Genomic DNA, 243,793 nt, shown 5'->3' with positions numbered 1-243,793 from the left:
TATGTAATCCCTTCATCCTCAGGATTAATATGGGATCCTAGCAGTTGGACACCTGCAGACCACAAAGTTATAACTAGAGATGAGCGAGCACCAAAATGCTCGGGTGCTCGTTACTCGGGACGAAATTTTCGCAATGCTCGAGGGTTCGTTTCGAGTAACGAACCCCATTGAAGTCAATGGGCGACCCGAGCATTTTTGTATATCGCCGATGCTCGCTAAGGTTTTCGTTTGTGAAAATCTGGGCAATTCAAGAAAGTGATGGGAACGACACAGAAACGGATAGGGCAGGCGAGGGGCTACATGTTGGGCTGCATCTCAAGTTCACAGGTCCCACTATTAAGCCACAATAGCGGCAAGAGTGCCCCCCCCCCCCCGCACTGTCAGCATAAAGATCGTTCTCCTCTGCCACAGCTGTAACAGCTGTGGCAGAGAAGAACGATGTTTGCCCATTGAATTCAATGGAGCCAGCAATACAGCAGGTTCCACTGAAAGCAATGGGCTGCCGGCGATCGCAGGATGAATTGTCGGGAAGGGCTTAAATATATAAGCCCTTCCCTGTAATTCATCCAGAAATGTGTTACAATAAAAAAATATACCGGCGTATAAGGTGACGGGGCGTATAAGACGACCCCCCAACTGTCACCTTATACGCCGGCAATACAGTGGAGCAAAGAATAAAAATCATTACTCACTTCTTCTGACGTTCTGCAGTGCTGCTGCAGGCTGTCGCTCCCTCCTGGTTCCCGGCAGAGCATTGCTTTCTGGACGCAGGGCTTGAAATCCCTGCCTCCAGAAACACAGCCAATCACAGCCATTCAATGACATCATTGTCATTGGCTGTGATTGGCTGAAGGCACGTGTGTTTCTGGAGGCGGGGATTTAAAGTCCTTCGTAGAGAAAGCAATGGTCTGCCGGGAACCAGGAGGGAGCGACAGCCTGCAGCAGCACTGCAGAACGTCAGAAGAAGTGAGTAATGATTTTTATTCTTTGCTCCACTGTATTGCCGGCGTATAAGGTGACAGTTGGGGGGTCGTCTTATACGCCCCGTCGCCTTATACGCTGGTATATATTTTTATTGTAACACATTTCTGGATGAATTGCAGGGAAGGGCTTATATATTTAAGCCCTTCCCGACAATTCATCCCCGCGCACGCCGGCAGCCCATTGCTTTCAGTGGAACCTGCAATCTGCGATTTCTATGGCCCTAAGAAGGACCGTTGGGGTTCTTGAAACCTAAAATACTCCTAACACTCTCCCTATAGCAGCTCCACCAAGATACCACTTTCCCTGAACTAATGTCAGAATGCATCTGTGGCGAGCCGCAGGAGGGGCAGATTTTAATACTCGGGTGACACCTAATCTCGCCAGCCACTCACTGCAGGGGGGTGGTATAGGGCTTGAACATTGCAGGGCGAAGTTGTAATGCCTTCCCTGTCTTTCTATTGGCCAGAAAAGCGCGCACATTTCTCAGGGAAGAAAATGAAAGTAACCCGAACACCGCGTGGTACTCGTTACGAGTAACGAGCATCTCGAACACCCTAATACTCGAACGAGTATCAAGCTCGGACGAGTATGCTCGCTCATCTCTAGTTATAACTCATCCTAGTAATATGCCATCATTTTTGTGATGTGAATATGGCTTTAAACTATTGTTTTAGACTCCTGTAGATATATTTTGATCGCTCCATTTGAGCAAACCGTTTCATAGGAACGTCATATAGGGCCTCATGACCGCTATATGAGCCCAAACGAGGAGACATTAACAAGCAACAAACATTTATGCAGCAGCAGAACTTGTACATTTTTTCTGGGAAGTGTCTTTCCCTATAGGTCATTCTGTGAAAAATGATGCATTAAATGTAATTGTAATGGGGTGCAGGGAGTTCCTCATGCTCTCTTGAAACTTCCCTGAGAGCGGCACCCATTTGCTGTGAGATGTGGTTGGAAGAAGGACAGGGGGAAGTGAGAGGCAGTGGAGATGCCAGGATTGTCAGCACTTACAGTGCTGTAGAAGAGGCCCCTCTGCTGGCCAGTGCCGCGGGTGGGGAGACACGGTAAAGACGCTATAGGCACTAGAGTGCACAGAAGTGCTGTGAGGGGGCCCCTGCCTGATGTCAGCGGTGACACTATTAGTATGTTACTGCTATGAATAGCAAAGGAGTGTGTACAGGTCTAAGTCACACCCCCTTCCAAAGTGCAGCAGAACATTCAGGGCGCAACAGGCACCCTGTTAAAAGCTGGAGAGCTGTGTCACAGCTCTGGAGCGTGATGCAGCATCAGAGGACAGCAGTACAGCAAGGCAAAAGTGGCGGAGGCTGTGCCTGTGGGAGCAGCGCTGTCAACATGACTGAATGGGCCCTGATGTACGGAGGATGAAGATGGAGGGTTGCCAAATAAAACCCGAGAAGAAACAGTAGAGCTGTGACTCCAACCCAGAGGGGCAGCTGGTTTGGGACTGCAATGAGGAGCAGTGCATGCAATTGAGAGTGACACTTCCTGGCATCAGCAGTCGGAGTCAGTCAAGGTTGTACCTCCTGCCAACAAGGTGCAAGTGGGGTTGCTGAAATCTAGTTGTTCACATCGTTAAGCACTCATTAATTAGTTAGCAGGCCTGTGGTGGGGACAGCGAGGGTTTGGGTGCAAGTTATGCAGGCAGTCATGATTTAACCCTTTCCAATCCACTGTCTGACATCTGAAGACATTATGATTTAAGGCTGTACAGCTCCGATGTTGGAAGACGTCCATCGGGGTTCTCTTACCGTATATTGCCAGCCTCTCTGCTGTCGGAGCCTATCAAACGTGTCGCCTCATGCAGTACTGGCTTTAGCCAGCAGATAGAGCCGTTGTATAACGGCAGAAAAAGAGTAAGCCCCCTAGGGAAACCATCACAGAAAATGGCCTTTACTTACTGAGTAAGGAGTGCATATAGATGCATCCTCTCACCATGCAGGTAGCTGACTACCAAGTATACACCAAGCAGCCACCCCCCTCATTATCAAGAGGCAGTGTGAGTGGTTGTTTTATCGGTGTCCTGCACAGGTGTTATTCGCTCCTCCATTTGGTAGTCAGCTACCTGCATGGTGAGAGGATGCATCTATATGCACTCATCAGTCTGTAAGTAACGGCCATTTTCTGTGATTGTTTTTAATTTTTTTATTTCCCCTTCTGTGATGCCCCTAGGGAAACCAGGATACAAATTGGATTGGAAAGGGTTAATAGAGGCTCTAACAGCTAGGAATGGACAATTATTGAGAAATTAATAGGAAATGAGCATGAATGTCTAAGTACAGTATAAGTAGAGTTTATGCAAACTGGTTCCGGGTAGCACAAGCCGCAGAGGGTTATTTCTTTAACAACGAACTATAATCAGCTGTGCTGTTCCTCTCACACAGGCGATAATGTAAACACTGTGTTTTTACTATGGCAGCGCTGCTTTGTACAGCATTCAGTATGAGCGTTTGCCTGCATTGTTACTGTGCTTTTAGTGCAGTAACAACGCAAGCAAAGCAAGCCTATGATGTCACCACTTTCATTTTCCCATTCAGGTGGCATAGAACACTGGGTTCCAAAATGCAGTAAAACGCTGTAAAGGGCATTCTACTGTGTTTTTGACAGCCTTGAAAATGCAGTGGGCCACACCGAGCAGAGGGGCAGCAAAAAGATAGTAGTCATAGTGGCACAGCTGCTTCTCTCCGATGGAAAAAGTGGCCTGGCGCGACGTTGCACAGTGGTAAACAGCAGTTCTTACTGAAGGTGCTACCCGTGAAGTCAGGCAGGGTAAGATTTTAATTTGTCATGACGCCAGTCCATATGCAGGTAGGGACTTGTTACGAACAAAAATAATAATTTACAAAAAGTAGGGAACTAAACAAAAATGGGGGTAGTAGTCCTTGCCCCTAGTGAGTGTAGTGTGGTACCTCAGTACAGATGTTGTAGATGGTGGGAAGGGACTCCAAGAAGCAGGATTAGATGGTAAAACATGTTAACACTTTATTAGCAGGGAGAGAGTTTATTACTTTGCAGCAGGTACACAACTTGAATTATATTAACTTGAGCAGATGATGAGAACTAAGATAAACACTTTTCATAGATTTGAGAATTAATGATTGAATTTTCCCTTCTAGACCTCCTGACTTTACATTCGGGCTACACTTCTTTGGCCTTGCCTATTCAGATTTGTTTGCTTCTTTCTTGCTTATTCCCACTAGCTTCTTGCTGCTGTTTCTTCTGACTGAACTTCCTCCTTTCTCTACATCTCTCCTTTGCTGACTCTTTGTCCAGCAAGCATAACTTGGCTTTTGAGTACTCACGCTAAGATGTTCCTTCTTCCCACCACAATGGCTGCTCTGCGATCTTCTGGCAGAGGCTTTCTCCTTCTTCTTCCTCGGTCTCTCTCAGATGTAGACTTAGACTGACTTAAGCTCTACTCCCTCTACCTTTTATACCCTCTCTCTCACCCAACCTGTGTTAAAGGACTATCCTCAAATCACTGGGACCCTGGCAATCAGTTAGCTAACTAGCCAATCCTTGAACTAGTTAGGGGTGATTGACAGACAAAACAGAGGGTTAGGGTGATTTACCTGACTCATGCTGGTTTTGGTTGCAGGAACACACAAATGTAAAACATAATAAAATATTTAAAGGTACATACACCTAATTATAGAAAGTGGCCATAAAAGTGCTGTTGTATCCAACTCTGGGGTGGTATAAAAACACTCCCCATTGATTTCAATGGGCGATGCATTGTGTTTAAAAATGCTTAAATGCCCGAAAATAGAATAGGCAGCACTTTGTATTACATTTTGAACATGTATTTACACACACTGGTATACAGACAAACACATTCAGTCATATGTGACATACATGCACACAAGTACACACAAACACAGTTCCAATGAGCAAAAACGTCAGCTACAGTATATAATCCTCCAGAGAGTAAATGGGTTAACAGAATATAACGATATCATATAATAAATGGGACAAAGTCATTATTTCATCAGCTTCTATTACAATGGAGTATTTAATAGATAAACACACTGAAGAAACTATATAGGAAAGAGCGCCATGTAAACCGAGATCTCCTATTTACATAATGTCCCTCATTGTCCCCTCCACCACCGCCTCTTATTAATTGGATGCAAACAATAGGCAGGAGGTAATTGAATCCATGATGAAAGCCGTTAGCCTTTAGCTGCATAAAAGAGAACATGGGAAGTCATGATAGAGCATCATTTGGTCTTCTTCCTGGCAGACTGTGATCATATCTGAAGATTTCCATTCCGCTCCATCAAGCCTGGAAATTAGGTTGTAGATCATAGTCACATCTGTCGAGAAGTCAATAACAATCACCCCAGGTAATCTTTCCCAGCGTTGGCACCAGATGCATTTCATTGACCCGTTTCTATTAATACCTTTTTGAGATGATCCTAAAAATGTTCTCTTTTAACCTTTTGTTGACTTTAGAATTTTTTTTTTGCAAAAATATCTGATAATTGAATTTACGAACTGACCTACATGTAGAGAAATCTGCGGTACGCTGTGATACTTCTTTGTTATATCCGGCTAGTAGATGGCTAGTCTATTGTTTCTCATCACTGTGCTTTATTGTGTCCATGCGATGGATTTCTCATAGTTACGTCAAATGAAGTCACTACATTACATTTTTATCATATAGAGAGTGATATACAGTATTGTATATTACACAAAGAGAGAAACAGACATATAATAAAAACTAATCTGACTGTAGTAATTGTATTTAACCCCTTCATGACGTATATATGTATGACCTAGGTGCAACTGGATTGAGAGCTCAGTTCACTCCATACATGGCTTATGTTGGCTGTCTTTGATACCTGGTTGTAATAGCTATGATCAGAATTCACTCTATCATTGCTCTTATTCTAACACCGCCATTTAAATCCCCCAAATTAGCCATCGTAGGTTTTGAGCAGCCCCCCTGAGATGAGATCATGAGGTGCTGTCCAGGTGTCATGGCAGCTGGGGGCGTACTGGGATGCCATGTATTTCTAAGTACTAAGACATGCCTGTGACACGTCTTAATAAAATGCCAGCAAAAATCCCATATACAGGAGTAATACCATACACTGCAAAGAGTTCTGCAGTATAGAGTATAAGTGAAAAAAGTGAAAAGTATATATAGTGAAAATAAGTGACACCTGCGCCAATGTGAACAGGCCCAGAAGCACAAAAAAGGATACTTTCATGCGCAGAAAGTCTGGCTAGAAGACGCGATCGGGTTCGAGTCAGAGCGCAATTACGTCATACTCGCCTGCAGGAGGTCAATGCTCTACTTGCATGTGAATCTCGCATGGAAAGCGACATGCAATGTGTGGTGTCCTGCACAGCATGTGGGCAAAGTGTCCATGTGCTGCCCGATGCAAGTTGCGCCCAGGACTCATAGGCGCAACTTTCTCTTGGCCATGTGAATACGGCCTAAGAGGGAATAACTGAAGGACATACTGATACACTTCAAATTACTTTCTGGAAGCTCAGAAAATAAATAGCCATGAGTCCCGAGCACTGAAGATGGATGAGCTTGACTATGTATTTTTCACATGCATTGCTATGAGCAGGAAGGGAAGACGTTTAGTCCAAAGGGGTTGTGTAAGATTAGAAAAAAGATGAGTTCCCCCACCCCTCTCAAAAAAAAAAAAACCCTCTTGTCCACTAGTTGTAATACCAGGTACAATGTACAGCGGATGTACGAGAGTGACACTAATTGTTGAAAAAAAGATGGGGCAAATGCGCTCAAGATTTTCTGCCAGAGAATTACAAGAGCAAAATCTGCAGCACTTATGACCGCAGCAAATCTGCGCAGACTCCGCAGGAAGACTAACCTGTGATGCAGACTCCTCAGGAGGACTGACCAGTGACGCAGACTCCTCAGGAGGACTGACCAGTGACGCAGATTCCACAGGAGGACTGACCTGTGACGCAGATTCCACAGGAGGACTGACCTGTGATGCAGATTCCACAGGAGGACTGACCAGTGACGCAGACTCCACAGGAGGAATGACCAGTGACGCAGACTCCTCAGGAGGACTGACCAGTGACGCAAACTCCGCAGGAGGACTGACCAGTGACGCTGACTCCGCAGGAGGACTGACCTGTGACGCAGACTCCCCAGGAGGACTCCACAGCAGGACTGACCTGTGACGCAGACTCCACAGGAGGACTGACCTGTGACACAGACTCCACTGGAGGACTGACCTGTGACGCAGACTCCACAGGAGGACTGACCTGTGAAGCAGACTCCCCAGGAGGACTCCGCATGAGGACTGACCTGTGACGCAGACTCCACAGGAGAACTGACCTGTGGCGCCGACTCCACAGGAGGATTGACCTGTGACACAGACTCCACAGGAGGACTGACCTGTGACGCAGATTCCGACGGAGGACTGACCTGTGGTTCAGATTCCACAGGAGGACTGACCTGTGATGCAGACACCACAGGAGGACTGACCTGTGGCGCAGACTCTGCAGGAGGACTGACCAGTGACGCAAACTCCACAGGAGGACTGACCAGTGACGCAGACTCCACAGGAGGACTGACCAGTGACGCAGACTCCACAGGAGGACTGACCTGTGGCACAGACTCCGGAGGAGGACTGACCAGTGACGCAGACTCCACAGGAGGACTGACCTGTGGCACAGACTCTGCAGGAGGACTGACCTGTGACGCAGACTCCGCCAGAGGACTGACCCGTGACGCAGACTCCACAGGAGGACTGACCCATGAAGCAGACTCCCCAGGAGGACTCCGCAGGAGGACTGACCTGTGACGCAGATGCCACAGGAGGACTGACCTGTGTCGCAGACTCCGCAGGAGGACTGACCTGTGACGCAGACTCCGCCAGAGGACTGACCTGTGACGCAGACTCTGCCAGAGGACTGACCTGTGACGCAGATTCCACAGGAGGACTGACCTGTGGCGCAGATTCCACAGGAGGACTGACCTGTGACACCGACTCCACAGGAGGACAGACCTGTGATGCAGACGCCACAGGAGGACTGACCTGTGACGCCGACTCCACAGGAGGACTAACCTGTGATGCAGACTCCGCCAGAGGACTGAACTGTGACGCAGACTCCACAGGAGGACTAACCCGTGGCACAGACTCCACAGGAGGATTGACCTGTGACGCAGACTACCCTGGCAGATTTCATAGACTCTTATAGGAGCTGCAAAAAAAATGGAGGCGGAGGCAGTTTAGCTGTATCCAACGCTGGGAAAAGCTTACTGGTGCCTCTATTTAGGCATTAGAAGTCATTCCAAGGATTTATGCCGACTGAGGGATTTCCAGACTGTGGTATATATATATTTTTTGTAATATGTTGCACAAAACCCTATGAATGGACGAGAAACTGCTAATTAAGCTCAGGACTTGATTGCGTCTTTTCTTCATTCACGCAATTTAACGGCGCGTGCGGGCGACCGTAAAAAGCATACGCTCATGTAAACAAGCCCTTAAGTGGATCTGATATATATTTCGACCAATGCAGCTGATTTGTCAGCTACAATCAATCATTTTGTTACCATAGTAATAGATTAGTAGCAGGAATCCTCATTAATAACCCTAGCAGCCAAGTATTTTGTATGATTGACCAGTCAATGTAGAATGAGTGTTGCTTTTTCCAGCAGTCTGCAGCAATTCTTCCAAACAATCAGCAGCTGATTAATAGGAAGTTGGATGTTGGCGTCAGAAATCACAAGTATATATATTATGATTGCAATGTCCACTATGCAAAAATGCATAGACTGAAAACACTTTCCATATAAAACATATCTGATGTTATTTGTGGCTGCAGTCTCATCACCAGGCTCCTTTCTTCAAATCTTTTATGACCCACCGCAAGATATTATATAGTTTTAGACAAATATTCATTTTTAACTCCTATTATATCAATATGCCATTTGTTTCATTCATGGGGCTACATTCCCTTTTGCTTAAGGATCCATAATGACACAAGTAAAAGTGTGGTATTACCAGAGTCATGCTGAGACTTCAGTGTTTCCTTATGGAAGATGGTTGATATCAACCTTGAGACCATTAGGCTAAACTCTCTCCCCCCACCCGACGGTATTCTGGGGGCGGTGTATACTTGCCGCACAGGGGCCGTCTGATCGGGCGTATAAATAGGAGATGCAGCCATGACTTTGTCATGGCTGCCTCTCGTTAATGCGATTTTTGACCGCACTGTGGCCGTGAAGGGGCAAAACGAAAATCGCAGTGCCTGTGTGAAAACAGGCGGTCCGAAAAGATAGCGCATACGGTGCGCAAAAGATAGTTCTGGACCTATCTTTTTGGCCCAGAATATGTCAGCTGGTCCCACAGACTCCTATGGGAGCCTATAAGAGCTGCCAGAAAAGGGAGGTGGGAGGAAGTTTAGCATTATCTCTGCTTGGTCATGGCTGCCTCTCGTTAATGCGATTTTCAGCCGCACTATGACCGTGATGCGGCCAACCGAAAATCGCAGCGCCCGTGTGAAAGAGGCCTCAAAATGTGAAATTTTTAACAAAAGATGACTCATGGGAGCTGAAAAACAGGGAGGGGGAGGGAGTTTACCTGCGTCCAGCACTCGGGAAAGAAGAAAGCTGGCTCTATTTAAGCTATCAGAAGGATTTCTGCTGACTGACGGAATTCAGCGCTGCAGCGTATTTTTTACGTGATACACCCATGTGAATGGACGAGACAACGCTAATTAAGCTCAGGCCTCGATTGCGGCTATTCTCCACTGATACGATTTTCGTCGGGCATAAAAACTCATCGCCCATGTTAATAAGGCCTAATACTTCGCACTACCAGCCTCAAGAGCACAGTGCGCACAGTCTCCTAGAAACTGATACTGAGCACTGCCGCTGCTGGTCTGGTAATGTGGAAGTGGCATCATCTGACCAGCAACGGCTGTCTGTAGTAATTGCTGGAATATTGCTATGTGCTGAGCTCTTGAGGCTCGCACTGAGCAGTATTAGGGTGGCTTCAGATGATCATATGTGCAAATATGTTCCTCACTACGGATGGTATTTGCACATAAACTAGGTTCGAAGGAACAGGCTGATACTCATGTGCCACCAAGCAGTACTGTAATTTTTGTAATTGAAATGCCAGTTCCCTGAAGATTCGGGGGGCTGCGGGGTCGGGGGTGGCACGGGGCAGCGAGGAGGATCAGGGAGGAGAGTGAGAGAGATCCCTTTCTCTCTCTCCCTCATGATCCCCTCTGCAACCCCCTGCTCACCCCCGCAGCCCCCCCCCCCCCCTGAATCTTTAGGGACAAGCCAACAGGTACTCGAAAAAGGCGATACTCTCTCGAGTATATTGCCTTACCGAGTATGCTCGCTCATCTCTAGTCCTAACCTATCTTTAGTGCGCAAAGCACAGAAGCCTCTATAGATTCCTATGGAAGCTTAAAAAAGGGAAGGGAAGAGAAGTAGCTGCATGGCTAAACCCAGAAGCACTGTGTCCCTGTGGGGATGAAGGGAGGTCCTGCTGCAGGAAACCCCTTAATCCTCCGGGAAATCCCTTTATCCCCGCATTGGGAAAATCCCTTTATCCCCGCAGCCGGGGAAACTCTTCATCATCACTGAGATGAAGGGAGTCCCCGGCAATGAAGGGAAGCCCCCTTCATCGGGGCTTCCCTTCACTAGAGAGGGAGAGATGAAGGGAAGATCTGGGGGCCCTTCAACTCCCCAAGCGTTCTCTTCATCGCCATGGATTCCCTTCATCTCAGCAGGGCTAGAGAGATTCCCCAGCAGCGGGGCTGCAGGAAATCGGTGCAGAATTGTAGGCAGGTTTTTAGCCACTTTCAATTCCACATAAAAAAATGCATTTATCGACAGCAAATCCACTACATGAGAGCATAGCATAAGTGTTTATTCACACAGTGTGGTCATTATCACACAAGATTATCATTATTGTTCTATTTGCCATCCATAGTCAAAAGAATTTGCATTTCATAACAAACAGTGCTCCTATTGCCCAATTAACAGGTGTGGAGGTTTTTAAACATGTTTCATCCCACAATAATGTCAGATTTGGGGATAAAGGGATTTTTACTGGATACATCTCCAAAGCAGGTGCAGCAGAGCCGCAAAGGCTCTTGGGACATTTATCCGATTGTCTTTACCGAATCATTTATACAAATTTTGCCGTGTGATATAAACTATGAGGAGGGAACTGGTGTGAGATATTCCATGTTACATTGCGACCGTATGTGTTTTTACACATGCCCGTACGTGCTGTAAAATCGCATGAAAGAAAAATAGCCACCATCAAGTCCCGATCTTAATTAGTGTATTATCGGACAATCACATGGCAGCTGCTGCGTATGGGCAGAAAAATATGCTGCAGTGTGGAAATCCCCCGATCGTCAAAAATTCTCGGAACGACTGCTAATGCTTAAATACAGGCATGTGTCTTCTTTTCCCAGAGTTTGATGCAGCTAAACTCCCTCCCCCTCCCTTTTTTTCCAGCTTTCTGCGTATCTTGGGCGAAGATAGGGCAAGACCAATCTTTGGACGCAGCGTATAAAATCAGCAACCGAAAATGGTTGCTGATGTGCTATATTTTGCCGGCGCAATTTTTTACGCAGCCAAAAATCGCTCATCCGAATGAATACACTGGAATCCAATGCTTCAGATGGTCGCGATTATGCCTGATTTTTGGACAATACGGTCGTGTGAATTAATGGCTAACATTGGGGAAACTGTAAAACATTCTAGCCGAACTAAATTGTGACATTTCACCTTAATCATTGTGTCACTTCTCACAACAAGTATAAAGTTCCCATCATTAACCTTCTTCATCATAACAGAATAGAATTTTGCTATAATTTACATTTTTCCAACTGCGGCAGTCAAACGCTGCAATACGCTGACATTCTCTGCAAAAAGTACTGCAACTCCCAGTGAACAAAATATTTCCTTTGTGCCGTCAGATAACATAAAGCATCTTAGGAACAGGAAGCCCCTTCTTTTTCTTGTACAGATGTAGCAAACGTTAACCTGAGCTTTAGCGCAATATGATAACTACAATGCGGCAAATCGAGTTCTCACAATGTGTCGGTCATGTTAACGGTTGCTGCATCTGTATGCTTAATGTAGGAGAGTCCGATCCGAGTCGTTTCCTCTTCCAGATCAGTTCAGAGATCAATAAATCCAGAATTTAAAACATTTTTTTTAAAAAATCCAAATTGAACTATTTGCAAGGACAAGTATTGTCCAGTCTTTTGGTTGGTTCAGCGCTGATCTAAGTCCAGTTCAGTAGAATTACATGAGATTCGCATCTTGCAGTTCTAATATGAATGTTAAAATGCTTATGGGTGCCAAGATTTTAATTCCTTTAAAACTGCTTAATATTACCCTGCAGATATCCAGATGTGGAATAACAAAGTGCAACTAATTTTCCTCCTAGAGGGAATTTCCAGTTAAGGCGCCTTTTCACATAAATTCTTAGCTATTTGGTTCCTTTGGATCTCCCGAGGTTTGGCCAACTCCTCTTAATACATGCTGCTTTAATTTTGACATTTGGTTTATATATTTGTCACTATGTCTTTCTGTATGCCTTCATATTGCTGTTTGCTATCACTCCTCACATACTTTAACCCCTTCGTGTCCACTATCTGTATACATACGTCCTAATTGTTGCTGCACCGTGCAGCTAGAATGTAATATATATATATGTCTTCCACAGTAGTGGCAAATCTGATTGTATAGCGTTTTGCTGGTTGGCATTTTGTCAATTCTACCCCAATGAAGTGACATGGAGTTGTAATGGTCGTCTTCCGCCAATGAAAAGTGATGAACATAATGGTCAAATGACAGGCTAATGACAAAAAATAAAAATGGGGACTTTTGTTCTCCGATCTTCCATTGATAAAGGGTTAATCAAGTTACACATATTTGGTATTGCTATATACAAGAGTGTAAGAAACGTTTATGTATACATTTGTTTTATCAATTTTATTACATTAAATTAGAAATAGAAAAAAAATAAGAAAAATTGAATTTTCTACTATTTCTGCCCATTTTTTATACCAAATCTAAAATTAAACGATTCCGGTACCATAATAAAGTACACTCTACGGCACAAAAATTTTTAAAAAAAGGGCATTGAATAAAAATGAAACCTTAGACAGTGCGATCTGGACATTTAGGCATCAAAGGACTTGGTCACGAAGGGGTTAAACTTGGAAGCAGTAGCATTTTATAAGCTATCCATGTGCCTTATTGTTCCTATATGTTAGCTGCATCTGAAACTTAGGACTATGCGAACATTGTTATTTCTCTCTCTATAGGAGCTGCGCCAAAATCTTTAACAAATAGTGCCGATTTTGACACAGATTTTGTTTTGAATTTGCTGCAATTGAGATGTTTCTATAATTATCAAAAATAAAGATTTGCTGAAAAAAATGCCCAAACTGCAGCTTTATGACAGCCATCTGAACTTGGCCTGAAGCTTACTCTGCATTGAAAAGCTATGTTTAAAAAAAAAGGCTAGGTGTTCTTCCGGAGGCCATTTACTTATTTCCCACATGCAATATGCTAAAAAAAATAAAACATGGACTTTTGTCCAAGATGCTTCTTGTGTTCGATGCTTCTATTGTAACCTACTAAAACAAATCCTGAACGCTAAGTGACAGTTTTGCAGCTTTGTTTTCTCCATTGACATCACAACTGCAGATACAGCATTGCAATGTCCAAAAGTGAGTGTAAAAAAATCCACACTATTATTAACCCTTTATTATATACATGCAGTATATACACCCACAAACTAGCTCTGCATCCAAATGAGGCAACACACAATTGGTATTAATTGAAGATTAATACATTAATGCTAGGTTCATTTTGATGCTGGGCCAAGTTGAACGATCACACCAGGAATGCAGATGCTAACAGAAATGTATCTGCTTCTTATGCAATTTGTGTTTATTTATTTATTTTTTTAACATATGATTTTATGTTTTGTATCAAATTTTCATATTAGAAGTAACAATCTGGAGGTTTATTAAAACACACACAAAAAAACAACAAAACAGAACAGCATAAAAATCTCATAGCACGACTGGCAGTGATGCTTCCATGTAGTAATATGTAGGATCTGGAAGCTGCAGCCCTATGAGAAACCTGCAATTATTAGAATAGACTGCATGGCGATGTGAAAAGTCTTGAAAAAAATCTACATTTTGCTGTTACCCCGAAAAATCTGCTTCTGCCGCATCCAAATGTTATCAATAGTAAAAGTGTACAAATTTACTTAAAGTGCGCCGCGCTGCTGAAAGCCACAGCCGCACAAAGAAGGTCACAAGGAGACAATGTTTCAGTTAACAATACATTAACCCTACGATGCATGCTGTGGAAATTTGGATACATTTGATTCAAAGTGGACCCAAAAAAATGCATTGTAGGGTAAAAACACAGGGCAGAGAATGATAGTGTGTATAGTAGATGCTGCATATAGTATATAAATGTGAGAACTCTGTGCTGACCAAAATCTGTATGTAATTCAAGCTATTCTGACACTATGATGATTTATGATGATTATCACCAAAAATGTGATATTTTCCTGTATAGATGTTTTGCTATTACCCCGTTTCCCTGAAAATAAGACATACCCTGAAAATAAGACATAGCATGATTTTCCAGAATTTTTGAGGATGCAAAATGATTTTTCAGGCTTGCTGAGGATGCTTGAAATATAAGCCCTACTCCAAAATTAAGCCCTGCTAACAGTTATACATGTGCAGCTATACATGTAAAAAAGTTAACATTTTTGAACAAAAATTAATATAAGACACTGTCTTATTTTCGGGGAAACACGGTATTCTACTATGAGGACTACAGAGGTGATACCTTTATTGGCTAACCCCCCCCCCCCCCCCCAAAAAGATATATGCCAGCTTTGGAGGCTACTTATCGCCCCTTCATCAGGTTTATGTCTGATTATAATTGAGGGACCATATTTATAAACAGCAGATCATGTCTAGAAATAAATCAGTTCTAATCTTTTGAGGCATGAAGAAGCCTTGATAATTTGCAATAATTTTTTTTTGTTAGGCACTACATGTATGACCTCTTACAAGAGTATTTAACATCACATAGATTTTGTAGCTAACACAGTACCACGCTAGTCTTGCACTGCATCACGAGAATTGAGATTTGTATGTAATGATGAGATTGTGTATTAAGCAGGTTTTCCACAATTGCTAAAAAAAACAAACTATTGAATATATAAAGGTAAGTGGTTAAACTAAGGCAAGCCGCCTTTTACTCGTTGACATACTTAATAGCGAGCTTCAGTTTTCCAGTCTGTATAGAAAGTATATATGTATATAAGGGGCAGCATGGCACTAGATGCCAACGGGTCACATATGAGTCCATTGCATGGCAATGTCATATAAACAGCTAATACTGTATGGGTAAAATCTGTTGAGGCACATTACACTTTACGCTTCCTATATCACTGCTGTGCTGCTGAACACCAATAGGAAAATGTAGTTGTGTCATTCTTACCGGATGTTCTTGTAGACAAATTTCCACTTTTTTACTGAAAAGTAAACTTGCAATTTTACCTGCAAAACAAAGTATATGAAGTGAAGAGCCAAATATGATATATAATAAGGCGCAATCGCAAAGTTGGAGGTTTATCTCTCTCTATTTCATCTAGACTGATAAGAAGTGATGATTGGTAAGCCAACGGGTACAATGGTCTCCAAGCTGTGTAGTCTTGTCCATGTGTCTTGTGATGCACTTCAGATATCTCCAGTACAGCCCATCATTGGAGAATAGAAGACCACCATAGTTCCTTGGTATTCCTCTGTGTTCTTTTCCTTCTTCTTTCCCACCTTACAATACTTTGTGAAAGCTTGTACATTGTAAGTCTACTGTTCCTCACAGTCTGTGTAGAATGAATCATAGCCCCAGTATGTAAACTCTGCTTCCTGGCTTTGAAAGCTACTGCTACCTGCTTCCCCCATTGCAAGCTTCCCTCAGAGCTATTGAGACCAGCCCACATTTCATGCACTCTGCCTTGCGTTCAGATGGGGGCTTTCTAATAATTAATCACAGTACCGACGCTGCCACATATGTGTGAATAGCTTGTACCATGACTAATATAAAATAAAGCACCACGTCCTTAAATTCCGTTAACAGCAGAGGCGTCGCTGGTTTTTAAAAGATAGAGTAGAAGTCATACAAAATTTAGTGACACTATGATATCCAAAGAGGCAGCTACAGACAGTAAAATGTGCAGCGACAGTAACATATCTATACATCGTCATACATGTACATATTTATATATATATACTCCATGTAGAGGCATGGATACTGTACATAACACACATATACACCAATACAGACAGCATACAGATTACATACACAAGAATAGTACATAGTATAATATGTGCACAGACAGTATACACACATGTGCAGGTACTAATACATATATATACATTCAGTCCACCCCTACAATAAGATAACTCATTGGAATGGCTCACAAAGTATGTTTAGCAATCATAAGAAAAGCAATAGCCCCCAATTTTTTTCACTTTTAGCAGGTTTTTATGTGCGGAAAAACCCACGCGCAAAATGCGGAGAATGGAACCCATTGATTTCAATGGGTTTGTTCTCATTTCTTTTTCTTGTGTGTGTGGTTCTCACTTTTGTGCGGATTTGCTCACCAGAGAGGCCCATAGAGGTCTATTGCAGGTGCGCAAATGTATGCGAAGGGATAAGCAAAATGCTGCGCATACCCACGAACACCGTCATCCAGTTTGGCTTAATAGCCATTTAAATCAGGGTGGAGGGGATTCAACCGCCCATGTGAACTAGTGGTGCCTGCGCAAATACGCATAGGCACGCACACAAAGTACACTCGTTCTCTGCACAAAAACATTGCGCAGGGGCAAGCACGTTTTGTAATACGCTGGTGTGTCTCTGCCCTGAGGGCGCCTTCACACGGCCGTGTTTGCACACATTTTTGCACATGCAAAATCTGTCCGCACTAAACACAGAGAAAGGAACCAATGGACTTCAAAGGGCTCATTTTCATAAATGTGTTGTGCATGCAGAAAAAGTGGGACCCGCTCTATATTAATGTGTTTTGCGCAGCAAAGGCCTCTATAAAAGTCTATGGGAGGTGCGCAAATAGGCAAAGAGAAGTGTGAAACACTGCGCAAAACACGGGGGAAAGAACAAATCTGGATCTCATTAGGCTAAATAACCTTTTAATTCATTGAAAGGGTGTGTTGCGCGTGTGTGAACTGACCCTGTGTGCGCAAAAATACAGTACTATACGAGGATACGCAAATCTAACTCATCCAACCCTGTTCATGCACAAAAGCGTTGCTCTGGAGCGAGTGTATTTGCTTACATGGTCATGTGAAGCCACCCTAAGGCCTTATTCACCTGAGGGTTTTCACACGGCTAATTTAGCCACATAAAAAAATTGCGACTCTCTGAAGCACTGGATTCCAATGCATTCATTCAGATGAGCGATTTTTAAGGAATTATAGGAGATCGGTGAATGAATACAATGCCGATTTTATATGCAGCTGGAAAAGATAGGTCTTATCTTTCAGCTGATATACGCTGGCGGCTCCCATAGACTTCTATGGGAGCTGCAAAAAAGGGAGGGGGAAGGAGTTTAGCAGCGTCCGACGCTGGGAAATGATTACAGCTAGCTCTATTTAGGCACTAGAAGCCATTCCAAGGATTTATGCTGACTGAGGGTTTTCTGTGCTGTGGTGTATATTTTTGCTAATACGCCACTCGTGTAAATGGATGAGAAAATGTGAATTTTGGCTGCGACTTGACTGCAGATATTCTTCATTCACCCTATTTTTGGCATTGATGCAGCCAGTGTGAAAATGCATCACTCGTGTGAAAGAGGCCTAAGGGCTCATTCACACGTCCGTATATCAGCCGTGTTTTCACGCCAGGCCGATATATGGTGTCCCTTTCTGCAGGGGGAGGAGGCAGGCCAGGCCGGGAGCACTGCACTGAGCTCCCGCCGCCTCTCCGCCCCTCACCACTGCTTACAATGGGAGGGCGGGGACGGGGACGGAGCTAAGTTCCACCCTGCCCCGCCCCCTTCCATTGCAAATAGTGGTGAAGGGCGGAGAATGGAGGTGGAAGAGGAGGCGCCCCTGTCCACCGCTGCTGTGTCCCCTGTGGGGATGAAGAACACATGTTTCCTTCATCCCCACTAGTTAAAAGAATTCCCTGCTGCTACATCTGCAACATCTGTGACAGATGCAGCAGAGGAATTCTTTAATTCTCTACTGCAGCTGTCACACATGTCAGCTGCGGTAGAGGATTCTGCTGTCTGCAATTGATTTCAGGGAAGGTCTTTAAATATAAGCCCTTCCCTGAAAATCAAGTAAAGTGGTTTAAAAAAGAAATAAAATTGATACTCACCTCCCTTCAGCTGCTGGGGATCAGCCATGTCTTCTCCTGCTGTCCCCTGCACTGTGGTGCTGATCTATCAGCAGGTGGGGATTTAAAATCCCCGCCTGCTGATTGAAAGAGCTGAATGTGATTGGCTGTGGTGCTCAGCCAATCACAGGTAGTTCTCCCCGAATGAATGACAGGTGAAAGCTGCCTGTGATTGAGTTCAGCAGCCACAGCTCCATTGAAAACAATGCGTGCATTCCCTATGGTACACGCATGTCCTATCTTTGCAGGCACACACCTGCAAAGTACGGACATGTGCACACACCATAGGGAATGCATTGTTGTAAATACAAGCGTGTTTTTTTGCGTGCAATTCAGCCAACCACAGGCGGGGATTTTAAATCAAGAATTCCCACAGATGTGGCAGATGTAGCAGCAGGGAATTTTTTAAACTAGCGGAGGTGAAAGAAACATCTGCCGCATGCGGCAGATGTGTTCTTCATGCCGGCGGGGGTCACAGCAGCATCGTACAAGTAAGTTTTTTTTACATTTTTTTTTTTGCACTAAAATGTTTCTTTTTCAGGGAAGGGCTTATATGTAAAGCCCTTCCCTGAAAAAGAATGCAGAGGGCCGGCAGAGCATTGCTTTCAATGGAGCCGCCAGCAGCAGCCACAGCTCCATTGACAACAAGCACGCAGCTGTGTTCACGCATATTTTTGCTCGTACCTAGGTGCGGACGTATGTACGCACCTAAGTACGCACAAAAACACGCTCGTGTGAACCCACCCTTATGCTGATGTATAAAGGGCCAATCTCAGTAAATTTTCCCTATAAAATACTGAAAATGCTATAATTCAATGGATGTGCTTGTAGTGAATTAGTATACCACAGCAATGATATACCCAGGGGACTATTCTGCAAGCCATAGTAGTGTCTCTTCAAAAGTGCCAGACAAAGCAGTGCTAATTAAAGATGAGCGAACGTGTCCGTTACGGACACATCCGCACCCGGACACCGGCTTTGCCGAACACTGCAGTGTTCGCGCGTAAAGGTCCGGGTGCCGCCGGGGGGCGGGGAGATGCGCGGCGGCGCGGGCGGCAGTAGCGGGGAACAGGGGGGAGCCCTGTCTCTCTCCCTCTCCCCCCCCACTCCCCGCCGCACCCCCCCGCGCTGCCACGGCGGCCCCTGAACTTTTTCGCCCGAACACTGAAGTGTTCGCAAAGTTCGGTGTTCGGGCGAAAAAGGGGCGGGGCCGAACGTGTTCGCTCATCTCTAGTGCTAATATAAATTTACTAGGTCTTCCCCAGATGTCACCATACTTGTATGCCAACCACAGCTGGGACCAAACAATAGTGCCAGCCATAGTAATGCCAACACACACATGCCCCTACACTCTCTATAACATTGTCAGGTAGAGTACCCCGATATAGTACTAGCCAGAGTATCCCGATATAGTACTAGCCAGCGTACCCCTATATAGTTCTAGCCAGAGTATCCTGATATAGTACTAACCAGCGTACCCCTATATAGTTCTAGCCAGAGTATCCTGATATAGTACTAACCAGCGTACCCCTATATAGTTCTAGCCAGAATCATTCAGTAACTTTTCCTCTTATGTGTATGATTACCACAAACATGTTGGGCTGCATACATGGCTACTAGAGATGAGTGAACGTACTCGTTTCGAGTAATTACTCGATCGAGCACCGCGATTTTCGAGTACTTCAGTACTCGGGTGAAAAGATTCGGGGGGCGCCGAGGGGCGGGGGGAGGCGTGGCGGCGCGGGGGGGTAGCAGCGGGGAACAGGGGGGAACCCTCTCTCCCTCTCCCCCCACTCCCAGCTGCAACCCCCCACTCACCCACGGCGCCCCCCAAATCTTTTCACCCGAGTACGGAAGTACTCGAAAATCGTGGTATTCGGGCGAAAAAGGGACGTGGCCGAGTAGGTTCGCTTATCTCTAATGGCTACCTTAGTAGGTACTTGTAGGTCTTGCTGTGACAGGGCAGTACCAGATCCCCCAGTCTTAACCCCTTAGTAATAGGCCTATTTTGTGCCCTAAAAAACAAATGAATTTCATTGTCACATTGCAAGAGCCATAACATTGACATAGTTGTGTGAGGGCTTCTTTTTGTACAAGCTGTATAACTTTTATTAAAGTTTTTTGGAGGGATGGAAAAAAACCTAGAAATTCCGGCATTGTTTTGGGGATTTATTTCTGCAACGTTCACCATTCAGTAAAAGCATGATCATTTTCTTATCTATAGGAACACAATTACTGTGATACCAGGTTTACTATATGTAGTTTTTTAAACATTTTTTACTACAGAATAAGGGGTTTTTCCAACAAGCGTGGACGCTCGGTGGCCTCTTTGCTGACTTTTCAAACTCCGCGCCAGACCATGGGAGTTTGAACAAAACCTCAGGAAGATAGGTGCCGCCATGATCTTTCCTGCACCTAGTTTAACTACATGCTGGAAAGATGGGGCAGGTCCTATATTTACTCACCCGTACAATTAACGGCGAGAATCCGCTAGAGAAAACGAAACCATTAAAATCCATTGATATCAGTGGTTTTGTGTCGTCCCGCTATGTGGCGGCGATTATCATGGCTGTATAACAGGAGAGAACCACATTTGTCTGAATCCGCCCTAATAAACATTTTTAAAGAAAGACTATTGACTCTGCATCGCTGCATCCTAAGAACCTGAGAATTTTTTTTGCAGCAACGGAGCTACATGAGGTTCTGATTGTCACAGGAAGTAGTTTTTATTGGTACCATTTTGAGGCACATGCGACTTTTTCATTGATTTTTAATACATTTTTTGGGAGGTGAATAAAAGTAACTTTTTAACATTGTTTTCACCATGCAGGGTAAACAACAAAATATTTTAATCGTCTGCATCATTGCGAATGTGGTAATACCTATTATGGGTTGCTTTAAAAAAAATATTCATTTAAAATTCATTCAGCTTTTGTGCTGAAAATGAGTATTTTTAAAATTAAACTTTAATGAACTATTTTTACACTATTTTTATCTCACTCAGGGCTCTTTCAAATGGGCTTTGTTTTCATGCACAATAGGCACGTCCAAAAATTGCGGCTAACTGCTTGAAAAATAGCGGAAATGGCAATTTTCAGCTATCAAGTATCGAGCGATGAAACTGCTCATTCACACGATCGGGCGCTGCGGTGTGTGTTATTCTACTCCCATAGGAGTCTATGGAAACTTCTGCGCATCATGCATCAAAGATAGGTCAGGTCCTATCTTTTTATGCAGCACGGACCTTAGCTGCAGGCATTGCGCATTTAACCCTTTCCAATCCACTGTCTGATCTCTAAAGACATTCTGATTGAAGCCTGTACAGCTCCAATGTCGGAAGACGTCTGGCAGGGTATTCTTACTGTATATTACTGGCCGCTCTGTTGTCGGGGCCTTTCCAGCTTGTCACATACTGCAGTACTGGCTCTAGCCAGCAGATGGCACCATTGTAAAATGGCAGAAAGATAAAGCCCCCTAGGAAACCCTGAATCCAAAATTGGATTGCAAAGGGTTAAAATTCCTCCACCTGAACGCGTCTATATGAAACCATTCGTTCTAATAGACAGGTTTTTTAATGCACCTATTCTGCATGAAAACGGCGCCCATGTGAAAGAGGCCTAAGGTGCATTGAAGATGTGTTAGTTCAGTCGCTAGGTTAGTAGACTGCATTACTTATGTAGTTCATTCTACTATTCCTATGAAACTACATGGCTGAAATAGAGGCCTTTGTCGGACCTCCAACTGCCTTGGTAAGCCATTGGTACTTTGCAATCACATTGCTGAATGCCAATGGGAGACAAGAAGACTCCCTCCTGGTGTCATCTGCTTACATGCTGCGGTTACTATTGATTGTGGCATGTAAGTGGTTTCTTCGCTCATGGAGGTTAGAGCAGGAGCCTGGCTGTCAGTAGTCAGCCAAGCCACCACCTTAAAGAGATATATGTGCAGCCCATTAGTGAAGTCAGTAAAAAGGAATATTGGCCTGCAGTATTTAACAAATTTACAAAAATTAAACACCCGTTGGATTACAGCATAATTTTATGCATTCTGTAAGAATTGTGCTTCTTTTCTGTAAGCTGTGATATTCTGAGTAAGGTTCAGAATATATTAATGGTGTGAAGAGAGGAGGAAACACGCAGTCATTAATATTTACCTCTAACACTTCTTTGATAAGCCCTTGCAAATAGTCATTGCTTTTCCATGCTGTAACTAAGCTGAGGGGTTTCTTGGTACTTTGGTGGGATGCACAGGAAACATGATGCAGTGAAGTAAACTGAAGGAAGATTAATTAGTTGCCACATCATTAGGGAGCAGTAATCACAACACTCAATCACCAATTGTCAAGTGATAGGTTGTCAACAAGTGATTTAAGTGATAGCACAAAAACGAATATTTGCACACCTCCACAGTACACCTCCAGAATAATCCTGCTGGTTGCCTGGAACATCTTCATCTCACCTTATATATGGGGGTGTTAGACTCAATTATCATTTTTCTCCGTCTTCAGACATGCAGTCTTTTCTCCTGTAATACGTGGTAAGTATTGAACGCCTTTCCTGCACCAATTCTAATTCATTTCTGTGCTTGACTAACTCCAAAGCTGACTAAGAACTGTACATGTGACTCATTACAATCACTGACTCACACTCATCATATAGACACCATGCAGCGTTCGACATATTTTCATGCAGCTGACGCGTTGATATAGGCACAATACTATTTCTTTTTATGTTCCCCTTTGGACTCTAGTCATCAGAGCAACAAATAGGATTCGCAGCTTATTGTAATAGCCTGGTGTAGACAATGGCAATGCTCTGAAAAGCATGTGATGATGTAGAGTGTGTGAAGTCAGAACACAGGGGGTCTTTGGTAACACTATTCTTCTTTTAAAATGTTCCCACGGCATACAGAGGAGATCTGAGCCCGCTGCGCACACAACATCAGCACCTCGGACAGAGAACAGCCATCTACGGGGATGTGAGGCTATATCAGCACCTCAGACAGCGGTCAACAGAGACTATAGAGAGCTAAACCTACAGCAGATGGGACAGAGATCACTTGTATCTACACAGATCTAATTTCCAGCAGATAGGATAGAGATCCCTTATATCTATAGAGATCTAACCACCATCAAATGGGACAGAGATTGCTTGTATCTACAGAGATCTAGCCTCCATCATATGGGACAAAGATTACTTGTATCTACAGAGATCTAACCTCCAGCAGATGGGACAGAGCTTGCCTGTATCTAAAGAGATTTTATCTCCAGCAGATAGGACAGAGATCACGTGTATCTACAGAGATCTAATCTCCAGCAGATGGGACAGAGATCACTTATATCTATTGATATCTAACCTCTAGCAGTTGGGACAGAGATCACTTGTATCTACAGAGATCTAGCCTCCAGCAGATGGGACAGAGATTGCTTGTATCTACAGAGGTCTAACCTCCAGCAGATTGGATAGAGATTCATTGTATCTATAAAGATCTAATCTCCAGTAGATGGGACAGAGATCACTTGTATCTGCAGACATCTAATCTCCAGCAGATGGGACATAGATCACGTGTATCTAAAAGGATCTGACCTCCATCACATGGGACAGAGATCACCTGTATCTATAGAGCTCTAACCTCCAGCACATGGAACAGAGATCCCTTGTATCTAAAGAGAACTAATCTCCAGTAAATGGGACAGAGATCACTTGTATTTGCAGACATCTAATCTCCAGCAGATTGGATAGAGATTCGTTGTATCTATAAAGATCTAATCTCCAGCAGATGGGACAGAGATCACTTGTATCTGCAGACATCTAATCTCCAGCAGATGGGACATAGATCACGTGTATCTAAAAGGATCTGACCTCCATCACATGGGACAGAGATCACCTGTATCTATAGAGATCTAACCTCCAGCACATGGAACAGAGATCCATTGTATCTACAAAGATCTAACCTCCATCATATGGGACAAAGATCATTTGTGTCTATAGAGATCTAACCTCCTTCAGTAGATTGGATAGTGATAAACAGTGTCTAACCTTCTCCAGAAGACTGGCAAAGATTACTTTGTGTTTTTAGAGATCTAACTCAGCACCTTGAACAGTGATCACTTGTATATATAGATAAGGAGTCTAATCTCCTTCAGTAGATTCCACACATTCACTTATACCTATAGAGCTCAAACCTAATTCAACAGATTGAACAGAAATCACTTATATCCCTATATCTTCAGAAAACTAACCTCCTGCAGCAGATTGAACAGACATCACTTGTATCTACAGAGATCTAACCTTGTTTCAGCAGTTCAGACAAAGTTCACTTGTATATGCACAGATCTGACCTTCTTAAGTACATTGAACAGTGATCACTTGTAACTGCAGAGCTACATCATTCTTCAAAACTTGCATAGAGATCACTTGTCTCTTTAGAGATCAAACCTTACACCTTGCACAGTGGTCACTTGTATCTGTAGAGATCTAACTTCCTTCAGCAGATCAAACAGCGATCACTTGTATCTAAACAGATCTATTCTCCTTCAGTAGATTGCAGAGCCCCTATAAAGATCTAACCTCCTTCAGCAGATTGGACTGTGATCACATATCCTTATATAGAGAGAGATTTCACCTCCTTCAGCAGATTGGACAGTGATAAACAGTATCTACAGAGATCTAACCTTCAGAAGAATGATAGTGATCACCTGTGTTTTTAGAGATCTACTTCAGCACCTTGGACAGAGATTATCTGCTGCACATCTCTATTGAGCTCTAACCATTGTTAGCACCTTGCTGTAGATATTTAACCCTCTTCAGCCTCTTATGTTCTACACCTTGGACTGCAATCCTCTGTGAGTCTATGGTTACTTCAGCACTTTAGCAGCAATCACTTTTTCTGCCCATAGAGATCCAAGTGAATCACATTGGAAACTGTACAAGACTGAGGGCTGGATGATTGTGAGCTAGCACTGCGCAGTACACAACCTGCTTCTTCACAGCCCTGCTGGATAACTAGCAGGATTTCTTAGGGAACTGCAAAAAGTCTTCTCAAGCATGGATTTCTGTATCTCCTTGCAAGTCCTGGGACTGCAGGTACTCCTTCTTCTTGCATGTAAGTATTCAGATTTGCTGAAACTACTGTCGAGGGTTAGCTATTCATGTATTGTACCCTGCATTGTTCTGAGCAGCATTAGGTTGTAGCTCTATGGGAAACGTAGTAAGGTATGCAGTAAGGTTGCTGATAAGACTGCAGTGTGTGCTGTAGCAGTGAATGATGTGTCTTCTTTGTTCCGCAGACATTATTGGTCCTAACAGGGCAGAGCAAGAAGTTGAGAATCTCTCAGGGCTATCTAGCAATCCTGAGAAAAATATATTTGCAATTCGAGAAAATGGGACAACCTGTCTTATGGCAGAATTCTCAGCTAAGATCCTTGTTCCTTATGAGGTCCCCTCCAGCAATGAAGTAGATGTAAGTAGTCTATTATGGATGCATTAATTACTAGGACTGGAATAACTGGATGTGAAAACTTTTCTTTGTTCTCTAGTATCATCCGTAAGGGCAATAAAGGGAGCTAAGGCACAATAAGATCTCATGACTGGATTACTAATCCTATATGCAGATGTATGAGGATATCTTAGTATATAACACTTCCCTCCCAGGTCTTCAGTGAATGCATGCAATGTGCATGGTGGGAGTAATACATAGTATTGTAATTTTCAAGTGAGCCCCATAGCACTATGATGGTGATGATTTATGTGTTTCAGTGGAATCCGGAAGAAGCTAATATCCTTCTGCCCAGAGATACAGAAATAAAAGGGAAATGTTGGAATAATGAGTCTGAACTGCATTTGACATGGGCAGACAAGTCCTGCACACTGAAATTATTCTTCGTTAAGGTAACTAATATAATCTATGCTGCTATCATAACACAACCTATCATTATTTATATGAATTACTATTGCTCTAGCTGTAAGATTCTTCCATAGAATTAACGCTGTGTAAATCCTTTCTCTGCTAGAAGTTTGCTGCTATAGCAGGGCTGAGTTTGTCATTGGGTTCTTATGATGTTAAATGCAGGTAAATCTTTGGAGTGCGTAAAAGAGTTAAATTCCTGTAGCTCTGCTACATCTGTTATTGGATAATTCACCACAACCAATCAATATAATTGCTTGTTCTATCATTTCAGTGTTTGGGTAGGATTGACTATGGTTATCAACAGCTTCAGCTATGATTTATATCATTCATAGGATGGACAAGATTCTCCAAGATCCAATGGAAGAAGCTGGAAACTGAATAAAATCCAATTCATATATGACTTATCCGACCGCACAAACTTCAAAAATGGTGCAAGACGTGAGTATTTGCAGCCACTGCGGCATACGCTATCGTTTTCATTGTCCAAACTCCAATCACGTTTGCCTACTCTAGGACACAGCAAGGGACCGGGAGCTTGCTGCATTGTATTTACTATGTACTGTATGGTGCAATGTACAACGTGGCCTGAAAACACTTCGATTTTCTGCAAAGGGAGAGAAACCTATTTAATTTGTAGAAACCCACAATTTATGTATTATCTCCAGAAGAGTAACTAAGGGAACGCTAATGTGGTCAGAAGAGAAGGATCTGCAGTAGCTGAGTCATTTTGTTCAGTTGACTGCGGATGTGCCACCAACAGATGTTCATTCAGTGCTGAGTACATTGCTTGCTTTCTGCCCCAAGCGCTCCCATCTGGGCCTTATGACTTATATTGGGAAAATAAGAATTGCCCAATTGCTAAATAATACTGATAGTTTAAGTTTAATGTTAGAGTAGAATCCATAGTGAGTAACAGGGACCCCCATGTGCTATAGTAGTGCTGCCTTCTTCTATGTCCTCAGTGCTACCCTTGCTACGTCTAAAGCTACATCCCTGTATCCCCTGGTATCCAAGGAAGGATTTATGGATGCATATAGATACAAATGGCGCAAGAATCTTTATAAAATGCCTTGAAGTGTAGGAACGTCCTTATGCAAGGCTGCCAGGATATATGAGGAGGTTGCTTAACCAACAATCCCCTTTTATTGTATTACTATTGAAATTGCTTCCTTCAATTGTGATCACCCTCCTGATCCAACAATAATGCACAGGGATACAGGGAATGTCAATTACTGTAAACCAGACAACTGGCATATACGTTTTATAAGGTCCATGAATCCCGTTTTCTTATACATACAGTAGTCACAGCTCCCATTCAGTTCAATGAGCGCTGTCCAGTTGTAAACTATTGATGGCCTATCCGCTGGATAGGCCATCAGTAGTAGATCTGTGGGGGTCTGCCACCCAGTAATCCTGCCAATCAGCTGTTTGCTTGGCCAATGCACTTATACACTGAGCTGATGTGTGTAGTAAGCTCCGTTCCCACTACAGTGGCCAGGCTTGGTATTACAGGCAATGTTCCCATTGAGGACTCCTGCAGACGAGCGTAGGTATAGACACGCTTGTGATAGCATGGTGTGATAGCGCTGTGAAGGGAGCGCTATCACAGGCTAATGTGCATGTATCCGCGCTTTCTACTGTACTTTTCTACGCTGCCGGGCTTGTTCGCATCTGCGCGGGACACAGCCACACCGTGATTAAACCGGCTGGGCAGCCTAATGAGTCCCCGCAAATTGCGCGGTTCAGTGTGCAATTTCATGCGCACCTCATAAAGCCTCATGGTGCCTTGAGTGCGCAAAATAAAGCACGTCACATATTTTCACGCACGCAAAAATTGGGCGCAAAAACATGTTATGTAAAGGAACCCATTGAAATCAATGGGTTCTAATCTCTGCAGCTGGTGCAAGGGATTTTGCGCGTACAAAATTGCCCTTAAAGTGAATGGCCTGCAATGCCAAGCCTGGCCACTGAAGTGGGAACAAATATTTCTATTTTCTGCAGAAATCAGCTCAGTGCATGAGAGCAGCAGCCCAGAGAACAGCTGGTTAATGAATAGGTCATCAATATTTCATAACTGGACAACTCCTTCAAAATCCGTATTCAGTGACCTCCCGCCAGTGACTGTGGCAAGTTTACACTTTTAAGAAGTTTTCCACAATGATAAGTTAGAGCATAGAAGATGCCGTCACTTCAATGTAAGGCTGTATGCACACAAATGACTGCAAATTGCGCCAGAGATCCTCAGGCGCAACTCGCATCAGACAGCCTGTCCGTGTGCCGTCCAATGTGGTGGACGCTGCCCATTACATGTCCTAATCTCATCCGAGAATTGAACAAGGAGAGGACATTCTTCATTTTTCAAACTGTATTTTTGTGCAATTTCGGTCTGATTTTTTGGGGTCCTAAAATTGAAAGAAAAAGATCATCTGTGTGCATACAGCCTAAGGCCTCATTCACACGACCATATAGACGAGGCTAAGTGAGCCGCGCAAAAAAATCCCGACCATCTGAAACATGTCCGACCGAAAAAAATAGCACATAAGCAACTGAACTCAGCAACCAACAATTCATGCTGCAGAAAAAGATAGGCCTTGCCCTATCTTTGGACCGAAAAACGCTGGAGACTCCATTAACTCCTCTGGGAGATGCAAAATAGGGAGGGGGAGGCAGTTTAGCAGCATCCAACGCAGGGAAAAGATTACAGGTGCCACTATTTAGGCATTAGAAAGTCATTAGGAGGATTTCTGCCAACCGAGGGAATTCCGATCAGCAGCGCATTTTTTCTGCAAAACATTGCACCCGCCCGTGTAAATGGACAAGAAACCGCTAATGAAGCTCACGGGAAATCGTCCATGCACACAATTTTCTAGCATGAACAGCCGAGCATTATAGTATATGGGTGAGCATATATACACGCCCATAGAGAATAATGGGCTCTATCTCGCGTATATGTACACGCAGCAAAATAGAACATTTTTTTTGCACTCGTGTATTACGCAATTCTGACATGCTAACCTGATCGGAAATGTGTGAGGCAATGTAATTGATTGCCTGCGAGTTACCGCGTATCACATGGGCACACGGAGCCTGCGTAATACGCCTATGTGAGCCCGGCCCTAGGGTCTGAAAATGGATGTTTTTTAACTATAAAAATGTTTAAATGCTATGGGCACTATTCCTGGAATCCTTTTTATGCATTGTGTCATTATATTTCTGGTTTGTACATAATTATTAATATCAGGTTATTCTTCTTAGCTGGGAAGCACACTGCCAGTCGCCATCACCTATCTCTCATGGTCACACCGATTGGAATGTCATACGAATGTGAAGCCTCTGAGAAAGTCAGCCTGACCTCCACTGACCAGAAGAAGACTGTGGTCGTATACTTGTCTGAAGTCCACATTCAACCATTTGATATTAAGAGCGACTTTGTATACAGTGAAGGTAAAGTATACAGCTTTTAACATTAATCTGATTATTGTTGCACCCGGTGACCTTCTACACATTGCATGCCCTCCTGTTCTGCACAGTAATGGGAGAAGTAGGGACACTTGTAGTCTCTGCAGCAGCTATGTGTTGTAAGAGTTGGCTAGATGTAACCAATGTTCTAGTTATCTCAGAAATTGCTTCATAATATCTGATTTGAGCATTTGTATATATTAAACTATAAGAGAACTCACCATAAAGAGACAGTTACTATTCATTGTTACTAATAGCCAAAATAAAAAGTTGGAGCTAAATTTTGGCAGAACAATTTCATTCAGAGTTGACAATGTTAAAAAAGCCCATGCAAAATTAAATAATACCGGGTTATTACAAATGATCATTCCTTATTTGAACCCCTCCTAATTCCCATTTAATGACAGCCAGAAACTCAGAAAGTTCTGTTGTTCATCATCAAACATGTTCTCCACATCAGAGGTGATCACTGTGAGCCCCATTTGTCACTCAACACATATGGAGCCAATAGTCAAGTTCCTGCCATACACGATTGACTTCTGGGATGCCGCAGATCATGCATGGTGGGTGGTATGGGGGGCATGTAGACTCTGTCTTTAATACCGCCCTGAGGAAGAAAAATCACCTGTTAGTCGCCTATTGGGTAGTTCGGTAGTCGCCTACTGAGTGGCTTCTGACTTCATTGTGAAAATATGGGTTGGGGACACTCCGTCCTGTTGGAAGATGAAACCTGTTCCAGCTGTGGAAGTCATATCTGTAGCATTCAGGCACGAAAACCCCGGGATTGTTTCATTGTGGGAAAAGAAGGGGCCGGGCACTGTCCAGCAGGTTATAGCACAAAACACATTCACCTTGGGGAAGTCACGCATATTCTCCACGTAGACCGGTAGGTTTTCCCAACCCCAGATTCTGAGATTATGTTTGTTAACTGAGCCCAAAAGTTGGAAGGCGGCTTCATCACTAAACAGTAAAGATGCCATGAAGACATTGCTTTCCATTAGGGTTTGTATACTCTCATAGAAATAACATTGCCACTCTTTTTCGTTCGGTTTCAGGGATAGAGACAGGAGTGTAACTATAGAGGATGCAGGGGATGCAGTTGCACCTGGGCCCAGGAGCCTTAGGGGCCTTAGGGTCTCTCTTCTCCATATAGGGAGCCCAGTACTATGAATAAAGCATTATAGTTGGGCGCCCTGTTACAGGTTTTGCACTGTGGCCCAGGAGCTTCACGTTACATCTCTGGATAGAGGGTAACATCGCAGACGTTTGCACAGAATCTTCCGCACAGTTGGCGGGATGTCGGCAGGACGTCCAGTTCTCTGCTTGCTCCGATGGTGGATTTCTAAGGGCTTTATGTGAAACTTGCCCGGACACGCTCCACTGTTTCCACGCTTACTGGTGGACGGACGGATGATTTTCGCCTACAGATGTAACCTTTTTCTGTAAATTTGGAGTACCGCTCACAAATTGTGCACCCGCTTGGGAGATCTTCACTAAACTTTGTTTGAAAATGACATTCTACAATAATAACAGACTGGTAGATACTCTCCTGTCTTCGTTGGCAGCCATTTTGTCTCATATCCTCCTAGCGATGACTATGGCAGAATAAAACTTTTTGAGCCTCATTCAGCAAAACTGTCTAACAGTAAAACTGTCCCTGTTGCCTGTAGCAACCAATCACAGCGCAGCTTTCATTTTACCTCAGCAGCTTGAGAAACAAAATCTGCACTGTGATTGGTGGCTATGGGCAACAAGGACGTCCAACTGTCAGTTTTGCTAAATTTTTGAGTTTCTGTTTTTATTGATATCAAACTTCTCTATCTGGGTGTCATTAAATGGGAGTTATGAGGCGTTCAAATCAGGCAGATCACATGTAATAACCCTGTATAGTTGATTCATTGATATGATAAATATAATAACTTTTTAGTAGTCCCCCTAAATGCATTTTAAAGTAGCAAAGAATATTTCTCTGCCTCCATGCACACAAAGTACTAAGAAGGACTGTATGTCTGATTGTGTGGCCATCCTACTTTTCATGTGTCCACTTCTCCAATGTGTAACCCAACTGCTACATTTGGGCAGGACACAAGTACAGCGCCCCTCAAACACCACCAAGATCAAGACGTAATTATTGTCCACAATGGACCAATATAGACATATATCCCCAAAATGCTTGAAAACAAACTAAGGCAAATAACAGTAACAGAAATATTGGGATGGGAACGCTATCACTAACCAACTTTGGTATGGCAAACCCTGTCTAGAAGCAGGGTGATCGCCCCAATAGGGTCGGCTCCTGATCAGAAACCTAGGGTGACTAGTCTGTCCATAGATGGAGGATAGGAAAATGTTTAATGCGGATGGAAATAGCAATGCATAGAACACAGTATTTGGTAGAAATAAATTAACCCAACGCAAAAGAAATAGCAGCAGATACTGACAGGAGTCCGCTGCCTCACCCAACACCTCAGGTAGGACAATAACCGGCACCCATGTAGAGGCGGGCCCAAAATAAATACACTTCCATTATGGCTGATTGGCTGGCTAAGGGAAACACCTCCCTGTTGACCTATCATTAGATACATCACAGGGTATATTGAAGAAGGGCACATTTTACACTGACAGACAACACCCGAGGGACCTTCTGCAGTGACAGGAAAAAAACATCAGTACCCAGCGCTGAATGATAGGGCGCATGTGGCAAAGGCTGACAATGTGACATCATCTTGGCTTGACTTTCTGATTGCATCCGGCTTGCTGCATCACCAACAAGAAATAGCATTTGCTAGTTGTCTATAAATATGGAGACACACAGATCTTCACAGGTTCTGTAGATACAACAAGATAGGATACTTTCAGACCCAAATTGGTTGCAAGAGTGTACATACCCTATAAAGATTTTGTGCAAGATGTTTTTTTTCCTAAAACATGTTGCCCATGCAACAATATAACATATGTTCACCTCTCCCGGCTCCCTACATCTCCCATGCCACTGCTCGGTCCTCCATACCCAGTGTTTGTTGTACAGGCTGCAGTCAGTTTGTTGGGAGTCAGACAGTAGACCCAGATCAGCAACGCTGGGCACAGCGAGAAGCAGGCAGAGGTGAGTATCTGCCTGCTTGTTATATTCTTGCACGGGGAACATGTTGAGGAAAAAAAAACAATTTGTACAATCCATTTCAATGCCATTACCTCTTCTACAGGGTAAACTCTTAATGTTATATCAGGCTCAAAAGACAAGTGACTAATTAGATAGTGTAGGTATCGGCATTGATATTTTGTAAAAGGATATTACACATCATGCAGGTGGTAAGTATAGCCTAAGTTGCAGTATATTTATAGCATATCGACAGGATATGCCATATATGTCTAATAGATGGGGGCTGACCTCCAGGAACTGTATCTATCTCCACAAGGGTCTCCCGACCTGACCCCAACCCACCTCACCCCCTCCTGCTAATTACAGCATCCAAGCTGGGTAACGGGTTTATAGAAATGGCCAAGTACCCTGCGCTATACTGTTTCCATAAGTGAATGGGAGTTACATAAAAAAGCATGTCCCAAAGATCTACTGTATACTGATTCTGAAACTTGTGAAATGCACTTACTTCACTTCTATGACAGTTATGGAAAATGAATCAGTATAATTCTATCTGATCCATTATCTGCTACCTTAAAGGGGTTGTCCCAGTTGTAGAATATCTGTAAATCCACCTTCCCATGCTCTAACATAGTAAATAAGCATATACTCACCTCGATCGCTGAGCTCTGCTATTGGCTGCAATGCCCGTGACGCCCCGTAAACCGTGCCAAACTGCAGCCTGGGAGGAACCCTAAATTTTGCCCTTCAATGAAAACTTTGGTTTAATGCGATCTAGGACTGTTTTGTTTATGACCTTGGCATCCAAGGAATTCGTAGAAATTTCATCCAGCACCCAAGTTTGAAGGCATCAATCTTCCTAACTTCCCCTAACAATACGCCTCCAGTATCTGTTATGAGATAACTCCTCTACTTCCTAATTTTCCTCCTGATTTTGCACTGCAGTTGATTAAAGTTGAAGTGTAGAGAATAACAAGATTTTACTTACCGCTGTTTCCTTTCCTGTTCCAGAGTACAAATGCCTTACAGACCAGAGAAAACAACTGGAAGAGACATTACCTCTAATTTTAGGCCTAACCTTGGGAGTGGCCATTGTGATCATCCTGGCGGTATATCATGTGCACCATAAAATGACTGCCAACCAAGTGCAAATTCCACGAGACAGATCTCTATATAAGCACATGGGATAGACAAAGACTTATTAAATGCAAAGCACATTGATTATCAGGTAGAAAAGCCAATAGCACTTTCCTGATATTCCTTCCACTGTCTTCCGTCAAGCTGTATCCTACAAACATTTCTTCCTTTAGCCGTGATGTGCAGGTAGTGTTAACTTTTACTGCACTGGAAACCAATCATATGCTTTAAGCCTCATGCACACGGCAAACATGGATGCACAACCCTGTATGGGGGTACATAGGGTCTCTATGGTACTATGGAGCTGTAGGCACTCCATGTGTTGGGATATGATAACTCTGTGGGGGAATCATATTACTGAGAGAAGAATATCTTAAAGCTACCTTCCAGTTTTAGGTGGAATATTATCTGTAGCGGTTCTTCTGTGAAGTCTGTCCAATCTTCTAGTTTCAGGTCCCATTTTCGGCTGTCCAAGACAGCCGACACAATATTAGACTACCTAATGCCCAAAGTGCATTGATAGTGTTAGACTACCTGTGCACTATACCTGCTCTCTGATTGACCAGAACTGCTCACATGATCAGCACTGACCAATCAGAGATCAATGCTGGATTGAAAATTGCAATAGCCCTCCTGGATGACTGCAACCGGGACCAGAACCAGTAGATCAGATGGATGGCAGAGAAGAACAAGTGCAGGTAGTATAACCCAACCCCTCCAGTCCTGGGACAGAATTCTTGAAACTAGAGGGTCATTTTGATATGGGATCTAATGGAACATGACACATATGATATTGGAGACATGCAGAGGTACAGTAGAGTATGGTGCCATATATACTCATAGATGCCGTTATGGCAGTGATTCCCAACCCGGGTACTGTGGCACCATGGTACGCTGCAAGAAATTGTACTGAGCCATAATATGGCTGTGCGCATGAGGCCTAAGACTTCCAGTGCAGAATCCATGCCAGTTTAAGTGGGTTTTTTTTCAAATTCCTTTTTTGTTCAAATCGAATTCTTACTAATATTTTAGAAGATAACCATCTTACATATCGAATGCCATGAATACATCCATTGTTGTGGAGCTCCGATACAGAAACTATGCATGTTAGCTGCTGATAAAATCTTCAAATCTAAGTCAGAAAACCTATAAATATTGTTAAATAATATTCCGCTTTACACAAGGTTTTTATGGACAATTGTAAACACCAAAAATTGTCAAATGCTTTTCTACTGCAGATGGACGCTGAGTGTTTCTCTTCAGAAAATAGACTTTTTAATGTAATGACAATTTATTTTGCTTAGAAACAAAAAAAATCCTATGAGCCTCAGATGTAAAAACCAGTGCAAGGATGAAGTGGAGCGGTGGTCTGTACCCTTATTTTGTAACTTCCACTGGAAACATCACAGCCCATCAGTTGTCATCTGCCACTGCTCCACTCCAGCTGCACCAGTTTCTACGCATGGAGGCATGCTGCATGCTGTGTTATTGTGCTATCCTTTACATTATGGCATCCCACTGTAAAATACAGCTTTAGCTACTATGCATCTCCTTCTTTCTTCTGGAAAGCAAATGCCTGTTTGGGTCAATAACATGTATTTCCTGGAAATGACTTCCTTTTGTGAGAATATGAAGTCTATACAGTTAGAGCAGGGAAAAACTAGTTAGATGTAGAAAGACGTAACCCTTTCCAATCCACTGTCTGACCTCTGAAGACATTATGATTTAAGGCTGTACAGCTCCGATGTTGGAAAATGTCCGTCGGGGTTCTCTTACTGTATATTGCCAGCCTCTCTGCTGTCGGAGCCTATCCAACGTGTCACCTCATGTAGTATTGGCTTTAGCCAGCAGATAGCGCCGTTGTATAAGAGCAGAAAAAGAGTAAGGCCCCTAGGAAAACCAGGATGCAAATTGGATTGGAAAGGGTTAAACACAATGGGGCAGATTTACTAATGTTGTCTAGTTTAATACATAGACAGCATTAAGTTAGTGAGAGTAGGTTCACATCTGCGTTGGAACCTCTGGCACAAAATACCGGAAGAGAACGCTCTGCATGCAGTAAATGCCACGCAGCTGAGCAGAAAACTAACAGATCCCATTGTAGTCAATGGGTTCCATTCAGTGCTGTTTGGTTCTGTCATAAGATGGATCTGTTCAGCCAGGGAATTACCCTTTACTCCTGCCAGAGGGTGGTGCACATCTGAAGATATGCCAAGCCTATCACAGTGTTCCATGGTGTATGATAGACTTGGCATATTTTTGATGCACATTTGATACAGTTTTCTACTTTATACCACCTCTTGGTTGGTATAGTATAGGTAAAGTCACCCAAGGAGTCATGACTGACTCCTTGGGTGACATCACATTGTGACATTTTCTTGCCAGACTGCGGGGTGGTTTGCCATTGCCTTCCCCAGTCATCTTTTACACCCCAGCAAGCTGGGTACTCATTTTACCAACCTCAGAAGGATAGAAGGCTGGGTCAATCATGCGGGGATTGAACCTGCAACCTTCAGATCGTGAGTAGAGATGAGCGAGCACCAAAATGCTCGGGTGCTCGTTACTCGGGACGAAATTTTTGCGATGCTCGAGGGTTCGTTTCGAATAACGAACCCCATTGAAGTCAATGGGCGACCCGAGCATTTTTGTATATCGCCGATGCTAGCTAAGGTTTCCATTTGTGAAAATCTGGGCAATTCAAGAAAGTGATGGGAACGACACAGCAATGGATAGGGCAGGCGAGGGGCTACATGTTGGGCTGCATCTCAAGTTCCCAGGTCCCACTATTAAGCCACAATAGCGGCAAGAGTGGGCCCCCCCCCTCCCAACAATTTTTACTTCTGAAAAGCCCTCATTAGCAATGCATACCTTAGATAAGCACCACACTAGCTACAACAAAGCACAATCACTGCCTGCATGACACTCCACTGCCACTTCTCCTGGGTTACATGCTGCCCAACCCCCCCCCACCGCACGACTCAGTGTCCACAGCACACACCAAAGTGTCCCTGTGCAGCCTTCAGCTGCCCTCATGCCACACCACCCTCATGTCTATTTATAAGTGCGTCTGCCATGACGAGGAACCGCAGGCACACACTGCAGAGGGTTGGCACGGCTAGGCAGCGACCCTCTTTAAAAGGGGCAGGACGATAGCCCACAATGCTGTACAGAAGCAGTGAGAAATATAATCCTTTGCCACCGCCATCAGGAGCTGCACACGTGGGCATAGCAATGGGGAGCCTATGTGCCACACACTATTCATTCTGTCAAGGTGTCTGCATGCCCCAGTCAGACCGCGTTTTTTTATAAATAGTCACAGGCAGGTACAACACAGCAATGGGAATTCCGTGTACACCCACAGCATGGGTGGCTCCCTGGAACCCACCGGCTGTACATAAATGTATCCCATTGCAGTGCCCTGGACAGCAGAGCTAACGTCAGATTCAATGCAGGTGGGCTTCGGCCCATACTGCATGCCCCAGTCAGACTGGGGTTTTTTATAGGTAGACACAGGCAGGTACAACTCCCTATTGTGAAGTCCGTGTGGACGAACAGCATGGGTGGCTCCCTGGAACCCACTGGCGGTACATAAATATATCCCATTGCAGTGCCCTTGACAGCAAAGCTAATGTCAGGTTTAATGCAGGTGGGCTTCGGCCCACACTGCATGCCCCAGTCAGACTGGGGTTCTTTAGAAGTGGACACATGCAGTTACAACTCCGTGTGGACCGACAGCATGGGTGGCACCCTGGAACCCACCGGCGGTACATAAATATATCCCATTGCATTGCCCATCACAGCTGAGGTAATGTCATGTTTAATGCAGGTGGGCTTGGGCCCACACTGCATGCCCCAGTCAGACTGGGGTTCTTTAGAAGTGGACACATGCAATTACAACTCCGTGTGGACCGACAGCATGGGTGGGTGCCAGGAAGCCACCGGCGGTACATAAATATATCCCATTGCAGTGCCAAGCACAGCTGAGGTAATGTCATGTTTAATGCAGGTGGGCTTCGGCCCACACTGCATGCCCCAGTCAGACTGGGGTTCTTTAGAAGTGGACACATGCAGTTACAACTCCGTGTGGACCGACAGCATGGGTGGGTGCCAGGAAGCCACCGGCGGTACATAAATATATCCCATTGCAGTGCCCAGCACAGCTGATGTAACGTCAGCTTTAATGCAGGTGGGCAAAAAATTAATTGGATTACACTGTAGGCGAGGGCCCAAAAAAATTGGTGTACCAACAGTACTAATGTACCTCAGAAAAATTGCCCAAGCCCAACCAAGAGGGCAGGTGAAACCCATTAATCGCTTTGGTTAATGTGGCTTAATTTGTAACTAGGCCTGGAGGCAGCCCAGTTAAAATAAAAATTGGTTCAGGTGCAAGTTTCAACGCTTTAATGAGCATTGAAACGTATAAAAATTGTTTACAAAAATTATATGACTGAGCCTTGTGGCCCTAAGAAAAATTGCCCGTTCGGCGTGATTACGTCAGGTTTCAAGAGGAGGAGCAGGAGGAGGATGATGAATAGAATACACAGATTGATGAAGCTAAAAGGTCCCTGTTTTTGATGGTGATAGAGAGCGATGCTTCCATCCGCGGGTGCAGCCTACGTATTGCTTAGGTATCGCTGCTGTCCGCTGGTGAAGAAGAGAAGTCTGGGGAAATCCAGGCTTTGTTCATCTTGATGAGTGTAAGCCTGTCGGCACTGTCGGTTGTCAGGCGGGTACGCTTATCCGTGATGATTCCCCCAGCCGCACTAAACACCCTCTCTGACAAGACGCTAGCCGCAGGACAAGCAAGCACCTCCAGGGCATACAGTGCGAGTTCAGGCCACGTGTCCAGCTTCGACACCCAGTAGTTGTAGGGGGCAGAGGCGTCACCGAGGACGGTCGTGCGATCGGCTACGTACTCGCTCACCATCCTTTTACAGTGCTCCCGCCAACTCAGCCTTGACTGGGGAGCCATAAAGCTGGCAAAAGCCTTGGAGAATGTTCCCGTGCCTGCGCTGTACATGCTGCCTAATCTCTGCGCCTCCCCTGCTACCTGGCCCTCGGAACTGCGCCTTCTGCCACTAGCGCTGTCGGATGGGAATGTTACCATCAGTTTGTCCACCAGGGTCCTGTGGTATAGCATCACTCTTGAACCCCTTTCCTCTTCGGGTATGAGAGTGGAAAGGTTCTCCTTATACCGTGGGTCGAGCAGTGTGTACACCCAGTAATCCGTAGTGGCCAGAATGCGTGTAACGCGAGGGTCACGAGAAAGGCATCCTAACATGAAGTCAGCCATGTGTGCCAGGGTACCTGTACGCAACACATGGCTGTCCGCACTAGGAAGATCACTTTCAGGATCCTCCTCCTCCTCCGGCCATACACGCTGAAAGGATGACAGGCAAGCAGCATGGGTACCCTCAGCAGTAGGCCAAGCTGTCTCTTCCCCCTCCTCCTCATGCTCCTCCCCCTCCTCCTCCTCCTCAACGTGCTGAGATATAGACATGAGGGTGCTCTGACTATCCAGCGACATACTGTCTTCCCCCGCCTCCGTTTCCGAGTGCAAAGCGTCTGCCTTTATGCTTTGCAGGGAACTTCTCAAGAGGCATAGCAGAGGAATGGTGACGCTAATGATTGCAGCATCCCCGCTCACCATCTGGGTAGACTCCTCAAAGTTTCCAAGGACCTGGCAGATGGCTTCCAACCAGGCCCACTCTTCTGTAAAGAATTGAGGAGGCTGGGTCCCACTACGCCGCCCATGTTGGAGTTGGTATTCCACTATAGCTCTACGCTGCTCATAGAGTCTGGCCAACATGTGGAGCGTAGAGTTCCACCGTGTGGGCACGTCGCACAGCAGTTGGTGCACTGGCAGATTAAACCGATGTTGCAGGGTCCGCAGGGTGGCAGCGTCCGTCTTGGACTTGCGGAAATGTGCGCTGACCCGGTGCACCTTTCCGAGCAGGTATGACAAGTGTGGGTAGCTTTTCAGAAAGCGCTGAACCACCAAATTAAAGACATGGGCCAGGCATGGCACGTGCGTGAGGCTGCCGAGCTGCAGAGCCGCCACCAGGTTCCGGCCGTTGTCACACACGACCATGCCCGGTTGGAGGCTCAGCGGCGAAAGCCAGCGGTCGGTCTGCTCTGTCAGACCCTGCAGCAGTTCGTGGGCCGTGTGCCTCTTCTCTCCTAAGCTGAGTAGTTTCAGCACGGCCTGCTGACGCTTGGCCACCGCTGTGCTGCCACGCCGCGCGACAGCGACTGCTGGCGACGTGCTGCTGCTGCTGACACATCTTGATTGCGAGACAGAGGTTGCGTAGGAGGAGGAGGAGGGTGGTTTAGTGGAGGAAGCATACACTGCCGCAGATACCAGCACCGAGCTGGGGCCCGCAATTCTGGGGGTGGGTAGGACGTGAGCAGTCATAGGCTCTGACTCGGTCCCAGCCTCCACTAAATTCACCCAATGTGCCGTCAGGTAGATATAGTAGCCCTGCCCGCCTGTGCTTGTCCACGTGTCCGTTGTTAAGTGGACCTTGGCAGTAACCGCGTTGGTGAGGGTGCGTACAATGTTGCGGGAGACGTGGTCGTGCAGGGCTGGGACGGCACATCGGGAAAAGTAGTGGCAACTGGGAACCGAGTAGCGCGGGGCTGCCGCCGCCATCATGCTTTTGAAAGTCTCCGTTTCCACAAGCCTATACGGCAGCATCTCCAGGCTGATCAATTTGGCAATGTGAACGTTTAACGCTTGAGCGTGCGGGTGCGTGGCGGCGTACTTGCGCTTGCGCTCAAACAGTGGCGCTAGCGACGTCTGGACGCTGCGCTGAGAGACATTGCTGGATGGGGCCGAGGACAGCGGAGGTGAGGGTGTAAGTGCAGGCCAGGAGACGGTAGTGCCTGTGTCCTCAGAGGGGGGTTGGATCTCAGTGGCAGGTTGGGGCACAGGGGGAGAGGCAGTGGTGCAAACCGGAGGCGGTGAACGGCCTTCGTCCCACCTTGTGGGGTGCTTGGCCATCATATGCCTGCGCATGCTGGTGGTGGTGGCTCCCCAGCTGATCTTGGCGCGACAAAGGTTGCACACCACTGTTCGTCGGTCGTCAGGCGTCTCTGTGAAAAACTGCCACACCGTAGAGCACCTTGACCTCTGCAGGGTGGCATGGCGCGAGGGGGCGCTTTGGGAAACAGTTGGTGGATTATTCGGTCTGGCCCTGCCTCTAGCCCTGGCCACCGCACTGGCTCGGCCTGTGCCCACACACTGACTTGGGCCTCCGCGTCCTCGCCCGCGTCCACGTCCTCTAGGCCTACCCCTACCCCTCAGCATGCTGTATTACCAGTAGTGCAGAAACAGAATGCTGTAATTAAATGTGCCACTTATTGGCCTGTGGTTGGAGGCTGACTTCGCTTACGGAACGCACAGCAGAGCCAGGAAATAATTTTGCGCAAGCCTGCTGTAACACTTAGCTGGCTGCGTATGAATTAGGACAACTACCCCCAGCACAGACCCAGTACACTGAGGACGGTCACAGGCAGCCCAAATAGATTTTTTTTCCCAAATGTTTTTGGAAAGGCCCACTGCCTATATACACTGTATATGTCTTCTCTCTCTGCGTCACCACCACTACTGGCCCTGGAGTATGTAAAATAACTGCACTCTGTTGCACTGTGGACTGGAATACAGCGGTGATGTAACAGCCAACAGAGAGCCAGGAAATAATTTTGCGCAAGCCTGCTGTAACACTTAGCTGGCTGCGTATGAATTAGGACAACTACCCCCAGCACAGACCAGTACACTGAGGACGGTTACAGGCAGCCCAAATAGATTTTTTTTCCCAAATGTTTTTGGAAAGGCCCACTGCCTATATTCAATAAATATGTCTTCTGTCCCTGCCTTACCACCACTACTGGCGCTGGACTATGTATAATTACTGCAGGGCGCAATGCTCTGCACGGCCGATATACAAAAAAAAAAAAAAGTGCAACACTGCAAAAAGCAGCCTCCACAGTACTGCACACGGTTAGATGTGGCCCTAAGAAGGACCGTTGGGGTTCTTGAAGCCTAAAATAACTCCTAACACTCTCCCTATTGCAGCTCCGGCACCAGCAGCACTTTCCCTGATCTCTGTCAGAATGCATCTGAGGCAAGCCGCGGGAGGGGCCGATTTATATACTCGGGTGAAACCTGATCTCGCCAGCCACTCACTGCAGGGGATGGTATAGGGCTTGAACGTCGCAGGGGGAAGTTGTAATGCCTTCCCTGTCTTTCTATTGGCCAGAAAAGCGCGCTAACGTCTCAGAGATGAAAGTGAAAGTAACTCGAACATCGCGTGGTACTCGTCTCAAACAACGAGCATCTCGAACATGCTAATACTCGAACGAGTACATTCGCTCATCTCTAGTGACTACCCTGAAAGTTAATGTTGAGCATCAATATAAGGTAGCCACCTATATGTTGTGCAGGTGAGATAGTTTTCTTCTTCATTTCAGAGGAGAGCTGTTTTGCACTCTTTTACCAGTGAGCAAAGAGAATAAGTATTCTACTTAAATTGACAGTATAGACATTAGGGTATTTTCCTCTATGGTCGCAGAGCAAAAAAGCACGGGCGATGGGACGAGGCTTTTATTAGTCCCGTTTTTCCAGTAGTTAATGAACATTTTACGAATAAGAAAAATACCGGAGTGGCACTGCATCTACAGCTTCAACTTCCAAATTCAACTGACATAAGCAGGAGATGTCCAGGAATATGCTGCACTACTTTCCTGTTATGTCACAAATAAGAAATAAGCGATGGTGATCAATATTGTAAAATTGATCTGAGAAGTATTATTAGAGATGATTCATTTATTAAAAGGGTATCCATCCATCATTAGTGTTGAGCAAACTTTTGAAAAGTTCAGTTCTGCCGATTCACCAAACCTTTGCAAAAAGTTCATTTGGTCCAAATTAGTTTGAACCAAATGAAAAGTTCACCTAAATTGGGTACATAACGCTGTCTAAAAGCCATAAAAGCCTGTATAATACTCAGAGAGCTCTCAGGATGTAAGGGAGTTTTAGTAGTGAGACCCCCACCAATCCTATGGATAGGTAATAAAAGTTTATTCTGGTACACCCCCTTTATTAAATCAGCCTTATGTCAACTGCCATAAAGAAAAACTGTCCTTCTTGCCTATAACAACCAATCACAGAGCAGCTTTCAATTCTGCAGTGCTTCTATTAAGGTGTGTTCCAGTTAGTGTATGAAATTTCAAGTTTTCACCCATCCACTGGATGGGTAAAAATTAATAGATTCGTGGGGCTCATTTGCTTAGGAAAATAGGCAGAAGTGATCCTTCATTGTGAAATAGGAGGGACACAGGTTCCCCGTTCTCAGGATCATTGGGAATCCCAGCGATCAGACCCCCACCGATCTATCAGTTTTCAGTCATTTAGTGAACGGGTGAAAACACTTACTTTTATCCACTAACTGGAATAACCCTTTAACTTCCATCAAAATACAGGAAGACACTAGAGACTCTATACTATCCATGACTTGCAAAGAGGAGATTAGTATTAAACTTGTCAAATCCCCCATCCCAATACAGAGGGTTTACCATATCTGATACATTTTCAACAAGAAAATCCGTGAGATGCCCATAAAAAGTTATACTAGTGGATACTAAGGTCTCCTAGTATACCACGCCTGGCATCCATCCGAATATAACATTTGGGAGGAGCACTAAGAGAAAACCCCTTATCTGCCAGATCCCAGCCAATCCCTACTGCTTTACGCAAATATCCATTTCAGCCAGATGCCAGGCATAGCATAGAGTCCTCCTACCTCTATTTCTGGGAGTTGTGTATTGGAAGCTCTTAGCACCCATTGGCTGAATTCTTTCTTCTTTTAGTTGACCTTGTTTGGAGGGCCTTTATCTTATGATGTTTCATATTTCATTATGGATTTCCTCCTATTACCAGTCCATATTTCCAGCTGTTGCCACACAGATTCAGATGTTGCACATAGAATCTGCAGCCTCTAAACTCCAACAATTGGTCATGGTCTTAAATTTGATTAACAATGAAGATGTTTGGCTGGATTTCCCCTTTACAATTGAATCCTCATATACAGTAATTTCTAAGATTTGTTCAATTTAGCTATACATTGTGCTCTTGAAATTAAATAAGTGAATTTCCAGCGTTGCAGATAGAATATAGTGTAATTGTTTCTTTCAGAAGAGAGACGTGCGGGGTCTCCCTGTAATCAGCAGCTGTCATGTGATGGATACAACTCATTGCACACATATAGTGCAGCACAAGGGAATTGCTTACGCTGGCATTCTTTCTTGTGTCTGCCTAATATGCCAATAATCAGAGACCGATCTCCCGTGTCAGGCCATCATGTGCTGAGGGATGGGAGGTTTTATTTCGGGCAATGGCTACTAAGTGAAACTCTAATGTATTTTTTTAAGCAGGCAGTCCACAATTCTAGTTCTGTGATCCCAATGTAAGAATTATTAGTTTACCTTCTACAATTCTAGAAATAAGTGGAAATAGAGATTTGATTTTGTCTTGTGTTTTTTTTTTCTAGCCTTTGATTTTGGTCTTGAATTAGTGCCCTATATCCCCAATCATCTTATGTGCTATGACATTTAGTGCATTTTATTGTTTGTATATCAACAAATACGAATTTAGAAGAGTCAAAGAAGAGATGCTACATGGCATGGTGACAACTGGGTAAGTCTAGGAACAGTGATCTGCAACCAATGGCTCTCCGTATGTTGCTAAACTACAACTTCCAGTATAGTGGAGAAATTGTCAGCTCAAAAGCCTTGCTATTCCCCCCCAACGAGTGTAAGCAGAGAGCCACTGCTAGTGAACATAGAAGAAAAAATGGAAGTTTTCCAGCAACTTGGGCGGTATAAAAAGATGTATTTATTTCAATGTTTCAGTAAAAACATGAATTAAAAAAAACAACATGGGTATTAAAAATGCCTACATGTTTCGAGCAAGAGCTCTTAGTCATAGAATTAGAGCTCTTATGCTATGACTAAGAGCTCCTGCTCGAAATATGTAGGCATTTGAAATACCCATGCTGGAGGTTTTAGTCCTTTTATACTGCCCAAGTTACAACAACCCTCATTATGTTCTTACAGCCAAATCTTACAATAGTTGGAGAACAACAGTCTATAGACCACTACCTTAGAATATGAGTGCATTTGCAAACAAGGTACCATATACTAAATGTATTGGAAATCAAGAATATATATTCTATAATTATGCGGTGGCTAATTAGTAAATTTTCCGGCAGACCTTACTGTGAAGACTAGTTGACCTTAAAGGGGTTTTGTCATTAAAAAAAAATATCTAAACTTACCTATCCCTTCCCTGTCAGTCTCCTTATCACATCTTCTCCTGGTTGAGCTTCTCCAGTGCCCCAGGTCAGCTCACTGCAGGCTGGGCCCAGCTTGTTATGAGGGCTGCTTATCACAAATTCCTTTCGGCTGGGTCAGTGAAGGTCACATCCCTGTGCTGTAGCTTCACTGCCTAGGAAGGAATTGTAATCTATTTCAGAGACAGCTCGCATGAGCAATCTCTGAAGAAGATAGGCAGTCCTCCTGCTGGCCTGTGAGCTGTGATGTAACGTACATTGGAAGACTGCCAACCAAATGTACGTAACCTCACAGGAAGGAGAAGAATCAGGCAGCTGGAGGTGAAGTGACCGCCTGGACTGCAGGAGACAGGAGAAGATAAGGGAGGTGAAGATCTGGTAAGTAGAATGATGGGGGAGGAATAGATAAGTATAGCACTTTTGTTTTTTAATGACAGAACCCCTTTAAAGTAATTGTTTGATTTTGGAACACTGGAGGTGGCATTTATATTACTTGCTATTTGCCTTTTGTGCCAATGTCCATTCGACCCACTGATTTCAGGTCCCATTTTTGGCTGTTGTATTCTTCAGACTACCTAATCCCCCAGTGCATTGCTGCAATGCTGTGTGGATGTGATCAGCATTGGCCAATCAGAGAGGAGTGCAGTGTGCGTTAGGTAGAATCTATTAGGTAGAATGTTGTGGCAGCTATCAGGGATGACCATAAACAGAGCCTGGAACCAATGTATCGAGGGGAACAACGGCTGAGAAGAACAACGACAGGTTATATACCCCCGTTTGGTCATGTAACAGAATTTGTCTTCAAACCCAGAGGATTGCTTTAATGTTAGTGAGAAAACTGCCTCCTTATACTACAGATCAGTTTTTAAATGTCTTTCACCACCATTTCCTAGTGAAATGGACATTAACATACAAATTAACACGTAGTATTACCTTATTTAGGTCTCACACACTCTATTATAACAAATGTATAGAACCGAGTATAGCAGAGAGGTAGCATTTTCAAAGACGGAATCACCCGTTACAATGATGGGGTGCATTAAAAAACGCTGTATAATGCATTAGAAAATGCTGCTCAAAAATGTGGTAAGATGCCACATTTTACAGACAGTATTGTGAGAGTGGCCTAATCCGCAGTCTTCCAAGCAAGCTCCATTGTCCTCCCACCCTCCACACAATTCCCCATCATCCTCCACACTCCTCCAAAAAACCATCAATAGTTCTTCACAGTCCTCCAAACAACCACCATTGTCCTCCAAACAATCCCCCTCGGACTTCAGACAACGCTCATCATCCTCCACAGCCCTCCAAATAACCTCAATTGCCCTCCAGTCTACCTCCAAACAACCCCTATCCTCCTTGAAACAATCCTCGCTGCTGCTGCCAGGCCATGCGGACTCCAGGATCACATGCAACTTGCAGCCAGTGACCCAATTCTGACACCAGAGGGGGGACACACAGTGTTGACTGGCCACGATGAGACCACTGTCTCTTGTCTTCACCTTGATACTGTATATGAGCGAAAACAGGACGCAGGAGGACAAGAAGAATTGCAGCCGCACGCTGGGCCCGGAGTGACTATGTGAGAGGGGCAGTCATTCAAGTGCTGCCCAGTTCACCTATATGAACCGGTCTGTGCGTGGAAGCTCACAGCCTTCCGCCGCCAGGTACTGCCTGCAGCCTTGCCTCTGCCAGATTCAACCTTCCTTTTGTGTTGGGCGACATTCATAGCCATCCCAGACCACATGTGGCCCACAGGTTGGACACCAAGCCGAATGGAAGTACAGTAGTATACACTGGATATTCAAGAGAGGATGTCCATGTAATATACTGTAAGGACAGATCTTTCCTGCAGTCTCTTCTCTCTAGCCCTCTACATTTCTGTCAATCTTTTAGTCCCAACTAAGTGCTCTGCATCTGTTTGGACTAATAGGCAATGGAAAGGCATTCCTACACTCAGACAGGAATGAGCATATAACAATTTATATGTACCTTTGGAGCAATCTACTCTTCTTAGACTTTTCATTAGTGTACAGTAAGTGCACTTTCTCTATCCCTCAGATAAGTATGATAGACATACAGCCAATTCTTCCAGTTTACTGAGCATGCATTGTTCCAACCCAGGAAGGTTGAACCACACGTGCTCTAAATTGCCAGAGCAGCATTCTGTCCTGTGCCTCCACCCAACTGGTTTACATTTCTGCTGATGTCAGTAGCTCAGGACTGGAAGGGGGATCAGGAACCCTACAGATGTAACATCAGCAGAAGACAAAAAGTGGATGAAAGAATGTACCATGTGACCAGCTGTCAGATGCAGCAATTCCTGCAAGTAAGGTAATTGATGCTCATTGCAAAGTTTACACAAGTTAGGTTGGAAAGATTAGCAATGAGCCACCAGGTTCTGGCCATAACATGTGAACGCTGCAGCCAGTCATTGGCCACAAAAGTGACCTCAGTGATGTCACTAGTGAGACCAATGCAGCAGTCCAGTGTCAATACGCCATGCTTGTTGACCACTAGACTCCTCTACGACGCAATGAAACAGATTTTGCCCAGTTACCAGAATTTCAGAGGGGCGCGTTATTGGAATGCAAGAAGCTGGATGGTCATATTAACGAACTGCCCACCATTTGGGTCATTCTGACCACACTGTTAGGAGGTGTTGGGACCAGTGGATGCGTGAGGGCACGTACACAAGGTGACCAGGCTCAGGACGCCCTCAACAGTCCATCAGTAAAGAGCATTCTCTGATTATCCGTAAAGCTCAAGCAGCTTCACCTGTTTCTTTGTCCATCCAGAGACAGGTGGCGCCATCATTACAGAGCTCTCTCTGTATCGGAACCATTTCCAGGCACTTGGCTGAAGGACATTTGGTCTCAGGGCGCCCATTACATGTACTGCCTTTAACACCCACCCACCGTCGCTTCCATATACAGTGGTATTGTAAACAACGAAACTTGACTTCTACGGAGAAGAACAGGATTGTCTTCAGTGACTACTTTAGGTTTAGTTTGGGCACTGATGACGGCCATGTTCGTGTCTGGAGACCTAGGGGTGAGCGCTTCCATCCTGCCTTTGGTTTGAAGCAGCACAATCGGTACTAGAGCCAACCTTCAAGTGTTTAGTTTTCTACAATAAGTGATCCTTTTGCTCTGATATTGTAATTAGAGATGAGTGAGCGTACGAGTATTGCCTTATGCGAGTACCTGCCTGCTCATCTCAAAAGATTTGGCTGCCGGCGGGGAGCAGCGGGGGAGAGCGGGGAGGAATGGGGGGGGAGATCTCTCTCACTCTCTCCCCCCTGCTCACTCCCGCAACTCACCGCTCTCCCCCGCTGGCACCCGAATCTTTTGAGACGAGCGGGCAGATACTCGCATAAGGCACTACTCGCTCGAGTAGTTTGCCTTAGCGAGTACGCTCGCTCATCTCTAATTGTAATCACTTACTTATATCAACATTACAATAACACATAGAAAGTTTCTTTAGGTTCCGACCATTTTTTTTTACAATGCGGCCAACTGAGAAAAGATCATTCTGACTTATTTTTGCGATCAAGTACTTTGGTGATAATTGTGGATTCATACATATTTTATGCCGTACCACAGAATTATCAATTCTGAAGCCATGAAAAACACAAGCTTTGTGATTAGAGGATGAATGGGTAAAATGACTCCAGTAGGTTTGCATTATTTCCAGCTCGTAGCCTTTGCTGTGCTGTTTATTTTTAGCCAGGTCTATCTTTCACTGCCGAGTTTGCTATTAATGCTGTAAATGTTGTGGAAATGACCCAAATAGCAGTAAATACGTGTAGACTCATCACAGAAATGATTGTTGTTTTTTTTCTATCTGATGAATGGGCTTCAAGTCAAGATGTTCTTTTCCATGCGATTCTAATTGTAATTCATATTGTATCTGGAACTAAAAGGATATTTCCTATTTATAGGGGTGTTTAGTCTTCATGTTAACATTCATTTTAGGGTACAGGTGTAAAAAGTGTTTCTGGTGGATATTGTGAAGGGGCCTCAGATGGAAGCTTGGAGTCTTCCTGCTCAGTCAGAGGATGCCCCAATTACGATAAGAAAAAAGTGACAGTGTGACTGTCCCAAGAGGTCTTGTTAAAAAAATTGTTACAAAAATAAATATGAAAAAAATACAGAATAAAATACAAATATATTAAAAAAGAAAACAATCCACCGTCCACGTCAACCTAAGCCGTTGCCATAATGCAAAACTATAAAAATTCTATATCAAAATGTCCAAAAAATAGCTATATATGTAAAAAAAAAGCTGCATAAATAATTCTGCCAGGCAAAGAAAAAAAAATAGTTCCATAAAACCAACACTAAAAAGTTTTTTTCTTTGGGACCAAAAAAACTTTGATCCTTAAGGGGTTAAGGTGACCAGAGCAGGGAAAAGGCTAGAATCTGATTGGTCTTATTCGCAGCTCCTCCCCTCTGTTGGCCCTTTAATTGATCGCTTTGTTATTTCACTCATTGCAATTAACTTATTCTTGGCATCTTTTCATAGGCCACAAATGAATAAATGTATCATTATTCTAATTTGTCTTAAATGGATTATTTTAGCATTGGAACACCATGGTTCACACACAGACCCTCTCTTCTGCCCCTGGAGAGGTATTTCTATGGACACCGTCTATATACACACAGCAATGTGGAATGAAGCACATAATAATCATGGCATGCTTATTTAATTATTTTCTTTTAATCATATACACTGGCAATTGAGATGAGGTTGTATAGTCAGAGGCAGCAGGGAGCGGCATCAGCACTAGACTATCACCAACATTGATTCTTGGAAACCAATTAATTCCTGGTACTTTTGTTGTCCATCATATTTCAGTCTGAAGTCCAGGCTTAGGGGATTATCTAGATGGAATATAACTGTTACAAACTCTGTATTGGGGCTTGTTCATACTAGCCCTACTGAATACTGTTCCTCTGTTCCGTTTTTGGCGCAGTCTGTACCATTTGTTATGTTTTATAAACAGAAATGGAACAGAATGGAATCAAATGGAAACCTTTGCATTTTTTTTGAAAACCCATTGAAATCAGTGGTGAAAAAAATGTACACATTTAATTTTGTTTGATTTCAGTTTCTCTACTCCAAAAACAGAACAGAAGAATAGAGATAACTAAGGCTAGTGTGAACAAGCCCTTAGACCTTCACATATCTCAGTCTCTGGATAGAAGGATGTCATCATTCACTAACAGCCAACAGAGAGATGGATATTACCCCGCCACAACCTTTCACACGGGTGGCATTTGTTCACCCTTTAGAGCGCAATTGCAGATTCTGTGAACGCAGAATTTATAGCGATTTTAATTGTGAAATGCGTTTTGCAGAATTTCTTTTTTTTTGTCCGCATAAATTAATTGCAGATTTTATTGTGGAATTATTTTCTGCACGTTAGAAATTCCACAAGACATCATTAATTACACCATGGTAATCTTTTCCACTGTGGCAAAAAACAATATGTGAATTTAAAATTATGCAGATTTCAACCCCCATAGGATAACATAGAGCTGCAGAATTGTTCCTAAGGGACCTTTCCCATGGGACGGAATATTCCACGACATCATTGCGGAATATGCCATCCCAGAATTCTGCTTCCCCTTGTCTATCATACCGACAGCTTTCAACCCCTATCTGCTGCAATTAATTACCTGTTAGGGCTAACTAAGCACTGGATCTTGGAGTAACTGTGTGGCACCGCCCCATAACACCAAGAGAGGGGATTGGCTGAAGAAGGTCCTCCACCCTCCTTTTTTCGGCAGTGCCTCATTTTGAGAGGTACTCTTTGCAACTGTTTCTTGTGGACGATCTGTAAATTTATGGATGGTTGGTAACCCTGATACAGTATAAACAAACTACTAACGACCACTTGTCAGTGAGTATGTGAGTGCTTCTGATGCTCTACTCCTGGTGACATCATCGCCCCGCCCCTGGTGACGTCATCAAAGGTCTTACAACATATATAAAACACAGAGCCTGACCGACAGAAGAACAACACAGTTAGGACTGTTGAAAAAGGGAAGACAAAAATAACACAATGAGAATACAACTAAGCCGTTATTATCTCAGACACAACTCAGCGGTCCTGACAGAAGACACCAACCTACCGCCACCACAGTGATCCGGTGGGCTGAATGACCTGCGGTGACGTCACTGTTGTGGGAGGAGCCATTGTGCAGTTTGGTAGAAAGTACTGTATACTGGATAAGCCAACAGGAGCTACTACCAGGCCCTGTGATGATGTCACTGTCATGTGATCACCTGTGTGGATGGAGTCAGGAATCACATGACCAGGGGCTCATCACTGTATTCGGGAGTCTGGTGATGTGTGAAAATCAGGATGGATGTGGATGTAGAAGAGCTGTCTGTGTGTGATGCGTGTGAATCAGGATATAGCAGAGCTGTGTGTGTCATGTGCTGTGTGTGCCATGTGTGTAAATCAGGATGGATGTTATAGAGCTGTGTGTGATCTGTGTGAATCAGGATGTAGCAGAGCTGTGTGTGTGATATGCTGTGTGTGTAAATGTGTGGGAATCAAGATGGATGTAGTAGAACTGTGTGTGGCATGTAGTAGAGCTCTGTGTCTGATGTGTGGGGATTATAATGGATGTACATAGCTGTGTGGCGCATTGCGCCACCAGAATCACCGGTACTACAATTTCCCAATAATTACTAGTATATGTATAAAAACTACATTTACATTATTTTTGCCAGTTCTCATTGCCAACATAAGAAACAAGGAATTAATTTATTACTTGACTCTGAAGGAAGGAACATTTGTAAAAAAAAAAACGAAAAGGCAACTGTGCTCATTAATAAATAAATTTTATTTTGCATTGAAATAAATATGGATCAAGTGGCTGCAAAACACAAAACTATCTAGGCCTAGAGCTGACATGCAAGTTCATTCAACAAGCAACACAAATTTATCGTCATCCATTTTTTTGACATAAAAAAATTATAGACAGCAGCACAAGTGTATTGTCAAACACATTCTACAACATTATTACAATGAAAATAGTAGGTAAATTTGGAAAAATACCCGCTTAAAATGTTGACGTTTTCGGTCAACTGGGAGAGTAAATAACTGGGATTTCAAATGAGAATATAAATTAAATAAATACCGAATCGGAATAAATTAAAAAAATAAATAAAAAAAACAACCAATAAACTGAAATAGGTCAAATAAATTAATAACTCAGAAAAGAAATAAATAACAAATAAGTCTAAAAAACTCCTCCTGGTTTAAATAACGCGATTTAAAGCGGCGAAATGTATTAAAACTGGCACAAAGGAAAAGTGGAGGCAACCAAACAGATTTCAGCTCTCGGTTTTCAGATAGACCAGCGACTCCGCCTTTTTTTTTTTAACTTTGCACTTGTTTTAATAATTCTACCTATATGTGAATATAATATGAAATACCGACCCCCAATATTACTTGTCAATGTTCTTAAATATGGATCACATACTTATAGTTATGAATATTGTACATATTTAATTAGCATATCTTAAATATCGTCGGAGAATTGATTAAATACTGATTTTACTTTAATTAATTTCGTATCTGGCGTTTTATGATTTGGGTAATAACACTAAGTAATGGTAACGAAAGGGCTGTAAATATTTGCAAACCACTCCAGTCTTCGGATGTGCCTTCTTTAAAATCGGATATGCAAGCAAAATAGACACGTTGACACTGAAACAGAGGTGTGGGCATTTCCAAAAGGATTATAAAAGTAGGAATTTTTGAAAATGTTTGGTAAATTACACCTGGTTTTGGAACTGGCACAATGTTTACAGAACATCAAAAAACTGCAAATTATCAAAAGTATCATACAGAAAATTACAAATTCATTTCAAAATACGTTACGCTCCTACCGTTGAAAAAAAGTGCATTTTACCTCAAAGAAGGATTTTACATTGTTCAAATAAATGACACTAAAATTCCCTTTGTTTCAAATAAGCGTCGGGGGGGATATGTTGGGACTAATATCTAAATTCACGTCTAAAAGAAACTTTTGTAAAAATTCTGCATTTGTCAATCAATTAAAAATTAAAACGAAAAGGAAACCAAATCAAAAAGTGAAAAGTGAGGTTTCTGTTTCGGCGCACCCCAGCGTTTCATCTTGTAGTCATTGTACAGAAATATAGGCAGTTATCATTTCTAGCTGCTTCGGTTTTGCATTTCTTGTGTTTTCTAAAGTTGTCGCGGTTTTCTCTTCTTCCTCCGTAGCCCTGCCCTGAAAAGCAGGAGCCTAATGATGTCTGTATTGCCTCATTAGTGGAATAATACATGACTGCGGTCCTGAGAGGTTCAAGAATGGATGTCTTAATAGGTCTTGTGCTGTTGCTCTCTGTGATGGTTCCCTCACCAACATTAAGTCTAGGAATCCACGTAGCACTGAAGAAACCTAGGAATAAGAATAAGAGACAAGCTAAGATGGGAAACTAGGAGAAGCGAAGACAGGAACTGTTTTTGAGTACAGCTGGAGTAATCCAAGAGGATGTAAAATAGTAAAAATGGCCTACCACTTTAGAGGAAATGTGTAATGTTTTTCATCTAAATTTCCCTTGGGTCATATTGGAAATGCAGGAGTCAGGGTGTGTGGTTTATGATAGCTGCAATAGTGCGTGTTTAAGGGTAGAAAAGGGTTCATAAATGAAGGTTGGCCAAGGTTGTGTTACATCCGAGCTTGATGCAAAACACATCATTGGATTGGACATGATACAATAAACGAGAGGTGGAGCAACACACTGGGAATTCTTTTAAGAGAATATATAGCACCGTGTGGTGCCTTCTTTATTAATTTTCCATAAAAGTACAGTCAGCAACGTTTCGGCCCTGGCTGGGCCCTTGTCAAGCATAAAATCATAGTGAGCAGTGCTACAATATATACAATGCTAACCACCAATCACAATAGCAAACATAGATCACACCCCTTTACCTATCAATGAAGGACGAATTACAGACATCTAGTCGTTTGTTCACACAGGTCCATATATGGTCAAATGTGTATTGAGCAAGTGTGGATGTACGTCTATCACCTGTATCCATCGCAAGACACATGAGGACATTGTGATGGACACAGGTGATAGACGTGTATACGTACATCCACACTTGCTCAATACCCATTTGACCATATATGGACCTGTGTGAACAAACAACCAGATGTCTTGAGTCATCTGAAAACACCCCTCACTGGTCTAGATACGGCGTCACCAGCCGGCGCCACGTCTCACATATCCAGTTGCATTCTGCACATGCGCGAGACCAGAGGTCTCGCAAGACCAATGCATCACAGAGCACATGATGTATGGTCACCTGACTCCTGTTGCCGCCCAACATCATGTGCTCTGTGATGTTTTGGTCTCGTGCATGCGCAGAATACATCTGGATATGTGAGATGTGGCGCCGTCGGGTGATGCCGTATGTAGACCAGTGAGGGGGTTTTCAGATGACGCAAGAAAGATGAGGCCAGTTCATTATTTTATATAAACAGCAGCCTCCCAACTCTACCCTAATGGCACATATCAGGAAAAATAAGGATTCAAGGATGGATTTTATTATTTTTTTTTTAATCTAAATTCTCACAAAGTATAATGTCATTTTCTGATGATGCATTCCCTTAAAGTATACGCCGCAAAACAGCTTGGGGGTATCTCCAGATTTACTCATTTCTTCAGTAATCTATATAGAAATGCTAAGGACCACCCACCATACTGCACCTCCTCCTATACTACCAACAATTACACATAAGGCCTTATCACAATAGGCAATACTATGGAGCTGAGACTGTTCCATAAATGTATATGCAACAAGTGTCAGGCAGCTGCCACCAAGGCAAATAAGATTATAGGGTGCATCAAAAGAGGTCTAGGAGCACATGATGAGAACATTGTTCTTCCTCTTTACAAGTCACTGGTCAGACCACACATGGAATATTGTGGACAGCTTTGGGCACCGGTACTTAAGAAGGACATATCAGAGCTTGAGCGGACTCAAAACGAGCAACTATATTAATAAAGGGAATGGGGTAATTTAATTTAGAAAAGAGATGTCTGAGAGGTGACCTAATAACTATGTATGGATATATCAGGGGACAATACAGAAATCTCACCTATGAAGGTTTCTACACCAACATAGAAGGAGGTTCCATACTGTAAGAGTAGTGAGACTATGGAACTCTCTGCCTGAGGACGTGGTGATGGCGAACTCACTAAAAGAGTTCAAGAGGGACCTGGACAACTTTCTTGAGTGTTACAATATTATATGTTATAGTAACTGATTACTCAGAAGGGTCGTTGATTTAGGGATTATTCAAATTGTCAAATCTGGAGTCAGGGAGGAATTCTTTACTCTAAAATTAAGAAAATTGACTTCCACCTCATGGGGCTGAACTGGATGGACATAGTGTGTAGGACTGATAAAAGACCTACCTATGTTACAAGAGTCCCAAGAGTATCTATATGTGACATGTGCGCTACTAAAGTAAGCTTTTTGTATCTACAATATTTGTAGCCAGCAGGAAATAAAACAGGCTACCATTATCTACTATCATAAAGCGGCTATTTCTGCTATTTAGTAGAAATGAAGCCTCACGTGTCAAAATGTTGATCTATATCTCATGAAAGGCTGGTTTTAGTATTACCCTTCTAGTCTAAAGTGTGATTGTTCTCAGTAAGACAAACCAAGTAATCTTGTAGATATGATACCTTCTAATGGCCAACAAAAATACATGATGTTAATGTGAGCTTTCGAACCTTCCTTGGGACCCTGAGAGGTTTGAAAGCTCGCATTAACATCATGTATTTTTGTTAGCCATTAGAAGGTATCATATCTACAAGATTACCTGGTTTCTCTTACTGAGAACAATCACATTCTGTTCTCAGTAAGAAAACATTTTGTTCTCTATTGGCTAACACGGTACCAAACTTTCTTCGTTTTTCCTTCTAGTCTATTCACTTCTCTCATTTTAGTATCATCAACATGTAGCATTGTTTAAACAGAGAGCCTGAGACCTGAATGTTATTACCTGATGAACATCTTTTACTCTTGGTGGCAAGTTATCTCGTATCCGGCGCATTGCCTGCAATGGCGGTTCATTGAAGTAAGGAGGTTCTCCATCAATCATTTCAATCACCATGATTCCAAGTGACCATATATCCACCTAGAAGGGAGGAGTAATTGAATAAATGTCTTCCTTTTCCCGGCTAGCCCTGATTCCTAAAGGAAACTGCCCCCTTCTGCTTTACAAATCATCCAGTCATAAAAAAAAACAAATTCAAAAAATGTTTATGATTAGCCCTTGGAATACCTCAGATTTTTCCCTTTTTTTTTATTTCCGCTTTTAATATCCAATCCGATTGATGGGAGTCCGCTGAGAACCCCTGCTGATTAGCTGATTTAGGAGGACATGGCACTTGGGTGAGTGCCGAGACCTCTTCTCAGTCCTGCGATGTTATTTTCATTGGCCACATGGCCTAAGAGCAGCTCAGTACCATTCAAGTGAATGGAATTGAGCAGCAAAACCAGGCACAGAAAAAAATATATATATTTGTATAGCACCAACTTATTCCACAGCGCTTTCAGGTAATTTATTTACTACCTTCCACCAAGCTGGGTACTCATTTTACTGACCTCAGAAGGATGGAACGCATCAACCTTGAGCCGGCTACCTGAACCATGCAGGGAATAGAACTCACAACCTTCAGGTCGTGAGCGAGGGCTTAGGACTACATTTCTACTGCCTTAGCACTCTGCACCACACAGGATTCTATCCTCACCCAAGCTTAGCAACCACTTCAGTCAGCTGAATGGCAGTGGTCTTGAGAGTGGTGGACACCTACTGATTTGATATTGATTACCTATATAGAGGATAGATCATCCATATATTAGTCCTGGAAAACCCCCTTTAAAAGTGTCACATATAATAGTGAACTAATGCTTCAGTTTCTCTCTTTTTAGTGGTCCTTAATCATTTCTCCATGAATGGTAAATAAATTAGGTAAACTAAATATCCATGTGTGGTAGCACAAAAACTGTTTATGCACTTTTGTAAGAAACGTTTTCTTCTAGTGAGGCAGCAAAGGGTACCCAGTTCTGGGAATTAGAAATTTAAATGAGTTTTCCTATCTCTAGCTGTCTTGTGGCAGGAAGCAGACAGCTCTGTGCGTTGTGCAGTGGCACAGGTGAGTACTGCAGTCTGAGTTCTATTGAAGTAAATGCGACGCACCATGCAGTAACAACCCAGGCCACTGTGCATTTTATGGAGCTGTCTGCTTCCTACCACAAAACAACTAGAATTGTGACAACCCCTTTAATGAAGAGAAGAATAGCTTATATGTAACTAGTGGGAACACAACTGCATAAATAAATTGAAACTAAAGTAGAAAACACTAATACTAAAAAAAGAAGTGTCTTATCTAAATATATTTAGAGGGGTTTTCTCATAAAGGCCAAAAGTCTTGCTGCTTGAAGCCCCTCTAATGAGCCGATAAATAAAGACGGTAACCTCTCTAGTGGATCCTGTCCATGTACTACATGGTCAGCCATTCATTTGAATGGTTGGCCCGTAGTAGTGCATTACAATGAACGTGCCCCCGATAACACCTGATCGCCAGGGTTGCCTGAATCGTACCTGCAGGAATCAGCCGTCTCTAGAGAAGGGATTGTGTAACCCCAACCACTGCGCACAAAACACATATCAGTCAATTTACTGTTGGACTATTTACTCAGTTGTACTCCATAATAGCACATTCTCCAAGCTAACCTCTGTTCCATATGGGAGTCTTGATATAACTTCTGGGGCCATCCAATATGGGGTGCCAACAAGAGACTTTCTTTTGGGAACCTCCTTGGACACTTGTGCGCAGAATCCAAAATCGGAAAGCTTTATCTACAAACACAAAGAGTGAAGCATTGCTGCAGTCATGAATCCGCCGTGTTTTTTTTTCTCCATTTCCTACCTCCGCAGCACGATACCACCATTATAATTGTCTCATTAACGGCTGTAAGTAGCAGACGTAGTAAAAGTCACTTACCCTGCCATCGCTGGTCAGCAGGATAGAGTCGCTTTTTATATCCCTGTGAATTACTCCCTGATTATGTAGGTAGGACAAAGCTTTCAGAACGGAGAAACACACTGTGGCTATTTGTTCCTCATTCATCCTGGGAAATAAGAAGCTATTGTGAATAATCAGCACTATTTTACAGATGGACATTGTAACGACCAATTTGACTTAAAACTCCGGATAAATTACCCAAGCAGCTTCCATTCCCAAGTTCTTACCATGTTACATGTCACCAAGAGGAGATACAGTTAGGCGCAGTCAGACCGGCGTGTTTTAGGTCCGTGGCAAATGAACGCTTCTGAAAGAATCAATGGGTGGTGTTGCGTTCATATGCAAGGAATCTGTAGCGCAAAAAAGGCGCGCACCTAAAAAAGATAGAACATTGGCTATCTGTGGTGCGCGCCAGCAGGAGTTTCCATTGACTCCTATGGGAGCAGGAGTTACTGGAAGCTCTTGTGCTGGCAATAGATTCTCACTGCTTACAGCAGGGCATGTGAAAGGTGCTGCTGGCCAGGAGCACCTTTTAAATGTCTCGCTGTTAACTCCTGTTAGTCTCCGCAGGGATGAGGGGGCTCCCCAAGGGTTACGATAATCCCTGCGTGGACTGACAGGATTTTACAATGGGACATTTAAAAGGTGCTTCTGGGCAGCACCTTGTAAATGTCCTGTTGTAAGCAGTAGTATTCCTACTGTCCCTTGCTGGGCAATTCCTCAGCAGCGGGGGACAGTAGGGGACTCCCCCCACCTCTCTCCCCAAGGGAATTCCCTATAGCAGGGAGTGGGAGGTGGGGTTACAGGGCATCCCCGAGAACATAGGATAAGGGGGTGGGGCTAGTGGGACCTGCCTCCCCCTAGCCACACTCCTCTATGATTTGCTATGGGGATTCTATGTAAGAAATCCCATAGCAAACCATGAAAGGGCATGGCTAGGGGGCAGGAATAGGGGGATATCCGCTAGCCCCACCGCCTCTCTCTGCGCTATAGGGGAAATCCAGAGGAATTTCCCCATATTAGAGAGACACAGCGCTGCTCTGGGGGATTTACCCAGAGCAGGGACAGTGATTAGAGCTTTGGGGGGGGGGGGGGGTTTCCCCATAGCCCCGCACCGCCTCCCCCTGCTCTGGGGAAATCCCCGGAGCACAGCTGCTCCAGTGAATGGGCAAAGTTTCATGTGCTGCGCATATGAAACTTTGCCCAGTCACACGTTTTCTGCTTGCAAAAAAACGTGCTCATCTGGCTGCGCCCTTACTATGTAAAGCCTGGTTTCTTCATCGTCCAGCAGGGGCAGTAATGAGTACTATTTATTACATTAAATCCCCTCATCCCCGCCACAAATAGTAGCAAACATATATCTGCAGCACAAACTTCTCATTTTTCTCTGCCATACCCAGCAGTGAGGCAAAGAAGAGTACCGCTTTATCTCCGCTGACGCTCTCACCTTCAGGACTTTACTATCTCGATTCTTATTAACTTGGGAGTGGGAACAGCAATTCATCAATGTCGTGGGAGAATGTAGGATCATTTGCATTTTGTTCGTGACTTTTGCTTCTGTTAGTAATCCTTAAGTTAGTGGACCTTCTTAAATGTATGCCTCGTTGCTGGCCTTTGTGACCTTGGACGGGGTTTTATCTTACTATGTCCCATCCGCGAAATACGTACAGAATCTAAAAGTGACTATATTGCTTTACAAACCACAGAATAATATGCATTGTCCACAGTTACTTCTAATGACCTGTATAATCAGTATATAGAGATATACAGATGCAGACAAAATTCTTCGATCCCCATTGAAAATTACATTTGCCAAATTTACAATCTTTAAGCTGTTTGCAAAATAACCCTAATTAAACAAGAAAAATTGAAATATCTTACCACATCTAATATAATGAGTGGTTTCTCCAGATTTAACACAAACTAACACTTTTAATGGATACTGCAGTCTCAGAATTATTCAACCTCCTTCCCGACAACCGTGTTTAGCACTCAGTAGGGCGCCTTTTCCTGTTATGACCAGTTGCAAACATGATGCATCGCCAGATCCCAGCTTCGGACACTGTTCCTGAGGAATATTAGCCCATTCCTCATGGGCAATGGCCTCCAGTTCACTAATATTCTTGGGTTTGCGTACTGCAACTGTCTTCTTCAAGTCCCTTCAAAGATTTTCGATGGGGTACAAGTCAGACGACTAACAGTCAATCCAGAATCTTCCAGTACTTCTTCTTGAACCAAGTCTTGGTGGCCTTGGAAGGTCCAATGATGGCCAAGCTTCAGCTTCCCCACAGAAGGCGTGATGCTTTCTCCAAGGATTCCCTTACACTTGATTGCATGCTGCAAATTTCCAGGGTCAGAGGAAGCAAAGCACCCCCAGAGCGTCACCAAGCCACTGCCACACTTCACTGTAGGCAGGGTGTTCTTTTCAGGGTATGCATCATTCTTCTTCCTCCATACATACCGGTGATCCATAGGCCCAAAAAGTTCCAAATTTGTTTCAACACTCAGAACAAAGTGGCTTATTTATATAGTTTTGAGCATTAAGGAGCCAGATTTTCTTGTGCTTTCGTTTCGGTAGATGTGTAGTTCAGGTATGAAGATCTTTACTGTTTAGTATGAGCTTTAGTGTGTAAATGGTAATCTCACTGCATGCTACCACCAAATCTTGCTGCAGATCTTTTGCAGTCACTCGAGGGTTTTTGATCACGCACCTCCTCAGTAATCTAGTGACAACCAGTGATACCTTTCTACCACATCCAAGTAATGTAGTTAGTGTTCCTATAACTTTGAGAACTATGTTTTACAACTGTATCTCTTGGAACATTCAGTGCTTTTGCCATATTTTGCTTGCTTGAGCAAGGTAATGATCTCTTCTCAACATTTTGGACCACTCTCTTGAGTTAGCCATATTTCTGACATGCAATCAAATGTCACAGTCAACAAATACTTAGCCAGTCCTGGTATTTAATGTTTTGATCTCAAGCACACCTGAGGCAGCTAATGAAGCCTTTGATTAGTTGCATCAGGTGTGCTTTAGAAAACACCTGATTTGCAATTGTGTGCTCTTATGAGGGATTCTATTTAGGGGTTGAATAATTCTGAGACTGCAATAATCATTAAAAGTGGCATTTTGTGCTGAGTTTGGAGAAACTACTTGCTATATTAGTTGTGTTGAGTGATTTAAATTGTTTTTATTAGATTGGGGTTTTTTTGCAAACGGCTGACAGTTTGCAAATCTGGAAAATAAACTTAATTTGCAATGAGGGTTGAATAAGTTTGATTACACAAGCGTACACAGAAATACACAAAGAGAGTCAAGTCGTAGCAGCACGCTCCCCTTGACTAATGCTGGGGATCAAAAGTTAATACACACTTTATTGGAACATTAGAACTCACTATACTTATACACATATAATCCCTTTGATTTATACTTTTTATATGTTTGGTGGAATTTTTTCTGTAATAAGAGTGCTAATAAATAAAAGAAATACAGATATTGCCATTGTCTACAGTATGCAGGAATATACAAAATGCCTAAAATAACCAAATAGACACTAACCCTTCTTTTTGTCACACTAAGCTGAAATATGCTAATATAAAACATCACATTTAGAACAGTAAATCTGCAACAAAGCTAAAAATGAAGACACTCAAAATGTGACCTGAAGCTTCAGGTTGTGTAAGGGTGGCCATACATGTTAGACCTAGACCAGCAGAACCCATTGATTTTGGTGAGATCGGCCGATCATCTAATGTGTATGGAGGCCTCTCAACTCTTCCCTAATGGCAGCTGTCGGTATAGATAAGAATTGGGCAGTTGGATCTCAACTACCGATCCTTTCACTCCCAGGAGATAAGCTGCTGTCAAGTATGTCTGGCAGTGGCTTTTTCCCCTCATTACAAGAGGCACACTTGGCCGAGACAAGTATTCATGTGTATGGAGGGGAGGATGAATTAGCAGAGATAGCTGAAGGCCAAATGAGCGTTCGAACACCCTAGCTATCTTATGTAAATGACATCATTGAATGGCTGTGATTGGCTGAGGCAGTGGTCCTGAGCCAATCACAGCAATCTCTCGCTGGAGGCGGGGTATTCAACCCATGTTACCAGGAAGAGAATGCTCTTTCAGCACTGAGGATGACGCGGAAGACTGCCGGAGTACCTAAGGAACCCATTGGAAAGCATGGGCTTCACATACATGCGATTTGTAGCACTGTCACCATGCAGGACTGATGTCCTGGGTTTCCAATTTGCTCAAGTTCCCAGTGTTTTTGCATGAGTTTGCTCCTACATTCCAAAAATCATACTAGTAGGATAATGGTCTTCCTATGAAATTCACCCTTGTGTTTGTGTGTTATGGGAATTTTCAGTAGATTGTGTGTATTCTGTGGACAGGCACGGATATCGATGGCACTGACGTGGGATAGAATGGCAAAAACAACTGGTAAAATGACACAATTTTCTACGGAAGGTTGCGCCATTTTGCCAGTGGATGATAAGATGCAATTGAACAATATTCTTATGCCGTCCATAACTCTTACCGATCGGTCTTGCTGTAGCGCAATATAACATACCTGGTATGTGTAACGATGTCCGTCAGCGCTCCACCTTCAAGGAACTCCATAACAACCCACAACTCATCGCCAACCAGGTAACTATTATACATGTCAACCACATTTTCATGATGGTAATCTCTCATAATCACTACCTGCGAACACAGGAAAAGTTATATCGACCCTACTTAGAAAGAGAACATGAACTACTGGGCGGATATAATAATGCTTATTTTTAACCCCTGGAGGACAAAGAATCCCGCTCTGGATTTCGCAGTGCACATCCGCCCCTGTGTGCAGGAGGCCTTCAGCTTATCGTACGTTTTGCAGCATATCATTTTTTCATTTATAACACTTTAATAAATGCCTGAATAAATGTAATTAGGATATAAAATGTTCTTCATGCAACCGTCAAAACCCAGTGCCTCATCTATCACAACTATCTAAGGGTGCGTTCACACGGTGCTGATTTGCTGTGGATTTTGTAGTAGATTTTGGTGCAGATTTACAGCAGATTGCACTTTTTCAATTCATATTGACGGGGTTAAATCTGCTGCAGGTCTGCACCAAAATCTACTACGAAATCCACAGCAAATCAGCGATGTGTGAACGCACCCTAAGGCCTCTTTCACACAGGCACTGTTCTAGCGCATTAGAGGCGCGTAAAAAGAGTGCTTCTATAGGAACCAATAGGTTGCTATAGAAGCGTTCACATGAACGACTGTTAGATGCGCTGAATTAGCGCATCTAACAAAGATAGGACATGTGAGTGTCACTCATATGTCAGCGCCGAGGTGCGCGCAAAAATAGTACCTGTCCTATCTTGGCTGCAAGCTTTCCATACACTCTTATGGGAGCTGACAAGCATGCAGCTTGCACCACGGATTGTTTGAACAAGTTATGTCTCAGGGCTGGAAATAGCCCGTTCACGCGATCTTTAGAGCAGTGTAGCCGCTATGCACGCGGCAACACTGCGGGAGGACAGCGCTCGTGTGAAAGAGCCCTGTGGACTCTTTCAGACAAGCACTGTCCCCACGCTGTATTGCCGCAAGCAAAGATCGTGGCTACACAGCTCTAAAGATCGCGTGAACGGGTTTATTCCAGCTCCCATAGGAGCCTATGGAATCCACACAGCAAAGATAGGACATGTCCTATCTTTGCGCGCGCCTCGGAGCTGGCATGCGAGTTACAATTGTTTCCTATAGAAGCGCTTTCTGTGCGCTCCTATTCAGCGTGAAAACAGCGCTCGTGTAAAAGAGGCATGTCGCAGCTGCTATTAGCGAGTATGCCGTTCCCTCCTTTGCCAGCTGTCTCCCATAAGAGTCTATGGGAGCCACTGGTGCTGTGCCGTCAAAAGATAGGACATGTCCTTTCTTTTGATGAAGAGAAATCTCTTTTGGGCATCAAAAAATCGTTCGTCTGAAAGAATCCAAAGGAAACCATAGGTTCTTTTAGATGCGATTTTTTGACGAACCTACTCAGTGTCAAAATGTATCGCTCATGTGAAAGAGTCCTTAGGCTGGGTTCACACGGGGCGGAATTCCTGCAGAATTTCCGTGCAGACTTTACATGGAAATTCTGCCGCAATCTTAAACCTGAGACAAAGCAGCAAAGTGGACGAGATTTGCAAAAATCTCGTCCATATGCTGCATGCAGTCCATGGCGGCCAAGCCGTGATGAAACTGACATGCCACACGGAATTCAAAGCAGTGGCATGTCAATTTTATCGCCGTTTCTGCTGCCGGCTCTCTCCTGTCTATGGAGAGTAATGGTCGCAGCGGAATACAGGTGTCGAAGCCACTTCAAAACCCATGCCATACAGCGTGGGTTTTGAAGCTGCCTTTCTGCCACGGAAATCTCATGGAATTTCCATGTGGTTCTCCTGCGGTCATTCCGTGAGTTTTCTGCAGGATTTATGCCCCATGTGACCACAGTCTAAGGCTGTACTTACATGGGGGACTTTCATAGGCGATTTCTGTGCATTGCGAAATTCACAGAAATCGCATGTGAAAAGAACGTCCCATATCAGTGGGGTAATATACATGAGCGATTTTTCTCTTGGAGCTATAGCACGAGATATAAAAATTGGAGCATGTCCTACTTTTTGGCGATTCTGTTCAAGAATCTCATATTATTTCCTATGGCTGGGCTAAAAAAATTGCATCGCTCTTGCATGCCATATGATTGGCGTGTAAGTGCGATGCGTTTTTTTGATTATAACTACTAGAACAACAGCGTATGAAAATGACATGTACATCCATGAAGAAAAATCACAAGTTTATGAGTGCAATATCGGTCTGATTTCCTTGGAGTGATAGTGCACTCGCCTTTGTAAATACAGTTAGACAGTTTTGATAAATGAGGCCCATTGTATTTGCAGTGCTAAACCACAAGCAAAAAGGAACAATAAGATACTTTCTCCTGAAAATGAAAAATAAAGCTTTGAATCAACAATCTGCATAAAACAATATATCATAAAGCATAACATACTACCGTATTTAAAAAAAAAACAGCAGTGGCTGTATTAGGATTCTACACTTTTCCATCAATGTCCAATTATAGCTACGTTCAAACTTATTTTTCTTTGCTTTTGACGGTCAGGCTTCCGGGTATCACAGACTAAAAACTGGGTTGTGACCTGATCTAAAAAAAGAAGTAAAGTCCAAGTCAAGGGATTAAATCTTGACTTCCCTTTATTACACCCAGCAAGTATGACGCGTTTTGAAGCACGATGCCTCTTCCTCAGATACTCAAGATCCCGTGAGAAACCGCTCCTCAAGACAGAGGGCCACAATTAAGCCTCTCATAGCTATGCACGCCAAGAGCATCTGAATAAGAGGTGCCGTGCCTCAAGACGCATTATACTTGCTGGTTCTAGTAAAGAAAAGTCGCACCACATGCCAGTTTTTAGTCTGTGATACTCTCTAGCATCCATATGACACTCACACCATACCACGAGCAGATAACTGGAGCTCACCTATCTTACTACTCCTTAGAGGAAGCTCACCTATGTTACTATTCCTTAGAGAGAGTTCACCTATGTTACTACTCCTTAGAGGGAGCTCATCTGTGTTACTACTCATTAGAGGGAGCTCATCTATGTTAGTACTCCTTAGAAGGAAGCTCATCTATGTTACTACTCCTTAAAGGAAGCTCACCTATGTTACTACTCCTTAGAGGAAGCTCACCTATGTTACTACTCATTTGAGGGAGCTCATCTATGTTACTACTCCTTAGGAGGAAGCTCATCTATGTTACTACTCCTTAGAGGGAGCTCATCTATGTTACTACTCTTTAGAGGAAGCTCATCTAAGTTACTACGCTTTAGAGGAAGCTCATCTACGTTACTACTTCTTAGAGGAAGCTCATCTATGTTACTACTTCTTAGAGGAAGCTCACCTATTTTACTACTCCTTAGAGGAAGCTCACCAATGTTACTACTCCTTAGAGGAAGCTCATCTATGTTAGTACTCCTTAGAGGGAGCTCGTCTATGTTGCTACTCCTTAGAGGAAGCTCATCTATGTTAGTACTCCTTAGAGGAAGCTCATCTATGTTACTACTCCTTAGAGGAAGCTCATCTATGTTACTACTCCTTAGAGGGAGCTCACCCATGTTACTACTTCTTAGAGGAAGCTCATCTATGTTACTACTCTTTAGAGGAAGCTCACCTATGTTACTCCTCCTTAGAGGAAGCTCATCTATGTTACTACTCCTTAGAAGAAGCTCATCTATGTTACTACTCCTTAGAGGGAGCTCACCTATGTTACTACTCCTTAGGAAGCTCATCTATGTTACTACTCCTTAGAGGAAGCTCACCTATGTTACTACTCCTTAGAGGGAGCTCATCTGTGTTACTACTCATTAGAGGGAGCTCATCTATGTTAGTACTCCTTAGAAGGAAGCTCATCTATGTTACTACTCCTTAAAGGAAGCTCACCTATGTTACTACTCCTTAGAGGAAGCTCACCTATGTTACTACTCATTTGAGGGAGCTCATCTATGTTACTACTCCTTAGGAGAAAGCTCATCTATGTTACTACTCTTTAGAGGAAGCACATCTAAGTTACTACGCTTTAGAGGAAGCTCATCTACGTTACTACTTCTTAGAGGAAGCTCATCTATGTTACTACTTCTTAGAGGAAGCTCACCTATTTTACTACTCCTTAGAGGAAGCTCACCAATGTTACTACTCCTTAGAGGAAGCTCATCTATGTTAGTACTCCTTAGAGGGAGCTCGTCTATGTTGCTACTCCTTAGAGGAAGCTCATCTATGTTAGTACTCCTTAGAGGAAGCTCATCTATGTTACTACTCCTTAGAGGAAGCTCATCTATGTTACTACTCCTTAGAGGGAGCTCACCCATGTTACTACTTCTTAGAGGAAGCTCATCTATGTTACTACTCTTTAGAGGAAGCTCACCTATGTTACTCCTCCTTAGAGGAAGCTCATCTATGTCACTACTCCTTAGAAGAAGCTCATCTATGTTACTACTCCTTAGAGGGAGCTCACCTATGTTACTACTCCTTAGGAAGCTCATCTATGTTACTACTCCTTAGAGGAAGCTCACCTATGTTACTACTTCTTAGAGGAAGCTCATTTATGTTACCACTCATTAGAGGAAGCTCACCTTTGTTACTACTTCTTAGAGGAAGCTCATCTATGTTACTACTCTTCAGAGGAAGCTCACCTATATTACTACTTCTTAGAGGAAGTTCATCTATGTTACTGCTTCTTTAAGGAAGCTCACCTATGTTACTCCTTAGAGGAAGCATTACCTATGTTACTACTCCTCAGAGGAAGCTCACCTATATTACTACTTGTTATAGGAAGTTCACCTATGTTACTACTCTTTAGAGGGAGCTCATTTATGTTACTACTTATTAGAGGAAGTTCATCTATGTTACTACTCCTTAGAGGGATCTCACCTTTATTACTATTTCTTAGAGTAAGTTCACCTATGCTACGAAGTCTTAGAGATGCTCTGCCATTTTTTCTACACTGGACACTTTTGATGGTTCCAAAAAACTGCACAGCATGCTGCAGTTTTTTACTGTTAGAAATGGAAGCCTGATGCAAACAGTTTGGCTATTTTTTACTTATTGTAAGTACCGCCTACCTCATTAAAGAGCAGTTCTCTTCTCTGCTGTTTCCTGAGATCCATTTTTTTCACAGCGACTTGCTTTCCTGTGTGCTTTTCTGTTGCAATACAAACAATGCCTGTTGAGCCCTCTCCAATTTTAATAAAGTCATCCAGATACTCTCTAGGGTCTCCAGGACTGACTACAAGCTGCAGAGCTGCTCTAAATTGTTCATGGGACACTCTTGATGGCTGCTGATCTGAGGATGAGCCCCAGCTGGGCGGAGGGTAAACACTGGATGATGTACTTGGAGAACTGGGATAAGAACCTGTAGACATGTAGTGGGGGCTCCCATGAAGTGGAGGCTGATGATAGGGAGATGGCTTATGGTAAACTGAAGGATACTGGTAACTACTAGAGGGATAGTTGGATTTGTTTTGTGATTGAGGTAGCTTTGTAGGACCTCGAGGATATGTGTCAGATCCAGTGAGTGGAGGGCTCAAGGATACCTGTGCTCGATCATAGTCTGCCTGCAAAGAAATGAAAAGAAAATCACATTTTAAGGTGTCAGTATTGTCAAGCATGACTGTAGAAGAACTAGAGGTATTGAAGATTTTATAGGGGTTGTTCGGTTACCAGAAAACATTTCTACAGTAGCTCCAACTGCCTTAAAATAACAAACAGAGCAGTACTTACCTGACCTCTGCCATTGGGATCCAACGATGTTGTCCCACTGTCCTCCTGGTAATTGTTGTGGAAGAAGGTGTCATGTTTACAGGCCAACACAACAGGGAGCCAAGAGAGGTAATATAGTAACATAATACGTAAGGCCGAATGAAGACAATGTCCATCTAGTTCAGCCAGTTTATCCTCCTATGTTGTTGATCCAGAGGAAGGCAAAAACCCCAAGAGGCAGGAGCCAATTAGCCCACTTGGGGGAAAATTCCTTCCCGACTCCCTAATGGCAATCAGACTAATCCCTGGATCAACCTCTAATAGTTCCTACCTGTCTGTATACCCGGATTAATAACTGACCTAAGATTTATATCCTGTAATATTCTTCCGCTCCAGAAAGACATCAAGTCCCCTTTTAAACTCCTCTGTGGATTTTGCCATCACCACGTCCTCAGGCAGAGAATTCCACAGTCTAACTGCTCTTACAGTAAAGAACCCTTTTCTGTGTTGGCGATGAAACCTGCTTTCTTCTAGACATAGCGGATGCCCTCTCGTTACCGTCGCAGTCCTTGGTATAAACAGATCATGGGAGAGATCCTAGTATCGTCCCCTCATGTATTTATACATAGTTATTTGATCGCCTCTTAGCCGTCTTTTTTCCAGGGTACATAATCCCAGTTTTGATGCCTCTCTGGGTATTCCAGTCCCATCATTCCATGTATTAGTTTAGTTGCCCTTCTTTGAACCCCCTCAAGCACTGTAACATTTTTCCTGAGCACCGGTGACCAGAACTGTACGCAGTATTCCATATGGGGCCTAACAAGTGCCTTATATAGCGGTAGAATAATGTTCTCGTCCCTCGCCCCTATAGCTTTTTTAATGCACCCCAAGACTTTAGTAGCTTTTTCAGCAGCTGACTGGCATTGGGTACTGCAGCTTAGTCTACAATCCACTAGTACCCCCAGGTCTTTTTCCATATCACTTTTCCCTAGCAGTACCCCATTTAGTGTATATTGGTGACATCCGTTTCTCCTGCCCATGTGAGTATAAACTGATTTGTTGTTTTAACTCATAGAGAGCCTGTTTACCTTACAAATGTATAACTTGGACACCCCCTTTAAGGTGGCCATACATATATGGTAGAAGTAGATTGATGGTTGATCAACAGTTGAACGAGTGACTGTGATGAACGATAAATACGCAGGTCATAACACATACATTTTAGTCCATTTTGGCCATCAAAGTCATTTAAATTGGAGATAGATATTCAATGATGCCAGGGTGATGGATGAAGGATCTTTCTGGAAACATTCTTAAATATGGAAGATTTTTCATTCTACTATTGGCCAAAAATTTTAAAAACGGTCAACTTTTTTTCCCGAGATGATGGTGGTGCGTCATTGGTTGATTGAAATGATCGTTCCTTGTTAAATTTAACCTGATAAATGTTAGTTATGTTTGAATGTGGCCGACTGTCTTCAAAGAAAACCAAAATCTTTCAGATCATTTCAGACGCGAGATTTTACTGAGAACCAGATGTGGGTGAAAATCAACAAAGTCATTAAATCTAGTCAAGAAAATGTTTGGCCAAAATGTCAAGAAATCAAAGTGGATTAAAAACATGAAACATATAAGGTAAGTCAAGTTTTTTTAAAACAGATGTTCAGACTTTTTCCTGTAGCTCCTCACGTATATGAAAACTGAACAACGCAGGAGAAGAATATAAGAATTTACAAAGAACCACACATGGCAGAATAGATACATTGTGTTATGCCTAGTGCAGGGCTTTGGGGTAGCGGAGGCTGACATTCTCTGACCCCTCTTGACATCCTCGGCCTGCAAACCTTCTAGAATACTGTAGATGACAAGGAAAAAAAACAACAAAGTCTAATCATTAATTTAAAGAACAATCAACCAGTAGTATTACTAATCTTATACCTGCAATTATTAAAAGGAGAAGTGGAAAATCATCATCAATATGGATAAAACCAATGTCAACATGTCCTTGAGAAGTAAATAGTCTATTGCTGGACATACACATTGGATCACTACTGGCCAAACGCTTGTTTGGTTGAAGCCAATTTGTCTTGACTTTCCCATACATATGTACCTTCGTATGAGCAAAACATGTCAGAGTTCGCTCGTGCAGCCTGTTTATACAGGCAGATAAATTGTTAGCTTGTTCACTTATCCGATCATTCAGTCCTTCCCATTCACCGATACAGCAAGCAAACGATGATTTTCATGCTTGCATGAAATGAACGATGAAACATAAGTGAACGAATTATCTATCGTCCATCGTTCACTCATAGTCTGCGTTTACACTGAACAATTATCACTCAAATTCAATCGATCTAGCAATTTTTTGAACAATCATCTTTCCGTCTAAACGCACCTTAAAGGGGTTCTGACATGAATAATGTTTTTATGCTTTAGCAGCCATTGTTCCCTGGTCTGCCTAATGGACCCAGGGAACCCATGGGTTAATGGCTGCTAAAGCATAAAAAGATAATACTTACCTTGTCTTCTGTTGTTGTTGACATGGGGGGGTTCATCTCCCAGCAGGCGCTGTTCCTCTTCTTCTGTCTGCACGAGCCGCGCCGCTCCGGGATTGCGCGCATGCGCAGTGGAGAGGTGCCCTCTGACAGGAGTCAGGACGGGCTGCGTCTTCACTGCGCATGCGCAGCACTCCGGAGTGCAGCCGGACGGACGGGCCGCCCACAGCAAGCACTGCTTGTGACGTGCTTGCTGTGGCGGTCCGTCCGTTGACCTCGGAAGTGCCTGACGGACGGACCAGAGCAGGAAGCGGTCTTTTTGAACGCTCCTACTCTGCTTTAAAGGCACAGAAGAAGATGCCGGCTGGAGGGGACATGTCTGGCGATCGGGCCAGGCCAGGCAAGGTGAGTACAATTTTTTTTTTTTTTATGTCAGAACCCCTTTAAGCCAGTTCTAGAATCCTCTGGAGGCGGCTTATCTCACCCAGAACTAAAGCATCAACCAAATTGGAATTTACAGCGTGATTGTTCTCCCAATTGTTTATTGCTAAGGTACATCATTCTGATACGGAGATACACATTGAAATGCCCTTCTGCGTCTGTTTTTTATCCTAAATTGTATTACTTTTTTAGTGTCCTGTTTTTATGTTCTTAAGAAAATTCTAACTAAGGGTAAACAAATCTCAGGGGCTTGCCTATCTCTAAGTGAAAAGAGAAGTGACAATGTCACTTCTTGATGCGGAATCCACAATCCTTTTGAATGGGGATAATCTGCATGCATATCTGTGGCAGGTGCGAATACAATTCAACAACATAAATCAGAGGGTCATTTTTGTGTTTCTGCTGTGGATTATGTGGCGGATTTCACATGTGTGGACATACCTTAGCAGGACTGATTTCTAGTGGAAATAAGGTTTTTACACCGACATAGAAGGGGATTCTTTACTGTAAAAGCAGTGAGACTATGAAATTCAAAAGGGGCCTGGACGCCTTTCTCGAGCGATGTAATATTATATGATATCATTACTAACTTCAGAAGTGTCAGTGATCCAAGAATTATTCCGATTGCCAGATTGGAGTCAGGAAGGAATTCTTTCCCTTTAAATGGGGAAAATTGGCTTCTACCTCATTGGATTTTTTTGTCTTCCTCTGGATCAACATTGGTGGGTAATAGCCTGAACTGGATGGATATATTTATTTTTTCAGCCTTACATACTGTGCTACTATCACTGGGGAGGCACCCAACCCAGAATATTCATTAAGAGTTCTATCCCTGCCCCATGCTCCTAAAGTACTGAATATGTTATCAAAGGGGATCTGCCATGTACTTGGGTCAGCGTGGCTCTGCAGCTGACTCTTTTATCACAACTTTTCTTTTCTCTCTACTTTCCCCCATTCCAATGTATTAAGTCCCATCAGATTTGGCTCCTGGTGCTTTGAATTTGTCTAGTGAGTGTTGTCCACCACTTACTTTGAATAGATGACGTCAGATTTGACTGACAGCGAGTGTGGAGACCACCCACTTGACAGATTTGAAGGAGTTAGTATGGGAGAACAGTGGAGAGTAGAGAGAAAAGAAAAGCTATGATAGACTCGGCGGGGCCGCGGCTGCATAGCTTTGCAGACTGATCTGCTGATAGGAGGACATTACTGGTTCTCTTCAAGAGAAACTATTTTGATTAAGGGTTCAGGCAGAGGCAGAGATGTGCCCAGAGACTGTGCCATAAAATACGGAAAGTGCACAGCTCCTGAGAGTGGAGCCAAAGAGCCTCTGTAGCTGCTGTACAGGCTCCATTTGACTCCATATGTAGAAAAACATTTTCCCCATGAAGCAGTGCTCCTAGGGAAGAATACCTCTATACATACAGACATTGAGTGACTGATACAGCATGCCACAAATTCCTTTTTTATCAGATATTGTACAAATCTGTGTATGTCTCTGATTTCGTATGGTAGACGGTAGTGGTCTCATGGTCTTCTAAGTCAGCCCTATTACATTCATGTGCATAAGCCCTAAGGAACACAAATGATGACTTAGCACACAGTACTAAATATATTTAGAATTCTGCAATGACTTGTGCAAACTTTCACAAAAACTCTGTGACTACTGAGCCTTTTCTGCATTGTCAAATATAGCGTCACAGCACGGAAGCCGATTTATCACTGCCCCTTCCCAATCAATGCGTATAGAGGAACAAACTAAAACTGAACGGAGGTTTACAATAGAGGAACGTTCAATTCAAGTATTTTCTTTCTTCCTTTCTTTCCTATGGGAAGCATAATCTTGAGCCCATCTAAATTAACAGCATTGTATGGTGGCATTGATAAATTGCAGAAGAAAACAATCCAAATGTTCTGCAGATTCCAATTCCAAATGTTTAACACAAAAGAATTATATTTATAACGTGTACATTACAAATGTGGCTCAGGGGCTATTTCGGTGGCTAATGCAATCAGTGTATATGGAGTCAGGCAATATCTTGCCAGGAGGTATTATCTGCTTTAGAAAGTGAAGAACAGCTACAAAAACCATTCATTCTGGGGGACCTGTCCTGCCACTGATTAAAATAAAAATGGTGTAATGCTTTATGTCCCCTGTGGTGGTGCTGCAGAGCAGTTGTGCCCTTACGGAGAGGTTTCTGCTGATCTCTGGGGGTCTCAGCAGCAAAACACTTCATGGTTAGAGTACAGTCCAGAAATGATAGTATAAATGTGTGTTCTTTTATAGGCCTACCTGCCAATTTTCGAGATAATTGCACCAATTATTCTTTTTTTTCACATCAGTAAAAGAGACATGGCAGAGAAAAATGTGGAATTCCCAGCACACAACTGCAAAGAATCATGAAGTGCCTGTTCATGCAGAATAAAACACCAAAGGAAGTTGATGAGTGCACAATGGAACCATTGGGTGACCGTCGCTCGTCTTACTCAACTGTGAAGGAATGGGGCGCCAACTTCTAACGGCGAGATTTTTCCACCCAAGATGCTGAAAGATCTGGGATACCCATCACAGTGCCTGGAATGTGTTCATGACTTGGTTTTGGAAGATAGGCGAATCTCACTGAAGACACTGCAGATATCCATAGAACGAACGTGTTTGGAGTTTAATTCATGAACAATTGGATATGCACAAGCTTCCAGCCAAGTAGGTGCCAAAATTTATGAACACTGACCAGAAGCGCACACGAAGGACCCCTTTCCAAGGTGATTTTTAAACATTTTGAGGAATCCAGTGTAAATTTTTTGGTATGAATGGTGTCTGTTGATGAAACTTGGTTACACCACGGCAATCCTGAGACCAAACAACAGTCCTCACAATGTTGGATCTCCATGGCCAAAGTAATTCAAAATGCAAAAAATTAGCAAGAAAGGTCATGGCCACCATTTTTGGGATTTTATCATCAGACTATCTTCAGAAAGGACGAACCATCAATATAGAATACTCTCACTTGCTGGGCAAATTGAAGGCCACACTTAAAAAATAAATAAATAACAACATTGAAAACTGCATCTTCAGGAAAACACCCCTTCACGCAAAGGTGCCAAGGCAATGGAGCTTTTGAAGATTTGGTGAAATCTTCTTGTTTATTGAAGGTGCACCCCACCCTATGTAACGTTATTCCCAATGGGTAAACGTATAGAACAATAACCAAGGAAGAAAAAAACTTTCTTTCAGAGGGGTGAATATGGCGTAACTTTCAGACATGGTAGGAATTATTGAGATTAGGTATTTTGCCAAAAAGATCTGAGTTTATTATTAAAACCAGCTTGTATACACTTTTCGAGGTATGCCCGCCTCTATTCTGCACACTGATGGAAGTGACAGCTGCAATTTGAATATTCCCTCTCCAACTTCAAATTGCTGTAGCTCCAGTTCTTTTGCAACATGCAATAAGATTCTTGATTTTAAAATGAGACCAAAAGCACATCTATAGCACCGATCCTTTACTGATTTATAATAATGGCAAGATATTTTATTGATACGCTGCTGTGATGCTGGACTATTTTCTTTACTGGTTGTAAAAAATTAGAGGTACACGAGTGGCCACAGGCACTTCTAAGGCCGGCTTCACAGGACCACATTCCTACTGCAGAATCTGCGGTCGGGTTCCACGTGGAGAATTCACAGCAAATCACACGCATTGAAAGGTATGCACTTTTGCTTTTTCCTTCACACTCGCAGATACGAATTGCGTATTCTATGAGCGGAGGAAAAAAATAACAGCATGCTCTATTGTGCTGTGGACTCGGTGAAGTCAATGTAGGCCATCCGACCTTACCCGTCCGCGATTGACTTTGTGGACTGGCCACGGGCACCTGCTTCATCGCTGAGCAACAGCACAGGAAATACAATTTTGAAAAAAAAAATCTGCACTGCGCATGATCGACGGCGAGCCACCGCGGTCAAACATATTACAGATAATGAAGGTATGCGGGCTCACAGCCAGCCTAAGCCAACTCTATTTCAGCTCCGTACAAAATGGAACAGTGATTCAGTCGAGTACATGAGCCGGTGTCTATATTTACTGCATAGCCTACACAAACGATCCGTGGCTTCAAAATTTTTCCAAATCCTCAAAATATTACCTTCTTTCAACTCAAGGCAGACCATACAAGTATTTCATCGCCATCTATCCTACTTTCCCTTGGCGCAATGCTACTGACATTGGTTCCTCTGCTCCCAGTTCATGTTACATAATATCTGTATATTAAAAAATTCTTTCCTCGTTACTCATGGTTACAATGTGACTGTTACTTATCTAAGGGGGATCTGACACATACGACTAATGTAATGCTTACAAATAATTATACTATTGAATTCATTTAATCAATCAATATCAGTAGCGGAGCACAGAGGTGTCCGGGGCATTAAACTGAACACTGCCATCAACTCCTAGTATTACTACTGGCTGTCAGCCAGAAGTCCTCTGATTCATGTTCGTTAAGCGAACATTAATCTGAATTTGGCAGCATAATCAAGGACCTAACTGAACTGTGAAATTGAATTCTGCAGTGGAACATCATAGGACTGTTTTATGCTAAGGCTGCAAAAAAAAAAAAGAAAAAATGCCGAAGAATCAATTTGTCACCGAACTCCCTCCACAATACATGTTTGCAACGCTGCACTCAGTAGGAGGGGGGAGACGGAATTAGAATTACATGAAACAAAGCGACGACGAACGCTTTGTCTAAAAACACATTGCCCACGGACGGGAAACTGCAGCAGAGTGCGAGTACTGGGTGGCTAAATACCATTACACAGAACCCTCCTTTTGTCAGAGACCTCGAAGAAACCAAAATAGTTGCACATCTTATTATCCAAAGAAATGCCTCCTGATCTGGAGTTTGATTGCTGAGCCAGCAGGGCAACATACCAAAATACATCACATTTTGGCTGCAAAATGGGGCAAATAGAGCGATCATAACTATTTTCATGCAAATAGCTGCTTAAAGCTGCAGCTGAGCAAAATTAATGGTGCTCGTTATATTTCACAGCTGAGAGGTAATTAGCATTGTGTGTGGCAGGATCTCTCTTAACCCTTTACGTTTAGCCAATGCATATGTATGTGTGTATATATATATATATATATATGCATATAAAGAAAAATAAATAAATAAATATACACATATATATTCTAGAAATAAAGGGCACATGGGGAATCGGGGACTCTTTCTATTTTTCCTCTCTGTGGTATTTAATTAGGTTCCCCAGGGAAGTGAACAGTAGGGTAGGTGGAAACGGCAGAAACCATTCAAGATCTGATCAGCCAAGCGGACTGTGCTTTGACATGAAATCCATCACTGTACTGTGCTCAGATGCAATCGTGGGTCTTGTCCATGGGCTGGGTCAATGATTTGCAGTACAAATGGATAACCGAGCGTGCTAATATCATTACTGGGTAGCCCAGCGAAATTTTTTTTATCTTATTTACTCTATTCAAGAGTAGCAGAGATGTAAAACCACAACATCATACATTCAACATATTACATCTACGGTCAATATATTACAACTATGGTCAACATATTACATCTACAGTCAACATATTACATCTACGTCAACATATTACATCTATGGTCAATATATTACATCTATGGTCAACATATTACATCTACGTCAACATATTACATCTACGGTCAATATACTACATCTATGGTCAACATATTACATCTACAGTGAATATATTATATCTACAGTCAACATATTACATCTACGGTCAATATATTACATCTACGTCAACATATAACATCTACGGTCAATATACTACATCTACGGTCAACATATTACATCTGCGGTCAACATACTACATCTGCAGTCAAATATATTACATGTACGGTCAACATATTACATCTGCGGTCAACATATTACATCTGCGGTCAACATATTACATCTACGGTCAACATATTACATCTACAGTAACATATTACATCTACAGTCAAGCTATTACATCTACGGTCAATATATTACATCTACAGTCAACATATTACATCTATGTCAACAAATTACATCTACGGTCAACATATTACATCTACAGTCAACATATTACATCTACGGTCAACATATCACATCGACGTCAACATATTACATCTACAGTCAACATATTACATCTACGGTCAACATATTACATCTACAGTCAACATATTACATCTACGGTCAACATATTACATTCACGGCCAATATATTACATCTACGTTAACATATTCCATCTACGGTCAACATATTCCATCTACGGTAACATATTACATCTACGGTCAATATATAACATCTACGGTCAACATATTACATCTGCGGTCAACATATTACATCTACGGTCAACATATTACATCTGCGGTCAATACGGTCAACATATTACATCTGCGATCAATATATTACATCTACGGTCAACATATTACATTTGCGGTCAACATATTACATCTACGGTCAACATATTACATTAGCGGTCAACATATTACATCTGCGGTCAACATATTACATCTACGGTCAACATATTACATCTACGGTAACATATTACATCTACGGTCACATATTACATCTACGGTCAACATATTACATCTACAGTCAATAGATTACATCTACGGTCAATATATTACATCTAGGGTTAACATATTACATCTACAGTCAACATATTACATTTACGTCAACATATTACATCTACAGTCAACATATTACATCTACGTCAACATATTACATCCACGGTCAAAATACTACATCCACGGTCAACATATTACATCTACGGTCAACATATTACAACTACGGCCAATATATTACATCTACGGTAACATATTACATCTTCAGTCAACATATTACATCTACGGTCAATATATTACATCTACGGTCAACATCTTACATCTATGGTAACATATTACATCTACGGTCAATATATTACATCTACAGTTAATATATTACATCTAGGGTTAACATATTACATCTACAGTCAACATATTACATCTACGTCAACATATTACATCTACAGTCAACATATTACATCCACGGTCACCATATTATATCTACGTCAAGATATTACATCTACGGTCAATATATTACATCTACGGTCAACATATTACATCTACGGTAACATATTACATCTACGGTCAATGTATTACGTCTACGGTAACATATTACATCTGCAGTCAACATATTACATCGACGGTCAATATATTACATCTACGGTCAACATATTACATCTACGGTCAACATATTACATCTACGGTAACATATTACATCTACGGTCAATGTATTACGTCTACGGTAACATATTACATCTGCAGTCAACATATTACATCTACGGTCAATATATTACATCTACGGTCAACATATTACATCTACGATAACATATTACATCTACGGTCAATATATTACATCTACGGTCAACATATTACATCTACGGTCAACATATTACATCTACGGCAACATATTACATCTACGGTCAATATATTACATCTACGGTCAATATATTACATCTAGGGTTAACATATTACGTCTACAGTCAACATATTACATCTACGTCAACATATTACATCTACAGTCAACATATTACATCCACGGTCACCATATTACATCTACGTCAACATAATAAATCTACGGTCAATATACTACGTCTACAGTCAACATATTACATCTACGGTCAACATATTACATCTGCGGCCAATGTATTACGTCTACGGTAACATATTACATCTGCAGTCAACATATTACATCTACGGTCAATATGTTACATCTACGGTCAACATATTACATCTACGGTAACATATTACATCTACGGTCAATATATTACATCTACGGTCAACATATTACATCTACGGCAACATATTACATCTACGGTCAATATATTACATCTACGGTCAATATATTACATCTAGGGTTAACATATTACATCTACAGTCAACATATTACATCTACGTCAACATATTACATCTACAGTCAACATATTACATCCACGGTCACCATATTACATCTACGTCAACATATTAAATCTACGGTCAATATACTACATCTACAGTCAACATATTACATCTACGGTCAACATATTACATCTACGGCCAATGTATTACGTCTACGGTAACATATTACATCTACGGTCAATATATTACATCTACGGTCAACATATTACATCTACGGTAACATATTACATCTACGGTCAATATATTACTTCTGCGGTCAATATACTATATCTACAGTCAACATATTACATCTACGGTCAACATATTACATCTACGGTCAATATATTACATCTACGGTAACATATTACATCTACAGTCAGTATATTACATCTACGGTCAACATATTAAACCTGCGGTCAACATATTACATCTACAGTCAATATATTACATCTACGGTCAACATATTACACCTGCAGTCAACATATTACATCTGCGGTCAATATATTACATCTACGGTCAACATATTACATCTGCGGTCAACATATTACATCTACGGCCAATATATTACATCTACGGTCAACATATTACATCTACAGTCAACATATTACATTTACAGTAACATATTACATCTAGGGTTTACATATTACATCTACGGTCAACATATTACATCTACGGTCAATATATTACTTCTACGGTCAACATATTACATCTAGGGTTTACATATTACATCTACGGTCAACATATTACATCTACGGTCAATATATTACTTCTACGGTCAAGATATTACATCTACAGTCAATATATTACATCTACGGTCAATATACTACATCTACAGTCAACATATTACATCTACGTCAACATATTACATCTACAGTCAACATATTACATCTACGGTAACATATTACATCTACAGTCAATATATTACATCTACGGTCAATATATTACATCTAGGGTAACATATTACATCTACAGTCAACATATTAAATTTACGTCAACACATTACATCTACGGTCAATATACTACATCTACAGTCAACATATTACATCTACGTCAACATATTACATCTACAGTCAACATATTACATCCACGGCCAATATATTACATCTACGGTAACATATTACATCTACGGTCAATATATTACTTCTACGGTCAACATTAGAGATGAGCGAGCACCAAAATGATCGGGTGCTCGCTGCTTGAGTCGAAGTTTCCGCGATGCTCGAGGGTTCGTTTCGAGTAACGAACCCCATTGAAGTCAATGGGCGACTGGAGCATTTTTGTATATTGCCGATGCTCTCTAAGGTTTTCATTGGTGAAAATCTGCAAAACCCAAGAAAGTGATGGAAACGACACAGAAACGGATAGGGCAGGCGAGGGGCAACATGCTGGGCTGCATTTCAGGTTCCCAGGTCCCACTATTAAGCCACAATAGCGGCAAGAGTGCCCCCCCCATAACAATTTTTACTTCGGACAAACCCCCATTAGTAAGCCACACCTTAGCTAAGCACCACACTACCTCCAACTAAGCACAAGCACTGCCTACGGGACACACACACGCCTCTTCTCCTGGGTTACATGCTGCTCAACGCCCCCGCACGACCCAGTGTCCACAGCGCATAGCAAAGTGTCCCTGCGCAGCCTTCAGCTGCCCTCATGCCACACGCTGGCCCCATAGCCACACCACCCTCATGTCTATTTATAAGTGCGTCTACCATGAGGAGGAACCAGAGGCACACACTGCTGAGGGTTGGCAGGGCCAGGCAGCGACCCTCTTTAAAAGGGGCGGGGCGATAGCCCACAATGCTGTACAGAAGCAATGAGAAATCCAATCCTGTGCCACCTCCGCCAGGAGCTGCAAACGTGGGCATAGCAATGGGGAATCCATGTGCCACACACTATTCATTCTGTCAAGGTGTCGCATAGCTCAATCGATACTGCAAGGGGAAAGCCGTCTGTGCTCTGCCCCCTACCCAAGTCAGTCAGTGTCTTTGTACTAGACAGGTCAAACACCACGATGGGAACTAAGTTTGCACCAACAGCATAGGTGGGTCCTAGGAAGCGCAAGACATGAACAAAAAATTGATCTGAGCAGCCAAACATGGCAGACTTGCACCGCGCCCACGACATAGGCCTCGGCCCACAGATTCAGCAATCCTAGGCAGGAAGCGGACTTTCACTGCACCAAGGACACAGGCCTCTGCACAAATCCTCAGCAATCGCGGGCCTACAGCGGACTCCAATGCTAGCGTAGCTGTGCACGTCTCATTAGCGCTGTATTGCTCCTGTAGTTTGTCCCAATGCAGTGCCCCGGATAGTAGAGCTAACGTCAGATTAAATACAGGTGGGCTTCGGCCCACACTGCATGCCCCAGTCAGACTGGTTTTTTTTATAAGTATACACAGGCAGGTACAACTCCCTGTGGTCCCACAGCATGGGTGGGTCCCAGGAAGCCACCGGCGGTACTTAACTAAATCCCATTGCATTGCCCAGCAAAGCTGAGGTAACGTCAGATTAAATGCAGGTGGGCTTCGGCCCACACTGCATGCCCCAGCCTGACCGGGGTTTTTAATACATAGACACAGGTAGGTACAAATCCCCTATGTGAAGTCCCTGTGGACCGACAGCATGGGTGGCTCCCTGGAACCCACCGGCGGTACATAAATAAATCCCATTGCATTGCCCAGCACAGCTGAGGTAACGTCAGATTAAATGCAGGTGGGCTTCGGCCCACACTGCATGCCCCAGTCAGACTGGGGTTCTTCATAAGTAGACACATACAGTTACAACTCCGTGTGGTCCCACAGCATGGGTGGGTCCCAGGAAGCCACCGGCGGGACATAAATAAATCCCATTGCATTGCCCAGCACAGCTGAGGTTAGGTCAGATTAAATGCAGGTGGGCTTCGGTCCACACTGCATGCCCCAGTCTGACCGGGGTTTTTAATACATAGACACAGGCAGGTACAAATCCTCTATGTGAAGTCCCTATGGACCTACAGCAGGGGTGGCTCCCTGGAACCCACCGGCGGTACATAAATAGATCCCATTGCAGTGCCCTGGACAGCAGAGCTAACGACAGATTAAATGCAGGTGGGATTTGGCCCACACTGCAAGCCCTAGTCAGACCGGGGTTTTTAATACATACACACAGGCAGGTATAACTCAATAATGTGAAGTCCGTGTGGACCGACAGCATGGGTGGCTCCCTGCAACCCACCGGCGGTACATAAATAGATCCCATTGCAGTACCCTGGACAGCAGAGCTAACGTCAGATTAAATACAGTTGGGCTTCGGCCAAGAATGTTTTCATTGTTGGAGGAGGAGGACGGGGATGTTTTTGAGGCAGTATGTGTCCTATCCCCGTGTCCGTGGTTATATGCACCTTCCCAGTGACCGCGTCGCTGAAAAGTTGTCGCGCCTGGGTACCTAGTACCGCGGCCTCGCCACCATCATGTCTTTGGGAAGCCTCCGTTTCCACAACCCTGTAACATAGCAGTAGCAGCAGTATAGGCAGACCCCAGTAACAGTTACGAAGAAGCAGTATGGGCAAAGCAGCAGATTCACATTTCCCTGGCAGCAGTGTAGGGAGAGCACAGCATTTGTAACATTTCAGTAGTAGCAGTGTAGTCAGACCCCAGTAACATTTACGTAGAAGCAGTATGGGCAAAGCAGCAGATTCACATTTCCCTGGCAGCAGTGTAGGGAGAGCACAGCATTTGTAACATTTCAGTAGTAGCAGTGAAGTCAGACCCCAGTAACAGTTACGTAGAAGCAGTATGGGCAAAGCAGCAGATAAACATTTCCCTGGCAGCAGTGTAGGGAGAGCATAGCATTGGTAAGATTTCAGTAGTAGCAGTATAGACAGGCCCCAGTAACATTTACGTAGAAGCAGTATGGGCAGAGCCCACTATTAGCTAAATTTCTGTTATAGCAGTATAGACATGACCAAGTAACATTTCCTTTGAAGCATTATGGGCAGAGCCCAGTATTAGTAAAATTACAGCAGTAACAGTATACACCAACCAAGGTAACATTTCAGGAGCAGAAGTATCGGCAGACCGAAGTAACATTTCTGTGGCTGAAGTATAGTCAGACCCCAGTAGCATTACTGAGGCAGAAGTATAGGTAGGCAGAACAGAGTTACATTCCTGTAGCAAAAGTGTAGGCCAACCCCCAGACACAGTGGTGTACCATGAGTGCAGGCGAAGCCCATAAAAATTACTTGGATTACATTGCAGGCGAGGGCCCGAAAAATTGGTGTACCGACAGTACAAATGTACCCCAGAAAAATTGCCCATGCCCAACTCAGAGGGCAGGTGAAACCCATTAATAGCTTAGCGTACTGTGGCTTAATTTTTAACTAGGCCTGGAGGCAGCCCAGTCTAAAAAACAATTGGTTCAGGTGGAAGTTTCAATGCTTTAATGAGAATTGAAACAGATAAATATTATTTAGAAAAGTTATATGTGCCTTTTGGCCCACAGAAAAATTGCCCATTCGCGGTGATTACGAGAGGTTTCAGGAGGAGGAGCCGGAGGAGGACGACGAATATCATACACAGATTGACAAAGGTCTTTAGGTAGCGCTGCTGTCCGCTGGTGGAGAAGAGAATTCTGGGGAAATCCAGGCTTTGTTCATCTTTATGAGTGTAAGCCTGTCGGCGCTGTCAGTTGACAGGCGGGTACGCTTGTCCATGATGATTCCCCCAGCTGCACTAAACACCCTCTCTGACAAGACGCTAGCCGCAGGGCAAGCCAACACCTCCAGGGCATACAGCGTGAGTTCTGGCCACGTGTCCAGCTTTGACACCCAGTAGTTGTATGGAGCAGAGGCATCACGGAGGACGGTGGTATGATCAGCTGCGTACTCCCTCACCATCTTCTTACAGTGCTCCCTCCGACTCAGCCTGGACTGGGGAGGTGTGAGACAGTCTTGCTGGGGAGCCATAAAGCTGGCAAAGGCCTTGGAGAGTGTTCCCCTGCCTGCGCTGAACATGCTGCCTGATCTCCGCGCCTCCCCTTCTACTTGGCCCTCGGAACTGCGCCTTCTGCCACTAGCGCTGTCAGATGGGAAGTTTACCATCAGTTTGTCCACCAGGGCCCTGTGGTATTGCATCACTCTCAAGCCCCTTTCCTCTTCGGGAATGAGAGTGGAAAGGTTATCCTTATACCGTGGGTCAAGCAGTGTGTACACCCAGTAATCCGTAGTGGCCAGAATGCGTCTAACGTGAGGGTCACGAGAAAGGCATGCTAATATAAAGTCAGCCATGTGTGCCAGGGTACCTGTACGCAACATATGGCTGTCCTCAGTAGGAAGATGACTTTGAGTATCCTCCTCCTCCTCCTCAGGCCATACACGCTGAATGGATGAGAGGCAAGCAGCATGGGTACCCTCTGCAGTCGGCCCAGCTGTCTCTTCCTCCTCAGGCTCTTCCCACTCCTCCTCCTCCTCCACGCGCTGAGATATAGACATAAGGGTGCTTTGACTATCCAGCGACATACTGTCTTCCCCTGCCTCCGTTTCCGCCCGCAAAGCATCAGCCTTTATGCTTTGCAGGGAACTTCTCAACAGGCATAGCAGGGGAATGGTGACGCTAATGATTGCAGCATCGCAGCTCACCATCAGGGTGGACTCCTCAAACTTTCCAAGGACCTGGCACATATCTGCCATCCAGGCCCACTCCTCTGTAAAGAATTGAGGAGGCTGACTCCCACTTCGCCGCCCATGTTGGAGTTGGTATTCCACTATAGCTCTACGCTGTTCATACAGCCGGGACAACATGTGAAGCGTAGAGTTCCACCGTGTGGGCACGTCGCAAGGCAGTCGGTGCACTGGCAGATTTAACCGATGTTGCAGGGTGGCAGCGTCCGTGTTGGACTTGCGGAAATGTGCGCTGACTGATGTTGCGTGAGACGTGGTCGTGCAGGGCTGGGACGGCACACCGTGAAAAATAGTGGCGACTGGGGACAGAGTAACGCGGGGCTGCCACCGCCATCATGTATTTGAACGCCTCAGTTTCCACCAGCCTGTAGGGGAGCATCTCCAGGCTGATCAATTTGGCTATGTGGACATCTGCGGTCAACATATTACATCTGCGGTCAACATATTACATCTGCGGTCAACATATTACATCTGCGGTCAACATATTACATCTACGGTCAACATATTACATCTACGGCCAACATATTACATCTACGGCCAGCATATTACATCTATAGTAACATTACATCTAGGGTTAACATATTATATCTACGGTCAACATATTACATCTACGGTCAATATATTACTTCTAGGGTCAACATATTACATCTGCGGTCAATATATTACATCTACGGTCAATATATTACATCTACGGTCAACATATTACATCTACGGTCAACATATTACATCTACGGCCAACATATTACATCTACGGCCAGCATATTACATCTATAGTAACATTACATCTAGGGTTAACATATTATATCTACGGTCAACATATTACATCTACGGTCAATATATTACTTCTAGGGTCAACATATTACATCTGCGGTCAATATATTACATCTACGGTCAATATATTACATCTATGGTCAACATATTACATCTACGGTTAACATATTACATCTACGGCCAATATATTACATCTACGGTCAACATATTACATCTACGGCCAACATATTACATCCACGGTCAACATATTACATCTGCGGCCAACATATTACATCTACAGTCAACATATTACATCCACAGTCAACATATTACATCTACAGTAACATATTACATCTACAGTCAATATATTACATCTACGGTCAATATATTACATCTAGGGTAACATATTACATCTACAGTCAACATATTACATCTACGTCAACATATTACATTTATGGTCAATATACTACATCTACAGTCAACATATTACATCTACGTCAACATATTACATCTACAGTCAACATATTACATCTACGGTCAACATATTACATCTATGGTCAACATATTACATCTACGGCAACATATTACATCTACGGTAACATATAACATCTACGGTCAATATATTAAATCTACGGTCAACATATTACATTTGCGGTCAACATATTACATCTACGGTCAACATATTACATCTGCGGTCAATACGGTCAACATATTACATCTGCGGTCAATATATTACATCTACGGTCAACATATTACATCTGCGGTCAACATATTACATCTGCGATCTACGGTCAACATATTACATCTACGGTCAACATATTACATCTACGGTCAACATATTACATCTACGGTCAACATATTACATCTGCGGTCAATATATTACATCTACGGTCAACATATTACATCTGCGGTCAACATATTACATCTGCGGTCAACATATTATGTTATCTACGTCAACATATTACATCTACGGTCAACACATCACATCTACGGTCAACATATTACATCTACGGCAACATATTACATCTACGGTCAATATATTACATCTACGGTCAACATATTAAATCTATGGTAACATATAACATCTACGGTCAATATATTACATCTACGGTCAACATATTACATCTGTGGTCAACATATTACATCTACGGTCAACATACTACATCTGCGGTCAATACGGTCAACATATTACATCTGCGGTCAATATATTACATCTACGGTCAACATAGTACATCTGCGGTCAACATATTACATCTGCGGTCAACATATTACATCTACGGTCAACGGTCAACATATTACATCTATGGTCAACATATTACATCTGCGGTCAACATATTACATCTAGGGTCAACGGTCAACATATTACATCTACGGTCAACATATTACATCTGTGGTCAACATATTACATCTACGGCCAACATATTACATCTACGGTCAACATATTACATCTATGGTCAAAATATTACATCTACGGCCAACATATTACATCTACGGTAATATATTACATCTACGGCCAACATATTACATCTACGGCAACATATTACATCTACAGTCAATATATTACATCTACGGTCAATATATTACATCTAGGGTTAACATGTTACATCTACGTCAACATATTACATCTACAGTCAACATGTTACATCCACGGTCAACATATTACATCTACGTCAACATATTACATCTGCGGTCAATATACTACATCTACAGTCAACATATTACATCTACGGTCAACATATTACATCTACGGCCAATATATTACATCTACGGTAACATATTACATCTACGGTCAATATACTACATCTACGGTCAACATATTACATCTACAGTCAACATATTACTTCTACGGTAACATATTACATCTACTGTCAATATATTACATCTACGGTTAACATATTACATCTACGTCAACATATTACATCTACGGTCAATATACTACATCTACAGTCAACATATTACATCTACTGTCAATATTTTACATCTACGGTAACATATTACATCTGCAGTCAATATATTACATCTACAGTCAATATATTACACCTACGGTCAACATATTACATCTACAGTCAACATATTACATCTACAGTAAACATATTACATATAAGCCCTTCCATAAAAAAGAAGCATTTTAGTGCAAAACAAGAAAAAAACAAAAAACTTACCTCTGCGCTAGAGAATCCTGCTGCCGGCATTCCATCAATTGCTTTTCAGGGAAGGGCTTCATAAGCCCTTCCCTGAAAAGCCATTTAAAAAAGTCGTCATTCATTCAGGGAGAGCTGCCTGTGATTGGCTGAGCACCACAGCCAATCACATTCAGCTCTTCCAGCAGCGGGGATTTAAAATCCCCGCTGCTTATAGATCAGCACCACATTGCAGGGGACAGCAGGAGAAGACGCTGCTGAACCCCAGCAGCTGAAGCAAGTTGAGCATCTTTTTTTTGTTTTTAAACCACTTTTTCTTGATTTTCAGAGAAGGGCTTATATTTAAAGCCCTTCCCTGAAATCATTTGCTGGCAGCAGAATCCTCTACCGCAGCTGACATGTGTGAGAGCTGCGGTAGAGAATTGAAGAATTCCTCTGCTGTATCTGCCACAGATGTGGCAGATGTAGCAGCAGGGAATTCTTTTAACTAGTGGGGATGAAGGAAACATCTGCCGCATGCGGCAGATGTGCTCTTCATCCCCGCGGGGGACACAGCAGCGGCGGACAGGTAAAAATTTTTTTTTTTACACTAAAATTTTTCTTTTTCAGGGAAGATCCTATATGTAAAACTCTTCCCTGAAAAACAATTCAGTGATGCCAGCAGACCATTGTCTTCAATGGAGCCGCCGGTAGCAGCAGCGGCTCCATTGAAGTGAATGCCTGCATTTTTTTTTACACTAAAATTTTTCTTTTTCAGGAAAGTGCTTATATGTAAAGCCCTTCCCTGAAAAAGAATGCAGGGAGCCGGCAGACCATTGTTTTCAATGGAGCCGCCGGCAGCAGTAGCGGCTCCATTGAAAACAATGTGTGCATTCCCTATGGTGCACGCATGTCCTATCTTTGCAGGCACGCACCTGCAAAGTACGGACATGTGCACACACCATAGGGAAAGCATTGTTGCAAATACAAGCGTGTTTACCCACCCTATAATTGGAAAAATCTGATAAAGAGGTTTTCTCATAATTACCATTTGTAGCTGATAAACTTCATATGCTGTAAATATCTGACTGATGGCTTGGACTCATACTATTCCTGCAGGAGGTACTCGCTGCTCATGAATGCCCTTCACTGCGGTCTATAAAGGATGGGTTATGGTAGCCATACATATTAGATGTAGATCTGTCAAACTTGCTGACTTTAGCAGGACCATTGGATCATCTAATGTATATATAGAGGCCTCCAGACTCTCCCCAAATGTCAGGGGACATGCCTGATCCATTTGTTCTCAGCAGATAAGCGGCTGCCAGAGGAATCTGGCAGCGGTTTTCTCCCTTCTCTACATTCAAAATACATGGACGCTCGACCAAAGAGAGTCCGACAACTATCAACAATATACAGTCAGATAGTTGTCCATAACCTCTATGACTTCTTTATAAAGTGACCATATATGAATGACCAGCTCTGCTAGGAATATAGGACTTGGCACCACAATGCTCGGTAGTCAGGCCCTCGCCGACCAGCATATTGATATGCCATAAATGTTAATTGTAGAAAAACGAAATACAAGGCTATCATAGATTTATCTCAGGTTTTATTCACACAAGCCGTGATAAAACATTGTATGAAAATCGTGACCATCTTAAGAATTGGATTCCAATTAATTTGTTCAGATAGTCGATTTTTAGCCATGTAAAATCTTCGAGCCGGTAAAAATAGGATATACACGGCCGAATACACCGGCTAATTGTATACCTGGCCGGAAAAAATGCCTAGAGTTGAGCGAACATACTCTGCCAAGCTTGATGCTCGTTCAAGTATTAGCGTACTCGATGGTGCTCGTTACTTGAGCGAGCATTAAATCGTGTTCGACCCCGCCCCAGTTTTTGGCTCCTCCCTGCTGTGACGTGCCTGTTTTGGCCCCTCCCCGAGAGAGAGAGAGAGAGAGAGAGAACACACACATGAACCAAGAAAAAAAAAAAAAGCTCAGGACCCGGCGTCCCACATACAAATATGCTCGAGTCTCCCATTGTAGTCAATGGGGTTCGTTACTCGAGTAGAGCTCTCGAATTTTACGAAAAGCTCGACTCGAATAACGTGGACCCGAGCATTTGGGTGCTCACTCATCACTAATCTTGCTCAATCTTTCAACCAATTTACACTAGTGGCTCTCATAGACTCCTATGGGAGCTGCCGAAAAAGATTTGGGAAGGGAGTTTAGCTGCGTGCAGCACTGCTAAAACATGACAGGTGCCTCTATTTAGGCATTAGAAGGATGTATGCCAACCGAGTAAATTTTTGGGCTGCAGCGTAAATACACAACACCCGGCCGTGTAAATGGATGAGAAAATGTGAATTTTAGACATGACTTTGTCGCGGCTTTTTCTTGCTCATGCAGTTTTTAGCTGCGAAGTGGCCAGCGTAAAAACACACCTTCTACTGCGATTGCCGCTGACTCACAAAGTAAGTAAACTAGCCGACAAGTGAAAAACTATAGCAACAGCAGCCATACTAGCTGCTGCGGGACCCGAAGGCTAGGAGGTCCCATCCATTCCTTTGGTGGGGAATATGAGGTAACGGTTTTCTGCTATCTCTACTATGTGCATTCCCATTTTTGCAGCATATCTAATGTACAATACAATGCAGATACAAGTACCTGCCAACTTTCGAGAAACAAGATGCAGTCCTTAATATTTATAGTGCTTGCATGCTAAAGCCTTGGAGAAATTGCAACCCATTCATTTCCATGGTGTTTACATGTGGTGCACAAAAAACAAGAAATTCTACCAACTCCCATTCCCGAGTAATACGCGCCAAGATACAACATGCTGTGATTTTTCTTGTGTGCGTATTTTGCAAAATTTATGTAAACAGCAACATGAGCGCGTATGCGAGCGTGTTCATGTGAGCCCGGCGTAATACTGTCCTGGGGCTTGAATATTTTGCATAAGACCCCAAAATCCGTGATGAAAACAATATTTTATATTACTAAAGCTACCTAATGATTGAAGGGCCACTCTGGGGATTTTAAAAATGCATTCATTATGTAGCAATCCCCCCAATATGTATAAGTGAGCTAGTATTACCTTGTATAACATTGTAACATAGTATACTAAGCTAAGAAAAGACAAATGTCCATCCAGTTTTGCCTCTTTCCACCCCCTCCATGTTGATTCAGAGGAAGGCAAAAAAAATCCAATGAGGTAGAAGCCAATTTACCCCATTTTGGTGGAACTAATTCCTTTCCCACTCCATTACGGCAGTCAGAATAATAGCTGGATCAACACTCTTCAGAGAAATCAATGCAACTTTGACTGAAGAAAATCCTACTGTCAAAGCCCTTAAATAAGCCCTAGCTGCAGGGAAAAAAAATATTAATACATCACCTAGAAGCGCTGTAGGGCTCCGATGCGTGTTCTCCCCAGGTCCCTAGCACTCTTCTTCTTCATGTTCTTCTAGCCAGGAATTGAAAAATCACGCCTCTTGGAAGTGCTGCCTCTGATTGACTGAGCGCTTTGACTAATCACAGCCAATTAGAGGCAGCACTTCCAGGTGGCAGGGATTTTGCCACCCTCGGCCAGAAGAACATGAAGAAGAAGAGCCAGAGCCCCGGACAGTGCTTCTAGGTAATGCACTTTTCTATTTATTTTTTCTTGCAGCTAGGGCTTCTTTTTGAGGTAGGGCTTATATTTTAAGCCCCCCCCCGAAATCCCTGCGGGGGTTGCCTTCATCCCATTGCTTTAAATGGGCCGGCGGCAGCGCCAGCTCTATGGAAAGCAATTAGATAGCATTGTGGTCCTCTGCCACAACAGTGACAGCTGTGGCAGGGGATTCCTTCATCTCCGCGGGGAGTCCCCTCATCACTAAACAGTGTGATAGCACTGTGATGAGGGGACTCCCACGGGGATGAAGGAATTCCCTGCTACAACACTGTCACAGTGTCCAGTGATGAGGGGACTCCCCGTGGGGATGAAAGAATCCCCTGTCACAACTGTCACAGCAGTGGCAGAGGAGTGCGATCTTCTCCCTATGTTTTAGTAAGTTAAATGCTTTCTTTTTTTCCCTTATTGCCCCCTTAAGTCTTGTTGAGCCACATTGGTTTCATTCTATTTGTAGTTCGTTTATTTTTGAAGGGTATGAACTGCTCACATGATGTATTTAGAATGGTTTTAAACTTCTCTCATTTGTCACCCGTACTCTTATTTTTGAGGACATTGTCCCATTTAATGTTCCCGAGAGTAATTCTGAGCTGATCAAATTTTGGTTTACTGAAGTTTAGTTTTTTTGTCGCTCCCTGATAAATGACATCTGGAAATTAATTATATTGTGGTCACTATTGCCCAAGTGTCCCTTAACCTGCACCCCATGATTATGTCGGGTCTGTTGTTTAATAATAAGTCCAGGATGGCCCTCCCTCTAGTTGGTTCCTGTACAAGTTGGGTAAGTTAGTTATCTTTAATTGTTCTCAAGACCTTATCACCGTTGTCAGATTCACAGCTTTCGCCTTCCCATATTATATCCGGATAATTAAAATCACCCATAATAATTACTTTATTGGGGTTTGATACCTTTTCTATTTGTCTTATTAATAAGTTTTCAGTTTCTTCTGTTATTTTTGGTGGCCTATAGAAAACTCCTATCAGAATTTAATTAGACTTTCCTCCCTGTATTGCTACCCATGGAGATTCCACGTATTCATCCCCTACACCTATATCTTCTTGTAGTCTCTGCATTAGGTAGAATTTTACATACAGACATACCCCTCCCACTTTCTCGTTTCCACAATCCCTTCTGAAGAGATTGTAACCCTGTAAGTTCAACGCCCAGTCACATGTCTCAGTTATTCCTACTATATCGTAGTTTTCTTCTGTCATTCTCGCTTCAGTCTCACCCACTTTACTGATCAGACTTCTTGTATTTGTTGCCATACAATTTATACAGTTGCAGTTACTGTTTGTGTTCATTATGCTACTTATTATCCTATTTGTTGCTGTCATTTCTAACTATACTAACCCCATAACCCGCTCGCCCCCAATTTCTATTCCTTAATCCCAGAACTCTGTCAACACTATCTTCCCCCCTAATTGTCTTGTTGCCCACCCACCACACCTTGGTTAAGGTCCTTTAACATGGGATGAGCAAGTACCACTGGCATCGCTCACAGCGCTGCTGGCAGGGGGGCGGAGTGGTTCGGGCCACGTAGCGCCCCCTGCCGGCCTCTCAGTTTTCTGCATGTAGAAACTAAAACACGGAACAATTCTTGTTCGGTCACTGCATGCGTTTATGCGGGACGATTATCGTCCAGTTTCCTGTGGAATTCCTGAACAATTCTGAATGATAGTCGACCTGTGTAAAAGGGCAATTAGTTATTTCTCTCTATCTGAAACTCCTGGCGTCTTCTTCCTCCGATGGCCGTGTGATCTTGATTGTGTCTAGCTCTGGTCTGCTTGGAATTAGGAGTTCATTTTCTAGTCAATTTCTCAGTCTGCGTGATGCTATTACACAGGACTTGGCTACAAAGAGACACAGTCATTCCTGCCAGAGTTACGGATGATGATCACACAGCTCCTGTCACAAAGCTATGATAGAGGAGATCACAGCTCATCCTTCTGACTGTATACGTATGGTCTGTAGCTTATTTAGAAGACCTGGTACCATTCAGACAGGATGCAACCAAATTCACAGCTGTGTAATTTCGCACCAAAATGAGGTCTAACTGCAGATTTTGATGCGAAATTGCATGCAAGTTTTGAGCCATTATCAATTCCGCCTGCAAAAAGAAATGGTATAGCTGTGCTGATGCATCATGGGATAGATGTGAAAGTGAAACCATCATCAAGATGATGGCTTATAAGGGTGCTGCACTGCAGAGAAGTGACTGCAACACACAGAGGAAACTCCAGAGTGTGGCAGGCAATCAGGTGAGGGGGCCTGTTTTCGGTGGCGTGGCCCTTTAATGTTTCGCACTGCAGGAATCTAGCCAATGTGAAAGGAGTAAGCAGCAGCGCAGATATTCTGTACACAAGCTGGTGGGGTATTGCATACAAAACCTACAAACAACAGAATTTTAATGTTCTGCAAAACATGAGAACAGCTTGAGTCGTTCTGTTGCAGAATATCTTTCACGCTCCGCTGCTTTCTCTCTTCAGGTCGGTGAGAATTACAAATGCTTAGCTATTATGTTGTCTCTGATGTCTCCAACGTAACGCTCCGTCTTCTCCCGCATCTTCATCTTTTTATATATTTGCTGCAAAATTTGGAAAATTATGTTTCGTTTCATCATCGGAGTATAACTTTATTTGGAAATCTGACCGCAACAAATGTTTGCTTCTACCTCAACCCAGTCCTGGTGCCTAAGGGCGGCCATACACGTTGGATAGCTGCGGGTCACTAAGGGCTTATTCACATGGGTGGTATTCTCACGTGTGTTTTGCGCGATGCTCACAAAACTCGTGCGAATATGAAATCCATGCTTTGGAAAAGCTTTATTCACACGCCTGCGAGTATGTTATATCTTTTGCCGTTCCCCCAGAACGCCTCGCTCCTTTCTTTTAATGAGCCATTGTATGCTATTTGATGTGTATGCCAGTGCAGGGTGATGTCTCTCATTGAAGTCAATGGGAAACAGTTGCGATACTTTCACGTGCGTAAGGATTGCAATTTTACAAACTTTGCATCGCACGTTGGCAAACGCGATATTGAGCTCGCCTGTGATTGCAGCCTTCGGCATCATTCAGGCAAGCACGAAGCTTGCGTTAATATGCACTCCATTCACTTATTCACATTAGTGCATGTCCTGTTTTTTTTTTCGTCCATCGGAACACATTGCCCATTGTTTTCACTGGAACGGTCAAACACATCGCATGCCGTGTGATGTACATGCGAGTGCAATGTTTTCCATTGAAATCAATGGGAACCAGTTGCCGATCCTCCAACGTGCATTAAACAAGCGCCAGAGGATCGCAATTTTACTGAAGTGATGCAAGGAGCCTCTCATCCAAGGGTAAAATGCATATTGACAAGTGCAATATTGCCCAGTTTCTCAGCCTCATATAACGCTCTAATATTTGCGAATGCGCGACTTACCTGCGGATGCAAGGTGATTTTCAGTCAAAAACCTTGCATCGTATCTGTGAAATTCTGATCTTCTTGAGCGAGTTTTTACATGCAACAGAGGATTAGAAGTGTTTCCCATTGATTTCAATAGGATACCTCGCATCACCCTTGCACGCACATCAACGGCATGCAATGCATTTCAGAGTCCCATTGAAGTCAATAGGCGATGAACTTTAAGGAACACAAAAAGATAGGACATGCCACGATAACATTGATCATGTAAATGACTCCATTTAAAAAAATAGTTTCATATTCACGCGAGATTTGTGCGTCTTGCAATGCGTAAATCTCATACAAGTTTCTTGGACAAATTCTGCAGCGGACTTGAGTCATGTTGCGGAGTTTCAAATGGTGCACACGGTGCGATGCGAGGTTACCCCATTGAAAACAATGGGAGAAACTCTGCGATCCTCCGCTGTGGCTGTTAACCGCGCTGGAGGAAATTTTATGTTGGTGAGTGCGATATAGGGCCGTGATTCAACCCTGTGAAGTTCGCCTTATTGTTTACTACTACCCCATTTTCTGCTCCTAATTTTTTTTGTGTGTCCAACAATCCCCTGCATTTCAAACTACCGTAAAAAATGCATGCCACTAAAATGCCTCTGTGACCGTTGCAGCCAATCACTGGCCTCAGCATTCATATACGTAAACATGACCACAGAGGCCAGTGATTGGCTGCAACAGTCACGCCAACGATGAAAGGCACCGCTGCAGGAGTTTTCAGGACCAGAATATGGGCACACCGGAGTGACAGCGCTGAACTGGAAGAATTTTTAAAAGGTGAGTCCTGTTTTAATCTTTTCTTTTGAACACTTCTCTGCCACCTGTGAAATTCAGAAAATATCAGAAAACCCCGTAACCCTTTCCAATCCAATTTGTATCCTGGTTTTCCTAGGGGGCTTACTCTTTTTCTGCTGTTATACAACAGTGCTATATGCTGGCTAAAGCCAGTACTGCATGAGGTGACACGTTGGATAGGCTCCAACAGCAGAGAGGCTGGCTATATACAGTAAGAAAACCCCGACGGACGTCTTCCAACATCGGAGCTATACAGCCTTAAATCATAATGTCTTCAGACGTCAGACAGTGGATTGGAAAGGGTTAATAACTAGGGTGTTTTGTTTTTAAAGGATCAGATACTTTATAGGGCTTTTAGCCATTTGGTGGTTTTACTGCCCTATTTTCATTTTCTTCAGCCACCAAAATTATTTTTGCTATGTTTTTTCCAGTGACATATGGGGTTATTTTTTATATCTTTTTTCACTGACTTGTTTTTCCCCAAATTTTAGTTTGTTGGTAAAAACAAAAACAGTAAAAAGCAAACAGTTTTTTAAAATTTATAGTTGTTTATTTTTCTAATTAATACATTTACTCTAAAATAAAGTATAGGGACGGGCTCCTCATTTTGTTTCGGACATTTTGATATATAATGTGCATATTCTTGGATTACAGGGCGCATAAGGCGACGGCTTTGGTTTGTGTTAGCAGTGGGTCATTTTCTTTTTTATGTATATATTTTTATTTTATTCTGTAATTTTTTTAATACTTATTTTTGTAGAATTTTTTAGCATCTATGTCCTCCATTATGTCATATAAGACCTCTGGGGGTCATACACATTGTCTTTTCTTTTTAATTCACACTTTCCCATTGTAACAGGGGAATCCATAACAGCCCCAGTTACAGGAGAAAATATCCATTGTAGTGACAGTAGTCACTAACAGAGCTGACTTGGATCTGCTAGGACCCTGCAGCTCAGCTGTGGCAGGAGACACTCTGCAGTCATGTGATCGCTGGGTCAAATAGCAGAAATAACAATTCTGCTTTCTCTCTTTAGTACATAGCGCTCATTGAGCACTATGTAGCCGGGAAAGGAGAAGGCAGAAGCAGTCAAAAATTGATTCTTCCTTCTTCTCCAGGTCCTCTGCTGTGTCTGACAGCCAAAGACCTGACCTGCTCTGCTTGATTGCGGGAGTAGGAGCTTTACCCTCCAGGTCACCAGTTTTGGGATTCGTTTATGGCTGTCCAAGATGGCCGCAGTGATTTTCTAACTACCTAATGTATACTGTTCTATGGTTATGGTTAGCTAGTGCTGATTACGTGAGCAACTCTGGCCATTCAGAGGTCAGGTATATTACATTGGTAATCTAACACTATTAACGCACTGTGGTGATTAGGAAATAATAATATTGCGTCGGAAGCCTTGGACACCCAAACAACCAGTGTATCAGAAGGACGGCAGAGGAGCACAAAATCAGAGGGTCGCTTTAAGGATAGGTTTCATGCATGCTCATTAATTGAGGATGAATTTACAAATTTCTCAAAATAGCGAAACTCAAATAAAGAGTTCTCTGATTTTCTATATAAGCTCTTTACAGAATGGCTGAACTTGGTGGCAGATATGGATTAGACATGAAAATTCATGAGCCTAATTTGAAATGTTCACTATATTATACGGAGCGCCTTTAACGGAGTGGTTTAAAAATATATATATAGAAGCCAGTCATTAAGATTTAAGTCAAGTAGATTTGCTTTGAACTAAGCCTTTCAGGCTGGAGGAACGGCTCTTGACAACTCTGAAGGATTCACTGGTGACTGCAGGCGGGAATTACTGCTCGTGACTTGAGCTGACGGAGAGCAACATGTAGGAGACACCGACCTGCCAATTGCTGGTTTTACATCACAGAAACCTCATTAGGGCTCAATAATTAATGTGTCACTTTTAATTTACGGCATCGATACAAAATGCTACTAACTGCTCTTTCATACATTTAGGCTGCTATGGTTATACTTTTCACTTCTGGAATATGTAGGATTTGTCCATGGACTAGATTTTCTATGTCCATATGGTAGACATAGGGTCAGTCCAGGCACTACAGTAGAGTCAGATGCACACGTACAGTCTGTGATTATTGTTAGAGACGATAACACTAGTCAACAGTGAAAATCTTTCCGACTTGAAAATAGGTATTTCTTAATAATTTCATCATGGAAGAAATGAAAATGACATTGAAAACTTTGAAAGAACGAGTATAAGACAAGCGCCTTGTGCTTTTTCCTCAAAAAATGATAAGGTTGAATTTTAACTCACCTGGTGCATGGTGGGTTAACCCTACCTAGGGCTATCCCACCTGCACCCCTCGTCCAAGGTGGCATTGTATTAAGAAGACCTTTATCTACTTATCCGGGATGACCGGAGAGATGTCTGGAGTCAAGAAGGGCTCCCTGGGTTTTATCAGCTTTTGGAACGCTGTGTTTAACTGATTGAGAAGTACACCTAGTCCTGTTAGAGCGCGGAGTGACTTTTTTCTTTGTACCATTGAAAACTTTGAGTTAGCTCTTGGCTCTGAGATGTAGCCCATTTAAGTTGGACTCATGAAGAACTTTGTAAAGGAGATGAACTGGGGTGGAAAAGCTTTTGAGTATCTCAAGACAATTTCCACAGCTCAGTGATGCTAAAGTTACAGAAGGCATCTTCATTGGCCCGCAGATTCGTCATCTTCTTAAAAATAAAAACTTTGAGCAAGTTCTTTAGGTTCATGAGAGAGCAGCATGGGAGGCATTAAAGATGTTGCCCATGGCTTCCTGGGAAATCGAAGAGTTGACAACTACGTTGAGATTGTGAATAAACTTCTAGAGAAGTGCCATCGATTAGGTTACAACATGTCACTCAAAATCCACTTCCTACATTCTCACCTGGACTTGTTCCCTGACAACTGCGGCGCCGCGTGTGACGAACATAGAGAGCGATTCCATCAGGATACATCGAAAATGAAATGAAGGTATCAGGGAAAATGGAAGCTTCTCTGCCTGCAGACTACTGTTGGACAGTGACAAGAGACGCCCCAGAAAAGGAGTACAAGCGACTTGAAAGAGAATCCGTTCACGTGTTTAAGCCCTTTTATTTGAAGTTACTGTATCTATAAGACCAGAGTTAGGCCTACTAAACAAAATATAACGTCACATTCATTATCCTCGACCCAAAATTAGGGTAGTTTAGTTATTTTGAGAAAAGAAAGAACTTCAAAGAGTATTTTTAGTATTTTGATTTGAGATTAGTATAGGTTAAAAAACAGAGCTAATAAAATCTACTGTCACATTACAGTTTCTCGACCCAAAATTAGGAAAAAAATTCAAAGTGCATTTTTGTTGTCCAGGGTCATGCCGCTGTCAGAACTATTGCCCGCAGGTGTCAGCTGTAATAAACAGCTGACGCCTGCGCTGTATGAAGAGAGGTCGACCTCTCTGCATACATACCCCGACGCTCCAGGACGTAAATGTACGTCCTGGAGCGGGAAGGGGTTAATACTCGCCAATGTTGAGAGTGGACGATCTTGGTGCACTCCCTGTTTCTCTGTTGCCAATATGACATCCAGCTGGTTTTTACTCCACTTCAAACATGTTCACATAGCAAACTCTAGGAAGGCGAGTCCAATATATCCTTCATCCAATTCAAAAGGATGGAGGATGTTTTATGTAGCACCAGCAAACGGCATTCGATGGACTGTATTGTAAGTGTCTGTAATATTCTCTGGCTTACAATACAATCTGCACCATTTTACAACATATTTAGGTCTAAGATTATGTGTGGACACATTTCTTACATAGTAATATAGTATGTTAGGTCAAAAAAAGACATATGTCCATCCACTTTAGCCCATTTCCTTCCCACTGATGATCAAGAGAAAGGCCAAATAAACCCAATGAGATAGAGGCCAGTTTTCTCCATTTAAGGGAAATAATTTCTTCCCGGCTCTTAATACATCTTTATAATGGATTTCTGCATTAGGGCTTGGTCAGAGGAGCGTGATTTACACGCTGCTACGGCAGCGTGTAAACCACATTGCTATAGAAAGCAATAGGCTGCTATGGAAGCGCTCACCGGACTCTTTTTAGAAGCACCGCTCTCCACCAAGCTTCACTGCTGCCTGCAGACACTCATTATTGTACCGCTCTTCACCATGCTTCACTGCTACATGCACACTCATTATTGTACCGCTCTTCACTATGCTCCACTGCTGCCTGCAGACACTCACTATTGTACCGCTCTCCCCCATGCTTCACTGCTGCCTGCAGACACTCATTATGTACTGCTCTCCACCATGCTTCACTGCTGTCTGCAGACACTCATAATTGTACTGCTCTCCACTGCTGCCTGCAGACACTCACTATTGTACCGCTCTCCACCATGCTTCGCTGCTGCCTGCAGAAACTCATTATTGTACTGCTTTCTACCATGCTTCACTGCTGCCTGCAGAAACTCGTTATTGTCCCACTCTCCAGCCCTTCAGAGAACAAACTGTCTTCTGTTACAGCCAAAAATTTAACATTTTGACTCATCAGTCCAGAGCACCTGCTGCTGCCATTTTCTGCACCCCAGGTACTTTGTTTTTGTACATACAGTAATTGAGTCACTTGGCCTTGTTTCTACATTGAAAGTTTGGCTTTTTGGCTGCAATTCTTCCAGAAGGATCAATCCTGGCCAAACTCCTCCGAACAATAGATGGTGTACCTGGGGCCCACAGGTTTCTTCCAGTTCTCAGCTGATGGACATCTTCTGATTTTGAAGGGAAGTATGCATGATGTGTATTTAATCTGCTGCACTAATTTATCTTGGTCAACCATTGTGTCTATGACCCTCAACATTGCCCGTTTCCTTGTGCTTCTTCAAAAGAGCTCGAGCAGGATATCTTGAAACCCCAGTCTGCTTTGAAGTCTTTGCCTAGGAGAGACCTTGCTGATGCCGGATAAATACCTTGTGTATTTTGCTGTTCTCAGTCTTGCCATGGTGTATGACCTGGGACATGAAACTGTCTTCCATAACCTCATCTTTGTAGCATTTTGGCTGTTCCTCACCCAGTTTTAAGTCTCTTGCACACCGTACACAGGCGCCGATGAGCCCGTGTTACTGACACCAGCAGACGGCCGTACCTGAAGACGGCCGTCTCTCTGCAGCGCCGGAGGAAAGAATATGTGACCGGCTTCATTGCCGGTCACATGTTCTTTCCTTCGGCGCTGCAGAGAGACGGCCGTCTTTAGGTATGGCCGTCTCCTTCCTGCAGTCACACGGGCACATCGGCGCCAGTGTACGGATGCGGATGTGCCCTTGTGACTGAGGCCTTAATGTTTTACCCTACATATGAAAATAATGATCACTATTACCTGTTTGGTGTAATTAGTTAACCATACACCTGACTATGATCCTACAAAATCCCTGATTTGTGCAAATAAACCTAGAAGAACTGATGGTGTTTTGAAGGCAAAGGGCGGTCACACCAAATACTGATTTAGAGTTATAATATTTTTTAACTTTGCATTTTGTTAATTAACAAAAAAAAACATTTAACACTTCTATTTTTGAAAGCATACTAACTTTGCAGCATTTTTTCTACACCCGCCTAAAAGTTTTGCACAGTGCTATATATAGATTACAAAAAAAATATATTCAAGGGTGAAAATTCACTCCATGAATTGAATTGGAAAACATTATAAAAATTCCCCTTAATCCCTTCTCTCCATATGACATAAGGGTACGTCCTGGCAGCAAGGTACTTCCCGCAACATGATGTACCCTTATGTCATTACGTCATAGGGATAGCACGAGTTTATGACAGATCTTGCGCTATCCAGCAGCGGGAGCCGGCTGTCACTGTTAACCCCTTACCTGCCGCGATCTATGTAGATTGTGGCAGGGAAAGGGTTCACAGAAGGAGCGCGCTCCCATTGTGACATCAGCGGGCTCTCGCGATGCAATCGCAGAGAGCCCGGCGGGTTGCCATGGTAACAGGACGCCACCTACAGGCGTCTTGTATTACCATTGCCTATGATCGCTGTAATAGGCGATAAGGCATTGCAGGAAAGAAGTCCTGCAATGCCTTATCATAGCGATCATCGGTGATATGGTGTAAGTCCCCCACAGAGACACAACTGGTGTAAAAAAAAAGATCAAAATAATGTGCAAAAAATAAAAATGCAAAAAAATCCTTTTTTTATGCTTTTTCTCAGATTAGCATAAAAATTTTTTAAAAATCCCACATATTTGGTATCGTCGTGTCCGTAAAGACACGTACAATAAGTTGAATAATCTTTTTATTCAGCACATCAAAAAGCGTAAAAAAATGCTAAAAAACTGAGGCAAAATGCTAAAAATTATCATTAAAAGTGCTCAAAAAAGCCATATGTAACCCAAAATAGTACCCCAAAATGGTACCAATAAAAACTACAGCTCGTCTTGCAAAAAAGCCCTCATAGAGCTCTGTCCATGGAAAAAATAAAACGTTACAGGACTTTGAATGCAGCGATTTAGAAAAAAAAAAAAAGATTTCCCAAAAAAGGTTTTTTATTGCAGAAAAGTGTAAAAACCTAAAAAAATAAGAATTTTGCTATCGTTGTAATCGTACCGACCCGCAGACAAAAAATGTATTGTGTCATTTATGCTGCATAAATGTCCATGGCAGAATTGATGCGTTTTCTATCCCTGCGATCATAATAAAAATAATAAAAGCTTTACAATATAGTCTATGTACCCAAAAATGGCTCCATTAAAAACCACAGTTCACCACGCAAAAAACAAGCCCTTATACGGCAGGGTCGTTTGATCAGTGGCTCGTGAATGGGGTTTTGCCTACCCAATAGATTGATAGGGTTTCTGTTGCTAGAGTTGGACTGAGGCATTCTCTTTCTCTCTTTTCCACACTCTCTTTCTCCTCTTCTTTCCTCCCCACCCCACCCCACACCCATCCTGTTACTTCTTCACTCTTAATAGGTAAAGGTAAAGTCCCCTGGCGCAAGCACCGAGTCATGACTGACCCCTGGGGTGACACATTCTTGGCACACAGTATTTGCGGGGTGGTTTGCTATTGCCTTCCCCAGTCATCTTTTTACCCCCCAGCAAGCTGGGTACTCATTTTACCGACTTCGGATGGATGGAAGGCTGAGTCAACCTTGAGTCGGCTACCTGAACCACACAGGGATTGAACCCGCAACCTTCAGGTCGTGAACGAGAGCTTAGGACTGCCACACAAGGCCCTCTTTTTCTCCTCTTCTTTCCTCTCCCCCCCCCCTCCACTTCCCTCTGTTGCTTCTCCACTCTTAATACTCTTACTCATTTCCCAATTTCCCCTTCACCACTAGGGGCTGTTGTACTCCCCCAACTCCCCTTTCGCGCTTCATCTCTTCCTTTCTTTTCTCTTATCTGCCCATGTACAGAGATTTATCTCTGGAGATCTTCTCCCCGAAGGTTAAAACTGGTTCACAATCATTTAATACGGTTTAATAAGTTAAGTAACTTCTTTCTTGAGTTGTTTACCGAGTGCTGACACAGTCACTTAAGCTTTAACCCTTTCCAATCCAATTTGTATCCTAGTTTTCCTAGGGGGCTTACTCTTTTTCTTAGACAACTGTGCTATATGCTGGCTAAAGCCAGTACTGCATGAGGTGACACGTTGGATAGGCTCCAACAGCAGAGAGGCTGGCAATATACAGTAAGAGAACCCCGACGGACGTCTTCCAACATCGGAGCTGTACAGCCTTAAATCATAATGTCTTCAGAAGTCAGACAGTGGATTGGAAAGGGTTAAGCAGAATAAAACCCAGAGACTCTATTATATAAAGTCCGGTACAATGTATTAATGCTATTGTTCGCTTTGTATTAACATTTGATTCTCTCAGCAGTTGTACAACCTTGCGGTTATTGTAAGCACACCTGGATGCTATTGGCAAAGGCTCTAATAAACAACATGATTTTAAAGGCTTTTTCCCCATTTTAGGAGCATCTCCTGTTATATATGATAACTTCATCAGGGACAGAAGGGACACATCCATTTCTACATATGTTGCATTATTCTCAGTTCAAATTAGTTTCTTTGTTGCTTTCAAAACAAATTAGTAATAAGGCCATTAACGCACCGGAAAAGCTGTTGTCCTGGCATGCGTGCAAGCTATATCTACAGGATACGTGACAAGGAGGACTGGGCGTACATTACAAGGGATGACTGCAGGATTCCAGCAAGGATTTTCACTTATCTGTTGCATTAAAAGCACTTTTTCCAAATTAGAAGGCACATACATGATACATAGGGTACCAGGAGTCACATGCTGAAACGCAGAGGCTGAGGGAGAATACTACTGTGGCATCAGATATTTTTCAATCATTGCTCTATTAAGGTAAAATGAGCCTCAGTGCCCGTCCCTCGCCCACCAGACGCATTGTGACATCACTGCAATTACTAATTGGACTACGTTGCTAATTACCGCCAATCTGCCCAAATTATTCCCTGCTTGGCCAGACCACATGTACTATCTCTGTCATAAGCTTCACCTCTCCTCACATTATGTTCCTCAAACTGTTGACTCTGCCATCAGGGACAGTTATAGGGGATGGCAATCTGGGCAAATGCCAAGGGCTCATTTCTTAGAGGGCTGCGAAGCAGAGGAACTCCAATGGCAAATTAAACCACCCAGTATTATTTGGTGGTACATGATGTGGACTTTCTAATGCCATATTATTTGGATGCAGCATCTTATACGGGCACCACAAGGGTATGTTCGCACAGAGCGGATACTTGCATATTTTGCACTGCAGGTTTACATATGAGAGATCCGCAGTGTATTACAGCACAAGCTGATTAGATGAAGACTGCCATGCATAGATGCCTATCAAGCCCTAGCTGTGGCAGGACTTCATAGGCAACATTGAAAAATGATATACTGCAATACTGAAGTATTGCCTTATATAGTACAAGCAATCAAATGATTGCAATTTCAAGTCTCCTGTGCGGACTAAATAAAAATGTAAAAAACAAAATTAGCAGTTAAACAAAAACATTAAAAGTAGTAAAAAAACACCCTTTTCCCATAAAAAAATCTAAACAATTAAAGTCTCCCCCCCCCCCGCATATTTTATATTGTTGTATATATAAAAGTCCAAACAATTAAAATATCACAATATTCATACTGCATGGTGAAAGCAATAAAAGAAAGTACAGAATTCCGGAATTGTTTTTGTCTTCCTGGCTCCCAAAAAGTTTGAATAAAAGTGATCAAAAAGACTTATGCTTCCCAAAATGGTACTACAACTCACTCCACAAAAAGAAAGCCCTTTTTTCATTAAAAACTAAAATTATATACTGTTTAAGGAATTTTTCACGCATGTATAAAAATGCAGGAAAAAATTGTGAGAACGGGCGCATTTGCACTCACATGTCCTATCTGCTGCAGGTGCAACTTTTTGCGCTTGTAAAAAAACGCACATGTGACCGCTTTCATTGGAACGTATTCGTACTAATAAAGTCATTTTTAAAATGCGTCTATACATGCGCAAAGAACACTGCTTGTCTGACCGTGGCCTAAAAGTAGAAAAAACATTAAAAACTATAAAAATTTGTAATCAATGTAACTATTAGAGATGAGCGAGCATGCTCGGTAAGGTCAGTTACTTCGGCGAGCCTCGCTCATCTCGAGTAACTGCCTTCTCCTCCGAGCGTGCTCGGGGGGGGGCGGAGGGGAGCAGTTGGGGGGGAGAGTGAGAGAGAACTCTCTCTCTTCCCTCCGCTCTTCCCCGCCACTTACCCCCGCGAGCATGCTTGGCGGAGAAGGCAGTTACTTGAGATGAGCGAGGCTCGCCGAAGTAACTGACCTTACCGAGCATGCTCGCTCATCTCTAGTAACTATGCTAACACACAAAAAAAAGCTCATATGCCATTTCTACTGCATAAAAACGTTACGGCTTTAAGAAGGCGGTGCCGAAATCCCGAATATAAAACCGTGACAAATCTCTGATCCTGAAGGGTGAAGGAGCTACGATCCCCCATGCCTAATAACAATGTACTAACAACTACCGAGTTGCGAAGATAAATACGGAAAGATTATAGTCTTTATGGATTACTTAACATATATCTCGCTGCTTGATGAATCCCGACATCCTTTCAGTTAAAACAAAGACACATATAATTATCACAAAACCGTCAGCACGAGACAATCGCGAACAACTATATCTATAGTATATTCTTGTATGTTATAGACCAACCATTAACGTTTCCATTAGAGGGGAATCGTCTACGTACGATGGATAAGTGTGAGTGAGGCAATATACAACAATGGCTTGTATGAGGAAGGAACGACTTACCTTTGGAATGCATGCTGCAGTTTCAGACAAACGGGGGTAAGTGTACGAAGCAAACGAGTGCCCTTGCTGGTTTGTTTTCAGTGCACCATATGGTATGACTGGTTCTTGAAGGCCTGATCCTGATCTTGACCTCTGTCGTATGGCTGGTTGAGGGCTCGTTTGAGTTACATAGGATGACTTCGGCCTCTTATCATAATCGTCCTTGGAAAGCCCATCTCCCCATTCACTATATTCTAGTCTTTCTTTCGAGCCCTCGCTTAACATGACGGTCCCTGTAATAGAAGGTGGGAAGTAGTCCCTGTAGTCCTGAAGAGATGCACCAGTGATCCTGTGGTAGTCCCATGACGTTCCACACTGATCGACAGATTTACTTTTTGCTTCCAGGTGTGGGTGGTATTCTGAGGGATAACTTAACATATCGGCCTTCACATTTTTAACTTCAGGAAAGTAGGCTTCGTAAGACCTCATTTTAACCGGATGCCCATTATGTCTGGTTGGCTTGTTGGCCCTGTAGTAGCCTTCGGCCTCCTCCGCGCTCAGGCTCCTCTCCTTGTAGCGTTCAGCAATACTGCTTCTTGGGATTTCGGTTTCACTGTAGTGGGAAAAGGTAAAAAAGCCATTTTCTTCAGGGTAACTCTTTGAATGGTTGGAATGCCCCTGGCGGGGAGTAGGAGGGCTTTCTTTTCTAAGGGAATTTGAGCGTGTTACGGATATATTGTCAAAGTCTTCTAGTAAGCCATTGATGGATGCATCTTGTAAAGGTTTGCTGCCTCTAACAATAGTCTAAAGAAAAAACAAAGAAAGTATGGTTACTTATGTATTTCCAAAATACGTATGTGCCAAGTATTACAGCGTGCCTTAAATCACGGATATCAAAGACTTATTTCGTACATCGTTCTTATTTTTAGTGTTTCCAGAGTTCTCATTCGATCCGATTACATTCCGGAACCCTTAGTTTTAGACCTCATTAATGCTTGTTTATATAAATTGTTTAGATGTGCTTGTTGAGGAATTGTTTTTTGTCTGTAAGTGGCATTGTTGTAAAAAATAATTCAACTTTCTAATGTATCCTCATTACACATTCATCTGCCTTTACGTAATCTGAGCTCCTCCCTTGCGATGGAAATGTTGACAGGGTATATAGAAACGAGTTGTCTAGATAACACAACCCCTTTAACTTAGGGTAGGTGATAAAAGTCTGATCGGTAGGGGCCTCACCGCCGAGACCCCACCGATTCCAAGAGTAGGGGTCCTGTGTCAACTCTCCTCCTCACTGCTTGAGAAGAATAAACACAATGAGAACATGGAGATGTTGTCCATTATCAGACATGAACCTAGAACCGCAATGTTATAAGGGAACAGTGCTAAAACTGAGCTTTTTCCTCCTACAGAGAAAGAGCAGGAGGAGAATAATATCTTCTTTGCCCTTCACTTCATTCTTCTCTGGAAGAGGAGGAAGACGGAGAAGAAAGAAGAAGCATGGTTGCTCAGTCATTACCACTGTTGCCTTGCTGTGCTGGTTCAAATATGACCAAAGACAATATCTGCATGGACTTTGTATTTCTTGTTCTCCTCTAGCGGAGAAAGAAGGAAGAGCAAGCATGGTGGCTCAGTCCTTAGCACTGTTGCCTGGCAGTGCCGGAGTTGAAGGTTCAAATCTGACCAAGGGTGACATCTGTATGGAGTTTTTCAAAGCTGATGGTGCCCTTGATGAGATTTGAACCTAGGACCCTAGCACTGCAAAGCAGTAGCGCTAACAACTGAGCCACATTTATTGATGAACCACCACCGTCTTCTTTAAATCCTGAAAATCGATGTAAGTAGAAAGCTTACAGATGCTTTCTGTTACAACAGGATCAGTAAAAAAAAATGCTGTAACCGTAGCCTAATAATACGTAAATCAGCGATGTCAAGACAAAGAGCAATAACAAAAGCATAACTGAAACTTAGTACAACTACAAATAATGCGATTCAGAAATAAGCGCGTTACACATAAACTACAGTAGACGTCTGTTTGCTTTGACTTTCATTCTCCAGCGTCTTGCACTGGTCCCAGAATGGCTCCCAGTAGCCATGACAGTAGCCATATTTCATGGTGTGCCTGTGCTGGTCTGTCCTCTAGTGATAAGCTATAATGGATCGAAGCTGTGAAAACAGCTGTCTGCTCCTACTCCGGCACAGAAGATGAAAAACGGCTTCGCTTCCCACACACTGAATTAACGCTGACAGTAATGAAGTAGGTAATTAACAGTTCGCCCTCGGAAGCCCTTACATGTAATGTTTTCTCAGATCACAACTATATGCACTTTACAGGTTAAAGAAAAACAGCTGTTATCTTTTGTCATTTTATCGGTAACATTTAGTAACGTGCAAATATCTTCTCTCGTTACTCTCATAGAGAATTACAAGTCCAGACTTGTGGGGACCGGCTCTTATAACATAGTACAGTAAGGGTTAAGTACGTCATGTGACAAGTCAGGCAGTATGTGTAGTACACTATAAATTTATTCCAGTATATTACAATGAAATCCCCAAGCAAAACACATGACCCTTCCCAGAATAATGACTAGCAAGTTGGGGCTTCAGAGCAAAATCTGGATGGCACACCACCGCCTCGGCATACTAGTGGTTGACAGTGGATGGGGAGGGTAGTGAAATTAATTGAGACTCAATTGTTGGATATGTTGGTCAGGTCTTTAGGGTGTGTATATGATGATCCCAAGCCAACTATGACTAAAGTATCAAGTATATGTTAAATTTACCCTGGCCAACTATGGCTTACTGGGCACTTTATTAGAGACCAACATAAAGCCCGTAATTTATTTCCCATGGACCTTGTATGGTGCCACCACTCACTACAGATAAAGTACACGTGTCCAGCTTTACCTTTCCGTGACTTTCATTAAAGGGATTCTGTCATTAGGTTTATGCTGCCTGAACCCCTTTTGTGTATAGGGAAAGAGCTGCCAGTCTACATGCAGTGGGCGAAGAGAGACTGGCATGGTCCACCTCCATGACTTCACATCTATAACTTGCAATTCAAATGAGTGTTCCTCAGCTATACTCCTACCGTACATACCCAAGTTATATGAGCAACTTTCAACCGGGTGCAACTGCTGCCTTGGCACCCCTCATGACTACTTCTCTGGCTAGATGCAACCTTACAGATTTTTACTTGTCTGTATTTTGGTTTAGAGACAAACATGATGGGTTTTAATGGATTCTCAAGGCCTGGTGGGTCTGTACTGGGTGAACGGTGTCACAAGCCTCCTCTTTTAGGGTCCTTCTACATGGGACGACTATCAACAGTCATAGGAGTGATAACTGCTCACTGAGTGGAGGTGGAGAGCGCCGTGGATCTCTTCTGGCTGCCTGTCCGCCTCCATTCAGAGTATATAGGCATAGATGAACGATTGCCTGCTTACACAGGCCGACTATTGTCATGCATGCATGCCTGCATAAAATGAACGACAAACAATAGGCAAATGAATTTGTTTATCGTTCAATCGTTGGCCGTCTTTACACTGAAAGATTAGCATTCAGTTTTGCACAATCCAACGATTAACTGAACGATAATCGTTCCATGTAAAAGGCCCCATGGTCTTCTCCCCCAGAAATTCCATGTTTCCTAATATACTCGGGCTTACACAGCAGTTGCTGGACCTTGTAGTGTGCAGGGCTCTGACCCATTGTAATGACTTAACTTAAAAGCATCTGTCGATATTTATCGAGGCACCTATAAGAAGCCCTTGGCATTAAACAGCGCTCCGTCCCTCTGCTGGGAAGAAGACAAAAAACGTATTACTGGCCTCCCCCATCCGGACATCAGGGGATACTTGGTGAGTGCAAAAGTGCTCCCCGCCATGTACCGTATGTGTGCTTCTTGTCTATGCACTGTACATGATAACTACGTGACTTCATGTGACATCGGTATGGCCGATAAATCTTTATATACCAGCAGCAATGAGGGGTTACTGCATGGGAATGCTGCAGAATCATTATAGTATAATGCATTTTTTTTTAATGTCCAACAGATTTAGGCCTCATGTCCACGGGCAAAAGAAGAATTAAAATCCACAGCAGATTTTAACTCTTCTCCTGCCCGCGGATCCGCACCCCATAGGGAGGCATTGACCACCCGCGGGTAGATAAATACCCGCGGATGGTCAATAAAAGGTATTTTAAAAAAAATGGAGCATGAAAAAATCTGGACCATGCTCCATTTTCGTGCGTGTCTCCCGCGGGGACGGCTCCCGCGGGCTTCTATTGCTTCTATTCTATTCTATTATCCGCGGGAGACAAAAATCGGAATTTACTCACCCGCTCCGGTTCTTCCCCTTCGCCGCGGCTCCATCTTCTCTCCGTCGCGGCTGGATCTTTTTTCTTCGGGCCGGCGCATGTGCGGGGCACGTCACCGACGTCACCCTGCGCATCCGCCGGGCCGAAGAAAGAAGATCCGGCCGCGACGCAGAGAAGATGACGCCGTGGCGAAGGGAAGATCCGGAGCGGGCGAGAGGTGAGTTTATTCTTATTTTCAGCGCTCATGTCCGCGGGGCAGGAGGGACCCGCTACGGATTCTCCATGGAGAATCCGTAGCGGGCCTGATTTTCCCCGTGGACATGAGGCCTAAGGTGGCTGTCCGGAAATGTTACTATTGATGATGTATGTCTAGTCAGTGCAGCAGAAATGAAGCCCTAAGCTCTCGTTCACTACCTGAAGGTAGCGAGTTCAATCCCTGCATGGTATAGGTAGCCAGCTCAAGGTTGACACAGCTTTCCATCCTTCTGAGGTCGGTCACATGAGCTGCGCCTGCAGAACCAAACCGACAGCTGCGCCTGCAGAACCAAACCGGCAGCTGCGCCTTCAGAAACAAATGGCAGCAGTGCCTGCAGAAACAAACGGCAGCTGCAATAAGGACTGTGCTATCTGCTTCCATATGCTTTTCATAGTCACAGTTGGTCTAGCAATTGGCTCATTGGCGGGGATCTGAGCAGTGGACCCCCAGCAATAAACTATTGATTACTTATCCTGAGGATAGGTCAACAATAGTAAAAGTCCCGGACGACCTCTTTCACAAAGTGTTCCACAGGGCATACAGCTGACCATCATGGCTCTCTCCATGCATCAGTGGCAAATAGGTTATTGTGCCATTGCTGCAGGGAAAATCTAGCGCTACATACTGGCCATTCACCTGAATCACCATCCTGTAATACAAGAACGGCGCATAGACCGCCAAAACAGGAGCCATTCTTACAGAGTTGCTCTCATTCTTGCTCACAGAGGAGGATCCTGAGCGGATCTGTTCTATGACCTATTAAGACATGTGAACAGAGGTTATGATCTTGGTACATGGTAAAGGGTATCTTTACTCATAGGGGAAATGCAGCTGAGAATTCCACATAAGTATGGCTTTGTATGCGAAATCAGTTGCACTTCCGCAGCGTATTTCAGAAGATACCACACTCACCTTCAAAGTCTTTGTGCTCCCCGCCCTTCCTTCACTGGGCACCTGGCAGCATCTAGCGAGTGCAGTGCCGCTGGTCACTTCTGCATTACCTGACCAGCAGTGCTGTCTCACAAGAGGCTGCCAGATGCCCGGTGAAGGAAGCGCCAAGTGGAGCACCGCTAGTCACTCTCACACCAGCTGAAATGCGGCCCTGCGCTCACAAGAGGCTGCCAGGTGCCCGGTGAAGGAAGCGCCAAGTGGAGCACTGCTAGTCACTCCCACACCAGCTGACCAGTGGCACTGTGCTCACAAGAGGCTGCCAGGTGCCCGGTAAAGGAAGCACCAAAATGGAGCACTGCTAGTCACTCCTACACCAGCTGACCAGTGGTGCTGCGCTCACAAGAGGCTGCCAGGTGCCCAGTGAAGGAAGCGCCAAGTGAAGCACTGCTAGTCACTCCCACACCAGCTGACCAGTGGCGCTGTGCTCACAAGAGGCTGCCAAGTGGCCGGTGAGGCAAGTGCCAAGTGGAGCACTGCTAGTCACTTCCACACCAGCTGACCAGTGGTGCTGCACTCACAAAAGGCTGCCAGGTGCCCAATGTAGGAAGCACCAAGTGGAGCACCACTACTCACTCCCACACCAGCTGACCAGTGGCGCTGTGCTCACAAGAGGCTGCCAGGTGCCCGGTGAAGGAAGCGCCAAGTGGAGCACCCCTAGTCACTTCCACACCAGCTGACCAGTGGCGCTGTGCTCACAAGAGGCTGCCAGGTGCCCGGTGAAGGAAGCACCAAATGGAGCACAGCTAGTCACTCCTACACCAGCTGACCAGTGGCGCTGTGCTCACAAGAGGCTGCCAGGCGCCCGATGAAGGAAGCGCCAAGAGAGCACTGATAGTCACTCCTACACCAGCTGACCAGCGGTGCTGTGCTCACAAGAGGCTGCCAGGTGCCCAGTGAAGGAAGCACCGAGACAGCGAAGACTTCGGAGGTGAGGGGCAGCACTGTATCTTCTGAAATCAGCTGCGAATTTGACTTTGGCTCTTTTGCGTAAATACTGCTGATTTTGCCTCAGACTTTTCCGCAGCATTTTCGCTACGTGTAAACATAACCTAAATGTTATTTTTTTTACATAAAAACACTTCTGGATTCTCACTTCTTGAGCCATTGCAGACCTGACGGCACTGTAAACCGCTTCAGTCTCCATTCACTAATACAGCGTACGGCCTAAGCTGGAGAATATTGTAAAACCTTGACAAAGCGTAACGTGTGCGATCCCCTGCCCAACTAAAGCAACGCCAGCTCGGTGGTGGCATGGGCAAACTTATAATAATAACGCTTGTCACAAGAAACTTTCCCATTTGTGTCCCTGAACAAAATGAGTATTATATACAAAAGATAAACAAAGATGCCCGTGGTACGCGCGGTATGTAATTTACCACTCTTTACAGCAGTTTTTCAATTTTGTGTTACCATAACAACACCAGAAACATGTAATTACAATCATGCTTATCTACCACACATCAGACATTATTAAAAATAGACCGATGTGAGAAGATTCTGCGGAGGCAAGAAAGTCATTGTCATCGTGCCGTCTAGTTGTGTGGCGCACACAAGGGCGGAACGGCAACTTCAGCATCTCCGAATCACCCGTTATGTGTAGGACTACGGGACCGATGAATCACCAAGAGATGAGTGCTGTGAGCCCACATTAACCCCTTACTGACGGCCAATACGTCCTTTTTACTGACCTGACTAATGGGCTTTTAATCTGAACATACATCTTTTTTAAGGTGGTTGCATAGCTGACTACTGACAGCCAGGCTCCTGCTCTAACTGCCAGGAGAAGAGAAACCTCAGATCCGGGCAGTTTAACCCCTTACATGTCACAATCAATAGCAACTGTAGCATGTAAGTAGAGGAGAAGGGGCTCCTCTTGTCTCCCATTGGCACTCGACAGTGTGATTGCAAGGTACCAATACGTTCCCATGGCAAACGGAAGCCTGACAAACGGAAGTCAGACAGAACCCCAGGAAGGAACCTGGGAAAGCAATGTAGGGGCATGTTCACATGGAGAGGGAATGCTGCAGAAAGATTGTGTACGAGAGCTTAAGAAATCCTCCCCGGAGTGCAATCCACAGTGTAAATTGACCTGCGCTGCGGATGATACTCCTTCAAATGAGGAGCCAAAATCTGCACCATAATCAGACCCATTTGGATTTGTGGCACTTGATCTTGGGCTCACACAGGGGCCAGCAGTCAGACCCCAGCAATCAGAAGTGTATCCCTTTATTCATTGAATAGAGGATAAAAATAATTAGTGGGAACACTCCTTTAAAGCGGTTGTACCAAAATGTAAAGTTATCCCCTATCCACATGATAGGGAATAACTATGATCAGTAGAGCCCAACTGCTGGAACCCCCACAGATTCTGAGAATGGGGATCCCAACAGTCCCCGCATGAATGGAGCGCGCCACCACTCCATTTATTTCAGTGCCGCAGATTGCAGAATGCTCATACTCCGCTATTTCTGGCCCGATCGTTGAAATGAATAGAGAGGTAGCATGTATGTGTATCCTCTGCTCATTTCATGCAGGGATCATAGGACCCCCAATTTTCAGGAATGCTGGGGGTCTCGCCGATCGAACCCCCACCAATCATGACGTTATAACCTATCCTGTAGATAGGGAATAACTTTAGATTTGGGTACAACCCCTTTAAGGATGTTTCTATTCCGCTGAATAGAAGAAATGTGTTAGATCTGATGGGTGCACCACGCCTCAGCACGGACGCACTACTTCTGAAACCAAAAATACTGCCCAAATGAGCACACGGAACATCGATGGCAGGACTGTCAACTGGACTCACAGGCAGACATAACAAGCAGGGTGATCGTCCTGATAAGGACAGCTCTGCGCTGAAACCTGGGGACCTACTTCACCCTAGATGGCAAGCGATCTACAGCAGGACAGGACACAGTTCACACCTCATGTCTGGACACCTACACACACACTGAACATGCTGTTCACACCAGAGATTTGCACACAAGATATAACAGGACTGTTCATACAGAACATGTCTAGCCACCTGCCCAGACATACAAAACATATCGTTGTTCACACCTACACACAAGTTAATACATGCCACACAGACCAAGACCCCACTCAGAACCCTCATGCACACAGACTGAGTAAAAAGACCAGCATCTGAGGAGCTGGTATTTATGTGCAGCAGACCGGCGGGAATTGGCTGGCAGAAGAAACTCTACACCACGCTCGCTTAATTATCCCATACCACTTAGGGTGTGCTCCTGGTAACCCATAGAGCTACAGATCCCAGGGGCACAGCCTACTAAAATGTTCATTCTTCTCACTTACAAAAAATGTGAGGCATTTTTCATTCAAAAACATCCTGCATCACATCTGTGAAATTACGATACTCAGACGCATGTTTCACGCGCGTCAGAGGACTGCCAGTGAGTCCATTGATTTCAATGAGAAACATCACATCGCAGTCGCATGCACATATCACGGTATGCGAGGGCTATGCAATGTAAAGGTCTCATTGAAAACAATGTGCGAGACGTTCCGAGGGAACGCCAAAAGATAGAACGTGCTGCTCATGTTAATAAGTCCATTCAAACCAGTGGAGTTCATATTTAGCAAGTTTTGTTCCATCTCGCAATGCACAAAACATGCGCGAGATTCTCGCCCGTGTGAATGTAGCCTAAGGTTAATAAAATTCATGTTTAAACCTCGGATAGATTACATTTCTAGATGTTTAAGCCAATTGGCAACTGTATGAAGTGGTTGGTTTGAAATTCGGTTTATCTAAATAGGCGGATGGCTCTGATTTCTCTCCGCTGTGCGGGGAATTGGATGCATTCGGTAAGATCCTTTATATTTTGACTTGTTTGGTTAACATTTGATAATAAAAATACAATAAAACTAAAGAAGCATAAGCTATAGGTAATGGTTTACATAGTTTTCAGCCCTTGGTGAACTTTGAGGCTAGTTTCACACAGGTGAACGCAATATCGCCGCAAGACAATCACAGCAAAATCGCTACTTTTTCCCGTAATTTTTGAGCATCAGCGCTGCTCTTTCTCACAAAAACATTGCTGCCGCTTGTGCATTTTTCGCAAGATTTTGCAGCGATTTTTTTTTTTTAGCAAGAAAGTCAATAGGAGTTTCTAATGTTGAAAACGCATCGCACAAAAATCACAAGTTTGTGCCTTGTGCTGCGATAAAAAGGAGGCTCCGCAGGGAAACAAAGGAGATAATAAGACGCAAAATGCAGAGAGAGGACATGCCGCAAATGTTTTTAATCGCAACATCGCATGAGTGACAACATTGCATATGTAATGTATACACGCATATCATGTATATTCACTGCGTATTTACCCAATCCCATTGACTTTGAGGGCTCCCTCACACGGATGTATGTGCTTTTGCGCACGCCTCACACGTTTGCGCTATGTACAAGGTGTTTTTGCACATATTGGTGTATTTTACTGTACTTTTTGCGTTTATTTGCACGCAGCAGATGAACACATTCTAATGCAAATGGCTACTTAGCTTGAGTTCCAGATGTGTTCTTTTCCCCATGGAATTGCATTAATGCATCTGCTTGCGTATTTTGTGCGCATTTCTAGGGGGTCTTTGGTACGCAAATGCGGAAAAAAAATACAGCAGGTTCTATTATTTTGCGTGCGCTCGTATTTGTATGTGCAAAGTCAGGACATATGTAAGAACCCATCCCATTAACATCTATGGGTTCTACTCTCTGCATATTGTGCACGTACATTTTAAGCTCATAAATACGCCCATGTGAAGCCGCTCTTATGGGCTGTGTTCCGTAGATGGAACAACATATACGCTGAACAGGCGCAAAGACCCTGAGCAGGTAACTTTAACAGACAGGGAATCCCACCCAGAACCTCATGTGAGCAGAACATGCAGAACTCTAAGCGCCAGGGTTCTCGGAGGGAATGAGGAAAATAGCAAAAGGGGTAAATGACCAGCGCCCTCTAGTAGTAGGGGCTGGTATATATGTGCAGCAGACCGGTGGAGATAGGCTGGCTGGAGAACTCCACACCCAGCCAGCTCAATGTCACATTTAGATGAGACACCCTTTTCATGACGTTACACCCCTTTGTCAGATGGGTTGCCAAAAGTGTTTAAAACATATAATAAATGTGGTGCAAACCAAGTTATAATTTTCTAGTGTAATCTGTGCCAGAAAACCCTTAAGTTTAGGGTAGTCAATCTGCCCCTATGTGTCTGTACTACCACTGCATACAGGGAGCTCCCCACAAGACCTGCCGTTTTGGAGGTGCTATGACGCAGTCATCTAGCCATCACCATTAGTCACTGAGATACATACCACCGACTGAAGACATCGCATGTTACTCACGTCACCCATCAGCAGTTTTAATGCTATGTCTGAATAATAAAATGGCCCTTTACACGGGACGGAATAGGCCGCATGACACACCGCAAGCCACGGTAAATTATGCACAAAGATCCGCATGGTACCTACAGATTGTGATGCAGAACTGAAGATGGCTTAACCCTTTCCAATCCAATTTGTATTCTGGTTTTCCTAGGGGGCTTACTCTTTTTCTGCCATTATACAACGGCGCTATCTGCTGGCTAAAGCCAGTACTGCATGAGCTGACATGTTGGATAGGCTCTGACAGCAGAGAGGCTGGCAATATACAGTAAGAGAAACCAGACGGATGTCTTCCAACATCGGAGCTGTACAGCCTAAAATCATAATGTCTTCACAGGTCAGACAGTGGATTGGAAAGGGTTAAAACCTGCCTGCAACTCCGCATCAAAATCCGCAATTAGACCTGCAGATTTTGGCATTTCATTCTGCAACTGCGGATTTTCCTGTGTTGTGCGTCCTAATTCCATCCTGAGTGAAAGGTCCCTCAGTATAGCAGTTGCCATGGGTAGGCCGCCTGCACACGGGCCGAAATTTACTGCGGAATCCACGATTGGCGTCCACACCGCGAATCTGCAGTAAACACCTCCCTATGGGGATCTGCTGCTTCCTACACAAGAGCAGAAATCAATTGCAATTTCCGCTTGCGGAGGAAAAATCGCAGCATGCTCCATTTTCATACGGGCTCCGAACGGACAGCTTCCATTGAATTCAACGGAAGCCGCCCGACCTGCAGCCCTTCCGCAATAAACATTGCAGACAGGTTGCGGATTCCGCATCATTGCCTAGTGACAGTGCGGAAAAAAAAGTTAAAAAAAAAATCTGAACTACGCATGTGCGACGGCGAGCCGCCGGGTCCATCCGCAGTACAGAAAAGACAGCGACAGAGCAGGTACACGCGGACGTTACGGCGGCCAGAGCCAGATTCCGCATGCAGAATCCATCTCTGCCGTGTGCAGGCAACCGTAGAGGTAGATTGAAGTATGTCGCAATCTTTTCTCTATTGATATACTGCGCATTTCACACTTTACTTGCAAAGGATGAAATCTGCTCTGCAAGTTCCACAAAGTGACATCATGAGCGTGCCGAGGATCTGAAAATATGCAATATGTCTTGATATCTGCGTGCATTTGGTTCTGCTATATGGGAATTTGATTGCCCCTTCCACATTTACTGCATTATGGAATCAGCTCTGCTTGTTGCAGCATTGAAACTCTAGAAATTGTAACTTTTTTTCTTTGCAAAAGCATGAAAATTGGCGAATTCGTCCTCCAATCCCACACACTGAGTAACACAGCAGTGCGAGCGGTGAGTCAGATCCCGCTATCAATAATGGATGTTATCTTTGTGCAGCACAGATCCCGGCTGTTACCGAGGGCTCGATGAAGCCGCGTCAGTAATGTTGGTAGCCGGTAATGCCGCGCTAATCCTGCCGTATAATGACATGATTCACATTAGTGGGAGGATGCAGATACAAAGCTCCAGTGATTCACTCGCTCTCACTTCCAGATCAGAAAGCCCTCATCTGCTGGAGTAAGCCTAATGTGTCCATCTAAACTGACATAACAATTATTCCCTTCCATGGTGGGTGATGTGCAATACTTAGTGCAGGGACACTTCAAACCACATCCCCCCCCCCTCCCCCTGGGCTTTATTTATGCACTTCTGCGTTGATTATTGGGTACACAGCAAAGTTTGTAAAAGTGCAGCATCCTCCAATACCTACAGGTAAGGCAGGAGTGCGGAGGTAGAAGTTGTACCCGGGCTGCGGTTCCCAAGGGGGCCAAAGGCCAAGTATGAGGACACCAGCATTATATATGTCGTATGATGGGGGGCTCCATTACGTTGACTCTTTGTCACCCTTACACCCCAACTTCTAACATGCGGTATACGCTACACCTAGTACATTATACCCACCATACTCTACATCCAGTATATATTTTGCCAATGACGTTAATTTTTTTTCTTTTTTTTCTAAAAATCTCAAATCCATTTTCCTACAATGCAACAGAGAAAACTGGCATTGCCGATGAGGAGGCACGGAGGCCAGCAGATATGAAGATCTTCAGCAATGCGTTGCTAAGCTGGGACGGCTATTTTCTTGCGCCGGTTACAGATAGTGAGCGGGAAGGAGAATTTACACGTCATACAAAGGGCTGCTATCTGCGCACGCAAAATCTGCACAGAAAATAAAACCGATATATTTTAACGAGTTCGTTTTCAGGAGTGCGTTTTAAGTGCGCATTTCACGGGTGCAGAAGAAAGTAGGACCTGCTCTATGTTTGTGCGCCGCAAAGGCTCCCATAGAAGTTCATGGGAGGTGCGCAAATATGCAAGGGGAAGCGTGAAATAATGTGAAAAACGTGGGGACAAGAACACATCTGGACCTCATTAGGTTAATTAGCACTTTAATCCACGGAAAGAGAGTGTACTTCAAATATGCTGCGCTGTGGGACAAGCATTTTTGTGCACGCAGTCGTCTGATTAACCCTTTCCAATCCAATTTGTATCCTGGTTTTCCTAGGGGGCTTACTCTTTTTCTGCCGTTATAAAACAGCGCTATCTGCTGGCTAAAGCCAGTACTATATGAGGTGACACGTTGGATAGGCTCCAACAGCAGAGAGGCTGGCGATGTACAGTAAGAGAACCCCGACGGACGTCTTCCAACATTGGAGCTGTACAGCCTTAAATCATAATGTCTTTAGACGTCAGACAGTGGATTGGAAAGGGTTAAGCCCTAAGGCCTCTTTCACACGAGCGACAGCGATATCGACGTGGGAAAACAGTGGCGATATGGCAGCTGTGCTCCAAAGATTTTTGTGTGTTATCGCTGCGTTTTTTCACGACGATATCGCTCTTTCCCACGCTACAAAGTCGGGGAAAAGAGAATAGGACTTTCTAAATTTAAAGTCGCATTGCACAAAAACTGCAAATTCATGCGCTGCAATGCGACAGAGATGAAGGCTCCACAGGAGAACGTGTCCTACAAACAAAAAAAAACGCAAATCACGGCAATATACAGCACGCCACGATTTTTTTCCCCTGCAAGATAGTATCAGAGAAAACATGGCTAATGTGAAGGATGGGCTTCGCATACATGCATTTTCTCGCGCTATCACCCATGTGAAAGCGAGAAAACAGGGTGTGTGACATCACAATACAGTTCTCTGGTCATTATGGGTCAGCAGCAGGCTGCATACCAGAAACATTCATCAACAGAAACACAAGGAAAAATGATTTTGCCGACAGAGCGATTGTTAGAGTTACAAGAGAGGATAGAAATACATTAAAAATGCACTATAAAAAAAGGTTAACCCTTTCCAACCCAGTGTCTGACGTCTGAAGACATCCTGATTGAAGGCTGCACAGCTCCGATGTTGGAAGACGTTCGGCAGGGTATTCTTACTGTATATTATTGGCCGTTCTGTTGTCGGGGGCCTCTCCAGCATGTCCCATACCGCAGTACTGGCTCTAGCCAGCAGATGGCGCCATTGTATAATGGCAGAAAGAGAAAAAACCCTGGGAAATCCAAAATCCTGAATCTGAAATTGGATTGCAAAGGGTTAAAACGATGTTTTTTTTTTAAAAAAAAAAAGCATACTGGTGTATGGGAAGTACATCACAGGAGAATCAGCTATCACTGTCATCTAATTAACCTATGGTAAAAAATTCTGAGAAGGTATGAATAATTAAATAGTTAATAAATTTGGTGAATAATTCTCCTATCAGAATATTCCATCTGAATTTAAAGGGGTTGTATCAGAATTTCAAGTAATCCCTTGGGTATTTCCATCAGCCTAGTGAAATCAATGGAGCACGGGCCGCTCATGTGTGGCCAGTGCTCCATTCAGAGTAACGTCACTGCGGGTGGAGGGGGGTTGGGGTAATATACTAGAATATACTGGTAATATCCTAGAATGGAAAATGTGCCCCCACCTGCGAGTCGTCCCACAAGACAGTGTCCTCGATCCCCCTCAAGATCCTAACCATATCCAGTGGCAAAATGATGAAATAATAATCCACAATGTAGTAGCGACCCATCTTCACCCCACGTGTTGGTCCACAAGAGTCACATACTGCACCCAATCTCATTTATGGACCCCACACTACTAACATTGTGGGCAAATTTACATTCGGACAGCTGGTCAATGGAGTTCCAAAGAGACGCACCTCCAATGATCAGATATTTGTGGCTCACCCTGAGGATAGGCCGCAGAGCTTGGAAGGCGGCCTCACCACAATGGCACTGCAGGCATATGTCCAGCTAATCATAAATGGAGTACATGGAGCAACTGTCGGTGACCAGTCTAGGAAATACTCAGAAAGCAGGAAATCCAGCACCTCTACAAATAAACTACTACTTTACTTCACCAATAAAATAGCATAGGTCAAGATCCACCAGAAAAACCCTTACGCGTTTGTTCACAGGTGCTGCATTTCCTGTCCTCTGAGAATATCTTGAGGATAGACCATCGATTTTAAAAACTCGAATAACCCATCTTGGGTGGCCGTACATATTAGAGGAATGGATTTCCAATTTTGGCGTGATAGGCCAACCATCTAATCTGCATGGCGGTGTCCTGACTTTAGGGAAAGAGGGATCAAGCACTTGGATTTCAACATGCCCGATCCTTTAGTTCTCAAGAGACATAAGCTACCGCCAGAGGTGTCCAGTAGCAACTTATAGTAGGAACACTGTACACTTGGCCAGACCGACCATGCATGTATGTGGGAAGATCAGGAGGAATATCTGCTGGCCGGACGACAGCTATGCAATGTGTATGGCCAACCTTACCTCTCTAGGGTAAGCATCACAAAACAAGCAGTTAAATAAACCATGAATTGTACGCCATCTTTAAGGCAATAAGGTAGTATTTTCTGTTTGTTCAGTCTTCCCTCATTTACATATCACATCAAGTAATATGTTAATAAGATAATCCATTCGCGAGGCTCTGGTCTCTGGAGATAAATATCCAGCGCAGCAGATAAGACCAGTAAGACCGATGTCCCCATGAGACAAGCGGGAAGCCATAGTTCATGCTGTTCGCTATAAATTCTTTTCTGAAAGGTACGACGTTCTGTATCCCGCGGGACGATAGAAAACCGCATGACCCCTGAGCGAGAGGACCTCTGACTACCCTACAAAGCTATATACATCAATGTGCATTAAAATACTTCACTTCTACGGCAAATCTATACGGCGGTTTATGAGGCTAATCAGGTAAGACATGTAAAGTCCCCGCCGAGTACAAGGATAAGAACAGTTGTGTTAATCAGACGCTCAGCCAGCAAGTTAGGCAGTAATATTAGAACACAATGAGATAAACCGACAAAGGGGTAGCTTACAGATCTTGGGCCACAATGCAATGCCCCCACCTACCATGTGTCATTTATAATGCTGGCTCCGTCAGGCACTATGGCGCGGCATGACTGCTATAGCGCCCCATATTGATAGACATAGACCGGTAGAGTTAGGAGGGGCCCCCAGGGCCATCGTGTCCAAAACAATTACCTTGCCAGGTCTTGCCATGGTTTGCATGTGGGCACCGAGCTTGGCTCCATTGAATGGGTTTAAAACGAGCGTTTTAAAATGCAAATCCGAAGAAATGAAAGCGTCAGAGAAATGCCACAGAGGAAAGGTAACTGAGCGCTGTGCGCAGACGTAGATTTTATTTTTCACCTGCCTGAAAGGTTAAATTGTGCCAAATTAATGATTTATATATTTATTTTATATATATATATATATTTTTTAAATTACGCTCTCTACTTTGACTGGTGTTATTTATTCCAAAGTCTTAAGACTTCTTCAGACGACCGTATTTGCTCACATTTTTATACGTGTACAATCTACTTGATTTCAATTAGTACATTCTCATTTCCGTATTTTATGTACCGAAGAAAAATAGGACCAGCTCTATTTTCCTGTGCATTTGTGCACCAAAGGCCCATGGAAGTCTATGAGGTGCGCAAATGCAGAATACAGTGCGCAATTCCATGAAAAAAAAACACCTCTGCACCTCATTAGGCTAACTAGCTTTTTAAATCCTGGCAGGCGGGTTAAACAGGCCTTGTGTGCGCAAAAAGTACAGTACTATGCGCTGATACAAGCGCAAATCTACCTAGCTCAAAGCGCGAATGCGTGTGCATTTGCACATACGGTCATCTGAATAAGCCCTTCGGCTGGGTGCATGCTACGCTAGCAGATTGTCGGGCTGTGTGCTGTCCGTGGAGTTCTTCGGGCAGCATATGACCTGATTTATCGCCTATGGGGCTATACACATGGCCATTGTCTCACACGCACCCATGGTACGTGTAAAAAACTCATGGCATGACCTATAGCAATGCATGTGATCGTGCCCTTGTGTATCCGACAACATACGGACTTGTGTCTGTGCGCCGTCTGATGCGAGCTGCGCCAGAGTCTCTCGGATACAACTTGTATGCGCCAGGGTCTTTTCAGTGTGGGGATAGATTGAATGAAATCTACTAATTTATCTTATAAAGTCCGCAGATTCTGAGTGTTGTATGGGTGTTATGTAGCACCAACATATTCCATAGCGCTGCGTCATCACGCACAGCGGTCCCTGTCACACCCACAATCCAATTTCCCTGTCTCACACACACACTACGGCCAATTAACCTATCAGTATGTTTTCAGACTGAAACCCACACAAAGAAGGGGAGAGCATAGAAAGTCCTTGCAGGTTGGCACCAATGCCAATTATAAGATACCCTTGCAGATACATTAACAGATGAAGCAGAGTCAATGTGTCCAGTTCAGTTACCTGCAGCCCTATGTAAAGCCATAGGTAGGGGATGCATCTGTACTGTGAAAGGCATCAACATCCTCATAGCCCGGCGGAAAGCAAATCCATTTTCTTAAGACTTTTTGCTGCCACCTTGTGTTGGAAAATTAGTTTGCGGGTGAAATTTTAAAAAGCTGTACAGAATACATGACATTGCACACGTGTGTGTGTGTGTAGTGAGCATGTATTCAGGGGGCGAGGGGCATCATCACACCCCTCTGAACCAGGAGAGCCCTAACATGTAATCACAAGCAAGGAAGAGTATTGGAATCATCCGATTAACGCTTTGTGATAAAACCAAACGTTTTTTATTTTTTATTCCCTTTGATTTCCTTTCCGCAGTAGTATATCTATTGCCATACTACCCCTGTTCATAACAGTCCGGCTGGCATTTGCTTTAAATTCATGCATTTTTGTAAAATCGTTGATATAGAGCAGAAAGTAGCGCGGTACCGTGTTAGCCAGAACAATCTCAGTAATGTCAAATACTCCTGTATAAAAAAGTAGTATAGAGGGGATAGCTTCATTGGCTAACCAGAAAAGTACTATGTACGCAAGCTTTTGCAGTTGTTTAATGCCCTTTCATCAGACTTATGGTGGTTTCTTCAAAAGGCTGGGCGGAAAGCGGGCGGACCCCATTATAGTCAATATTTGACCTCAGGGATTCCCCTTTTCTGCTCTCTGAATAGAGTAGGAAGGGGGAATCCTCAGCACAGCAGGTGTGAAAAGAGCCTCCTTAGACCAGGGTCACACAAACAGGTCAGATTCCGCATGCGGAAGGCCTGCAGCAGATTATGGTTGTGAGCCCGGTCGGTGACCCTCCGTCACTCCATTTGCTGTACTGTGGATAACCGCGAAGGCTCACAGGCAGTCATGCGCAGCACAGTTTTGCTTGTATTCCCCACGCTCACGCTTTGTGATAACGCAGGTACTCACAACCCATATGCAATATTAATGGGCTGTGGGTTGACATCAATGGAGGTCGTCCATGTGGATTCTGCAGCAAAATAGAGCATGCTGCAATTTTTCTTAAGCTCGCGGAATACCCAAATCGTATCCATGAGTATGAAGGAAAAATTGAAACTACATGCCTTTCAATGCCTGCGTTTTGGTGCTACCGAAAGTCTGCGTGGACGCCGATTGTGGGATCTGTAATACAAACCCGGTTGTGTGACAGATGAGGAAGCATTTATACACAACAGAACAGAAACAGTATTATTAAAGGGATTTTCCAGGCAACCCCAGCTGTTAGTGCTAGGCTATACTGGGGTCGGAGTGGAAGTCACTGCTCCAACCCCTGAGTAGTGGCCAGCGCTCATACCTGCAGATACAGCTCTAATTGAAATCAATGGGACCTCAGCCTGCAATTACAAGCACAGCTCCCATTTTGGCTGAACATCTTTCGCCCTATATTCCAAAGCTTTGAACTACTGATGGAGACTTCATTTTCCAACATGATGGAGCCTCCTGTCACACAGCTAAGTTGCCTAGTGGTTCTCTAGTTGCTCTTCCTATCGGCAGGCGTGGAGAGCTTTATATTCATACCCCTCCCTTTCCTCCTTGCTGCTTATTCAGTTCTCTAGAGGAGAGGTTGGAGTTGGTGAGATCCTCTAGCCTGGGTGAATAGCTTCTAGTTCAGATAAGTACTGCTGTATTCTTTCTGTGTCAGTACATCTCTCCATGGGTTCCTTTAGGGGTAGCCAGGGTCCAGAAGAAGTCAGCGGGGCTGTCCTTATCAGGATAATAACTCTACTTGCAGGCAGGGGCTCCTCACATCCCTGTTTGGTAGGGACAGTATTTTTCCATCTTCCTGGAGTGGTGCCTACTGACCTGCATTGTGTGGTGTATAATTCTTGCGTTCAGTGTGAACGTCACCCTGCGCCCATGCTGTGCGCTGTGCTCTTGTGCCACACAGACGTGACACCTGATTTGTCGCTGAATGTGTCCTTGTGGATAAAGTTGAAGCAGGGGCTGCATAAAAATCCAATTTATGTAAGTGTGCCCATCTGTCAGTACTGCTGGGACTTCCTTTCCTACACTTCCCATGCTGCCTTCAACAGCCCTGCTCCAATTAGCTGCATGGCAGGATCTGAATTCCCACTGCTTTGTTGCATGGAGTGACTAGCAATGTCCCCAGGTCCCTGTTACTAGTGAAGCCAAATCCCTAACAACAGGTAGTGGATCGCAAAGCTACTGGAAAGGAGAGCCCTACTGGCAGGCACTTCAAACGTAATCAGTTGTAATGCAAAAAAATCTTTCATGCAAGTATATTAAAAGATTGCTGCTAAACACAAAGACTGTATGATGACCCTAAATTGTGTAAAACGTTAGTGTCCATTTAAAGAAATCTATTTATTAAAGAGTTAATCCAGTTTCAGTGTCTAAAAGTTATTTGTTGTGTGATGAAAAGCTATGTTTCCAATGCACTTTGTATCAATGTTCACAGTTCTCAGGATCCCTACGGATATTGTATAGCGACCATCACTGTTTACTTCAAAAGGATGAAAATCTGTCCTGGTCCTACAGATACAGGGTTTATTACTAGATATGCTTTAAGCACTGTAATGTGACTGTGATAATCGGTAATAAGGTGAAGACTTGAAATACAGCATATATCGGTAAATTGCCTTATTTTTTTAATTACTATACTATGACAAAGCTTTAATAAGCGATAAAACTGGAAAACCCTTTGACAGTATTAACATGAGATGATGAGTAACTTATAACCAACTATTATCAGAGCAGTAAATATGTATCCACTTTGTGTCACATATCCATCTTATATGCTTCAGTATGTTATATCATATTTTTGTAATTTTCCATTACGAGAACTTTGCAGATATACTAAACAACCTTGATTATTAAGCAACTTGAGACAAGAAATCCAGAATGGCGACCATGACGTTATCAGCACCGGTTTGCCAAGAATACGTTCTGTTTTACTTAGCGCTATAAATTGAGACGCAGCACTAATACAGACAAACTATTTCCTATCACATTCACAATTGTGTGTGATTTGTAAGCTTCCTCGAACATTAACTCTGTGAATTTGGCCACCTGAAAACATACCAAATAGCAAATATTGCGCTAACACTATGTTTTTCATTGTCTTAAATTTGTCATTAGACCCTTGATCTGGCAAGAGTTATGCTCTAGCCATAGGCTAAGTGTATAAACAATCCTGGCCCTTTCTAGGGTCAACTGTTGCCATGGTAACTCTTGACTGTGGTGATCAAAAGGTTAAACGGAAAGGATCAGAGGTTCATTAGACAGCTAAGCACACGCTGCACAGCAGCACAGGAAACCCATGCAAGGCTTATTATACACCACCATAAAACCACAACGCTACAGGATAAGGCCCCTTAAAGAGGTTGCGCCAAGTCATTAAAAGCTGTCCCCCACCCACAGAATAGGCGATAACTTTATCATCGATGGAGTCTGACCACTGCGTATCCCACTGATCTTGAGAATGAGAGACCCGAAGGTCCCTGAATGGATGGAGTGGAATTTGCACATGCAAACAGCGGAACTGGTCAAGTACTCCTGGTACTTGTAATCTCCGGTGTTTCCACTGACCCCTGCTCCATTTATGCAGGGACTTTCAGTGAGGGACCCAGTGGTAAGACCCCCACCAATCATAAAGTTATTAGATAGGGAATAAGTTTATATATTGGCACAATTCTTATACTGACAGCCCTAAAAAGCATACAGACATATGTTGTGGACCCAATGGACAGGGGAACCTATTGACATCCATGATCTGGTGTTGTGAGCACGCTCTGTGGCTTATGCAGAGGTCGCCTGTAGGGATGAGAAGAAGGCGAGTTGTGGCCCTCACCTATTGTGATTGGTGGTTTCTGTATTCTGTACAGGTGTTATCTGTCATTGTAATCCTGCCTGTGATCATATGAGATGACTACGGAGTAAGTTATCTAGGTTTTTTCCTACAGAGCGGTCTATTTTTATGCTTCATGGCCAGAGTGAAAACTGCAAGATCTCAGGTCTTTTTTTAATATGTATATGTAATGACAAGAAAAAAAAATCAAAAAATTCTTTAAAAAATATGTTTAGTCTAAAAAATGTGATTTAAACAATAGGTCACTTTCTGATGACAAGTTCCCTCGAAGGGGTTAAACAGGAAAGATCTTAACGTGAAGCCATGACACAGAAGTGAATTCAGTCCACTTCCAGTTCCAGTATAATCCTACTCTTTTAATACCCTTTACTTTTCAGAGCCAAGGTACAACACACTGAGCCGCTGAAAAAATGAAGGTATGTTTTTGATGTCGGTCCACTATAACTTATTCATCTATTTTAAATCCAATCTAATCCCCTCTAGTTAATCCTGCATCTCATATTGCTAATTAAATGCAGCCTGAGTATCATTTCAGCTATTACTGCTTCCCTCATACCTTTCCCCAACACTTCATATCTCCTCTAAGCCAGCTGGATGTCAGATTTTTATGCTTTTACCTCCAGATGTGTGTGCCATGATAAAAGTTGAAGAGAATCTATGTTTAACTTTCCTTTAACTAACTATGGTAAAAGTTTAGCATGTGAAGGCAACTGTCTGCAAGATAAGGCACAAAGTGTCCTCTAGATGGCAGTGTATATTCACTTGCCTACTGAACAGAAGTGAATCTTAGTGCAAAGAAGAAAACTTTATCGGCTAAAGCAAGTTACCAATTTTTCAAAGCCCCAAACAGGAAATGGCCGGTAGGTACATGATCATTTGGAGGAACTCTTGTGCCAATATTCATAAAATATTACACAAAAGACTTGCAAATTTTGGCGCATAATACACTTGTGAAAAATGGGCAACTTTGTATTATTTTAACACCACTCTCAATACTGTTGTTTAAAAAAAAAGGAAAAAAAGAGCGGCGGAGGGGCGTGGCGTAGTTTTCATCATAAACTGGCATAAATTACAGTGTGCTTCAGATTAACCCCTTCCCAACAGCCATACAGTTATATATATCCTAACTGTATATCAACCGTGCTGTTAGGCTGTATATAGACTTCCACAGCATATTCTGTGTATGTAGAGGGCTCGGGAGGCGAGCCGGCTCCATACACGCTGGGTATTGACTGTGTTTGACAGACGTTTGCAACAGCCACGATTGAAGATGGGCACGGCCGTTAATCCTTTGAATTCTACAGCCAATTCTGACAGCAGCATTTAAATGTCCAGAATTACCCCCCGCGATAAGATCGTAGGGTTGCTGTGATATAAAGAAACTAATAAAGTGTCCCCCCAGCTGTCCAGTATCAATCAGCTGCCACTTAGGACACTAGGTAAGTGGAACTAACATCCTTTCCTCTTGAATTCCCCCTTACTAGGCGACAGGGATGGGCTTTGGAAGTGATCTGTAGAGTTCAACTAATGTTGCCCTTCTGAAAAGGGGAGGTGTAATGATAGATAGATAGATAGATAGATAGATAGATAGATAGATAGATAGATAGATAGATAGATAGATAGATAGATATGAGATAGATAGATAGGAGATAGATAGATAGATAGATAGATAGATAGATAGATAGATAGATAGATATGAGATAGATAGATAGATATGATAGATAGATATGAGATAGATAGAGAGATAGATAGATATGAGATATATAGAGAGATAGATAGATATGAGATATATAGAGAGATAGATAGATATGCGATAGATAGAGATAGATAGATATGAGATAGATAGATAGATAGATAGATATGAGATATATAGATAGATATGAGATATATAGAGAGATCGATAGATAGATATGAGATATATAGAGATAGATAGATATGCGATAGATAGAGATAGCTAGATATGAGATAGATAGACACAGAGAGAGAGAAAGAGAGATAGATATGAGATATATAGCTATGAGATAGATAGATATGAGATAGATAGAGAGACAGAGAAAGAGATAGATAGATAGATAGATAGATAGATAGATAGATATGAAAGAGATAGATATGGGAGAGATGGGTAGATAGATATGAGATAGATTGTCAATCCACGAAGATATGCAGCGGTATATGGACTGTCACTTTGTTTCTAGGAACTCCGCTGAACAGATCCTTTGGGCCACGTATCGCAAAATCTGGTAACTTTCTTTTCATTTCTCCTGTTTATTTTAAAATACTGTCTGGGTGTATATTAATACTGTATTTCCTTATACTCCGTGTAACAACCTTTTTTGTATATCTTTTGTACATATATATCTGCACTGCTATTCCTTTTCTAGAATAGATCTACAATTTATAAGTCAGCCTTGTCCATTTTAAAACGAATCATAACTCCTGAAGGTTGTGTTTATAATCCATACGTCTGGGTTCCAGTTTAATGGTGATATTGTAACAAACTGTTGGTGGCAGAGTGCATCTGTGTGAGTATTGTAGAGCTGTGGAGTGCGCTAGAACGGGCAGGTGGATGATTTGAGCTTTCGCTTTGCATGTGTCCAGAAGCCTGGGAAAGCTAGGTACAATTTAGCCTACATTCCAATGACTCTAAGCTTGCAATACTGCTAGAGTGATCAATCAAGGCTCGGCCGTGACAGTTGGTAGTGGCGAGGTGCTCGGAATAGTCGATCTGTGAGTAATCGGGGACAGAGGCGGGATAGATAGGTATAGTCCCCTCTCCTCCTGTCTACGTGACAGTTACCATAAGAGATTCATGGCAGCTTGGGGACTTCTGAAGGCCTCCAGGGCTGCCATGATTGTTTTGCTATTAAAACATACCTGTGGCATGTCTTTAATACGTAGCCGTTGATTGGCTGAGACCTGTGATTGGCGGCTGCTGTTAGATGTGAAGAAAACATCGCTGCTGCAGCTTGTAAACAAACCTAGCAGGAAGAAGGGAAGTGGTGGAGTCTGGAGAAGGTGAGTATAGCTTCTTTTTTATTTGGACTATTGGCTACTTTAAAATAAAGGGAAACACGTTGGAAAAAGCCTTTTAATATATTCTCCCTATGGTGTTTATAGCAGTACTGAGGCCTCAATCAGGCAGACGTAATGTGACTATACGTCCTGGCCTGACTGCAAGCCAAATGACCTGAACTAAGGCTTTATAGTTCTCCACAATGGTATTACTAGATCATCAGTTGGGCCGGGACTGGTAGCTGGATTGCAGCCATCTGAATGCGACTGTATAGAATATATTATAAAGAGACTGCATTGTGTAATCACTTATTTAGCAGTATACAAAATAGCTTGTGATGCACATGTAACATGACTGTAACTTGGTATAACATGACTGTAACTTGGTATAACATGACTGTAACTTGGTGTAACATGACTGTAACACGACTGTAACTTGGTATAACATGACTGTAACTTGGTGTAACATGACTGTAACTTGGTATAACATGACTGTAACTTGGTGTAACATGACTGTAACACGACTGTAACTTGACTGTAACATGACTGTAACTTGGTATAACATGACTGTAACTTGGTGTAACATTACTGTAACTTGGTGTAACATGACTGTAACTTGACTGTAACAGGACTGTAACATTACTGTTACTTGGTGTAACATGACTGTAACTTGGTATAATAGGACTGTAACTTGGTGTAACATGACTGTAACTTGGTGTAACATGACTGTAACATTACTGTAACTTGTTTTTTTCGTATAAATTCATCATGAACTGACCAAAAAGTTTTATTGCAGGTAGGACCTCTTGGGCGCCTGCCATCCCTTGGAGTTCATATTTGCCACCTAAGCCTAAGTTGCTAGGAAGGGCAGGTGGACACTGTTGTACCTTCTGAAGCTGTGCAAAGGCACAACATGTATATGAGCCAGGGCAGATAAAACCAAACCCTCTGTAGATACAGGAACCAGGAGAAAAGATAAAACGGGACCACAGAGCACTTCAAAAGGGAGGACCCAGGGCAAGAGATGTAGTTTACAGAAATGTATTCAGCAATGCGTTTCAGAGCACCTTCTTTGGGCTAGTACCTGAGGAAGGTGCTGTTTCAGCACCGAAACACGTTCCTGGATGAATTTCTTCCACTACATCTTCTAGCCTTGGTCCTCCCTTTTGAAGCATACCATTGTCCCATTTTAGACTGGTTCCACATTTGATAAGGCAGCCAATGCTAAAATGTGTCCTGTTTTTCACCTACCTTTTGGTAAACAAAGATTTTAACCTCGTAAGAACATGGCCCTTATTGGACATAAAGATGTGATGATTTTTGGGGGAATTTTCATCTCCACTTTTCAAAAGTCATAACTTTTTTTTTTCTCCCATTAACATTGCCATATGAGAGGTTGCTCTTTGTATGACGAGCTGTCGCACCCGTCATGTTCTGGGAAAGTGCGTTCTCCTCTAGAAGTACAAAAAACCTTCTCTACGTAGAGAGCACAGTTTTGTTGTTTCTTTCAACCCCTTGGCGATATCCATGGTATATACATGTGTGTGTATATAACCTGTGCTAAGTGTTTAGTGCAATTTGCTGTAGATTAATGGCATAGGGTCAGAAGCAGAGCCCACCTCACCCGCAGCCAGTGTCATATATTACAGCTGTGATTGGAGAAAACTTCAATCCTGGCCATTTAACCTCTTTGGGCGAGTTCACACACAGCGGAAATATTGCAGAATTTCGGCTGTTGAATGCTCTCCAACATTACACAACAAAATACATTACAATGCAAGTGAATGGGGTTTTAATAGAGGAGGAAATCTGCAGCGGAATATAGTCATGCTGCGGAACTTCACCCCTCCAGCATGGTATATGTTTAAGGGGTTGTATGGGGTCCGCACTGCACAGCATCCTCTGACTGTGTGAGCTATCGGTAATAGGTTGCAATACCAGCCACGAGCCATGGACAAGAGTGGTGCTATTTCTGATGAAGATTGGAAGACCCTATTCTAAATGCTCCAAGGATAATTGGGATTGCAAAACAATATGGTCTTTGGCATATATAGCACAGAACATATTATCTGAACCCACTTCTGGGTGACACATTATTCTATGAATTCTAGTAAGATAATGTACTGCCAAAAACAAAAGCAACATAATAACAGAACTGGCATGCTCTGCCACAATAATAGCGTGCCAAAAACAGTTTAAGGCCTCCCTCATACAGGCGTTTACAGAATAGTAGCGTTTTTTAATGCTGCGTTTACTGCAGATTCAGCCCGGTTTCAGCAGCGCTGGCGTGCGTTATGTCGGCATTTTTGGTGCGTTTTCAGATCTGCTGAAAACGCAACCAAGGAAGCTGAAAAAAAAATATATATATATATATATATCAATACTCACCTTGCAGGTGCCATTGGATTCCCCGATGCCGCTCTCTGGACCTCTGGGCAGCCTGCTGGGCACTTGTCAAGCCAGTAGAGGATTTTTTGTTAGTGACGGGGATTGGAAATCCTCGCCTCCAGCAAGAGATGGCCCAGATTGGCTGAAACAGCTGGGTGACAGCCAGCTCAGCCAATCACAGCCAGTGCTGGATGCTCCAATCACAGCCATTGATTGGAGCGTCCATCGCTGGCTGTGATTGGATGAGCAGGCTGTCACTCAGCCGACTCAGCCAATCAGAGCGATCTTTTGATGGAGGCGGGGATTTCCAATCTCCGTCACTAGCGACAGATCCTCTGCCAAGTGCCTGGCAGCCTGCATGGAGGTCCGAAAAAAGCAGCGTAGGGGACCCTGACTGAACCTTCAGGGTGAATATTGATTTTTTTTCCCCCTCAGGTAGTGTAACTGGGGTTTAGCGCTGCCAAAAATGTGGTACCAAGTTGGGCGACGTTTTCGGCAGCGCTGAAATGGCTGCTCATTCATTTTAATGGGTGACGCATCGCCGAAAACGGCCAAAGACCGCTTTGATGCTTGTGTGAGCAGCCCCATTGAAATGCATGGGAGTGTTGTAAAGTGTGTAGCGCAGCACTAAACAATGTACAAAAACGTCTGTGTGAGGAAGGCCTAAGAAGTTCTCTACTTTGAATTTTCCTTCCAAAATACATAAATAATAACATGATTGTGTTTATCCACTTCAAAATTTACTTGTTTTTCCCCTTTAGAAACAGGCAAATTTAATATTTTGATAAGTTCCCAGCCTAATACACAAAACTTTTCTTCCATTATGACTTTCTTGACTGTCGCAGTGATCCCATGACCAAAGAGTAAGCCACTTGACTAATCACATGGTTATGTAAATCGTGTGTACAAAATTAAAGGGATTATGCAAGTTTTAAAAAAACACGGCTGCTTTCTTCCAGAAATTGTGCCACCCTTGTTCATTGGTTGTGCCTGGTATTGCAGCTCAGCTCCAGTCAAGTGATTGTAAAGGAACTATTATACCAGATACTGCTTATGGATAAGAGTGGCGCTGTTTCTGGAAGAAAGCAGTCATGTTCTTCTAACAACTCCTTAAAGTGACCCTCCAGGCCTGGACAATCAAAGATGGCAGCACCAGCTTCTCTGACTATCTGATGCACACTGTGTTTGTATTCATCATTAGTCTAAGGGCCTTTTTACGTTGGCCAATAAATCAGTCAGATTCCTGCATCTAGCGGAAATCTGAATGGTTATCATTTAGCGTAAATGCATGCCCTGATAGAATGACGAACAAGAATTCGTTCCCTTGTCGTTCGGCATTCATAAAACTGAACTACGAATCGGACCGTGTAAACAGGCAGTTGTTCATTTATGGATGACTGCCTGTTTACTGTGAATGGAGGCGGGCGGCCTGAACGATCCCCGGCCCGCTCCGTCTTCATTCACTGAGCGACGATGGTTCCTATGTAAAAGCACAGGTTATCGCTACTATGGCCTTTCGGGCATTTGCACCCGGCAGGTCGACTTGTGTTAAAGGGCCCTAAGGCACTACACCTGCTTAGATTACCAGTCCTACCTGCAAGAGCGGTCAGAGGAGGACGTAGTGTCTTAGACTACCAATGCAGACTATAAATAATGTGCATCAGGTAGTCAGAGAAGCAGTTCAGCCATCTTTGTTTGTCCAGGCCGGAGGGTCACCTTAAATGTATTTAGGTCTTGGTGTTCCGCATCTTCAGCAGGTACTTGAAAATCATTATTTTGGTAGAAACAAATAAAATTGTGTTATTGTAGGTTACTTGCCGTCTATTTGATGTGTTCAGTAGTAACTCAGACAGAACCGAACTATTAAAGGGGGAGTATCAGATTTTATTTCTTTGTATAACTTGCAATGAGAGGATTTAATACGCTGTTTAACTATTAATGACCTGATGTGCATATATTCTGCAGTGAAATTGGACCATCCAGGTAAGTGGTCAAACCGTATGTTGCAGAAGATAATAGGAAGAAGCTCAAATAGATTATTGATATGCCACTTTTTTGTCTACTCTATTACTGATGGGCCTTCCTTTGAGGTTGATCAATAGTTTGAAGATACCCAAGTTCAGCTAACTAATTCTTGCTCAGTGGTGAAACTATCACCATAGTAGTTCTCATGTGGCTTGGTCTCCTGTCATCTCATCTTTGCAGTAAAAGCATCCATAAGACCCAACAGTGAAAGCCACAACGTGAGCAGATAGCAGACAGAGGATGGCATTCAGCCAGTAGACTTCCTGATCTGAAAGTTGACCATCCTAATGCAGGAACCTCAAACCACATTCGGGAAAAATATCTCATACAGCAAAAGCTTTTCAGCTTCACTAAGAGAGTGGATTACGATTGACCGTAGGAGTCTATGGAGAGGAGAAGGGGAAGAAGGAAGCAGCTACAGAGTGAGAGAAAAGCACAAGACACAATGAGACTCTGGTGCTGAAGGCTCTTCTTCATATCTACACTTATTTGCAGCTGTTTTTGAGGGTGTGCTATAGAAAGTTAGGAAAGCAGGATCTCCTTGTATGGATGACAACATAGCAGCTAGTTTCCTGCTCCTCCTCTCCATTCTCTTCTCCATAGACTTCGATGGACAGCTGTAATTTGATCTCTCAGTGAAGTTGAAAAGTCATATGTTCTCTGTAGACAGATTTTATTAGCGAGCTTCAAAGTGAGTTAACAAGAAGGAGGGGGTGGAAAAGAAGCTGATAAGTGGAGTAAGAGGGATTTTTCTCTAATAAGATACATGACAAAACTCGTAGAATTTAATTGTACTATTGATTTATGGAAAGTTGTTTATAATCGAGTTAATCATTTATGCAGCTCATTTCTTTCTAAAACATGTGGCTGAAATACGGGTTTACAGTATATACTGTACATATCTATGTGATGAAGCTACATTTCTTGTAATCAGCACCCAAAAAGTAAATAGTTGCATAAGTTAACAATGTAGCTTCTAAATTCTAATGTAACCAGGAGTGCAGAAGCTATCTGGTTACCCAGAATGCATCAGTTGCCCCTGCTTAAGTGGACACCAAAGACGACCTGTCAGCAGCCGTTTGCGACCGATCTTAAAATGATTGTTTATCAGTTTTATTTGGACATTGTACAGCGCTGTCTTTAGGTTAGTTTATGTAGGAACTGTTGGTCAGTCTATGTTGGTGGCATTAACTGCTATGGTAGTAATTGCTATATGGAGTCATACAATATTATATTTATGGTGGTAGTGACACTGTATAGCATTATTATTTATATGGCTGTATGGACATTTTATTTGGTCCCTATATTTGGGCACCATACTGTATAGCATGGTTACTTGTACACTGTATGACAATACATCATATGCCGGGTGCCAACAGAAGGGCATCATCCCATACACGGCATTGGATGAAACTAGTAGAATACTAACTTCGTGTTTCTATATGTATAGTTGCGGAGCAAAAGGTTATTATAACTATTATCATGTTGTGAGCCACAAAGAATTAAATAGCTAATGTAATAAAAGTTTTCAGGAGGATACATGTTCCACCAACTTCTGAACGTTAAAGGGGTTTCTAGAACTTAAAAAAAGTTCAGTGGCTCAGAAATCTATAAAATAAAGAAAAACTACATACTCATCTGCTCCAGCGATGGTATGTCTAGCGCTGGAGCCGCAGTGCCCTCTGCATGGAACCAGCAGGCGGTCACATGCCGATCATTGTGCATGTGACTGCTCAGCCAATCAGTGGCGATTCTTCCATGGCTTCTGAATCCTGTGATTGGCTAAGCAGTCACCTGCACAAGGTATGACACTTGACCAGCTGCCGGCTTCCTCTAGGCTTTAACCCTTTGAGGACCAAGGGACAAATTTGTTGCATAACTTCAAACTGCTATCTTCCGTGAACCCCCCAAAAAAAGACAGTGTCTTATATTAATTTTTGTTCAAAAAGGTTTAACTTTTTTACATGTATAGCTGCCTGGACACTATTTAAATTGACCTTTTTAACTAACTGTTAGCAGGGCTTAATTTTGGAGTAGGGCTTATATTTCAAGCATCCTCAAAAAGCCTGAAAAATCATTTTGCATCCTCAAAAATGCTAGAAAATCATGCTATGTCTTATTTTCAGGGTATGTCTTATTTTCAGGGAAACAGGGTATTAGACAAATATTTTCCTTTTTTGTTCTCAAAGGGTTAAGTGGCAGCGGGCACCGAGGCTCCATTGCTAGGCAGGTTATTGTGTTTTTTTTCTTTATTTTGTTCATTTCTGAGTTACTGAAATTTTTTTTGAGTCCCGGAAAGCCCTTTAACTCATTATTATCAATGGGTCACTTTGCAGGTGGGTACTGATTGTAATAATGACAGTTATAAACCAGACGCTTATGCCATCACTAATCCTAAGAGACCAGGTAATAATTGTACCACTAACCATCAGGGATCAGGCTCTGATAGTACCACCAGACACCAGGGACTAGGTGCTTATGATATCAGTGACTGCAAAGATGATATGTTAAAGGTTTCTCTGGTCCAAATGCTGAACGTTAGATTGACCACCAGATTTGGACTCTCTATATGCTACCGATCACTTGGTATTAAATTGTACATCACGGCTGCAACGGGGTAACTATTACGGGGACCTTATTCTTGGCATTGTTACGAGACCTGTGAATTCTAATTAGACCTCTACTCTTGGAAGGGAATTAGGAAGCAGAGTTAAAGCCATTTCACAGGGAGGAGTTAGACTAAACTTTTGACATTTCATACATATATCCATAATTGCACATATTAACATTGGGAAAAAAAATGATACTTCCCCTTTAATATCAGACATTAGGTTTCATATGACATGGATGTATTGCCTACCTTGGTTGAAGCTTCTCGTTCCAGTTTTATGGGACTCTGAAGGTGAAAAGATTATACACACATCAGCATGGACTATGAATATAAAATGTGTATATATGTATTCATAATATATGATGAAATGTAATTGCAACCCTCATGTTATAGGGTTTATAAAGACACAAACTGAAAACGCGGAACACTCTTCTAAAAAGAGGCCAATATCACCGTGGTTCCAAGCTCATCATTAGACTATTAGGCATTTTTGAGGAGTTTTTGAAGAGTATAATATGTAAATTGTAAAGCGCGTTTGATAATATGAGGTCAGCGCATGAACCGAAAATGTGTCATTGGTAACATGAAAACATAAATTTGGAGAGATTCACTAAGCAGAAGTCAGGATGGGGAAACCCATGAAGTAGAAATTGGCACAAAAAGTTATGGTAAAAAAAAAAAGTTGTCTAAAAATCAGGAGCTCGTTTGTATCTACCGTACAGAAGGATACACATGCATGCATACATACAAGGAAGAGTAGAAGAAGCCGCAGGAGGACAATTGCTGGAGGACTAGTAGGAGGTCCATGCTTGTTTGCAGTGGTCACCTCAACTCGGTCAAGTCGGCCGTGTAGTTACCTTAATTAGCTCGTCACTGGCTGCACAGAGTAAACCAGATGCAACTAAAATGTTTCTACCACATTATTGGTCATTCACCAAGGAAAATGCAGGAGGACTGCTATTAAGGAGAAACTGCCAGCTGGAAAATGCTGTCCAAATGCGGGCATGATGATACAGAGCCGGAGGAGCCGAGCGGATTGATATATAGTTTTATGGGGAAAGATTCAGTATAACTTGTATTATATTCATTTGTATCTCTGCACTTTCTGAGCTGAAGAGTCCAATGGGCGGAGCTATTAGTGATTGACATTATCTGTGCATAGAGAAATAGTCTGGACCCCCCATTGGACTTCTAAGCTCACAATGAGAAGGAATCTAAATAGATAAATTGCAAGTTCTACTGAATCCTTTCCCATAAAACTATATATTAATCTCCTCAGCTCCTCCTGCCCTATAATATGAGGACTACAGTTTGAAGAGCATGTTCAAGCTGACAGACTCCCTTTAATGATATCATCATTGAATACTTGTGTAGTTTTTGGGGTAGTACAAGTAGAAAAAATGGATTAACTAAATTAATCCATTTTGATACCATTTATAAAAACAATTCAGCTTTTTTTCCCCAAGAAACAGCGCCCCTCTTGTCCATGGGCTGTATCTGGTATTGCAGCTCACTGTCATATAAGTAAATGGAACAGAGCTGCAATACCAGACCCAGCCCATGGACAAGAGTGGTGCTGTTTCTGAGTGAAGAACATATTTGTTTTTCTAACACTAGACAATTCTGTTAAAAGTAACTGGCAAAAAATACTTTTAGGTACGCCCAGTGAATTCTACAAGTCCAACTTATTTCAAAATGTCTCTATTACTTCAGACACAGCAGTTATAAGGCCATACACTCATTATCAGTTGTAATGGTCAAAACACAGATAGTTCAAGGTGATGTTCGTGGCGTTTTTGTGCACACAGGTAGCCTATCCTTTTAATCCTTGAGACGTCAGCAATGCATAGAACAAGGTTACTTACTAGAGCTCTATGGCTTCTTCAGTGCAGTATCTGGCATAGCACCATCCATGTACATGCAAAGCTGTCTGGGACTGCAGAGGGTACGGGTCTATGTTGGCTACTGTGGGGGTATAATGCAACGTATGGACAGCATTCTGATTTCAAGGCTGGTGCATGTGGATAATATTGTAGCTCCTAAAACCGTAGTGAGGAAGAGGTCCTGGCGCTTAGCATCATAACCTCTTCTTCATGAAGACTACTAGGGAGCGGCCTATGGCTATATATGTCAGTACAATAATGAAAAAGATGCAGTGCTTAGGATAGGCCATCAATGTGTGACCCATGAGATCCTCACCGATCACACACTGATGGCCTAGCCTAAGCAGTGATGAGCGAACTTTTGAAAAGTTTGGTTCGGCTGGTTTGCTGAACTTTTGCAAAAGTTTGGTTTGCTCCAAATTACTTAAAACTGCAGCAGAAGTTCATCAAAACCACATAAACCTGCTGTTTAACATTTTCTTAAAACCATAAAAGCCTGTATAACTCTCTGAAAGTGTTTTATATGGCTTTTATAGCTCTTGGACAGTGTTATACACCAGTGTTCATGACTAGTATTCAGCGAACCGAACCACTAGAACTTTGTTTTAGGTAGAACTTTGCTAAAACGTCATTTGGGTTTGTGTCGATCTGAAAACAAAGTTCGACATGAAAACAGATTCTAGTGGTTTGGTTAGTCAACACTAATCCTAAGGATAGGAAAATATCCTGGAAAAAAAGGACTCCAGACTGAGCTGCAATTCCACAATCAGCCTATTAGCAAGTGTGGCGCTATTCTAAAAAAAAAGTTTTTTTCTAATCCCATACAATTCCTTGAAGCCTATACAGTTGCCCATCTTTATCCATCCACAATACCCTTTCCCGCATTGAGGACAGATGTGCCACTGATGTGTGTTTGAGAATATCCTTTGATAGGCAGTTGCTGCAATGACCTGTACGACACATATTTATTTGCATGACGTTTGCATGTTGGTCCTTGTAAAACAGGTTTTATACGAAGTACTACAAAAGTGAAGATCTGTTTATGGATCATTCTTAGAGAATCTCTCCCACTGTGTAAGTATGAAGAATAAATGTCTTTTCGAACACTGGCACAAACCATGGCTTGAAATGAAGGCACCACAGTTGGTCGGATGCACCAGCAGCTGATTATTAGGGATGGACATGACAAGCGGACATGCACCAACACTCAGCAACAGAGATATGGCCGACGGCCAAGAATGGCTTCCTATAGTGAAATATTTGAGAACGAACACCACATTATATATACTATGATCTAATAGTGTTCCCTCAGCAGTATGTGTAGACGAGAAATATAGGCAAATAGTGGACTTAGATTCTGTATTAGTATTAATACAGTTATTAGTTTTGCTTCACAAATGATTGTCCTTTTTGTACATTTATACTACAATATGGCAATCAAATACCTTACCTTCATGGGTGCAAGCTGTATGGGTGTAATACAAGATGGATCCACCATTGGCTTGGGCCGATTGGCTGTGTCTGCCAGCAAACTTTGCCATTGTTGAGGAAGGCCAATGAACTTTTGCTCCTTGTGATCAAATCCAGTGTGAACCCTGTGTTCAAAGTTTGAAGGCCCTGATATTTCAATTTTTTTCTTTTTCTTCCCAAACATTTTGGGCAATCCGGTTAAACCTAAAGAGAAAGACGACATATTCTTAGTAAGGTCAAGAGAATCAGTCTAATTAAAGGTCACACTATGGATGTGGTGCATTACATCCTGATGTAAGTGAATGTAGTTGTATTGCAGCTTGCAATTTTTCAATGACCCGACAAGAAATCCAAACCTGCAGCCAATTACAAGTTGCAACGCCAGCACGTCCACGCACATTGGGATGGGATTTAGCGGCGACATATATCGCCAACAAGGTTGCCGTGCAGTTCTAGCTTAAATGTTGTGAAACAAGAAATTGTGAAACTGAAAATATTTGCCGATAAATATTTCAGTGCAACATTTGACACTAGTATTATGCCATCTGAATTGGCATTGCCTGGTGGATGTCAACTGCCAGTACATGTGGTGAGCCACATTGCAAGAGATCCTGAGTAGAGATAAACGAGTATACTCGGTAAAGGCAATTGCTCGAGTGAGCATTGCCTTTAGCGAGTACCTGCCCGCTCGAGATGAAAGGTTCGGGTGCCGGCGCGGGGGAGCGGTGAGTAGCGGCAGTCAGCAGGAGGGAGCGGGGGGAGAGAGGGAGAGAGAGATCTCCCCTCCGTTTCGCTCTCCCCCGCAGCTCCCTGCCCGCCGCCGGCACCCGAACCTTTCATCTCGAGCGGGCAGGTACTCGCTAAAGGCAATGCTCGCTCGAGCAATTGCCTTTAGCGAGTTTACTTGCTCATCTCTAATCCTGAGCCATTGGTTGGGGACCAATGCTCTAAAACAATAAATGACCAACTAATTATCTGATAATCCTTTCCGTTCCAGCACTGCCACTTCGTACCTCCCCAACAGTTTTTTTGTAACATGCCTGTATACCCAAGTGACCGCTGCAGCCAGTTGAGTTTGAGCTACAGCCCCCCCAAAACAAAATGCCAGCAATGACGTCCAGTATACAGAGTACTGACTATCAGCTCCTAGCACATGTGATGAGCATACAGGACGACACCGGGCCAGGATGAAGTGGCGACATCAGTGGTCATGTTATAGTGACCCAGAACTGTCGCTACATAATAATATAGACATTCTCGGTGACTGTGTGTATACGTGCCTTTAAATGTATTATACAATGTATTGATGTCTCGTCTTGAAGATGGTGGCTTGATAAAGTACAGAGTCGGATAGAATAGCCTAGTAAATCAACTTCTCGCAATTCAGCCAATCAGTATTGGGCAAATGGGAGGAACAAAAGTTATTATAGTTCTTGTAGTGATGTAGAAAGTTCAAAAGAGAGCATGTTGGTTTAGAGAACAGTTGCTCACAACCATTCCTGGATCTAGTTCTTGAGGATTAATGATGTATACAGGAAAGCTATAGACTCCAGGGCCTGGGATAGAAATCCACATCAACAGTATGGAGCTACATCAAGGCCACAGACACGAGGGCCATGGTGCACAACCCATAACACACAGTACAGAGCAGCAGGATTCAGACTTGGATTCTTAAACTTTATGCCTTTAATGTTTGGATGTTGAACCTACAAACTTTTGAGTTGAGTAAACATGAGTTCAACTGTTCCCGCTGTCTCCTTTGACGCTCTTTTATAGGGGTACACACTACATTTCACCATCATACTAAGTACAGAGACCAGCTCTTTCACCATCTGCCCATATTTCATTGTAGCATAGCCATTTAGGGAGTGACCCATATTGTATAGGCCACCGTGGGGCTAAACACTATCCACCCAAAACATCGCCCCCATTCTGTAAAGATCCGCTCATGCAGACATAATAATGTCATATGTGGTCCGTGCCCAGGCTTATTGTGCATTCCATTTTATTGGCTGGTAAGAACCTGTACAGGGATGCCCTGTTTCCAGGTTACACAATACTAGAAGGTTAGAAAATAGAGATGAGCGAACGTGCTCGTTTAGAGCAATTAATTGATCGACCATCGCTTTTTTCGAGTAACTGCCTAATCGGGCGAAAAGATTTGGGGGGCGCTGGGGGTGAGCGGGGGGTTGCGGAGGGGAGTGGGGGGGAAAAAGAGAGAGAGCTCCCACCTGTTCCCCCCTGCTACCCCCCGCTCCACCCCGCCGCCCCCCCCCCCAAATCTTTTCGCCCGAGTACGCAGTTACTCGAAAAAAGCGATACTCGATCGAGTAATTGTCCTAAACGAGCATGTTCGCTCATCTCTATTAGAAAACAAGAGTGCAAGAAATTAACCAAAGAACCCTGGGAAGGAGATAGGGGCAAAAAAAAAAAAAATCCTCCTGTGCCAGGTATTAACCAGCACCAGGAAGAGGACACCGCGTTAATATTTGCTGTGGGAGATACTCACTACTTAATACACGCCTGCATAATACAGTCCCAACTGAAGCTGCTGGAAACTCGAAGCTGACCATCTTTGCCTTGACTGGATCATCCTGAGGCATCACAGTTGCCACAGTCAACAGCATGTCACTACTACTATATAAAAAATAATAGTAAGTATAAAAAAGTGTGTAACTTCAGTTGCACAACACAATAGCCAACACCGAAGGGCAAAGGCAAACAAAACACTTTTTTTCCTATGCTGTAAGATTCTTGTAATTCACTAAGGCCCAACCAGCAGAGTGCAATCAATGTGAGCAACCTATTTTCTCGGCCCAAAGGAAGTAAATACTAATGAATGATTTAGTTCATTCAAGCCTCCCACGTCACTGTGGTGGCATTACTCACCATGAAAAATACATATATGATCACTACTGCAGAACTCCTACCATGAGCTTTTCTTTACTCACTCAACACAATTAAAAATTTATTTACTGGCAAATATTGTATATCCTTCATATATATTTAATCCTCCAACTTTTAGAGACACTCATTAGACTTACATCAGCTGCTACACTGTTAGAAAGGTGCGTCTCAATATTCAGTGACCACTGAACCACCTCTTCATATATGTCGGTTACAGTTGCCTCTCGAGAACCCAAAGAGCTGACAATTTAATAGATGCATTGCTTATAATTCAGTGAGTTCCTCTAGTTAGAAGGTAAAACACGGGATTTTAAAAAATCCTTCCGATATGTGGGGTGTGTTAAGTGTGGATAAAATGTAACAAGAATATCTATCACTGTCATTAATAAAACCTCTCCGCACATCTGGACTGGAGGCGCCACTAGAATCTGTTACATTTGACAGAAAAAAACACTATTTTTGCAGCAGGAGAACCCAACAGACCCAATTATAGGTCAGCAGAGTGCGTTGTGTGATGGACGCGGCGCGGCGCGTGGCTTCTGCTGTAAATGGAAGTGAACAGAGCCGAACACATGACATCATAAATAGTACCCGTGTACTGCATTACAAATCTGAAGACATCAACTCCAAGACAAGACAATGCAATATTATTAACTCTTTAGTCCATTTCCACAAGGGCGACACGATATCGCCACAAGAAAATAGCTGTGATATCGCATCTGTGTTCTGTGTAATATCGCTACGTTTTCTCGCGGCAATATCGCGATTTTGTGTTGCTACAGAGTCACACATGACTCTACAAAGTTGCGCGACTTTGTAACGCTGTTTTGTTGGGATTTTCAGGGGGAGGGGGCTTGAACTATAAGCCCCACTCTGAAAATAAGCCCTATCTGCACGTCTCATCTGCAGTTCCGACACACTTTTTTGTGGTCTTCAGTCAGCCCTTCCTGGATTGGATGTTTAAATCTCTGCCTCCAGGAAACGCTGGCTGTAATTGGTTCTCGAGTGCCGCGGCTCAGCCAATTAGAGCCAGTGCTCGATGAATCAATCACAGCCAGCGCTTCCTGGAAGCGGGGATTTTAAACCTCCAATCCAGGAAGGGCTGACTGAAGACTACAAAAAAGTGTGCCAGAGCTGCAGTGAAGATGCGCGCCGAAGCTGACAGTGCCTGATAGATGGTGTTTTTTTTTTCTTTTTTTTAATGCAGGCTCCATAGGGAAAGATATGCAAAACCTCGCAAATCGCGGGTGTATAGAGCATGTTGCGATTTTGTATTCTCGCAATGTAGCAGCCTACAAAACATCGCTCATGTGAAAGAACCCATTGGAAAGCATGGGCTTCACATACATGCGTTTTGTAGCGCTGTCACATCGCGAGAAAAACATGCGATTTTGTCGCCCATGTGGAAGCGGCCTTAAGGATATGATCTAGTTTGGTCCACCATTTTGTGGGAATTTCATCTTCATTTTTCAAAAGCGACAACTTGTATTATTCCACTGACAAGGCCGTATGCGGGTTTGCTCGTTGTATGGTCAGCTGTAGTTTTTTATTGGTACCATTTTGGGGTACATATAATGTATTGTATAACTTTTATACATTTTTTAGGGGGAATAAAGTGAAAAAACACATCAGTCTTGCCAGTGTTCAGTATGCGGTGTAAATGGTATAATAACTTTTTCCTGCAGGTTGATACGATTACAGCGATACCAAAATTATAGATTTTTGTTTAGGTTTTTCCACTATTGCACGATAAAAACTCATTTTTTGGAAAATTATTTTTTGGCATTGCTGCATTCAAATACGCAAAGCTCAGTTATCTTTCATAGACGTAACTAAGTGTGGGCTTGTTTTTTCATGTTGAGCTGTAGTTTTTATTTGTACCATATTGGGGTACATATGACATTTTTGATCATTTTTATTACATTTTTGTAAGGCATAATTAACAAAAAAAAGCGTTTCGTTTTTTTGCCCAAAACTATATAAAATCAATATACTCACTGTGGTGCTAGAGCGCCACTTCGGTGGGCCGGCCCCACATCATCTGACAGGTGATGTCACCCGGCCAGCAGGCCTAGTGACCTTTTGATAAACACGTCAAGTGGGCTTCTGATGTAGCAGCCCCAGGCATATTTACGGGTCGTCCCTGATGAAGTCCCTGCTGGCCTTCTATTGGCTGAAGTGGTCACGTGGGTAAAGAACCAATCCGACCATGGCAACCCGATGTAAACAAAGACCGGAGCAGCAACCAGCAGCAGCAGGAGGTGAGTATGTGTGTTTGTATTCTTTCAGCTAATGCGTCCCTCCACTGCCACCAATGTCAGGGATTCTTGGATAACCCCTTTAAGTAAAAAGAACCTACTAGGGTCATTTACCAGATCAAATAGATGACAGGGCCCTATCACCACAGGAAAAAAAATGGCTGCATGTTGCGAGGCTGTCAGGACAAGTTTAAGGCATTGCTAAAACAATGTCCTCTTTCTTCAACATCACTTCCTGCCATTCAGCTCCTCTGCTCTGCCCGCCCTCCTCAATGCCCTCCACATATAATACTGTGAACACCGACAGTTCTCTGCTCCATTTAGCCAAATTCTGACCAGAACGCAAGGAGAATCGCCTGAAACACTGCAGATGGTTCCAGACACAACTCTTGCCCAAGGGTTACTGTATTTTATTTAAAAACTTAAAGGACTTTTACTAGAACAATAAGTTATCCCCATCCATAGTATACAGGACAACTTGATGATCGGTGGGTGTCTCACCGTGACGTCCCTCTGCATGGAGTGCTGACCGCTTGGGTATCTCGGCAGTCCCATTGAAAGTGAACGAATGGCCAGCACTCCATTCAGAGTGACATCAGTGCTGGGGAAGAAGCAAATCCCGCAGTGATAAGAGGACGGGACCTGGGATTCCTGTTCTCAAGATCGGCGGGGGTCTCAGCGGTGAGACCCTTCCTGATCACCCTATCCACATAACTTGTTATTCTGGTAAAACCCCTTTAGGTACAGGGATTCCTCAAGTTACAGTGGGCTCAGGATACAATATTTTCAGCTTCTAATGATCTTTCCCAGGTCATTGTTACCTTGAGACTCAGCATACAATGTCACAGACAGTCGGGATCTTCTGGAAAATGCAACCAATCAGTTTGGACATTTCACTGGTAAAATCCCTGTATTACTGAAGTGCCTGCACTGATTAGCTGTATAGTAGCGCCTCTCTACAGTACAATGTGGTACTACATGTCCTGTACTGTCCCTTACTAGTCACTAGGTGAGGGTAGCACCATGTTATTTTTCTGGTACTATGCATGCTGTACCGGATCCTGAAAATGTTCCTGTTCTCTATACAGATATGATTTACATCTTCAAGCAGCTCTTATATATAAGTATTTGCTTTACCTGTATTTGTTATCTGTTTCATTTTCTTTTGGAAACTTTAACCCTTTAAGGGCTATGCTGTTTTGTACCTTAAGGACCAGACACTTTTTAGGGATTTTACCCATGTGGCAGTTTTACTGCCCTATTTTTTTTCTTCAGTTACCAAAATAATTTTTGCTCTGGTTTTTTTTCTGTGACATATAGAGCTATTTTTAAAAAATCTTTTTCACAGACTTTTTCCCCCCATTTTTTAGTTTTATTGGTAGTAAAAAGCTAAAAAAAAATGATTTTTTTAAACATTTATGGTTATTTTAGTGTATGTACGCTAAAATAAAGTATGGGAATGGGTTCATTTTGTTTCAGACGTTTTGATATATAATATGTATGGTTTGGGATTACAGGGCGCATATAGCGACGGTTTTGGTTGGCATCAGCTTTGTTTTTTTATGTATATATTTTTAATTTATTCTGTAATTTTGTCTTACTGATGTATGTAATTATTTTTTTTTAATATCTATGTCCCCCATGACGTCATATAAGACCTAAGGGGGACATTCACATGTGTTTTTTTTGTTTTTTTTATTTGACACTTTTCCACTGTAGCTGGGGCATCCATAAGAGCCCCAGTTACAGGGAGAAATATCCCCTGTAATGACAAGTCACTGGCAGAGCTGATCAGCGTCCGCTAGGACCCTGAAGCTCTGTTTTGACAGGGGATCCCGGCAGCCGGCTTGCGTAGTGGAAGAACGATTTTCACTTTTACTCTTCAGTACATAGTGCTCATTGATCGTTGTGTACTAGAGAAAGGAGAAGGCAGAAATGGTTAAAAAAACATTCCTGTCTTCTCCCACAGTTTCTCAGCTGTCACTAATAGCTGCCAACCCAACATGCTTCTGATTTATTGCAGAACCAGGGTCTTTAAACCCCCACCGTATTTTTACTATTGGCTGGGTTTATAGCCCAGGACCAAGTGCCATAAATTTACTGTGCTTGGTCCTAAATGGGTTAAAACCAATTATTGTTTTTTTATAGACTTACAGATTCAATATATGATATTTTCAACTTACAATGGTCGTCCTGGAACTAAAGGGGTTGTCCGAATCATATATACATTTTTTTTAAATTTCTTCCATGCCTGAAAATAATTAAACCTCCTATACTCAATTCTCTAATGTTCCCACACCTCCAGCACTGCGATTCTATTCTCCACGCCAGGTCTGTATTGACAGGCTCCAATCAGCCTATTCACGGGACATTACAAGTTGCTGCAGCCAATCACAGACCTCAGCACTGGAGAGTTTAAGGTCAATGACTGGCTGCAGCAGCCTGTGACATCCCATACATAGATTGACTGTAGCCTGTAAACACAGCATCACAGGAGAGATAGGAGCTGTAGTGCTGGAGGTGCGGGGAGCCAGAAGAGGTAAGTATAGGATGTTTTATTATCTTTACATTGGGGGTGCACACATTTTAAAACTATAATTCTGACATCCCCTTTATAGAGTTTTTAAAATGTTATCATCCTATCCCCGTTATAAGAATTTCAAAAACAACTTCACTCAACACATAAAAATTAAAGACTAGACTTAAACTGCATGTCCTTCTTTACGTGAAGGCAATGGAGGCAACAATCCAAATAATAGCCTCCTTAACGCCTGTGAATTAGACTGTGTGGGACTTGGGGATAACTTAAGGTAAACCTGGAGTCAGACTTGCAAGGTTCACTCCCAGACCCTTGTAAAGAAAACCCAACTCTTCTGATCTATTGCTCCAACTTTCTAGTTTTGCATATTGAATTTGTGTTTGACATTTTCTAGCATTTATCAAATTATCTCAATTTCAATGGATCAGACAAATATATATCTAAGACATCACTACTTTCAAATTATAGTCTTTTTTTCTACAATTTCCAATGAGTAAAACATGTCAATTTGCTCAAAATGCCCAATGTATGTACTAGAACGCCTAGTTTACTCCCGCCTTGTAAGCTATTTATCAGAGAACTCTCTCCTAGACCCCCTACAGTCTGGCTTCCGACCTCAACACTCGACAGAAACTGCCCTTACTAGGGTATCCAATGACCTACTGACAGCCAAATCGAGGGGCGATTACTCCCTACTGATCCTCCTCGACCTTTCTGCAGCGTTTGACACTGTTGACCACAAACTCCTCCTCAGTATGCTACGCTCCATTGGCCTAAAGGACACTGCCCTCTCCTGGTTCTCCCCTTACCTATCTGACCGCTCTTTCAGTGTCTTCTTTGCTGGCTCTACCTCCCCTCCTCTTCCCCTTGCTGTTGGGGTCCCCCAGGGCTCGGTCCTTGGCCCCCTTCTCTTCTCTATCTACACAGCCCCTATTGGACAAACCATCAGGAGTTTCGGCCTCAAATACCACCTGTACGCTGATGACACCCAGCTATACACCTCTGCCCGTGACATCTCTGCACCCTTCCTCCAAAACATCACTAACTGTCTGTCCGCTGTCTCTAACACCATGTCCTCTCTCTACCTAAAACTAAACCTCTCTAAAACTGACTTACTGGTATTTCCACCCTCCACTAACCGACCTCATCCTGACATCTCCATCTCAGTGTGTGGCGCCACCATAACTCCTAGACAACACGCCCGCTGCCTTGGGGTCATATTTGACTCTGATCTCTCTTTTGCCCCCTACATCCAATCTCTGGCCCGAACATGTCAGCTGCACCTCAAGAACATCGCAAGAATCCGCTCTTTTCTCACTGTGCAGACGTTAAAAACGCTTATTGTTGCCCTCATCCACTCCCGGCTTGATTATTGCAACTCGTTGCTGATCGGCCTCCCCTGCACCAGACTCTACCCTCTCCAGTCCATCCTGAATGCGGCAGCCAGGCTCATCTTCCTGTCCAGCCGCTACTCGGACGCCTCTGTCCTGTGCCGGTCACTGCACTGGCTGCCCGTTAAATACAGAATTCAATTCAAACTCGCTACCTTCATCCACAAAGCCCTCCACAGTACAGCGCCACCCTATATCGCCTCCCTCATCTCAATCCATCAACCAGCCCGGGCTCTCCGCTCTGCTAATGAAACCAGACTGAGCGCCCCTTTAATTCGAACTTCTCATTCCCGCCTCCAAGACTTCTCCAGAGCAGCACCGGTCCTCTGGAACGCACTACCAAAGGCTACCTGAGCAATCCAGGACTCGCAGAACTTCAGGCGTGCTCTAAAAACGCACCTCTTCAGGGAGGCATACCGCATTCCCTAAACAAACCTCTCTGTGCTCCGCCTGATAACATGCTCCCTGACCTACTGACTGCAATCCCTGCTAGCCATCATAAACCGCTCCTGCAGTCACACCGTTTCTGCCGTCACACGGCTAAATGTCTGACCATTGTCTATGTGTATAGCATCGCTCACTCTCCACCTCGCCATACTGTGCACATCTCCAGCCCCTTTATCCTCTGTATCACCCCATTACTTATAGTATGTAAGCTCGTTGGAGCAGGACCCTCACCCCTATTGTTTCCATCAACTGATTACTATATGTAACCGTGGTTCTGTAATGTTTGTATTTTGTCTTTCTGTATTCCCCCCTGTCTATGTAAGCGCTGCGGAATATGTTGGCGCTATACAAATAAAGATTCTTATTATTATTATAAAGATCATATTAACCATTTACGTCTGGCTACGCATATCACACTTCATACCAGCCATTTAAATGACTAGGTGACCGTGTAATAAATGAGCAGGTTGGGTCTGCCAGAGTAGACCTTCATTCTGGCTTATACAGGGGTCCACCATGATGTTCATATGCTCCAACACGGGTATCTCACTGTAAGTGAGGCCGGCCTCTGAAAGGACTTTAGGGGTGCACACCAATAGGGATAGTTATAAATTTGTCTGCAGCACTAGCGTATTATCCGCCTTTCATTGAGGAAATTGCACTGTAAGAGACATGCAGGTCCCTAGGGGATTGGGGAGAGGGGACATCTTCCTATTTCTGGGTGTATAACTAATCTATACAGGGGAAGTTGAAACCAGCTTTAAACGTGGTGTATTTATCCAATAGGGAAACTAAATATTAGGTTTCATAAGCTGTGATCTTGTTAGATTACATTGTCTATAACCATCTACCATTGATGTTGCTCCAAAGGTATAGCCGCTATGTTATAGTCAATATCATAGAGTGTCTAGATAATCAAAGATGAGAATTCAGTTGCTAACTCTTTAGTGTTTCATTGTTCACTCTTATATTTGCATTCTTAAATAAATCTTGTATATTTGAGTTACTCTGTCTGCTGCATCGTACCATGGGTCTGGCGCAGCCCCGTGACAACTGTTTTTCAAAGAGCAGAGTTATAAAAAAAAACTATAAAGCAATCAAGACTCGCAAAATTATTTATCTTCTAGCATTACCTCAAGTACTGATTTTCATAGCATTTTGATATACAGTACTGGGGTCCTTTCGGTTTCTGCTCAGCTGTCCGGCAATCCGCTGCAAGAAAAAGCGCTGCACGCAGCGCTTTTTCTTCTAGTATTTTGTGCCGGATCTGCAACTGAACCTCCAACTAGAGGTTCCAACACATGTGTGAACCCGGCCTTAGACCCTGAAAACTGAATGGCAGTTTTGTCAAATGTAACCCGATGTGCAAAGTGTCTTGGTACAATAACTTGGTATTTCAGGTGGGTATACCAAGTAATCTAAATGCACGTGTGCAATTATGTTTTTTACCAAAATCTACAAAAAGCAATACCTACAAGAAGAAAAGTAACTCAACAACAACAAAAAAAACTACAAAAAAGGCCCCCTAAGATAAAAGAAGTATACTTTATTAAATACGCATTAAAAATCCTAAAAGTATATATTAATACACCACATATAATAAAGATGGAGATAATGACAAAGACAATAGTAACAGGACCAAATTCCTTATGAATAGACAGAGTTGAGGAAATCAGTGCTGATCACAATCCAATGAACAGTGAAAAAATAGAGCATAGATCTATATCCACAGGCGTGATACTCACGGACCGCAAGGAATGGCAGGATAGCGCTTACCCATCACAAGATGTCACAAAGTGTTCATCAGGGAATACTCAGTAAGCCTCATATCATAGATACATCATGTAGATTGAGCATTCAGATAATGACATCTAAGATGAAGGGACGTCGGAAGGAGAATTTTTGAAATGTTTAAGGATTGGGAGGATTTTTTTTTATAGGGCTTTATATCAAATAACAGCAGTGAGTCTTCAGGATCGAGGGGGCGTCCTTTTCAGAACGACCACTCCGCATACAGAGACATTGTTGGGGCACTGTAGACGGAGAAGTTTGTCCTCTGTTCTTTTTTCCCAGCTTTCCCTGCGTCATCTAAGGGATTTCTGGTCACTGTGCTATCCAAAAACTAATTTCTATGGATTTAAAGAATCTATCTTGATCTTCCTTGCAGTCCCTGAGTACCACACCTGTGGATTAAGATCTATGTCCTATTCTTTCATTGCTAGTTGGATTGTGATCAACATTGACTCCCTTAACTCTATCTATCCATAAAGAGTTTGTTCTTCATCTTTACTGTATGTGGCTTATTAACACACACTTATATTTTTTACTACAAAATATCTACCCGACCCCCTTGACCACGTCTATAGTAACAGGCAACATCATCGGGCAGGAAGCAATGCCTTCCATTGTGCCAGAGAATTCACAACGAAGTTCGTAACAATATGAGATTTCGGAAGGAAAGTTAATGAAATCACTTAGAACTTACCGCTCAGGTAAATCATCCTGTGCCTCGCTCTTCCTTCACTGTGACTCTAAGTACATAATCTTTGATTGAGAGTATTGCCGGAATGCTATAAGATTATTCAAGGATGGATGAGCTTACTGATGGTCGCTCACTGGGTTAAAATGAGCAGTCAGCTCACTGCTTGTAGAGATTCCAGTAAAAGCGCACACGACAGCACAATGATTCAAGCGGCCCTGTCCATTGCTTTACTGGAAGTTGTAACTGGATCATTGTCACATTCCTGCCACAGTCAGCTGCTTTTAGGACAAACTTTTGTTAAGAGTCCAACCCATTCCTGACATGCAGGAGTGAGTAGAAATGACGAGAGTTCCACATTCTTGACTATCCGTTGGCTTGTCTGGTTTGTAGACCATGCTTTTATGCGACAGGTTCCTTTTACATGATGCTATACACCGTAGTCATTCCTCTACAAATGATACCATTTCAATACAAGATTTATGATCATCGTTCAGGTAGCAAGATACTGTTGTGCTACAATAAATCCTTCACATCCCTTCATAGTTGTAAAACAACTGGCAACATAATCACTTGAATTGTGACCATCATTATGAACCGATGGTCAATAATCCAATGTGCAAATAAGGGAGATGGGATAATACCTCCACAGTGCCACCTATTGGAAGGTAGCATTCCTTCAAGCCAAAGTTAGACTCTTTATACAAGCCTTGTAACAATGACTGGGAATAACCCAATGTAAAACTATTCCTCACATTAAGTCACGATCTGTGATAACTGAAGTTGGACCAATAAAGCAACAGAGTTGGGATTTTGGCTTATCTTAAAATCAGCCACTTTTACAGTTGAACTAAAGGGTCTGTCCAATTGTAAACTATTTATGGCCTAATATCAGGTCGGGTCATCAATGGTGGATCAGTGGGCGTTGGTCACGCAGGATCCCTGTTGGCTGGACCGATGGGTTCTTGCACTGAGCTGATTTCTTCAGGAAGAAGACAGCTCCGTTCCCACTGCAGTGGCGAGGTTTGGTATTACAGGCAAAGTTCCCATTGGAGAGAATAGGAACTAAACCTGTAATACCGAGCCTGGCCAGTGCAGTGGGAATGGAGTTGTCTCCTTTCTTCAAAAGTCAGCTCAGTGCATGAGAGCAGTGAGCAAACAGCTGATCGGCGGTGGTCCTGAGCAGTGGACCCCCACATCGATCCAATATTGATGACCTTCTCTGGCGATAGGCCAGAAATAACTGTCAATTGGAAAACCCCTTTAATAGTGTTAGAGCGGTTGTCCAGTTAAAAAATAAAGTTTTTCAAATAAGAATCTAATGGGTTAAACAATTAAATAAATGGTACTTACCTGTCTTCAGCCCCAGCGGTTCAGGGCTGTAGCCTCACGATTCTCCCAGTGTCTGTTAACAGTTAAGGTCAGTTGACTGCAGCCTGCCAATCAAAGGTGACAGTATCACCACCCGTTCTACTGGCATCAGCACTCACATCCTGGGTGCCATGATGCCAGAAGTTATGAACGGTAATACTGCAGCCTTTAATTTTAAAGACTTAATTTATATCCGGACAACCCCTTTAATATTTTGTGCGGTCTCAGAACCCAAATGATTTATCCAAGGAAAAACAGTTATCGGAAAGCTGCTCACCAGAGGGCACAAACATAAGAAGTCATATTCATCTCACCTATTCTACCACCACTTCTCTTCTAATGGTGGCCAGTCTTTTGCCAATCTCCACTTCCTGCTGCAGCAGAGATGATACCCCAGCTTAGAGACATTTGACCACTGCAGTTAATCAGCATTCAAGGTGAGACGGTGATTGGCTGCAGTGGTCACATGTCACTACTGACATCGTTAAAGCAGGAAGTGGAGAGCAAAGGGGGAATAGGCACCTTTGAAACTGGAGCTGCAGGGTATGAGTGAGGCGATTAAGACTTATGTTGGTGAACAACTTTCCAGTAATTGTTTTATCCTGCATAACCCGCTTTTAGTTAGGTTAGGTTGTAATATACAATAAGTCATATGTAAACAAATTCCGAACTCATGCTAGCCATATATTTTCAATGGCTATTGGCCAAACACTCACTTAGCCAAAAGGAATTACCGACAACCTCCATTGACATGCAAGTTTGGTTTAGCCAAGCACATCTGCAACCTCAAGATGTCTATATGTACATACTGGTAATTATTAGGAAATTATAGCACTAGTGTTTCCAGTGGCGCAACACAGCTGTGCTACATGGTACATCCATTATGATCCCCACACAGCACACACACAGCTCTACTACATACATCTTGATTCCCACACATTACGCATACAGCTCTGCTACATGGTACATCCATTATAATCCCCACACATTACACACACAGCTTTACTACATTCATCTTGATTCCCACGCAAGACAAACACAGCTTGACTCCTCCCACACCAGTGACGTCACCACAGGTCCTTCAGCCCACTGTATCTCTGTGGTGGTGGTAGATCGGCGTCTTCTGTCAGGGCCGCTGAGCTGTGTCTCAAATAATAAGGGCTTAGTTGTATTCTTATTTTGTTATTTTTGTCCTCCCCTTTTCAAGAGCCCTAACTGTGTTGTTCTTCTGTTGGTCAGGCTCTGTGTTTTATATATCCTGTAGGACCTGCGATGACGTCATCTGATTAGTGTATCTTGATGCCACCGGAAACTAGGGGTTTGACAGGGAGAACGCCCCTCTCACACCCACAGCTGCCAATTGGCTCAAGCCTACAAGGTCGTAGCAGCACAGTATGCATAGTTTTTTACCAGCCATGCTGCCATAGGGTGAGGATTGCTTTTCACTTAGCCTTACTTTCTGAGCAGTGAAGAAAGTAATGCCAACAAGAAAAGTAAGCCTCACAGTAATGCAGCACAGGCGGCCAAAAAACAATGCACATGCATCAGTATGGACTCTCACTGCTGGGTCCCGCGGCACTTTAGAGGGATGCGTCCCTGCTGACCGCTGGATGAGCCCTCAGTCCCAGGCTGAGCCTGCATGCTGAGTCAACTCCGCCACCTGTTATACAGGATGTATCCCGGCCGACTGCCGCATGAGCCCTCCATCCCGGACACAGCCTGTAAGTTTCCTACTCGCTGCCTGCAGAGTGGACGCCGGCGCCTGTCACACCGCAGTTCCCCACTGCTCTGTCCCATTCCTGCTCTGCTGGTGCACACAGCGGCGGCCAGCTCTCACACAGTCACAACCTCCCGTCGCTGTGCTCTCCGTGCTGCCAGCCAATATCTCACACTGACATCGGGGGGAGGGGGCCCGCCTTGTGTGCCGGAACTGGGTAAGAGTCTTGCACCTGGGCCTGCGTGGCTACAATTTATCCTTCTCACAGTAAGCCCTTGGATTTTCGTTTTTTGCTTACTGGGCTGCCAGGACCGGCAGCCCCTGCCACTGTGCAGCCCATCAGCATCAGGGGGCGTCACCCCCCCTGTCAATCTTGACTCCACCAGGACTTACTGGTGGCATCAAGATACACTAATACTGCTGCCACCAGGGGCAGAGCATGAGAAGAACCCACATACAGTACTTTCTATCAAACTGCAGAATGGCTCATCCCACAGCAGTGACGTTACCACAAGTCCTTCAGCCCACCGTATCTCCGTTGTGGGGGTAAGTCGGTGTCTTCTGTCAGGACCGCTGAGTTGTGTCTGAGATAATAACGTCTTAGTTGTATTCTCATTTTGTTATTTTTGTCCTCCCCTTTTCAATAGCTCTAGCTTTGTTGTTCTTCTGCCAGGCTCTATGTTTTATATATGTTGTAGGACCTTCAATGATGTCACCAGGGTCAGAGCGATGATGCCACCAGGGGCAGAGCATGCGAAGCATTCACATACATACTCACTGACAAGTGGTCGTTAGTAGTTTGATAAATGTGGAATCCAATTTCTGTGCACTGCAGTGGTGTGCCATACAGTACATACCTATGTCCCCACCGCAACAAGCTGTGCAATCAGGTGTCTATGTACTGTAAAACCAGTCCTGTACAAACAATACATGGCCAAGAACCACGGCATTGGTGGCACACGGAGGACACCAAATTTAAAGAGTGAGTATATTACAATTTTGTATTTTTAGGGTCGGAAACCCCCTTTTAAGGTGTAACTTGAAATCCTGGACACGCAGCTGGTATCAAGACTTAGAATGTGTATGGTTTAGCTTCTACTGTTTAATTACAAATCTTGTTGGGTGCATTATTTCCAGATTTGTAAATCACCTTTGCTATTATGCATTGCGGTTTGAAGTTGACATACAAGCAGCAGAAGCCTGTAACTATTTCTGCCGTATATAAATACATACAAAAGAGCTTGAAGTACTTTCTAAGTGTCAGGCTCTTCATTTCATCGTTTCTATAAAAAGACTCCCAGCTTTATCGTATGGTGTTTAAATGCTTGCGAGTGTCAAGTTGGATTTTGTAAAATACTTGAGCAGCTTTGGCCTAGATTCATCAAGCAGTGGAAAAAATGGATTTTAAATGAAGCGTAATGATATTAGAGAATGTTTGCACCGGGAGGATATTGTTGGCACATGACACAGTTGTAGGGTACCGTAGCTCTGGCTTGGGGACAGTTCATGAAATATTAGGGAACCAATATAGATCGCAGACTGCAGTATCACTGTATATACAGTATGATACATATACTCAACAGGATCTAAGGGCTAATCACACATCTGTCTGCGCAAAAAGCCGCATGGGTCACGTAGCGTTTTACCGGTCTAGGTAAGCCGGCTATTGCCCCATATGGCTGCGAGAGCACTGCGCATGATAGCGTATCTGAGCACTCCGTCATGCGCAGTGTGACTTTAGTCTTTTTTTTTTTTAATTCCCCACTCTGATAGCGGAGTTGCGTATGTATTATCGCCCATTCGCAATGCATTGCGTATGGACAGCGTTGCATATGCTATCCACAGAAAAAAACAGGGCTCGCGCTGCGTGATACGCGGTGAAATAGAGCACAGTGCGATCTTTTTCACGTGTGTATCTACACGCAGTGCTTACATGCTAATGTGAACGCGTCAACGAAAGCCTATGTACTTTTGACTCCATTCACTGCGTATCATGCGGCCATGCACTATGTGCGTAATATGCGCTGAAATCAAGTTCGTGTGACTGAGCCCTAAGTGCTTCTGTTTATACGAACATGCAAAATAACGCTCTGAATTTCCAAGCTAAAAAAAAGTTTCTTAATTGTTCCTAAACTAAAAATGTATTTTAAAGTAGTCTGAGAGATAATCTAAACTCTCCCATAAGTATTTCCATCCTGTTTTATGGCACCGTCAGTCCCCAAAAGTCTACAGTGCTAACGAACTACCTTAGCGGTTTATCTTGGACTCTTGAGTATTATTGCACTTTTCCAATTGCTATGTTATAATATTGGTTCAGTTTAATTCCATTGTAATTAATGTATGCTTATCTCACCATCTTGACACAGTTAAGCAAAACTAAGCACAACCGTTCCATTATGGAGCAGGAAAATGGCGCTAAATGCAGAAACAGAGTGGTCGTATGATCATAGAATGGTAGATTTGGAAGGGACTTCCAGAGTCATTGGCTCCAACCCCCTGCTCAGTGCAGGATTCACTAAATCATCCCAGACAAATATTTGTCCATCCTTTGTTTGAACACTTCCATTGAAGGAGACCTCACCACCTCTTGTGGTAACCTGTTCCACTCATTGATCACCCTCATTCTCTAATATCTAATCTGTGTCTCCTCCCTTTCAGTTTCGTCCCATTGCTTCTAGTCTTTCCTTGTGGAAATGAGAATAGGGCTGATCCCTCTGCACTGTGACAGCCCTTCAGATATTATGGAAGCGAACAGTGCTGAATGGACCCTATTGACTATATGGGGTTCGCTTGGCTTCTAGATGGGCTTCCGTCATTTTACAGGACAACATAGTCCAGCCTGATGCATTATTTCATTTTGTTTAACTGAATTCAGCGATGAAGGTTCCAAACGAAACATCCGATGTTGATGTGCACCAGTTCCTATTCTGCTTATACTTTGCCCTTTTTTATTTCTCAAATTTTAGGCCGTTCTTAATCATATTGTTTAAAAAAAATGTACACAAAAACACAGTTAAAAATAAATCTATATATATATAAAAATAAATGTATGTCTGTGTGTCTGTCTGTCTGTTCGTCCTTTATGCGCTACTACACCATTCATGCGATCGCCATGAAACTTTGGGAAGTTGCTGACTACACTCCTGGGAAGATTACTGGCATAGTACATCTATCGTATGATAAATAGCGCGCGTGCGAGCGTCATCGACAGTTATGCCCCCCCCCCCACGTAGATCGTTCGATTTCCATCATTGCCACTAATTCTCTCACTTCCAGATGTCGTGGAAACATGAAATTTGGCACGAGCATTCATTATGTCATAAATAGGAAAAGTTCAAGGGTCCCAACTCGATTATTCAATTCTAAGCACAAAAGAATTAGCGTCCAAATTTTACGTACGGAATCTAATTCTCTCACTTACCAGTGTCAACTTGAAATTTGGCACGAGAAATGATTATGTCGTAAATCGGAAAAGCTAATGGGTCCCAACTAGAGATGAGCGAACGTACTCGTCCGAGCTTGAGCTTGCTCGTTCGAGTATTAGTGTGTTCGAGATGCTCGTTACTCGAGGCGAGCACCACGCGATGTTCGAGTTACTTTCACTTTCATCTCTGAGACATTAGCGCGCTTTTCTGGCCAATAGAAGGACAGGGAAGGCATTACAACTTCCTCCTGTGATGTTCCAGCCCTATCCCACCCCCCTGCAGTGAGTGGCTGGGGAGATCAGGTGTCACTCGAGTATTTAAATCTGCCCCGCCCGCGGCTCACCACAGATGTATTCTGACATAGATCAGGGAAAGTGCTACTGATGCTGCTGCTATAGGGAGAGCGTTAGGAGTTATCTTAGGCTTGAAGAACCCCAACGGTCCTTCTTAGGGCCACATCTGATCGTGTGCAGTACTGTTAAGGCTGCTTTTAGCAGTGTTGCACTTTTTTTTTTTTTTTGTATATCGGGCGTGCAGAGCATTGCGTCCTGAGTCTGCAATCATTGTACATAGTATAGGGCCAGTACTGGTGAGGCAGGGACAGTGGGAAAGGTGAAAGAGATATACTGTCTATATAGGCAGTGGGCTTTTTCAAACAAATTTTGGAAAAAAAAAAATATTTGGGCTGCCTGTGACCGTCCTCAGTGTACTGCGTGTCTGCTGGGGGTAGTAGTCCTAATTAATACGCAGCTAAGTGTTACAGCAGGCTTGCGCAAAAGTGTTTCCTGGCTCTGCGTTGCCCGTTACATCACCGCCGTCATCCCGTCCAGAGGGAAACAGTCTGCAGTAATTTTACATAGTATAGGGCCAGTACTGGTGAGGCAGGGACAGTGGGAAAGGTGAAAGAGATATACTGTCTATATAGGCAGTGGTCTTTTTCAAACAGATTTGGGAAAAAAATATATATTTGGGCTGCCTGTGACCGTCCTCAGTGTACTGCGTGTCTGCTGGGGGTAGTAGTCCTAATTAATACGCAGCTAAGTGTTACAGCAGGCTTGCGCAAAAGTGTTTCCTGGCTCTGCGTTGCCTGTTACATCACCGCCGTCATCCCGTCCAGAGGGAAACAGTCTGCAGTAATTTTACATAGTATAGGGCCAGTACTGGTGAGGCAGGGACAGTGGGAAAGGTGAAAGAGATATACTGTCTATATAGGCAGTGGTCTTTTTCAAACAAATTTGGGAAAACAATATATATTTGGGCTGCCTGTGACAGTCCTCAGTGTACTGCGTGTCTGCTGGGGGTAGTAGTCCTAATTAATACGCAGCTAAGTGTTACAGCAGGTTTGCGCAAAACTGTTTCCTGGCTCTGCATTGCCCGAGACATCACCGCTGTCATCCCGTCCACAGTGAAACAGTATACATATATACGCTGCCTACAGTATCTGTCTGCTGTCTCAGCTCAGCCTTTCAAAAAATAGAAGCAAAACACTTAAGGCCTACTAGTGGCATTTGGCCACTTGACTGCTTGAGCACTGTGAATTCCAATAGCTCAGTCATACGCACATATGTCTCTCTACAGGCAGGCGTTAAATTGTTTCCACCGCGCTCCGGTGACTTCTTACTTACCTTGCGAAGATGGCCGCCGGGATCTTCACCCACGGTGGACCGCAGGTCTTCTCCCATGGTGCACCGTGGGCTCTGTGCGTTCCATTGCCGATTCCAGCCTCCTGATTGGCTGGAATCGGCACACGTGACGGGGTGGAGCTACGAGGAGCAGCTCTCCGGCACGAGCGGCCCCATTCAGAAGGGAGAAGACCGGACTGCGCAAGCGCGTCTAATCGGGCGATTAGACGCTGAAATTAGACGGCTCCATGGAGACGAGGACGCTAGCAACGGAACAGGTAAGTGAATAACTTCTGTATGGCTCATAATTAATGCACGATGTATATTACAAGGTGCATTAATATGGCCATACAGAAGTGTATAACCCCACTTGCTTTTGCGGGACAACCCCTTTAAGGCCTACTAGTGGCGTTTGGCCACTTGACTGCTTCAGCGCTGTGAATTCCACTAGCTGAGTCATACGCACCTACGTCTCACTACAGGCTTGCGCAAAATTCTTTCCTGGCTCTGCTGTGCGTTCCGTAAGCGAAGTCAGCCTCCAACCACAGGCCAATAAGCGGCACATTTAATTACAGCGTTCTGTTTCTGCACTACTGGTAATACACCATGCTGAGGGGTAGGGATAGGCCTAGAGGACGTGGACGCGGGGGAGGACGCGGAGGCCCAAGTCAGGGTGTGAGCACAGGCCGAGCTCCTGATCCAGGTGTTTTGCAGCCGACTGCTGCGGGATTAGGAGAGAGGCACATTTCTGGCGTCCCCAGATTAATCTCACAATTAATGGGTCCACGCGGTAGAGCTTTATTAGAAAATGAGCAGTGTGAGCAGGTCCTGTCGTGGATGGCAGAAAATGCATCCAGCAATCTATCGACCACCCAGAGTTCTATGCCATCCACTGCTGCAACTCTGAATCCTCTGGCTGATGCTCCTCCTTCCTCCCAGCCTCCTCACTCCATTACAATGACACATTCTGAGGAGCAGGCAGACTCCCAGGAACAGTTCTTGGGCCCATGCCCAGAATGGGCAGCAATGGTTCCTATCCCACCGGAGGAGTTTGTCGTGACCGATGCCCCACCTTTGGAAAGTTCCCGAGTCCGGGGGATGAGGCTGGGGACTTCCGGCAACTGTCTCAAGAGCTTTCAGTGGGTGAGGAGGACGACGACGATATGACACAGTTGTCTATCACTCAGGTAGTAGTAATTGCAGTAAGTCCGAGGGAGGAGCGCACAGAGGATTCGGAGGAAGAGCAGCAGGAAGATGAGGTGAATGACCCCACCTGGTTTGCTAAACCTACTGAGGACAGGTCTTCAGAGGGGGAGGCAAGTGCAGCAGCAGGGCAGGTTGGAAGAGGCAGTGTGGTGGCCAGGGGTAGAGGCAGGGCCAGACCGAATAATCCACCAACTGTTTCCCAAAGCGCCCCCTCGCGCCATGCCACCCTGCAGAGGCCGAGGTGCTCAAAGGTCTGGCAGTTTTTCACTGAGAGTGCAGACGACCGACGAACAGTGGTGTGCAACCTTTGTCGCGCCAAGATCAGCCGGGGAGCCACCACCACCAGCCTCACCACCACCAGCATGCGCAGACATATGATGGCCAAGCACCCCACAAGGTGGGACGAAGACCGTTCACCGCCTCCGGTTTGCACCACTGCCTCTCCCCCTGTGCCCCAACCTGCCACTGAGACCCAACCCCCCTCTCAGGACACAGGCACGACCGTCTCCCAGCCTGCACCCACACCCTCACCTCCGCTGTCCTCGGCCCCATCCACCAATGTCTCTCAGCGCACCGTCCAGCCGTCGCTAGCGCAAGTGTTTGAGCGCAAGCGCAAGTACGCTGCCACGCACCCGGACGCTCGAGCGTTAAATGTGCACATAGCCAAATTGATCAGCCTGGAGATGCTGCCGTATAGGCTTGTGGAAACGGAGGCTTTCAAAAACATGATGGCGGCGGCGGCCCCGCACTATTCGGTTCCCAGTCGCCACTACTTTTCCCGATGTGCCGTCCCAGCCCTGCACGACCACGTCTCCCGCAACATTGTACGCGCCCTCACCAACGCGGTTACTGCCAAGGTCCACTTAACAACGGACACGTGGACAAGCACAGGCGGGCAGGACCACTATATCTCCCTGACGGCACATTGGGTGAATTTAGTGGAGGCTGGGACAGAGTCAGAGCCTGGGACCGCTCACGTCCTACCCACCCCCAGAATTGCGGGCCCCAGCTCGGTGCTGGTATCTGTGGCGGTGTATGCTTCCTCCACTAAACCACCCTCCTCCTCCTCCTTATCCTACGCAACCTCTGTCTCTCAATCAAGATGTGTCAGCAGCAGCACGTCGCCAGCAGTCAGTGTCGCGCGGCGTGGCAGCACAGCGGTGGCCAAGCGTCAGCAGGCCGTGCTGAAACTACTCAGCTTAGGAGAGAAGAGGCACATGGCCCACGAACTGCTGCAGGGTCTGACAGAGCAGACCGACCACTAGCTTTTGCCGCTGAGCCTTCAACCGGGCATGGTCGTGTGTGACAACAGCTGTAACCTGGTGGCGGCTCTGCAGCTCGGCAGCCTCACGCACGTGCCATGCCTGGCCCACGTCTTTAATTTGGTGGTTCAGCGATTTCTGAAAAGCTACCCACGCTTGTCAGACCTGCTCGGAAAGGTGCGCCAGCTCAGCGCACATTTCCGCAAGTCCAACACGGACGCTGCCACCCTGCAACATCGGTTTAATCTGCCAGTGCACTGACTGCTGTGCGACGTGCCCACACGGTGGAACTCTACGCTCCACATGTTGGCAAGACTCTATGAGCAGCGTAGAGCTATAGTGGAATACCAACTCCAACATGGGCGGCGTAGTGGGAGTCAGCCTCCTCAATTCTTTACAGAAGAGTGGGCCTGGTTGGCAGACATCTGCCAGGTCCCTGGAAACTTTGAGGAGTCTACCCAGATGGTGAGCGGGGATGCTGCAATCATTAGCGCCACCATTCCTCTGCTATGCCTCTTGAGAAGTTCCCTGCAAAGCATAAAGGCAGACGCTTTGCGCTCGGAAACGGAGGCGGGGGAAGACAGTATGTCGCTGGATAGTCAGAGCACCCTCCTGTCTATATCTCAGCGCGTTGAGGAGGAAGAGGAGGAGGGGAGGAGCATGAGGAGGAGGGGAAAGAGACAGCTTGGCCCACTGCTGAGGGTACCCATGCTGCTTGCCTGTCATCCTTTCAGCGTGTATGGCCTGAGGAGGAGGAGGAGGAGGAGGATCCTGAAAGTGATCTTCCTAGTGAGTACAGCCATGTGTGTCGTACAGGTACCCTGGCACACATGGCTGACTTCATGTTAGGATGCCTTTCTCGTGACCCTCGCATTACACGCATTCTGGCCACTACGGATTACTGGGTGTACACACTGCTCGACCCATGGTATAAGGAGAACCTTTCCACTCTCATACCCGAAGAGGAAAGGGGTTCGAGAGTGATGCTATACCACAGGACCCTGGCGGAGAAACTGATGGTAAAATTCCCATCCGACAGCGCTAGTGGCAGAAGGCGCAGTTCCGAGGGCCAGGTAGCAGGGGAGGCGCAGAGATCAGGCAGCATGTACAGCACAGGCAGGGGAACACTCTCCAAGGCCTTTGACAGCTTTATGGCTCCCCAGCAAGACTGTGTCACTGCTCCCCAGTCAAGGCTGAGTCGGCGGCAGCACTGTAAAAGGATGGTGAGGGAGTACATAGCCGATCGCACGACCATCCTCCGTGACGCCTCTGCCCCTTACTGGGTGTCGAAGCTGGACACGTGGCCTGAACTCGCGCTGTATGCCCTGGAGGTGCTTGCTTGTCCTGCGGCTAGCGTCTTGTCAGAGAGGGTGTTTAGTGCAGCTGGGGGAATCATCACGGATAAGCGTACCCGCCTGTCAACCGACAGGGCCGACAGGCTTACAATCATAAAGATGAACAAAGCCTGGATTTCCCCAGAATTCTCTTCTCCACCAGCGGACAGCAGCGACACCTAAACAATACGTAGGCTGCACCTGCGGATGGAAGCATCGTTCTCTATCACCATAAAAAACGGGGACCTTTTAGCTTCATCAATCTGTGTATTATATTCATCCTCCTCCTCCTCCTGAAACCTCACGTAATCACGCCGAACGGGCAATTTTTCTGAGGCCCACAAGGCTCAGTCATATAACTTTTGTAAACAATGTTTATACGTTTCAATTCTCAATTCAATAAAGCGTTGAAACTTGCACCTGAACCAATTTTTATTTTAACTGGGCCGCCTCCAGGCCTAGTTACAAATTAAACCACATTAACCAAAGCGATTAATGGGTTTCACCTGCCCTCTTGGTTGGGCATGGGCAATTTTTCTGAAGTACATTTGTACTGTTGGTACACCAATTTCTTTGGGCCCTCGCCTACATTGTAATTTTTAGCCCACCTGCATTAAAGCTGACGTTACCTCAGCTGTGATGGGCACTGCAATGGGATTTATTTATGTACCGCCGGTGGGTTCCAGGGAGCCACCCATGCTATGGGTCCACAGGGACTTCACATTAGGGATTTGTACCTGCCAGTGTCTATGTATTAAAAACCCCGGTCAGACTGGGGCATGCACTGTGGGCTGAAGACCACTTGCATTAAACCTGACGTTACCTCAGCTGTGCTGGGCAATGCAATGGGATATATTTATGTACCGCCGGTGGCTTCCTGGGACCCACCCATGCTGTCGGTCCACACGGAGTTGTAACTGCATGTGTCCACTTCTAAAGAACCCCAGTCTGACTGGGGCATGCAGTGTGGGCCGAAGCCCACCTGCATTAAACCTGACGTTACCTCAGCTGTGATGGGCAATGCAATGGGATTTATTTATGTACAGCCGGTGGGTTCCAGGGAGCCACCTATGCTGTGGGTGCACACAGAATTCCCATTGCGGAGTTGTACCTGCCTGTGACTATTTATAAAAAACCCCGGTCTGACTGGGGCATGCAGACACCTTGACAGAATGAATAGTGTGTGGCACATGCGTTCCCCATTGCTATGCCCACGTGTGCAGCTCCTGATGGAGGTGGCACAGGATTGGATTTCTCATTGCTTCTGTACAGCATTGTGGGCTATCGCCCCGCCCCTTTTAAAGAGGGTCGCTGCCTAGCCATGCCAACCCTCTGCAGTGTGTGCCTGCGGTTCCTCCTCATGGCAGACGCGCTTATAAATAGACATGAGGGTGGTGTGGCATGAGGGCAGCTCAAGGCTGCGCAGGGACACTTTGGTGTGCGCTGTGGACACTGCGTCGTGGGGGGGGGGGTTGGACAGCATGTAACCCAGGAGAAGTGGCAGCGGAGTGTCATGCAGGCAGTGATTGTGCTTTGTTGGAGGTAGTGTGGTGCTTAGCTAAGGTATGCATTGCTAATGAGGGTTTTTCAAAAGTAAAAATTGTTGGGAGGGGGGGTGGCACTCTTGCCGCTATTGTGGCTTAATAGTGGGACCTGGAAACTTGAGATGCAGCCCAACATGTAGCCCCTTGCCTGCCCTATCCGTTGCTGTGTCGTTCCCATCACTTTCTTGAATTGCCCAGATTTTCACAAATGGAAACCTTAGCGAGCATCGGCGATATACAAAAATGTTCGAGTCGCCCATTGACCTCAATGGGGTTCGTTACTCGAAACGAACCCTCGAGCATCGCGAAAATTTCGTCTCGAGTAACGAGCACCCGAGCATTTTGGTGCTCGCTCATCTCTAGTCCCAACTCGATTATTAAATTCTAACCGCAAAAGAATTAGCGTCCAAATTTTTTGCATGGAATCTAATTCTCTCACTTCCCAATGTCATAGAAACTTGAATTTTAGCACGAGCATTGATTATGTCATAAATCGGAAAAGCGAATGGGTCCGGCAGGTGAGTCGCAGCGGGGAGCGGGGCAGAGCGGGCGGGAGAGAAGGAGAGAAAGATCTCCCCTCCGTTCCTCCCCGCTCTCCCCTGCAGCTCCCCGCTCCGCAGCGCGTCCCGAATCTTTCAGGACGAGCAGAGAGGTACTCGGATAAAGCACATTACTCGGACGAGTAGTGCTTATCCGAGTACGTTCGCTCATCTCTAATATATATATATACACACATGGACATACTTGCCGAGGATTTGCCCCGTTTTTTTTTTTTGTTTGACCCTGGAGTAATACCTCTTGCCGTCTCCTTGCTGAAGGCTTTATGCACTATGAGCTATTGGTTTAGAGTGGCGCTGTAGTCCCAGAACAATGCCCGGTGAACACTAGGTGGCCTGTATTGCAACTATACAGTGCAGCTTGGCATCTGGGGCACAGCTCTGGTGCTGCCTGGTAAAGTTGCTATCCAGTTCAAAAAAGCAACAGAAAGTGTCCTAAAATGTAAAAAAAATCCTCCCCGCTGTTTTGCATCCGAAATATGGTAGTGCATACCAGCCTGCCCTTGCTTCTCCTGTCTTGACCTCTGAGCTTCATAGGAATGTATGGTCAGGAGACCCATAGTCAGGACAGGGAACAAAACTGCAGCTGAAGAACGATAGTATGCCACCGTCCTTACTCAACTGGATCGCTACCTATAATATTAATGACTGTGCTGCCATCATGTGTTATCACAACTGGTTGGTAAGAAACATTGACTTTTAACGCATAAATAAATATTATAGGCCAATGGAGCATTAAGAGTTCAAGAGTGCTTTTTTGCTTTACAATACATTATGTGACAAGGACGATTAAGATGGGCAAAGAATGTTGGAAGCAAGCGAGAGGTCAATGAGAGATAATGGAAGGAGCACGATTTCCAAACATATAGGTCTCATTCACATTTAGGATTTTGATGCAATTTTGGCATGCAGTTTCCTTTAGTCCAAACTAGAAATGGGTTAGGAGAAGCCTTTCAACTATATATTTCCTCAGGCTTCAGTCTTGCTTGCGGTTTAGAAATAAACTACATGCAAAATGTGAACTGGTCCTAATGATACCAAAATGCTGTCAAACTAATAAGGCAGACAAGTTGTCACATTTTGGTTTTACGTGTCTATGAATATGTGCTGTATGACTTCTTTCTAGACTAAGCCAGGTTAATTCAATGCAGCTTTTAGATTTAGTATTAGCCGTGCAGTTTAGCTTATGCAGCTGAAGATGCCGTTTACGGTGTACCTTTTAACTGTTTACTACAAATATAAGACATTTTCTTCGAAGCATGGGGTCCCTTTTCTTCTTAGGTCACCAGGAGGCTGAAATAGAAACTTTCCAATTAATATTCTGTTATTGTAACATTCTTTGAGTCTAGACAGTACACCGGTGATCTATGTCCTTCTGCCACTACATGTACTCACTGTTTTCATTCATTGATAGGAGCTAAAGAAATCTATATGGAATCCGCTCTTTTGTAGGTGCGGACAAAGGAGGCAAGAGTCTATGTACCATTACGGCAACCCAACTGGCGGAAAATGGTCTCCGTAGGTATGTGGAAAATGGGATGGGCCGCCAAGACCACCTGTCAAGTAGATAGGAGTGTGACGGTGCCAAGCAGCACCTCAAAAATAACTTAAAGGGTTGTGCCAAAGTGGCATCTACCGTTTACATGCCCTCTTAGAGTGGACCCCTCTATGACCCAAAACAGGGAGGCATTTAGTAAAAGCAGCTCCTTTACTGACGGACCTTCTGCCATCCTGGTTGTACAGAATGGCCATTCATGTGAATCGCCATCCTGTAATACTACATTTGCCTGGAGCGGTTGCTGCAGGGAAAATTTGTAGTTGGCCGCGGCTTCCCATGACAAAATCAGCTGAATGCCAGGGGCGTTGAGAGCGGTAGTTGGCGCAATCAACTTTTTGTACTGGCCCCGAGTTCTGGGAAGGACTGTATATCTTGGCACAATGCCTTTATTTTGCTATGGGACTAATCCTCTTCTAAGTTATTGCTGAGATGTACCTTGGGTGTTTTTCACTTTTTCTTACATATTTTCTCCAATTTCATTTAGTTAGCGAGCGGAGTGATTACCGCCTCTGGCATACTTATGTTTTTACAGTCTGTGTTCTGTCTGATTAATAAAGCAGACAAGACTCGGACAGCAAAAACGTATCTATATTAGTCGAAGCAGCAAGACACACATCAGCTTTTTTTTTTTTACAACATATAGATCGTGAGTAAAAAAACTCATGGCATTCACTATCCAGATCCGATGTGCGGACGAGGCTCGGCCATTCAAGTCAATGAGGATATAAAAAATGGCGAGTGCTCAGATGCCATCTGTGTGCAGTCCGTGTGCTGGTTTTCTTAAAAGTAGCGGAAAGGAACAAATTGGGCCTGTTTCAGTTTTTTTGTGGACGTGAAAAAGGGATGACATGCTAAAGTTAAAAAAAAACAGACACACGGACTACATATAGAAAGGCACACATATGAAAAAACATTAATTTTTGGCAGATGCAACACAGACATGTACAGTGGGGGGAAAAGTATTTAGTCAATTACCAATTGTACAAGTTCTCCCACTTAAAAAGATGAGAGAGACCTGTAATTGACATCACAGATAGACCTCAACTATGAGAGACAACATGAGAAAACACTTCCAGAAAATCACATTATCTGGTTTTTAACAAATTTATTTGCAAACTATGGTGGAAAATAAGTATTTGGTCACCTACAAACAAGCAAGATTTCTGGGTCTCACAGACTGTAACTTCTTCTTTTAGAGGCTCCTCTGTCCTCCACTTATTACCTGTAGTAATGGCACCTGTTTGAACTTGTTATCAGTATAAAAGACACCTGTCTACAACCTTATGCAGCACACTCCAAACTCCACTATCGTGAAGACCAAAGAGCTGTCGAAGGACACCAGAAACAAAATTTTAGCCCTGCACCAGACTGGGAAGACTGAATCTGCAATAGGCAAGCAGCTTGATGTGAAGAAATCAACTGTGGGAGCAATAATAAGATAATGGAAGAGATACAAGACCACTGATGATCTCCCTCGATCTGGGGCTCCACACAAGATCTCACCCCGTGGGGTCAAAATGATCACAAGAACGGGGAGCAAAAATCCCAGAACCACACAGGGGAACCTAGTGAATGACCTGCAGAGAGCTGGGACTAACGTAACAAAGGCAACCATCAGTAACACACTACGCCGCCAGGGACTCAGATCCTGCAGTGCCAGACATGTCCCCCTGCTTAAGCCAGTACATGTCCGGGGCTGACTGAGGTTTGCTAGAGAGCATTTGGATGATCCAGAAGAGTATTGGGAGAATGTCATATGGTCAGATGAAACCAAAGTAGAACTGTTTGGCAGAAACACAACTCGTCGTGTTTGAAGGAAAAAGAATGCTGAGTTGCATCCGAAGAACACCATACCTACTGTGAAGCATGGGGGTGGCAACAACATGCTTTGGGGCTGTTTCTCTGCAAAGGGATCAGGACGACTGATGCATATACATGAAAGAATGAATGGGGCCATATATCGAGAGATTTGAGTGCAAACCTCCTTCCATCAGCAAGGGCACTGAAGATGAAATGTGGCTGGGTCTTTCAGCATGACAATGATCCCAAGCACACCGCCAGGGCAATGAAGGAGGGGCTTCGTAAGAAGCATTTCAAGGTCCTGGAGTGGCCTAGCCAATCTCCGGATCTCAACCCTATAGAAAACCTTTGGAGGGAGTTGAAAGTCCGTGTTGCCCAGCGACAGCCCCAAAACATCACTGCTTTTGAGAACTGCATGGAGTAATGGGCCAACATTCCAAGAAACAGTGTGTACCAACCTTGTCATTGCCAATAAAGGATATATAACAAAGTATTGAGATGAACTTTTGTTATTGACCAAATACTTATTTTCCACCATAATTTGCAAATAAATTTGTTAAAAATCAGACAATGTGATTTTCTGGATGTGTTTTCTCATGTTGTCTGTCATAGTTGAGGTCTACCTATGATGTCAATTACAGGCCTCTCATGTTTTTAAGTGGGAGAACTTGTACAATTGGTATCTGACTAAATACTTTTTTTCCCCACTGTATTTTACGCCGGGGTGCACCTAGCCTTATTGAGGTTTGAACTACGTGATGTGTTGGGTCATATGATAATAAACCATCATATCAAGCAGGGGGTGATTTAGGGTAGGGTGTCTGCTAATCACTACACCACCAATTCTGTACCAGTTTACTGCATATAATAGATAAATAATTGTGACTCAGATTTTTTGTTGTTTTTACTCATCACATTTCTCGGGGAATGAAATGTCAAAACAGTAATCCTCGTCCTGTAGGTTGTTTACAGCCCGTCTGAAGGAAGAACATGCAGTACTCCTAGATAAGAGGCCAAGGTAAAGGATGAGTGTGCAATAAGCCGCAATGCAGACACCAGCAGGACTAGTGAGGCCACCACTAAAAAATAGCTGTTGTGCACCAACACACATCTGAATGAAGAGACTTTGTAGAGAGAAGACACTATTTCAGACTATGTTTACATGGCCTGGAAATGCTGCCGATTTCCCGACTTAGAATTAGCGGTGGAAAAGCCGCATCTTATAATGTAACCACTATGGATGGGATCCCAATAAAACTAAAAAACGGAAAAAAAAAAGTCAGTGAAAAATATATTAAAAAAATATTCCTGTATGTCACGGGGAAAAAAAACGCAGCAAAAATAATTTTGATAGCTAAAGGAAAAAAAATAGAGCAGTAAAACCGCCACATGGGTAAAATCCCTACAAAGTGTCTGGTCCTTAAGGTACAAAACAGCTTGGTCCTTAAGGGGTTAAAAGGGTTTTGCATTGAAAATACTATTGATGACCTATCCGTAGGGGATGGCTTGATAGGCAGTCTCTCAAGGCAGCCCTGGGGCCTTTCAGAAGGCCCCTGGCTGCCATGACACCTGCACGGCTCCCCCGATATCACCGCAGGGGGGCCGTGTGGGACCATCGTTCGGGGGATTTAAATGCTGCTGTCAGAATTGACAGCGGCATTTAAAGGGTTAATAGCCCCGACCGTCCGATCGCGGCTGTTGCCCATGGGTGTCAGCTGTAATAAACAGCTGACGCCCGCGCTGTATGCAGAGAGGTCGCCCAGCGACCTATCTTCATACATACCCCGACGCTTCAGGACGTAAATGTACGTCCTAGAGCAGGAAGGGGTTAAGGAATTATTGGTTGCTATGTGCAACAAATACAGTTTTTACACAGTTTTTAATAAATGAGGTTTATTGTATAATCTCTGGTAAAACAAGATGGTTTGTGATTCAGAGCGGTGAATAATTTAGATGTGTGGTAGAACCAGAATGTCTAAAAAAAACAATGGAAACACATTGGACAAGTCCAGCAGAAAGCAAAGAAAGTAAAATTATTGTGAGTGAGTGAGACGAGCTAACAACGTGGCCAACTGCTTAAAAATATGCAAGAAAGAGCCAAGACATCAAGGGCAGCAGAGACCTCGGAACACCATCAGGCCAGAATTCATAAAGAGAGAAAGAGCCGGGACGTCAAGGGCTGTAGAGACCTTGGAACGGCATAAGTCCCGAATTCAAAAAGAGAGGAAAAGACATCAAGGGCTGCAGAGACTTCAATACAGAATCAGGTCCAAATTCAAAAAGAAAGGGAAAGCGCCAGGACATTAAGGAATATGTAAGCTAGTCTTCTATACATCTACAGTTACCTAAGGAGATATTGTGATCTTTTTAATTATAGGTACACTTTTCTTGCAGTGTACATGTACATAGACAGTCAGTCTAATAAATATTACCAAGAGGGCTAATTAGAATTATTCTGAACATAAACTGGGCAAAACTGGAAAAAGCTGTTGGAGTTGGACCAAAGCCCATTGGATATGATGTTGGAAACCAAAGGAAGCTGCTACTGTTTGTGAATAAAGCAAGAGCTTCTGTTTAGGACAGTAGGACTTCTTGTCCATCACAATATCTCAGGGTGAACACACAGTCCCTGTGCACACAGTGGGCCTCCAAATGGTCTAATGTTAGCATTCTGTGAGGTTTTGATCTTTGGACCTTACTTTAATCCCAATTTCATTGTGCATCATAAGCAAGTTATAGCAATTTAAGCCTTCCAGCTATTACACTGGTTTTATCTAAGGTTTCTATAAGATTTTACTTCTGTAGAGTTTGTGCCAGCAATTAAACAATTTTCATCAGTAACGGATAATGCCACAGCACCTTCACAAAGGATCCAAGGGGAAATGAAACATTGCCATTGTATGCATTTTCAATTTAATGCAACAAAGATCGGTATGTTCCCACTAATTGGAGTGGTACTGCGGTCATCCTCTATTGTTGGCGAAGGTTGGAAATCTTCTGTGTTGTGTCCAAAATGACAATATAATTGTCCTGCAAAACTGCTATGTCAAAAGTTTTACAGAATTTTACAGCATTTTTACTTTATGACTAATTGTAGATGACATTTAGAAGTGTTTAAACAGATTTCTAATGGCTAGAAATTAGAAATATTTCAAGAGTTATAATAGAGATTTTTTGAAAAAATACCCTTTTAGAGGTATCGACCAATACAATTAGGGAATACACGTAACCTAAAAGACAGCCCACCAAATACTGTAAATACCAGCATGTAGCACCCAAATAATACCAACATAAATTGCCCAAATAAGAGCTTCATACATGCCATATGTGTCAGGCGCTTTGGGGCTCCTCACTCAGCAGTGACCACAGAGGTCTGGGGTCTGTTTGGTGACAGATACGCTAACACAACTAAGTACTACTATTCCTATACACTGAGGCTCTGTGCATCTATATAGAGAAATACACTATATGGAGGACAGTAGGAGATCCAACATGTTTACGGTTCATACTAAAGGGTTGTCACATCACAGAAGATAACAGTCATCGTGACCACGGCTGGCCTTAAGTAAGATGCCTGTGCAAAATGTTTTGGATGACTCCCACCACCTGCCATAAGAAAAACGTTTATATGTACATTACTGGTTAAAAGTTTTAGAACACCTCAATTTTTACAGTTATTTCGACATTAACACAGTTCAAATCCAGCAAATAACGTGAAAAGTAAAAAATATTATGAAATTGTAACCTGAAATGCCAAAATAGTCTAAATGAATGATTTTAATCCAAATCGCTTTTTTAGGGACACATCCAAGACAGCTGCTCTGCAGCAAAGGAAGCAAATTGTGGTTTGAAATTGGATGCAAACTATTCGGTATCTTAACTTTTGTAGATTACTTTCAAACCCTCTGATTCTATATAAGCAGTGTTGGAACTGCATTACAAAACACTCTTTAGGCAGGATTTGGACAGTTTTGCTCTTCATAACAGAATCCATTGTTATCATAAGGACAAGAAAAAGACAATTAAACATAGAAGACAGATAGACAATTAGAACCCTTAGAAATGCACATCATCCCGACGGAGAAACTGCCAGGAAAGGCCAAGGAAGCAGTCAGTACAGTTTACTATACCAATAAAAGGCACTTGAAAATTGGAGGAAACTCAGAAAGGAAGAGGTCTGGCAGACCAAAATCAGATGACAAATTTTTGAGAGTCAACACTTTTCGTGATCGGCACCTCACAGCACAAAATCTTCAAGCTCAACTTAATGCAGCAAAAAATAAACAAGTTTCCATTTGAACTGTGAAGAGAAGACGTCTATCTGCAGGGTTTACAGGTAGAGAATCAGTAAGAAAGTCACTGCGAAGATAGCAAAATAAAAAAAGACTTGCCTGGGCCAAGCAGCACCTCCAGTGGACTACTGAAGAATGGAAGGTGGTCTTATGGACTGATGAATCAGAATTTGACATCTTCGGTACAACACATGTGGTTTTTGTACATCATCAAGTAGATAAAAGGATGGTTCCTGAGTGTGTGACACCAACTGTCAAACCTGGAGGAAGAAACGTGAAGTTCTGGGGCTCTTTTAATGGATCCAGAGTTGGCAACTCGCACAGGGTGACAATGATTCAGAACATACTTCTAGGTTATGTCAGCACTACCTAAGAAGACAAGAAGAAGCCCGTAGGCTTAAAAGAATATGACGGCCAGCACAGTCTTCAGACTAAAAACCCATTGAGCTTATTTGGGATGAACTGGACAAAAGGATTAAAGCAAAGCAACCTACAAATTCAGCACATTTATGGAAACATCTGCCACAATGTTGGGAAGAAACTTCTGAACAGTATCTGAATGTAATTGTAGAAAGAATGCCTCGATTGTGTAAAGCTGTTATAACAGCTAGAGGTGGCTGCTTTGAAGAGTCAAAAACCTAAATATAAATCGATTGAAACAAAGCTAATTCACTATTTTTATTCAACTTAACCTGTTTGCTTTTTGCTTTCATTCAAAGTAAATTTGAGACATTAGAATGTGTAACTCTCAATAAAAACTGGAAAAACTGAGGTGTTCTAAAACTTTTGAGTAGTTCACTTAGAAATGTGACTCAGGAGGGTCATGCTGGACTCTCCTCGCTCACGTCATCAAGAGTGACAGCTCCTCTCCTCGCATGTCTACAGGGAGAGGGCTGTCAGTCTTGATGATGTGGCGGGGAGAGCCCGGCGCAGCCTGTCTCTTTGACTCTGAGCTTTGTTGCAGTTGAGCTCCAAGTCAAACTAAGCATGTTTTTTCTGAAATAGAGCAGAAATTCAGAATGAAACATGCTTGTGCCAAATGGGCATAGCTGTCTGGAGTTCATGCTTTGCGGTATGGTACCTTGTGACAGGTTCCTATCACATAAGGTCCTGAAGGTCCAATAACAATTAATAGACAAAATTGAAAGGAAAAATTAAATTTTTTCCCCAAAAAACCTTTTTAAAATATTTTTAAAATCAAAGCACTCAAAACAAAATGATCAATAAATAACTGGGATGTAAGATTACACGAACGGGCAGTATCTCACAATATGAACCGGCTATTGTGATAATAAGGATTAGGATAGGTTGATATCTACTCCTCATCACATCAGATTTAGCTGCATCTTGTTTCTTGAACTCAGATGTTCCGAAAAAGACTCGAGTATTAATAAAGATGCGTTAATAAACACTCAGCGCGTTTCTTTGTCAATGTAGCGACACGTCATCAGGAGTTGCTTAAATAACCTGCCACCTGGTAGATACGGAGGACTGTAAAAGATAATACAGAGCAATTCGCGGCTGATCTATTGAGGTTCAGTTTGTTGTGTGTTACTTTGCAACCCGTGTACTGAAAAACCAGCAGGTAAGTATGATAGTCAGATATCACCTGGAGAATCAAATGATGAGGTGCATTAAAAAGCGCTGTCAAAGGGTGCATTCAGACGAGCATTGTTTACACGCTGCTACAGCGACATGTAAACCACGCTTCTATAGCAACCAATAGGTTGCTATGGAAGCGCTTACACAGAGCTTTTTTACCAGTGCTGAATCTGCGCTGGTAAAAAAGATAGAACAGCGAGTGCCGACCGTGCTGCGCCGCTGTCCATGGTGCTGACCACAGACTCCTATTGGAGCCGCGGCAGCACTCTGCTCGCAGCAGAGCGTTCACCGCAGAATTCCTGCATGTCAGCAGCATGGTTTACACATTGCTATAGCAGCATGTAAACCATGCTCATCTGAATGCACCCAAACACTATGACATGCGTTCAAAAGTGCCACTCAGGGCCAATTCATGCGATCATATTTTTGGGCCATGTGTTGTCTGTGTATCCCACGGACAACATAAAGCCCCACTATGGCCTATTCACGTGCGCAAATTTTCACAAGGACTGATGGTCTGTGTGAAAAAACACACAGATGAAAACAGGACATGCAATGTGCTGTGTGTGGTGATCAGACAGCACACGGATGGGTACCTCTGTGGTGTCCGATGTAAGCTGCGATGGACTTTCTTGCATATGCTGTGTGATATCAGCCTAATGCTAGTATATTGCAACCATCCACTGACTTTCTAATTCTTCTCGATCTACTACCCCTATGCTCCCCAACCACTCAGGAAAAATATGCAGTATATGTCTTCTGCTGGCAAACAGACTGCAGAATAATATGTATTCACACTAAGTAGCTAAACAATATTCAGTGCTCTGCATTTGTAAAGCAAATCAGCTGTCAGGCAGCAGCAAAACAGCAAGCAGAGAATACATTCTGTAAAACACTATATGTACTACAGTAATTACATACACAGCCCTCTAATAGAATATCAGATACTAAAGAGCTGCAAAATAAAAACTAATTACTGAACTGAAATCAGAAAAGAAAAAAAAAGAAAAATAAATATATATATATATATATATATATATATATATATATACATACATACAGTGTATATATATATTTATTTCTGATTTTAGTTCAGTAGTTAGCTTTTATTTTGCAGCTCTTTAGTATCTGATATTCTATTAGAGGGCTGTGTTTATATGTTATATATATTATGGGCTGTATATATATATTAAAAACAGTATAGGTGGAATGCATGTGCAAAACAAGTGAGAAGATACAGTACCCGAGCAAGTTGAAATCAGACTGAGCCACTGACCGAAGCTTCATTTAATTGACTCTTTTCAGAATGCCATGCACGTGTTCTCCCATAGAAGTCTATGGGAGAGCGTGCACACAGTAAACTCAAGTCAGATTCCTAAGTGCCACGCCAATGCCATCGGGTGTCGGTGCAGGATCGGGAGACCAGGTGAGTGTAAAAAATACGTACATCACCCAGATCCTCACCACTTCGCGAAGAGCACCATAACTTAAGTTTATGATGCTGTTGGGAGGTGACAGAATCCATTTAAAAGGGTTGTGCTAAGATGGAAAGTCAGCCCCTACCCACAGCATATAATTTTCAGATTGGTGGATGTCTGACCGCCTGGTCCCTGCCGAACTAGAGAACATTGATTCTGAAGGTTCTCAGCGTGCACACGTGTACTGCCGCTTCTTTCACAGTAATGGGGTAGCGGGCACACGTGTACTGCCGCTCTTTTCACAGTACGCAGCACATATAACACAGCTGCTTTTTGCCGCTCTCCTAAACCTGTTCAGATAGGCTGGCATAAAAGATTGTGCCTTTCTATATATACTCTGACAATGCTCCAGTTCCTCAGTAGGGAGTAGTGAATTGGGCTGTCTGTACATATCTTTTGTTTGTCTCTTGATGAGCCTGGCCGCCATTTTCCAGATGAAACGCATCGGGTCGTCACAGAGATCCATATTTGCGGGACTGCTTTTTTTCTTAACCCTACACAGTAGAGACATACTAGGGTTTCCTATTTGGGGTTCCTTTACTGGGTCACCTTTCTTAGGGCAGCTACTCCGCCGTTGTAGGTTGTAATAGCCGTTAGTGCATATCATATAAACCCTGGTTTATGCCTTTTCCGTGTTTCCTGGCCATTTTGGACTGCAACCTTGTTTTCAGATTGGTGAGATTGTTTCTATTTATCTATACCAATGTATATTTGGGTTGACTTTGTAATATTGATACATTATACTTTGGAGTATTTACTTATTTATTTGGTGTTTTGTGTGCACATGGTTTTAATACATATCTAATAAATGTTAATCTTTAATGACTAGCTGTTCACCCATTTGGTAATAGTAATCTGCGATCAATGGGACATTCTGTACAAAAGTCCTTACTTTCTCCGCCTCGGTTTGTCATCGCCGCACCATCAAATACCACCCATCTCCTTCAGGCGTACAGCAAATAATCCAATGGCAGTAACCATACAGCAGTGTTGCTATTAGAGATGCTCTTATTTCAAGCAGTCAAAAACAGATAATATTTAACAGATTGAGGTACTTTTGCCCAAGGAGGACAACCACAAACTACACAGCAGAAGCGTAACTTGAAGCTGCTGGGCCCCAGTACAAAATCTGGAACTGGGCCCCCAAATATAAAGCTTCATTGATAGTATTGGTTTGCAGTATGAGGAAGAGAGGCTTTATGGACTCCCCTACCCCACCCACCCCTACCGCTCACTCTGCACCCCCTATATGTACCCCAGTGGCAGCCACTAAACTTTGAAACGCTTACCCTACCCCTAAATGACCACTCCCAAAGCAAGGTTCCCACCCTGACACATAATAACTCTATTTAATAAATATGTTAAGTAATGAAAATGAGTTAATCGTAGATTCTCTATAAGAGGTTCAAAATTCAAGTCCCAAATCAAAATCCACGTGTCTATTGTATATATCAGGTCATATTGCTTTCTTGAGGTAGGTTCTGGGTTACCCTTGACAGGGTAGAAATACTGCTTCTATACCAGAGTTGTTAAAGGGATTTTCTCAGATCAATGAAGCCAACGATTGGTGGCAGTGGTCATGTTCTGTAGATGTGATGTCATCGGTGCAGCACGGTAAACAAAGTCTGGCAGGCAAGACTGAACAGCAATGTTTTCAGACAGGAGGGGGAATTAACAGGCGAGTACTTGGTATTTTAGGACTGTAGCCTATCTGCCCCCCTTGAGAACATTTTTGTCCAATCCCCAATCCCGGAAAACAGCTTTAAAGATTGTCAATGGGGCTGTGAGAGGGCTTATTTTATGTGGGACAACCTGTAGTTTCTATTTGTACTGTTTTGGGGTACATACAACTTATAGATCGCCTTCCATACATTTTTTTCTTAGAGACAAGGTGACCAAAAAAGCACAATTCTGGCATTGTTTAGTTTTATTTTCTTACAGCATTCGCTGTGCAGTTTATATAATATGTCATTCTAATTGATCAGGCTTTTACGAATGTTAAGATACCAAGTATGTGGGGGGGTTTGGGACTTTTTATGTTAAAAATGGGAAAAGTTTTCTTTAACTTTTAATATTTTTTTAATAATGATTAAAAAAAATGTAACTTATTTTCACACATACGTGAAGGGGTTAAATAACAGCATTGTCCCTTATTAGCCTTTTATGCTCTCCTGGTGTATAAATTTTAAGGACTGTTCACATCATGTTTTAGGCATCTATTGGAAGTATACATTTTAATACAAAAGAACAATAAAAAGCATTGATTGATACTCATAGACTAAGATTGATAAAACGTAGTTCAAACATGTCGATTTTTCATTATGTGGGATAGAAAAGCATAGCATACGATATTCTGTCCCACAATTGACATTCCAGTCAATAGGAAACATAAAGCTGTACATTTACATACATTTAATGTATATTTTTTGCTCTCAAATGCCTAAAAAATAGGAAAAGTGTTTAATTGCAAATCTTTATAGTAAGTTTAAAGAAAGTTATAAAAGTGACCACTTAGGGGAACTTACCCCTTAATGGTATGGATAAAAACTGCTGCTTGTCCCACAAAAAACAAGGGCTCACGAACTCGACAGAAAAACAAAAAAAGGGTCGGAATGTGGCAACAAAAATATTTATTTTTTTTAAGTTTGATATTTTTTTTAAAGTAGTAAAACATAATAAAACCCATATAAATTTGGTATTGCGGTATTGGTACTGACCCACAGAATAAAGTTAACATGTAATTTTTACCAAATTATGATTGCCACAAACATGTCACCCCCACTTAGAATTTTTCTAAGATTTTCATACATTGTAAATTGAACGATACCATTAAAAAGTACATCTCGTCCTGAAAAAAAACAGTGACTTGTCCTTAAGGGTGGCTTCCCACGATCCGTGCATTGCCTTCAATGGAGCCGTGGCTGCTGCCGGCGGCTCCATTGAAGACAATGGTCTGTCGGCACCCGTAATTGTTTTTCAGGGAAGGGCTTTAAATATCCAGCCGTCTTTTCTCCTGCTGAATTGGCTGCCTCTGATTGGCTGAGCACTGTGACCAATCAGAGGCAGCTCTCAGCTATTAAATGACAACTGAGAGCTGCCTCTGATTGGTTCCTGTGCTCAGCCAATCAGAGGCAGCCCATTCAGCAGGCGGGGATTTTAGATCCCTGCCTGCTGAATAATCTTCAGAGCAGAGCATGAGAAGAGCAGGCTGGACACAGCTGAGCCCCGGCAGCTGAAGAAAGGTGAGTATTTTTTTTTTTTATCACCATTTTGTCTTCTTTTCTAGGGAAGGGCTTATATTTAAAGCCCTTCCCTGATAAACAATTACTGGGTGCCGGCAGCTTGATCCGCTACCACAGCTGTTATCTGTGACAGCTGCGGTAGGGAATTCTTTATTCCTTGCAGGGATGAAGAATTCCTTTGCTGCATCTGTCACAGATGTGGCAGGTGCAGCAGGGAATTCTTTATTCCCCGCGGGGATGAAGAAAACATCTGCCACATGCGGCCGACGTGTTCTTCATCCCCGCAGGGATTTAGAATTCCTTTGCTGCATCTGTCACAGATGTAGCAGGTACAGCAAGAAATTTTTTTTCCACGCGGGGATGAAGGAAACATCTGCTGCATGAGGCAGATGTGTTCTTCATCCCCGCGGGGACACGGCAGCGGCGGGCAGGTAAGTTTTTTGGGGTTTTTTTACACTAAAATTTTTACTTTTCAGGGAAGGGCTTATATTTAAAGCTCTTCACTGAAAAACAATTACGTGGTGCCGGCAGACCATTGTCTTCAAACACGGATATGTGAACACGCCATAGGGAATGCATTGCTTGTAATAGACGCGTGTTTTTGTGCGCGCGTATGCACGCACAAAAACACGCTCGTCTGAAGCAACCCTAAGGGGTTGAAGTTAATGGAATTTCTATCAATGACATTTGTGAGATACATGTTGGAAATCTCCACACTCAATCCTGTCGTGGTCCAGCGCTTCGTAGAGTGCAGTAATCTTGATATGATCTTCTAACAAGTTCAGTGACATGACGGTCAACAGTTCTAAAGCTTCATGCTAATGCACTCCCATATATTCCCTTTGATCATCTCACACATATTTCCACCAACATTAGCTGTCTTGGGTCTGAGTCATAGGAACATTTGTTCCAGGGATATTCCTGTGGTAAGTAGGCGGCAAGAATCACCTCTTTCTCTCATCAGTATTTGCTGTGACAACCCACAGGATGGAACGATTCCATACATATAGAACACAAGCTACAAAAAACATCCCAATGATGCTCGGAGTTCAAGTCAGGAGACCCGCGGTCAGGCCGGGACACCCGTCTGTACTGCAAACGCATAAATGCGTCCGGAACGCGCTCATCTTTCACTGTCTAACAATACTTTTGTAGTTGTTCATGTTTCACCACACACTTTTAAAACTTTTCATTATCCTCAGTATTTTTTTCATTGTCCATTAACCCTTCGCTGCTAACACTTTTGGGAAAGTTTTCCCACTTTTGACACACACAAAAATAAAACCGGAATTATAAGATTTAAAGAAATCATATTATACTCCCATATGCATGTATTATACCAAGCGAATTATGACAGTGACACCCCCCCCCCCCCCCCCCCGCAGTTTATATTTATGGGCAACTTTGTAAAATTGTGCTTGAAAAAGAAAAGTCTTGTAAAGAAAAAAAAGTTCAAAAATTCATGTTAGTGGGTTAAATTCTGAACCAAACAGAGCCATAGAAATACCAAAGTTGACGGCGTGCAGATTTATGGGACGTATGCCTATGTCTACATGTACATATCTACACACAATCATTAGCACTGAAATGGTCACTGACTTTGCAACAAACCTGTGCTTATGTGACATCCAATGTGACAAGTAGTAACAAGTGCAAATCACTTTATTTACCTAAAAGGATGTTTTTATGATAAGAACTAACTCTAAAGCACTGGCCACTAAGGGTCTCACATCCTTCTATTTTTCTAACATGCAGCTGTCCACTGCCTGTTGTTATGTGAAACCTGGTTCTTTAGTAACAAACACAAAGAAGCAGTGGAGGTCTCTGCGGTGTATAGGGGATAACTTGTAATTCTAGTACAACCCATTTAATCATATAATTCAGCACATTCAGTAACAGGGCGCCTTATAACACAGAATTTATGTAGAGATATTAGGCAAAGTTCACACTTGGTGGAGTTGATGCAGACTCTGCACCACAAGTCCTCAGTAAGTTACAGTACAATACATGTGGATGCGGAACTTACCCTTAAAGGCATTTTTATACGCTGTACTTAGATAACGGACATCACAGAGGGGGTGAATATGGTATAATGTGCAACACATTTTTTCTACATTTCAGCACTGATCCTAGTGTATATAGGGTTAAATAGCTAAAAGGGCTTGTTTAATCACTGTACAGCCCTGTATAGGAATTACCTATGACTACTAATGTACATATACGTCATAATTTGGGAAGGGGGTATGATTATTACTAACTATACTAAGTAATACATTACTACTTTTCGTTTAGTTTTAGTTTTCAGTGTGCAACTTATACACAAACTTCTATCACAGAGACAGATAGCATGGTTGTGGTCTGGGGGTTAAGACGGCCACCAGTTGGTAGAACAAAAAGGGTTGGGGCTCCCAATGTCTTCTCTTCGTTCAGCAGTAAATGTAGACAGGCTACAAGGGTGCCCAAGCACACTGCGACCGATCCGCAATAACCACATGCGGATTAACACTCATTTCTAGACTGCACCTAGACAAGTCCAGGTGCAGCCCAGCAATTAGCGGTAATATGCACCCGGGATTGGCCCCAGCATGTATGGGCATCCAAAAATATGTGCCAGTAATTAGGTATCCTCAAAACTACACGCCTCCACACTAAAACTGCAACACCAAGAAGCAAAAGTCCTTGAATTATGGAAAATCACAGGATTGATAGACATGTAAGGGTGGTCTCACATCTGTGTCGGAAGCTCCGGTCAGAGGTTCCTTCGCAGATCCAGCTGAAAATACCGTTCAAAAGACGGGAAGCAGGTGGACCCTATAATAGCCAATGGGGTCCATCGAGCGCAGTCGGACCCTATAATAGCCAGTGGCGTCCATCGAGCGCAGTCGGACCCTATAATAGCCAATGGGGTCCATCGAGCGCAGTCGGACCCTGTAATAGCCTGTGGGGTCCATCCAGTGCAGTCGGACCCTATAATAGCCAGTGGGGTCCATCCAATGCTGTTCGGTTCCATCCACAGATGGAGCCATTTGGCTGCAAGCATTCCCCTTTCTGTCCCAGAACGGAGCAGGAAAGTGGAATCCCCAGCGCAAGTGTAAAAGCACCCTTAATAATATGCAAATAATGGGAATATAGAAACAAAATATTAAAAACATCTAGATTCATTCAGCATTGAGTGTCAGTGCCACAGCTAGAAGCACAGGCACTTACCCCTTGGCACGCCATCACTGAGGGTATTAAGGGTTGTTTGAGGAATGTTTTGCCCCTCTCATTGCCACAGATGGGAGCTAGGTGCTTAGAAATCTGATCATTTGCATATCTTAGCAATACTTTCAACTTCCTCGATTTGCATAACCTTACGACTTTTCCTTCTTGGTGTTGTAATTTCAATGTTGAGAAGTGCATTAACTATTTCAGGTCTAGACATATAAAACCCCGTAAAGCCAATATATCTGATGTGATGCTGCCATCTAACCGCTTAATGTTGGTTTCTCAGTCGGATTTCCTACCAGTCTAACATAAATAAATTGTGGCATGTTCCATCGGGCGGTATCCTCCCCTAGAGGTGCATCTAAGGGGCCGTACAACCCCATGCTGTGCCCATGTACATGAACCTTTAGCTGTCTGCTGAGTCTCCAAGACTTTGCACATTTTCGCTCCTTCTGTCATGATGTAGCATGCGGCAGATTGGTAACAGTATGCATGAGCGATCACCGGCCGACACATTATTTCTATGTCCTAAAGTACAAGCAGTCAATTATTTAGTGCAAAAGTGAAGTGCGGAATATAGTACATACCAGCTGTGCCAGGAGCCGGAGAACAATCACCCTCATCCTCCCCGCGATGGATACATTCTCTACATGAGGGTCTGGTATCAGCCACAGCTATTGTCAGATAACAATAAATATCACAAAAACAGGATTTGTGGAGACTGACCCTGATAATCTGCAGCCATCTGTTCCACGTAATAGTTGCTTCTCATCACCACGGAAACAAGTCAACTGTGCTGTCAAAGTAACGAATGGGAGGCAAGAGACAACCGGGGGCTTCCAGGCAGCCCAGAGAGATGCCTACAATCCATATGAGCATGTGGGAGCGCAGCAAACATTGTAGGTGGCCATATGGAGCGCTGCACCGCAGCACCGCCTCCAAACTGCTACAAAGTAACAGACAAACTTACGCTTCGCATGATACACAAATGTGCGGGGTCATCGCTTTACAGAACACGGTCGTCACTTTACTGCACACAGGACACAGAGATTGTCACTTTACTGCACACAGGACACAGAGGTTGTCACTTTACTGTACACAGGACACAAAGGTTGTCACTTTACTGCACACAGGACACGGAGGTTGTCACTTTACTGTACACAAGACACAGAGGTTGTCACTTTACTGCACACAGGACATGGATGTCGTCACTTTACTCTACACAGGACACAGAGGTTGTCACTTTACTGAACACAGGACACAGAGGTTGTCACTTTACTGCATGCACACAGGACACGGAGGTCGTCACCTTTCAGCACTCAGGACCCAAAGGGCATCACTTTACTGTACACAGGACACGGAGGTCATCACTTTACTGCACACAGGACACGGAGGTTGTCACCTTTCAGCACTCAGGACCCAAAGGGCATCACTTTACTGCACACAGGACACAGAGATTGTCCCTTTACAGCACCCAGGATACGGAGGTTGTCACTTTACAGCACACAGAAGTTGACACTTCACAGCACACAGGACATGGCGATTGTCCCTTTACACCACACAGGACACGGAGGTTGTTACTTTTCAGCACTCAGGACCCAAAGGTCATCACTTTACTGCACACAGGACACGGAGATTGTCCCTTTACAGCACACAGGTCACAGAAGTTGTCACTTTACTGCACACAGGACTCAGATGTCATCACTTTACTGCACACAGGACCCAGAGGTCATTACTTTACTGCATACAGGACACGGAGGTCATCACTTTACTGCACACAGGACCCGGAGGTCATTACTTTACTGTACACAGGAAACAGAGGTTGTCACTTTACTGCACACAGGACACAGAGGTTGTCACTTTACTGCACACAGGACACAGAGGTTGTCACTTTTCAGCACTCAGGACCCAAAGGTCATCACTTTACTGCACGTAGGACACGGAGATTGTCTCTTTACAGCACCCAGGACACAGAGGTTGTCACTTTACTGCACACAGGACACGGAGGTCATCACTTTACTGCACACAGGACACGGAGGTCATCACCGTACTGCACACAGGACACGGAGGTCATCATTTTACTGCACACAGGACATGGAGGTCATCACTTTACTGCACACAGGACCCGGAGGTCATCACCGTACTGCACACAGGACCCAGAGGTCCTCACTTTACTGCACAAAGGACCTGGAGGTCATCACCGTACTGCACACAGGACCCAGAGGTCCTCACTTTACTGCACAAAGGACCCGGAGGTCATCACTTTACTGCACACAGGACCCAGAGGTCCTCACTTTACTGCACACAGAGGTCGGTCCACTACATTAAAGATAACCTCTTGTTATGAAAGGGTATGAAATAAATCAAAGCAGTTCACGTAATACAAACGTAAAAGGAAAAAGGCATAAAAGTTGTACCGTCAACGGAGAAGCTGAAAATACCCAGCGACTGATGATAGCAGACATGCCAAAGGTCTGGCAGGAAGGTTTACAAGAAAGTAAAAAGTTTGATAAAGTGACTCCAAATGAGACGACTCAATTTCTGGAGAATACAGAACCTGTACAGAAGTGTAATATATGGGATAATGTACCTCTACTGTAAGCTATAAGAATATTACAAGCCGCTCTGTGACCATAAACTGAGGACATCTACTGAATGGCCCCGCTCACATCACCTTAACCCCTTCCCAATGCGCCATACATGTACCACAAGCGTCGAGTGTCTGTGTAGGAAGTGGGCTCAGGAACCAAGCCCACTACATACACGGCAGATGTCAGCTGTATACCCGCCATCAACAGCCGCTATCGCTGTTCATGCCGATTGCAGCTGTTAACCCTTTAAATGTCACTGTCAATACTTACATTAACCACTCCATTGTTATGGCAGCCTGGGGCGTTTTGAAGTCCCCTGGGCTGCCATGAATGATCGCCTATTAAGTTGTGCCTGTAGCATGTCTTGATAGACTACCTGTCGGAATACAGTAAAATGCAATACTATGGTATCATCACAAGTTTTAGGCCTAATGCCCACAGCCGTGACGGGCTCTGCAAGCGGAATACCGTAGAGGAGCCCATCACGGCGCACCCCCAGAGACCCTATACTTACCTCCGGATCCACTGCCCAATGTCTCGCATGACGCTCCGGTGCGCATGTGCAGTAGAGCGCATGACATGCCGGCAGTGTCATGTGATGCGACGGCAGCGTCATGTGACACGCCCACAGTGTTACATGATTCGCCGGCCGCGTCATATGACGCGGCCGGCGGTAGGTGGGGAAGTGTTTTCACGCTATCTTCCGCTGTGCTACAGCGGAAGATAGCGTGACGGACAGCTTCTATTGACTGCAATGGGAGCCGTCCGCACGTACGCCCGCGGCAAATAGATCATGCTGCGGGTGAGTATGGGAGAATTCACAGGCGGAATTCCACGGTGGAATTCCGCACTGTGAGCATTGCGCTATTAGGTTCAATAGAACCTAATAGCTGCAGGGCAACGCAGCGGATTTCTGCCGCGTGATACGCCGCGGAAATCTGCCTGTGGGAATTAGGCCTAAGTTTCCTGTGAGGACTAAAGAAAAACATCCAAATTGAGTTTCATTAAGTTTTTTTGATTATTAAAAAAATATCAAAAATTTAACCCCCCCCTTCCTTTGACTAGTCCTGTCATCAAAAAACAAATTAAAAAATTGGTATTACTGCATCCACAAGAGTCCAGATTATTCAGATATCACATGATTATTCCCGCACGACAAATGCAATGCCAGAATTGAGCTTTTTTTGGTCAGATGTTAACAGTAAAAAGGTAAAATACAGCTCACCAAAAACAGCCATCTCTAATAAGGGAAGCGCCTGGAGGACAGCGCCAAGCCGGTTTCTCTGGAACGCAACTATATATAGCCTCATGCCCACGGACGGCGTGGTTTTACGCCACGGGGATAAACAAAAAAGTCCCACTGGTGAATGCGGAAAAATGCCGCAGACATCCGACAGGGTATTCTTAACGACTATTGCCAGCCACTCCGCTGTTAGAGCCTCTATGGCGCACACACTGGCTTTAGCCACCAGATGGCACCGTTGTATAACAGCAAAAAGAGAAAGCCAAGTCCTCACAGAACCCGATTGATGAAAAAAATAAAAAGGTTATGGCAACAGAAAGCAAAATATGTTTAAGAGGTATTTTACTTGTCCAGGTCTAGTTCACACGAGCGTTGTTTTGCGCACACCTATGTGCACACAAAGCGGTGCCTCTATTAGAACCATTGGTTTCCTATGATGCGTTCACATGTCTGTCTTTTGCAGGTGTGCAAATTCACGCACCTGCAAAAGATAGGACATCCGCGAGCTGGGAAGGTCCGTGCTGCACGTAAATATTTCCCACAGGGAGTCCCCTCATCACTGAACACTGTCACAGCTGTGGCAATGTTCTCCCATTGCTTTCAATGGGGCCGCCAGCACATTGAAAGCAATGGGCTGCCGGCAACCCCTGCAGTGATTTTCGGGGAAGGGCTTGAAATATAAGCCCTTCCATGAAAATCATCCCTAGCTTTAAAAAATATATACTCACCTCTCCACCGCTGGCGCGTCTTGCCGCTTGGTTCCCAGTACTGCTCTGAAGCTCTTTCAGCAGGCGGGGATTTAAAAATGAGCGATCAGCCAATCACAGGCAGCACCCAGCCATTCATTGAATGATAGCTGAGCGCTGGCTGTGATTGCTCACGGCGCTCAGCCATTCTTTAAATTCAATGAATGGCTGAGCGCTGCCTCTATTGTCAAAGCAAACCTCCACCCAAAAAGTGCAGCAACTGCATTTTTTTCCATTTCACCCCAATTAGAATTTTTTCCCGTTTTCCAGCATATTATACAACACATTAAATCGTACCATTAAAAAATACAACTCGCTGTGTAACCCAAAAAAATAAAAGATCTAAAAAGGTTAAAGGGAAGCTGCAGCGGTGGGTCTGCAGGCGCCAACTTCCACGTGGAGCCGAACTCCCCAGAAACTGGCTTATGAGCGCTATAACTTAGTGTCTCTAAGTGACAGGTTCCCTTTAAGGGGTTTATCTGACTTTTTTTCTAGATAAAGATGGATTAATCCTTTAAGCATGTATTATATAGCTGCTGAAGAACCTCTTTGTTAAAAAAGAATCACTACATATATGTAACTCAGTAGTTCATACAGGAAGGGGAAATTCATGTAAAAGTGATATATAGGAGAAAGCTTTTGCAGGAAGCGATAAACCATGTCTATGCGGCGCCGCTTATCTCTGTATAATGATCAGGGGCTGATATCGGAATGTGTACGTTCAAATGGAAAAAAATGAAACTGCGTCATTTTGGTGAAGAGTTAGTAAAACTGACATATGGATTCTGTTCTTTCGGTCGGCACAATTACAAATTTATACAGCTTTTTAGGTTTTACTACTATTACGAAATAAAGAAACTTTCTTTTTAAAATAAAATTGGCTTTTCCGTCATCACAATTTTTATCGCCGTTTCGACTGTGTAAAGGGCTTGTTTTTTGCGCGATGAGCTGTAGTTTTTAGGAGTACAATTTTGGGGTACATACATTGTTTTGATCACTTTTTTAGAACTTGAACTCATGATCATTTAATTGCTTGTATTATATACTGCAAGACTTCAGTATTGCAGTATATACCGGTAGTACTGTAATGTATAGTACTGTGATACTAGGCTCCGAGCTACTATGCTAACCCATCGGCACGAAGGGGCACCGTTGGGACACCACTGGTGCCGGCTGTTTTGATCTGTGGTCAGTTGCCAGCGCCTGTAAACTGTGACAAAGAGCTAGTCCCCGGTATAGTGCGGACTTGGCTCCCGAGCCTTTTTCTATTTACCCCCCACAACCGCATGATGTTAATCAGTTTGAGGTTACTTTCTCATTGTGTCCGTTTGCCATATGTGCAGGTAAAGCTCCCGTATGCCAGAATATCCATAGTCTCCCATTCGCCCTACAGAGCGACACTTGACCCTTTATATGGACCTTTAGATGTCAGGTATAACTTTTTTGGCTAGCGTGAGCGTTTATATGCTTACGCCCGTGAGCAGCCGCTCTAAGTCCAACTGAGTGACAAGTGCGTGATACATATTGCACAACTATTGTTTCTGCTACATGTGAACGGGCTAACTAATACCCCATTTGCTAGTGGGGTCCTGAGCGTGCGAACAGAAGGGGACGCGATTTACCAACATCGGCTTTGTAATGTAGCGACTCTTCACTTGTTACAATGACCCCCACTCAGACCGGGCTCACACGGCTGAAAATAGCAATATCGCTCCGGCGCAAGCATGCAGCAAGTGCACAACGACATGCGTACTTGCCGCCAATCCCCATACACTATCTATATATATATATATAAAATTGAATGTGTGTCTGTGTGTCTGTCTGTCTGTTTGTCCTTTATGCGCTACTACACCATTCATTCGATCGCCATGAAACTTTGGGGAGTTGTTGAGTACACCCCTGGGAAGATTATAGGCATAGTACAAATATTCTATGATAAATGGCGCGTGCACGAGCGTCGTCGACGGTTACGACCCCCCACGTAGATCGTTCGATTTCCATCATTGCCACTAATTCTCTCAATTCCCGATGTCGTAGAAACATGAAATTTGGCACGAGCATTGATTATGTCATAAATAGGAAAAGGTAATGGGTCCAAACTTGATTACTCAATTCTAGGCGCAAAAGAATTAGCGCCCAAATTTTACGTACGGAATCTAATTTTCTCACCTCCCAATGTCATAAAAACTCGAAATTTGGCACGAGCATTGATTATGTCATAAATAGGTAAGGTTAATAGGTCCCAACTCGATTATTCAATTCTAAGCGCAAAAGAATTAGCGTCCAAATTTTACGTACGGAATCTAATTTTCTCGCTTCCCAATGTCATAGAAACTTGAAATTTGGCACGAGCATTGATTATGTCATAAATAGGAAAAGTTAATAGGTCCCAACTCCATTATTCAATTCTATGCGCAAAAGAATCAGCGTCCAAATTTTACGTACGGAATCTAATTTTCTCGCTTCCCAATGTAATAAAAACTTGAAATTTGGCACGAGCATTGATTATGTCATAAATAGGAAAATCTAATGGATCCCGACTCTATTATTCAATTCTATGCGCAAAAGAATTAGCGTCCAAATTTTACGCACGGAATGTAATTTTTTCACTTTCCGGTGTCATAGAAACGGGAAAATTTGGCACGAGCATTGATTATGTCATAAATAGGAAACGCTAATGGGTCCCAACTCGATTATTCAATTCTATGCGCAAAAGAATTAGCGTCCAAATTTTACGTACGGAATCTAATTCTCTCACTTCCCGGTGTCATAGAAACTCGAAATTGGGCAGGAGCATTGATTATGTCATAAATAGGAAAAGCTAATGGGTCCCAACTCGATTATTCAATTCTATGCGCAAAAGAATTAGCGTCCAAATTTTACGTACGGAATGTTATTTTCTCACTTTCCAGTGTCATAGAAACGTAAAATTTGGCACAAGCATTGATTATGTCATAAATAGGAAAAGTTCATAGGTCCCAACTCGATTATTCAATTCTAGCGCAAAAGAATTGGCGTCGAAATTTTATGTGCGGAATGTAATTTTTTCACTTTCCGGTGTCATAGAAACAGGAAATTTGGCACGAGCATTGATTATGTCATAAATAGGAAAAGCTAATGGGTCCCAACTCGATTATTCAATTCTATGCGCAAAAGAATTGGCGTCGAAATTTTACGGCGGAATGTAATTTTCTCACTTTCCGGTGTCATAGAAACGTGAAATTTGGCACGAGCATTGATTATGTCATAAATAGGAAAAGCTAATGGGTCCCAACTCCATTATTCAATTCTATGCGCAAAAGAATTAGCGTCCAAATTTTACGTGCGGAATGTAATTTTCTCACTTTCCGGTGTCATAGAAACATGAAATTTGGCACAAGCATTGATTATGTCATACATAGGGAAAGTTAATGGGTCTCACCTCGATTGTTCAATTCTAAGCGCAAAACAATTAGCGTCCAAATTTTACGTACAAAATATAATTCACTTCCCGATGTCATAAAAACCTGAAATTTCGCACGGACATTGATTATGTCATAAATAAGAAAAGCTAATGGGTCCCAACTAAATTATTCAATTCTAAGTGCAAAAGAATTACGTATGAAATCTAATTCTCTCACTTCCTGATGTCATCTATATATATAAAATTGAATGTATGTCTGCGTGTGTGTCTGTCTGTTTGTCCTTTATGCGCTACTACACCATTCATTCGATCGCCATGAAACTTTGGGGAGTTGTTGAGTACACCCCTGGGAAGATTATAGGCATAGTACAAATATTCTATGATAAATGGCGCGTGCACGAGCGTCGTCGACGGTTACGACCCCCCGCGTAGATCGTTCGATTTCCATCATTGCCACTAATTCTCTCAATTCCCGATGTCGTAGAAACATGAAATTTGGCACGAGCATTGATTATGTCATAAATAGGAAAAGGTAATGGGTCCAAACTCGATTACTCAATTCTAGGCGCAAAAGAATTAGCGCCCAAATTTTACGTACGGAATCTACTTTTCTCACCTCCCAATGTCATAAAAACTCGAAATTTGGCACGAGCATTGTTTATGTCATAAATAGGTAAGGTTAATAGGTCCCAACTCGATTATTCAATTCTAAGCGCAAAAGAATTAGCGTCCAAATTTTACGTACGGAATCTAATTTTCTCGCTTCCCAATGTCATAGAAACTTGAAATTTGGCACGAGCATTGATTATGTCATAAATAGGAAAAGTTAATAGGTCCCAACTTGATTATTCAATTCTATGCGCAAAAGAATCAGCGTCCAAATTTTATGTACGGAATGTTATTTTCTCACTTTCCGGTGTCATAGAAACGGGAAATTTGGCACGAGCATTGATTATGTCATAAATAGGAAAAGCTAATGGGTCCCAACTCGATTATTCAATTCTATGTGCAAAAGAATTAGCGTCCAAATTTTACGTACGGAATGTTATTTTCTCACTTTCCGGTGTCATAGAAACGGGAAATTTGGCACGAGCATTGATTATGTCATAAATCGGATATTGAGAATGCTGAGGTAAAATAAAAGCTGTGCTGTGATTGGTTGCTATATATTATACCGCTGAGGTAAAATGAATGCTGCGCTGTGATTGGTTGCTATTTTTTATATTGCTGAGGCAGAATAAAAGTTGCGCTGCAAATTTTACAAACGGAATCTAATTCTCTCACTTCCTGATATATAAAAATGAATGTCTGTCTGTCTGTCCTTTATGCATTACTGCACCATTCATCCAATCACCATGAAACATTGGGAAGTTGTTGAGTACACTCCTGGGAAGATTACTGGCATAGTACATCTATCCTAAGATAGGTGGCGCGCGTGCGAGCATCGTCGACAGTTATGCCCCCCCCCCAGACAAAGATCATTTGATTTCCATCTCAAGTACAAAAACAAAAGGCATTACGAGCAACGGGATGCGTGTTCAACCAGAAAATGATGCATCCGCCGAACGTTTCGCAAGACAATTGCTAGATATTGAGAATGCTGAGGTAAAATGAAAGCTGTGCTGTGATTGGTTGCTATTTCTTATACTGTTGAGGTAACATGAAAGCTGTGCTGTGATTGGTTGCTATATATTATACCGCTGAGGTAAAATGAATGCTGCGCTGTGATTGGTTGCTATTTTTTATATTGCTGAGGCAGAATAAAAGTTGCGCTGTGATTGGTTGTTATTTCTCTTACTGCTGAGGTAACATGAAAGCTGCGCTGTGATTGGTTGTTATATATTATACCACTGAGGTAACATAAGAAAGCTGCGCTGTGATTGGTTGTTATCTAGATATATAAAACGAATGTATGAATGTCTGTCTGTCTGTCTTCGCAGCAACGCGCGACGGGTAAGCTAGTTTTATATAAAGGAAACGTCGCATGGTTACCTCCACGTGGTGTTTCCTGGGTAACGCAGAGAACTATGCAAAATGGTGAACATATGTTTTTCCGGTATCTCTAAAGTAACCACGACTTCATACGATTTTCCGTGAGAACACCAGATAAACACCAGTTCCAAATTAACTCGGGCGAAGCCGGGTATATCAGCTAGTCTTGGCATATATGCATGAGTAATACGCGACAAGATAGGAAATGCCGTCATTTTTTTGCGCAAGCAATATGCGCACTGAAAACATTTGCATGTGTGAGTGTCCCAATAGAAATCAATGGGCTCCTGCATCACGCGTTGCACGTGAAAGCTGTAGACGCGACGTGCAATACCAATACAGCGCTGTGAAAATGGCTAATACTACATTTTTCTGTGAACCATTTCACCGCACCACGAACCGTAAAGCTGAGAACACGGCATCGTCATAAACAGATCGCAAATGGCGGCATCTTATAGAACGCCCCAGGGATACACAGAAACCCCCAGAGTCGTCAGCAAAGGTGGTAAATGCGCTAATTTTGTCTCTTATCTTCTGTTAGAAAAAGATGGCTGACAACCAATATGGCTACCAATAGAGGAACAGTTATGAAGCTTTCCAAGAGTCCTGTACGACAACTCTACCTAATAATACAGGGCGGCCCACGGAAAAGTAGGCCGGCAGCACACTCTTATGAAAGCTAAAAGAAATATTTGTTTTTGTTGCCCATTTGACCTCAGCAGTGTAAGAACTTACTGCAACCAATCACAGCGCAGCTTTTACTTTACCTCAGTAGTGTATAAGAACCCATATCAACCAATCACAGCGCAGCTTTTACTTTACCTCAGTAGTGTATAAGAACCCATATCAACCAATCACAGCGCAGCTTTTACTTTACCTTAGTAGTGTATAAAACCCTTGGCAACCAATCACAGCGCAGCTTTAACTTTACCTAAATAGTGCAAAAACCCATAGCAACCAATCACAGCGCAGCTTTAACTTTACCTAAGTAGCGTAAAAACTCATAGCAACCAATCACAGGACAGCTTTCAGTTTACCTCAGCAGTATAAGAACCCATAGCAACCAATCACAGCGCAGCTTTTACTTTACCTAGGTAGTGTAAGAACCCATAGCAACCAATCACAGCATGGCTTTCATTTTACCTCAGCGGTGTAATAAACCACAGCAACCAATCACAGCGCAGCTTTACGTTTACCTAAATAGTGTAAGAACCCATAGCAACCAATCACAGCTTCTATGTTACCCCAGCAGTGTAAGAACCCATAGCAACCAATCACAGCATAGCTTTCATTTTACCTCAAGGGTGTAAGAACCCATAGCAACCAATCACAGCACAGCTTTCATTTTACCTCAGCGGTGTAAGAACCCATAGCAACCAATCACAGCGCAGCTTGAACTTTACCTAAGTAGTGTAAGAACCCATAGCAACCAATCACAGCGCAGCTTTTACTTTACCTCAGTAGTGTATAAGAACCCATAGCAACCAATCACAGCGCAGCTTGAACTTTACCTAAGTAGTGTAAGAACCCATAGCAACCAATCACAGCGCAGCTTTTACTTTACTTTACCTAAGTAGTGTAAGAACCCATAGCAACCAATCACAGCCCAGCTTTTACTTTACCTAAGTAGTGTATAAGAACCCATAGTAACCAATCCCAGTGCAGCTTTCACTTCTTATACTGCTAAGGTAAAATGAAAGCTACGCTGTGATTGGTTGCTATGGACGACAAAGATTTTCTCTTAGCCAGCTTTCTTCAGAGTGTGGTGCCGGGATACCTTTCTGTGGCCCACCTGTACACCTGCATGTTCCTGCATGATTAGGCAACTTTCTGGAGTTCCTTGACAACCCATGTGCTCCTACAACGGTCGCCATATTGGTTGTCAGGCAGCTTTCCCAGAAACAGATATGACTAAGAAGCGGCTGTAAATAGTTTTACCTGCCATGACTAGAGCAGATATACACAACACAGGAAAATTCAGGACCCACGGGTGATTCAGGGGTGCCATACAGTCACTTATGGCAGTTTAACAATGTGGGCAGTAATCTTGCGGAGCATGTGCCCCGGGTGCAGCATGCCAGGGGAGACGCCAACAAGTTACTTTGGTCACGGTATTAGATACAGGGTTATGCTCTATTCAGATGGCCGAGGGCGATATACGTCCGTAAAATACTGTTTTACATTCGATTTCACCTGCGTGTGCGACGCATTTTTGCGCAAAAAAATACGCACAACACGCGGTGAATGGAGTCAGTGAAAGTGCATTGATTTTCAATGATTCATTCACACTTGCCTATATACATTTGCGTAAAATATTAATGCAAAAAAGAATGCAGCGCGTTCTATTTTACTGCGTATTACGCGCATACAGCCCTATTGTTCTCTACGGGCACATAATAAACGCTGTACATAACCAAGTACATTTTGTATGTGCGGCGCGTATACACAACTTCTCTAAGTGACAGAGCGTCAAGTAAATAAGCAAATGAAGCCAGGTAGACTGCGCAGGGCGGCGTGCGTAATATACGCTATCATGCGCAGTGCAAAATCCTGCCATTCGCCGTGATACGCCTGCTCGCCGCCGGCTCACACAGCGGTAAAATGCTGCGTTTTACCAAATGTTCGTGCGAACCCAGCCTGACTCGGACTATGGGTCCAACAGAAAAGCTGCTCGTATAAATTACCCCATTCTTTGGCTGTGCGAATTCCGGAATCGGATAAAACTCATACGAAAAAGCCAAGTCATGGCAGTGTTTGCGGAAGTGGCGCGGGGCTGGGGGATGTACTTTTTTTCGCTCCTCGGGGTGAAGCCCATGCGTGGCACGAGAATCTGACTCTTTTTGAACGCACGCTCTCCTATAGAAGTCCAAGGAAAAGCGTGCGCAGCGGTCTGAAAATAGTCGGATTTTCAACCCACATGAGGACTTCGCAGGGAACACCGATGCAACATTCCCCAGCGCCCCGTCCCCACGGAGCACCATGACTTTGGAGGTGACAGGTTCCCTATAAGTATATGATAGGAGGCCATGTAATAAGTCACATAGATCCCAGCACCAAGGCCTGGAAGTACTCTGCACTGGAGACCAGCTCTGATCCTAGGGGGGCACAAGGTGACTGCAGTTGGCACCGAGCAGTTGGCAGAGGTCACATCTGTACCAGGAGAAGACTTGTCAGTGGGGGTAAAGTAATGGCTCTCACTCCACATAAGTGGAAAGTCCTACATGACAGGCTGTAATGACAAGATGGCACTGTGCGGGCACACTGCGGGCACAAGAGCCCCGTGCCAAGGATGCAAGCACCCCCGCAGCCGTGCCAGCGCAGGATATGGGCAGTTATTCCCCGGCCCAGGGATGCGGGGGAGAACAATAGGGAGGCAGCGGCGAGGAGCTGGGTGCAGGCAGCGGGGAGGAGGGGATGCTCTGGTGCTGATGCTGCTGCTGACACCTACCCGCTGCCGTCATGAAATCCGCGGCATCCCGCCGGCTCACTCGGCTCTCAGCGCCATCTTCCCGCTGATCCCCGGGGTCCGGGCATGTGCCGGCCCAGGCTGCTCGCTCCCGACCCACGGCCATCCCACAACGGGGAGAAGACGAGAGACGCGCGGCCCCGGCCTCCAGAACGGGCAGGACCGAGGGGCGGCGCTGCTGAGCTACTGACACCCCCAGCACCGGCCTGCACGTCATCTGTGTGCTATAGAATGGTGTATACCGTACCGACTACACTGATATTTATTACATATACATGACCATGTACTAAATACCACCATATATAATACATATACCTGGCCATATATATTAACTAACACCATATATAATACATATACATGACCATGTACTAAATAACACCATATATACTATATATACACATGACCATGTACTAAATAACACCATGTATACTATATATATACATGACCATGTACTAAATACCACCATATATGATACATATACATGACCATGTACTAAATAACACCATATATACTGTATATACACATGACCATGTACTAAATACCACCATATATAATACATATACCTGGCCATATATATTAACTAACACCATATATAATACATATACATGACCATGTACTAAATAACACCATGTATACTATATGTATACATGACCATGTACTAAATACCACCATATATGATACATATACATGACCATGTACTAAATAACACCATATATACTATATATACACATGACCATGTACTAAATACCCCCATCTATAATAAATATACATGGCCATGTACTAAATACCACCATATATAATACATATACCTGGCCATGTACTAAATAACACCATATATAATACATATACCTGGCCATGTACTAACTAACACCATATATAACACATATACATGATCATGTACTAAATAACACCATATATAATACATATACATGACCATGTACTAAATAACATCATGTATAATACATATATTTGACCATGTGCTAAATATCATATATAATACATATACATGATAATAACATCCTATATAACACATATACATGACCATGTACTAATTAACACCATGTATAAAATCCATATGCATGACCATACACTAAATAACACCATATATAATACATATACATGACCATGTAATAAATAACGTCATATATAATACATATACATGACCATGTACTAAATTACAAGATATATAATATATATATATGATGTTATTTAGTACATGTTCATGTAAATGTATTATATATCTTGTAATTTAGTACATGGTCATGTAGATGTATTATATATGGTGTTACTTAGTACATGGTCATGTAGATGTATTATATATGGTGTTACTTAGTACATGGTCATGTATAATACATATACATGATCATGCACTAAATAACATCATATGTAGAGATGAGCGAGCACTAGAGATGAGCGAGCACCAAAATGCTCGGGTGCTCGTTACTCGGGACGAAATTTTAGCGATGCTCGAGGGTTCGTTTCAAGTAACGAACCACATTGAAGTCAATGGGCGACTCGAGCATTTTCGTGTGGGACCTATGCTCCGCTAAGGTTTTCATTTGTGAAAATCTGGGCAATTCAAGAAAGTGATGGGAACGACACAGAAACGGATAGGGCAGGCGAGGGGCTACATGTTGGGCTGCATCTCAAGTTCACAGGTCCCACTATTAAGCCACAATAGCGGCAAGAGTGCCCCCCCCCCCTCCCAACAACTTTTACTTCTGAAAAGCCCTCATTAGCAATGCATAGCTTAGCTAAGCACCACACTACCTCCAACAAAGCACAATCACTGCCTGCATGACACTCCTCTGCCACTTCTCCTGGGTTACATGCTGAACACCCACCCCCCTCCTCCCCCCCGCGCACGACTCAGTGTCCACAGCACACACCAAAGTGTCCCTGCGCAGCCTTCAGCTGCCCTCATGCCACACCACCCTCATGTCTATTTATAAGTGCGTCTGCCATGAGGAGGAACCGCAGGCACACACTGCAGAGGGTTGGCACGGCTAGGCAGCGACCCTCTTTAAAAGGGGCGGGGCGATAGCCCACAATGCTGTACAGAAGCAATGACAAATCCAATCCTGTGCCACTTCCATCAGGAGCTGCACACGTGGGCATAGCAATGGGGAACCTATGTGCCACACACTATTCATTCTGTCAAGGTGTCTGCATGCCCCAGTCAGACCGCGGTTTTTTATAAATAGTCACAGGCAGGTACAACTCCGCAATGGGAATTCCGTGTGCACCCACAGCATGGGTGGCTCCCTGGAACCCACCGGCTGTACATAAATGTATCCCATTGCAGTGCCCATCACAGCTGAGGTAACGTCCGATTAAATGCAGGTGGGCTTCGGCCCACACTGCATGCCCCAGTCAGACTGGGGTTCTTTAGAAGTGGACACATGCAGTTACAACTTCGTGTGGACCGACAGCATGGGTGGGTCCCAGGAAGCCACCGGCGGTACATAAATATATCCCATTGCATTGCCCAGCACAGCTGATGTAATGTCATGTTAAATGCAGGTGGGCTTCGGGCCACACTGCATGACCCAGTCAGACTGGGGTTCTTTAGAAGTAGACACATGCAGTTACAACTCCCTGTGGACCCACGGCATGGGTGGGTGCCAGGAAGCCACTGGCGGTACATAAATATATCCCATTGCATTGCCCATCACAGCTGAGGTAACGTTAGATTAAATGCAGGTGGTCTTCGGCCCACACTGCATGCCCCAGTCTGACCGGGGTTTTTAATACATAGACACTGGCAGGTACAAATCCCTAATGTGAAGTCCCTGTGGACCCACAGCATGGGTGGCTCCCTGGAACCCACCGGCGGTACATAAATATATCCCATTGCAGTGACCATCACAGCTGAGGTAATGTCATGTTAAATGCTGGTGGGCTTCGGCCCACACTGCATGCCCCAGTCAGACTGGGGTTCTTTAGAAGGGGACACATGCAGTTACAACTCCCTGTGGACCCACAGCATGGGTGGGTGCCAGGAAGCCACTGGCGGTACATAAATATATCCCATTGCATTGCCCATCACAGCTGAGGTAACGTTAGATTAAATGCAGGTGGTCTTCGGCCCACACTGCATGCCCCAGTCTGACCGGGGTTTTTAATACATAGACACTGGCAGGTACAAATCCCTAATGTGAAGTCCCTGTGGACACACAGCATGGGTGGCTCCCTGGAACCCACCGGCGGTACATAAATATATCCCATTGCAGTGACCATCACAGCTGAGGTAATGTCATGTTAAATGCTGGTGGGCTTCGGCCCACACTGCATGCCCCAGTCAGACTGGGGTTCTTTAGAAGGGGACACATGCAGTTACAACTCCGTGTGGACCGACAGCATGGGTGGGTGCCAGGAAGCCACCGGCGGTACATAAATATATCCCATTGCATTGCCCTGCACAGCTGAGGTAACGTCAGATAAAATACAGGTGGGCTTCGGCCCACACTGCATGCCCCAGTCAGACCGGGGTTTTTAATACATAGACACAGGCAGGTACAACTCCCTAATGTGAGGTCCGTGTGGACCGACAGCATGGGTGGCTCCCTGGAACCCACTGGCGGTACAAAAATATATCCCTTTGCAGTGCCCTGGACAGCAGAGCTAACGTCTGATTAAATACAGGTGGGCTTCAGCCCAAACTGCATGCCCCAGTCAGGCTCGAGTTTTTTATAAGTATACACAGGCACGTACATCTCCCTAATGGGAAGTCCATGTGGACCGACAGCATGGGTGGGTGCCAGGAAGCCACCGGCGGTACAAAAATATATCCCATTGCAGTGCCCAGCACAGCTGATATAACGTCAGCTTTAATGCAGGTGGGCAAAAAATTAATTGGATTACACTGTAGGCGAGGGCCCAAAAAAATTGGTGTACCAACAGTACTAATGTACCTCAGAAAAATTGCCCATGCCCAACCAAGAGGGCAGGTGAAACCCATTAATCGCTTTGGTTAATGTGGCTTAATTTGTAACTAGGCCTGGAGCCAGCCCAGTTAAAATAAAAATTGCTTCAGGTGCAAGTTTCAACGCTTTAATGAGAATTGAAACGTATGAAAATTGTTTACAAAAATTATATGACTGAGCCTTGTGGGCCTAAGAAAAATTTCCCATTCGGCGTGATTACGTCAGGTTTCAGGAGGAGGAGCAGGAGGAGGAGGATGAATAGAATACACAGTTTGATGAAGCCAAAAGGTCCCCGTTTTTGATGGGGATAGAGAACGATGCTTCCATCCGCGGGTGCAGCCTACGTATTGTTTAGGTATCGCTGCTGTCCACTGGTGGAGAAGAGAAGTCTGGGGAAATCCAGGCTTTGTTCATCTTGATGAGTGTAAGCCTGTCGGCACTGTTGGTTGACAGGCGGGTACGCTTATCCGGGATGATTCCCCCAGCCGCACTAAACACCCTCTCTGACAAGACGCTAGCCGCAGGACAAGCAAGCACCTCCAGGGCATACAGCGCGAGTTCAGGCCACGTGTCCAGCTTCGACACCCAGTAGTTGTAGGGGGCAGAGGCGTCACGGAGGACAGTCGTGCGATCGGCTACGTACTCCCTCACCATCCTTTTACAGTGCTGCCACCGACTCAGCCTTGACTGGGGAGCGGTGACACAGTCTTGCTGGGGAGCCAGAAAGCTGTCAAAGGCCTTAGAGAGTGTTCCCCTGCCTGTGCTGTACATGCTGCCTGATCTCCGCGCCTCGCTTGCTACCTGGCCCTCGGAACTGCACCTTCGGCCACTAGCGCTGTCGGATGGGAATTTTACCATCAGTTTGTCCGCCAGGGTCCTGTGGTATAGCATCACTCTCGAACCCCTTTCCTCTTCGGGTATGAGAGTGGAAAGGTTCTCCTTATACTGTGGGTCGAGCAGTGTGTACACCCAGTAATCCGTAGTGGCCAGAATGCGTGTAACGCGAGGGTCACGAGAAAGGCATCCTAACATGAAGTCAGCCATGTGTGCCAGGGTACCTGTACGCAACACATGGCTGTCCTCACTAGGAAGATCACTTTCAGGATCCTCCTCCTCCTTCTCAGGCCATACACGCTGAAAGGATGACAGGCAAGCAGCATGGGTACCCTCAGCAGTGGGCCAAGCTGTCTCTTCCCCCTCCTCCTCATCCTCCTCATGCTCCTCCTACTCCTCCTCAACGCACTGAGATATAGACAGGAGGGTGCTCTGACTATCCAGCGACATACTGTCTTCCCACGCCTCCGTTTCCGAGCGCAAAGCGTCTGCCTTTATGCTTTGCAGGGAACTTCTCAAGAGGCATAGCAGAGGAATGGTGACGCTAATGATTGCAGCATCGCCGCTCACCACCTGGGTAGACTCCTCAAAGTTTCCAAGGACCTGGCAGATGTCTGCCAACCAGGCCCACTCTTCTGTAAAGAATTGAGGAGGCTGACTCCCACTACGCCGCCCATGTTGGAGTTGGTATTCCACTATAGCTCTACGCTGCTCATAGAGCCTGGCCAACATGTGGAGCGTAGAGTTCCACTGTGTGGGCACGTCGCACAGCAGTCGGTGCACTGGCAGATTAAACCGATGTTGCAGGGTCCGCAGGCTGGCAGCGTCCGTCTTGGACTTGCGGAAATGTGCGCTGAGCCGGCGCACCTTTCCAAGCAGGTCTGACAAGCGTGGGTAGCTTTTCAGAAAGCGCTGAACCACCAAATTAAAGACGTGGTCCAGGCATGGCACGTGCATGAGGCTGCCGAGCTGCAGAGCCGCCACCAGGTTACGGCCGTTGTCACACACGACCATGCCCGGTTGGAGGCTCAGCGGCGCAAGCCAGCGGTCGGTCTGCTCTGTCAGACCCTGCAGCAGTTTGTGGGCCGTGTGCCTCTTCTCTCCTAAGCTGAGTAGTTTCAGCACGGCCTGCTGACGCTTGCCCACCGCTGTGCTGCCGTGCCGCGCGACACCGACTGCTGGCAACGTGCTGCTGCTGACACATCTTGATTGCGAGACAGAGGTTACGTAGGAGGAGGAGGGTGGTTTAGAGGAGGAAGCATACACCGCCGTAGATACCACCACCGAGCTGGGGCCCGCAATTCTGGGGGTGGGTAGGACGTGAGCGGTCCCAGGCTCTGACTCTGTCCCAGCCTCCACTAAATTCACCCAATGTGCCGTCAGGGAGATATAGTGGCCCTGCCCGCCTGTGCATGTCCACGTGTCCGTTGTTAAGTGGACCTTGGCAGTAACCGCATTGGTGAGGGCGCGTACAATGTTGCGGGAGACGTGGTCGTGCAGGGCTGGGACGGCACATCGGGAAAAGTAGTGGCGACTGGGAACTGAGTAGCACGGGGCCACCGCCACCATCATACCTTTGAAAGCCTCCGTTTCCACAACCCTATATGGCAGCATCTCCAGGCTGATAAATTTGGCTATGTGCACGTTTAACGCTTGAGCGTGCGGGTGCGTGGCGGCGTACTTGCGCTTGCGCTCCAACACTTGCGCTAGCGACGGCTGGACGGTGCGCTGAGAGACATTGGTGGATGGGGCCGAGAACAGCGGAGGTGAGGGTGTGGGTGCAGGCCAGGAGACGGTAGTGCCTGTGTCCTGAGAGGGGGGTTGGATCTCAGTGGCAGGTTGGGGCACAGGGGAAGAGGCAGCGGTGCAAACCGGAGGCGGTGAACGGCCTTCGTCCCACCTTGTGGGGTGCTTGGCCATCATGTGTCTGCGCATGCTGGTGGTGGTGAGGCTGGTGGTGGTGGCTCCCCGGCTGATCTTGGCGCAACAAAGGTTGCACACCACTGTTCGTCGGTCGTCTGCACTCTCAGTGAAAAACTGCCAGAGCTTTGAGCACCTCGGCCTCTGCAGGGTGGCATGGCGCGAGGGGGCACTTTGGGAAACAGTTGGTGGATTATTCGGTCTGGCCCTGCCTCTACCCCTGGCCACCGCACTGCCTCTTCCAACCTGCCCTGCTGCTGCACTTGCCTCCCCCTCTGAAGACCTGTCCTCAGTAGGCGTAGCAAACCAGGTGGGGTCAGTCACCTCATCATCCTGCTGCTCTTCCTCCGAATCCTCTGTGCGCTCCTCCCTCGGACTTACTCCAATTACTACTACCTGAGTGATAGACAACTGTGTCTCATCGTCATCGTCCTCCTTACCCACTGAAAGCTCTTGAGACAGTTGCCGGAAGTCCCCAGCCTCATCCCCCGGACCCCGGGAACTTTCCAAAGGTTGGGCATCGGTCACGACAAACTCCTCCAGTGGGAGAGGATTCGGAACCATTGCTGCCCATTCTGGGCAGGGGCCCGAGAACAGTTCCTGGGAGTCTGCCTGCTCCTCAGAATGTGTCATTGTAATGGAGTGAAGAGGCTGGGAGGAAGGAGGAGCAGCAGCCAGAGGATTCAGAGTTGCAGCAGTGGATGGCGCAGAACTCTGGGTGGTCGATAGATTGCTGGATGCACTTTCTGCCATCCACGACAGGACCTGCTCACACTGCTCATTTTCTAATAAAGGTCTACCGCGTGGACCCATTAATTGTGAGATGAATGTGGGGACGCCAGAAACGTGCCTCTCTCCTAATCCCGCAGCAGTCGGCTGCGATACACCTGGATCAGGAGCTCGGCCTGTGCCCACACCCTGACTTGGGCCTTAGCGTCCTCGCCCGCGTCCTCTAGGCCTACCCCTACCCCTCAGCATGGTGTATTACCAGTAGTGCAGAAACAGAACGCTGTAATTAAATGTGCCGCTTATTGGCCTGTGGTTGGAGGCTGACTTCGCTTACGGAACGCACAACAGAGCCAGGAAAGAATTTTGCGCAAGCCTGCTGTAACACTTAGCTGGCTGCGTATTAATTAGGACTACTACCCCCAGCAGAGACGCAGTACACTCAGGACAGTCACAGGCAGCCCAAATAGAATGTTTTTTCCCAAATTTTTTTGGAAAAGCCCACTGCCTATATAGACAGTATACGTCTTTCACCTTTTTCACTGTCCCTGCCTCAGCACTACTGGCCCTACACTATGTAAAACTACTGCAGACTGTTTCCCTCTGGACAGGATGACAGCGGTGATGTAATGGCCAACGCAGAGCCAGGAAAGAATTTTGCGCAAGCCTGCTGTAACACTTAGCTGGCTGCGTATTAATTAGGACTACTACCCCCAGCAGAGACGCAGTACACTCAGGACGGTCACAGGCAGCCCAAATAGAATGTTTTTTTCCCAAACTTTTTTGGAAAAGCCCACTGCCTATATAGACAGTATACGTCTTTTACCTTTTTCACTGTCCCTGCCTCAGCACTACTGGCCCTATACTATGTATAATTACTGCAGACTATTTCCATCTGGACAGGATGACAGCGGTGATGTAACGGCCAACGCAGAGCCAGGAAAGAATTTTGCGCAAGCCTGCAACACTTAGCTGGCTGCGTATTAATTAGGACTACTACCCCCAGCAGAGACGCAGTACACTCAGGACGGTCACAGGCAGCCCAAATAGAATGTTTTTTCCCAAACTTTTTTGGAAAAGCCCACTGCCTATATAGACAGTATACGTCTTTCACCTTTTTCACTGTCCCTGCCTCAGCACTACTGGCCCTATACTATGTAAAATTACTGCAGACTGAGGACGCAATGCTCTGCACGGCCGATATACAAAAAAAAATAAAAAATGTGCAACACTGCAAAAAGCAGCCTCAACAGTACTGCACTCGGTCAGATGTGGCCCTAAGAAGGACCGTTGGGGTTCTTGAAGCCTAAAATCACTCCTAACACTCTCACTATAGCAACTCCAGCAAGACAGCACTTTCCCTGAACTATGTCAGAATGCATCTGTGGCGAGCCGCGGGAGGGGCCGATTTATATACTTGGGTGACACCTGATCTCGCCAGCCACTCACTGCAGGGGGGTGGTATAGGGCTTGAACGTCGCAGGGGGAAGTTGTAATGCCTTCCCTGTCTTTCTATTGGCCAGAAAAGCGCGCTAACGTCTCAGAGATGAAAGTGAAAGTAACTCGAACATCGCGTGGTGCTCGCCTCTAGTAACGAGCATCTCGAACACGCTAATACTCGAACGAGTATCAAGCTCGGACGAGTACGTTCGCTCATCTCTAATCATATGTAATACATATATATGAGCATGTACTAAGAAACATCAAATATATTTTATATCTTGCAATTTAGTACATGGTCATGTATTAAAGTACCTAGTACACGGATATATGCTGAATAAACATGATGATGTACCAAGTACACTTATATATGATAACTATATATGATGATGTACCATGCACATTGATAATATAATAACTATACATGATGATGAACCAAGCACACTGATAATATAATAACTATACATGGCGATGTACCAAGCCCGTTGATATACAATAACTGTACATGATGATGTACCAAGTACACTGATAATATAATAACTATAGATGATGCTGTACCAAGCACACTGATAATATAATAACTATACATGGCGATGTACCAAGCCCACTGATATACAATAACTGTACATGATGATGTACCAAGTACACTGATAATATATTAACTATAGATGATGCTGTACCAAGCACACTGATAATATAATAACTATACATGGCGATGTACCAAGCCCACTGATATACAATAACTGTACATGATGATGTACCAAGTACACTGATAATATAATAGCTATAGATGATGCTGTACCAAGCACACTGATAATATAATAACTATACATGGCAATGTACCAAGCCCACTGATATACAATAACGATACATGATGATGTACCAAGCACACTGATATGTTATAAGTATACATGATGATGTACCAAGCACACTGATATACAATTACTGTACATGATGATGTTCCAAGTACACTGATAACACTGTCCAACAAAAAAATATTTTGGAATGTTTCCTTAACCCTTTCCAATCCAATGTGGGGCCTGCCCCGACCTCATCATTTTCCTCCACAGCTCCGATGTCGGGGCAGGCCTGTCACTGCAGTGCAGGAGTGCATCTGCACCCTATCATCAGATACATCGGGTACAGATACACTCCTGCACTGATCCTCATCAAGGACCCCCGAGGAGAAGGCAGAAGGGGTTTTTAACCCTTTCTGCCTCCTCCTTTACACATTACATAGCGCTCAATTAGCGCTATGTAATGCACGGAGATTCCAGCCAGCGATCATGTGACCGCCGGTGTCACCTGACCCCCAGCTGTCACATGATCGCCGGGAGCCTAAAGCGAGAATGCAGAAGTATTACTTCCGCATTCCTCCCGGCGATCATGTGACCGCTGGGTGCCACCTGACCCTAGCTGTCACGTGATCGCCGAAGCAGGAGGCTGAAGAGAGAATGCAGAAATAATACTTCTGCATTCCCCCCACAGTGTAGTGAGCACCTGCACCCTCCTGAACTCAGATCAGGAGGGTGGAGGGAAAATTTATTTTTTCTCATCCATTCTCCCCAGCTCCAAATAAATTGGAGCTGGGGAGAATGGATGAGAAAAAATAAATGGATTGGAAAGGGTTAACTTAATGCATAAAATCTTATTAATTTTGGGGTGAGAAAAACAAATATGACAAAGAAAAATTGTTATTAGCTCTAGTTTCTGTGATATACAATAGGTGGAAGTATGTTATTTTAATGAATTAAGAGAAAATGATAGTTTTTAATTACATATACTAACAACATTGAAAGTGCATTTGACATTTTTTAATGACCGTTACATTCTAAGAGTTCTAAATTGATGGAAGAATTCCTGGCAGGTGGTTCGCTGTGAAGAGAATCATGTGGGGACTTCATGAGATCGTTTTCTTTTGGCTTGCCTCTTGTAAGTGAGTTCCGAAGAATCCCTCCACACAGACCAGCAGTAATCCGCAAGCATTGCTTCATTCCAATGTCCCTTTTATCTTTGTTCCATTACAGAAATATCTTGATAGAATCTTTCTCTGTGTTCATGACTGACAGCTCCACAACTAGGAGGGAAAATGTCTAGGTGGGAGTGGAGAAAATGGATTTTAGGGGACATGTTGCATCCGAGTTGATGCTATTTTCCAGAAGTACTATCACCTACTGAGTGTAGTTATCTCTTTTGTTGCCTAAGAATCCATGAATAACTCCCTTTACGGCTTGCCAAGCTTCCTTTTCTTCCCCCTCCAAAACTTGGTCAAAAGCAGGATCCTTTACAAGTTGTCGAATTTGTGGCCCAACAAAAATACCTTCCTTAATCTTTGCATCATTCAATCTAGGAAATTTATCACTTAAGCACTTTAATGCCTGTCCTTCCTGGTTCATGCCTTTGACAACATTTTTCATTAAATCCAACTTTACATGAAGGGGGTGAAAGAAGAACATCTTTTGGATCCACGAGAGGCTCGGCAACGCCATTTTTCTTGGTAGAATCAAGATTTCTTGCAGGCCAGTCCGCTTGAATGCAATGTGATTTTCTATCCCTACTATCCCACATACATAAAAAGCAACAGTATTTCGTGTACCCCAGTTGCAATCCTAAGAATACAGCGATGACTTTTAGATTGCCACAAATTTTCCACTTGTGTTCAGCATATTTGATTGAGTCGAGAAGGGCTGTCATATTTGCATAAGCCTCCCTCATGTGAACTGCATGACCAACAGGAATAGAAGGAAGAAGGTTGCCATTGTGAAGTAATACAGCTTTCAAACTAAGCTTGGAGGAGTCTATGAATAGCCTACATTCCGTTGGATCATGGTTCAAATTCAAACATTTCATCATTTCAGAAACCGGTACGAAGGAGAACAATGAAGAAGTACAGCAAGAAATTACTCTACCTACAATGAACTGTTATAAACACACAGAGTCCTCTTGGATGGAGTAAAAGAAATGTTGTGAATTAAAAAAGGAGAGCGGTGGTTGTGAGTGATTCCCTATTGAAAGGAACAGAGGCCGCTGTCTGCAGACCTGACACCTCATTAGAGGTGTTCTGTCTTCCAGGTGCACAAATCAAAGAGGTGCCTGTTAGGTTATCAACTCAACTTCAGTTCTACAGACAACTACCCATTCCTACTAATACATGTAGGGACAAATAACACTGCAAAAAAGGACTTTGTAACTATCTGCAGAGACTCTGAAGACCTCAAAAAGAATGTGAAGGAACTAGGAGCACAGATGGTCTTCTCATCCATCCTCAGGTGGTCTTCTCATCCATCCGCCCAGTGGATGGCCATGGAATAAGAAGATGGAACAGGATTCTAGAGGTGAACAACTGGCTACATTGATGGTGCTGTCAGCAAGGATTTGGATTTCTGTACCATGGAGTGAATTACCTATATGATGGACTCCTTGCCAGAGACGGGTTGTACTTTACAAAAGCAGGTTAAATAAAATTGGTAGTCACCTTGTTACAAACATCAGGAGAGCTTTAAACTAGAACAATATGCAGAGGGATGTTAAAGACCAAGTAAAAATATACAGCTAATTAATACATTTGAGAACCTTGCTATTAGAAGTGGAAAGAAAGAACAAAGAAAAAATTCAGAAGGAAAGTAGAGGATTAAGAGACACCGATCACAAACTAAAATGTTTCTACACAAATGCACAGAGCATGGGAAACAAACAAAGAGAATTGGAGCTCCTAACACAGGAAGAGAAATATGATGTCATAGACATCCGAAAACTTGGTGGAATGATACACATGATTGTAATACAAGGCTTGAAGGACACAACTTGTTTATAAGAAACAGGCCTATAAAAAGGGGAGGAGGTATAGCGTTGTATGTTAGGAAAACATTTATCTCCACAGAGATTCAAGCTTCAGAGCATGGGAGTTCTGTAGAAACTGTTCTGGTAAGAATACAAGGAGAGAACAACTGAAAGGACACCATTGTAGGCATTTACTATAGGCAGCCTGGACAAGCAGAAGATATTGATGAACTCTTTCTACATCAGATGGCCAAGCTCTCCAAAAAGCATGACATAGTGATCATGGCAGATTTTAACCCTTTCCAATCCACTGTCTGACCTCTGAAGACATTATGATTTAGGGCTTTACACCTCTATTGGTGGAAGACATCCGTCGGGGTTCTCTTACTGTATATTGCCAGCCTCTCTGCTGTCGGAGCCTATCCAACGTGTCCCCTCATGCAGTACTGGCTTTAGCCAGCATATAGCGGTGTTGTATTATGGCAGGAAAAAAGTAAGCCCCCTAGGAAAACCAGGATGCATATTGGATTGGAAAGGGTTAACTATCCAGACATTTGTTGGGAATCTCTCTCAGGTAAAAGTAATAAATTTAAAAAATTTTATTTTCCAAAAGGTAGAAGAGAAAACAAGGGGATCTGCTATCTTGGACCTAATTCTTACCAACAGGGAGGGAATCGTTGATAAAGTAAGAGTTACTGGGTCCTTAGGAGGCAGTGATCATGCTATCCTTGAATTTTGGATAAAAGGGGGAGGAAGACCTGAGAAGACTCAGACCTCAAGGTTGGATTTCAGAAAGGCAGATTTTATTGAACTCAGAAAGAGGATAGAAAGAATCCAATGGCAGGATGTTCTTTAAGACAGAAATGTCCAAGAAGGTTTGGAAATATTGCGAAATGAGATTCTCAAAGCACAATCGTTAACAATTCCTAAAAGAGGGAAGAATGGGAAGCATTTAAAGAGAGCAGAAGGGATGAACACAGAACTTGCACACGTTAAAAAGGATGAAAAATATGTTTATCAAATGGAAAGCGGGGGGGGGGGGATATCTAAAGAAGAATATAATGCAGTCTGCAGAAACAATAGGGCAAGTCAGAAAAGCAATAATAAAAAATTGGGGGGGGGGGGGGGGGGGGAGTCAAAAGCACAAGAAAAGTCAAAGATGCTATAGGATGTTTACAGGATAAAAATGGTGAGTTGGTTAAAATTATGTTGAGAAGGCAGTTAGGTTCTCCTCAATATATACACATAAAGTGAGGTAGATTCTCCTTAGTATATACACATAAACAAGAGTTAGATTCTCTTCAGTGTATACACTGTGGCAAGTTGGGGTCACTCGCCTGTGGATCGCTGACCTCTCATACATGAAAATGGCGCACCACACGTGTAGAAACTCTCCAGAGACATTGATTTGCTTTAGTTCTGGCTCCTGTCAGCCTTTATTTCACAACAAACAGCATACAAACGCAGTCCATGTGTAATCCTGGGTTCACCACCCACTGGGTCATCGTCACTACCCCGTCCGAGGTGTATAGAGGGCGTCTTCCTCTGTTAGATGAGTGACTGACCCAAAACTGATCAGGCTCCCAGTTCCTGACGTGGCATCTCCACTGCTTCCACTGGTCCACACTGGACCTTAGGCTTTCAGCCCTTCCAGCTCACCTGAGCTGTAACTTCCCCCTTGCTTCTGGTAGGAACTGGCTTTTATGCAACCAATTCCTGCCACGCCCATCAGGTGTTAACTCTATCTCTTCCGAAGTCCTGTCTGCAGCCCCCTACAGGCCTTTCTGTGTACTGCACTACTGCATATCCCCCCTTTGATATAGGCCATAGGCAGTATCACACTTTCTTTTGCCCCTCCAGGGTCAAAACTCAGGGCTCGACGGTCTCTCACCCAACTGGCATTTTCTCAAGCTCAACTTCTTTATGTTCTCTATGTTGCCATGCGGCTATTGAGGCTCCTCCCTAGGAGGCGGTGTGCTAGGTCCCGTGGTCGGGGCGCGTTGCCCCCACTTGTGGTCCCGCTGCCGGGTGCGCAGGTGCTGGTCCGGCATGGTGCTGGTGGCTCGCGGCGTGGTGTGCGCCCTCGGTGGTCCTGGCGGTGCCATGCGCGTGCGCACCTGGGAGTGCGGCTGCCATGCACGATCTTCCTTTTGGTGTGCTGTGGGAGGTTGGCCATCTCCCTCTCTCCGCCTCTGGGTGGAGGCTTCTGTTTGGGAGTCTGGCAGTGACTGTGGTACTGCTGGTTGTTGGTTTCCCTCAGGTTGCTAGCTAGTCTGCATCTGTAGGTCTCCTGGCTCTGTCAGCTTGTGTGATATTTTGTTACCATCTGCTAGGTTGTTCCATCTGCCTCGGTACTATCAGTATTGTTTCGTGTTGGTTTTTTTCATGTACCTGTCCTGTCGGTAGTCTACCCATTTCATCTAAGTATGCCAGTGCTCCTTCTCGGTCCCTAGATAGCGTAGGGACCGCCACCCAGGTGCCCGCTGGAGTTAGCCAGGAGTGGAGGCAAGTAGGCAGAGACAGGGGTTGCGGGTAAGATCCAGGGCTACCCGGGCTGGTGTATCCAGGGTAGATTACTGTAACACAATAACTGGTCCTTAAAATTGCCCAGCGGGTCTTGATTTTACTCTCCAATGGAGGCCATGAGTACCCACGCAGGTCAGTTGCAGGCGTTAGTGGTCGTGATCCAAGACCTGTCTGGTCGTATGGTGGCCCAGGAGCAGCAGGAGTCAGTGCATGTTTCTGCTGCCCCTTCCATTCCTGAGCCTAAGTGTCCTATTCCGGAGGTGTTTTTAGGGAAGAGGAGCAAACTTTTTGTTTTTCAGCAGGCATGTAGATTGTACTTCCGGATGTGGCCCTGCTTATTTGGCTCAGAGTTCCAGAAAGTGGGATTGATTATGTCCTTATTTCGGGGTTCCCCCCAGACACGGGCCTACTCCTTACCCGAGAGTTCGGCTTACCTGCAGTCAGTTGATTTGTTTTTTTGGGAACTTGGATGTATTTTTGATGAGCCAGACCGTGCGGGGTTGGTGGTATCTGATCTCATGTCCGTTCGTCAGGAGCAGCAGTGGGTTAAGGACTATTGCTCTAAGTTTAGACAGTATCCTGGTGAAACCTAATGGAACGATAGTGCACTTAAGGATGTGTTTTTGTTGGAAAGAAAAAGACACTTGAAAATAGTGTGCTGTGCTGTCAGCTTGCTCACTTCATATATCTCACGATCCACTGCTTGCTCAAGCGGTTTCACCTGCCCCCGGTCCTGGGCTTAAACAGCAGAGAATTTCATGCTGTCAAGGACCTACTCATTTCCCATCCTGCTCCCATGACACTCAATGAGGTGATGGAATTCGCAGTCAAGGCTGACAGAAGGCTGAGATCTTGAAAAGAGAAACGTCAGGCCCGCAAAGCGAGGGAACCCAGCAGACGTGCTCCCTCTTCTCCCAGGCCAACTTCTGGTGCCGAGCCTATGGAAGTGTACCAGCTAAGCCACGAGGAATGGCGACGGTTCCGGATGATGCAGCGTCTCTGTCTCTATTGTGGGAAAGCTGGATATCGTGTAGCAACCTGTCCTCAGAAGCCGATGCAGCATCAGCTTGAACCGGCAGAAAACTTCAGATCCTAGGCGACTGTCGGGAGGATCGCCTAGGATCACAGGTATTCCCCAAGTTGTTGGTGCCCTGTCATATTGGCTTCCAGAATTTCACTCGGTCCAGTCAGGCTTTTATTGATTCAGGTGCTGCCACTAATTTGGTTAGTCTAAGCATTGTCAGACCCATGATAGCTGAGTTCTCGGCATTGGAAACGCCCATATGCTTCACTAGCATTGATTCCACCCCTATGTCTGCAGGTGTTGTCCAGTGGAGGACTCCCATGGTACAGTTCACTGTGGGTGTTCTTCATTCTGAGAATCTGTTGTTCTTAGTAATGGAAAGGATGTCTGTTGATGTAGTGCTGGGTATGCCCTGGTTGGCACTGCATAATCCCCGATTTGATTGGTCCACTTGGGAATTGACACATTGGGGGTTGTCCCGTCATAGTCACTTAGCTACTATAACTATGTGTTTAGCAGATGCCATATTTATTCCCAAGTATTTGTCTGATTTTCGGGGCGGAAGCACAAAGCACGTGCACTTATTTCCACCTGTGTGCCCTCTATTACGGAGATACTTCCATTCATTTGCACAACTTCCTTATCCAAGACAGGAGCAATTTTGAGGCCTTTTCCCTAGTCTCTGTTACCTTAGTGGCCTTCTCTGCTTCAGCAGTTTCACCCTCTGCCTTCTCTTTGGTCACTTGAACTTCAGAGGATTGCTCACCCTCCATCTGTAGCTCAGCTGTCACTTTCTTAATGACTTTCACATTTGTTTATCTCTTTTTAGAATTCAGTAGGATCTTCTTTCTTTTCACTTGTCTGAACTGGGCCCTAGACCTCTCTAGTCTCTGAACCTTCTTTTCAGCAATATGACCCTTTGCCTCCCAAAGCTTCACCTTTGTATTTAACTTCTTAGTGGACTTTTGCAATACCACTTTTTCTTCTGACACCACCTTCAGGGTGCGCGTCAAGGTTAGCGCTTCAGTCTCTTTCTTAATATTCTCCAACAAGGTCTCTATTCCTTCAACCGGTTGTTGGAACACACCTTTTAGCTTTTCCCGTATCAGGGTTCTCTTTTCAGCGTATGTCTTGGTGCTAATCCAGTCTTGCATTTCAGTGCGCACCAGCTTGTTAAGCAGTTCTTTTGCATATTTAGGAGACACTGATTTCTCCTCAGTCAGCCACTGTTCATACCTTTTCTGTTTCTTCTCCCAGTTGGACACCATCTGACATTGGTAACCAAGCTCCACACTAATGTCTTCTACTTCCTGCTGAAGACTCACTGTAAACTTCTCAAGTTCATCATAGACATCAGTTTGAAGACAACAGCTGATTTATTGCTTCCACTCCTTCTAGGATTTCACTGTCTTGCTCTTCAACCGTGACCCAGCATGCAGGGTTCTCAACCAGTTTCTCTTCCATCTTTGACACCTGCGCTTGAAGTGTTGTAATCTGCTCTGACAGATTCCTCTTATCTTCTGCATCTTCCTCCAACTGCTTGAGGAACACATCTCTCTCATCTTGCATTATTTTCAGGTGTACATTAAGACCAAGCCCCTGCTGCATCTCTTTGTGCACCAGTCTTTGAGACTCTTCACTGAGCTTCCAGCTCCACCTGGAGTCTCTTCACCTGCTCAGACAACTCTATCTGCTTCTGTCACCTTCAGTGACTTTTACGTGTAGCTCCTGAAGCTGCATCTCTCCTGCATTCCAATTCGTGTTTGTCTTCCAACAAAACCTTCACCTTTTGGGTCAGCTCAATACACTCCCTTTTCAACGTTTCTTTTACCTTTTCAGTTTGCTCCAACTGCTTGGACAGTGCCCCCATAACTAGCGCATGACTCCGTTCCAGCTCCTGGATTTGAGCTTCATATACTTCAGCTTCTTCATCTCAGCTCATCTGTAGCTGGATCACTACTTGCTCATGAAGTGCTTCCTGGTTTTCCTTGTAACCCACTATGTCTTTCAAGATCTCTGCTTGCTTCTCCACCCGGCTACAAGCAGCTTTCTCTAGTTCCAGCTTTTCCTTGAGCTGACTTATTTGGCACTCCAAGTCACCATTTTTCTTTGCTAACTGCATTTTCAACGCTGCAACTTGATTCTGCAAACCTGTTTGATTACATGCATCTGTAAAAGCTCTTTCTAACTTGCTACACGTCATCTCCAACTCTTGGGCTTTCATTTGCAGTTTCTTACAGTCCTGTTCATACTGCACAGACTGAGCCTCCAGACATACTCTGCGATCAGCCTCCTCTCTGGCTGCCTCTCTGAGGTCTTATATCTCTTCATGGGCTGTTGAAAGATATTCCTCAAACTTCTCTTTCTCACTTCTCATTTCTTCTAAGCTCTGTTCACACTGAACATTCTTCTGTTCCAGCAACACCCTGTGTTTAGCTTCCTCCTTAGCCAATCTTCCAAGGTGCTTATTCTCCTTTAAGAGAGCTGCATTCTCTGCTATCAGCTGCTCAGCTTCCTGGAGAATACGTTCCTTTTCTTTTAGAAATGTTCCTGTCTGCTCCTCTGCTAACAGCTTTTGCCTCTGGGCCTCTTCTCCAAGCAGACACAAGTCGGCCATTTCTTTCTCCAACTGCGCATCATATATTTTATTAGCAGTGTGCAGTGCTTCCTCAAGAAACTTTACATGAGCTTGCATTGGTGCAAATCCCTCCTGAATTTCAAACAAGCGTTCTCTTGCTGTCTCACCCTGGACCTCAGGATCTGCCCTGAGCACCTAACTTGTCTCACTAGCAGCAGCCTTTTCTTTTTTTCCCTCTTCTTTGCACCTTAAAGGGGTTGTCCCGCGCCGAAACGGTTTTTTTTTTTTTCAACCCCCCCCCCCCCCCCCCCCGTTCGGCGCGAGACAACCCCGATGCAGGGACGTACAGAAAGCTCACCGGAGCGCTTACCTTAATCCCCGCGCTCCGGTGACTTCTATACTTACCTGTGAAGATGGCCGCCGGGATCCTCTGCCTCCGTGGACCGCAGCTCTTCTGTGCGGTCCATTGCCGATTCCAGCCTCCTGATTGGCTGGAATCGGCACGTGACGGGGCGGAGCTACACGGAGCCTCATAGAGAACAGGAGAAGACCTGGACTGCGCAAGCGCGGCTAATTTGGCCATCGGAGGGCGAAAATTAGTCGGCACCATGGAGACGAGGACGCTAGCAACGGAGCAGGTAAGTAAAAAACTTTATAACTTCTGTATGGCTCATAATTAATGCACAATGTATATTACAAAGTGCATTAATATGGCCATACAGAAGTGTATAGACCCACTTGCTGCCGCGGGACAACCCCTTCTCTCTCTCGTTGGCTGCACTCCCTGCAGCAACCTGTTCACACCCCGACTTCATTTGGGGAACATTTCTCCACATATCATACACAGAAAACATCCCACAATCCGTGTGCGTGTGTGCGCGTGTGCGTGTGTGCGCGTGTGCGCGTGTAAAGCTGAAATCACTCGCTCACTCGCCAAAAGTTCTCCAACTTCCCGATGTCGTAGAAACATGAAATTTGGTGCAAGCATAGATTATCTCCAAAATAGGAAAAGAAATTGGGTCCCAACTCGATTCAATTCTAGCGCTAAAGAATTGGCATCGAAATTTAACGTGCATAATCTAAATCACTCACTTCCCAATGTCATAGAAACGGGAAATTTGGCACGGGCATTGATTATGTCATAAATAGGAAAAGTTAATAGGTCCCAACTCGATTGTTCAATTCTATGCGCAAAAGAATTGGCATCCAAATTTTACATGCGGAATGTAATTTTCTCACTTTCCGGTGTCATAGAAATGTGAAATTTGGCACAGGCATTGATTTTGTCATAAATAGGAAAAGCAAATGGGTCCCAACTCGATTATTCAATTCTAGCGTAAAAGAATTGGCGTCGAAATTTTACGTGCGGAATGTAATTTTCTCACTTTCCGGTGTCATAGAAACGGAAAATTTGGCATGAGCAGTGGTTATGTCATAAGTAGGAAAAGCTAATGGGTCCCAACTTGATTATTCAATTCTAGCGCAAAAGAATTGGCGTCAAAATTTTACATGCGGAATGTAATTTCTTTACTTTCCAGTGTCATAGAAACAGGAAATTTGGCACGAGCATTGATTATGTCATAAATAGTAAAAGCTAATGGGTCCCAACTCCATTATTCAATTCTATGCGCAAAAGAATTAGCGTCCAAATTTTACGTACGGAATCTAATTTTCTCACTTTCCGGTGTCATAGAAACGGGAAATTTGGCACGAGCATTGATTATGTCATAAATAGGAAAAGCGAATGGGTCCCAACTCCATTATTCAATTCTATGCGCAAAAGAAATAGCATCCAAATTTTACGTGCATAATCCAAATCTCTCACTTCCCAATGTCATAGAAACATGAAATTTGGACATAAGCATTGATTGTGTCATAAATATGAAAAGTTAATAGGTCCCAACTCGATTATTCAATTCTAAGTGCAAAAGAATTAGTGTCCAAATTTTATGTACGTAATCTAATTCTCTCACTTCCTGATGTCATTTTATATGAAGGAAACGTTGCATGGTTACCTCCATGTGGTGTTTCCTGGGTAACGCAGAGAACTATGCAAAATGGTGAACATATGTTTTTCCTCAGTATCTCTAAAGTAACCACGACTTCATAAGATTTTCCGTGTGAACACCAGATAAACACCAGTACCAAATTAACTCTGGCGAAGCCGGGTATATCAGCTAGTTAACAATATGGTTTTTGGACTTTTTTTTACCCAATGCAGACACTGCAGTTCTCCTGGCACCCTCCTACAAGGAAACCATTTGGTTATGTAACAATGTCCACACATCACCATCTGCAATAGAGTCCTTGGACAAATCTTCACCAAATGTCCAGTTACATTGTACAGCTTTTGCTGAGCCATTCTGCACATAAGACTTTTTATTAGTGGCCTCACTGCTCCATGGAGTCTTCTCCGAATATTTGTCGCAGTCTTTTGGCAGGGACACCTCCTGTTGTGCCCTCAAAGCTCTGTAGTCAGCCTCCAACACAGACCAGTGGGGTTTTACTGGCCACTTTGCCACTGGACATCCATACATGCACAAGTCCATCTGTAAACACCCCCAGCATGGCTCTTTTTGGTTGCCTCCTGCACCACCCGCCATTTTGACTGCACAGTCCATAATAAACAACTAAACAAGTTCACTAACTTGTCTCGCAGACGTCCTCTGCCTGGTCCTTCATTGCTCCCACAGCAACTTTTCAGCCTCCTGGCCCTTTAAATGCTGCTCCAGACGCAACCGTATATTCGGCCTCCTGGCCCTTTAAACTGCAACCAGCAGCAATCGCACACTCGGCCTATTGGTCCTTTAAACGCTGCATGCAGCAGCACTGCTCCCAGCAGACTTCACGTGTTGCTCCTGCAGCTTTGTGCGCCATTCCAGATCGTGCCAGCGCATCCTCCACCATATGTGGCAAGTTGGGGTCACTCGCCTGCGGATCGCTGACCTCTCATACATGAAAATGGCGCACCACACGTGTAGAAATGCTCCAGAGACGTGGATTCACTTTAGTTCAGGCTCCTGCCAGCCGTTATTTTACAGCATACAAACACAGTCCATGTGTAATCCTGGGTTCACCACCACCGGGTCACTATCACTACCCCGCCCGGGGTGTCTAGAGGGCGTCTTCCTCTGTCAGATGTGTGACTGACCCAAAACTGGTCCGCACAGATCAGGCTCCCAGTTACTGACGTGGCATCTCCGCCATTTCCCCTGGTCCACACTGGACCTTAGGCTTTCAGCCCTTCCAGTTCACCTGAGCTGTAACTTCTGCCTTGCTTCTGTCAGGAGCTGGCTTTTATGCAACCAATTCCTGCCACACCCATCAGGTGTTAACTCTATCTCTTCGGAAGTCCTGCCTGCAGCCCTCTACAGGCCCTTCTGTGTACTGCACTGCTACAACACATAGAGGAGCGTTAGATTCTCTTCAGTATATACACATACAGGTGAGGTAGATTCTCCTCAGCATACAAATGATTTCCCTAGGCTTTATAATTTCTGAGAAAAGAACTATCTCATGTATCGTGGATTTTTGCACAGTTTTTCACGCTTAGAATTGAATATTAAGATTGTGACTCCTTTACTTTTTATATTTGGAACGTAAAGAATGCTCATGGCAGATTTCACGTGTGCACAACACCGGGAAGTTAGAGAATTAGTGGCGAGAATTAGTCAGTAAGGGCTTTCAGCTTTATATATATAAACATACACTCATTGTAAAAAAAAATTCACCTCTGGCAGAAGTTGTCAGATGGAATAAAACTTTCTCTGTGTGATTGCAACGTTGATATAAGTAAGTGATTACAATATCAGAGCAAAATGATCCTTTATTGCAGAAAACTAACCCCTTAGGCCGCCTGCAGACGAGCGGGTCGGATCCGGAGGCGAGACGCGGGACCCGACCCGAGCGCCTGCAGAGACGAGCGCGTACTCATCTGCGCCCGGCGGCCCCGGCTCTTTCATGTGCCGGCTGCCGGGCAGCCGGCGCATGCGCAGACCGGAGCCAGCGGCCGGGTGAGTGACGTTTCTGTGCGAGGCTCTGCGAGCCCCGCACAAAAATAGGTCATGCCGCGGTTTGTTTGCCGCGCGAGATTTCGCGTGGCCAAAACGCAGCCGTCTGCATAGGAGTGCGTATTGTAATGCACTCCTATGCAGGCTTTCAGTGGCGGAAATCCCGCGGGAAATCCCGCCGCGGGATTTCCGCCCGTGTGCAGGCAGCCTTGAAGAGAGGCTTTAGTACCCTGCTGTACCACTTCTAGCTTGTTGTACCGCCTCTAGCTTGGATACAAGATGTGGTACAGGCGAGCATTGAGGCTCTAGTACCCTGTTGGGCTACTTCTAGCTTGGATGCAAAATGTGATACAGGGCAGGCATGGAGGCATGCAGGTTCCGTATGGTATCCTGCACAATATTGGTCCACATTTGCTGTAACTGAGCTTCTCTCTAGCTCATGCAAACTCGTAGGCTGTGAAAGCTGGCATCGCAGATGGTCCCATACATGCTCTATTAGTGATAAATCTGTCGACCGGGCAGCCACGGAAGTGTGGTAATGTCGTGGAGACATTGCTGTGACCCCCTTATGTGTTCGGCTGAGCATTATCCTGCTAGAAAATGCACCTTGGAAGCCGCCATGAGAGGAAGACATGTGGCTGCAGGATGTCCTGAACATATCGCTGAGCTGCCATTGTCCCTCATTCCACTATTAGAGCTGACTGTCGTATGTGATGACGCCCTAGACCATCACACCAGCAGGGGGCAGTGTGCCAGTCCACAGCAAAGGCAGGATAGAGGTGCTCACCCCAAGGTCTCCAGAAACTAATATGACTATTGTCAGTGCACGAACTAAACCTGGATTTGTCACTGAAGGCAACGCAGTTCCACTCTGAAGCAGACCAGCTTTGTTGTTCCCGACATTACTGCAAATGGAGGTGACAGTGGGTGGGTGTCAAAGACAGTATAGATACCGGGAGCCGTGAGACCAAATGTCCTTCAGCCAAGCACCTGGAAATCGTTCTGACGGACACAGGGGCCTGTAATAATAGCGCCACCTGTCTCTGGATAGTGGACAACAAAACAGTTGGAGCTGCTTGTGCTTGTCACACCATCAGGTGAACCTCCCTATTGGTGGTTTCTCAAGGGCATCCTGAGCTCAATCTCCTTATATGCATGCTCTCATGCATCCACTTGTACCAACACCTTCTAACAGTTTCAATATGAACATTTTTAAGGTCTGGGCATGCATTAAAATAAAAAATAAAGCATACTCATCTGCCTTCAGTCCTCCGGGGCACTGCTAACCGTCTCCGTCCTTGTCCTCCGATGCTGGAAGTCCAGAGACTGCTGCTGCCAATCAGAGGGCATAGTACCACCCTCTGAACTCCTCACATCCTGGGTGTAGTAATGCCAGAAGTTTGTTGCAGACTATGATTAGTCCCAGTGGTCACCTGACTTCCGGTGGTGGAGGATGGGGACAGAGCAGCCGAAGCCGGTTAGTGATGGCTGAACGTAAGGTAAGTCAGGTGTGTTCTTTTATAGCAGTGTTTCCCAACCTTTTCAGCCTTGAGGCCCCTCTGGGAAAAACATTTTTACCATTGGGCACCTCTATTAAAAAGAGGGTGTGGTCAGGGGCAAGACTTATCACAACATATGATTTTACCTCGAATATTCCGGGCACCTGACTGCCTCTAGTGTGTACAGCGCCGCTGGCCACTTACGCATCACCTGCCCAGCGACGCTGTGCTCACTCAGGCCGCTGGGCACCTGGTGAAATTGGCGTTGAGAGTGTGAAGACTTCAAAGATGAGAGAGAGTGCAGCTGATGTACAGTCAAAATCCACACAAATGGTGCATATTTTGACTCTTTGTCTTTTGCAGAAATGGTGCCGATTTTGCAGCAGAATTTCAGCATCAGCAGATTTTTTCCGCAGCCTCTGGGCGAAAGTTTCAAATCTCATCCACTTTGCTACAACTGCAAATGCTGCGGAATTCCATTACGGAGGATCCGCACGAAAATTCTGCTGCATATGCTCCCCATGTTGACCAAGCCTAAGGGTGTGTTTACAAAGGGCGGAAATGCAGCAGAATGTTCACAGCAAATTCTGCACCATTTCCGCATCCAAAACAAAGTCAAAATCCATACCATCGGGTATGCCGCCGGGTAGTGGGTAAAGGAGTGCACTGAAAGTTGAAGACTTTGGAGGTGAGTGCTATACCTGCAGCTGATTTTGAGTCAAAATCCACATCAATGGTGTGGATTTTGAGTCTGTTTTGGATGCGGAGATGCTGCGGAATTTCCATTGATGATTTTCCACAGCATTTCTGCCCTGTGTAAACGTACCATAAAAGGGTTTTCCAGGCAAATGGTGCAGTTTTCAATGCCGATTTTGGTGCTGGTCCTAATTATGGTCCCTCTGTGTACCTGGCCTGACCTCCTCCCCAAGTAACGATAGCCCCTGTGTTTCTTTTCATATATCTGGCCAAATATTTTTTCCTTTCGATTTAACCCCTTTCTATCAAAACTACTGGCAGAGCGGGGGCTGAGTTACAGACGCACTAATAGCACACTATCCTGTACCTTTAAGCTCTAAGCACGGACGGCAGTATGTGCACCTGGGCTCCCTCCCTTCTCTACTCCCACGCACCTCTGAGTATCAGAGGAACCAAGGAGTAGAGGTCAGGGGAGGTGGAATCTGAGTACACACACTGCCGTCATTACATGCAGCGGCATGCTGGGCACATAAGTGGTGTTTAGAACTTCAGGGTCCCAGGATAGTGTGCTGTCAGTGCGGCCCCCACTACCACTTGCTAGTTTTGCTAGGCAGTCGAATGGGGAGGGAGTTAAATCAAAATGCGCGTCTGATTCTTTGCGCATGCGCAGATCACTTGGAACTCCGCGCTGAAGCCGATCCTGACAGCAGCGTCCATCGTCTGACTGTCCTCAGCTGAAGGGTAAGTGGGGGGTCACTATTACTACTGAGGGCAGTGTCGGGAGGGGCAGGAGGTGTCACTATTACTACTGGGGGCAGTGTCAGGGGGGGGGCATCAGGGATCGGTTGGTGTAACTATTACTACTGGGGCAGCTATTGGGCTTCCCTATTACTGATGAGGCATCTATTAGGGATCCCTATTACTACTGGGGCAACTATTGGGGGTCACTATTTCTGCTGGGGCAACTATTGGGGCTCACTATTACTGCTGGGGCAACTATTGGGGGTCACTATTACTGCTGGGGCAACTATTGGGGTTCACTATTACTGCTGGGGCAACTATTGGGGGTCACTATTTCTACTGGGGCTACTCTTGTGGGTTATTATTACTGCTGGGGCAAATATTGGTGGTCACTTTTACTGCTGGGGCAATTATTGGGGTCTCTCATACTGCTAGGGCAATTATTAGGGGTGACTCTTACTGCTTGGGCAATTATTGGGGGTCACTATCACTGCTGTGGCAATTATTGGGGGTCACTATCTCTTCTATGGCAATTGTTGGGGGTCACTATCTCTGCTGGGGCAACTGTTGTGGATCACTATTTCTGCTGGGCCAACTTTTGAGGGTCACTATTTCTGCTGGGGCAAATATTAGGGGGTCTCTCTTACTGCTGGTGTAATTACTAGGGGTGACAATTACCGCTAGGGCAATTATTGGGGGTCAGTATTACTGCTGGTGAAAAAGGGAGAGGTCAGTATTACTGCTAAGACAATTGAGGGGGGTCATTATTACTGTTGGCACAATTATTGCAGGGTCACTATCTATGCTGGTGCAATTTTATTGGGGGGTCACTATTACCGCTGAGGTAATTATTGGGGGTCACTATAACTGCTGGGGCAACTGTTAGGGGGTCACTATTTCTCTTGGGGCAATTATTGGGGGTCACTATTTCTGGTGGGGTAATTATTGGGGGTCACTATTACTGCTGGGGCAACTGTTGGGGGTCACAATTTCTGCTGGGGAAACTATTGAGGGGTCACTATTTCTGCTGGGGCAAGTATTGGGGGTCACTATTTCTGCTAGGGCAATCATTGGGGGTCAGTATAACTGCTGGGGCAACTGTAGGGGTCAGTATATCATTTTGTTTTTTTTTAGCGGTTTGGGTAGTTGGCGTCACTATTACTACTGTGGCAACTATTGTGGGTCACTACTGCTGCTGGTAGAACTATTGGGGGTCACTATTTGTGCTGGGGTGACTACTGGGGGTCACTATCTCTGCTGGGGCAACTATTGGGGGGGTCACTATTGCTGATAAGGCAACTATTGGGGGTCACTATTTCTGCTGGAGCAATCATTGGGGGGTCAGTATAACTGCTGGAGCAAATGTAGGGTCAGTATATCGTGTTTTGTTTTAGCGGTTTGGGTGTGGTTTTGGGTGAGGTTTCAAGTGCAGTTTTTGGGTGCGATTTCGGGTGTGGTATTGGGTGCAGTTTTGGATGCGGTTTTAGATGTGGTTTTGTGTGCAGTTTCGGGTGCAACCAGAAATGTGGTACTAAAGTTGTGCCACATTTTCAGCAGTGCTGCTAGCGCTGCCCATTCATGGTACCGTTGGCCATTCAGTTTAATTGAGGTGGGCGGGGCCTGTGCGGGGCAAGAAGAGACAGAGGTTTAGTTCAATGGAGCATGGGCGGGGCCTGGGCTGGAGCTGTGAGTGGCCAGGAGGCACTGCTTTTCAGTTCAATCCATCCTGCTGTCACAGTGCCACACAGAGAGGGGAGGCGCAGAGTATTGTGGGATTGCAGCACAACCGCGCCATCTTTGAATACTGCTTTCAACATGAGAATACAAAGTAAGAAATAGACATTACAGCTGACATGCCTGGAATTTTGAGCCCATGTATGCTGTGTTTTAGATCCTTTTTGCATGCTCAGTTCACTCAGAAGTCCACGCTGAAGCCGATCCCGACAGCAGCGTCCACTGTCCAACTATCCTCAGCTGAAGGGTAAGTGAAGAGTCACTAATACTACTGGAGGAAGTGTCGGGAAAGGGGGGCAGGTGGAGTCACTATTACCACTGGGGGCAGTGTTGTGGGAGTGTCAGGGGGTGGTTGGTGTCACTATTACTACTGTGGCAGCTATTGCGGGTCCCTATTACTACTGTGGCAACTATTGGGGGTCACTACTACTGCTGGTAGAACTATTGGGGGTCACTATTTGTGCTGGGGCGACTAATGGGGGTCACTATCTCTGCTGGGGCAACTATTGGGGTCCCTCTTACTGCTGAGGCAATTATTAGGGGTCACTCTTACTGCTGGGGCAATTATTGGGAGTCACTATTACTGCTGGAGCAATTGCTGGGGTTCACTATTTTTGCTGGTGCAATTATTGGGGGTCATTATTTCTGCTGGGGCAACTGTGGGGAGTCAATATTACTGCTGGTGCAATTATTGGAGGTCACTATTACTGCTGGGGCGATTGTGGGAGTCAATATTACTGCTAGTGCAATTATTGGGGGTCACTGTTTCTGCTAGTGAAATTATTGAGTATTACTGCTGGGGCAATTGTGGGGGGTCAGTGTTACTGCTCGGGCAGTTATTGGGGGTCACTGTCTGCTGGGGAAACTATTGGGGGTCACTATCTCTGCTGGGGCAATTATTGGGGATCACTATTTCTGCTGGGGCAACAATTGAGGCTCACTATTTCTGCTGGGGCAACTATTAGGGGGCCACTATTTCTGCTTAGGCAACTGTGGGGGGGGGCACTCTTACTGCTGGGGTAATTATTGGAGGTCCCTATTACTGCTGGGGCAACTATTGGAGGTCACTCTTACTGCTGGGGCAATTATTGGGGATTACTCTTACTGCTGGGGCAATTAATGGGGGTCACAATTACTGCTGGGGCAATTATTGTTGGGTCAGTATTACTGCTGGGGAAACTGTGGCGGTCAGTATTACTGCTGGGGCTATTATCGGGGATCACTCTTGCTGCTGGGGCAATTATTGGGGGTCACTGTTACTGCTGGAGTAATTATTGGGGGTCACTATTACTGCTGGGGCAACAATTGGAGGTCACTATTACTGCTGGGGCAACTGTTGGGGGGGTCACTATTTCTACTGGGGCAACTATTGAGGGTCACTATTTCTGCTGGGGCAATCATTTGGGATCGGTATTACTGCTGGGGCAACTGTAGGGGCGGTTCAAGTGCTATTTTTGGTGCGCTTTGGGTGCGATCAGAAACGTGCTACTAAAGTTGTGCCACATTTTCGCCAGTGCTACCCATTCATAGCACTGTTGGCCATTGAGTTCAATGGAGGTGGGTGGGAGCTGTGAGTGGCCAGGAGGCACTGCTTTTCAGTTCAATGCGTCCTGCCGTCACAGTGCCACACAGAGGGAGGGAGGCGCAGGGCATTGTGGGATTGCAGCACAACGGCGCCATCTTTAAATACTGCTTTAAACATCAGATTAGAAAGAAACAGACATTACAGCTGACATGCCTGCGGTTTGAGCCCCTGTATGATGTGTTACAATGCTTAGTGAAAGGGAAGCGTTATTATTATAAAACAATTTAACCCTGTGTGGCCGGACAACCCCTTTAACCCTGTAACACAACAAAACCCATTGCAAAGTAGACTGTAAATAAACCACAGCGCATTATGATATCACATCGCGTTGTCAAGCTAAAGAAAAAGCCCATCAGTGTTTCCAAACCTAAAAGGTTTGCTCACATCTTAATGATTCCCAGGTGATGGCAGCAACAGAGCCATTTCTTAGTGACCAAACAGCCAAGTTCTTTTTGGAAGGGTTAAAGAGTAGAGATGAGCGAACGTACTCGTCCGAGCTTGATGCTCGGGCGAATATTAGGGTGTTCGGGATGTTCGTTATTCGTAACGAACACCACACGATGTTCGGGTTACTTTAACTTTCTTCCCTGAGAAATCTTTTCTATATGCGCTCAATGGGGCCGGCGGCAGCAGCGCCAACCCCATTGAGAACATATAGAAGACAAATCCTTCTTCTCTGCCACAGCTGTAACAGCTGTGACAGAGAAGAACGATGTTTGCCCATTGAATTCAATGGAACCGGCAATACAGCCGACTCCACTGAATGCAAAGGGCTGCCGGCGATCGGATGAATTGTCGGAAAGGGGTTAAATATATAAGCCCTTCCCTGCAATTCATCCAGAAATGTGTAAAAATAAAAAATATATATATACTCACCTGGTGCCGGCAGACGGAGTTCAGCGCGGCAGGCTGCAGTTCTCCTGAACTGCTCTGAACAGCTGTGAGTAGTATTCAGCAGCCGGGGATTTAAAATCCCCGCCTGCTGAATAAGATGCCTCTGAATGGTCACAGCCTGACCAATCAGAGGCCAGCCCTCACTCACACCCATTCATGAATTCATGAATGGGTGAGTGAGGGCTGCCTCTGATTGGCTCAGGGGGGTCTCACTCTTGCCGCTATTGTGGCTTAATAGTGGGACCTGGGAACTTGAGATGCAGCCCAACATGTAGCCCCTCGCCTGCCCTATCCGTTGCTGTGTCGTTCCCATCATTTTCTTGAATTGCCAAGATTTTCACACATGAAAACCTTAGCGAGCATCGGCGATATACAAAAATGCTCGGGTCGCCCATTGACTTCAATGGGGTTCGTTATTCGAAACGAACACCCGAACATCGCGGGAAGTTCGTTTCGAATAACGCGAACCCGAACATTTTGATGTTCGCTCATCTTTATTAAAGAGACTTCAGAAACGATGTAACAAGTGTGCTGAATTTGAGGGGAAATATGTTGGATTGCATTAAACTTTCATGCCCCTAGCCGATTCCCCCGGTAGGGTTAAGAACTTTTCAGACCCCCTTTGTATCAATATTAGAGATGAGCGAGCGTACTCGGAAAAGCACTACTCGCTCGAGTAATTTGCTTTATCCGAGTATCGCTGTGCTCGTCCCTGAAGATTCGGGTGCCGGCACGGAGCGGGGAGCTGCAGGGGAGAGCGGGGAGGAACGGAGGGGAGATCTTTCTCTCCCTCTCTCCCGCCCGCTCTCCCCTGCTCCCCGCTGCGACTCACCTGTCAGCCACAGCGGCACCCGAATCTTCAGACCCGAGCACAGCGATACTCGGATAAAGCACATTACTCGAGCGAGTAGTGCTTTTCCGAGTACGCTCGCTCATCTCTAATCAATATACAATGAAGTTTAGGAGAGTGCTGCGATGTGTTTATCCTGCAGAGGCTTGTAACAAGGATGTAAACAAGAGTGTTCCCAGCCATTAAAGGGGTTGTCCCGCGCCAAAACCTAAAATTTTTTTTTTAAACAGACCCCCACATTCTGCACAGTAAAAACGGATCCATTTGTTATTTTAAAAAAAAATAAATTCGCTTACCTGGATCCCTGTTCTGCAGCTTTGAAGATTCTTCTTTCAAAGATGGCGTCACTGGTCTTCTCCCATGGTGCACCGTGGATGTTCTTCTCCAGTCTTGCGTTCCACTGCCGATTACAGCCACCTCATTGGCTGATCGGCACCACGTGATGGAGGCGGAGCTACGATGACGCGGAGAAGAGGGAGGAGCCAGGACGCAGCTCGTGAGCCCGGACACATCCAGCAGAGGATTTCACTCTGCGCAAGCGCGACTGTTCGTGCGACCAGAGAAGAGGCTTCATCGTCGCCATGGAGACGGGGACGCCAGCACCGGAGCAGGTAAGTATATAACTTCTGTATGGCTCATATTTAATGCACGATGTATATTACAAAGTGCATTAATATGACCATACAGAAGTGCTTAACCCCACTTGCTGTCGCGAGACAACCCCTTTAACGCAGTGCACAGGCAATACCAATGTAACATGCATATTTGCTGCATATGTTAAATAGGACATGTGCTTTTTTCACGTGTAATATGCGCATGCCAAGAATGCAGGTGTGAATGGCCCAATAGAAACCAATGAGATTTTACCACCGTGTATAAGGCCGGCTTCACACAACCGGATTTCAATTGCAGAATTCACGATTGTCACCTGTGCAGACGATACGCAGTATTCCGCTCCTATTGATAAAATAGAACATTCGCATGTCTGCTCAGACGAGTGGATTCGAGATCGCAGAATGTGCTATTTTTGTGTGGAATCCGCACAGATGGCCTCCATTGTAGTCAATAGAAGCCGTCAGACCCGCAGCCCATCAGCTGGAAAAACGAATATTTAAAAAAAAAAAAATCTACACTGCGCTTGACTGACCATGAGCACCCGTGTTCATCCGCAATACAGAAAGAGAAGGTACGCGGGGTCGCTGGCCAGGGTCACAACCTGAATTCCACTGCGGGATCCCGTATGCAGAATCCGACTCATTGTGTGCAGGACACCTTTGTACACAAACTCAAAGTGTTGAGACGGCCCTGCTTGTGGCCTTCGCATGTGGGAACCTGAACGCCATGTATTTCATGGTGCCTACTTGCCTACTTTTTTCTGCTAGCTCCAAGGGCGCCTACCCACTTGCGTTTTTTTAACGGTGCAATATCACTGTGTTTTTGTAATGTGAATGTCAGTGGGACTTTCTCATGTTAAAAACGCATCACACAAAAATCGCAAAGGACAAACTTGCAATGCATTTTTAACATGAGAAAGTCCCATTGACATTCGCGTTTAAAAAACGTAAGTGGGTAGGCGCCCTGAAGATGATACAGATGATAGGTGAGTGCAGATAACCCAGAGTAGAGCTCTCTCTGCAGGTCAACTATAGAACTGCTGTAGTACAAGTCAGAGAGCTCCCTCTGCTGGTGCACTGGAGAACTGCAGTACATCTCAGAGAGCTTCCTCTGCTAATGACCTGAAATCATGCTGAGTTGCAGGTCAGAGAGCTCCCTCTGCTGATGCACTGAAGAACTGCTGCAGTACAGATCATAGCGCTCCCTCTGCTGATGCAGTGGAGAACTGCAGTACAGGTCAGAGAGCTTCCTCTGCTGGTGCACTAGAGAACTGCTGCAGTACAGATCATAGAGCTCCCTCTGCTGGTGCACTAGAAAACTACAGCAGTACAGGTCAGGGATCTTCCCCTACTGGTGAAACTACCCACCATGATCTGTTATTTCATGCAATATGTTTAGCTCCTCAGTCAGCCCAGGATCAGACATGCACTTTATTGACTCTGACACTCCTGGTAGGTCACTGGATGCTGCTGATCTTTATTTGTTGCCTTATGAAGGTCAAGAGAAGGAAGCTCTGGTTTGCTCCCAGGCTGACTCCAGTGTTCCTACTGACAAAGAGAGGAGCACAGTGTTTTGTAGCTGAACTCCTAAAAAGTAAGAACTCTGAAGATCTAAGAAACACTTCAGACCAGAACACAGACTTACATCTCCAGACTTACAGCAGTGTTTTGGTAAAGGAGTCATAGTCTTCAAAAAGTTTGCCCTATCTCCAGGTGTCGCTGCCTGATTCCCTGGTCTTACCATGTTTCATGGGGTCACATTTTGTATCGTCAGGGTGGGGAAGGACACCCTATTGAAGGGGGAGCTGAGGAAGTAGGGGGAATAGCAGCTACACAGAAGGTGAGAGGCAGAGCGACTGCTGGATGGTGCTCACTGCTAGAACATGCAGCCATCATACTGTAAGTACTTTGTCTTGTACTCCAGCCACATCCAGAGCTGCATTCATAAAACTTCAACTCTGAGCATGTCTGTAAAGCCATATATTACAAACACTAGACCAGCAGTGAAGGCAGAGATGTGACTCTCTGCCACCCCCTGATGGTTGTCTTTATACATCAGTGGTCTGCAACATGTGGCTCTCCAGCTGCTGTAAAACTCCAACTCTCAGCATGGCCATCAGGTACAACAGACAGGGATCCACAGTTTGCAGCCCTCTGGGATGGAGGATCACATCCTGCTGCATTGCAGTGTTTCAGGCAAGGAATGTGTGTCAGTCTCATGCAGAAAACACACTTCATCTCTATAAATGTGATGCAGCGGATTGCTCCGGCTATGACTGGAGTAGAAGAGTTGATGTAAGGTAATGCACTGGAGCATGCTCAGGATGGGTCTGTCTACCTTCTGCTCAAATCTTCTTGTGTTTCCTGCATAGGTCAGTTTCGTCGATGGCTCAGCGCCAATTCTGTCAAATGATCACCCGTGTAGAAACAAGGTTGGCGAAGGGGTTCTGTAGGGTCCATGCCTCTATTCAGATGTCCTACATCACATCCCAACCGTGGGGCAGATAACAGGGTTATCACTGTGGGATCTCCTGCCCCGACCTCAGCAGATGCAGAATGGAATTCCTCTCCATACGGAGGAGGTTTTATGCTTTACTACAGTTTTTATAAAACAGAACATTTATTGCAGATATTGTGGATTGTCCTTTAGGGTCTGGAGCTATGTGGCCCCTCATATGGGCCCTGGGCTGAGATGACTTTCATGTGACCCGGTTCCTGCTGGCTTCCGTATTTTACCTCCCATCTTCTTCGTTTCATTGCCTTGTATCCTGTGACTTACTGGTTTTATATCTCTGTAGAGACAATTAGTTTTTACACAGAGGTGTTTCGGAATACACCTGTGAAGTTATTTCTCCTGTGTCCTGTCCAGTTGGGGGAGATAAATGACTGAGGGACTTGGCCCATATCAGTCATTCTACAGGATCCTGTTGACTAACAACCCCCACCCCATCATAGGTAATGGACATCTGACTTGCAATGTGCTGAAAGGGGTTGTCCCACCAAAGTAAATTATCCCTATCCACAGGCTAGGGGATAGCTGACAGATCGTGGGAGCTCCACAAATCCCAAGAATGTCTGTCCAGGGTGTCCCTGATTGAATGGAGCTGCAGTTGTATAGGTGTGCTGCTACTCTATTCATTTCAAAGAGACTGCTGGAGATAGCCGAGTGCAACACCCCTGAGGGGTGACCCTGGGCACCTGGCTAACGTGAAGAGCTGGGAGCGATAAGTGCTGTCTCATCAAGGTGGCACTTACCAGGCTCTGATCCCAGAGGGATGACACGTAGCCAAGGCAAGAGCAGGATTGCAGGCCAGCTTTGACACTCCTTTGGCAGGGAGTGCCAATAAAGGGAATGAGGGGGGTTGTAGTAGGTGTTGCTCGTGACGCCACCGTTCCCACACACCGGTATTCTATACGGCGGAGTAATAAACATGGAGACTTGTGTGTAGTACCTCGGGTCCCTAGGAACGGTTAGGGCCCAGTATAACTTTTACTTGAATAATAAACTTGAATAACAGGTAATGCAGGTACAATTCACTTTCAGTAGAAACAGGCTAAAGCTCATAGGTTGTGAGGATACACAGGATCAATACGGCCCTATAGTCCACGTTATCTAAATGTCACCGGTCCTGGATTGGGAGCACTCCGGAGGAGGAAGGGGGTTAGGGGTCAATCCACATACAGTCTGGCAAGAACACTTATTCAAGGAAGGCTTAGCCAATATATACCCCGCACAGCAGTTGCATGGGTGTCTCAGTAGAGTACGTCTGTGCGGTGATCCTAATGCCGGATGGCTGTGCAGGAAAGGCCTGTTGTTACGGTATACTACCCTTGATACGCCAGCCTGGGTGCCCTAGATCTCACCTACAACCCCTGTCCCTGCCTGCTTGCCTCACCAAAGGGACAAAAGGTTTCAGTAATGACTTATGAACCATCCATGTAGCTGGCAAATCAAGTTCATAAGCAAGCGGATTTACTACACCCGTGATGATAAAGGGACCCACATAACGCAGCGCCAGTTTTAAAGACGGAACCTTCAATTTGAGATTTCTAGAAGACAAATATACCTTCTGTCCCATCCTGTAAAGTTCAAATACTGACAGACTCCTCCCACTACGCAATTGCATACAAGCCCCCGTTGCTTCCAGGTTCTGCTGTACTTCTTTCCATACCCCCTGTAGCGCATCTGTGGCGACATCAGCTGCAGGGCAGGCAGACGGAGTAGAATTAGCTGTAAGGAAGCGAGGATGCTGACCATTTACGCACAGGAATGGAGACACCCCAGTGGAAGAACAAGTATGGTTGTTTAGTGCATACTCTCCTGTCATAGTCACTTAGGTACTTTGCACGGCAGCTGCACTCACAGGTGCGCACGGCGACGTGCGCCACCAGCATTACGCCAGCCAGGCACCCGCGCCCCCGGCAGCCGGACAACAAGCTGGGGGGATGCGCCCCAACCACGGCACCCCGCACACCGCCGCCCCAGGAGGACCAGCAACCACCGCATGGTAACATCTATGGTGTGAACGGGTACCTGTTTTCAGAAACTGTGGGTTGCTCTCTCTCTCTGTTGCTGGGACTCACTTACTAATCCCATGCGACTCCCATGCGGTATGGGCGTCTCTTCTTCTCCTCCATACTAAACACAAGGAAACCAGAGGTGTCTCCCTGTGCCCCTGAGGATTCTCCAACAGATGGGGGAAGATGGAAGATTCTCAGCTCCTGCAAAGGGAGCGTCTCCTTCTCCCTTTTCGACACAAGGAAGCTGAAGGTGCTTCCCTGCATCACTGTGGGTCCTCCAACAGCATGAGCAAATAAATGCTCATCAACAACCTTTCCCGCTCTGAGACACTCCTATTTATACCCTCACGTATACCACATGACACAATAGAATAGATACATTCAGCATACAGAGATGACAGGCAATGATTTTACTGAAGTTAACCCTTCAGGCACTGCAGCTTTGCAACACACATACAGAAAATGACATGACAGGTTTGCACAGTGAATCCACATGAGACAATACATGTATGGAGGGGTCCAGGATGGTGTTCTGGGCCACTGCAGTTTACCCCCTACTTAAGAATGAAGCCGCGCCTGGCACCTCTAAAACAGAATGTATACATCCAGAGTCGGTCCATCTTGAGTTTTTGACTTTCATTTCCCTTAAAGGGGTTGTCCCGCGCCGAAACGTTTTTTGTTTTTTTTTCAACCCCCCCCCCCCCCGTTCGGCGCGAGACAACCCCGATGCAGGGGTTAAAAAAGAACACCGGAGAGTGCTTACCTGAATCCCCGCGCTCTGGTGACTTCTTACTTACCTGCTGAAGATGGCCGCCGGGATCTCCACCCTCGGTGGACCGCAGGGCTTCTGTGCGGTCCATTGCCGATTCCAGCCTCCTGATTGGCTGGAATCGGCACGTGACGGGGCGGAGCTACACGGAGCCCCATTGAGGAAAGAAGAAGACCCGGACTGCGCAAGCGCAGCTAATTTGGCCATTAGACGGCGAAAATTAGTCGGCTCCATGGAAACGAGGATGCTAGCAACGGAGCAGGTAAGTGAAAAACTTCTGATAACTTCTGTATGGCTCATAATTAATGCACAATGTACATTACAAAGTGCATTAATATGGCCATACAGAAGTGTATAACCCCACTTGCTGCCGCGGGACAACCCCTTTAAGAACACACTGCTCAGTCACAGAGTCTGCAAGGCGAAACCTGTAAACACAACTCCTACCTCTGGTCACCTAAATATAAGGATGTACCCACTCCCAGTGTACTCTGACTAAAGGAAGTGTCGATTCTATGTGTGGCTTCTATTTATGACAGCGTGTAAAGAAATTTGACTTGCAAGTATATTAGGGAAAAATCTACCAGGGTGGACAGAATCCAAAGCCACAGGTATTGCTAGGGACCATCTTACATAACACTTTGCTCCAAAGACTTTGCTCAGTGGAATGATCATCACTGTTTCTTACTGTAGAGAGAAACTCACTGTACCAAGTACAAAAATATGAAAAGGCAACTGGCAGGAAAAAGAGCAAAATTATCACTGGAGCAGTCAGTAGCTTAAAGGGGTTGTCCCGCGCCGAAATGGTGTTTTTTTTTTTCAATAGCCCCCCCGTTCGGCGCGATGCAGGGATAAAAAAACAAAAACGGGTAGTACTTACCCGAATTCCCGCGCTCCGGTGACTTCTTACTTACCTTGTGAAGATGGCCGCCGGGATCTTCACCCTCGGTGGACCGCAGGTCTTCTGTGCGGTCCATTGCCGATTCCAGCCTCCTGATTGGCTGGAATCGGCACACGTGACGGGGCGGAGCTACGAGGAGCCGCTCTCTGGCACGAGCGGCCCCATTCAGAAGGGAGAAGACCGGACTGCGCAAGCGCGTCTAATCGGGCGATTAGACGCTGAAGATTAGACGGCACCATGGAGACGAGGACGCTAGCAACGGAACAGGTAAGTGAATAACTTCTGTATGGCTCATATTTAATGCACAATGTACATTACAAAGTGCATTAATATGGCCATACAGAAGTGTATACCCCACTTGCTTTCGCGGGACAACCCCTTTAAGTGAATACCGCTGTTCATGATTTGAATGAAGCTAATGAAATGCCCTGCCCACTGTGACAGACTGAACGGGCTGCGTAAACACGTAAGACTGGACTTAGGGGTACACGAGAGATCTCCAGTCATACAAATGTAACTAGCACTCCATACACACAGTCTCAAACATACTGTGCCTGGACTGAATTTGCATGAAATTAGCATTAACTTGATTATGTTATGACAAAATATTAATTATGTATGAAAAATGACTTGTGCAGTTAGACACAATGATTATCGCTCAAAAGACGGCTTTGAGCAATTTTTGAGAGAAAATCGTTGTGTCTAAAAGTGCCTTTAGGCTGCTTGACAGTTAGGTGAAGGCCTCAGTCCCTGATTATCTGCAGGAGTTTCTTAAAGTAGCTGCTGGGGTTCCATGAAGATCAGCTCGAGAGGTATGTCTGTGTGCTACACTGCTGCATGCATAACCGCTGCCTGCTGGCCTGCTACACTCCCCGACACCCTCAGATGTGCGGTCACTGGATCGCCAAAGTGCTCTCCCTGCAGCCATGTTGCCCCTGCTGCCCTGCTACACTCCCCGACACCCTCAGCTGTGCGCTCACCGGATCTAAAGTGCTGTCCGTGCGGCCATGTCCCCCCTGCGCTGCAAGAACTCTAGGGACGACTTCAGTTTTATGTCAGTTGTCTCTGATCCGGCCCTGCTGCATCGTCCCTGTCCTGGCGCAGGACAGTTCAGTTCCGACGACGGATTTCCTGAGGTCCCTGCTAGGCTCTACATTCCCGCGTGCTCACTGCTGTGCTGCGAGCCACCCCACCGCCGGTAGCAGACAGCAGCAGCACACGATGGAACGTAGGAGGCGCTGTGGGCAGCAGCCCAGCACAACAAGCCACACAGCAGTTCTGCAGGGGCAGCCTTACTTTCCTTCATTGTTGGGTCGGCGGTAGCACTCAGCAGCAGGTGCAGTACACATTGGAGCAGGGAGACAGTGTTCCTTACTGTAGGCAGAACACCTCGCCTGTCAGTGTCCTCCCTGCCACAGTACTAGCCAATCGGAAGCTAGGGGGCGTTCACTCCACCAAAGCCCGCTCAGCCCCAAGCTTCCAGTGGCGTCAAGCTACAACAGTACCATGCTGCTCTGCGGCTCCGCCGCAGACCGGCAAGAAAGCCCCAACGGCCTGGTCCTGGTCTGCGGATTGGTGTTTGGCGACCCTTGGTGTAGAGTACACGATGCCTGGTGAGAAAAAGGAATTCATTGATCGGTAGGAGAAGCAAAAAGAAAAGACTTTTTATTGTAAGGCTGAACTAAAAGCTTACTGCAAACAAGATGTTGAGTTTTTGGGACAGGTGTGTGAACGCTACTGAGATTGTGCAATGGAGAGGACTACAAATACTGTGAGCGTCAAAACAAAAATGTTCTAGTGGCCCAATGCGTAGACCCTGTCCAACACATCACTTCTGTATGTCTGGCAATGTAAAGCTTTACATTTCTCCCCAAAAAACACCATGGCTATTCTACCAGCTGATAATTATCACAAGGCCAGAAAATGTTACTGAACACGGCTATTCAGCGGCTGCTGTATGTGTCTCACACGGAAAACATTGACATACCACACACTTTGAGAGCGGTGAAAAACAAGTAGGGAAATATTTTTTAGATGGGTATCCGCATGTCAAAGGTCAACACATTGCGTGTGAATGTGTTTTTACAACAGCTATACCACTTTTTTTGTAGCTAAAAAGTTCAGCGGTTATATAATATATGTTTTGAGGGAAAATGAGTGGAATGAAATGATTGAAAAGGGTTCTAACCTTCAAACATTTCTTCTTAAAATGCAATTCTCGACACCAATTACTATGATTTTATAGCCTGTATCCATTTGCCTACAACACAAAGACATCACCTGTAGGTCACCCGCAGATCATTTATAAAAAATTTGGATACATCAAAAAATACTTTGGCATTGTAAAAGTTAAAATTTACTTTCCAAGAGTTTTGTTTTTTTTCCAGTACTATTGATGAAAATTAACAAAACATTGAAGTTTCCCCTCTGTTATAGCTGTGCTCTAGATTCACAGGTGGATCCCTGCACACATAGTGATGGGCATCGTTCTCTTAGAGGTACATGGTGCGTGATAGAACTAGAGATGACTGTGGAGAAAGGGTACGGGATTGCACAAACATACCAAGTCTAGCATTTTCCTACAACATTGGATAATCTGTTTGCTTTGTACATTAAATTACATTTTGGGATAAACAGGCTTCAGGTTGCCCTCGCTGGTGCATGGATGATGTAAAAAAAAAACAATACATCGCTGACTTTCTTGAAAAAAAGTGTAATTATAGTTGGGCAATACAGCTGCAAATCCTGTGTGATAAGTTGGGGTTACTCGCCTACCTAATTGCCATCTTTCAGTCAGGATGGTTGGCACATGTGCATAAACGGTTTAGGAGACTTGCAGTTTCTTTAAGTTCCGGCGCCTGCCAGGATTTATTCGATATACCAGCACATGCAATACCTGGTACATATAGTCCTCAGGGTTCACAACCCACAGGGCCTCCGTCACCACCCCTCACCTGGGGAGTCTATAGGCGCCCTCCACTGTCAGACTTGGGATGAGCTCCAACTGGTCCGTGCCGAACCTCAGGCTCCTAGTTGCAGCATGTTTGCACTGCCTCTTACTCTGGCTGGCTAATGATGAGACAGCCAAGGTCAGATGGAAATATACAAAAGGGCCTTACACAATCAACAAAAACATCTTTACACCAGTAGAAATTGGTAGAGCATTTGGTAATATAATAACCTTTATACTAAAGAACATTTCCAACAGCAAATGTGTAGGAAATTGTTAGACAAGATCCTTCCAAGACTAACACCAGAACATAGGCACACTCTTGAAGGGGAGGTATCCGTAGAGGAAGCGTGGGAGGCAGTAAAATCACTCAAACCTTCCAGGGCTCCAGACCCGATGGTTTTTCTAATATATATTATAAGAACTTTTTGCAACTTTGAGTGGTCCAGTGATTGGGTTTTTCAACTCTCTCCTACAAACTCCATACCTATCCCCCAATGCCAATAAGGCCTTCATGCATGTAATCCCTAATAAGGACCACACAACTTGTGAAAATTATCGTCCGATTTCCCTAATCAATAATGACCTTAAGATTCTCTCCAAAATCGTGTCCATTAGAATTAACACCTTTATCGGTCAATATGTTCACCCGGACCAGGTTGGATTCATCCCTGGTTGGCAAGCCACTGATCAGACAAGACAGGCAATTGATATTATCTTGGCTGTACGGTCTGGCTGGGATGGAGGGGAAACCAGACAACATAGTAACATAGTATGTTAGGCCGAATGAAGACAATGTCCATCTAGTTCAGGACTTCTCCTCAGCCTAGACTTGCATAAGGCTTTTGTTTCAGTCGCCTGGCAATATTTGCTTTTTCTTCTGGAGAAAATGGGATTTGGAACAAAATTCAAAACCCTAATCAAAGCTGTTTATCCCTTCCAGATAGACAGAAAGAGAGACAGAGGGAGAGATAGACAGAAACAGAGAGACAGACAGACAACGAAAGAGACAGGCAGACAACAAAAGAGACAGACGAACAGAGAGAGACAGTCAGAGAAAAAGACAAATAAACAGAGAGAGACTTGTTGCCTTTTTTTATATTAGATATCTGCTCCAAATACAAAGTGACGCTCTAAATAATCACCTAACCAAGCAGATTTAGAAGTTCATAACCACCACTTTTGAAACATATATATATATAATGTGGTCGGCATTGCAAATTAAAATAGCAGGATTAAATCTCAAAAGGAGATAAATTTGCTTTTTAATGAATTAAAAAATATATATATAATTTTTCACTTTAAGGGCGCCCACCCACTGGCGTTTTTTTTTCCCTGCGAAATTCGCAGCATTTTTTTCTGCAGGGGTCTATGGGACTTGTAATGTTAAAATCGCGATCGCGCAAAATCGCAATTTACCGCGATTCGATTTTGCGCGATCGCGATTTTAACATTACAAGTCCCATAGACCCCTGCAGAAAAAAAATGCTGCAAATTTCGCAGGGAAAAAAAAACGCCAGTGGGTGGGCGCCCTTATATTTATTATATTCTTGAATATTGTCTTATTACTGACAAATTAACTATATCAACAAGAAATAATCTTCTAGAATGCAGATATTTATAATATTATCAGTATATACGGAAACATTATCTCTCAGGAACAGTGAAAACATAATAAAGTGCATCTCAAATATTCACTTATGATGAGAGTATATGATCACATTAAATGTAGTTAAATTAAGTTTTTTCCTCTAAGAAGATATGCTCGATATCCTCATAGATTTCAGTGTTTTCTCTTATAGAGAAAATACTATCTCCTTAAGTGTATACTTGTGCTTTTAAAAAATGACATTGTATGGTCAATAAAGTTGATTGCATGCAGTGAGCGCGGTCAGCCCTTGCAATGACGTCATCCCGTACCATTGAAGCGCACGTTGCGGTACACTAACAATTTAAACTTTACCAAAATGAGACGCACGATGCCTTACATACCGCACAGCACATGCCCAAAGTCAATCCCGCCCCTTGCGCAACCCCGAAAAGGACGTCATGGCAACTCGCCCGGCGTCTGACGGGGAGCAGCAGACAGCTGACGGTTCTCTGTGCTGAACCTATCTGACAGATAGGCTCACCACGGAGAATCGGGGCAAATCGCAGCATGCTGCGATTTGATTCCTGTGAGCGGAGAATCACTATGATTCTCCGCCCGTGGACGCCGCGGCTGTGCTTTCCATAGCAATCCTATGGAAAGCTTCAGACAGCGTGATTCGCTGGCAACATGCAGCCTTAGTGTCATTAGCGATGACACTGGGATCTCCTGCCGGGCACCAGGGGAGTCCCTTCCTTTAATGCATTTATGCACTTTACTTTTATGCATTTCAAAGTATAGACACTCCCACGACACAAGGGGCTGTTCATTTGTTTCTAATTCTCAATGGATTTATGAAGAACATCAGTTCTGACCAGGTCAATAGAAGAAGCTCAGATTAATTTCCCTTCTCAGGTTTACTCACATGATAAGCCATATCACAGCCTTAATCATCCCTCCCCTCCTGACATCATCCCTCCCCATTCAGTACTTCTGTTTGTTGTCTTCCTTTGTTTATACAAATTCATTTTAGTAGGGGTTACAGTTTTTGAAGAAGTGGAAAATTAGTATTTTATTTTAACTATACAAGAAACAGTTTCAGACAATGTAACTGTCGCGGCTTGTTGGTCGCAAGAGCGTCATGGCTTGGTGGCCTCGACACAGGCCAAGACCTGTCACCTTTTTCATGCAGGACAAGGGTTAATGCACCATGTGCAGAGGTGTTGTCTATCTTTGCTGCATGATGAATGCTTGATTAGTCATGCTGGTGAAAAGGGTGAAGCAGGGGTCGCAGTGACAATCTTTTTGGACAGTGGAGCCAGTGGTAGACTGGGAAAAAGGAGACATGGTTCAGTGGAATCCTTCTTGTAGATAGAACTGCATGTCAGTCAATGTCTCTGCAGTACAAACCAATGAGTTACCTGAGTACATCAAGGATTTTGCTGTTTTTTCTAAGGAGGGAACGGATAAGTTACCACCTCATAGGCAGGGGGATTGCACTATTAACCTCATTCCAGGTTGCAAGCTACACAAGAGTCACATGTATAATGTGTCAGGTTCAGAGAGGCAGGCTCTCAAGGAGTATATCACAGACAGTTTGAGAAAGAGACACATATGCCTATCCAATTTGCCAGTAGCGGCTGGTTTCTTTTTTGTTAAGAGGAAAGATGGGGCTCTTCGACCATGTCTGGATTTTAGGGAACTCAACAAGATCACTAAGCGCAATCCTTATCCCTTACCGCTCATTCCTGATTTGTTTAGCCAGTTAATGGGTGCCCGCTGATTTTCTAAGCTGGACTTGTGGGGGCATACAACTTATTCTGGTTTAGAGGGGAGGATGAGTGGAAAACAGCTTTCAATACTGCCTAGGGGCATTTTGAAAATCTTGTGATGCCTTTCGTTTTTACCAATGCCCCCGCAATTTTTCAGTCTCTCATAAATGAGGTACTCCAGAAGTTCAATGGATGTTTTGTGTTGGTTTTTTTGGATGACATTCTTATTTTTCCCCTGATTATGATTGTCATATTCTGGACGTTTGACAGGTGTTGCAAACTCCCGTGTAAACAACCTATTTGCCAAGAGAGAGAAATGTACTTTCGCTGTACAAGAGATTCTTTCTAGGGCATATTATAACCCCAGAGGAATTTAAGATGGACCCAGGGAAGGTCCGAGCTGTTTTGGACTGGGTGCAGCCTAAGAATTTGAAGGCCCTTCAAAGATTCTTGGGGTTCACGAATTACTATCACAAGGTTATACGTGGGTTTTCGGAGAGGGTCAAACTTTTGACTGATATGAGGAAAAAGGGTCTTTTACTCCTGAATGGTCCCCTAAAACAAATCTCGCATCTGAGACTTTGAAGAGGTGTTTTGCATCTGCACCCATTCTTGTACAGCCAGACTCGGGCAAGCCTTTTGTTGTTGAGGTTTATGCTTCAGAGGTCGGGTGGGGGCTGTTCTGTCTCAAAGCATTGGTGAATTAAAGGATCTTCATCCTTGTGCATTTTTTCACGAAAGTTTACCTCGACTGAACAGAATTATGGTGTTGGGGACAGTTGTTGGCCATTAAATGGGCTTTCGAGGAATGGTGACATCTTCTGAAGGGAGCTCAACATAAGGTGACAGTTAGCACCGATCACAAGAATTTGATTTATTTGACTTAAAAAGACTTAACCCTAGACAAGCTTGGTCGTTGTTGTTTTTAGCTCGGTTTGATTTTGTGGTCATATACTGACCTGGCAGTCGTAATATCATTCTGTCGGAGTGGGTGGTGGTGTCCGCGGTATCCCTGGCTCTTGAGGAGCAGATCCATATGGCACAGGATTTGGTGCCTGCTGGCTTGCCTAAAGACAAACTTTTCATTTTCCTATATTTGTGGTTTCAAGTACTTTCGGAGATGTATAGCTCTGTTTTGGCAGGTCATCCTGGCATCAATGATACTTGTAAGTTAATAACTCAAGCTAAATGTTTTTTTTGTGTGCCGGCATGCGAGGTCTGTGCTAGAGTCAAATCGCCTAGGCATCTCCCTGCCGGGAAGTTGTTGCCTCTACCTGTGCCGGAGAGACCCTGAACTGATGATTTTATCGCGGGCTTACCTTCCTCTGACAGAAACACAGTTATCTGGGTGGTGGTTGATCGTTTCAGTAAGATGTGTCATTTTGTGGCTCTGCCCGGCCTACCTATGGCTAAGAAATTGGCCAAGTTCATAGCTCATGTTGTTAGGTTACACGGGGTATCATCTAACATTGTCTCTGATCGAGGGGTGCAGTTTGTATCCGGGTTCTGGTGTTTTGTGTGTCGCCAATTAGGCATACAGCTGTCTTTTTCGTCCGCTTATCATCCTGAGACAAATGGCCAGATGGAGAGGTGTAACCAGAGTCTCGAGCAGCCGCTCCCTGCTGGTATTCGCGCTGATCCTGGCGCACACCGACGTCTGTGCAGCCAGGATTCTCCTCCCCGCGTCCCCTGCTCATTAGTTCCGCAGGAGAGGACTCGGGGAGGAAGCGTTCCAGGCTGACGTCAGGGCAAGCAGACAGAGAGCGACAGCAGGGAGGAGGTAAGTATATGGGTTGGGGGGCTACCTATTACAGGGGAAGGGG

At 44.2% G+C, this 243,793-nt stretch overlaps 2 protein-coding genes across 3 annotated transcripts; one reads left to right on the top strand and one right to left on the bottom strand.

Moving 5' to 3' along the window:
* The first annotated feature begins 24,788 nt into the window (after nucleotides 1-24,788).
* On the top strand, nucleotides 24,789-35,581 carry LAMP5 (lysosomal associated membrane protein family member 5). Its single transcript, XM_066594513.1, has 6 exons — nucleotides 24,789-25,555; nucleotides 25,740-25,912; nucleotides 26,209-26,340; nucleotides 26,692-26,797; nucleotides 29,615-29,803; nucleotides 33,930-35,581. The coding sequence occupies exons 1-6, from the start codon at nucleotides 25,498-25,500 to the stop codon at nucleotides 34,106-34,108; spliced, it is 837 nt and encodes a 278-aa protein (XP_066450610.1). The 5' UTR covers nucleotides 24,789-25,497; the 3' UTR covers nucleotides 34,109-35,581.
* Nucleotides 35,582-52,247: 16,666 nt separating this feature from the next.
* On the bottom strand, nucleotides 52,248-198,202 carry PAK5 (p21 (RAC1) activated kinase 5). 2 transcript variants are annotated; one of them, XM_066595655.1, is made up of 10 exons: nucleotides 198,075-198,202; nucleotides 141,394-141,617; nucleotides 138,310-138,345; nucleotides 106,468-107,250; nucleotides 68,171-68,662; nucleotides 63,076-63,209; nucleotides 58,481-58,607; nucleotides 58,210-58,335; nucleotides 56,473-56,607; nucleotides 52,248-53,850 (listed from the first exon to the last, which is right to left on the bottom strand). In XM_066595655.1, exons 1-10 carry the CDS (start codon nucleotides 198,196-198,198, stop codon nucleotides 53,695-53,697), a joined length of 2,337 nt encoding a protein of 778 aa, XP_066451752.1. In that variant the 5' UTR covers nucleotides 198,199-198,202; the 3' UTR covers nucleotides 52,248-53,694. The 2 variants fall into 2 exon arrangements, with proteins under 2 accessions (XP_066451752.1, XP_066451754.1); XM_066595657.1 differs by lacking the exon at nucleotides 138,310-138,345.
* Between the last annotated feature and the right edge of the window lie 45,591 nt (nucleotides 198,203-243,793).

The sequence above is a fragment of the Eleutherodactylus coqui genome, chromosome 3 (genome assembly GCF_035609145.1).
Source record: "Eleutherodactylus coqui strain aEleCoq1 chromosome 3, aEleCoq1.hap1, whole genome shotgun sequence".
NCBI lineage: Eukaryota > Metazoa > Chordata > Amphibia > Anura > Eleutherodactylidae > Eleutherodactylus > Eleutherodactylus coqui.
This window is presented reverse-complemented; position numbering and strand designations above follow the sequence as displayed.

Bases quoted from the DNA above. Each gene is read 5' to 3' on its own strand.
- LAMP5 (XM_066594513.1), top strand. From the start codon at position 25,498: ATGGATTTCTGTATCTCCTTGCAAGTCCTGGGACTGCAGGTACTCCTT. The intron at 25,913-26,208 runs GTAAGTAGTCTA...TATGTGTTTCAG, and splicing joins CCTCCAGCAATGAAGTAGAT to TGGAATCCGGAAGAAGCTAA. The intron at 29,804-33,929 runs GTAAAGTATACA...TTCCTGTTCCAG, and splicing joins CGACTTTGTATACAGTGAAG to AGTACAAATGCCTTACAGAC.
- PAK5 (XM_066595655.1), bottom strand. From the start codon at position 198,198: ATGGCCGTGGGTCGGGAGCGAGCAGCCTGGGCCGGCACATGCCCGGAC. The intron at 68,663-106,467 runs GTAAGTCGTTCC...ATTTCTTTGCAG, and splicing joins CTGCAGCATGCATTCCAAAG to GCAGACTATGATCGAGCACA. The intron at 58,608-63,075 runs GTATGTTATATT...CTTATTTCCCAG, and splicing joins GACATCGTTACACATACCAG to GATGAATGAGGAACAAATAG.